At 40.7% G+C, this 288,358-nt stretch overlaps 5 protein-coding genes, 1 long non-coding RNA gene and 2 pseudogenes across 12 annotated transcripts; 3 read left to right on the top strand and 5 right to left on the bottom strand.

Moving 5' to 3' along the window:
- Positions 1 to 4,557: 4,557 nt before the first annotated feature.
- Positions 4,558 to 29,128, bottom strand: CNRIP1 (cannabinoid receptor interacting protein 1). 2 transcript variants are annotated; one of them, XM_045189368.2, is made up of 3 exons: positions 28,295 to 29,128; positions 26,395 to 26,545; positions 4,558 to 5,556 (listed from the first exon to the last, which is right to left on the bottom strand). In XM_045189368.2, exons 1-3 carry the CDS (start codon positions 28,408 to 28,410, stop codon positions 5,392 to 5,394), a joined length of 432 nt encoding a protein of 143 aa, XP_045045303.1. In that variant the 5' UTR covers positions 28,411 to 29,128; the 3' UTR covers positions 4,558 to 5,391. The 2 variants fall into 2 exon arrangements, with proteins under 2 accessions (XP_045045303.1, XP_024408810.1); XM_024553042.3 differs by having other exon boundaries at positions 28,290 to 29,128.
- A 16,503-nt stretch (positions 29,129 to 45,631) lies between these two features.
- Positions 45,632 to 55,315, bottom strand: LOC128780922 (uncharacterized; annotated as a pseudogene).
- Positions 55,316 to 59,879: 4,564 nt separating this feature from the next.
- Positions 59,880 to 87,302, top strand: PLEK (pleckstrin). Its single transcript, XM_024553041.3, has 9 exons — positions 59,880 to 60,010; positions 71,835 to 71,990; positions 72,176 to 72,357; positions 73,922 to 74,013; positions 76,940 to 77,124; positions 78,706 to 78,810; positions 83,254 to 83,337; positions 84,186 to 84,255; positions 85,581 to 87,302. The coding sequence occupies exons 1-9, from the start codon at positions 59,969 to 59,971 to the stop codon at positions 85,715 to 85,717; spliced, it is 1,053 nt and encodes a 350-aa protein (XP_024408809.2). The 5' UTR covers positions 59,880 to 59,968; the 3' UTR covers positions 85,718 to 87,302.
- A 15,644-nt stretch (positions 87,303 to 102,946) lies between these two features.
- LOC128780803 (uncharacterized) lies at positions 102,947 to 107,773 on the bottom strand. Its single transcript, XR_008426797.1, has 3 exons — positions 107,615 to 107,773; positions 105,567 to 105,695; positions 102,947 to 103,248 (listed from the first exon to the last, which is right to left on the bottom strand). It is a non-coding gene; the product is annotated as an uncharacterized lncRNA (long non-coding RNA).
- A 9,364-nt stretch (positions 107,774 to 117,137) lies between these two features.
- Positions 117,138 to 122,025, bottom strand: FBXO48 (F-box protein 48). Of its 2 annotated transcripts, none has more exons than XM_024553039.4 (4): positions 121,812 to 122,025; positions 121,096 to 121,220; positions 119,688 to 120,017; positions 117,138 to 119,207 (listed from the first exon to the last, which is right to left on the bottom strand). In XM_024553039.4, the coding sequence occupies exons 3-4, from the start codon at positions 119,979 to 119,981 to the stop codon at positions 119,010 to 119,012; spliced, it is 492 nt and encodes a 163-aa protein (XP_024408807.1). In that variant the 5' UTR covers positions 119,982 to 120,017; positions 121,096 to 121,220; positions 121,812 to 122,025; the 3' UTR covers positions 117,138 to 119,009. The 2 variants fall into 2 exon arrangements, with proteins under 2 accessions (XP_024408807.1, XP_024408806.1); XM_024553038.4 differs by having other exon boundaries at positions 121,116 to 121,220; positions 121,812 to 122,021.
- Positions 122,026 to 122,184: 159 nt separating this feature from the next.
- Positions 122,185 to 239,387, top strand: APLF (aprataxin and PNKP like factor). 5 transcript variants are annotated; one of them, XM_053924157.2, is made up of 11 exons: positions 122,186 to 122,441; positions 137,634 to 137,705; positions 152,398 to 152,570; positions 160,014 to 160,161; positions 160,700 to 160,796; positions 167,230 to 167,408; positions 176,559 to 176,911; positions 186,049 to 186,174; positions 201,288 to 201,334; positions 238,052 to 238,078; positions 239,288 to 239,387. In XM_053924157.2, the coding sequence occupies exons 1-11, from the start codon at positions 122,346 to 122,348 to the stop codon at positions 239,332 to 239,334; spliced, it is 1,365 nt and encodes a 454-aa protein (XP_053780132.1). In that variant the 5' UTR covers positions 122,186 to 122,345; the 3' UTR covers positions 239,335 to 239,387. The 5 variants fall into 5 exon arrangements, with proteins under 5 accessions (XP_053780134.1, XP_053780132.1, XP_053780130.1 ...); XM_053924155.1 differs by lacking the exons at positions 238,052 to 238,078; positions 239,288 to 239,387 and adding an exon at positions 208,451 to 221,164; XM_053924156.2 differs by lacking the exons at positions 238,052 to 238,078; positions 239,288 to 239,387 and adding an exon at positions 203,315 to 204,728.
- A 5,423-nt stretch (positions 239,388 to 244,810) lies between these two features.
- Positions 244,811 to 257,198, top strand: PROKR1 (prokineticin receptor 1). The gene is made up of 3 exons (XM_045189367.3): positions 244,811 to 245,465; positions 247,384 to 248,017; positions 254,343 to 257,198. The coding sequence occupies exons 2-3, from the start codon at positions 247,545 to 247,547 to the stop codon at positions 255,037 to 255,039; spliced, it is 1,170 nt and encodes a 389-aa protein (XP_045045302.2). The 5' UTR covers positions 244,811 to 245,465; positions 247,384 to 247,544; the 3' UTR covers positions 255,040 to 257,198.
- A 362-nt stretch (positions 257,199 to 257,560) lies between these two features.
- LOC128781136 (eukaryotic translation initiation factor 1A, X-chromosomal-like) lies at positions 257,561 to 259,061 on the bottom strand (annotated as a pseudogene).
- Between the last annotated feature and the right edge of the window lie 29,297 nt (positions 259,062 to 288,358).

The following is a 288,358-nucleotide window of genomic DNA, read 5'->3' on the forward strand; positions in this document are numbered from 1 at the left end:
ACAGCTCTGCCGGGTATCTCACAGAAAGCTGGATATTTCAGCCCGGAAGGGACACGCGTCACTTCTGCTCATGACTCGTTGGCCAGGGATGCTCGCCCCAGGCCGTGGAAGTGCAATCCTACCAAGTGCACAGAAAGGGGAGGACTGGAAACACTGCTGGGTAGCACAAATAACTACCCTGACAGAAATTAACTACTTACAAGAATGACACACCTCAGGACCCTCATCATTAGCTAACGTGAGAAGGCGTGGTCACTTAAAGCAATGTAAGAGAATTCAGAAGTGTTTTCTTTCTCATCCACTGGCCTTCTTCGGTCTCCTTTAAATGGAGCGGAACTAACCCACTAAAGGCTAATATATTCCGAACTGTCGATGGCTGTTTTTCAGTCAGCCGGCTAGTCAGCCAGCCAGCCAGCCAGCCAGCCAGCCAGCCAGCCAGCTAGCCAGCTCTTTCTAGAATCTCATCACCTTTTTATTGAGTCAGCTCATTTTCACAATCAGTAAGAATTCGTGGATGTCGTCCAGACAACTTAAAAAAAAACAGAAGTTAGATGGAGGCTGATGAAGCTTTTCAGACATGGGGTAATAAAATAAAATATTTGAGTAAACAGTATTTCACAATTATTCTTGACTTGACATTTTTAGAGGAGTCAGGAAAGCCTTCATAGCCGAGGTGACATTTAAGCTGCCACTTGGAGGTATTTGCTAGGTAGAAAGTGGAGCAGGGCATTCCAAGCAGAGGGAACACACTGTGCATGGGGAGGAAAGTGTTCTGGCTCGCTGTGTCTGAAGGAGAATCGCAACTTCACCGTGGCCAGAGTCTGGAGCGCCCGTCTGGATTACTCTTAAAGCACTAGGATAGAACTAAAAATATTGTTGTCATTTTCACTGGTTAGTACACGGGAGATGCAATACTATATTTATTAAGGAAAAATTTAATTGATCTTATCTAGTGCTGTAACCACAATTAGCGTGACTTCAGAGAGAAAAAGGTCATCTTCAAGGAACTTGCTGGGTAGGGCACTGTAGGTTTCCGGACTGCATACTGACTTTCTAGAAATTGAATACTTCCATTCGTTGACAATAATTAATCGTATATGTGTTTTTAATATATCCACAGTAATTTTCTTTGGGAAAAACCACTAATGTACTAGGCTACAAACAAATTAAAGCAAAACTACCAGGTTAAAAAAATAAATACTGCAGGCAGATGGGCACATAATGAAGTCATTTTAAGTGAAATGACTTCAGGAGGAAGGTGATGGGGGAAAGAGGAAGAAGGTCCTTCTCATGTGGTCTAATTTATCATCATTTCATAAGTGAGAAAAATGAAAATCAAATAAAGTGGTTTATAAGACTCGCAGTTTAACCATGAGCTTTATTTTTGAACTTCGGAGACATTCTGCCCCTCTGCAGAAGGAAGCTGTGACATGCGCTGCCCACCTCCCGAGTTGCCAGGGGGTTAAACGTAATGACACGGAGGGTTTCTGACGTCGTTCCTGGCCTTTCCCAGATTTGTAGTTCTCCGATTCTGTCCTGATGTGTGCATACTGTTCGAAACTGGGTCTTTATAAGAGAGACTTGATGAAGCCTGACTGTGAAGACATATCTCAGCATAGCTTAAAACACACGATTTCAGACTATTTTTAAATAATTAAAAATGTTAACTGTGTATGCAGTCTTTTCTTTTTAGTTTTAAACAAGAGCACAAACTTTGGCCATTATTTCAAACCTATGCATGGATTATCCTAGGAAAATAAGCTTTATTCCTTTAAGCGCCTTCAGTTTTTCTCTTGGCGTTTTTAATAATTTTGTTTGAAAATGTAATTTGACCCCTCTTTAAAAGACATACTGAATAATATTATGTGCAGACAGTATTTTAAAGGTTTTACATATTCACTTATTTAATCCTCACAACCATTCTACAAGGTAAATATCATTTTCTCCTTTTTCCAAATGATAAAATTGAAGCACAGAGATATTAAGTGATTTGCCTAAGGTCACACAGTTAGTAAGAGGCTGAGGCAGGACTTGAATTGAGGGATCTTGGCTCCAGAATCTTTACTCCTAAACACTGAGTCATGATGTTACATTTCTAAAGATAATGGATCACCTTCCTAAATGAATCAGGGCCATGATTGTGTATATCAGTTTTTATTTGGTATCCACAGAAACTGCTGTGATGTAGTACAGAATTGTGTCTCTAGCATCCCTATTACAATTTTTTTAAAAAGATTTTATTTATTTATTTATTTTAGAGAGGGGAAGGGAGGGAGAAAGAGAGGGAGAGAAACATTAATGTGTGGTTGCCTCTTACAGGCCCCCTACTGGGGATCTGGTCTGCAACCCAGGCATGTGCCCTGACTGGGAATCAATCCGGTGACCCTTTGATTCACAGGCGGGCACTCAATCCACTGAGACACACTTGCCAGGGCCCTATTATACTTTTTGACTTACTTATCTGCTTTTTACATTTTTCTTTGTCCTCTGTCTGTGAAAAGCATTTGTTTTGGTATACCTACCTCTACAAATTGCCTTCTTTCTCCTATTCTGTTTTCAATTTCCTGAATGCAAAAAACCAGATCACCCTATATGTTAGAACTGTCTTGAAAATAGGAGTCGTGAGGTTTTGAGAGAAGACTCCAGCCTTTAATGAATGGACTTTGTAACATCTGTGACAGGGAGCTTTATTTTTTGGCATGTTTTCTGTTCCCGGCTGTCATCCAGATAGTTTAGATGGTGGGATAAGTGATTTCTCAATAATCATGGAGTCACAAAATATAAATTCAAAGTATTTCCACTCTTCCACCTGTTCAAAATGGTTTAGTCATCAACATAACTGGAAGGATGGCCTTGTTCCTCAAGCTTCTGGGTAGCCATCTGATGCTTCGAAGTAGGGAGACGTGGCTACAACTTGTATAAAAATAACCCTTCCAGATGGCTGAGGGGCAAAGTTACAACTCAGCAGCTTGATATAGCTGAGCACTCAAGTTTTGGAGTAGGAGGAGAGCTACGCGAGAAGGAGCCAGAGACACTGGGCTGGAGTCCAATCATAAGTGGAACAGTATATGCCAGGAGAGATCACTTAACGTGGCAGATTAGCTGTTAAGATTTCCTGTTTACTTCATCTCTATCACCTCCCCACCTCCCTTGATTCAACCTTACCTCTTAGCCCCAAGGGAAGACACACACACTTTTTAAAAAAAGGAGTATAAAGTAGAAGTAAAAACTATAAATCTTAGAGAGCTTTAGCATTCCTAGCCTACTTCCTTGTTTTGGAGACAAGCAAACTGAGACATAGAAAGGTGAAATGAGCACCTGGGCTCCCTTAGACTCAGTTGCTGCAGCCTCGTGCCCAGGGCTCAATTTCTGGCTCCTCAGTGGGACGGTGTGTGCACTAACAGGGGCCACATTCCCCCAGCTCTGCCTTGCATCATTCCAAAACCAAAACCCAAAGCTTCTAGTTAAAAAGCAAACCTGGAAATATTGCAAAAGCCATGCTATTACTTCCACCCCCCAAAACAAATACCAAAGTCTGATGAATCACCGGCTTGAGACCCCTTGTATCACAAGGAAAATGTTTACTAATCAAATGCTTCACTAGATTAAAATACATAGTTTCCACATTTCCCTACCTTCTAATCACTGCCTTTCTGTGGGATGTGTGGGGAGAAAACTTAAGCGGCTGTTTGTAATAAATACATTGTTTTAAATACCTCAGTGTCTGCTTAAATAATTGAGTGTTGGTTTTTAAAATAACTGTAATTAGAAATGGGTTAATGCTTACATTTATCAGCAGTTGTCAGAGACACTATTTTTTTTGAAAACCAAGAGAACTGAGTTTACACTGTTCTCCTAACCTGGCTCCTGAGTAGCCCAAATCCAAGGCAGTGCTGTGCCCTGCTGGCAGTGCAGCCTCACTGCAGGTGAGCAGTGAAGGTGGAAAGGGCTTCAGTGCCAGCCTTCCAAACTCAGGTCTGCGGACTCTTTGTATTACTCCTGTTATCCTTGCATATTCTTACGTGAAGTGTTTATTTACAAGTAGCAAAAAAATAAATCCTCAACTAACTTTTCCCAACACAATAGGATGTTTGTTACTTTTCACAAGGACATTTCTTTCCTTCTTAGGAATTCATCCTCAAGCTTCATGGAGGATGGGCTTGTACCAGGTACCTTGCAGTGCCCCAGTAGCAGGCAAGGAGGTGTCCACCCTGGTGTACACATACTATTACGCCACCACATCTTCAATTTGCTTGGCTATGTAGCCTGCTGACGAGGAAGTGGTCATCACGGAAGAATGGAAAAAGGACAGGGACAAGTATTCCCCGATCGCCCACCAAGTGCCGGAGCCCATTCCAGCCTGGTCTGAGCAGGCTGGAGCACTCCTGGTGACTGTCAGCGCTGGGCTGTGAGTAAGATGCTGACTCACAGTACTCTAGTCCAGGTCCACCCCTGACCCTGCAGTGCAGATGGGGGCCTGAGAGGAGCTGGCCTGGAGCAGAGTCCACCTGATGGATAGGTACGACCCAAATTAAGAAAGCAAGGCAGAGTATGATTTCAATATCTTTATTAAGAAATATCAAAAGTGGATTACAGTTCCATACACAGTTTTACAAAGTTCAAGTGAAGGGGGTGTAGGGATGCCATCAATGTGCGTGCTTGCACCCCAGGGCGGAAGAGATCAGCCCGTGACTCCTGTCACTCTGGCTGGCAGTGTGGTCCACACCCACGCTTTCCCCCACTTCCACCAGCTCACAGCACAATACCTTGACTTACTTGAAAGAGTTTCAATACATTATAAATACTTGTTAAATATTTCTCCTTTTATTTTGTCATTGTCCTTTTCGGAAAAACCTGGGCTGTTTAAAGGGAGCACATTTGGTCACAGTCACTGCTGTTTGTACTACATTTTCACAAAGCCTGCTTCGAGAGCTGCAAAACATTGCAAGTTACACGTTACCATATCACACTCGGGACAGAGCTCACACACGTTGTTATGTTTTTTATTTAACATTTAACAAAAAAGGGGGAATCACTCAATTTAGAAGCAAAACACCATGGTCATTCAGTGGAACAGTTAAGGATGGGACACACCTGTCAATTCCACGGAGGTCCTCACAAGCAGCCAATAGCGTGACCGAGAACAACTGGATGCAGGAACACCAACACAGAGTACAGAAAGGGATCTTCTCAGGGATGGAACATCGTATTCTTTTGTCGGGGACATTGCATCAGAGAGGAATTACACTTTCAAGATAATCGGGGCTGGTAGGTCATTGGCACCCAATGGAAAACAGCAACGGTGTGGTGTGCCTTGGTGAAGGCTTGTGCTGGGTTATCTAAAAGTAGATTTCTGAAGAGATTGTCCAGCAACATCAGGAAGAGCCATCTTCAGAGGAAGGACTCCTTGTTCACCCACATGAGACTGCGTGTCTCGTTGGGCTTGCATTCATACTCAATGACAGAGAAGGGGCTTCCCCACTGGCAATGGTCTCGCTTATGGTAATTGTAGAACTTGACTTGCCACACTGTCTCGAAGGTCCCAATGTCAGTGAACTGAGGGGAGAGAAACACACCCCGTAAGAACCTCATTCTGCCCTGAGCAATAGACAAGTGTTAACATCAGTGAGGTCTTACGTCACCGGGTTAATCAATCAAGAATCTTTGGGTCGGCGAAGCTTAGATCTTTACTTTAATGAACTACCTTCCTTTATTATGGGAGACGTTTCCCTGAAAATGTCTTTATAACAATCTTATTGCCATTGTATGAGTGTCATTTGCTATTGTATTGTCTTTAATAACAAGAACTCCCCAAATGTATCTGTTTTCCAAATTTAATTTCTGGGAACCATTTTAGAATCTCAGAATTTTACTTATTTTTTTATTCTTTTTAAAGATTTTATTTATTTATTTTTAGAGAGAGGGGAAAGGAGAGAGAAAGACAAGGACAGAAACATTGACTGGTTGCCCCTCGCACTCCCCCCAACCAGGGATCTGGCCCGCAACACAGGCCTCTGCTCTGACCAGGAATTGAACCAGTTACTCTTTGATTTGCCGGAGGACACCCAACCCACTGAGCCACACCAATCAGGGCAGAATCTCAGAATTTTAGAGTTTGCCACAGAAACAGCGACTGGGAAGGGAAGAGGGAATACTGTTTCATAGCTGTCTTTTGGTTTCTGTTTCAAGCTGTACAAAACAACTTAAGTACAATGTAAGACACAATTTCCCCTCCATCATCAATTTCAATTCCAGGGAAAATTTTATTGGAAGCATTTGATTGTTAAAGACCTACTTTCGGAGTTCGGACAAGATGGCGGCAACATAGGTGGGAGCGGAGTCCACTTCCCCTCAACGCCAGGGAAATACCTAGCTGATCTGAGGAGCAGAGCGAACAGCCAACAGTATTCCAGCATATACGAAGATCAGAGACCAAAGATAGAGGACACTGAAAGATCTGACGGTAAGAAGAGTGCTGAAGGACAATAAGGTCCACGGGACCCAGGACCGCGCGGTACAAGGGCGGCAGAAGCGCCAGCCCTGGCGCAGGGGCTGCGGCAGGAGTCTTGGGAGAGGGCCAGGCTGCGCTGTGAGCAGCCAGGTGCTTGATTAGACCAGGGGGGCTTGAAAAGGAGGAATTTCTCAAAAAGAAAAAGAAAATAGAGACACTCAGGGGCTAATTAGAGAACTCTCGGTAGTAGCCGAGGCCCCTGGCGCCCCTCCCCCTCTACCCCTGGACTGCTACGCTCACCTGAGGTCCGGTCGCGCGCGCAAGCAGATTAGCGAACGGGACCCACACTTGAAACCCCGGAGGGGCGCCCACACCTGAAACCTCCGAGATAATTTGGAGCAGAGACTAGCTGCTCCACCCACAGGCCCAAAACCTCGGAACCCAGTGCCGCGTGATTCAGTCCCAGGGCGGCCCCGCCCGCCCGAGAGACTCAAGCCCAGGGCGGCTGGATCGGGCCCCCAAGCACAGAGCCTGTGGCTCAGCGGGCTGCGCGCGCTCACCAAGCACAGGGCCGGCTGGGTGCCTGTTTTCCAAATACAAAGCTGCTGGCGAGTGTCCTAACCCCAAGGCGGCTGAATCCGCCACCTGCGCGCCAGCGTTCCAAGCCCTGGCGGCTCGATTGGTCCGCCGGCTGCGCGCTCAGGGCACAAAATAACGTCACAGACCCAAAGCGGCTGGATTCCCCTGCTGCGCACGCACGCGTCACAAGCCAAAGCGGCTGGATTGGCTGATCAACGGACTGATTGACTGCCAGGGACCACACCTACAAAACAGCGAAGAGTGTGACCCAGGAAGAGAGAAAAGTGAAACCAATCCTTCCAACCACCCCCTCCCGTTGCACAGACAGGACACCAGCAGAAATAACCTGACCGGTTTAAAGCCAACAGAAGATTTTTTTTTTTTTATCCTTTTTCTTTTTTTTTCCTTTCCCCCTGAATTCCTTCTTCCTCTCTCTTTTTTTCTTTTTTTTCATTCCTTCTTCCTCCCATCCTTTACCATTTTTATGTCTTCTTCCTGCCTTCTTTTATCTATTTCTATGTTTTAATTTTTGCTAAAATTCCTTCTTATCTTGCCTCCGATCTTTCTTTATTCCTTCTTCCCTCCTTCCTTCCTTTCCTCCTTTCCTATTTCCTTTTTCCCTCCTTCCCATCTTTGTTTTGGTTTGTTTTGTGTGTGTGTGTGTTTTTTTTTTTTTTTCTTTTCTTTTGCCCCCCCCTTTCTCTTTTTCCCACAGGTGAGACAACAAAACCTGGAGTGCTGAAAAGACTAGAGTTAGACCGTGTTAAACACATAAACGTCAGCTCAAGACCAGTGAGCACAGGAGAGTAAGGAGACAGCACCACCGAATCCCATTGGCATTCTACCATAGAAGTTCATATCATAAATCCAGGGAGTCAGAACAAAGCAATTTAAGACGCAGAGGCCAACAAGAAGAGCCTCACAAACAATGGGAAGACAAAGAAACAATTCCCAAATGAAAGGAAAGGAGGAAGTCTCAGAAAGAATACTAACCGAAAAAGAGGCAAGTCAACTATCAGATACTGAGTTCAAAGCAATGGTCATCAGGAAGCTCACTGAGCTCTCTGAGCTCAAAGAGAACTACCAGAAACTACAAGGAAACTACAATGAACTCACTGCAAACTATATCAACATGAAAAAGGAAATAGAAAATATCAACAAGAGCCAAGAGGAAATGAAGAATACAATTTCTGAATTGAAGAACACAGTAGAAGGAATTAAAAGCAGACTTGACGAAGCAGAGGATCGGATCAGCGAGCTGGAGGACAAAGTAGAAAAAAACACCCAGAAGGAGCAAGAAAAGGAAAAGAGGCTCAGAAAGAATGAAGAGGCAATAAGGGAAATGCAGGACAACATGAAACGTAACAATATCCGTATAATAGGAATACCAGAAGGAGAAGAAGAAGAGCAAGGGATAGAAAACCTGTTTGAAAAAGTAATGATGGAAAATTTCCCTAATCTGAGAAGAGAAAAAGTCAACCAAATCCAGGAATCACAGAGAGTCCCAAACAAGAGGAACCCAAAGAGACCCACTGCAAGACACATCATAATTAAAATGGCAAATTTCCAAGACAAAGAGAGGATCTTAAAGGCAGCAAGGGAGAAAAAGGAAGTAACATACAAGGGAGCCCCAATAAGGTTAGCAACTGACTTCTCAATGGAAACGCTCCAAGCCAGAAGAGAATGGCAAAAAATATTCCAAGTACTGAGAACCAGAGGCCTGCAACCAAGACTACTTTACCCAGCAAGGCTCTCAATCAAGATAGAAGACCAAATAAAGAGTTTCCCAGACAAAAGAAGTCTAAAAGAATACAGCTCCACCAAACCAGCTCTGCAAGAGATGCTAAAGGGACTGCTTTAAGGAAAGGAAGGAAAAGAGAAAGACAGAGGAACACAGGTAGGAAATAATGGCAATGAATAACTACCTATCGATAATAACCTTAAACGTAAATGGATTAAATGCTCCAATCAAAAGACATAGAACAGCTGAATGGATAAGAAAACATGACCCACACATATGCTGCCTACAAGAAACCCATCTCAGGACAAAAGACTTACACAGACTGAAAGTGAAGGGCTGGAAACAAATTTTCCAAGCAAACGGACAGGAAAAAAAAGCAGGGGTAGCAATACTCATATCAGACAAAATAGACTTCCAAAGAAGGGCCATAAAGAGAGACCCAGAAGGTCACTTCATAATACTCAAAGGAAGAATCCACCAAGAAGACATAAACATTGTAAATATATATGCACCCAACATAGGAGCACCCAAATACATAAAGAAAATCTTGGAGGATTTCAAGAAAGATATTGACAGCAACACAATTATAGTAGGGGATTTTAACACCCCACTATCAAAAATGGACAGGTCTTCCAAACAAAAGATCAACAAAGATATTGTGTCACTTAACAATACCTTAGAGGAAATGGACTTAACTGATATATACAGAGCTTTTCATCCCAAAGAAGCAAAATACACGTTCTTTTCAAGTGTCCATGGAACTTTTTCAAAGATAGACCACATGATAGGACACAAAGCAAGCCTCAACAAATTCAAGAAAATTGAAATCATATCAAGCATTTTCTCTGACCACAAGGGTCTGAAACTAGAAACCAACCCCAAGGGTAAAAACCCAAAACACTCAAAAGCATGGAGACTGAATAGCATGCTATTAAACAATGAATGGGTCAAGAATGAGATTAGGGAAGAAATCAAAAACTTCCTGGAAACAAATGAAAACGAACTCACAACAACCCAAAACCTATGGGACACAGCAAAGGCAGTCCTGAGAGGGAAGTTCATAGCAGTACAGGCCTACCTTAAGAAGTTAGAAACAGTTCACACAAACAACCTAACCCTACGCCTACAAGAACTGGAGGAACAACAACAAAGACAGCCCAGAGCAAGCAGAAGGAAGGAAATAACCAAGATCAGAGCAGAACTAAATGACATAGAGACTAAAAGCACAATTGTAAGGATCAATGAATCCAGGAGCTGGTTCTTTGAAAAGATAAACAAAATCGACAAGCCTTTAAGTAGGCTCATCAAGAAAAAAAGAGAGAGGATCCAAATAAACAGAATTAGAAATGAAAGTGGAGAGATTACAACTGATACCACAGAAATACAAAGGATCGTAAGAAATTACTATGAAGACCTGTATGCTAAGAAATTTGAAAACCTAGATGAAATGGACACATTTCTAGAAAAATATAATCTTCCAAAACTGAATGAAGAAGAAGCAGAAAACCTGAACAGACCAATATCAGCAAAGGAAATTGAAGAAGTCATCAAGAAACTCCCATCACACAAAAGCCCTGGACCAGATGGTTTCACAGGAGATTTCTACAAAGCATTTAAGGAAGAACTAACCCCTATCCTTCACAGACTATTCGAAAAAATCCAAACTGATGGAAGACTCCCAAACTCTTTTTATGAAGCCAACATCATCCTAATCCCAAAACCAGATAAAGACACAACGAAGAAAGAAAACTTCAGGCCAATATCGCTGATGAACATAGACGCTAAAATTCTCAACAAAATATTAGCAAACCGCATCCAGCAATATATTAAAAAGATCATCCACCATGACCAAGTGGGATTCATCCCAGGGATGCAAGGATGGTACAATATTCGCAAATCAATAAACATAATACATCACATCAACAACAGCAAAGACAAAAATCACATGATCATATCAATAGATGCGGAAAAAGCATTTGATAAGATACAGCACCCATTTCTGATAAAAACACTCAGCAAAGTGGGAATAAAGGGAGCAATCCTCAACATAATTAAGGCCATATATGAGAGACCTACAGCCAACATCACACTCAATGGACAAAAACTTAGAGCTTTCCCACTAAGATCAGGAACTAGACAAGGATGCCCTCTCTCACCACTCCTATTCAACATAGTATTGGAAGTCCTAGCCACAGCAATCAGACAAGAAAAAGCAATAAAAGGCATCCAAATTGGAAAGGAGGAAATGAAACTGTCACTGTTTGCAGACGACATGATAGTGTACATGGAAAACCCTATAGACTCCACTCAAAAACTACTCGACCTAATAAATGAATTTGGCAAAACAGCTGGATACAGAGTCAATACCCAGAAATCAAAGGCATTCCTGTACACCAGCAACGAAACTGCAGAAACAGAAATCAGGAAAAAAATCCCATTCGATATAGCAACAAGAAAAATAAAGTACCTAGGAATAAACCTAACCAAGGAGGTAAAAGACCTGTACTCAGAAAACTACACAACACTGAAGAAAGAAATTAAGGAAGATACAAACAAATGGAAGCATGTACCATGTTCATGGATTGGAAGAATCAACATTATCAAAATGGCCATACTACCCAAAGCAATTTATAGATTCAATGCAATCCCTATTAGAGTACCCATGACATATTTCACAGATATAGAACAAACATTGCAGAAATTCATATGGAACCATAAACGACCTCGAATAGCTGCAGCAATTTTGAGAAAGAAAAACAAAGCAGGAGGGATCACAATACCTGATATCAAACTGTATTACAAGGCCACGGTAATCAAAACAGCCTGGTACTGGCATAAAAACAGGCACATAGACCAATGGAACAGAATAGAGAGCCCAGAAATAAACTCAAGTCTATACGATCAATTAATATTTGACAAAGGAGGCAGGAGCATAAAATGGAGCAAAAACAGCCTCTTCAACAGATGGTGTTGGGAGATCTGGACAGCTACGTGCAAAAAAATGAAACTCGATCACCAACTTACGCCATACACGAAAATAAACTCAAGATGGATAAAAGACTTAAATATAAGCCGTAACACCATAAAAGTCCTTGAGGAAAACATTGGCAGGAAAATCTCAGACATTCCACGCAGCAACATCCTCACAGACACATCCCCTAAAGCAAGGGACATAAAGGAAAGAATAAACAAATGGGACCTCATCAGAATAAAAAGCTTCTGCATGGCTAAAGAAAACAGCACCAAATTACAAAGAGTACCAACAGTATGGGAAAACATATTTGCCAACGATACCTCAGACAAGGGCCTGATCTCCAAAATATATAAAGAACTCACTCGACTCCACTCCAGGAAGACAAACAACCCAATTAAAAAATGGGCAAAGGACTTGAACAGACACTTCTCCAAGGAAGACATACAGAGGGCCCAGAGACATATGAAAAGATGCTCAGCATCACTAGCCATCAGAGAGATGCAAATTAAAACCACAATGAGGTATCATCTCACACCAGTCAGAATGGCCAACATAAACAAATCCACAAACAAATGTTGGAGAGGATGTGGAGAAAAGGGAACCCTTGTGCACTGTTGGTGGGAATGCAGACTGGTGAGGCCACTGTGGAAAACAATATGGAATTTCCTCAGAAAACTAAAAATGGAACTGCCCTTTGACCCAGTAATTCCGCTGCTGGGATTATACCCTAAGAACACTGAAACACCAATCCAAAAGAATCTGTGCACCCCAATGTTCATAGCAGCACAATTTACAATAGCCAAGTACTGGAAGCAACCGAAGTGCCCATCAGCAAACGAGTGGATCCAAAAACTATGGTATATTTACACAATGGAATTCTACCCAGCAGAGAGAAAGAAGGAGCTTATACCCTTTGCAACAGCATGGATGAAACTGGAGAGCATTATGCTAAGTGAAATAAGCCAGGAAGTGAGGGACAAGTACCATATGATCTCACCTTTAACTGGAACCTAAGCAATAGAAGAAAAAAGCAAACAAAATATAACCAGAGACATTGAAGTTAAGAACAATCTAACAATAGCCAGGGCGGGGGGTGGGGGGTGGGGGCGGGGATAGTGGGAAGAGGGTATTACAGGAACTACTATAAAGGACACATGGACAAAACCAAGGGGGAGGGTGGAGAGGGGGGAGGGAGGTGGGTTCACCTGGGGTGGGGTAGAGGGATGGGGAGAAAAGGCATACAACTGTAATTGCATAACAATAAAAAAAAAAAAAAAAAAAAGACCTACTTTCACTCTCAAATATTACCGAGTGTTTATAAGTCAAAATCCATGCCCGCGCCTTAGGCTTTGATTACACCACATCCAAAACCATATCTGACGCCTTCTAGGTGTCTTGCATATAAAAAAAAATTGTATAAGGCATGAATTTTACTCTCAAGAAGTCTGCACTCTACTGCCCGAAGGTAGGCCCTGCAAATAAGAGCACAGAAGTCTTCTGAGCCATTAGCAAGCAATTCCCATGTAGCTGAGAAGAGGGCCCAGAATGCCCTCCAGGCCACCAGGCAGGTGCTCAAGTGGCCCGTGGGGTAGCCTGACCCTGCTGCCACCTCCTGGAGCTATTTAGAGGAGCTGGCATTAAACAGCATGATGCTTGTCGTTATTTTCTCCTCTGATCCTTCCCTGTCATGGGAGGGGACCGGGACTGACTTGGCAGGATTCTTAGACTTGTCAGGAGCCAGAAGACATAAACAGGAAGGGCAGTGAGAAGTAAGCGCCTTCTGCTTGCGGCTGCTACGGGAGGAGGGTGGTCAGGTGCTCCCAGACAGTTTTCCAAGATGCTCTCAACATTATATCCTGCACCATTGCCTCATCTTACTAATTTGATTCTGAAAACAAGATTTGGCTATCCTTGGGGAAATTTGCTTGACTTGGAAGAGTGGGTGATGTGATGTGCCTAGAGTCCACAGATCTACTCCCAGATATGGAAATGAAGTATCTCTGTTTAGAGAGTCGTGGCTTAAAGACCTGTACAATTTTACAGCCGCTTTATGCCTCATAGCCCCAGCCTGGGATCAGCCCAAAGGTTTCATCATTCGCCTGATGATAGACGAGATTTGGTATGTGTATAAAATGGCATTTTACTCAACAATAAAAAGGAGCACACTGATTCAGGCAGCAACAAGGCTGGCTCTGGATTGCAAAGACACGCTAAGCAAAAGAACCCAGACCCCAGAGAATACATCATCTGTAGTGACAGGACATAATCTGTGCTGACAGGGAACATCTGTGGTTCCTCAGGACCTAGGGTAGGAGGAAAGGATGGTGACTGATGAAAATGTGCAATAAGACACTTTTTAAGGTGATGAAAATGTCTGGGTGGTTTTAGAAGTATACGCATATGTTTGTCAAAACTCGCCAATCGGTGTGCTTAAAATGGTTATTTTTATTATATGTAAACTATATCTCAAAGCTGATTAAAAATAGTAATATTGCATTTTAGTGAGCTACAAGGAAACAGGTATTACAAATATTGCCAATGGGAACTTAATTGTACAGTCTTTTGGTAATTTATACCAAGTTAAAGGTGTGAATATACTTGGGTTCAGCAATCCCACCTGCAATTTTTCTTAAGAATATCACAGAATGTAGAGTAGTGAAAAATTGAACACCAAATGTCCATCTTTAAGACATTAATTATGGCAAATCTATAAAATAAAATACTATGTAGCATTTTTAGCAGTCCATCACCTTAACCACTTGGCCACCTCATCTACTATGTAGCATTTTTAAATGTAAATATTTAATAAACTTCTTCTAATGTTTTATATTGTTACCTGAACTAAGCAGAGTAACAATAAAAATGTATTAATTCAATTAAAATTATAAACGTTAATGCTAGAAATGCTGATGGAATAAGTTTTATTTTCTTCTATGTACTCATTTGTATTTTCAAAATTTAATAATTGATTTTTACTTTAATAATCAGAAAAACATGTTAAGCCAAACTGTGAGTATTTACACGTGCTACCAAATTGTTAATATCCTTAATATAAAAGATTATATGAATTAATTAGTAAGAATTACTAAGAACATTTGGGTAAAACTAGAACACAGATCATTAAAAAGAAAAAATGGCTAATATCCAAAGATATTCAAATGTACTATCATTATTAATTAAAGCAATATATTTTTACTGAGATATTATTTACCTATCAACTTTGCAAAAATTTCTAAACACCAGAAGCTAAGCATCCAACTATAGGAAAAAATTAGGAAAATTTGAAATATTCATAGGATGGATTTATACAGGGTGGGGCAAAAGTAGGTTTACAGTTGTGAGTATGCGAGACAGTTTATTTTTGTATGATTATTTATAATTATATATTATTTTCCATACGAACAACTGTAAACCTACTTTTATCCCCTCTGTATAGCCATTAAACAGGAATTTAGGGTTTTTAATGATGAGAGAAAGTGATTAGAATAATGCCAACAGGAAAAAGATGGATAAAAAGAGTTTATATATAGTATGAGCTCAAATACAAAAAAAATAAGGTAATAGGAAAAAGTGAAAAAATATTAATAATAGAATTCTAAGTAAAGAAACTGAGTCATTTTCTATCTTTTCTACTCAGATATTTTTTACAACATGTACTTTTATAATCAGAAAGAATATTTTAAATGGTGAAATGGATTTCATCCCTGAAAATTTAACATGTATGTTCCTCAAATCCTAGGGATTTTATATATTCTATTAAAGATACATATATGCTAACGAAAAACTTAAAACTTTGTGTACAACAGGGTATCATTAGTAAGAGTAGAATTAAGTCTCATTTTAGAAATCACCAAGAATTTTAAAGAGGGTTTAGTATTACTCATTACTATCGGCCAGCATAGGGCATTACACATTTTAAGTGCGATTTGATTAAATTAAGTTGTAAAAATATTTTACAAACACTAGCTAATCTCTTGAGGGAAGGAACTTGAAACCATGCTAGGTACATAGAAGAAACAATGCTGAGGCCTTTTTTGGGAAAGACACTAAAGTTGGTTGTAAGAAAAAAACAAAAAACAAACAAAGATAATTATGACCAGAGGTAAGAAGAAACTTATGTCTGAATAACCTTAAAATTAAGAAAGTCTCAGCCTAAGAATTATCAGTAACACAAGAGACCAAAGTAGGAACCTGCTGACAGCAATACGCAGAGCTACACGAATGGCGTATGCGGTGCTTCATATTTTGGTTTTATTTCCCCTAATGCTGGACCCAAGGGCACGGTGTAGTAAACTTAACGGAACTAACTATGCATATATTTTCCTCTTTACCATGCCTCCGTTGTTCTCACTTCCCATAGCCTTGTTTCTTCCTCTTCTTTCTTCTGGAGTTCTATTTTCTGGGCATCTCACTACCTAGCTCAGAATTTCTTCTCCTCCAGCTAAGAACAGATGGAGTTTTAAAAGCTGATATTCTTCTTGAAGAACAAAAGCAATTACATAGGCTCTTCACTCCCTCCCAACCCATCTGTGCTTTCCCAGGAAAGTTTACCCAGGCAGGCTCCGTGGGTGATGCAGTTTATGCAGGTATAATTTTGTGCATTTGTATAGTCCTATTTATTTTACATAACACTTTCTCATATGTCATTCCACATTGGTCTGGTGACTGATTTTAACATCTCCATTTTATGAATGTAAGAACTAAGATTCAGATGGATCAAGTGACTTGCCCTTGGTTTAGACTAGGAAGCCAGCTAAGGAGAGGGGCAGGTCAAGACCCTGGGCTTCCTAATTCCTGTCTAGGAACTGTCATCACTGTACCAAACTGTTCACATAAGCAAAAGACTAAGAGCTGATGATCGGTGTTTTCTTTTTTCTCCTTGAGTGAGAAGGTACATGGATTGCCGCCTGTTGAATGCTTTAGGACCCTGCTATGGACTGAATGTTTGAATTCCTCCAATATTCAACCTTAAATCCTCAATGTGTGGTATTGGGAGGTGGGGCCTTTCAGAGGTCACAAGGGTGGAGCCCTCATGAATAGGATTAATCTCTCTCTCTCTGTCCTCCTTCCTGTGAAGACACAGCAAGAAAGCAGCCATCTGTGAATGTGGAAGCATGCTCTCGCCACACACCAGATCTGTTGGCACCGTAACCCTAGTCTTCCAGCCTCCAGAACTGTGAGAAATAAATGTTTTTTGTTTAAACCATCAGTCTATTTTGTTCTGAAAATAACATTCTACTACATACCTGGACATCTGCTACAGTGTCCTTACAAGTTGCAAGCTTTGGTACATTTTTATTTCACAACTAATGTGAAAGAAGCCATCAGATGCCAAGGACAGAAGACACATTTGTTGTCCCTGGTAATAAATGAGTAATCTGAAGAGCTTGTATTAAACAGTGGTCTTACTACCCGCTGGCCTAGAACCCCAGAGTACTTCCCTGTATTCACCATGCCACCCAGCTCCCCTGGAGACATGGTATTCAACTATAATAAAGTCATTCAGAAATCCATTGACTTGGGAGCACAGAACAAGCTTATTATATTGAAAAAACATGGTGTTACATCATTACTATACACATTCAGTATAAATACGCATCTGTGACTTTTAGTGTGGTGTGACCTATTAATTCCTACTAGATTCCAAATTCCTCTACTCCTGCAATACTTCAAGTGTTATTATGAAATAGATGTTTTTCATTTCTCTTAGCTGAATACATAGGACTAAAAGTTCTGGGTCTTATAAAGTATCTCTCACTTTGTAAGAAACTGTCCAACTTTTCCTAGGCAATTGTGCCATTTTACATTCCTACCGGCAATACGAGAGTTTCAGTTGCTCTACATCCCCTCCAACAGTTGGCATCGCTGGTCCTTTTAAGTTCAGCCACTCCAGTAGTAAGAAGAGGGAAGGCAATAAGGAGCAGACTAATATAATAGAAAAGGAAAAACTACAAAGAAAAACTATAAGGAAAAATTATAAAGAGAAGTCAGCAAAACTAAAATCTGTTTTTTTGAAAATGCCTTAAAAATTGGTATTTTGATAACTTCGTAACAAAACTGAGAAAAAAATAAGACAAATCACCAAGGTCAGAAATAAGAGGCACCATCACTATAGATCCCACAGACCTTAAATTAGGAACAACCTTATACCAATATAGCTAATGAAAAAGACAAGATGAAAGATACAAACTATCATTAGATCTCTGTCTACTAAAGAAATTGAATTTGTCATTAAAAATCTTCCCAGAAAGAAAACTTCAGGCCCAATTGGCTTCATTGATAAATTCAGACGTTGAAGGGAAAATTATACACAAATTCTTTCAGACAACAGAGTAAGGAACCATTTTCAATTCATTTTATGAAGCCAATTTTACCCCAGTACAAAAACCTGACAAAGATGTTACAAGCAAAGGGCAATTATAGATGGAATTTCCTCATGGACTTATGCATAAAATTCACTTATAATTTTCATTTGTTTGAGATATTGGTAAATCAAAACCAGCAATATATGATAAGGACAGTACATCAGGATCAAGAGAGATTTATCCTTGGAACTCAAGGATGGTTCAATATTTGAAAATCCATGTAATTCATCAAATTAACAAAATAAAGGAGAAAAACCATATAATCATATCAATACATGCAGAGAGAGTATTTGGAAATTCAACATTCATTCATGGTGAAAACTGTCAGCGAAGTAGGAATAAAAGGAAAGTTTTTCAATCTGATTAAAGAGCATCGATTAAAAAAAAAATCCTATAGTTAACATCATCGTTAATGGTAAGAGACTCAGTCCTTTCCTCGTACAATCAAAAAAAAGGCAAGGTTGTCAGCTCCTACTACTCCTATTCAGCACTGTATTGGAGGTCCGAGCCTCCAACCTAAGGCAAGAGGGAAAACAAGGGAAGTCAAGGTGTCTCTATTCACATATATACAACCATGCTTGGAGAAAACGGTAAGCAATCTAACAAAAAGCTGCTACAATTCATATGTGAGCTTAGAAAGCTTGCAGAGTACAATATCAATTTATAAAAATTACTGTATTTCACAAAGAAAATACTAGCACTGAAAAATTGGTATTTTTAATATTTTATCTATTTTGTAGGTAAAAATTGACATTGCACTATGTGTACTTTTAGATCATAGTTAAATTAAGCCATTTTCCACATGTGTACTTATTTTGTGAATTGTCCATTTAGTTTTTAAATTATTTTTCTATTTATTTTTAAAATTATTTCTCTATTTCCCACATCCCATGGCTATCTTTTTTTTATAGGTTTCTAAGAATTCTTTGTATATTAAGTTAGAGACCTTGCCAAATGACAAGACAGGGCTGACACGGGGAACAACTTTTATTATTTGTGTGCACACGGGTAAGATTACATCCTCACACACACACAGCCTCAAGACAAACGCAGACACCTCCCTCTCGCCTCCCACCAGTCTCCCACTGAAGAGCGCCAACCGAAGGGGAAGATTATGATGTTCTGTGCAGGCAGAATCTCCACTTGGACTCTCTCCCTGAGAGAAGTGGGGAATTGGTCATGTTAAAACACAAGTCAACATCGCTCTTTGAAGGGGGAGATCAGAGCTTTTAGAGTGGGGTGTCACCTTATTAACTCCCGGTATCAGAGGCTGTGGAATTATGTGAACAGAGATCACTGTCACTGATCTGAGTCAGACGGCATTTAACTACTTCCTGACTTGAGCTTCAGTGGCAGTAAAGGGCCGTGGAGAGCAGTTACTAAGGGCAGCAGCAGCGTCTGCACGGGCGGTAGCAAATCAAGGCAACGCAACTTAGGAGACCATCCATGTTACAAACAATTTTTTTCTCCAATTGTTATTTGCCTTTTAGTTTAAATCACTTTTTAATGAATATTTAATTTAACTTTATGATGTTTGACAGAAAATTTACCTTGTGTACAATCAAAGCTTTTAATTTTGACCTTTGGATTTCTTCCATTTCTTTTAGGTTTAGATTATTTTTATTTCGATTTTTTTTTTAAAGCTGGCTTTTTACAGATAATCCCTTGATCCATCTGGAAATTTGGGAGTATAATATTGGGAAAGAACAACAGTGACGTTTCTCCCAAATAGCCAGTTATCTCAGCATCATTTATCCAATGATTTAAAAAATTTAAAAGTATGTATGTTGAAGTATTATGTATTATGAGCTTTACATTTCAGGCGGTGTACCTGAAATTTTTCAGGTATACAGTTAATTCAGCTTCCCTTGATTCACCAACTTAATTGGATTTACTTGGACATCCCAAGTCTTCCTTGTTACCTATGAAAGTGTGGTTGTGTCTGTAAATTATAATAGTTAAGCTTTGAAACACTGGTGCCAAAAATCATAAAATAGGCTAAAAGGCTATGTAAGGCTTTTACTACTAGGATGAAATTGGAATTTAACTTTGGAGTTGCTGACTTGATAAGGAAATCTCTAATTTCAGTTGTTTTCCTCAGACTAACTGTATTACGGATAAGGTACAAATGCACAGCCAGTGCTCAACCTAACAGCTGTGGAACAACCAATTATCAGTCACCTGCTTCTTCTAGATGTGGAGCTTCTATGTAAGAACCTGGGCCTCACCGCTGTGACTCCAGTCGTGAGTCACAGCACAGACTGCAGACCCTGCCCCCCCAAAACACCCCCAAAGCATCTAGTTAGCTGAAGGGCTCATCAGCCTTCTAGAGTATACCTGTACAGGCAATCCAGACTTACGGCAAGTCATAATGTCTTCCTTTTCATGACTAAGTCTGAATCATTCTCACATTTAAAAAAATAGCTGTACTTCAGCCACCCAAAATAATGCAGAAACTCTCACCTGACAGATCCAATTAAAAAATTTTTAATCAAGTCCTTTAAATGCTTGAGTTAATCTTCTCCCACTGTGTTCTGTTTATACCTATAGCAAAAGTAGTACCCTCCTGGTCCTTCTAAGACCAGAGACTAAGGAAGGAGTAGCAGCCTCAGGAAGTAAACGGAGGAAGTTAAGCTGTGGTCCCCAGTTCATACCGGTAATGGAGAGAAGGAGGGGAAGTTGAGCACGTGGAAGAGAGGGTACAGTCTCATTTATGGTGGCCTCCTCTGCGCTTGACCCAGTGCACAGTACAAGTTTAGTGAAAGAATGAACATCTTCAGTTAGCTCACCTGCCCTCTGGATTTCATTATAATTCTGATAACTTTGGTATTTGCAGTTCTGCTTCAAGTTAACATTTCCTTTCAACTGTAATTATGTATGCTATTCTTGACATACTAGGTGTGGAAGAATACTTCTTTTATGTAAAAGATTTATTTTGATCCAACCACTTTTTATTAGCTCTGTGATTTGAAAATAGTTTCCTGGAGGTCCAAAGATACATTTTAAAACTCTAAAATAGATGGTTTTGTCAGAAAAACAACTAAAATGGACTCAGCAAAGCCCCCTAGAAGCAAAAGTTCTAGACTAAATTAAAAGTTAAAGATATTTCTTCCAAACAGCTTTATTTTGGATCACGACTTCTATAGGGAAATATGTCAGACTTTCAAGTAACAGCTAAGTCTTAACGCTATTAAAATGGATTCAGAACACAAACTATCAAAATGTTCCCAATTCGTTTTATAAGGCTGTTAAACCTGACAACAAAACTTAGTCTGCAAAAGCCTTCTAATTTTTCCTCACCTCTCTCTTTTCCATTTTACACATTGCCACTGGACTGATTTTTAACAACATGCAAATCTTATCACAGTATCAGGAACAAGAATTCTACACCGAAAGGAGTTAAAAGTATAACTCTAGAAAGCAATAACGATATCTGTATGCAAAATAATACCCTGGGATAAGATAATGGGTTTTGCTTCTAAATATAAATAAATAAATAATTGAATTAAAATAAAAGATTTTTTCCCTAAAAGTTTGGGCCAAAAACGTGGGTGTGCATAATACATGGCAAAATATGGTAATTCCTTGGTTGCCTGCTAAATTCCACCAGCACAAGGGATTAAGCTAGAGAATGAGCAACTGGAAGTTGAAAAGCCACATCAGCGGCTACACGCTGTTGGCAAGACAGAGTCTGTAGTTTGAGTCCGGGAATGTGTTTTCATGCTAGAATATGTAAAGATGATAATCCTCAGATGAATAAAACAGAAAGTCGAGTCTATAACATATTATCTACAATGCTTAGTTTCTAATCAAATATTAAGCTTGTAAGAAAACAGGAAAGTATGATCCATATTCAGGAAAAAAATAGTATTCCATAATAAGTTACTCTAAATGGAGACAAATGTTGGATTTACCAGACCAATATGTAAAACCAGAAATTATAAATATGCTCAAAGAAGTAAAGGGGAACATGGTTTCAACAAGCAAATAGATAGGGAATCTCAAGAAATGGGAACTATAAAAACTACAAATAAAAATTCTAGAACTGAAAAAAAATGATAGAAAAAATGAGAAGATAAGCATAATAGCAGACTTGAAATAATAGAAGAAAATAATTAGCGTACTTGAGGACACATCACTAGAAATGATCTAATTTGAAGAGCCAGAAAGGAAAATTAAAGAGAATTAAACAGGACCCACAAAACCCATGGGACAATACCAAGCTGTCAACCATATGTAGAGTTGGCATCCTACGTGCCAAGGAGAGAAGAGAATAGAGTTGAATAATTTTTTTAAACAAAATGTGGTTAAAACTTGATGCGGACACCGGCCCACAGTGTCCACGGTGTTGTGGCTGAGGCCAGACAAATTTACACAGACTACCGAGTCCTGTGGAGGAAAATGGACAGCATGACCACTCCCTCAAGAGGAGAGCACTCCAACCCTTGCCTGGACAGGCTTTTATTGCTTTTCTGGGCACATTACATTGAGGATGGTCCTCATTTACAATGCACAGGTTCACTTTAGATGGTTACAGAAAACAAAAGAGAGGATGTTGCTAATTACATCAAAAAGGAAGGATATTTGCACATGTAAAGGGAAAAGTGGTTGAACTGGTTATACTCTTCCTTAGAAGGTTTAGCACAGATTTTTGGAAGTTTCTTTAAAGATATGCAGTAAACCTTTGCTGCCTCAATTCAGGGTGAGGGAGTTTTAGCAAAAAGCAAGTCTCAAAGTGGCCTAGGTACAATGCAGGCCTGATTCCCCACGGGAGAACCTATCCGTGGCCGTGGGTCCTGTGTGCTGGACCTCACTTTCCACTGGCCTCTCTGAGTGGGAGCTGGGCCCACGCCACGCAGAACAGTTTCCTCTAAAAACTAATCCAAATTTCACAAAAAAGAAAAACCTATACCTTGTGGATTCAAGGAACTCAATGTACCCCAAGCAAAAGAAATACAAGAAACCACACTTAGGTGCATCATAGTCAAACTACTGAAAACCAGAACTGTACAATATGTGAAGGGATCATTTTTATATATACATAAAATATATACAAACATAGGCATATATATGTCTTATAATTCAATGAAAAGTTCTCAATGCAAAAAAGGCAAGAAATAAAGATAAGACCAGAATCAATGAAGTAGAAAAACAGACAGTGAAATGTACAAAAACAAAGCTGGGTTTTTATAAGTCCAATAAAATTGTTAAGTCTCTACTTAGGCTAATCAGATCAAAAAGGGCAAATTATGAAAATTAATAATGAAACAGTGGACATCATTGGAGATCCTAAAACATGAAAGGATGTTGGGGCATTATTATCAACAACTGTGATAATAAATTTGGCAACGGAACTGGTATAACTGAATGGCATCTAAGATAAATTACAAATGTTAACTCAAGAAATAAAACCTGAGTAGCCCAATATCAACTAAGGAAATTGAATTTGTAACTAAAAACCTTCAAAGTAAAACACATGCCTTTATTGGTGAATTCTACCCAACACTGAAGAAGAAGAATAGTATCAATTTTACACAATTTTTACAGCCAACATTATCTGATACCAAAACTAGGTGACTAGACATTACAAGAAAATAAAACTACAAATCAATATCCCTGAGAAACATAGATGTAAAAAATTTCACCAAAATATTAATGAATCAAATCCAGTCATATATAGAGAGAACATACCATGACTAAATGGTATTTAATTTTGGCATCAAAGTTGTTTTAACACTGAAAAAAACAATATACTTCACCATAGAACAGAATAAAAAAGAACACACCATATTATCGCCTCAAAAGACAGAGAAGCACATATTTGAAAACATTTGACAACAAATCCATGATAAAAACTCCTAGTAAACTAGGGATAAAAGGGAAATTCCTTAATCTGATAAAAGGAGTTTACATTGAACAAACAAATAAAAACAACCCTACATCTAAATTCATTTTTAGGATTGAAAAACTGAATGCTAATAAATTTAACAAAATACAAAAAATTAGTACAGGAACACCGTAATATATTATAGATAAATTTTAAAAGACCTAAATACAGATTTGATATTTTTGTATGGGAAAGCTCAATCTTAAAGTGTCAAATGTCTTCAAATTAACCTACAGATATAATGCAAAACCAATTAATACCCCAGTTTTTGGAGACAATTCCAAAATCTATATAAAAATGCAAAGGGCCTGGAGTAGCCAGAATAACTTGGAATAAACAAAGCTGGAAGGTGTATGCAACCTGATTTAAAGACTACAGTATAGATCATGAAAGAAAGTTCTTTGGCTCTCCTAGGTCTTTTGCATGTCAAAATTTAAAAGACTGATACATAATTAATATGTAAAGTAATTAAAATTATCATATATTGCTGGTAGAAATATGAAATGGTAACACAGCTTGGATATTTCTCATAAAGTTAGTCATATACTTACCATGTGACTCATCAAATCTCCTGTTAGGTATTTACTCAAAAGAAATGAAAAGGTGTTCACACTACGATTTACACTCAAGTGTTCATAGAAGTTTTACTCCTAATACCAAAAGCTGAAAACAACCCGGATGTCCATTTAAATAAACTGTAGTATATTCATACAATGGATGCTACTTAATGATAAAAGGAGCCAACTACTGATGCATGCAATACCATGGATGGATCTCAAGAATATCATGCTAAGTGAAAAAAGTCAGACACAACAGTATGATTCTTTTTATATGAAATTCTAGAACTGTTGAAACTAAGTTACTGAGACAAAGAGCTAAGGGTGGGCTAGGATTGGGAGACTGATTACAAACGAGCATGGAGGACTTCTTCAGGGGACAGAAATGTTCTATATTTTTCCCAGGGCAGTGATTGTACAGTAGTGTCCATTTCTCAAAACCTATGAAAGTATACACTGAAAATTGGTGCATTTTATTATATCTAAATTTATATCAACATTGATTTTCAAACCTTCAATGAATTCCTATAGGCATTAGGATAAATCTAAAAGCAAAGGTCCTGTAACACCTATCCCCTCCTTACCTCTTTCTCCAGCTTTCTCACAAGCCAGTCGCTGCCTCATTCTCTACTCCAGCCATGTTGGGCTCTGTCATTCATCAGAGCACATGACCCTCCTGCCCTTAGTAGCATTTCTTTCCTCACATGCTCCCTCTTCCCCAAACTCTCGTTCATGCTTTAGTTCTTCCTCGAGAAAGCCATCCCCAAAATCTTAAACGAGGATAAGACCCCTTGTGTGTGCTTCACAAACACCATTATTTTCACTACACTTTATATAATAACAATTTGCTTCATTATTGATAACCATGTATAAACTATGTTTTGCTCCTCTAGGTTACAAACTCCATAAAGCTAGGGATATCTATTTTGTTTACCACTCTTTTCCCAGTAACATCTAGGAAATCATCACATATTTGCTGACAAACCAAGAAAATAAAAAAATTTGTAAAATAAAAATTAAAAAATTCTAAGTAAAACATGAGCATATTAAATTTAGGAATACATTAAAATAATACATGATGTTTAAGGAGGACTTATTTTAGAAAATAAAGATATTTTAGTATTTGAAAGTGCATTTTATAATTATTACATTAACATATCAAAGGAGATAAATTATCTCCATAGATGGGAAAAGGAATTAGAAGAAATTTCATACATCCAATTTAAAAAAATACCTTTTAGTGAACTAGAAAAAAGGATGCTTTAACACAATAAGTATCTGAAACTAACATTGTACCTAACAGTGTAACTGTGGAGACAAGGATATCCTGTATCACCTCTAGCATGCAAAATTATTCTAGAAACATCAGCCAATGCAATAAGGCCAGGAAAAAAATCAGAAAATGACAGGTATATGTAGATTATGATTTTCTATCTGAAAAATGCAAGATCATTAACTGGAAAATTTTAGTAAGCGTGTTGAGTAAGGTGGCCAGTTATAAAATACATGAACACATATTAAAAAGTAATGTATTTAAAACAATGCAATACTGGCCTAAGAAAAGACAGATCAATGGAATACATTATTAAGTGTAAAAAGAGCCTTACAATTTTTCTCATATAAAAATTACCATGAAACAGACTTTTGGAGAAGTACGGATTATTTAGTTATATTAGGATATTATAAACAAATAGATTCTAATATGAAACCATGAATTTAAATAATATTTCATAACTTCATAATATTTCATTTTATACATTTCTTAAGGGGAAAGAGTGATTGTTTTCTGCGGTTTCCATTTGCTCATGTGCCACACCCTGAGCCCCCAAGCAGGCCTTACCGGCATGGTGATCTGGATGGGCTGCCGTTCTCCACTCTTGGTTGGGGCCACACCTTCTGTATCATATGTGCCCATATAAACAATTCTGTCCCCATCAGGCTCTTTTGACTTCAGTTCCAGTGGGACAACCACACCACCAATGGAAATATTCCTGCAATGGATGTGAGTTGAGCACATTTGGTAGGAATTAGCTTGTGGTCCTGGTCTTGACCACAACCCTAGGCAGGAAACCTACAGGGTATGACTAAAGGAGACGTTATGTGGGATAGAAAGTTCTGAAAGTTTAGGAACCAGTCATATGACCTTGGACCAACTACTTAATCTCTCTGGGCTGAAGTGTTCTCATCTAGAATATTTGTACAAGGCCAAGTCTGACTCTCAGTGGTCCTCCTCTTTAGTTTCTCATCTGAAGAGCTATTGAAACCTCCCGATACCCATCCCCATCCCAAACTCCACAGAGATTAAGATTCAATTGGTCTGCGGTGTGGTTTGGGCCCTGGTAAACTTATTTTAAGATTCTCTAGGTGATTCTAAAGTGTAGGTAAGGTTGAGAACCATTGGGTTATGGGCATTGAAATCCCCTTGATAAAATTGAAGTGTAACTAGAAAAAAATAGTTTTGTCATTAATACAAATTTATTTTTAGATTAGCTTGAAAAATAGAGAACTACTCTGAAGAAAATGGCATAAAGAATATATCATTTGGGAGAAGAGGTTACCTGGAAAGAAAGGAAAGAAAAAGTCTGGATCACATGGAGACGCACAGAACCCTGGAGCTCTATGGGATGCTGGCAAACAGATGGACCAGGAGCACCGAACAACCCAGGTTTGGTCCTACCTCCTTGCATTAGGGCCTGCCCCCTAGGAGGCCAATTCAAGTTTATTGAATTGTAACTACAGATGGACACTTAAGCTGTAAAAGGTGTCTGGTGGATTCAAACCACTGCCCGCCCACCTCCCAGCTCAGTGTATGGTAGATGATATAAATGCTGATTATTTCCTCCTTCCAGGCGAGACTCCACATCATGCTTAGGTGGAGGCTGAAAAGTAAAGCACTTCACTCCTGGGTACTTCCTCATAAGCTACTGCACCCTCCCACACACTGCTAGGTGCATCAACTGTGGAATAGGGAAGGAATCATTCCTGGCACGAATGAACTAAAAAATAAATAAATAAATAAATGATCATCTTTTAGTTGTAAGGATGTTGCTAATCCCAGGCACCATCACCAGGCTGAACTGACAACTCAGGAGAAATAGAAAACCACGAGACACAGAAAACCGTCAAACGAGGCCAAGCAGAGAAGGCTGAGCTCTGACTGTCGGCTGCGCCCCGGGGTCCGCAGCCACGTAAGGGCAAATGGAGGAGTGGAAAGCATCCTCAGGGAGCCCCAATAATCACCCAACCCGCGCCTTTACACTTAATTCCTCAGCTTTTCTCCCTTCTTCAGCCTCGTGGTCAGCTCGGGGCAGGAAGCCAGGACCCGAGAGCCGAGATCCGGGATTGCGGGAGGTGAATCCCCGCGGCGGGCTGCCCCCATCTGCACCACCCCAGGCGCCTGGGGGATCCGCGCGGATGGCTGGACAGAAGCGATGAAAAAAATTACTAGTAACAAACAAACAGACAAACAAAAACAACGCTGGACCCCTGGCTTCCTGTGGCTGTTTTAAGCATTTCATCCCGCGATGGGTGGAAGAAAGCCAGAAAAAAGGAAAGACAAAAGTAAGGCAGAGGGGACCCAGGGAAACGGAGCTGACTTTTGCCCCCCACCTCTGGGTCCCGCTGGGTGCGGCGCGAGCCACGAGGGTGCCGGGAGGCTCAGGCGTCCCGGGGGCCTCGATCCTCAGCGCTGACCCCAAGGGGGACCACGCATCCGCAGCGCGCTCCCGCACTCACTCGACCTGCAGCGTGCTGGGCTTAATCTTGACCTCCACCTTGTAGGAGGAGCCGGTGAGCAGCTTGATGGTGCGGTTCTGGCCGAAGCGCTGCCCGTCCACCTTGAAGAAGACCGGGCCATCGTTGGGCTGGATGCGCAAAGCGATGGAGAGGCGCACCAGGCCGGGCAGGTCCCCCATGGCTGGGCTCAGGGCGGGCGCGGTGACTCCGGGGGGCGGAGGAGAGAGCGGGCTGCGGCCGAGTGGCTGGAGCTCGATGGGAGGAGGGGAAGCGAGGGAGGGAGAAGGCGGAGGCGGAGGGGAGGCTGCCGCTAGTAGCCCGCACCGTCGCGGCAGTCCTCACGGGCTTTTGAGGAGCAGCTCCTGAGGCTGTGACCTCCCGCCCCACTCGGCGAGGAGGCGCACCGCAAGGACAGCTGCGAGGCCCCGAGCCTCCCCATCCCCCAGCTCCCAACGCTCCGTCCTCTGAGCTCCAGTGGGCTCCCTCCAGCCCGCAGGCCGCGAGCAGATCAGCGCAGCCGGGGGCGAGAGAGTTAATCCTGTTTACGCACCACAATCCCCTGCAACTAGGGGAGAAGAGAATATTTAGGCTCCTCCTAGAGCGGCGCGATTCGGTCCACGGGGAGGATTGGGAGGAAGGGTGTAGGTAGTGGGGTTCCGCGACACTACACCAAGGAGCGAGACCTCGGAATCTGGATGCCACCTCGGTCAGCAAAGAGACGTGGACAACATTGCTCACGGCTTGGACTCCTGGCAGGAAGGAGGAGGCTGAGAGGCGAAAGGGAGACGGGAAGCCTGCGGGGCAGGAAACCGCTAGCCCGTGATTTAAATTTCAGGAAATAGGAGTCTTTCCAAAGCTTAGGGGAAATGGCTGAGTGAAGGCGCAGCTCCTTCTAATGTGGACTGTAAAGTACACTGGATTGGGGATGTAAGCAAGAAAAAGGGAAAGAAAAAGAAAACAAGAAATATTCAAGGACCTACACCCTCTTGTGAGCGTGTCTTTTCATTATGCATATCCTTGTCTCAATGGACTGAATGACACACACATTTTTACACATCTGGATGGATTAACTATTAACCCTGTAAAAGGTACCTGCAAGTCTCTTAAGGCATAGCTGATGGACAATGGCCAGGAGGCATCCTCAATAAAAAAATTACTGGCAGAGCACTTGGTCGGACACCGCAGAGTTTAGATTTGCGTATTAAGTGTGGTTCGAGAGCCTTCAAGGAAGAAGTCAATGGCCAGATCTTGACTTTGGAGGCGAGGAAAGACCAGGGGTATTAGGGCTCTGTTGGGGATGGCTTTAGGTAGCGGAGAGTGAGCAGCTTCTGCTTCAGCACCACCTGGGTGGATAGTACCAGGGACGGTGAACACACCTGGGGGATAAAGAAGAGGGTTAGTGAGGACATCGAAAATAATTTATTTCCTACATTTTTGTACAAAAATAAATCAGCTTTAACTCTCATTCCAGAGTTGTTCACATTATTCCCTACACTATGCTGAATAGTATTAAATTCTGTGGAGCAACAGAGTTTTATGCGATTGGATAGATTTGTTGATCACACCCTAGTCGCTGACAGTGAACCATATTTTTCTTTAAAAACTGATACATGTGTACGCATATATATCCCTTACCTATAATGTATTTTGGTTCCTCAGTAAGACTTTGGGGCAGAAGCTTTGCTTTTGCAGATCACTGAGTAACATCTATCATAGTGTCTCCTGCAAAGGGACCCTTCAAGTATTTGCTAATTTAACGGAATTGGTCCCACTCAAAGGGAGGGAGCCGGACCGGAGGGAATGGCTTGAAAGCGTTCCTGGCAGCAGAGGCAGTTTGTGTAGTTGGTCAGCCCAGAAGCTCTACAATCAGACTTGTTAAAAGTCCGCTCTCTACCACCTCACCTGTTGTGTGACCTTGGGACTCACGACTTCTTAGACCCAGTTTTCTCATCTGTAAGATGGGTGGTGGAAGCGAATGCTATCTCTCTGATAGAGTTGTGGTAAAGGAGAAATGAGAGATGCACACTTCAATGCTTGGCTCTAATATTAGCAATTATTGTTACTTGGAAATGCAAATGTCAGTAGATATGTGTAAGGATGCTCAACCAACTCTAGTATAAGAGCTGGAGGAATGCAAACTAAATAATAATATCACAACTATTTTGGCCTATCAGCTTGGCAATTTTTTTTCACTGTATTTGTAATTAGTTTCATTATAAAGGATTTCAGTTAGGAAGACCAGCAAATGAAGGCACACAGGGAGGAGGCACGGAGTTGGCAGACTTTTAAAGACTTAAAATTAAGATGTAGGGAAATCAGTCCTATTATAAGCTGGCAGAAAAATATAACTGCTACAACCTTTTATTAGAAGTAATCTGAGGAATTGATTAAAAGTTTAAAATTATGCATACCTAGCCCTTGAATGAGTGACCCCACTGTTAAAGACCTACCCTTCAGAGGAAATAAAGGCATTCTTACATTGGATATGTGTAATACGGGTGTTTATTGCAACATTGATTATAAAAATCAAAACAAAGCATAAACTGAATATCAAAAAAAGGCCAAATAAATTTGTATGTGCCCATACTAGAGAATGTATGCATTTGTTAAAATAATAAATTATATGTTGCATTGGTAAACACATAGCTAAGACAACATGTTAATGATAGGAGTGGGGTGGTTACCCTACAGTAAAGTGTAGAAGTCCAAGGGCAAGGCATTTTTGTCTGTGTTTTTGTTCATTGTCATATTCTCAGCCTGGTACATAGTAGTGCTCCATAAATATTTGTTAAATTGAATTTCTGCCCTTGTTTTAAATGTTAATATGGAAATTCTTCCATATCTTGAAAAGTAATTAGTTAGATCTATTGGATTTATCTGGAATAATGCAAAGAGAAAATAATCTAATTGTAAATAATATTTATAGCATGATAGTACTTAAAAACACAAATTTAAAACCATATAAATTTGTATGTATTTTATTAACAATTTTAAAAAGCATCAAAGGTGCACAGCAAACAATGGTTATTCTGGTGGATGGGGACTGGAAAGAGGGTGATATTCTTTTGAAATTATTTTAAAGTGTTTTTGGAAATTTTACTTTTTTTCTCAACTTTTTTTCCATCTCAAACCAGCTTCCACCTGTGTATTGAAGAGTAAGATGATTTGTTTGAATTCTGCTTCAGCTACTAATTGTTTTCTTTATGCAAAGCACTTAAAATCTTTGCATTTCAATTTTAATTATTGTAAAATTATTTTAAAATTAAAACACTTCCTTCCCAACATTGTGATAATTAAATGAAGAGATGAAAAGTGTTTAAAAACATTGCTTTTCAAACATGAGGTGTTACTAATGCTAGGCAACATCTGTCAGGATTAACATTTTCAGAAATAAAATGCAACTTCTCAAAATGGAATTAATAAATGCAAAAGTAACTGGACAATTTCTCATCACTGATACAAATCTGCAACAAACCTGGGTATGGAGTCTAATGGATCTGTATTTGTATTCCAATTCTGCTAAGTACAGGTTGGGTGACCTTGAACAAGCCAAGCTACTTGGCCTCTCTGGGCCTCAGTGTTTTCATTTGTACAGTGAAGGTGGGAGCATATATAAGGCTCATAGAACCAAATGAAATTACATAAGACACACAAGAGTATTAGTGACATACGAGCTCAATAAATTGTAGCTATTTTTGTTCATTTAAAAATATACTTAATATGTTCTTAAGGAGTCTAGTATTACTACCACAAATTGATGACCTTAAACATTGTCAACAGGGCAACCATTATTATCATTTCTTTGGAAATTGGTAGATTGAGCCCAGAGTGAATGGTGGGCTTGGCAGAAGATTCGGGCTAACAATATTCCATGTTCACTGTCCCAGTCTTTATGCTGAATTCACATTACAGACATCAAAAAGTAATCAGGTTGTGACGTGGGACATTGAGCGTCTGTGTGTGTGTGTGTGTATACACAGAGGGGTGAGCAAATTAAATTAAACTACCAGCCTTCATTCCCTAAAAGGTAAATCATAAGTAAGGACACAAAATAATAATAATAATACAATTCTTGATAAATAAATAATAATACAAGAATAAACTCTTTTCCCTACTCACAAATGTAAGTTTACTTTTGCCAATCCCTGTACGTGTGAAACCCAAACCCAGCACACCTTACTTCCCTTTTCAGTCGATCTACGTTCAGGCACAGTTTAACATCTGCAGGAACTATTTCTTATTTTCATTTTTAAATGTAATAATAAATCAGTGTCAATGATTTATGATGTGCCAGACTCCAATCTCTTAGCACCAGAGATCTCAACTAGTTCACTGTGTATTCATATCAGGACTTCCTTCCCCGCTTTGATTTGCTGGATTTGAAGACAAAGCCATCCTCCTGGACCAATTCCGAAGAATCCAAATCCTACCTTAGGCCCAAAGGATTTTGTAGTCATGGTGATAAGCAACAGGCCTCTTGTTTTTCTGCTAGTCTCTTGAGGGTGAATTTAGTTACCTCCTCACACAGTCACGGTGCAGACTTTGGCTCAGTGATGGTGATTCTAATATCAGTTCAAGCTTGTGTTTGTTCTGGACCAATGTAGCATTGGAATTTGCATCCAAATAAAACTTGCTGTTTCCAGACACAGATGCTATCAGTGTACAACCAGCTTAGTAGAACTCACCTTTTTTCCACAAATGTAAATAGATATTCAATTAAAACTAGATTCTATAGAGATGGCTTTCTACTCTTTCTGATACTGATACAGAACTTTTCAAAAAATTGTGGTAAAATATGCATAACATAAAATTAACCATTTTAAATGTGTAGTTCTATGGCATTAAGTACTATCTCTGTTTGTCAGTCATCACCAACAACCAACTCCAGAATCATCCTCAACTCAAGCTCTGCACCCATGAAACACTAACTTCCCATTATCCCCTCCCCACAAACTCCTGGAATGCTATACCTCTGCATCTTTTTCTTTCATTCCTTGTTCTTTCTTTCCATTTCAGCCCCTGAGCAAATGCTCATTAGAGAGGTGTAAATTAGAGAGGTGTAGGTTTTCCACACTGTGTTCAACCTACTTAACTTTTTTTAAAAAAGATTTTACTTACTTATTTTTATAGAGGGGGGAAGGGAAGGAGAAAGAGAAGGAGAGAAACATTAATATGTGGTTGCCTCTTATGAGCCCCCTACTGGGGACCTGGCCTGCATCCTAGGAATGTGCCCTGACTGGGAATTGAACTGGTGACCCTTTGGTTCACAGGCCAGCACTCAATCCACTGAGCCACACTAGCCAGGGGTACCTACTTAACTTTTTTTAGAGCACTTATCACCATCTTGTCTACTTGTACTTTGTTTCCCCAATCAGCACAGGGATACCTTTAAGGCAGAGATTCTATCTTATTTGTAACTTTATTCCCAGTACCTAGAACTGAGCCTCGTAAATAGTGTGTGCTCAGTAGTTATCAAATGAGTCAATCAATGCATTAATTCTTCAGAATTGTTTATACTTATTCCATCCATCAAGTTCCAAGTCAAGTCTTGCCTTCTCCTTAAGCTGTTACTGACTAGCCCAGCCCTCACCAACACTCCCTTTGAAGTCCTCCAGCAATCCTGGGGTAGTCAAATCATAACTAATTGGGATATTGTGGGCAAAGGTGGACTAGAAGAGAAGATGAACATGGATAACCCAAATTCATAACAAATATAGAACTCTTCAAAGTCTAGTACAAAATTAATATAATATTTATTACACACCCATTATTCTAGAAGCTCTTTTCCTCTCCAAAAGGTAAGGGCGATATAACTACTTTTAGGGACACAGGATGTTACACACATTGCCTGACTACAAAACGGCCCACAGCTCCTCTTTGTTCTCAAATAACACAATGAAGCCTGTAAAATATGAGCTTTTCATTGAACACACTGTCTCTGTAGAGTTCCGTGTTTTCCACATGCAGCCTGAGAGAATGATCTCAGTTTTACTTTTGCTCTCTGCTCCCCTCCCCCACCGTTCTCCATCGTCACACTGAATGACCTCACAAAGCTGTCATTTCTCAGCGTTCACAAACAGGGCTCTGTGTTATACTCAGGCCATTAGCCATTGTCATTTTCTTCAACATGCTCTTTGAAAAACTCATGGTACTTTATGAATGTGACCACCTACCAGAAAGACACATAAAGCTACCTTCTGTCCTCAGGCTGCAAACATGTTTAGTCAAGAGCAGATCAAACTAGACAGGGACAGTCACTGAGTCTCCTGTGATCGACCCAAACCATCACCGCCTTTTCCGAACCTATAGCCTTTCCTTTCCTTTTCTTTTTCTTTTTTTTTTTGACTGTTTTAAATGCATGTGACAAAGATGCCAATTTCACAATGTTCCCCCTTTCCCATATTTCTATCTGTTCAAATATTTCAAAATTTTCTGACATGTTAAGATGCTGGCACTTTGATTACTAAGGTTGTTAATAATATACTTAAACTTCTAGATATTCAACAACAGAGCATAGCTCAGACTTTCACAGAACAGTGACAGAATGTCAGGCTATGACACATTCTTATAGCTTGTACGTGATTGCTCAGGGGTTCAATGCTTAGCAAATGGTCATAACTAATCAATGCCTCCTAACATGCAGGTGTTGTGGCAATTTTAATAACTTTTTTCACAAATGTAATATTGCTTTTCAAATGCACCGCAGCTGAAAACCACTTAATATGCCACCAGATAATTGGTAATTGATTATTGGTTATTTATATGTTCTCATACAATTATCTGATTTTTTCTTTTTCATATGTTTTCTGTTTCAATCAGACCATAATTTCCTATTCTTTTATTTACACCTAGTACAATTGCCTGAGTCAGGATTCATTTGCTAAAGAAACCCAGTTCTAACCAGCATGGGAGAGATTGTCTGGTTATATTCTGTAACAAAAGAAAGCATCGATGAAGCTCTACACAGGAGAGGGAAGGTTCAGCTGGGCCTCAGGAATAACTGAAACTAGACACTTTAGAGCCAAGTGTTTGGAGAGAAATAATAATTTCCACTAGGGTGATTTTTCCCAAAGAAGGCCCATTGAAGGTGCTGGCAGGCAAATAACTACACAAAAAAACAAAAGGAGGAGGGATTTGAACTGAGATGATGCCGTCCAGGGCCTGGCAAGCCTGTCACCACCGATAGCCCTTGTCAGGACAGTCAGATTCGGCTCCCTGTGTGTAATAACCTTGACCCCGTTTAATCTCATAGGGAAGTCATAGCTATGGAATTCAAAGAGCAGATACATTTTTTTTACTTTTTTATTTTTTATTTTATTTTTTCCCTTTCTTGGATAGGAATTTTTAATGATCTCTCTTGAACTTTATTTTACATGTAGTTTTTCAATTAATTAAGAAACAAATTGAATGGAGGAAGATAGAGCATCTGGATATTTCCCGCATCCTGACCCCACCTCTCTTTCTACCTCACACACGTGCCCACACGCTCAGGGGCCTCAACTGTCCCCAAACTGAAACAGAATACACAACCTCAATTCTTTTTTTAAAAACGTGTATAAGGCATTTGTGGACATCATGAAATTTTCATGTTCTGAAATCACAAAACACGATGAGACGGTCTCCTGCTAACGATGACTTGCCTGGCTCCAGGCTTGTCAGGATCACGTGACGGGCTCCATTATTTTTCTCTTCCTGCCTTATGCTTTACCAAATGTCATCTTAAATCATCACAGGACCTGTAAAACGGATGAGTAAGAAGCCATAAACAGTGGAATAGATTGTGCATTATAAAGGAAAGTCAAGTGACTGGAGATCAAAGCACAATTCTCAAAGACAAAACTGTCCCTTAGAGCACAATGTACTGTCTCCAAAAAGATACTGAAAAGTGTGAATGAGGAGAGGAGGCGAGTTACATAACAGGTTAGGAGTAGTAAATAAACTCTTTTTTTTTTTTTCTTGAGACCAAAAGATGCTGTTAAAGCACTAGATTCTGATAATCTGATTAGTGTTTTATGGAAAATAACCAGCGGGGTATTTTCCCCCTCTTTTTTTTTTTTTTTTGACTACTTCCATATATGACACATAGACATTCCAAAGGCTGAAGTTATTCAGTTTCAAGGAACGTCTGAGTACAGCAGGGTTCATGGACTAGGCACCCAGACAAAGGATTGGATTTTGGGTCCGAGCAGAGGGGTTGGTGTTAGAAACTCAGTGGATCTTGGTCTAATGTAAGAGCTGTATTACTTAACTATGGATGCATAAAAAATTACCCTAAAACTTAGCAGCTGAAAACAATATGCATTTATTACCTTAACAGTTTCTGGGGGAGTCAGGAGCCCAGGAGAATTCGGCTGGGTCATTTTGGTGCAAAGTCTCAAGGATTCAAACTGTTAGCCAAGCATGCCATTATCCTGAGGTTCGACTGGGGGTCTGCTTCCAAGCTCACTCACATGGGTGTTGTCAGGAGACTGCAGTTCCTTTCTGACTGTTGGCCATAGACTTCAGTTCCTCGGCCTGTGGGCCTCACCGCATAACGGCAGAGATCCAAGATAGAAATTGCAGTCTTTATAACCTTATCTTGGAAGTGACATAACATCACCACTACCATATGCTGTTGTGATAAGGGAGGGAACTTCGCAAGCGGTGACTAGCAGGAGGTGGATATCACTGGGGGTCAACTTGGAGGCCAGATGCCACAGGCCTGCAAGCACTTATTAATAAGATCGTTCTTTCTAGGAAACGTCAGGTTAAGGGAGCCCAAGAGCATAGATTTATCTTTGTTTAAACAAATATTTTTTTTATTTTTCTAGTGGTCACTGCACCACACATATTTAAAACTGGGTCAGCAAAGTATAGCCTTTGGGCCAAATTTGATTCTGCCTATTTTTGTATGTCCCATGAACTGAGAATGGTTTTAATTGTTTAATGGTTGGAAAACATAACTATTATATTTAGTGACAGGTGAAAATTACATAGTTCAAATTTAGTGTCCATCAGTAGGGTTTTATCGGAACAGAGCTACACTCATTTGTTGAGGTGTTGCCTATGGCTGCTCTTGTAGGAAAACTGCAGAGCTGAGTTATCGCAACAGACACTGTAAGGCCCACAAATTCGAAAGTATTTCCTGTTTGGCTCTTTACTTAAAAAGTTTGTCAACTCCTGACCTAAAAGGATATTTTAAATAAGTTTAAAATATTATCCTTGTTACTTATAAATGATAAAGAATATGAAGAACTTTTTATTGATAATAAAGTATGTCATAGGGATTAATATTTGTGTAAATGTAAACTAATATTTGTATAGTGAAGTAATAAATCTTATAGGCACTCTGACATTGCTACATTCATTTAGTATATAACCACTTCAGACATTTAATGAACAATGTGCTTACCTTAACAGACAGTTGGAGACGTTATCAAACACTTTTCGTATTTGATGAGAGGAAATTCTCTTCATTTGTTATATGAACAGATATTTAGTCTTTAAATTGTCATATATTTGTATCATTTTTCTTATATGCTACAGAAAAATCAGAATATAATGACAAGCAAAATAAAGAAAAAAACCCTATCTACAGTTCTACTTACCCCATAGAATATGATCACTGTATATTTTAGTGTATATTTTATACTGTTATTTTAGTATGTGTGTTTATGAGTGTGTGTATCTATTCACCTGTTTATCTATCTAGATCTATCTATACAGAAAGAGAAGCCATAGAACTTTCTAGAGCCTTTAGTTTGATACCGTGTATTTTGTATATTCAGAAATGCCATATAGTATTTATATAATGTTTCCAAAAGTATTTTGACTATCAAAACTATTTCCTCAACTTTTGGCCAAGATGGAAGCATAGGAAGATATGCTTCGCTTCCTCATGCAACCAAAAGAGGACAACAACCAATTTAAAAACAGAAAATAACCAGAACTGCCATAGAATCAAACTGTATGGAAGTCCAACAACCAAGGACTTAAAGAAGAAACTTTCACCCAGATGGGTAGGAAGGGTGGAGTCAGGCAGCCAGGGCAGAGAGGATGCAAGTTGAGGCTGCAGCTGGCAGACTGCAGGGTCCTATGTTTGCATGTAGATAAAAATTAGGAAAAACAACTGGGGAGCAAGCAATCCCAGCCCCGGACAGACTGCGCAACCCAGGGTTCCAGCTATGGGAAATTAAAGCCCCATAACCTCTGGCTCTAAAAACCCATGGGGATTGTAGCAGCAGAAGAAACTGCCAGTCTCTCAGGAGAGTCCACTTGAGGAGCCCATGGGGTCCTAGAACATACATAAGCCCACCCGCCCATGTAGCTGCACCAGGGCAACACCTGGAAGGGCGTCATTCACTTGCAAAAAGTAGGGGAAGTGACTGAAAGTGGGGTGAGAGCCGAGCAAGTGGCACTGTTCCTGCTCTGATCCCTTCCCCACATACAGCCCCACAATGCAGCTAAGTGGGTTGCCCGTCCTGATGAATACCTAAGGCTCCACCCATTATAATGTAACAGGTGCACCAACACAAAGAAATATGGCCCAAATGAAAGAACATATCAAAACTCCAGGAAAAGATCTAAGTAAAGAGGTTATGGCCAACCTATCAGATGAAGTGTTGAAAACACTGGTAATCAGGATGCTCAGAGAAATGATTGAATATGGTTGCAAAAAAAAAAGAAGAAGAAGAAGGAAGAAGTGAAGGCTATACAAAGTGAAATAAAGAAAAATATACATGGAACCAACAATGAAGGTAAGGAAACCGGAACTTAAATCAATGATTTGGAACAGAAGGAAGAAATAAACATTCAACCAGAATAGAATGAAGAAACAAGAATTACAAAAAATGAAGAGAGGCTTAGGAACCTCTGGGATAACTTTAAATGTACCAACATCTGAGTCATAGGGGTTCCAGAAGGAGAAGAGGAGGAGCAAGAAATTGAAAACTTATTTGAAAAAATAATGAAAGAAAACTTTCCCAATCTGGCAAAGGAAATAGACATACAAGTCCAGGAAGCTCAGAGAGTCCCAAAGAAGTTGGACCCAAAAGGGCCACACCAAGACACATGATAATTAAACTGCCAGAGTTTAAAGATAAAGAGACAATCTTAAAAGCAGCAAGAGGAAAGAAAAGAGTCACCTACAAAGGAGTGCTGATAAGACTATCAGCTTGTTTCTCAAAAGACACTTTGCAGGCAAGAAGGGGCTGGAAAGAAGTATTCAAAGTGATGAAAAACGAGGACCTACAACTGAGATTACTCTATCCAGCAAAGCTATCATTTAGAATGTTAGGGCAGATAAAGTGCTTCCCAGTCAAGGTAAAGTTAAAGGAGTTCATCATCAACAAGCCCTTATTATATGAAATGTTAAATGGACTTATCTAAGAACAAGAAGACCAAAACTATGAACAATAAAATGACAACAAACTCACAACTATCAACAACTGAACCTAAAAACACCCCAAACTAATCAAACAACTAGAATAGGAACAGAATCACAGAAATGGAGATCACATGGAGAATTATCAGCAGGGAGAGGGGAGGGAGGGGGGGGTAAAGGTACAAGGAATAAGAAGCATAAATGGTAGGTACAAAATAGACAGGGGGAGGTTAGAATAGTATAAGCAATGGAAAAGCCAAAGAACTTATATGTGTGACCCATGGGCATGAACTAAGGGGGAATGCTGGAGGGAATGGGGGTACTGGGCAGAGGGGGATAAAGGGGAGAAAAAAGTGGGACAACTGTAATAGTATAATCAATAAAATATACTTAAAAACTATTTCCTCAAAACTAATATTAATATTGCTGAGTGCACTAGTGTTCCATAAACAAGTGTCCCCACAACTATTGAGGAATTCTATACTAGATACACATCTGAAGGTACTGCCTGTGTCTCACTTGTTGAGGGTATAGAACAGATTTACTTGTAAAATGAATATAATCAAACTTTATTTTTCTCTAATTATGTGTAATGTACTTAGGGGGACTATGCCCAGTGTGGACTCTTGTCCTTGGTGGGGACAAGGGGCAGGGAGAACATGGAGGCAGCAGGAAGCCACAAGCTATAGCAACTGATACTTGCTTGGGAATCCCACCAGGAGAATGAGGGCCAGACCAGGGTTTCTTTCTCACAGCAGTGATGATAGGTGTGAAGCAACATAAATTCATGAACACTTGGCTGTGACCACACAGAAGTGGGAAAAAATAGATGGCTCAACATTTGAACACACCCCTTTCATCCACCCTGCTTCTATGGTAACAGAACCACCCCATGCTCATTCGCACATGCAGTCTTAGTGGGAGTGCCAAATACAGTGCTCTGTGCTGGCCATCAGTGAGGACAAAAAGGAGCCTGGAGACAAGTCAGCCGATGACCGAGTCCTCAGGAGACTGAGTCCCATTGCTGCGGGCTGAGCGCCACCAGGGTCCCTGTGCATTCTGAGGACTGGGTGTTTTGTTTAAACTATGGGAGCTCACCAGCATCCTTGTAACAACTACTTTTTATCATTCAAGTAAGTGAAGGGTAACAGAATTATAACACTTTGGAGTAAGGGTTATTTTAAGCTGAAGGCAACTGAGAACAGATAAGGACAAAAATTTGTAAAGGTGTCCCTTCCACCCCTCTCTACAAGGAAGGTCAGAAGTTAATCACCAAGACTGTTCTAGACCCTTATCAACTCGGACATGGCACCAGAGAAATCCACATTACAAACCTTGCTGAAACTAGCCCCAGTCTACCATTAGTTTCCCCCATAAATTTGCCTTCCCACAATTTCCCGTTCCTGGAAGCTCAAAGTCCCTTTCCTTTGCCTTGTCACTTCTCTAAAAAATTATTGTCTTTTGCTAAAATGCTATATAAGTCCATGTTCCAACCACCTCTTTGGGCACTCTACCACATCCCTGGGTGCTCCCAGGTGGTAAGTATGATTCATGTGTTGGTAAACCTCTGTTTGGCTTTCCCTGGTTAATACGTCTTTTGTCAGCCTAATTTGCAGGGCCCCAGCTGATGAGCCCCAATTGGGTACAGGAAAAATAAAAACCTCTTCCCTTAAGTAAGTCAGAGTCAGTTTCCGCTGGCAACCGAATCACATTAATAAAGTTGGTGTGGGAGTGGGGATGGTATAATCAGACAATGTACGCTAAAGTTTTAAAAGTAACATTTGCCTTTCTTCCCTTCATTTTTCTTGTTTACATTTTCTAGAATGAATAACGAATATGTATTATGTTTGTGCTACAAAATGAAAGGATACTCGAGCTATTTTTACAAACAGGATCCGAGGTGGGGATGGGACCGCTCACTGGTTACCACAACTGAGCTTTCTCAGTTAGATCTGATTTTTGGGTACATTTTTAAAAGAGTTGAGACAGGAAGTATATGGGTTATTTAGTCTGATAAAAATAAGCAAACATGTTTTTCTAAAGAGACAAGGTCTTTTCCTGGCACTGAATTTAAGGAGAAATTTTGTATGTGTGTGGGTTCTTGTTTACAGTACACTGAGTAATTTAATAAATATCTTAAAATGTGGTTTTGCATAAGACAGAATGTTCTGCAGATGAGTTTTTATATTAGTATGTTGTAAAAACTCAGAGACTGTCAACGTAAGAAATGCCCAAACCTGTAAGAATTGTTATGAGTTTATTTGAGCCAAACTGATGACAGTTGCCAGGAAGCAAAAACTCAACAGACTGAGGGAATGCTCCAGAAAAATGGCAATTTTGCGCCTTATTTTATACATCACAATCAAAAGAGGAGGTGGAAGGCAGTTACATGAAATCCCGTGGTAATAGATTAGGGAGGCAGGAGAAGGCAAAGGGGGTGGGGGAACCTCTAGGACTGGATGAAAAGTAAAAGGATAGACACGTACTTCTTTTACACAGGTGGCTATACAGGATACTTAACAGTCAACAATCAACAGGATAACAATAATAATGAGGGGATGTGGTCTGCGCTGATGCAGGGGTTATGCCCCAGGAGTTTGGAAATAGGGATGTTGCCTTGACATTCCAAAAGTATGTTATCATATATGCAAAAAAACAATAGACAGGCTCAGTTAAGGTAAAGACTGACTTTCGTCAGGGAAGAGTCTAACTTAGGACATGACAACCCCCCATGAACCACTGTTAGCAAGAAAGTTTTCATTTCAGACCATCCTGTGGGGTTACTTTAGGGATCTGAGTTTTTAAGTCCTCCATGCAGGACCCCCTTAGCTTGTCAGGTTTAGTATGTGGCCCCCTTTTGTCCACAAGATTTATATTATATCTTAACAAAGTGAAGACTTCTGCAAGAGACTAAAATAATAAGATCAAGCTTAAGTTCCATTCTCCAGATATCCTAATGGGTGTGGAACGAGGTTCAGAACAGGGTGTAGGCTAACAAGCCCCAAAGCCCTCTACAAGCCTAGCTTGGGGGCTGGGAAAAGCAGCCCAACAAGGGTTAAGAGTTATTTTGCATGTCAATAACAGAGGGCTAGCCTGTAGAAATACTGAATAGTCTGCCCTGGCCAGGGAGATGGGCGTGTCTTTGACCCATGGTGTAACTGGGAGGCAGCTGCCCCCATTACAGCACCTGCAGGAGAACCTGGAGATGGTTGGCTCCACACCAGGGGGCCACCTCTGCCCAGACTAACTACGGCAGCCCAGACAGGCAGAAAATATGGGAGTGCTAGTAGGGGCAGCCGATTGTGGGAGGAGTCGGAAATGGGGTTACAAAGGAGGACTCAGGCTGGGATTTAAACAAACAGGTGGGCTGCCATGTTCGAGGAGGACAACGTGGGACATTGCAGGACTGTGAGGGTCAATGGGGGTTAAAGGCCTCTTGCTGGCTGACCATGAGGAGGTGCCACGTGATTTTGGATTAAGAACTAGAGATCTTGGTGACACAGCTGTTGGTGCTGGGAACCATGGGAGACCTGCCCAGCTGAGCATAGATTACTGGGAGGAACTGGGAGAAGTGAGCTGCGGACTTCTGTTTTGTTTTTTTTTTTCCTTCTGGAAGGCGATACTTCTGACTGGCACACTCTGAGACTGGCCTGACTGGGCAAAGCGGGAAGGCAGGACCGTGTGTTTGTGGGTGTATCTTCGTTTCTATAGGGAGTGAGGTTTAACAGAGAATTCCCCATTATTCTAACCTGTATAACTTTTAATGAAATAATTCCTTTCCTTTTTACCAAACTCTGGCATTGAGAGCTGTAGTTCTTAACATGGCAGTGGGCATAAAGAACCGGGAGTAACAAAAGACCCCCAGGGGGTGTTTTCTGTAACAGTGTCACCTAGTATACGTAATAGATCCTAGCTCTTCCTGTCACCTACTTCAGAGCCAAATTCAGAATTTCATCGCTTCTTCCAAAGTAGGTCAGCATTCACATTGTTTTTAACAACGGACAGACATATTTGTGGTTAGCTAATCATTCATATTACTCACCCAACAGCAGAAACTTAATCAAACTGGTCCAGTAGAGTTTGTTCCTCTTCCCAGTTACCTATTTCTGTTCCCCAAATTGCTACAAATCCTCTCTGTGGTCCAGGTTTAGCTTTTGTCTTCAGTGAGGATTACCCAGCTCTTGTCTACCTTATTTGAAAAAGAAACAAACAGCAACAAAATGGCTTGGTTTGGTTAGCGGAATCATTTCCATTTATTGTTCTCAGGCAAGATCCTAATGCCTTCCCAGCCCGCAAATGACATCTGAAGAACTTCTGCGTTTGCCATGATGGGGGACCAGAGAGTCTCCTCTTACAAAACAACTGGAACCTACATACCACACGATTTTTATTATATTGCTTACATCGCAGCAACTATGGATCTTTCTAAAGGAAAAAAACAAAAACAAAACCCAGAGAATCTTGAGTGCCACTGAGAAGACAGAATTGAACAGGAGGCAAATGAAATCACAGTCCAAAGCCATGTGGATAAGAAGAGAATGAGATTCCACACAATTAATAAACAGCAAAGTTAGACTACCAAGAACTTCAGATACTAGAATAGCAGATAGGAAATATAAAATAGCTATGGGTGAAATGTATCTCATAACAAAAGATGAAATCATAAAGGGGAAGAATGTCAAAGGAGACTATAAGATACACTCGGGGGGCTATGAAAAAGAATTTAAAACCCAAGGAGACCAAATAGCAGCAATCCGTTTCCAAAAAAGTATTATAGAGATGGGGAAAGAATCAAATATCTACCAGCACTAGAATGGACATATTTTATTTATTATTACTGTTTGGTTTGGACCAAACTTTCTATTTAGTGTTCTGTAGTTGCTTAACACACACTTAAATGGTCTTATTGGGGCAGCGGGGAAGAGGAGGCTCTTGTCGATTCCTAAGGAAATGTCAGAGAGGCAAGATGTGGCCAGTACTACCCATTTGTTTTGTGTTTACCTGGTGAACAGCACTTTCTTTTTTTTTTTAGACAGAGAGTGGAAGGGAGGGAGAAAGAGAGGGAGGCAAACATTGATCAGTTTCTCTTACACTCCCCCAGTGAGGACTGGCCCGCAATCCAGGCATGTGCCCTGACTGGGAATCAACCTTCGACCTTTCTAGTTCACAGGCTGGCCCTCAACCCACTGAGCCACACTAGCCAGGGCCAAATAGCACTTATTTTACAAAAGCATCTGATCTCAGCTTTTTCATGCTGAGAACATTTGGGAGTTCCCTCTGAAGACAGTGTGCTATTCTAAGAGTACCATACCCTGACCACCCTCTGAATAGCTAGCTTGTTTGTTTGGGCATTGGGATTCACCTCTCCGTTTTAGATGACTGGATGTCTGTAGAAGATTTTGGAATTGCTTGCCTCATTTGCTGGAAAAAAACTTAGAAAGTGGCCTTTAGGGACACTTGGAAAATTACAACACTAGTACACAAGTCAAGCCTTAACACAGTTAACATTGGCTTGTTGAAAGCAGTGTCATAAGATTAAACATGTTTACTTTTTTCCTTACAAGAACATAAAAATTATGGAAGGGGAACTTAGGAAATTTTAAAAAGGTAACACATTTTTTTCTTTTAGTAGTCCTTGGGTAGTTATTTCAGAATAGGTTCTACTTTTTGTTTGTTTTGTTGAGCAGGAATTTTGGTCCAAAGTTTTGTTTTTAATTTCTGCTTTGGCCCGCCCCTCCCTGCCATTCCTCAGATTGGCTTCCTCCACGGCCACCCCCCCTCCGTGCTCCGCAGCTTGAACTGCGATAGGAATCATGTGGAGGAGGGTATCCCCTTTCCATAGAAGGGGAAGCTCTCTTTCTTATCTGCCAACCCAATCAGGACCACTTGAGTAGAGACCACTTCGGCTGCTTGAATATCTGTTTCCACGGCCACCAAGTACAGGTGAGCTGCTGTAATCATCATAGCGACTGCTTCCGCCTTACAATGATGGGCCTTCATGTAGGAGGAGCACTGCATGAGTTATCATAACTGTCATATGAATCCCTGTAGGACCTGCCACTTGGATGATCTGAATAGTCACGGTCACAACGACAGCCAAGACATCTCTATCACTAAAGCCTCTTGATGGATAGCCATCAGTGAACTGGAAAGAGCATAGTCACATTAAGTATTATCTCTTGGTGGTGGTGTATAATCACTTGGGTCACGAGAATTTGGGCAATCTCGATTTGAACAGCTGTCTTTCGTAGAATGTCCGTCATCTCTTGTGGACAAATAAACATCTCTACCAGAAGGCAGGGGCTCCCTTCAAGGTGGGCTCCATATCTCTTCCTCGAGATACAGGAGCTCTTCTTCCCATTCTACTGCTGCTGCCAACTGGTCCTGAAAAAGTGGACCTTTCAGGAAGAGGACCCCCACTTCTTGTGGTGGTTGCCTTTTTTACTGGAAGTGGTCCCCTGGGAGAACTCATGTTAAAATTCATGGAATAGCCACCATCACCCATGTGCCCTCCGTGTGAGGGACGTCTCCTGGTTCCTCCACTTTCTCCTCTTCTCTGTTTCTTGGAGGTGGAGGTGGTGGTCCACATCTTCCACTTTCAAATGATGGTTTATTTAGTGGCTTGCTCTACCTTGATGGCTTTTACATCTGAGGACTCTCTATTCATGTCTCTGGCTGCATCCTTAGTGTCTTCTAGGCTTTCAAAGGTGACAAAAGCATATCTTGATTTGTTGGTTTCACGATCTTTCATCAAGAGCACTTCCACTATTCGTGCATATTTGCCAAATACTACTTCAAGGGCTTTCTCGTGTGTTTCTGCGTTGACACCAGCAATGGAGAGGTCTCCTGGGAGATCACTTCAACCATCTCCCCACCAGTGAGAGTCAGAGAGGTGACAATGGTTTCAAGCTCCCAGCTGCTCATAGACAGGGGCCTCCTAGCAGCTCAGCATGAGGTGGGGCGATAGCTCTGAAGATGGAAGAGAGAACCCACTGGAACTACTGCGCGAGTGAATGGATACATTTTGGGCAATGAAAATGAATGACTTAGAGCTGTATGCAATGATATCAATGCATCTCTCAATGCTGAAAAGAAGAAATAAGATCCTCAGGAATACAGATAATAGGATCCATAAAGGTCTAAAACAAGCAAACTAAGCTACGATAATCAAAACAGTTTGGTGCTGGCACAAAGGCAGACATAGATCAATGGAATACAATAGAGAACCCAGAAATAAACCCTTGCACAGATGGTCAAATGATTTTCAACCAGAGTGTGAAGATCCTTTGGGGGTGGGGGTGGGGAAGGACAGTCTTTCCAACAAAGAGTGTTGGAAATACTGGCATCCACATGCAAAAAAAAAAAAAAAAATGAAGTTAGACCCTTACCTTACACCATATGAAAATATTAACTGATCAAAGACCTAAATGTAAGACTTAAAAATATAAAACTTTTAGAAAAAAACATAGGGGAAAAGCTTAACAACATTGGGTTTGGCAATGTTTTCTTGGATATGATACCAAAAGCATAGGCAATAAAAGTAAAAATAGATAAATTGGACTATATCAAAATTAAAAACTTCTCTGAATCAAAGGGCACAATCAATAGTGTAAAAAAGCAACCTATGGAATGGGAGAAACTATTTCTAAATCACATCTCTGGTAAGAGTTTAATGTCCAGAATATATAAAAAAACTTCTACAACTCAGCGACAAAAAGCCAAATAACTCTATTTAAAAACTGACAAAGGGCACAAATAGACATTTCTCTAGAGAACATGTACAAATGACCAACAGGCACATAAAAAGATGCTTGACAACCCTCATCATTAGGGAAATGCAAACCATAATGAGCTACCATCTCACATCCAATGGGATGGCCAGTATCCAATAATCAGAAAATAACAAGTGTTGGTGAGGATGTGGAAAACTTGGAACTTTTGTGTACTGTGGGTGGGAATGTACAGTGGTGCACCCACTATGAAAAACACTGTGGTGTTTTCTCAAGAATATAAAAAGTGGAATTAACATCTGGCCCAGCTATACTACTAATGAGTATGTAAAAGAATTGAAAGCAAAGTCTGAAAGAGATAATTGTACAATAATGTTCATAGCACCTTTATTCACAATAGCCAAACTGTGGAAGCGACCCAAATGTCCTTTGACAAATAGGTAAACAAAATGTGATATATACATACAAAGGAATATTATTTGGCCTTTAAAAAGGAAGAAAATTCCCATACATTTGACAACATAGATGAACCTCGAGGTCATCATAGTATGTGGGAAATAAGCTAGTCACAAAAAGACAACTATTATATGATTTCACTTACATGAGGTATTTAAAGTAGTCAAACTCGTAGCAACAGAAAGCAGGGAGGTTACCAAGGGGTAGGTAGAAGGGCAAGTGGGAGTTGTCTGATGTGTATAAGGTTTCAGTTTGCAAGACGAAAAGTTCTGGGGCTCAGTTGCACAACAGCGTGAATGTACTTAATCCTGCTAAGCTGTACACTTAAAAATCATCAAGACGAAATGATGTCTTTTACCACAATTTAAAAATTTGAAAAGCAAACAAAATTACTATACCGGTTAAGATACACTTTTATGTGTGCATTTAAATTATAAAGGAAAACAGAAAATGATTATCCCGCAGTCCGGAGAGGGGCGATCTGTGGGAGGAGGGGAACACATGATGGGGAGGGGTACGGGGCCTTCCAGGCTGCTGGAAATGTGCTGTTTCTTGACATGGGGGTGGTTACACATACTCGCTTCATAATGTGTCTTGAAACTGTTTATGTTTTATGCATATATATAACAGTTAAACTGTTTTGTTTAAATATATATATACACACACATATACACACTGAATAGTGCATGAAACACAAAAAGTTTAAAGAAAAATTGTGAAGGGATTATGGGTGTATATATGTATATGCATATATACATGTATGAATATGTAGTTGTTTCTTGTTGCTGCTGTAACAAATTACAATACAGTTAGCAGCCTGAAACAGCACAAATTTATTGTCTTACAGTTTGGAGGTGAAAAGTCCTAAAGGAAGGTGTTGAAAGGACAAAGTTTCTTCCGACAAGTCTGGGAAAAATCGTTTCCTCGCCTTTTCTAGCTTCTAGAGGCACCTGCATTCTCAACTCTGGAGACTTTCAAAGCCTCCGTCTTCACATCCACAGCACAGCGCCTTTCAGTCTCTCTCTCTGCTCTGGCGCCACGCTGCCGTTCCCTGACGCTGGCCCTCCTGCCTCCTCCTATGGAAACCCTTGTGATTGTGTTGGGCCCAACTGAATAATCCAGGATAACCTCCCCATCTCAAAATCTTTCATTTCATCCCATTTACAAGGCTTTTTTTTGCCATGTAAGGTAATAGTAACATATTCAGAAATTCTAGGGATTGGGATGTGGGCATTCTTGAGAGGCCCTTGTTCAAACAGTCACTAAGTTTTTTTTTCTTTTTGACAATTTTTGTATTGGATTTTTTTTTTATTATTGAGTTATGAGAGTTCATATAGTCCAGATACAGGACAGAAATATAATCTGTGAATATTTTCCCCCAAAATGTGCCTTGTCTTTTCTTTTTCTCAGTGGTATATTTTGAGGAGTAGGAGTTGTTAATTTTGAATTCCAACTCATCAATTTGATTTTCTTATGCATTATGAATTTGCTGTTGTATCTAAGAAATATTTGCCTAGCCTAGGGCCTCAATGATTTTTTCCTGCAAGTTTTTCCACTTTTAGGGTTCACATTTAGAACTATCATATTAATTTGTTGCATAAGGTACGAGGCATGGGTCCTTTCAGAGCGTCAAACCTTCAATAAGTGACGACATGAAGATTAAAACACAGCTCGAACTCGTCAGCTGCAGCGGGAGTCAGGGATGGCTGTTCTAACCCAACAGCAGCCTCTTGACCCCAGTGAGTGTCCCTCCCAGAGCACCCTCGATTTCCGTCTTCCAGTATGACAAGGCAGCTGTATTGAAGATAAAATTTGTATTTATGTTCAACAAAACATAAAAAATTCCTAAATAAACAATATCCCAAATAACATTAACAACAAACAAAAACACCTTACTTAGAAATCAGTTTGAGATGATAAATATCCTTTTCTCTACCACATGCTAAAATGTTTAAATACAGGACTTATTATAGACACTGAGCAAGAATAAAGCTGATTTACATTGCACTGATTATTCGAGGATTTGTATGAATATACCCGAACAGTGTAATTTGTATTTATCTTAATTATATTTAGATATGTATTTATATTTAGATATATCGATTGCTATCCTAGAATATTGCTTGTTTGGCCCATCCCTAAAGTAGCTCTTTTTTATGTGTCTCTTCTCAGGTTTCCATAATAGAAAATTTCCCCCATATTATATTCTAATATTATGTCCTTATTTAGTTTAAATTTGGGAGAGAAGAATAAAATATGGGTTCTCAAAACACTCTGGACCTGCACTGCCTCTCGCCTTGGATGCGCAGACTAGGCGTTTTGTAACATAGTTGTATAGAGGCCATGGGGATTGAGAGGCCACGGAAGTCTGGGCTGGATCCTGAGGGGTGGATAGGATGCTTTCTCTGACTTTTGCTTTTCACCTGACAAAGTGTGCATTCCTCCCCCACGGCCTGCCTTGGCTGTTACCATGGTGATCCAGGTTCTATTTAGCAGGAGTTTGATAAGACAGATTGTTTTTGCGATTTGTGAAATCTCACTCTCTAAAATAAGGACTGACGCACGGCAGCAGTAACAACGTGCGCTGAGCAGTTTCTGCTGCCTCTCAGCCACGCAGGGCATGCAGAATCCACCGTCAGCCCGGCGCGGCGCCACATCCTGGGTCTGGGGTTAGGAGGGACAGCTGTCATCTAAATCGATAAGATGCCGCAGTTGAAGATTGCCATTGGCTTTTTCAGTTTCCCTTCCCTCCAGTTTCTTTTCTATGCTGCATGCCTTCATGTCTGCCCCTTCCCACCGTCGAACATCTGCTCTCAGATCGTTTGTCCTGCGTTGACACAGTGGGAAGGGGCATTAAAATAGAGATTCTTAGAACTGATTTCAGAAAACTTTCAGTATAAAAAATTAAAAACAAAAAGTAGACAGTGCTCATTACCCAACTCCAACAATTATCAGTTCATGGCCAATATATATATCTCTGTGTACACATTTAAATGTACGTAAATCCCAGAAATTATAATACTTAGCCCATACAGATTTTAATAAAACTTCTAAAAGGTAAGAATTGGTGTTGTTTAAACCAACACACTACCACTTAAATTGACCCTGGAGATATTGTTACTCTTTGATAAATTATGAAGAATAAAATTATTGACTTGTACTTTTTTCCTTGCATGAAGTTTTAATGGCAACAAGAATTTCTATTATGTAATAAGCAACTAGAACATTTAACAAAACATATGTAACAACTACTTTCAGACAGTGGAAGGCAGGCGATATAGGACTGTGAGTTCTGAGAGGAGTGAAATAAACACTTCAGGCTATATTATTTTTTAACCTCTATCCTGGTGGGAGCAGTAAGATGCTATGCTGCTTAATATCTACTATACCACCTCCAGCTTCTGCTCCCATTTAGGACTTTTTTTTTTTTTTTGGTGCGGCCTGCCCCTCAGAGCACCTTGAACGCCTACTTGTGGAAGCAGACGGGTAATGAAGACAGAGCAGTAACGCCTGCTTTGGTCCCGCCCCCCAGCTCTGGTGCTGGACTGTGTCCTGAGCAGCTAGGCAGGAAGCAGCAAGGGCTGTCGCTGCTGCCGAGAAGACGTTTTGCTGACTTAGGAATAACAGCTTTGAGCTGATGATGTCAGTAATTTTTAAAATAGCTTATTCAAAAATCTTTTCAGTGACCTCAGCTACACTTAATGCCACTCAGCTAATCTAGACGTGGGCAGGAAAGGTGAAAAGGATGGGTGACAACTGGAAGTCCAAGCAGCTGTATCTTCAGAAGCCCATTTTGGGAAAGACCTTGTCTGAACACGTTGGAGACTGAAGATACCCTTGGTATCCAGTGACCCTGAAGCAGACATAAAACCTGTGTGTCCATAGTTCTGCAAGTCTGGAGAAGAATCTAGCCTCCAAACAAAAGTTGCTCATGGTATTTCCTGAGTTCTGCACACACCTTCTGTGATGGGAGCTTTGGCCCCCTTCTCTGGTTCCTTATGCATTTTAGAGATTCTACAGGCGGTGACTCCTGTGGACTCATGTCCTATGGGTTACTGTGGATTTCTCCTGTTGACCCTCCCCATGGTTCTCCTGCAGCCCATGCGGCCACCATAGCAGGTGATGTTTGCGGAGGTCTGCTGCATCCAGGCTGTGGCGCCTGACACAAGGATGCCTGTGTCTGCACTGAGAGGACATGCCTTTTTGCACAGCCCAGGAGAGGGTGCTGCTCCCAGCAGAAATGCTGATGGGACAGAGCTCTCGAATAGCTGTACTTAGTCTTCTGGAGCCTTCCGTGTGCTAAAGCCACACCACAGCGGGGTGGGGTGGGGGGGCACTGTGGCATTCGTTAATGCCATTTTTCTGTTAATCAGACACTAAAGCCATAGCACAAGATGTCCCCGCACTCTGTTCCTGTTATTATTGAAATACTATGGACCATTATTAAACATGCTCATTAAAAATTTGAAAATTTCACAATACCTAGATCATCTGCAGAACTTAACACCCTTCAGCCTAATAAAAGGTCTGCATTAGCTATTTAAAAATTAGCACATAAAGTCTCCAGCTGGTTGGTAGCCTGCTGTTTGCACTTATTTCTATTGAATGCCATTTATTTTATTCTATACATGTTTCATAATTCAGTCAACCAAGCTTTTTGTTCTTGCACATTTAGATTTCACTCCCAGGCATCTCGTTATTATAAACCATGCTACGAAGAACAGTCTCATGGCTATTTCCCCCACAACTGTAATTATTTTCTTAGGGGGGAATCCTGATTGCTGAGTCAAAGGGGTTCTATTTTTCGAGGCTTTTGATGCATACTCTCTAGTTGCCCTCTTAAATGGTGGAACTGATGTCCCCTCTTCCCATGCTCTTGACAACTCTGGGTAAATCATTAAAATAAATGCTCATTGGATTTGAACAAAACTTTTGCAGTAAAGCACGCACATCTTAACAAGTTCAAACAATATAGAAGTGATCAAAGTATAAAATGAAAGCCCTACTTCCTTTTTTTCCTTTATCATCACCCAAGGACATTTTTTTATTGCTTTTAGAGAGAGGAAGGGGGAGAGAGAGAGAGAAATACCAATGTGAGAGAGAAACATCGATCGGCTGCCTTCATAAATGCCTTGACTTGGGATCGATTGTGTAACCTTTCAGTAAGGAGGATGATGCTCCAACCCCTTGAGCCACACCAGCCAGGGCTGAAAGCCCTACTTCTCGTGACTCTTTCCCACTTCCTGAAATATTTGGTATCACGTGAACAGTTTTGTGTGCCTCCTTCCAGACCCTCTTCTGTGTGGGGGCCGACAGAAGGGGGAGCTGCTGAGACTTTGGCATCTACCTGCACTGATGTGACGCAAATAACCCTATCAAAATATATAAAATCACTGGTTTTAATATTCAGTTCCATGTTTATACAAAATCACTAGTTTTGACATTTATTTCCATATTTATTTCATTCCTTTCTGTAGTTTAAAATGGTTGCAAATTCATATTATTTTGATAATCCAAAAATATTCACCAATGTATTTACAAGTATGTTAGAACTGGGGTAACTAACCTCTAAGGGATGCCACCTGTTCCCCAAAACCATAAAAAGGAAACTTGTTATATTTATTATAATGTATACATATTACAAAGCACTGACAAAACTGTTAGCAATTTAGTTGAGGATTTTTCTGTTGCTATCTAGAGTTGAGAACAAAGGTTCATACCATAGCCCTCTTATCTAATCTGCAAAAAGCAGGACTTGCATCCTCTAGCGCTTAACTGGAAGAGAGTACTATCACACAAAAGAAAAAGGCACCCCTTCCCCAAGGCAACCTCAACTTGCCCCAGAGTGCAGGGTGTGGGCGCTTGCCAGGCACAACTTGGTCCTCTGCCTACAATTGCTCTCATGTCTGGTCCCCACTGTGCTTTAAACAGACTGCCCAAGCGTTCTGTAAGCCTGCAGCTCCCCTAGCACACCCCTTCATTGGAACAACTGCCGTCGTCTGCAAGGAGCAGCAGCATTCCCCCAGTCTCCTTTGGGTGGCCCACTGTCCACAAGGAGTGAGCTGACAGTAAGGTGCCCACCAGTGCCGTGGGCACCCTTCAAATATTGCAGCAGGACTAGTACGTGATCTCCGTGAACTTTCAGCAGACCGCTTCTGCAACAGCAAGTGCTCTCAGCTTTCCCACGTGAGTCATCTGGGCATCCACTCTCTCAGGGTTTTGGTGGTTGTTGGTAGTGTAGCACCTTTATTTAGTGAAATCTTTAAAAATCTGAAATTTGAGTGCTTTCCATCTTGGGACAACCAAAGAGTTAATACACTGCATTAAAATCTCGAACGTAACAAAGTACACCTTTTAAACAAGCAGTCTTCTATTCCTTCATAATCCTCAGAGGGACAGGAGGAACTGACAAAACAAAAGTTTTCATTGCAAAACTGTTCTTACTGAATTTAAAGCCTTTCTGAAAAAACAGAAGGGGAGCCTAACAATATGGAAATTGTTGCATCAGAATCTCCACTTGCACATGATGAAAATTAAGATGAAGATGAATTGGAAATGCTTTTTCATTACACTATTCATGTTATTTTAGAATTATTCTAGATGAATAGAAAAATTTGGATAGTACAGAGAATTCCCATGTACCTTACACCCAGTGTCCCCTATTATTAACATCGACATTAGTATGGCATATTTGTCACTATTAACTAACTGGTATTGCTACATTTTTAAAACTAAAGTCCTTACTTCCTTTAGACTTACTTGGTTTTCCCCAAATGCCCTTTCCGTTTTCTGTGATCCCATCTAGGATTTCACATACCAGTTGTCTGTTATGTCTCCTTAGGCCCCTTTTAGCTGTGAGTTTCTCAGAACCCCCTTAGTTCTGATGAACTTGACAGTTTTGAGGGTTGCTGGTCCCGTATTTTATAGAATCTCCCTCACATGAGGCTGCTCCAGCACTTTTCTCAGGATTACGTATCAAGGGTGCGTACATACTCTCAACCTGGCTTATCACTGCTGATGTTGATTTTCATCCCCTGACAGAAGTCGTGTTTGTCAGGTTTCTGCGCCATAAAATGAATCTCTTTTCCTCTTTCTGTACTGCACTCTTCGAAAGAAAGCCACTGTGAGCAGCCCACAGTTAAGGAGTGGGCATTTATGCTACATCTTCTTGAGGGTGGAGTGTTTACATAAATTTGTTAGAATTCTTGAAATCTTGGAACAAATTTGTTTATTCTCCCTAATTTTTTATTCAATCGTTGATTAATCTATTAATCCAATACTACTTGATTTATTTTGTTGCTCAGATTGTTCCAGCTTAGGCAGTTGGGCTCTTTCAGTTGGCTCCTGTGTCCCTGTGACGAAACTCATCTCTGTGGTTTATTATTTGTGTAATTAAAAATATCTTTAGCATGTGCTTACCTTCTGCCACTCCAAGATGCTCTGGGCCCATCTTGTATATTCTCTGCCCCCGGAATCATCTATTCCGCTAAAGAGCCCCACTTCCTCTCGTTGGAGGATAGTCTATCAAGATCTGGGCGCCAGTTTTGTGTCTTAATTCACGCAGGCTGCTGTAACAAACTACCACAAACTGAGCTGCTTACGAACAACACAGAAATTTATTTATCGCAGGTCTGGAGGTGACAGGTCCAAGACCAGGGTGGCAGAATAGTTGGGTTCTGGTGAGGGCCTTCTTCTGAATTGCGAACTGCTGTCTTCTTCTTGTATCCCCAGAGGACAAAAAGAGCAAAGAGAAAGAAAGAAAGCTGTCTGGTGTCTTTTTGTGAGATCTAATCCCATTCATGATTGCTCCACCCTCCTGGATAAAGGAAAATGTTAAAACTATTTACAAATGGACAAAAACTGTTTTTCCTAGTGGGGTGGAATTGGGTGGAGTAGTGGAGTATGGTAGAGCTTGTTGAAGCTTTAGCAGACAGAATTTATTTGTATGTCTACGGACAAGAATGATTTGCATTGCTCTGAGTTTCCCACGATTTACAGAGCTGTAAAGTAATTCCAGTACAAGGAAAAACACAAGCTCCACAGAATCAGATACCCTAGAATTGTGTGTGTAAATGAAGCACAGTTTCCCACCGCAGACCTGCAGTAAGTACTCTTTTTTGCTTATTCCAAGGTCTTAAATTTTCCTTACACCAATAAAATGCACTACAAGAATGTTTTCAAGGAATTGATCAAATGTGGGAGAATTAAAAGAAGGACAGAAAGTGACTTTTAAAAGTAAGCCTAGACACACATGAATAAAATAGATATTGAAAGAGGTTCGAATTATGTGATCCAGTGTGGGATCAGACAGGGCAGAAGAGCATTTGATTAAAGTACTTTTTAAAAATTTTTATTTATTTTTATTAAATTTATTGGGGTGACATTGTTTCATAAGTTCATATAGGTTTCAAGGGTACATTTCTATGGTACATGATCTGTAAACTGCACTGTGTGTTCACCACCCAAAGTTAAATCATCTTCTGTCACCAAATATTTTCTTCTTTACCTCCCCTCTCTTCCCCACTCCCTTCCCTCTGGGAACCATGGTACTGTTGTCTGTGTAAGTTTCAGTTTTATATCCTACTCCAGTCCTAAGTAAGTCACTGATTCAGACAGTTCCCTCTACTGACCACTAGGTGTTGCTAAGCAGGCATGATGACCTGTGGCAGGGAAAGGAGGTGGGGGGGGGTGCATCTAATCCATCCCTGGTAATGTTCAGCTGATTAACAAATTTAGGAAGCTACTTGGTGGCAAGACATTTTACCTAGTCCAGGGCATATAGAAACATTCAAAACATAATTCTTGAAGTAAATTATTCAGAACATGGGGCTGCTTTTATACTGTAGGCATCTAAAAAATATGATATTTCAGAGTAAGGATTCTTTAAAACCTTTCATCATATTTGGACAAAGGGAGAAAACATTAGTGTTTGGGAGTCTCTTGGTTAATTAGACACAACGAGGTAAGTTTAGCTATGAAATCAGACATGGTGAATCTACTAACTATTTCCATTGCCTGAAAAAATACAGACATCGCAAAACACTTGTTTAAATGCAGACAGGGTAAATCATCCCTTTGGTTTCTGTTTTGCTCAGGTGCCTTCAAATGTTGAGTTTTTTCACTCATACTCCCCCAAACTTTCTAAGAATTTTCAGCTAATCTGGTGCACTAAGAAACTGATAGCAAGCCATCTATAATTTTATGTAAGCTACATGAACATAAAATGAAAAGTGAGAATGGAGGGACAATGACTACTGGTTAGATGCGGAGTTGGAAGAAAGGAGGGGAGAGAATCAGGAGGCTGTTAGAAAACCCCAAGTACACATCTTCCTGTTGCTGAATTTTCTGGGATTTTGCCTACGCAGGGACCTTTCGCTCTTCTGTTGTTAAAAGAGCCCTGATTTTACTTTGGGGGGTGAGCCCGCCCCCACCAGGTGCTGTCCTGATGGGGCTGACAGTTCACATGCTCTCCTGTCAGATGGCTGAGAGGTAAGCACTGAGCCAAGCTAGTCCCATCAAAGGCCCAGTCCCTGGAAACTATTGCAGAGCTTGAAAACCACCGAAATTCTTTCAGCTTGGTGTCTCAGAGAAACCGCCCATTCATTCTTGCTTCCCGATTTCTATCCTTTCAAAGACCTGAGTCTTTATTTTTTTTCTTTGACTCTGTGAACCTCTAGTAAATTCCTATTTGCCTATGTTAGTCAGAGTTGGTTTCTGTTGACTGCAGCCAAAAAAATGCTGACTGGTGTAATGAGGAATGGGAACTAGTCAAAAATCTAGTCCTATGTTTACTTCTATATCTCTGCTGAATTTATCATTGAGAAGGATCAGAATACATGTTATTATACTCATCTTACAAATGAGAAAACTGAGGCAAGGAGTGATTACATAGCCTGACTATTTTCACATGGCCAGATAAACATTCTCAAAGTTTGTTGTGCAGAAGGCTAGTTTTTCAAAATTGAATTACTTTCCTAGGGCTGCTGTAACAAAGTACCGCAGGCTGGGTAGCTTAAACCAACAGGAGTTTATTGTCTTACAGTTCTGGAGGTTAGAAATCTGCAATCAAGGTGTTGGCAGGGCCATGTTCTCGGTGACTCTTCTAGGAGAGAATCTCACTTGCTTCTTCTGGCTCTGGTGCTTGCAGGCAATCCTTGGCTTGCAGATGTATCATTCCAGTCTCTGTTTCTGTTGTCACAAGGCTGTCTGCTCTCTGAGTTTTACCCCTCTTCTAATAAGATCACTAGTCATATTGGATTAAGGGCCCACCTCCTCTAGTATGACTTCATTTTAACTAAACTAATTACATCCCCCAAACCCTATTTCCAAGTAAGATCACGTTCTAAGGTACTGGGGAGTAGGACTTCTTTTGGGGGAGTACAGTTCAACATATAATAAGAGTGTTAGTAGAAATTATTCAAAACAGAATTCTGTGGTCAAATAAATTTGGGAAACACAAGATTAAACAGCACTACAATAGGATTTGACGTGGTCACCGGCAAGCAGCGTCCACGGTATTGTGGCTGAGACGAGGCAAATTCACATGGACTACCGAGTCCTGTGGAGGAAAACGGAAGGCACGGCCACTCTCTCCAGAGGAGAGCACCCTGACCCTTGCCTTGACAGGCTTTTATTGGCTTAATTTGCATAGGAATACAGGTAAAGCTCATCAATCATTGTCAGGCAGTAATAATCAAATAGATAACATTCGAAGAACTCTGAGGGCTTATTTTGAGTCAGGGTCAGATAGCTAAAGGACCATAAAATTTTGGGGAAACAAACTGATTTCATGCTTGGACCCTTATCATTTAAATTGAGGGTATTAGCAAAGCAGGTTTCACAAGACTTTACGCATTTTTTCTTAAGCCTGATCACCCCTGGGAACCCACCCTTTCCAGCACAGGGCTGTACCCACCTCCAGCATTGTTTCAGGTTTAGGTAGAGAAGGGGAAGTAAGGCAGCCAAGAGATTAGGAGACTTCTTGCAGATGGAATGAGGACTCAGGCCATGTCGAAGATGAGGGGCAAGGGTCTATCACCCCCTTTCTCCATAGCCCCCCAAGTCCTCCCCTGAGGGCCTCCTCCTGACCATGCCTGTCTTAGGTCATCCCTCCCTTAAGGAATCTTACCCGTCATTGGTTAACCAGTCATGCACTGGGGGCCAGGCAGGGTGAAGTAAAGTGGGCAGAGGCGGTGCTCCTGCCAGGGAGATAAGCTTTGTCTCCTTAGTGGCTTAGGGTCTCAAGATCTCTCATTCAGCCTTAGCCATGGGGGGTTACAGTCTCTGAAACCAGGCAGGGCGGTTCCCAACAAGTTTTCTCTGCTGTAGCACTTGAATTTGTTCATCTAAATGGGAGTCACCACGTCAGGACTGTAAAGTATAGTTTCTCAAACTGTATATATATATTTTACAAGCTGCTGTAGGATTAGCATTTGTGTTACATGTGATTCCCAGGCTGAGGGGAGGCCCCAGCATCCTGGGAGGTCTCTCCCTACTTTTCTGGTTCTATCTCTTACCTGCTATGTCACCTGGAGACAACTGCTTTCTTTCCCGAGCGTGAAGTGATTTATGTCTAAGATAGAGACAATAATAAACTTTCCCCCATGGGTTTCTTGTAAGGACTGCAATAAATGAAGCTGGCTGAAGAACACCCAGAAGAGTACCTGGCACAGAAGTAGGCATTCATTTAATAGTTGCTACCTTTGTTATGCTAACTGTTGGTTTTAAATTTCTTGGCATTATTATTAAGCATGTTCAGAATCTCAAGAATGATTTCTAAGCCAGGACTATTCCCACCAATAAGAATTTTTTGTTCATTTTCCTCTTCCTTTTACAAGTTTTCTTCTCTTTAAGAGAATGAGTTTCTTTATGGTAATAAAAATGTACACCTGCCCTTTTCATGAGTCTCCAGCATTAGCACAGAATGGGTTGTTTCTCTCTGCATTTCCTTATTCTGATCTTCCACCTCAGTGAGGGGAAGAGGGTGTGATCATGCGAGCGCCAGCCAACGGGAAATTGTGAAAGGGACCTCACTATAGAAAAGCAGCCCACAACCGCCTCAGCTCTCAGAGGAGGCTGAGCTTCTGAGAGGACTTGCTGAACGGACCCAGCCGTCTCTTTGTCCAGCCAGCATGGAACCAAAGCGGATCAGGGAGGGCTACCTTGTGAAAAGGGTAAGCAGAAATGCCATCTACAAGGGTGTCACTGGAGGCAGGGTTGGGGAGGACTGGAGTCCAGCTTTGCACTCTGTACGCACTTGTTTTAAGAATGTTTAATGCTGAAGCTACTGGGCTGGACTAGGAGAACAGTGCAGCATGTAGTACATTCAGGAGGAAGCCAGTACGGGTCCCACTTCATTCTGGTTCGTGAAGGTGAACTAATCTCAGGCGCCAGCACAGCTTGATCTCGTGGGACTGAGAACTCCAGGCCACAGGGTCTGGAAGGTGAGGGTCTAAGCAAACTTCCTCACGACTTACAGTATCCTTCTCAGGAGCCACACATGCCTGTCATGCTAAAAGCCTCAAGGTCTTCTGCTATAGCGGTTACTTGGAGACACTGTTTATTTGTTATTTAAATTCTAATTGCCCTGTTTTTTTTGGAGGAGAGAGAGAATCATATGATCAAAGATGAGCTGATACAATAATACTATAATTGCAGGTTATTTCTTGGGCTTTTTTCTTAGAATTGGTGCATTAAAACTATGTTTTTTATTGGGCTGCAATCTCTTCATTCGCAATTCTTAGTGAATTGATGTAACATGCCATCAGGTGGGAGGTAGTGTGCCATTTTTAGGACTGGAAAGTAAGGACACAAGTGCACTCAGAGATGCTGAGTCTCGCTGGTGTGGCATCAGGAAATTAAATTGTATTAGTACCGTGGTTTTTCTTCTGGTGGCGAGCGTGTGACATGTCACTGTGAAACTCCCCAGGGTGTGGAGTTCACACACAGAGCTCAGTGTCATCCTGTGGCCAACACCTATGTAAATAAGCACCCTCACACTGATCCACGTGAGCTACGCAGGTCAGAAATGAACTGAATTCAGTGCATTCCTTCAGATGTCCAGCCTTTTAATTGAATGACTGCCTGCTGTGACTTTTAGGCTGTTTGTTGGTTTGACATTTTAGCCAAAATGTTCCACTTATAAGGACATTAAATAGCACACGTCGCTGCCTGGTACTCTTTTAAAGCTGGAAAGGACCTTAGATCATCTGGCTTCATTTCCTCATTGGCAGAAGAGGAAATTGAGACCCAGAAGTTGGATGACTGCCCAAGGTCACATGGCTGTGACAGACCAGGAACCCGCTTTTCTGAGACCTGAGTTTCTTACTTGTGGCACTGAGCTCTGTCCAGTATTCCAGGATTTTCTCAGAATACGTTTAATCTAAGTTAGAATTTGTAATGCACCCACAGTAGTGAGAGGTATGAGTGGGTGCAGAACTAGAATAAATGAGCCCTCAGCTATTATTCTCTCTAGCTGGTCATGTTTTGAGACATCCTTTGGAAAAGACACGCACATATATACAAAAGTATATGCAGATTCTTTGCAATAGGCTTCTTTCCTGATTGCTCGGGTTAGTATCCTGAGAAGAGCGGGTGTGTGGAAATATTTTCTGCAAAGGTTTTTTTTGGGGGGGGGGGTTAAAAACAATTTAGAAATCTTGTAATGAAAATTGCTGTTATTAAGTGTGTGTTTTCATATATTAAACTCCATACATTACAAACAAGTAGAAGACTCATCTCTATTAAGTGGAGTTGCCCCATTAGAAAATGGGGGTTACCAAGTGGGGTTTTCAAGCACGTGAACTTAAATGCACAGTTTTTACTGCTTTCAGAGCATGGCCTGTAAAAGCCAATGTAGAAAAATGTAACTAGAAAGAAAAATAGTGAAATTTTATATTGCTATTTCCACAATTATAGCTTTAGTAATTTTTGCATTTCCTCTGGGACATTTTGAACACTCTTTGTTGTAATATATTAAGATTCCTTAATTTGTCATTTTAATTTTTTACTTTTATTTATTTTTTGTTTATTTATTTATTTATTTATAAAACCTATAACTGCTTTTTAAAAAGATTTTATTTATATATTTTTAGAATGAGGGGGAGGGAGAGAAAAAGAGAAAGAGAAAAACATTGATGGGCTGCCTCCAGCGCTCCCCCAACCAGGGACCTGGCCCCCAACCCAGGCATGTGCCCTGACCAGGAATTCAACCAGCGACCTTTCAGTTTGCCGGACGATGCCCAACCCACTGATCTATACCAGTCAGGGTGCTAATTTGTCATTTTAAAGAAATGTTTGGCTCAGGAATATTCCCTTTGTTGGCTGCAGAACTACACCTGAAGCCAGAATTTCCTGGGAAAGTGCTGAAGTTCTTAACTTCTTTACATGTTAAGCTTTTTTCAGATACCTCATATATATGGTTAAAAAACATATACTACATATACATATTATATTGCTCACACACATGACATATGTATGTATAACGCGCGCATCTGTTATACACACATGTGTATCACATGTGTGCACAATGTATATTACACACACATATATATTATATATAAATACACCAGGAACCTATGCATGTTATGTAGTAGGTACTACATAGGTGACCATGGTTATTAATATGTACATCAATGTTGATGTACATACACTTCAATAGATAGTAGCCCTCTTCCAGATTCTCATGGGGATATATACTGGTTCCTGGGTTGGTTGCCAAGTTAATAGCGAAGAAAGGACCAGGAAAACCTTTCTCTGACAAACCTTGACGATAGTTTTTTATGTTAAAGCATGGCAGGCTGTCATGTACGAATCTCCCTCCCTGCTCATTTTTTCCTTACACAGTTTCAGATATCTGGGTGGTAATAAAAATACCTTTCTCCTTATTTTTGTTTTATGAAATAATTTAATTGGCAATAAAGATGTTTGGGGTGGAAAAAATACAACTTTAAGAAAACTCTGGTGAAAGGAGTTTGTCAAGTCAGAAATCTTGGGGTCAGCAGTCAATGATATTCACTATAAAATGTTTCTGCTTTCCTTCTGTGTGAGGTAACTGCATTTTACAACGCAGGTTTCTTCCTTTGCCTCCTGCCTAAGATCTTTAAATAGAGATGATGGCTAAGAGAAGAAGAGGAAATACATAGTTCTGTCATTTTGCAATTTTTGTCATTCTTAATAAGAGCCAGATTTCCTTGCTTCAGAACCTTGCCACTTTTGAATTAAAAAAAAAAAAAACCACATAGAGGTTACTATGGGGGCTAAAAAAAATGAATACTTTTTCTTCCACTTTCTAAGTTCCAGCTGGGCTAATAATCAAATTAACAAAGAATGTGTAATGGGAGGAAATCAAATTTTAATACATTCTGATGAAAAATTCACATAAGCAAGAAACTTCCAAAGACAGTGAGGCAACATTTGGTATATATGACTTTTTTTTTCTTCTTTTTTATTGTTGTTCAAGGACAGTTGTCTCCATTTTCCCTCCACCTCTTTCTCCCACCCCACCCATCCCCATGCCCCACCCTCAATCCTATCCCACTTTGGCTTTATCCACGTGTCTTTATACACGTTCCTTAATGTTCCTTCCCCTTCTTTCCCCCATTATCTTCCTCTCCCCTCCCCTCTGGTTACTGTCAATTTGTTCTTTATTTCAATGTCTCTGGTTCTATTTTGCTTGCTTGTTTGTTTTGTTGATTAGGTTCCACTTATAGGTGAGATCATATGGTATTTGTCTTTCACTGCCTTAGCATAATGCTCTCCAGCTCCATCCATGCTGTCATGAAGGGCAGGAGCTCCTTCTTTCTTTCTGATGTGTAGTATTCCATTGTGTAAATACCACAAGTTTTTGATCCACTCATTTACCCATGAGCAGCACTTAGGTTGCTTCCAGCACTTGGCTATTGTAAATAATGGTGCTTTGAACATGGGGGTGCACAGGTTCTTTTGAATTGGTGTTTCAGGATCCTTAGGGTATAATCCCAGCAGTGGAATTGCCGAGTCCAAAGGCAGTTCCATTTTTTGTTTTTTGAGGAAATTGCATACTGTTTTCCACAGCAGCTGCACCAGTCTGCATTCCCACCAACAGTGTACTAGGATTCCCTTTTCTCCACAACCTTGCCAGCACTTATTGTTTGTTGATTTGTATATGATGATGATCGATGTGAAGTGGTATCTGATTGTGGTTTTAATTTGCATCTCTCTGATGGCTAATGATGCTGAGCATCCTTTCATATGTCTCTGGTCCCTCTGTATGTCCTCCTTGGAGAAGTGTCTGTTCAAGTCCTTTTTTAATTGGGTTGTTTGTCTTCCTGGAGTGGAGTTGTGTGAGTTCTTTATATATTTTGGAGATCAAACCTTGTCTGAGGTATCATCTGCAAATATATTTTCCTATCCAGTTGGTTCCCTTTTCATTTTGCTGATGTTTTCTTTAGCCACACAGAAGCTTTTTATTTTGATGAAAACCCATTTATTTATTCTTTCTTTTATGTCCCTTGCTCTAGGGGACATATCAGTGAAAATATTGCTGTGTGGAATGTCTGAGACTTTCCTGCCTATGTTCTCCTCTCTATATACAACATTGTTGACAAAGGAGAAAAGGGGTGGGGGAGGGGGTCTTAGATTTCAGAAGTGAGAATGGGTGATTTACAGGTAGTTGAGAAAGAGCAGAATGTAGATGGCAGGCAAATCCTTGCTAGGTGACTTAGGAACAATGGGACACAGGGTATCTAAGCTAAAGGCCCCTGCCTGGAGCCCCCCACTTAGCACATTTGATTCAAATTAGGTTAAGGCAATATTCTAAGATTTCCTTACTAGAATAAGTTTTACTTTTCTTTTTTCTTTTTTTAATAGTTCACTTTTATTGTACTTTTTCCATTACCATTTATCCCCCATAACCTCTTCCACCTCCCCCCACTCCTCCCCCCACACTATTGTCCTCCTCCGTGAGCTCTGTTTCTTTTTTTCTCGTGCCTCCACCCCCAACCCCCACTCACTGTCCACACCCCACCCCTGTCAGAGCTGTCAGCCTGCTCTCTATGAGTCTGTCTCTATTGTGCATGTTATTTTAGCTTGTTCATTAGATTCCAGATATGAGTGAACTCATATCTGAACCTTTTTGGCAGGAAAGTGGAGAGAGCCAAAGTTTCTTTCTGAGTTCTTTTTTAAAAAAATCCTCACCTTAGGATATGCTCATTGGTTTTAGAGAGAGAGGCAGGGAGGAGGTGGAGGGGGTAGAGAGAGAGAGACATGTGAGAGAGAAACATCAATCTGTTGCCTCCCATACGCACCCCAACAAGGATTGAACCCACAGCCCAGGTGTGTGTCCTGACCGGGACTGAACCCGCAACCTTTTGGTGTACAGGATGACACTCCAACCAACGGAGCCACCTGACCAGGACTCTGAGTCTTATTCCTCAATAACCAGCTCAAAATTGATATCCCAAAAAGCAATTTCAGGGTGGCAAAACTTTGCTTCCTTTCTCTACCAGGTAGCAGCCAGTTGCTCTATGAATATGATGTCATTCAGTCCTGACCATCCTATGCAATAGTGTCCTTATCCCCACCTTACAGATGAGAAAACTGAGGCTCAGAGAGAGTAAGTGACATGCCCACAGTCAAACAACTGGTAAGAGGACCACCTGGGATTCAAACCCAAGCTTATCTAACAGCAAAGCCCAAGGGCTCGTTGACCCCGTGCAGCTTGCCGAAAGGCAGGATTATCCAAGCCAGCAGAAGGAAGGTCAGATGCACTTGCCAGACAGAGCGAGAGTGAGGCCTGGACAAACAGTAGCATTATGGGCAAGATTGGGTTTCGTGACATCAACCTCCCTTTCTCTCTGATTACGGGTTACTTCCAGCCAATAAACATAAATGTCTTTTGGAGGTCATTGAAAACATACTACTGATTTAGATATGTTTATAAGCATACCTTAAAAAAAGAGAGAGGAGCAGGTCATGCAATTAATAACCTGGACTCTTCCACGTCACATCCTAAACCAACCTCATTCCTAGAGGTTTATGGAGCAAACTGTTGTTGAACGTTTGACAACCAATCCAGAAGGCTCTTCATGCAGCGGGATGACCCAGAGAGCGGCTTAGGGTTGTGGGTGGCCTGTCACGCTGGGAGAAAGCCCAGGAGTTGGGGTGCCCAAGGACAAGTGGGTTGGGCAGGAAAGAAAAGGGTCTACAGAGAGGAGTGGGAGAAGAAGGAAAGCCTGGGGTAAAAAAGAGGACAGGAGTCAGGCTAGACTCTTTCCATACAGCTACCTTGTCTTCTGGACACAGTGCTGTTACATAATCTCCAGTGATTTGCACCCAATGATTCCTATTGTCATAATAGCTAACAGATGTCGTGTTTACCTTGCGGCAGGGACAGATCTAAATACTTAATGCATTGATGCACTAAATTAACAGAGAAAAGTGGGTGCCACTCTTATCCTTACTTGACAGATGAGGAAACTAAGGTACAGAGAAGCAGAGGCTTGCCTAAGGTCACACAAAGCTGTGCCTAATCACGTTACATGTGGCCCTCTCGGGCTTTTATTGCATTGATTTTTCTGTTACAAAGCATTGTTGTGGTGATGGGTGGTACCCAGGAGAACCGTGTGCCAGAATGATTTCCCAGAATTTCCTAGGAAACTATGTAATCTTATCTGTCTATATGGTAATCACTTTAGAGCACCTGCTACAAGCCAGCCGTAGTATATTATTTCATTTAATCCTTTCAACAGTGGAAAGTAGTACAATATTATCTTTGTTTTACAAGCGAGGAGACTAATGTTTAGAAAAATTAAGTAACTTGGCTATGGCCAGACAGCTGGAAAGTGGCGAGGTTGAGATTCGAACCCGAACTCCTAATACACCAGAAATCACGCTCTTGAGCACTCAGTGCTGTGTCTTTACGTTCACCTAGCAGGACTTTGCTGAGAGATTGTCCACCCTGAAAGATTTTATTAATATAGAAAAACATAATACTGAACAAATTAGTTTCCTTGCCTTCAAAGAATTGAAACAGGCACATAATAGCCATTTATCTGGGATGTTATACATGTGATTTCATGGATCAGGTTGGAGAACCAGAAGATAAAATTTACAATGCAGCAGAAATGAAGATGTAATTTAATGCAACACCAACTTAAAATAACGTGTCCCATGAGTGTGGGATAAGCGGTCATGCTACTCACAGTTCTGTTTTAGTTGAATATGTAGGTTTTGACCATAACATAATTTTCCATTGAGCTCTAAGTCAGTACATGAAACGAGAAGTTTGAGGGAAAGGAGAAGTTGAAGGAGGTGTCCTCACTCTGTGGGAAGTGACTCGGAAGGGGTTCTAAACACCAAAGTAAAGTTGCTCCAATGCTCAGCAGTGGGCTGTGGCTTCTCGCAGCGAAGCTGCTCACACAGGAGGACATGCCTCAGTTTGTTCATTCTTCGAGTTGAACTGGAGTCCTCCGTCAAGGTCACTCTCTCGCTTGTTAGACGGTGAATGTTGAAGAGCAGAGACTGTGTCTTACCCCAACACCCAGGCCGGTGTCTGAAGCATAGGAGTTTCTCTATCATTATTTGTTGAATGAACATGTCTCCAGGAAGGAAACTTGTCTAAATCATAGAAACCAAGGAATCGGGGGTCCATATTATAGTTAATTTTAATGTGTTAAAAATTTCTAATGAGGCCCTGGCTGCTGTGGCTCGGTTGGTTGGGCACCATGCCACACACCAAAGCAGAAGTTCGCCGTTTTGATTCCCAGTCGGGCTGCATGCCGAGTTGCTGGTTCGGTTTGGATCAGGGTGCATAAGAAGGGCAACCAGTTGATTTTTCTCTCTCACATCTATGTTTCTGCCCCTCTCTTTCTCCCTCCCTTCCCCACTTTCTAAAATCATTAAGCATGTTCTTGGTTGAGTATAAAAACTTTCCAATAGGAATTCATTTTTAGATGATCATGTTAAATACACTTTTAAAATTTATTTACCTTTGGCTTGTCGGTGAGACCCAAAGGTTGGCAGGGACGTCTTGAAACTGAAGATCTCCACAGGGTCACAGGGACAACAGCTTTTTGGGAATAGACATATAGAATCTGAGGGGCAAAGGCATATTAAACCTTGAAATAGCTTGTAATTGAATTTTCCACCCGAGGCCTGCATTTCCTTTGCTATTCCACAGCCAGCATGCTTGAATGCCTCTTGTGTCAGGGAACTCACTAATTTAACTTTCTCTCTTAAGTTATGCAGCAAACTGTTTTTTCCTGAAACCTTCACAACCTGTGACAATGTCTGACACTTTGAACACAGTCCTCACCTGCTCTGCCTGTTCCTTTTTGGGCTAAAACCTAGTCATTTCTTCAACAATCTCCCAAAAGAGATGCCATCATGTCACTCTCTTTTGAACAGGCTCTGGTTTAGCTGCGGCTTTGAGGTTTCCTGAGCTCAAGGTTATTCTCTAGGCGCGCCTGAGAGGCACAGAATTATAGGAAATAGGTAGCACTTATTGAGTGCTTCCTATGTTCTAGATACTGTCATAAGCAATTTACATGGATTATTTTACTTAATCTCCCAATAACTCTGAAAAATAGTGTAGCATTGTTCGCATTTGCCAGATGTAGAAAATGAGGTGCAAGAGCTTGCTGAAGGTCACACTGCTACAATGTGGCAGAGCTGGGGTGGGAGCCTGGGCCACCCCGCTCCAGAGCCTGAGGTCATCTACTGATTATGCTCCGATTAAATTCAGAAGATGACTTTCCTCACTGTAGATCTTATGCTTCTGTACAGCCTACAATGACTTCAGGGTTTTTTTTTTCACAGCCCACATCAAACTGCTGACTCATAAAGCTCCTTTTCTTCATGCCTATTTCCCCAAATTTCACCAATACACTTTATAAACCTTTACAAAAAATCATCAAAGTATTATATCTTATTTAATTTTTGTTTCTCTGAAGATTGAAAGAGTACATTTTTAGGTCTGTTGAGCCTGAATGTTTTTCTTTTGAGAATGGCTTGCTTAGATTGTTTGCCCATTTAAAAAATTGGGACTGTTTGTGCACTTTTTATGGATTCTAAAGAGTTTTAAAACACGTATTAAAGATATTAACTTAGTTATATGATAATATATTACAAATATCCATATTTTATTTTATAGGGTTTTATTATTGTACAGAAGTTCAATTTTTTTATAGTCAAATATGTTGTCCTTTAAGATTTCTTCTTCCGGTGTTACGCAGTGCCAGACTCTTAGGCACTAAACTGCACTAGTCCCAAGATGACCAACAGTTATTTACTGGGAAACTTTAATAACTCTGTATCAGCATCTAAACCCACCCACTGCGGCGAGTAATTAATTGTACAAGGTTTCGTCTATAATGGGAAAAACAGACGCGTGCTACATATATTATTAAAACATTTTATGATTATATAAAATCATAGTCATATGATTTTATGAGGTTATGTGTATACCTACCTAGCTGGCCCCCCCCCAAAATGATTTAGATTCTAATTGCTCAAAGCTACATGAGAACCGAAATGAAGATGGCACTTGAGGGGAAGTGGAAAGAGCATAAAATTGGGCCTCAAAAAACCTGGATCCTAGTTCCAGTTCCACATTTGCGGGTCAGGTGTGATGTGTCCTAGGCGTTGCAGGGTCACACTTCCAGCTTTGCTCTTGGGTGAGTGCCGAGAGGACTGGCGACAGGAAGGGTTAAATACAGGGGAGCAGAGAGGAGGTGCTGTCAGGTTGCTGCGTGAGAATCTGGCCGCTGTCTCATGGCTGTGAGAAGAGAGATCACCCACAGTCCCATCATCCTGGCCTAACTCACCCCGACCCAGGCTGGAAGAACCTTTGCACTTTATCGGGAAGCTCTCATTTCTCACATTTTACAGAGGATCCGGCTTCTCAACGCGCATAATGACCCTGAGTCCCAAGGGACGCATCCTCCTCTGACAGACGCCTAAGGCTACGTCTGAATTAAGAGTAGATTTACTTTAATTGTCTACAGAAGTAATGCAGTGCTGGCTAACCTCTCCCAATTTATCCCAATTCGCAGGTCCAGAGCCTGCGGGACTGTGGCAGTTATTGGTCTTTGGTAGGCCTGCGGTGGAATATAACATTTTAGACTTGAAAGGCATTTAGCAGTCATTTATTCCAACGTTTTACTGTGCATATAGCTCTTATTATTATCAGTTATTGTAATTATTTCATTAAATAGACTTGTCTCTGTTTCCCTTAAAGTGTATCCTAATTTTAATATATTGTAGTGTCATGTATTGCCCATGTATTAATTTTCCCAAATTATATTTGAAAAATTTCAAGCGCACAGAGAAATGAGAAAAATGGTATAACTACCTGTATACTCTTCACCTATTAACTGTTAACATGTGGCCACGTTCGCTTTCTCTCTCCACGTCTCCATATCCTGTATACACATACACACATATTTTATGAGAATGAGCTGCAGACATCCTGCTACCTCACCCTGAAATACTTCAACCAACATATATCTTCTACGAATTAGGACATTCTCCACAGCTTTCCAGTTTATGTGCTATTTTGCACTCCGGCCTGCCACGTTTGGGAGTTCCCGTTACCGTCCTTGCCAACTCTTGCTCTTCTCAGTCTTCGAAAATGTCAGATATCCCCGTGGGTGTGCAGAAGTGCCTCGCTGTGCTTTTAACGTGCATTTGCCTGCTGAGCGATCATTCGAACACCTTCCCAGATGCATTTTGGATAACTTCTTTAGTGAAATGCCTCTTTTGGTCTTTCGCCCATTTAAAACACAGGTTGTTTGTGTTTTTCTCGTTGATTTGTGGGAACTCTTTGTATTCTGGATACAAGTTTCTCCCAGATAAATGTAAAACAGAAAGGTATGTAACTGAACTTATTTCATGTGTTGGCATAGTGTCCAACCTCGCCTATTTCCAAGGAAGGAATATAGTCTGGTGTTAGTATGGATAGTCATTCTGCCTGTGCAGAAAAGAGATAGTGTTTTATTTAAAATGTTTTTTCAGTAACTAAGATAAAGGAAACACTTGGACAAGTGGAGCGATAGCCCCACAAGTATTTACACTTTCTGCATAACTGGACTTCCCTTTCAGGCAGCTGGGCCTTTATATAGCTCTCTGTGTTTTCAGATAAGCAGCAGGGTCTCCTGCGAACTGGATGATAATCCTGTTCTGCGGTAGTCAGGGCCGGGTCCCAGGGTGACCTCATGGGTCCCAGGGGGAGCGGCAAAGCACCCTGTTTTCTTCCTTTTCCCAAACTCTCCCAAAGTGTAGACGAGAGGGCCTTCCCTGACCAGCCAGAATGGCTCTTTACCGCACAGGGGCAGTTGACTTTAACCCAAACCGCCGACTTTTCAGTCAGCGTTTTCCTAAACTCCACGGACGTGCACAGCAGTGCTCTGACTTTCCAGACCGTCTCGCAAGGGATTGTCACACAGCTCAGCCATCCCGCACGCAAGCCTGCTGTCTGAGTTTCTTCCTGACACTCACACTCAGATAAAGGCCGATTAGACCACAGGGTGGACGTAACTGCAGCTCGCACGCCACCGTGTCTGGCCCCCACCCCTGTGGTAAACACAGCCATTGGGCCATGCCGCTTTCCCAGGGGGTCCCGCCCGGCATCCGCTACCGTTCAGGGGAGTGGGCACTTGAGGCAGAATCTCTTTGCCGTCCCCGAGTTGAACTGGACGCGAGGGGCAGGGTGGGGAGCAGAAAACAGGCCCCGGAAGACCAAGAAGAGGAGAGGTCCATACTTTATTCCCTTGGTAACGACCCATGAGAGGCTCATGGGCTGATTACAGACGTGCATACAGTTCATCTTAAAATTTTTTAACGTTCTAGAAGAATGGCAGTCCCCTCCTCCCTTGAAGGCTGCTTTCCCAGCACGCTGGTCACACGAATGTGGGCACCTGCGTCCACACTGGCCAACTCGAAGCCATTTACCAAGGCCTGCACCAGCTATAGAGTAGTTTTAGGAAACATTGGTTCATGGCTCTTTTTTTCTCCTTACAGGGGAGTGTGTTCAACACCTGGAAACCCATGTGGGTTGTACTGTTAGAAGATGGAATTGAATTCTATAAGAAGAAGAGTGACAGCAGCCCCAAAGGAATGATTCCCCTGAAAGGAAGCACTCTGGCTAGCCCTTGTCAGGACTTCGGCAAAAGGATGGTGAGTTGTCATTACTAGCCACAGTGACTGTTTTGCCAGACACGGACCTTGGGCCTGTGCATAGCCTACAATATGGTGGTGGCCAGTCCCCCTCCCACCGCCCACACCCCACCCTGCTGTGTTTCATAAGGGGCCTCAGGCCCTTGAGAAGAATTATTCCTAATGTGATGTGTTTTGATTTTTAGTTTGTGTTTAAGATCACTACGACCAAACAGCAGGACCACTTCTTCCAGGCAGCCTTCCTAGAAGAGAGAGATGGCTGGGTTCGGGACATCAAGAAGGCCATTAAGTGCATTGAAGGAGGCCAGAAGTTTGCGAGGAAATCCACCAGGAGATCTATTCGGCTGCCAGAAACCATTGACTTAGGGTGATTTTCTGTATTTGCTTCCTTCCATCCCTTTCTTTTCTCCATCCCTCCCTTTCTTTCTTTGGGGAACTCTCACAACAGGTACTGTTCCAAGGCTTGCTTTGGTCACCTCTGAAGGCTGTATTCACTCTTCCAGGTGGACTAAGATGTTTCCCTGCATCTGAAGGAGTGATCATGGCTTCTCCAAGGCCTAACAACCGAGGAGAGAAAGAGATCCAGAGAGAGAGAATTTATTGCATTTATGAAGTAGCCATAATAAGCTAGTCTTGAAAGAAAGCTTCAGGATCTCTAGGAAGGGAGGAAAAGACAGGGGCTATGCATCCAAGTATGAGAGGTTTCAAGTTCAGGTACACACGTTCACACCGTCAGCAAGGACCAGCCAAGCTGAACACCCATCCTAGGCAGGAGCCATTTGTGCCCTGACCTGGTTTAACGTCCTCTGACATTGACTGGCTTGGACCTGAAGGTGATGGTTGCTGTCTAAAGGTTGTTACAGGTTCACAGGTAAACTCAGCCCCTGCCAGGGGTTGGGAACAGGGTGCCTTCCTTTCTTTCTGCACATTTCATATCTTCAATCACACAAGTCCCCCCCCCCCTTTTTTTTCTGGGATTCTTGTTGCTTCCTGATACTTTTGCATTTACATCGAGTATAACCTGAAAGAGGAGCCCAGTTGGAAAGAGTTCCGTTGGTTACTAAAAGTTTTCAACAACTGTTCTGTTCGTTGAGACCCTGAGAGGGGCTGAAGAGAAATCCTTTCTACAACCCAACACAAGAATTACATGACACAGGAGTGTGACAAAGTTTGCACACTGAGCTTGGTGAGACTGAGCACCTTCTCTCACCAGGAAAGCTTTTTGGCAAAGACCCAGGAGGAGGCACCTGGTCCAGCTGCAGCAGCTGGCTGGGGTCATCAAGTGACCACACTTCTGGCCGTGGCTGTCAGAGCTGAGTGGGAGTAGTGTTCATGCTACATGGAACCACACGATACGTGGAAGTGCCCTTCTGTTTAGTTGCTTGCAATTTCTCTGATCAGGCTGTTTTCAGTTTATTACTTCAAGGACAAAAATGGGAACCTCTCACTGTTGTGCATTGTCTCATAATTATTAGAATAAGAGATAGGCTTAGTTAAAACATTCACTTCCCTGGAGGCAAATATCTATTCTAGATGGTCTCCTGATGGACACTTAAAGAACTGGAATATGGGGATTGGGGGACCTTAAAAATTTATAGAGTGTGTATAGAAAATTGGACCTGAGAACCTTTCATCTTTGCCACCTATTTGAGAGCAACTCTCTGTCTCAGGTATTAGGTGTTAAATCAACAAAGAGCTTAATGAATTTAAGAAATAATTATTACCTTCCTAGTACATTTTGTTGAATGCTCTGCAGGCCACAGAGTTATGTAAGTACCAGCTCTGCCCTTTAACTACTTGTGATCTAGTGGGGAGGTTAGAGCAGGGGCCCCTGGGGAGGGGAGAAGCTTGTGCTTATGGTCAGCCTCTCCAAGGTGGACGCCCTGAGAGGAAACGCTCCCACTCACCTGTCTGTTTTCATCTCTGTGCAGTGCTATGTATTTGTCCATGAAAGACACAGAAAAAGGAATAAAAGAACTGAACCTAGAGAAGGACAAGAAGATTTTTAATCACTGCTTCACAGGTAAAAGGCCTTGCAGGTCTGAGAGGGGGCAGCTGGGGAAGGCAATACAGAGTTCCTGCTCAGCCTTACATGTGGGGCGGGGAGGTGTGGAGCATGCTGGGTGGATGGGGTCATATGATGAAGACTGGTGAACATGAGAATTGAACTTCCCCAGTGTGGAATCACAAATAAGGGTAGAAAAGTACTTTGCTGTCCAAGATATAGTTTTGGGAATTCAGCTATATCAATCAAAGGGTCATTTTTCTCTCCCAATAAGTGGCATTATGTTAAAATGGATACAGAGTTGAATAAAATGATAAACAGGAAGTAAGAGATATAATATAAGATGTAAGTAACCATATTAGGGATGTCTGAGGCTGCACAGAGTCAGGCATTAAATGTTATGTGTTTAGGAAGATACTGTAGTGGTTAAAAACATGTTCCTTGGGGCCAGACTGCCTTTGTTCAAATCCTGGCTCTGCAGCTTGCTGTAAAACCTCAGGCCAGTCAATTACTTGGCCTCTGTGTGCTTCACTTCCCTCGTTTATAAAATGGGAATAAACATCCACTTTATCGATTTGCCGTGACATGCTTAAAACGGTGGCTGGTGCACACTAAGTACTATACTGTGCAAGCTCTCAGGGTGGAGATCACAAGTCTGTGAAGACAATCAGTTCTGCAAGTTCAGGAAAAAGAAAGGTTCAGAGGGTTGTTGGAATGAACAGAAGATGGTGCCTAAGTCTGACCTTAAAAGATGGATAGAATTTCAATAAGCATTTGTGGGAAGAAATTCTGATGAGATGGGCGAGTGGATGGTGAGTTCGAAGTTATGGAGCAAGAACATGAAGAACATGCATTTGGAAAAGAAAATGACCACCCTGGTAGCACTGATGGTTCATTAGGGGGCAAGACAGGATGTATAGTTGGGCCTACGTTTGTCTGATGGCAGCCCTGGCTTACCTAGGATGGAGTGGTCAGGGGAGGAAAACTTGGAGAGAAGACAACAGATGTAGAATCCAGTGGACAGATAATTCACGCAAATGGTCCAGGTCAAGATCAGGAAGCTGGAGAGTTAGACGGTTTGACAGGGTAGTATCCCACAGGAATTCAGCTTCCTGGAATGAAGGCAGGAGCCCATTCACATCAGAAAAGACGGCTGAGATTTGGGTCCAGGTACCAAGCCTGGGTAGTGGTAAGGGAAACTGACAGGAGCAGGGCCCTAACTCTGGCAGGACTGAGGTCACCAAGACAGAGCCTAGGACTCGGGGAATGAGTTGGGGAGTAGGGATGGGGTTATCAATATAGATCTGGGCACAAGGTCCCGGCCAGACTTACTTCCTATGTGACCTGTTCCTGAGTCCCATAGGACTGGGCTAGACCTTCCTAAGTCCTCCCCATTGAATGCCAAGGTAGGTTCCAGAAATTCAAGGGTGGGGGAGTCAAGCCTTCACGTAGGAGTCAGGTATTCTCAGCAGCAACCCAAGTCTATAGCAGAGACTGGGACCCAGGCACTCCTGACATGTGATGGAAGACCTCAAATGTCAGGTGACGGGGAGGGTAGACTGAACTTGTCTTCCAAGCCTCTGCAGGCCTAGCTGAACGAGGATGGAATCTGGGATTGCAACACTTAAGTGAAGGCCCGCTGCAGGTGTAACTCAGGCCTATGGTCCCTCAAACTCTTTCAGCTGTAATATTCTCATCTGTAGAATGTGGTCTGCAATTATTGCCTTACCTCTTTTACAGGGTCTCTGTGAGGAGTAAAAACAGAAATTCAGTATTCATTAGTTTATCCCTCTAGAGAAGGAAAAGGAGACAAAAGCCTTTCATATACAAAATTCATGGAAGGCTCACTAACCAACGGCTCTCACTCCGGTTTCAAGGATGGCATACTCCCCCACTCTCTGTCGGATGACTCAGGCGGGGCCCACTGCCTGTGCTGTTGGCTCTCTGGTTGGCTACACTTGTGAAGAACATGTCATTTTTAATACAAAGCTTCATTGTAGCCTGCCAATAAATAACCCAATTCATGGATTAATTTCATTTTATTCTCTTTGCAATCCTCTCCAGAGGTAGAGGTTGATTAAATGACCCTTCAATGTCCCTGCTACCCTGCAAAACCAGGGTGACATTCAGTGCAAGAGTTATCATCAGATTTTAATTTAGGACATACACATCTGACCAAGTTATTTCCTGCTTAAAAACTTGCAGTGGCCCCTCATTGCCAAGTTATTTGATGTGTCATCAAAGCTCTCCCCTGACTCTGTGCCTTCCTCTTTGCACTGTCTCCTCTGGCCTTTTCTCCATCAACTCCTTCCCTTATATCCCCAGCAAAGCTGCTTCGTGCCTGTGCGAGTCTGTTCACCCTGCTGCTCCCTCAGCCTGCGCTGGCTCCTCTCCGCCCCTGCCTTTTGAGCTTGGCCGACATCTACTGTTTTCAAAGCCTGGGCCCAATGTCACTTCCTCTATTCAGTTTTTCTTAACGGTGCATGAACAGCCGCGTTCCCCCACCCACCCCGTCTGAACCTGCCTGCAGATCTGGCCCAGTAGCTCCACTGAGCGGACCCACAGCACAGCAGCTCTCACAATTACTTATCACCCATCTCTCCACTCGAGATCCCTCAAGTGGGTCTCCCAAAGCCCATCCCAGTACTTAGCACCTGTGGGATGCACAATAAATGTTTGTGTGTTAATGGAATAAATGAGTGGGTTCGTAAAAACTATTTCATCGATGATGCATTGCTTCTTAAAGAACACGTAGATTTAAGGAGGAAAAAAAAACCCTTTACACAGTTCCTTTGTTTCCAGGTGTCCATCCCACTGATTTTGTTTTTCCTTCTTGGAATCAGACAAATTAGACACATGAGTGCTCTGGAGCTTTCCAGAGGTGACTGCCAGTGTTTGTTCTTTGGTTAGGAGAGTTGACCTTCCCTCTGATGGTCCCATCCAGGTAACTGTGTCATCGACTGGCTGGTTTCCAACCAGTCTGTGCGGAATCGCCAGGAAGGCCTCATGATCGCCTCCTCACTGCTCAACGAAGGGTACCTGCAGCCTGCTGGAGACCTGTCCAAGACTGCGGTGGACGGTACCGCTGAACACCCTTTCCTGGACAACCCCGATGCCTTCTACTACTTTGTAAGTGAGAAAAGCTACCCAGCCACTCTTCCTGTGGCAGAGATTGCTCTGGGCAGATTCTGGGTTGATTTCCGTTTATACCCACACGTGTGAAGGAAAGGCCCAGCCCTCTACCGAGAGCTGTTGGGTGTTCTTGACTTGAGAGCTGCCCCCAACTCAGTGCTTGCCACGCCCAAGTGGTTCAGTTTAAAGGAAAATATTGTTTACTTGAATAGTTTTCTTTAAAAGGACTTGTAAAACTTTACTATGTCTATTCTTCTTCTCAGCAATTATTCACTTATAAAAATGGATTAGGCCCTAGTACATGCTGCACACTCTCTGAGACAAAGGAGATAACAGCAGTTTAAAAAAACAAAAATCGCAGCCTTCACAGAGCTTCCTTCCCTGAGGGAGATCCATAAAATCACAATATGCTAATTGCATTTTTCCAAATATACACTGAAATACGCAACTTAATACAACATGCACCCATGTTCCCTCCCCCACCATCCTGTGCACCACCCACCGCGGGCAGGCTTACCACAGATTGGGAAACACTGGATTACACAGTAGGGACCTGCCCTTGGGCCACGTGACAAACCCTGCAACAGCGGATTTCTAGGGGGATTTTGGTAGTTTTATTTCTATTTGGGGATCAAAGCACAGAAGTTAGGAACTTACTTAAGAACCCTTTACAAAAAATATGTGAATGTCCCAGAGAGAGTTTCATTTCACTTTGGGGGAACTTCCACTGTCAGTATGCATATTTTTCAGACCTTTAATTTGGTTGTTTATAGCCATTTAAATGTGGGATTCTAAAAATACCCATCACAGTGGCTCCTCTTCCTCTGTATGACTCATGGCTTGCTTATAGCTAAGCAAGTCCCAGTTCCCTGATGACCTCGGAGGATGAGGCTGAGCACCAGCTCTTGGCCTTCTCAAAGTAGAAGGGCTGAGTAGCACAGATCATACTGGAGCTCTTGTTATTCAGCGTATTATAAGTTAGCCAACTCTACTTTCAAGGATGCAGCCATGGGGTCCCAAGAGAAGGAAGGCTTTGAAGAAAGAAGTGTGCTGAGCTAGACTTAAAATACAGGGTGGGTCAAAAGTAAGTTTACAGTTGTTCCTATGGAAAATAATACATAATTAATAAATAATGATAATACAAGAAAAAACTGACAAACACACAATACAATATATAGATGATGTTTTACAGAATTGTACACTTGAAACCTATATAATGTTATTAACCATTGTCACCTCAATTAATTCAATTAAAAAAGGGATAAACTCTGTGTTTTGTGTACTCCACCTTGCGTAGCTTGAGCAACCCAAGAAAATGAAATGATATCAATAAGATCACATGAGTGGAAACTAGAGAGGAAGATCCATCTAAAAACAAGATAAGGTGGGAGGAAAAATGAGATAACCAAGGACAGCCTTTAAAGTTCAGATTGGGATATGAAGCACAGGAGAAGGGGAAGGAGCCTACCCCATTGCCTGGAAGTCGGGGGAGGGGAAGGGGGTGTGCTGATGAAGAGGATACAAGTAGCAATACGCCTACGACTGGTCTAATAAACTTGCTATTTTGTTTCTCAATAGCCAGACAGTGGGTTCTTCTGTGAAGAGAATTCCAGTGATGATGATGTAATTCTGAAAGAAGAATTCAGAGGGGTCATTATCAAGCAGGGATGCTTACTGAAGCAAGTGAGTGACCACCACTATCCTTTTCTAGCCTTTCCCTTCCCCCCAGTTCCTTCTTCTTTCTAAACCACCAAGTGGTATTTTGTTTGGCCAATAGTCAGCTCGTGTGTGAAGCCCACAGAGTGAAAGGTAGACGAGTAGCTAAGTAGATGCTCAAAGCAGCATTGGGTCAGGAGGACTGAGGCAGGCAGGGCAGAAGGTGCACCTTGGAAAAAGGAAACGACTCTGTTACCAATATCATGGGAAAAAGAGATGTTTCAAGAAAAATATTGACCTTTTAATTAGCTGGAGGAAATCCATTGGCTGAGAGATGCCATCCAAAAGACAGAGATGTTTCATAATAAAAGTACCTGTTTGCTTGTCCTTCTTCTCTACAAAGTAACCAGGAAACAGTTATAAGCCACACCCAGAAGAGGGACATCATGTATGGTTGAGAACAAGCAAAGGGCCAGTCCAGCCTGTGGGTAGGACATAGTGAGGCCAAATCTAGGGCATGTCTGAGGCCAACTCTGCAGGAGCAACAGCAAACAAAGGTCAAATCCAGTTGGAAGGCACAGACTCAGTCCTGGGGGGAAGTCGTGTGCAGTTACCAAGTGTCCACAGGTATAGGTCACTGCTAGTCTGGGAGGCAAGGGTTGGGGTGAGCGGAAGAGCTATAGTTAGTTACCAGGTGCCAAGGCATGAGATTCCAAGGGATAAGAAAGAGGGTATGAGGGCTGGGGCTGAGGGAGAAAGCCAGGGCCAGCACCTAGTAGAGGCAGAAGCAATTGGAAAACAAGGGAATATTCAGGATGAAATAATCTGATACCAGCACATCGGCTGCTGTACGAAGCCAAGGCTTGCCTTTCTGGTTGTGCTGTGAGCTGTCTTAAAGGCATGGTCAGTGTATAACAGGGAGAGTCTGATCGCAGTAAGGAGATTTCTGTGCACTGTCTATAGGCTCCGTGGGACTGAGATTTGACTCATCTCATAGAGGGACCCTGAACCTTCAGGGCAAAGGGAGAACAAATGTTGAACATATTTTTACATTAAAAAAGGGAATTTGGGCTAATTGAGATTAGGTACAGATGTGGATTTTGAGTTTCACCAGGGCAAGTGGGGAATTAGCACGATAAACTTACCTTATATCAGGGTCCTAAGAAATAGTACAGCAGAGATTTGGAAATTCACACACAATTCTAATAACTTTTACGACAGGGTGACCAGTGACTAGGTTAAAGGAAAGTCATAGGAGCAAGGCCAGCCTTACATAGGGAAGAGGGACAGAGTTGGCCCACTGCCCTCTTCCTCTGGTTTTGCCAGACACCCCTACCTTCCTGGCTCTTTGATTAGAGGTGCTCAGACGTAGCCATTAAGACAAGAGTAACTTGGGAGGGAATTTCATTATTTTCTTATGTTGATGATTCCTTCCAGAATTCTGTATTGTTATCAGACATTAATGACTTTTCTTGAAGTAGTTGATCGACAAGCCCCAGTCTAAAGAGGACCCCTGAGAAAATTGAACATGAAGGTTGAAAAGGGGTGAACAAAGACTGAGCTGGACGGGCGTCATCGGGGCAGAGGTCCCCCCCACCCCAGAGGAGACCCAGGGTGGTGGAAAACTGGCTGAGGATAGTGGGTGCCTGCATGTGTGTTAAGGACAGTGGGACTAGAAGTAGGCCTGCTTCCACGTTTTCCCTCACCTCCCTTCACTTGGCCTTCGATGGCTACAGTTTAGCCTTGGCTAGCCCAGCTGGTTCACAGTGTAATCCTCTAGGGACCTGTCAGCATGCCAGGCCAGTACATGCCGCCTCTGGGCTTTATAGCTCCCCACGGGTGTGTGGCCCGGGCTGAGAACCACAGACCTGGCTTTTTTCTTAAGAGCTAATTTATCCTATTGCCATATGCTACCGTCCAAATAGTCTTCCTTATAAACCTCCTTTAAACATGAAGAAAACAGCAATCTATGTGCCTTCAGGAATTTTGTTCTTTTACAGTATTTTTTCTTCTCTTTTTTAGGGGGCTGGGGGAGGGCACAAAAACCTCTTTTATTTGAATTGACAGCCCTCTTTAATGTTCCCAATCTCTTAGTTCAGTGCTTCATAACCCTGGTTTAAAGGGAATTTTTAAAAATGCCCTTTTTAAGTGCCATAAAAACTAAGCCTCCCTGGGTCTCCTGCTGGGACTTAGCCTAAGTTAACCTACTTGGAATGCTTATAATGAGAAGCGGCACCTGTGTTCCACACCTTAGATGGGGAAGTAGCTGCGCCCCGTTGGAGGTCAGGCCCCTCCCCGCCCCACCTTTCCCTCCCCACTTCCCCCATCCCAGAGGAAATAGTTCTATTTGGGGGAATGTAACAAATTTAAGGATGAATGAGATTGGATTGTATTCAATATAATCCTTTTTAATATAATTTATTCTGTTGTCACAATACATATCTGGTTTCTCAACCAATATAGATTCTTTGATGGGGAAGGACAATGTGTTACACTTCTTTTTTTTCTCGTATCTGTTACAAAGTTCAGCATCCTTCTTGGTCTATAATAGGCAATAAGCATGTGTAGAATGAATTCAGTCAAATATAAGCAGGTGACTTTGGCAAATCAGCAGCAATCTGTGGCACCTCCAGGCATACATGCATTCCTTAAAGTCCCTCAGGAAATGCTCATTAGATGAGAGGTGGCCAGGCAGACACCCACTTACTGACATCAAACTCTTCAGCATGTCACGCTGGGATGCTAGTGTGGGCTGGAAGGGAATATGGTGGTTGGCCAGGGTTGGCTGATTTCACATCTTTCCACCGACTCATGGAAACTTGGCATTCACCCAGTAATTCCACAGGAGGACGGGCTTTGTGTGCCTGTAGGTCAGGATGAAGCGGTATGGGCAGAAACTCCAGGGCCCGCACTTTATAGGCAGCATTGGCTAAGGCAAAGAGCAGAAATTCTTAAGGAGAATTTTAGAAACTGATGCTTTGCAGAAACCATTCTGGACACAAAATAGCAGATAGAAACATTCTGGGCTCTCCCTTATGACTCCACAGGGTTCCTAGATTCAACCTTCAGGCAAGTGAAGACTTGAGATGAGCTCCTTGATCAAATGACTGGCCACATAACTCAGATCCATTCCGGAAGGCTCTCTTTAAACTCCTCCGACCAGAATTATAAAGGAGGCACTGTTTGCTAAAATTATAAGTGTTTTATTGTTTTCTACACAAGCACAATGAACAATGTTGGAAAATTTATTTATGTGCCTGTCAATATGTGGCATGTTAAAGAACAAAATTTTTCGTATTGGCAACATAGAAGCTATATATCTTTTAATCTAATAACTTTTTTGGCTTCTGAGTTATTTAAGTCACTTGAATTTCTGTTGGAAATCATACACTCAGGTTGACTGTGACATTTTAAAAAACTGCCATAAGCTAATTGAAAGGTCTGGGTAAATTCAAGGCAATTCCAAAGAGATATGAAGCAGCTTCCATGTGCCAAGCACAGTGCTGGGCTTTGGAGGACCAAAGACAAACAAGATACAAATTCTGCCCTCAAAACCTACAGGGTCAGTGTTTAATTCCATTAGAAAAGGTGAAGTCCCTTCTTCCCCATCATGTCCAGCGCAACAAGCACTCCTCATTTCCTTTGATGCTGATGATGTTGGTCCCTGATGATGTGATGCCTGAATCATTGCAATGATTTCCTAATGACCTTTTACCTTACTGTCTTGCACCTGGCTCATCTTCAGCCCAGCAAGCTGATCCATTCTGTTTGTTGTCACCACATTAATCTTCACTTCCAACTCAGCGACAACCCCACCTTTTATTTTTACTGAGTTTCTTTCTGCTTATCCAACCTTGACTCAACAATTACTGATGAGCCCTGCCTTCTAGTCAGATTGCTCTTATTAATCAACATCTGAATGTGCCTTGTGCATCCCCACTGCTTTTCTGTTGTCAATGGTCTCTCCCCTACCTCTTTCTCACTCACATGGATAAGCATAGGTCTTTATAAGACTTCCTTTGACATCCAAACCCAGAATCACATATCTCTCTTTTATTTTTTTTTTGAAATCCATTATCTTCTACAACAATTATTTGATTTGGATATTTGCTATTGAATTTTTACACCTAGGCTATAAACTCTATGAAGACTAGGGCCATGTCTTAAATCTTATAATAGCCGCCACATTACCTAACAAAGTACATTGTATATACATAGCACTATTTTGTGTGATACCAAGTTGGAAGACATCTTAGAAATAATTTAATCCATAGTTTAATAACATCCAAATTGTTCATGGGACACAGTGCTAGCTCTCTGACAAAGATATGGGCTAGGGCCTGGTTTTCCTGGAATTAGTATTTCAACTATTTTCCTGTTTTTTCAATTCAGATTTATTTTGTAGGTACTGTGTGTACAGAGTGATGCTAAGAACTCATCATTTATTTCTTGTGTTGCTCTTGGATACAGGGGCATAGGAGGAAAAACTGGAAAGTGCGGAAGTTCATTCTGAGAGAAGATCCTGCGTATCTGCACTACTATGACCCTGCTGGGGTGAGATCCTGTGGTCAATAAATCCATTCTTCTAGAAGGCTCCCCTGGATCTATTCACAGGGCTTTCCATCCCCTTTTCTGCCCTGTGGACGTGCCCTTTTTCTCTTCACCCTCCCTCTTTTACTTCTCCCTCCCTTCTCTACCTTTTCCCACCTCCTCTTATTGCAAAGAATTGAGATTTTAGGCTTGAGGTCAGCATAAGCTCAGGGATGGAAGAAAATATCACTAAATTGTCATTTATTAGTCAACTCAACATAAATTTGTTTTGTTTGCTCCTATCTAACATTTTCAGAGAGACCCAACCAGTTCAACATTTTGCTCCTGGTTTAATGTGCAAAAAAGTGATGTTTCTCTTCCAGGCCAACTTGGATGAAAGCAGTGTTTAAATCTAGGCATTTAGACTGTTGAGTATTCAGAAGGGGCTTTTCTTCAATAAACTGAGGCACCTCTAAAGCGTAAAGACAACGCCGTCTGGGTTGGGTCCTCAGCCTCTGCTTGCAGTGCAGGGCTCTTTGATTCCCTCCAGTGAGGAGTAGTTGCATGGGGCCAAAGAGCTGTGCAAACACGCACGTCTTCTCTTATGGGTTCTGATGATTCAGCACTTCCACCTCCCCTCCCACTTTGCTCTAGATATGAAGCTCAGATTGACTTCTGTTTCTTCATTCTGCCTCCCTGGGCGAGGGGGTGGAGGATCTGGATGGGTTTCTTTTAAGCTCCTTCTGTTTTTATCTATTTTGGGGGCCCTGATCTATACCAGAGTGAGTCTGTGTGGCTTTTGTACCAACAAGGTAAGGTATATCCATACATTGTACTCTGGAAACATAACAAAGGACTCCTCTCTCCTCTAGGGGGAAGATCCTCTGGGAGCAATTCATTTGAGAGGCTGTGTGGTGACTTCAGTGGAGAGCAACCCAGATGGTAAGAATGAAGTCTTGTCTGAGATAGGTGTGTCTACTTAGGCTCCCTTCCCACACGTGGGCATCCTGAGCCAATGGCTATCAGTCATTCCATTGATCAGGCATAAGCAGGAATGAATCGCTCTCTGAAAACCTACTGTTTCCCTACTGCTGTGCTAGCTCTTTGGGCCTTGAGAAGTTAGAGATTTTGTGAATGCCTTGAGTAAGTCTTTGAGCAATGCAGAGAAAAATCCTTCACATCAGAACTGGCTTAAATGGAAACTTGTTACCTCCTGATGCCTGTAACTGGCCCATGACATTCCTTAATGGGAGGTTTTTACAGACCAGGAAATTTCTCACAAAAAAAGAAACAATTGTGCAGCGAGTGGAGGGTGTACCTGGGTTATAGTCAGGCCTGTGCTAGTCGGTTAGCAGCATGGCCTTGGGTGAACCACCTAACTAACCTGGGTCTAGTTCCTCCTCTGAGAATGGGGGACTTGCACCAGATGACCTCTGGGTTCCTGACCACAAGTCTATGATTTGATGTGTGCGATAAGAGTGGTGGTGTAGATCTGCTTCTCAGGTGTGGGCATGGTGGCATCACTGTGCAGGTGTGGTTTAGACATCCAAACCCGGGTTTCGCCTTGGCGTTTTGGGTTTATGATGTTATAGAGACTGATGGGAAAACACTGCAGCTGCAAAAGCCTAGATTTTTTATTTTTACTCCCTGAATCTGCTCACTCCCCTCTCCCCATAGAGTCCTGTTTTAGTTCGGGCCTAGGGGCATCTTGCTTTTTAATTCAAGGCGGATATTTTAAGTCTTGTCATAGTATTGGCCAGCTTACCACTTTCGCTGTTTTAGCAGAGACTCTCACTTAGCCTTTGATAAAACAAGTTCAGGCTCTACTGCTGATACTGGTGGTGGGCCTGGTCACTTCTTTACTTATAAATTTAAAAAGCTATATTAGGGTCAGCACTTCATTTGTATTATGAGTAGGGAAATTACTCATTAGACACTATTAGAGGTTACTCACTGAACTCTATTGGTATGCAAAAGTGAGACATTTAGTTTGTTTGTGAATTCTAAAAAATGTTTCTCCTTGAGTGTTTCACTTATTTCTTAAATACACATACACACACAATCGTATTATGTACCTGTCTATATAAATACTGCAAATATATTATCCAGTAAATATATATGATCATTAAATGATGGTAAGTTTGAATATTACATAACTGATTTTCTTAGAACACTCCAAAAACTGGGATTTCATTCCTTGCAGAAGGGGTGAAGTAGGCGGCCTTTCTGGTGCCACGTGCATTGTCATTCACGTTCTCTTTCACCAGGCAAGAAGAGTGAAGAAGAGAACCTCTTTGAGATCATCACGGCTGGTGAAGTTCATTATTTCTTGCAAGCGGCCACCCCCAAGGAGCGCACCGAGTGGATCAAAGCCATCCAGGTGGCCTCCCGGACTGGGAAGTGAGGATGCACCTGCAGCTCCTCATCACCCTCCTGCAGAAACCCCACAGAGAAGCTCGGTCCAGGATCTGGTCACTTCAGGTGACACATCAACAAGAGAGGGCCCAGGAATGGGAACTTTTCCTCTGCAGAGGTTCTAAATGTAGCTAACCACATGCCACGCGATGTTCACCTGCACCCCACCACATGGCTCACCGAAGTCTCTCTGCCACTCTCTGTGTCCCCCAAGCAGATATAGCAAGCTATGTGGGATTGGTGCACTGCTTAATCTCTCTGGACCTCAGGTTCCTCTTCTGGGAAACGAAGGGGAAGCTCCTCCTAGCTTAAAACCCAACAGCCCTGTGATTCTAATACCCACGGTCATCCAGCTGGTGTCCTTTCTTGGCTAAATCTTGGCCTTCAGAACCAGAGACAACTCTTTCCTTTAAAATTTTTCTGAAAAAGAGTCATAAACTCCTTTTATTCATTTCCACCTCATCCTCTTGCTCTTGGCCACAAGATTATGTATCAAAATGAAGGAGACCTCTTGTCTGCCTTCCTCCCTCTACCCAGAAACTTCCCGAGAGCCAGCAGTGCAGTGGTGGCTTTTAGGTCAGAGCCTTCTTTCACTTACTATATGCAGCCTGGAAAGTTATTATGTCCTTATTATGTCTTCTGAGAAAAGGACCCAAGGAAGCCAGGAGTAGCCGAGCTCTTTTCCATGCTTTCAAGCCACTCAGAGCAGGCGTATTCTACTCCCACTTCAGGCTGTTCTAAGAAGGGTCTATCTTTGTCCCTTTCAGGAGCCTTTCTCTATCATTTATTATAATTAGGATGGGGAACTCCAAACCTTTGAAATTGTTTCATTTGCATGTTTGCAGAAAAAAAGTGGCCATATGGGTTCCTTTAGTGGATTCTCTCCATGGGTAAGGGGCCTGGGCAGATGCCTGGCTAGTGTGTCCCCAACCCCAGCTCCAGAGGGTGCAGGAGCTGGACCACCAGCAGGCAGCTTGGATGATGGCTTTATACAAAGACATCACTGAGGGACCTAAGTCTAGACAGAGCTAGTGGAGGTGGCTGTCAACACTGACCAGTGCTTTCAGTTCTCAGTTAAGGACGCTGTGGTTGCACCTGAGCTTTAAGCATAAGCTGTGGCAGCTCCTGCTTGGCCATGAGGGGCCTCATGAACCCATTTGCAACCAAAGTAATCTGACCTAGATTCAAATTGGGTACCTGTTTCCAATTTTTGTTCATGTCCACTAACTAGTGATTCTAAGCCAAAACTGAGAAATAGACTGGGGATGTGTGTGAAGGTGTATTTCCCAATTTCAGAAATTTAATTTTATTGACCCAGTGAAGAAGGAAGAGTAGAAAATTCTTCCTGATTTTATCAGCTCTCTTTCTTCCCCCAATTTCACACAATATCCATGAGGCTCCTCATACTCCCAGATTCTTTTATCAATGGCCTACAGGGAAAAGACTGCCTTTTCCTGATTCTGTAGTAAACTGTTTTCCTAGACCATTCACAGTAGTTTTTCTATTCAGTGTTAAATGTATTTATTAATATGGAGTCCACTTTATGTTTGGAAATAAACATGCTGTGTTCAGTGTCTTTGGTGTGGTGACTCGAATGTTTTGCGTCCCATGAACGACTCTCCTTTACTGCGACCCACTTGCATTGACTGTGGATAATGCTGTGTCTAGTCTCGCAGGTCATCCCAATGATTCCATGATGTTTTTTTAACAAAGTCAGTCTGTTCCAGAGAATAACACAAATATGGGGAAAATAAAGATAAACTGGAAGTCTGTATCACTAATTTTAAATTTATGAATCCTTGATTATAATGTTCAGGCAAGCAAAAGGGTCCGTAAATGGTCATTAACTATTAAGGATGCAGTAAACTGTTCACATAAGGGAAAAGCAAGCCTCCTACTGGGGGGATGCTCTGTATGGTCGAGCAGAACATGCACTGCTCAACTCCAGGAGGCGCTGTTCTCATTGTAGTCTAAATGACTGTCACTCCTTAGGGTTTTCATTACACACTCTGCGTATTTGTACACAGTGGTCTGCAGAGAATTCAAAGTGTTATTATGACTTCCTAACACAAGCAACTAATTATTCCTGGTGGAATGAAGGGGTCACTTCTCAAAGTGGGTATTCAGAGTACAGGTCTAGATGTTATATCTGAACCTCTTTGGCTCAGACCTTCTTGGGCAGAGAAATCGGTAAATCCACATGGGCCCGAGCGCCAGAGTGACAGGCACCTCCTTCAGCAATGTGCATGAGGGGACATACAAACTGGGAGTTTCATTTGAAGAACATTCCAAACCAAAAAGAAAGGCTGCTTGGCATTTTACTCAGGATTCCAATTTAGATAGGGGGAAAAACAAATTGTAATATAGTTTTCTAAAGCAGAATGAGGAACCTGCCTAGGTTAAAATAATGAGCCTACATCATATCCTTTGGATTTTGGGTAAGCCTACTATAAACAAAACCCTTTCTGCTGCCACCCCGCATCAGCCCCCGGGTAAAAAGAAAATCGCAAAAGGAATTAAGATTTCAGGTTCTGGGGGGGCGGGGTGGAGGGATGGGGAGAAAAGGCATACAACTGTAATTGAATAACAATAAAAATTAAAAAAGAAAAAAGATTTCAGGTTCCATCTTGTGTTCTCTGAATAAGGAGTTTCAAAACTGAGTATTGTGGATTAGAAGACATCAGAAAGGAAAGAGTGGGAGAAAAAGAAAGAAAGGAGTAGCTTGCTTAAAAAAAATTGAAATGATAGTTCTCAGTGATTTTGACTCAGTGATTTTTACTTGTGGAAGAATTAAGAGAGTACCTATAAAGGAGAAAAATATCTTTTTACATCATGTAGTTAACAGCAAGCCAGGAAAACAAAGCATTCAATCTGAAAAATCTAACACATTTTTAGGAAAAAGAATAGAAGGAGGCATTGTAAAGGGAGAATCTTACATACAAGTGGATAATGCAGTACTGATTTAAGGAAAGATGGTAAGTGTCCTGCGCGCACACCCATGATCTGTCCAGAAAGTGTCCAGCCATATACTATGAAAAATAAAGATATTTACTTAATAAAATACAAGATACAAGAAACACTATACATAGGATAATGATGCCTCAGTCCCCTTCAAAGTAGGCACTTGGGACCTCACACAGCTTTCCCAATCTCCATCAGCTGCCCCATAATATTTTCCTGAATCTGATCCATGGTCTGAAATCTCTTCCCTTTCAAAGGTGATTTTAGTTTTGGGAAAAGCCAGAAGACGCAGGGCACCAAATCTGGCCTCTAGGGGGGTTGAGTCACCTGGGTGATTTGTGTTTCACCAAAAATCTCTGCGTGAGATGTGATTCATGAGCAGGCACGTCATAACGAAGCTGCCAATCACCAGTTGCCCATAGCTGAGGCCTTTTGAATCATCCAAATAGTTTCCATGGAAAAATATCTAAGCTTAATGCAAAATATGATGCAGATTCGTTGCTCTACTCGCTCAGTCATTTTGAACACAATGGTCACACAGTACACATGTTCACTCAGTGGTATCTACTGCCCCCTCTGACTAGCACAGTGAAGTCATCCTTGTTCACACATGCGCATTCCAGTCCACTCTCTTTGGCTGCCAGGTTACGTTGATGTCACGCAAACTGTTCTCATTATATTAACAATGGTTGGACTTTTTCCAGACAGACCTTGTATAGTGACTAAAATTCTACCAGCAGAGGATGACTTTCAAAAACAGAATGAGGAACCTGCCTAGGTTAAAACAATGAACCGTTTCCCTAAACAGAGCACTTACATCATTTCCTTTGAATTTGGGGTAAGCCTACTATAAACAAAACCCTTTCTGCTGCCACCCCGCATCAGCCCCTGGGTAAAAAGAAAACTGCAAAAGGAATTAAGATTTCAGGTTCCATTTTGTATTCTCTGAATAAGGAGTTTCAGAACTGAGTAGCGTGGATTAGAAGATGTCAGAGAGGAAAGAGTGGGAGAAAAAGAAAGTAAGGAGTAGCTTGCTTAAAAAAATTTTGAAATGATAGTTCTCAATGATTTGGGCTCAGTTTCATGGCAGAAGGGAGGTAAAATTTAGATTTCACCAGAGGAGGGAAACAAGGATGAGAGGAGAATGTTTATGATGCAATATTTGCTACTCAGTTAAGTTTCAAGGGAAAAGTCGTTTGACAGAGTGGGAAATGCAGCGGTTTGGAGCCTGGGACCTGTGTTTGAATGCCACTCTGTGACTTGCTGCATTTGCAACTGTAGGAGTATTGACTTGTTTATTCTCATTTATAAAACGAGAATAATAACGTCCCCCTCATAGGGCTTTTGTTAGTACTCCATGAATGGCCTGTAAGTTAGCTGGCGTGTTTGGGCACCCAACTAATCCTAGTTTCCTTTCTTCTGACTCTGCCATAGAAGCCACTTGTGGGACTCCAGGTTAAATATTTATTGAACATTTACTATGTGCCGGCAATGAATTCTATAATGTCATTTGACATTTGCTTCCCATAAACTATATATATATTTCATAGAATTATTTTTGCCCATAAGGTATTAATTTACTCAGTTATAAATTGCCCTGTCCCAGGTTTTGAAAACATAATTTTCACAGGCTCTCTGTCAGTGGGGTTGAACTTTTGGTCTCTGTCAGAACGGCCTGCAGGATTCTTTCACTGAACATGAGCCTGCGTCTCCATTTCAGGGATTCTGATTTCATAAGTGTGTGGTAGGGCCTCTATGTTGGCACTTCTACTTTTAAATATATATATGGGTAATTTTTATCAACATTAAAAGTAAAAACTACCAAAGACTGCTTGAATCCCTTCTGCCTACAGTTTAGACCCTAAAGCAATAGCCTAGCATTTAAAGCTCTTTACCAACTGGCCCCCACCTACCTTTCCTAACTGGTTTCCCCTTTGCCCATCGTCCACTCCAGACACACACCCATCTCACTCGTCATTGGGAAGACCACCACGCTGCTGGAACCTCCTCTTGGATGATCATGCACCCCCAGGGCCGAGAACACTGTCTGCTCCCTGTCTCTGCCTCTCTCCTTCTTATTTCTCCTTCAAGGTCCAGCTTAATGCCTTAGCTCCCTCACCCCCTGTAATTCTATTTCCATGGCAGACTTTATGCCTCTGAAATGCTCTATCATTTATTTGTACTAGGAGTTTAGCAATAGTCACCTACTCTATTTGTTGAAGTTTTTAACCACACTTCCTGTTTTAGGGTTTGTGTTCTTTGGGATCAGAAAAGCAAAAATTAGAATTTTTTCAAATCCCTCCTAACACGTAGTTCAGTACGTATGCCTACAGGTGCTCTATAAATAGCTGTAGGTTGAGCAGTGTGAACAAAGGAATTACTAGCCACAAGCAGGAGGCTCCTCATACACTGACTTGAGCTTGGGGAGAGCACGGCAGCTGTCATAACAAACTTCCTGTCTGTGGACACCATTCTAAGGGCTTAACAACCCAAGGACATGTATATCATACTATCCCCATTTTTTGGATGAGGAAATTGTGGACAGAGAGAGGTAAAGTGATTTGGCCAAGGTCACACAGCAAGGAATCGCCAGCGTTGGGGTTCCAGCCCAGTCTGGCTGTCCCCTGAGTCCCAGAGTTCATGCTCTTCGCATCAACTTTAAACTTCCCCTTCATAATGAGAGGAGTTTAACGTGCTGGCTGCAGATGCCAGGAACTTTGTTACGTAGCACACAGTCTCTCACTTAATGTTTGCAACAATCATGAGAGGCAGCTTCACCCCCATTTTGCAAATGAAGAAAATGGAGTTAATAAGATTACTCAAGAACCCTGAGCTGGTAGCCTGAGGAAACTCAAACCCAGGTCTGTCTGGCTTCTAAATCCACGTGTTTAAGTGCTCAGCTCTGTCCTGGATGTGTGTGGTTCTTACCACCATTGGGCTATGTATCTTGTTGCCCAGAGAACGCCCTGCTTACTGCACGCACTATTCATGCACTATCAGTGGCAGCAACATTTCCTGTGAGGCCACAGCCGGCTATGACACCCGACTCTAGGTTTTCCTTTGTTTACAGGGAAACCTCTATGGTCAGATACAGTTATGCAAATAGCTCTGCCCTGCTGATATTGGTTTTGAGGCTTCTGAGGGTTTTATTGTCTAACATTTTATGTTCCAAAGCATTTTCCTGACCTGATTAGTGTGTGTGTGTGTGTGTGTGTGTGTCTCCTAACTATTGATTTCACTGAGTGCATGCAACAGGAATAAAATCGCTGTGTGATCAATGGTTATATTTTGTCAATAATAAGAAAGCAACAACATCATAAAAGGGGGGGCATTTTACTGAAAAAGACATATATGGCAAATAAGCACATTAAAAGATACTATTTTGAATACAGTGGATTGAATAAAAGATAATATTAAAAGTAATTTCACCTATCTGTCTGGATGGTTTCTAAGGTGAGGATGTCAAGAATATGGAGCAGATCCTACACCCAACCCACAATATGTAATGTGAGCAAGAAATAAATGTTTGCTGCTTTAAGTCATTGGGGTTTAGGGTTGTTTGTTATCGAGGCATGGATACCCTCACTATCTTGATGGGGTTGACACGGAAGAGGAAAGGCAGCAGAGGTGAACTTCCCAACTATCCTACCCTCCGAATCTCCATCAGTGTCAACTTTTCTTCTTTAGATTCTTCATCCCCATGAGCTGCAACCAGACATGTCAGACTCTTGAACAATATGTCTTTATAAGTGGACTTGGGTCTTAGGAGGTGGACGGCAAATCCAGTATCGCTATGTGGACTTTCCATTTGCTGTCAGTGTCTTGACATGCAAGGAAGATAACTTTCTCGCTGCCTCATCTTTGGGTTAGTAAATGATGTCAACATAAGGCCGGAAGTCTCACTGTCCCAGTTTGGTCATTTCTTTTTTTTCTGTTACAGTGAGTGACTCAGTTAGAATAGCAGCCCATCCTTTCTTCTATGCCTCCCTTCCTGTTTCCCTTGCTCTCGGGGCCTCTCTATGAAATGTTCACATCAGTGTTTCCCAAGCAAATTTTGACCATAGTGTGGAGAGTATTTGGAGCAGGAGAACAGTGGCAGTTAAGCCTGTTGTCCCAATTCAGGTGACAGATGACAGGGCACAGCAGTGAAGGTGCGGTAGGTGAAAGTACATTTGAGTCAAGAGTTGAACAAATATTTACAGAAGGTCCATCATAGGTCAGGAACTGTGCCAGGATGAGAAGTCGCTAAGCTTTATTCTTTGCCCTCAAAGAGCTCCTTCGCTGATATTTCAACTCCATGTGACCGCTGAGTGCTATGATGGGCAGATAAAGAAGAACTGGGCTGTTCAGCAAAGGCTTCCTAGAGATGGTGATAACTGAGTAAAGCCTTGAAAGACAGATAAGACTTACCACGCAAAGAGGGTAGGGGGCAGATATGAAAGGTGCTTAGGAGGACAATCAACAAGACAGAAAATAATCTCAGATGATTTCCAGTTTAGCACTTAGTGACCTTGGAAATGGTTATTTCATTGGCAAGAATAAGAAATGGAAAAAGAGCCTCATTAGTGGGAAAGATGATGCATTCAGATAGAAAAATACTAAACATAAAGTTCTAGTTAGGAATCTAGAAGGGACTGTCCAGTAGCAGACAAGGATCTAGGGCTGAAGCAAAGAAGAAAGGTCAAAGTGGAGTCATATTTATATTTTGGAGTCATGTGCTTGTCTGTGAGTACTGGGAGCTGTCATAACAGATGAGAACGCCCAGCGAGAGGAAAAGTCCGTGTGTTCATTTACTCGGGCACTCAGTATTTACTGAGAGCTCCTGATGTGTTCATTGAAGGCAAGTGAGATCAATCTGGATCAGTGTATACTCTAAAGACAAATAGGCATGTAGACTCCTCCTATGAGAAACTTGACTGTGAAAGTCAAGAGATAAATAGCTGATAACTAGATGGGATAGAAAACCAAGAATACACTTTACGAGGATGATATAGGCTTTCTGGAGTTGAAAATTTAGTTGAATTGCACCTACACTTGAAAAAAAATGTTTTGTCAATGAGAGAAATATGACAAAATTTTCAGTTAGTTGTTGGCATAGCTATTACTATTGTTAAAATTTTCAGAGATTTCAATCATATCTACTAATGCTTCTCATTATTATCTGACTCTTCTCCTCTTCAAATAATGGACTTAGAAGATTTTATGCTTCAAAAGAAATTGACTGGACAAACCCTAAGTGGCCATCTCCTGAGCTAGGGTTTATGCAGGTGCAGAGAAGTCGAGACCCAATCATACCCTCCGGGGCATAGCATCTGTTTATGCAGATTAATGCCAGCGAACTGTATAGATCATCATTGTGATGACATTACACTTCCGTTTTTAGAAAATACCCCCAAAAGTAAGAAAGTGAAAATATTGAGGAAAGTCTAGTACTGGCTTGAGCTCTGTTTGTGCTGAAATAACGAAAAAATTTGAGCTTTCCCCTTTTTCTTGTAGGCAATGGAAAGTCATTTGTTAAAGGGGGCCTGTGTTTGGGTAGCTTGAAAGGAAGTGACTTAAAGCACCATGGTGACTTTCAAGGGAGCAGTTTCAGGAGGATGGTGAGAAGTCTCAGTACAGAAAACATGGTGGGTGTAGTGAAAAGGGGAAGCACTGGGGTTAGACTATTCATTCTGGAGGTTTGTCACAGTGAATTATAGAGGACTGGTTTGTAGTTTTCAGGGGTGAGAGGGTAACTCATTCATCTATTTGTTCAATAGGCCCTTATTTATTAGAGCTCACTAGGTGTTTGTTCGCTGCTAGGTGAATAAGGGAGGCCAGACCCCCATTGTTACGCAGCTTGCATTCCAGTGTGGAGGGACAGTCTGTAGACACAAGGGGACAACATTGGTGGATTGATCTGACTTACAACTTTTGAATTCCCTTTGGCTGCTTCGTGAGGAATGGACTGTGGAGGGCAAGATCTGATGTTTAGACCCATGAATAATTCAGGCAAGGGAGAAGGGTGGCTTAGACCAGGCTGGTAGCACTGAACACAGAGAGCAGGAGCCAGATTTGGAATATGTTTTGGTGGTGGAATCATCAGTTAGGATCTGCTAAATGTTGGGAAAAGGGGGAAAGACACCTGAAGGATGACTCTGGGGTTTTTCATCTGAGTGATTGGATAAACAGCAGAACCATTTGCTGCTCCAGGAAGACCCGGGGAGGTACACATGGGGGGTGTGGAAGGGCGATAGGGTGGAAGGGGTTTTGTTTTGTTCATGTGTGACATGTTTTGAGTCATCCAAGTAGAAGTGGGGTTCAGAGGATTGGTCAGAACCAAGTAGAAGATTTTTCTCTTAATGGACAACGGAGTATTTGTAAATTGTAGACTGAGGGTAGGAATGTGCTGTTGAGGAGAATAAAGGAGGAAAATGAGGAAGGAGGGTTTGAAGGAAGTGAAGCAGGGCTGCACCCCTGGCCCAGACAGAGGCTTGCCATGGAAAGCAGAAGGGACATCGCTGATGCAAAAACGGAAATAAAGACAGATGTAGAAATAGAATTCTGTAGAGGCTGAGAAGAAGAAAGAGGGTAGAGCTTATGCTGAATGACCTCTGTCATCTGTCTAAGTGAGAGATGAAGTCATCTGCTGAGGGGGATTTGAGGGAGGGAATTGTTAGGAGCTGGAAGAGAGAGGTTAGGGATAGACATTTTAGAGACTCGGTTGGGAAAAGTGAACATCAATCTCCCTGTGATGCAAGGAGTAAGAAAAGTCCTTGTCCTCAGAAGTCCTTAGTGACCCTAAGGCAAGAATGAGAAACCCAGGGGGAATGAGGTGGGCACACAGGTTGAGTGGAGACTCTAGCAGTGGGTTAGGCATGTGTTGTTAGACTAGGTTAAGGGCATGAGTTGTACGCGGATGGGCCTGTGTATTGAGTGGGGAGGACGGGCTGGGGTCCTGGTGTAGGCAAAATGCTGGGTGTGTTTGCTGCAGAACAGAGATGTACTGCTAAAAGTGTGCTTCACAGCCCAGCAGCTGCAGTGTCCCTGGGGAGTCTGGTAGAAATACAGAAGCTGGGGTTTTAGCCCAAATCTCTGAGTAGGAGCTTGCATTTTAATTAACCCCCTGGGGGATGTTCTATACATATTAAAATTTTATTGAATTTATCGGGGTGACATTGGTTAATAAAATTGCATAGATTTCAGGTGTATAATTCTATAATACGTCATCTGTATATTGTTCACCACCCAAGTCTCATTCCATCACCATTTATCCCCCCATACCTTTTTCTACCACCCCTTATCCCCTTTCCTCTGGTAATCACCGTACTGTTGTCGCTGGTGTCAAAGAGTTCTGCATATTAAAGTTTGTAACGAGCCACTCTGGGAAATGAGGCTTTCAAAGCTTAAAACTTAAAAAAAATTAAAAGAGTGTATTTATGCTGAAGATCTGAGGATATTTCTTATAAATTGGCTTATTTTAATTTTCAATATCTCTTTATGTTTTTATAATCTAAGAAAAAAGAATGTCCACTTGTCTTGGAAGAGGAAAAGACAGGCATGCATGAGAAAGAAACCAGTGTTCAACCACATTTTCAGGTCTTACGACACTAGCAGGACAGAATGATGCCTGTGGGGGTCCCCCAGGAGTTTAGTTTCTCACAGGGAGTTACGGAGGGAGGCAGCTACCATGTTTTGCTGTGTATAATGTGCACCCATGTTTAAGGCCCAAACTTTCAGGGAAAAGTCTTTCATTTTAATTTTTAATTCAATTATTTAGTTATTTATATTTAGAAACAAAACTGCATCATGTTCCAGGGTATTATTTGGTTTATGGATATCATTCTTGCTTTCGAGAGTTACACTGGTAATGCATAAGCATAAATAAAAGAATTAAAAACAATTATATAGATACAGAATTAGTACTACCTGTGCAAAATGCACATCCTTATTGTCCCCTCAAGAATTTGGGCAAAATAGTGCTCACTATATGGCAAAATACGGTACTTCTGGCTAGATGACCTTCTGAGCCAGTTCTTTGGCCTAGCCTCTGTGGGTATGCAAATAATAGTTCATAGGGTTAATGTAAGGATTACATTAAGAATTCATGTAAATACTTTAAGGCAGTTGTTAGCACATAAAAAAAGCTCAAAAATGTTTTATTATATATTAGGACTGTATCAGGGAGAAAAGTCATTAAACAAAGCAAACTTTAGCATAATGCATGGCGGCTCCTGCTTGGAGGTCCTTGAACTACTTCTGGTATAGACCGTTGTCTTGAAGGTACTCAGTAGCCATGAAAGTTCCAAGGGAGAACCCTGGAGAACTGAGGAAGCAAGATACATCCTTGATCTGAAGGAGCTGGTCAGGGAATGGAAGCCAAGGTCTAGGAGAAGGGGAACAAGATGTGGAGAGTTCAGTGTGGGGAGTTAGAAGAAACAGCCGACGTCCAGGTCCTGGGATGGAGGAGAAGATTCTCTTCTCCCACTTTGGCTGTTGTACCTTTTCCCTTTGTCACATAAATCCACAGTAGCAATGCAATTGCATCTGTAGTGACATAGCGGCAAACTGAAACCATCAAAACCAGGACATAAATGTGTGAATGGCCCTCCAGTGCCCTTGGCTAGAGGTTAAGCAATATGGAAGTCCCCCATTTCTCCTGGTGGCTTGTCCACAGATCTAAATGAGCACTGATGAAATCCAGTGATAAGTGTTTAGCATAATGATGTGTAAGGTTAGAGGCAATGTTTAATTTGCCATGTGGCCCATGTACACTAGAAAGAATACATACCTTCTAACGTGGTTAGTATTTAGAAAGTGCCTCTAAACTGAAGGTTCTGCTCGAGCCATAGCAATACTCTCTATGCATGAGAGAATAATGAAGAACCCTGGTCTGGCTTCTTCTCAGCCTTTGTCTTCCCTGGGGGGATGAATGGGGAACAGAAGTTATTTTCCTGGACGGGTAGATTTGTTTGCAAGCGCAAAGGTGGACCAGTTTAGGTGGGCACAGTTTTAACCATATACTTGCAATTTCGGGGAAAATACACATTATCATTTATTGCTTGAAGAGTGACACGTGATATTAGAGTTTCCTAGGATTTAACAAAATAACAGCCAATTACAGAATATGTGGCTTGGACCAGTAAGCATCGTTTATTTCAACTTCACCTGACCTGTTTCTGAGGTAGTTCCTTTTTACCCCCATTTTACAGATGAGGACACTGGGGCTGAGAAGGTGGAAGTAAATTGGCCAAGAGTATATGACTAAAATAGCGGAGATGGGATAGAAACCTAGGCTTTGTACTTGGAATCAATGCCATGCTTTCGCTTTCTGTTCCTGATATGCTTCCTGGGTGTGCCATTTAAATCCATTGCTATACTTAGCATCTCCTGTAGCAGAAATTCTCCTGCTTTCTAGGGTTATCCTTCCTTTCAGGATCCAATTAAAATGATTTCAATGCTGTATAATTTCCTGTGAGAAATCTAGAAACCTCACTGATTTTTCCAAAACTTCTAAAGGGCAGAGGGAAAGACTTTCTTTCATCCCTTCTCATTCTGAGTCCTTCCTCCTGTCTTACTTCTTGTCACCTGTTCCCCTAAACATGAATCAGTTACAGTTCGCTCCCTGTATACAGCCTCCTCCTACACACTCGCACAGGTCCTCCTTTCCCTCCCCTACTCCACTCCTCTGAAGGCATAACATGCCCACTGGGTTATCTGGAAAGCAGATGCTGAGACAGAATTAGAAATGAGAGAGGTTTGCTGGGAAGAGGAGGGGTAATTCCACGAAAGATAGAAGGAGAAGGAAGCCCAGATGGGTAGAGAAAGCTTTCAGACAGCAATGCAGATCGAGGGGTGGCCCAGAAAGACAGTGGCAAAGGGTAATCTTCCCAAAGTGCACAGCTTTGAGGTTTGTGTGAAAGAATAAGTGACTCAAGGTGATAATATATTTGGACTCATGAACAGTGGCCAATGTACAGACAGTCAGGGTCTTGGAAGGAAAAAGCCTGAAAGATCAAAGACAAGGTCTAAGATAGAGGCATATGAACACACAGAAGTGGACCTGCAGTGTAAAGATGTCTGCATCATGTGTTAATATTCCCCAAAAGCATCCACCCTCAAACTAGTTAGCCAGTCCTTGTCTAAGGCACCACAGAACCATAGGTCGCAGTGGCAGAGAGAGAGGCTATGCATAGCACCAACAGCATTCACTTCCACTTTCCAAGGCTGCTCTAGCTACCGCCACCTCTGAAGGGCCAACCTGTGAGAGACAGAGATCAATGCCGAGCCTCCAGTATGGCACTATTCTTCAGGAGACCAACCAGCCACTAGTCTAGTTGACTGTAATGGACATCTTCCGTCTTGGAAGGACCAATGATTTAGTCTCATAAAAACAGACATCAATTTGGAGGTTGGATTTCCCTTTTCTGTCCACGGAGCCCACAGCTATCATCACCATCCAAAAGTTCACACGGTGCCTGACTTGAGGCATAGGGTCCTATACAACTTAGCATTCACCCAGTGGACCCCCTTCACCACGACAGGTGTAAGGAAATGAGTCCATGACCACGGGATCCATCAGTCATATGACATACTGTCACGCCCGGAAGCCGCTGCAGTAGTAGAATGTTGGAGTGGCCTGCTGGAAGAGTAGCTGAAGTGACAGTGCAGAGGCAACACTCTGCAAAGACAGACACCGTCATCCTGGATGCAGCACATGAACTGAATCAGAGATCTCAGTGTGACACTGTGTCTGAGAACCGAGGGGTCAAAGCAGGGGTAGCCTCGCTTAGCACCAGGCCCAATGGCCCTTCGAATGACTTCGGGCTACCTGTCCTTGCACTTCTGGAGTCTGTTAAGTTAGAGGTCTTCATCCTCAGGGAGCACATTCTTGAAAGAGGACACAGCAAAGTTCCCACTAAATTATATGTTGCAGCTGCCACCTGGGCATTTGAATTCCTTGTGTCTTGGGACCAGCAGTCAAGAAGTGGAGGCAGTAACTTGAAACAGAACTAGGAGGGCAAGGGGCTTACTGGAGGCAATTCTTATGAAAGAAAAAAGTGGGAAGATTAGGCAGGGAGCACCTCCCACTATGGTGCAGATAAGACAGCGGCTCTGTCCACATAAGGGGACACTCCAGAGCAAAGAAGGCCTGTTAGTGGAGTCCCACACTGAGGAGAAATGGCCAAGCCCTAGTATTCCCCCACGATTTATTACTTAAGAAAAGGGGGCCATTGGCTCAAAAGCTGAGGTGGACATGAAAGTGCTAACTAACCATTCTAGGCTGTTAGCTAACTTCAGCCCATGAATGGTACGTTTCTCCTTGAAGGGAGACCTGAAGGCATACCTCCTTTGCAGACACATTGTCATATGGGATGGACTTCTACCAAAGTTTTATGGTTAATGGAGGAGAATTACACCAGAGCATAAGTAAGAAAATAAGTTAATTTGACATTTAAAAAGTTTTAAAAAATTTCTTGGCTCTCTCTGATGAGAGGATGTGTTTGCCCCCCACTCCTCACCCCCGATAGCGTTCTCCTGTGCCCGGGTTGCTGCTAATCGGCACGGGCCGGCTCTATGTAACTCAACTTTTCTCTCAGCTCTTCTCGATTCCCAGTCCCAACCCACCTTCTCTAGTCACAGGAACAGCTTCCATGTTGCTGCTGCTTTACCACGTTTCAAACTGTCCCTTCTAGGTTAGTCAGAAGCTTTCCCTCTCAAAAACAAGGGACCAGTGGTGAGGTTTCCAAAGGAAAAGTACTGTTGCCTCTGAGACTAAATCCAGTATGTCTCACTAGCAGGTAGAAAAAGTTGCAGCTATTTAGTTCCCTCCCAAATCTGTTCCTAGCCCGGATTTGTCTTTTGAATTGCCTGCATTGGTCAGGGTCTAATCATGAGAGAGCAACCGCACATGTCTTCAGGGTGGGGGGACCTTATCCTGCTTGTCACAATTATCGTTCTGTCACAGTTTCTTAATTTATAAGTTTTCAACATATAATCCCAACCAAAAAATTAAAATCTGGATCCCATTTTCAAGTGGCATCTACCCCAATGGGCTTTTTTCTAGTACCAATTATTTCTGTATCCGCTTACTCTAGTGCTTATGTGTTTATGGCATGCCCCTCGATGGGTCAACCTCCTGTCCTGGCCATTCCCTGAAATATAATAGAAAATTCAGCTATAAAGAGCATCAACACAGGTTTCTGGGTAAGGGGGCAAAAAAATGCATATCAAGAGAGAAAAAATAGCATGGTTGTAACTTCCATCTCAAGAAACACCAAGGTCAACTCATCCCTCACTATAAAAATAATTTTTCCTTTGTTGCAGAAGGACCTTTCTGTAAGCAACAAATATATGCTACCTCTGCAGTGGTCCACTTGATCTGCCCAGAAGGCTGGCTCTCTGGACTTCTGGCAGCTGTTCACTTATGCTGTTCTCCTGGTAAGAGAGTCAGCACGTATGATAAACTGTTAATGATCCAGTGTACATAGGGAATATGCCGAACTTTTAGACATTGCTTATAAACCATCTTCTGGGTAGGACAAGGCACACGATTAAGGTGGATCATACTGCTTTTAATTTTAAACGAGGTTGACTGGTAAACCCTCAGTCTCTTAATTGCTATCAGGCTCTCTCATGTTCCATTGGTGAAGCACTCAGTGATGACTCTGGAGTTGCTGGAGGACTAAACTGCCCGGTAAATTGTAGTCCTGTGCAGCGTGTAGGTTAGAACAGCAACATGAAGTTTTACCGCAAATCCGGCAGTAGGATGAAGGCTGGAAAAACGCTTGGATTTGACTTAAACTTCACTTTAAAAAGGAAAAGAGCTTGCCCTGGTGGGTGGCTCCGTTGGTTAGAAAGTCATCCTGATGAGCCAAGAATGAGTGTTTGATGCCTGGTCAGGGCACGTACAAGAACCAACCAATGAATGCATAAATGAGTGGAATATCCAATCATTCTCTCTCTCTGTCTCTCTCTCTCTCTCATCAATAATTTTTAAAAATTTAAATTAAAAATTAGAAGTAAAAGAGCTTCTGATATAAAAATAGAAGGTTTGAAGTAGAGAATGTGATGTTGGTTTTCCAGGCACGCCATGATGAAATTTAAGAGTACCAGAGAGAGAAGAGAAACCAAAACAGGCCGCACACGGAACAGGGATGAGACTGTTCCTGGACTCCTCAACAGCAACGTTGAAACCAGAATAGATCGACGCCTTCAAACCTCTGGGAAAAGTTTATTTTTTACCTGGAATTCTGTGTTTGTCTTCTTTAAGGCATTGCTCCTTCAATTCCTGACCATTTTGGGTTTCCACAATGCACTTTACTTTGATTCTTTTTGGCATCTCTCCCTGCATGCATTGGAATCGACTTTCCTCTTCCTCTGCTAAATCGTTTCTCACACCCGCATCCCCTTTCTGTTTGCACACTGTGTTTCAATCACCTACCTCCCAGTCATATTGAATATGCAGTTTGTATTGCTGTTTCTCTTTCTTCTTGTTGTTTTGGGGGGATCTGCAATTCCCTATAGAAAGGCCTTTTCCCTGCTCCCTTAAAATGAAAAGTTTCCCCCCTTGTTTTACTCATTCAGTCCTTCAACAGCTACTTATTGATTGACTACTCTCAGCCAGGCTGAGAAAATAAAACAAAAGTAAGCCCCTAATGGCCTCCATGACAACCTTTTGGCAATTCCAATTCTACCCTATTCTTCCCGTGCGGACAGATGACAAGGTCAGGTGCTTATTCTCAGGAAAGCAAAAGAAAAGGGCACACTCGAATGGTCAACACTATGCATTTTACACACATTCATGCAGCTACCATCACACATGCATGCAACTGTTCTACGTGTTCTTTCTCCTCACGGATGCCTCTTCAGGGCATCGGAAACTGGAAAAGCCCTCACAGTCGATTCCCTCCACGTTCTCTCTATCCTCACTCTATTTTCATTTGCCTGTGCATTTCTTGTCTTTGTCAAATGAGTCAGCAAAATGTAACTGTTCCCTTATTTGACTTGTTTCATGTGTTTCAATGTCATACTGAAACAAAGTGGCCAGGGATGCTGTTCCAAAGTCCACGGTGTCTGCGCATATGGTGCCCACATGGAAAGGCGTCTATTCATCTTGCCTGCTCCATCTGGACACCCGGATGTTAGCTACAAATGCTAATTGGTTGAATGCTTTGTATACTTTCTTTTACAGAGCCTGAAGTGTTTTTTTAAAGCTGAAATTTCTAAAATCAATAAAAGGGTCAATTAAAAAGTGAAGTCTCACACTGTGGTAAATATGGTTTATTAAAGAGTTAACTTAGACACTCTTGGTGGGAATGTGGATTGGTGCAGCCACTGTGGAAAGCAGTATGTAGTTTATTCAAAGAATTAAAAAATGAACTGTCTTATGACCCATTGATTCCACTTTGGGGAATTTATCTGAAAAGAAAAAAAAACCCTGAAACACTAATTCAGAAGAATATATGCAACCTTATTTTCAAATCAGATAACAGGAATAAAGAGTCCAGGCCAGTGATGCTCGTTCAGCGAAGGTGGTCAGGGCAGTCATCTCCAGTGAGGTGGCAGGGGGGCAGACACCTAGAGGAAGAGAGTGAGCCGTGTTGGTATCTGGGGGGAAAGCACCCAGAGAGAGACAGCAACAAGTGCAGAGGCCCGGGGTGGGAGGGTGCCCGAGGAGCATTACTCATGCCAGTGTGGTAAAATGGTAAAAGAGTGAGTGGGACATGGGGAGAAAAGGGACCTGAAGTTAAGACCAAAACTGTAGTGGAGTCCAGGTCATGTAGGATCATTTAAGGAAATGCCATATAAGTAAGTAAACTTTTCCATGCAGAGTATCCTAAAAGTTCTCAGGCATTTTCTCAACTCCTGAGCAATAATATTTCTAGTTTGAGTTATAAATGCAATAAGTTGCACCTGTCAGTTTATTAGATGCATAAATAACCTCCACATTGTTAAAATCAGTGGTCTCACTATTCCTGTCCTTTGACCTACCAATGGCACCCGATGCTACTAATCTCTCCTGCCTCCTTAAAGCATCGCACTTACTTCCTAGTTTCCCCTCTGCTTCATTTCTCAGTCTCTGTGCCAGGCTCAGTGCTGGGCGCTGGGGATGGAACAGGAAATAAGACAGGCACGATGGCACCCACAATGCATAGGCATTAGGGAAGGAGACCAAGAGACAAAGAAAAAACAAGTAGGGACATAGATAAAATAAACTAGTTGCATAGTGTAGTAAGTACTGCCAATGAAGGAAACAGGATGTTGAAATGAAGAATTACGGACAGTTCAGTGGGGAACCTGCTGTGGATATCGCAGGCAAGGAAAGCTTTACTGAGGGCAGAAACTTCAGTCGAGACTTAAAAGTAGGTGTTCAATTTGACCCAGTTTGCTCAGGACTTTCCTGGTTTTAAAACTAAAAGTTCTGCAGTTTTGGAATCCCTTCAGTCCTGGGCAAACCAGGATGGTAAGTCACCCTATTTGAAGGATGAGAAAGAATCAGCTTTGCAAAGAGCAGAGGGACAAGCAAGCACCCCAGGAAGAGCGGACTGCACGTGAAAAGGCCCCGAGGTGGGAGGGAGCTTGGCATGGTCAGGGAAGGGTCAGTGCAGGGAGGAAGCTCCAGGAACAGGTGAAGAGGAAGAGCTATGCAGGGAGCAGGCTATGAAGTGGGGGCTCCGTTAAAGAGTTTTGACTTATTTGAGGTGCAATGGAAAGATATCGACAGGTTTTTTGTAGGGAGTGATACGATTTGATATTTTAAAAAGTCGTTTTGGCTGCTATGCAGAAAAAGTATAGAGGGGGTGAAGATGAGAAGATTAGGATGATGTGGCAGGAGCCCAGGTGAGCAACGAAGGTGAGAGAAGGGATCTAACATGGGACAGAGGGAGGCAGAAAGGACAGAACTCTCTGATGGATGTTTCATGGGGTTTTAATTTGAGCAGCTGGATACATGGCCTAGTGAAGGGAGGAAGAAGAGGTACTTTCTGCCTACCTCTCCAACCCTTCTCTAGTGATACATGCCAGAGATTGTAGCTGTGTGGGTTTGTAACTCCTTACAAAAGGCATTCTCTCCAGAATTTCAAATATGTAACCTACATAAACAGGAAGCTTAGAGCCATGCAAAGGAGTTGTCATCTCTGAGTCTCTAGTATAACCCAGTTAATTTTATTTTTAGTGAAAAACACTGACAAATGATCTGCCAAGCAGAGCCACAGTGGTAAGCACAGAGATAACTAGAAGGAAAAGTATCTAACATTCCTGTTTGTGGTGTGGGCCTCACCACAGCTGTGTAACTTCTATACCCTTAGACCCTGCCTGCCCGCCACTGGAGCTCGGGCACTGAAAAAAGAAAGATAGATTTTTAAAATTACTATGGACAAAAAAAATTACATTTAACAAGAAAATGGTGAACAGAAATTTAAGTTAAAAATTAAACAGGAACTTGAAATAAAAGGACTGAGCCAAGAATTATTCAGAAAATTAAAGTAACAGATTTGGTTGAAAATTAAAAGAAAAAAAGACAAATTTAAAAGAGACATAACTAAAGAGTTAAAGAAACAGATGAAAGATAAAAATCAGGGCTAAATAAAAATATATAAAGAGAATAAAATATATGTTGCAAAATCAAACATAGATAGGATGAAAAGTAAAACATCTAGACCCCAATATTTAGAAGGGTGAAATCTGGCATAGCAAAAATAAACTACAGGATAAATATAGAGAACAAAAATAGAAAGGTGGCAAAACACTAAAGGAGGAAGTGCAAAAAATCAAAATGTTAAAAGTTGTTAGGATTAAACTCCAGTTCTCCAAGTATTTGTGGAATGAAGGTTTGGAAAAAGAAACTCGCATTATTTAAAAAGAAACGAAACTGACGAGTTACATGATTGACTTACTGCAGGTCATCTCTGGGCTGAAGAAACTCCATCAGTGGGGGGTCTCCAGGGAGCTTCCCCAGGGCAGAGACGGCCTGAACTGCCAGGGTCTAGGATCTCTCAGGTGCCTCTTCAATGCCAGTGGCAGGTCTGTGGGTCAGTAGCGAGTAATCAGCTTGAAGCATCACTACCAAATAGTGTTAATATTGCTGTTGCCCTATCTCTTGTTTCTATTTGTTACTGCACAAAATTGGGTAATACAGAAAACACTGGGATGGGTTATTTCTGGACTGTATTGTTAATGCCTTCTGCAACTTTAACCTCAAAAGAGATATCTCGAGGCTGAGAATGGTAGGGAAGACAGCCCGATGGCTCAGACAGCCTCCTCTGAGACAGTTTCCCTCTCTTATGAAATACTCCCCAGCTGTGTAAGGTTGTAAAACCACCCTCCTGGGACTCAGAGCAGCCAACAATTGTGAAAAAGAGCACAGCTGTAGGACTCACACTTCGCGATGTCAATACATAATACAAAGCTACAGTAATCAAGACAAGGGCACACTGGCATAAAGAGTGATAGAGAGATTAATGGAGTAGAATTGAGAGTCCAGAAATGAACCCATATAGCCGTGCTCAAGTGATTTTCAACATGGGCGCCAAGATCATTCAATGAGGAAAGAATATGTTTTTCCAGCAAACAGTGCTGGGACAACTAGAGAGCCACATGCAAAAGAATGAAGTCCCCTAGCTCGCACCACATGCAAAAATTAACTAAAAATGAAATACCCAGTGTAGGTGAACCTGTGGAGACAGAAAGTAGATGAATAATGACTGAGGCGAATGGGAGCAGATGGGGAGATGGGGCATGACTGTTAATTCTCCTGACAGTTCCATGAGGTAGATACTTTCGCAATCTTCATTTTACAGATGGAAATCGGAGGCACAGGTGAAGTGCCCACACAGTTACTAAGGGGCAATGGCAGGAGTGGGGTCACTCCAAGGTTGTTGGGAGGATACCAGCTGGGAAGCGCGCACCGTGGGGCAGCTGCTGTATCCTGTGAACAGTGATCTTGAGTGGTGACTTGTATCACAAACACACTGTGTTTTAAGCAGGGCCATGACAGTGGAATAAAAAACCAAGTCCTATTGAGATAAAACTATACATCATACTGGGGTGTATTTTCTCTTCCATTTCGAGGTGTGGCTATTGTATATATAATAAAGTATGTAATCCAGGAGATGAATATCAAAATTTAAATGTGACCAGTTTATTTTTTTAAGATTTTATTTATTTTCTTTTTAGGGAATGGAAGTTGGGGAGAATGAGAGGGCGAGAACCATCAACCTGTGGTTGCGTCTCACCACCCCCCCCACCAACTGGGGACATGGCCCACAGCCCAGGCGTGTGCCATGACTGGTAGTCAAACCAGTGACCTTTGGTTCGCAGGCCAGCACTCAACCCACTGAGCCACACTGGCCAGGGTGTGAGAAGTTTATTTTTAAATGAAATGAAATCTTGCACATGAATGTTGATTACCTTGCTCAACTCCCCAAAGCCCCTCATTCAACTTTCTGCCTAAATGAGTTTTGAAGGGAAAGAATAAAAACATAATTCTAGAAGTGTTTTCACCCCTGGGTGAATTCCTTTCACAGTCTTTTCATATAGGGAAGTAGAATTTATTCACAATGTTAGTAAAAGGGTGAGAAATTTCTTTACACCTCAAGACTGGTAAACCATAAATGTCTAATTCTAAGCTCTCAGAACCAACAAACTCAGAGCTCACATCCGTGACTTCAGTAGAATATGCTCACACTTACAGCCTGGCATCACACAACAGAACTACAGAATCAGTGGAGACACTGGCATGAAGATTTAAAGAACAAATCTGTGAAAAAGAAATAATACCTCTGTAGAAAAACATCTGCACAGAATAATCGGAAATTCTTTTTTGGACAAAAAACAAATGCAAAATTAATTCATGTGTTCTTAATTGTACCTTTGGAGAACAAAGAAAACTATTGGGTGGTCAGGTCAGAACTGAAAGGCAGAGAGGGATAGAAATTTTACTCACTGGAGTACTCTATTCCCTGACATCTTACATTTCTAGCTGTAGAGGCTGTGAGGCTGTTTGTCATTTGGGGGTTGGACCCTCCCCTTGTTCTTTCCTGGGAAAGCCCCACTTCACTCTCAGCCCAACCCTCCCACCTGGAGGTGAAACTGATTAGTTTCAGTTCTGTCATTTGCAACTAAAGCGTTCAGACAAATTCTGACTTCTGGGATTTTCTAATTAGCAAACCCAGCTGGAATGAGGAACTCACCACTCAAGCTCTTGGTCTGGTTCCAGTAGAAATACTGCTCCCTCTACTGGAAACTGTTGGCATCGACCAGGTCTCAAGGACGGTGTGGCAGAAACGGCTCCCAAGGCACTCTCTCTTCCATCTGCAAGCCGTTTGACCTTACTTGAGTTACTTTCCTTCTGTGAGCCTCAATTTTTGCATCTTTAAAATATTAATATTGAAAAACTACCTTTTGAGACTGTTTGATGAGTTCAATGACCACATAAACGATGCTTAATCAATGGAAGATATAAGAAAATTCTAGGGAAGAAACCAGCTTGTTCCTAAAATTTTTCAAGTTTGTAAAATATTGTTAGTTTTCTGGATGTGAGAAAACATACATATATTATGTCAACTTAAGAAGCTATTGCTGTAGAGTATAATTTAAAACACTACTTAAAGACAAATGGAAATATTCCTTGGTTAGGAATGTAACAACTTGACATCATAAAGATGTAAATTATCCCTAACTTAACAGTACTCCGATATGATATCAATGGCAAAACATTCTCTGTTTCTCCTGGAACCTGGGAGAAGGAAGTCCTATAGCAACGTGAGGAACTGCTGCCGGGTAGAAATGGGCGCGCTGTGGGGTGCTCAGCAGAATGGGAGGAGACTGGGTTACCTTACGATGTCACATTTAGTCAGCAACCGCTTTCTGGTCCGTGAGGGCTGTGGAGCCAGGAGCGGGTGGGGCACACTGTAAGACTTAATCTTGCTTATTGAAAGTACTCCAGTCATTTGCACAATAACTCAGGCTCGGCACATTACTCAATCCTACTGGGTTGGGGTTGCCAGGTAAAATGCAGATACCCAGATAAATTTGAATTTCAGATAAAACTGAAACATTTTTTAAAAACATAAGTATGTCTTGTGTAACATTTGGCACATACTTATACAAAAAAATTTTATTGTTTATCTAAAATTCAAATTTAACTGGGCATCCTGTATTTTTATTTGCTGAATCTAGCCATCCTACTCGGAGTTCCATCCCCCTCCTTCCCTTCTTCCTCTTTCCTGACATCCAGGCAGAGCTGGAGGCTTGAGCAGCAGTGGGGTGTCAGAGGTGTAGCCTGCATCCTGCTTGCAGCCTTTCCTGAGAGGCCTCTTTCGGCTTTGGGCAGCAGCCTCTCCTCTCAGTGCGTGCTTTGTCCCTATAATGTGCAGTCTGTTCTCTTGGCAGGATCAGGGTTCAAGGGCAAGGGGTCCCCCTTGCGGACTCTGGCCCACCTGGCACAGGGTTGCTCTAAGGACTCTGCGGCATCCTCTCTCTCTCTCCTGGTTTTGGCTCTCAGTCCCATGGCATGTGCTTTGGGATTGTGACCTTGTAACTCAGCTGCTTCTATGGCTTTCTCATTGGGTGTTGGCACTTTGTCAGGTCTCCTTCAAGTCCCAGTGAGCTGAGGGAGACTTGAGGGCTAGCATTCTCTCCATTCCTTCTGGAAGTTCAATTATAAATATGTTAAACCTTCGTACAGGTGTCACTGGATGGGTTCCATGGCGCAGTCCAGGAGCTCCTGGCTCTTGACTCCTGCAGGAAAGAATTCAAGAACAAGTGGGGTGAGAGCGAAAGCAAGGTTTATTTAGGTAGGGAAAGAAAGAGGCCAGGCAGAGTGTTCCTTGGTTGCAAGTGTCGCAGGGCGTTGCTATGAAAGTGCATGTCTGAGTGGACGAGGGCACGCTTGTGAGTTGCGTGCAGGGTCTGTCAGTTTTGGGATTTCATGTTTCCACCAGCAGGTGGTTCTGACCTTTGTGGCGCCAACATCTGTCTTTGCCTTCTGGTTGGGAGCAGGTCTTCTTGCTAATATGGTCCATTCCAGAATGTCCTGGCATTCATCCCCTTCCACCCCGCTTCGACCTGTGCTGTCAGTTTTCATTGTAATGTTGGGATAACGAGCTTTGGGGTCAGTTTCTGGTCAATTTTTCCTCCATCCTGGAATGGTCTAGTTTCAGTCAGTCCTTGTTGTTGACTTCTGCGACCATGAGCACCGCAGGGGCTCCGCCCAAACTGTTTCCCTTTGATGGTGCAGGGAGGCGGGGGCTCTGTAGAGAGAACCTAGGGGCTTGGGGCCTGTGACATTTTCGTAGCTTCTACCTCCTCCTTCCACTGTCAGATTTCCCTGACTCCTTTCTATCCTGCCTCCCTGGCCGAACTCCTTTTACTCTGCTTTGCTTCATCGTGCTTCACAGTTGTGGAGTTTTTTACAAATTAAAGGCAAGACCCTCCACCAGCAAAAAGGTTACTACTCACTTATGGCAATAGTTGTATTGGGGTGGTGTGGCACTAACTTGGAGGTGTGTCTGTATTCTATCCTGTTATGTCTAAAGCCTTCGTTAAAAGTTTATTTTTCTCTCTGCATTTCAGCTTAAGCATTTTTCTATTTTTCTACCTCCCTGGTCACAAATGCTCTTTTCTGCAGTGTTCTAATCTGCAATTAAACCTTTATTCAGTTTTTATTCCTGTCATTGTACTTTTCAGTTCTAGAATTTCCATTTAGTTCTTTTTTTTCCTGTAATTTTCTGATAAAATTTTCCATTTTTTTCCTTCATCTTTTCCTACATTTACCTGGACACATTAATCATAGTTATTTTGAAGTCCCTCTAGCAAACTCCACTACCTAAATCCCTATGACTTTGGGTTTTTTTCTTTTGACTTTCAATCATTTGGTTCCGTCTTTTAGCGTGCCTGGCAATTTGTTATTGGACATAGACACTGTATCTGAAAAACTGCAGGCGCGTTAGGCGATGTTATCTTTTCCTAGAGGCGATAATATCCCCGCCCTCTGCCAGGCGGAGGGATTTGCTCACTGTGCTCAAATTAAGATTCAGCTGAGTTGAGGCTTGTGCCCTCAGGGGGTTTCGTCTGAGAACCCAGGTTTTTCACCTGGGCTCCTCCCTCTAGTTGGTTCTCAACTTTAATCACTGGGTCCTCAGCAGACTATGTACCAACTCCATGCTGCTTCTCAGAGGCTCTCTGCCTACTTTCTTAAGTCTCCAATCCCACAGAGCTTCAGAATTCAGTAAGTGCCATGTATAGGGAGAGTTCACTTCTCCCTTCTGGCTGAGCCCTAAGTCTCCAATTCCGAGTCTCTAGCCCTCCCGAAACCACCACAGCTTTGCTGGATTCCCCCCGCACCCCCAAGGCCCTCCATCTCGACAAAGTACAGATTCTCCAGTTTTCTTTGCACCACATCTGGAATTACCAAATGCTTCTAGGTAAAAGGAAACTGTAGAGTATCAGCTCACCTTCCTGGGCTCATCCTTCTCCAGGTCTTGGTCTCTGGCCCTGGCTGTCTCTGTAGCTGTCCAATGCTTTTAAGCCATTGTTTTCTGTTGTATGTCTCTTTTTCCTACTTGCTGGAGAAAGTAGTATTGCTCTTATACACTGTGCAAGAATATCCTTACCGTCTTTTTAAAAAATTTTTTCCTATCCATTGCTGATGGAGGTGTTATAAAATTTCCCACTGTGATTATGAATTCTTCTAGTTGTTTTTTTGTAGGTAAATTAATTTTCACTTGTATATTTTCATACTGTTATTAGATTAATAGAAATAGAAACATTATTTTAATCTTCATGGTGAATTGTGTCTTTTATTGTTGTTTAAAAATCTCTAATAATGCAGTCTCCCACAAAGTTTAATTTGTCTGGTATTAGGCACACCAATGTTTTTTGGTTGGTATTTGCATGGTATACCGTTTTTCATCCTTTTACTTTAAATTTTCTGTATCATTATATTTTGATACTCACGTGTAAAAAGCATATAGTTTTTTAAAAATCCAGTCGGATGTCTTCAACTTTTCATTGGAGCTCATAGTGTACTTATTTATTTATATGTTATTACAGATACATTTGGGTTGAAATTTCCCATCTTACTATTTATTTTCTATTTATTCTGCTTGTTCCATGTGACCCTTTCTGTCTTTTCTTGTCTCCTTGCAATGATTATTTTTTGTTATTCCATTTTATCCTCATTGTTGTATATTAGCTTGGTAGTTATATATTCCTCAAGTATTTTTTCAGGGTTTATTTTTAAGTTGTTTTTCATAGTGATTACTTCACATATGCTTTACTTTTAAAAGTATAACATTAATTGGCTCTTTTACACTCTACTCAGACAATGCAAGAACCCTGAATTTTAACTCCATTCATCCCCTCCCTACTTGCATGCCATTTTTATCTTGCATTTTAATTCTCTATGTATGTTAACCACGCAGATTTTATTCTTGTCTTATACTTGATATTCATTGAGATTTGCCCACCTATTTACCACTTTTCTTGCTCTCTATTTTTCTCCTATATCCAACCAGTTAAAATCTGGGAGCATAAGTGTTTGTCCAGAAAGTATCTGGCTACACACTATGAAAAATAGAGACATTTATTGTAGAAGATACAAGATACAAGAAACATTGTACATAGGACAATGTACAGTCCCCTTCAAAGTAGCACCTTGGCACCTCACACAGCTCTCCCAGTGTCTCTTCTGCTGTACAGAGCACTCTGCAAAATCCTCTGTTGGAATCGCCATCAGCTGCCCTGTCCTATTTTCCTCAATCTCATCGACAGTCTGAAATCTCTTCCCTTTCAAAGGTGATTTTAGTTTTGGGAAAAGCCAGAAGTTGCAGGGCACCAAATCTGGACTGTAGGAGGGATGAGTCACCTGGGTGATTTGATGTTTTGCCAAAAATCTCTGCGTGAGATGTGATCCATGAGCAGGCTCATTGTCGTGATGAAGCTACCTTACCTGCAGCCATTCTCATCATACTGCATCTCTCAATCAGTGAAATCTATTGAGGTAGTACTCTTTATTAATTTGTTTGGCCTGTGTGTGTGTGGGGGGGGTTGTACTCATGATGGACGACACCTTCCCAATCAAAAACCACAGTTAACATGGTCTTGATCTTGCCGTGACTTTGCTGCACCTTCTTGGAGCGTGGAGAACCAGGTGACTTCCATTGGAACAACTAGGCCTTTGTTCCCAGATCATCGTAGCCATAGACCCACCATTCATCTCTGGTTATGACCTTCCTGAGGAAATCTGGTTCATTGGGAATGGTCTGAATCAAGGCATTAGCAACTGCAGCACAATCCTCCTTCTGCTCTAGTAGCAGAAACCATGGAACGATTTCTGCCACGACACATTTCATGCCAAGATCCTGCGTCAAACTCGCAGACACAGTAGTTTTTGGAATGCCCAGGTCAGCTTCTGACCGTACTCACACTGTCGGTCACTGATTTTGTTGACTGCAGCCATACACATGCAACATTCTCAGGTGTTCTGCTTGTTGCAGGCCTTCCAGAACATGGATCACTTTCAACAGATTCTTGACCATCTTTGAAGCATTTGTGCCACATTTTTATTTGCACTGCTCTCATTGTATCATCCCTGAAAGCCTTCTGAATCATCTGAAAAGTTTCCATGGAGGAATGTTCAAACTTAACGAAAATTTGTGTAGATTCGTTGATCTACTCAGTCAGTCATTTTGAATGAGACGGCCACACAGTACACGTGCTCACTCAATGGCTACTACCGCCCTCACTGACCAGTACAGTGAAGTCATCCTTGTTCACACATGTGCATTCCAGTCCACTCTCCTTAGCTGCCAGGTTACATAGATGCCACACAAACCATTCTCATTATATTAACAATGGCTGGACTTTTTCTAGACAGAACTTGTATTCCTTTTACCTTTTAAATGTATTTTTTCGTTAAAGTCCGTTAATGAGGAACTCTTCAGTTTTTGTTTTCCTGAGCATGACTTTGCTTCACCTTCCTTCTTGAAAAGTATTTTACCTGGGTACAGAATTTTAGGTTGGTAGTTTTCTTCTTCTGAAAATTCCTTTGAAGATAACGTTCCTTTGTTTTTTGGATTCCATTAGTCTTGCTTAAAAATCATTCAATTTAATTGTTTGTCATCCAAGGGTAGTTTTATTTTTCTTTGACTGCTTCCATTTTTTTCTTTGTCTTTACTTTTCAGCAGATTTACTCTGATACAGCTTAGTGAATATATCTTTTATCATGTTTGCAGAGTGCGTGGCTTGTTGAATCTGTGACTTGAGGTCTTTCATCAGTTTTGGAAAGTTCTTAACCACTATCACTTCCAGATCGCTTCTGCCTCGTTCCCTCCCTCCTTGTCTTCTTGGACTCTAGTTATGTACACATTAGACCTTCTCCCTTTATGATTAATGCTTTTCCACTCTCCTCTCTTCTGTCTTTTTCCTTTTTATCTCTCTGCTTCATTCTGGATATTTTCTTTGCACTTATCTTCAGATTCACTAGTGCTTTCCCTCTCTTCAGGGTTTAACCTGCTTTTAAACCCATCTGTTGATTTCTTAATATGTCATTTTGTTTCTTGGTTGTGAAATTTCCATTGGATATTTTTTATTATTTTCAGTTCTCTGCTGGAATCTGCAACATGCCTCTTTATCTCATTGACTACTTTATGCTTTGTTTTTTTGTAGACTTCATCTGATAACTCTAAATGTGCACCTTTTCTACTGTCTTTTTCTGTTTGTTTTTATTTGTTTTATGTCTTCTTATACAAGCATGTGTGTGTGCATTCATTGTGAGACATTGACTTTTAAAATACGTTTCTAGAGATGAAGTAAAGCCTAAAATGTTGATCTCTCTCTCCAAGGAGGAGGATTTTTTTCTTTTGCTTCTGGCAGATTATTCTGGGATCCACTCAATCCAATTTCAGTGGTTCAAGTGTTTTGAAAGTTTTCCAGTGAGTTCCTATGTTTTTCCAGGTCACTCCCATTCCTGGGGTGTAGTCCTAGGTCCCAAACTACAAGAAAGAAGATTGCTAAGGAGGAGGGGTTACTGGTTCCCCTTAACAAGTCCTAGATTCCACTCATTGTCCTCATATCCTTGAGAGGCTTTCAAAATCTATTTAATCATTTAGCTTCTCTTGCAGAAATTGGCAACTGCACCTGTGGCAAGGTTAGCATCAATCATAGGCTTACCTCTCTGTTTCTCTTTCCTTTCCTGCACACCAGTCCAATATTTCTTTACTATCTCATTAGTACTCTGATGCCTTCACGTCGATTGATTCTTTTTCAGAGGGTTTCAAGTTATTCTAAGTAGGAAGGCATGTAAGAATGATCTGTTCTGCCATTAGCAGAAATGTAAAATCTATGTGTTTAGTATTAATTTCCCACAGGTTTTCTAGATTTTGTAATGAACAGTATTCCTTATTAGTCTTAGTTCTTTCTGTTGCTTCAACGTAAGGGCTGCCAAAAATTTAAAAGGCACTATACTAATTAGAAGCTTGGTTGGTTTCTGTGCTAAGAGGGCAGGCTAGAAGCTTGGTGTATTTCTGAAGTCAAAGAGTTTTGGGTTTAAATCATGGCTTTACATTTTTTAATTTTTATATTTAGCTTGTCTGGAAAAGAATTTGGGGATGATTTTCCTGTGTTCTTTGAAAATGTAACTGTGAAGATGAAATAAAGTAATATCTATAAACCATTTAGTGTAGGGTTAGCCAATGGGGGCAAACCCTAGAAACAGGTTGTTGAAAAAAGAAATCTTGGCTCCATAGAAAAAGTTCCTTCTCAGTGGAGAGATTTGGTGTTACCACCTCAAATGATCAGACCTCCCTTCCAACATAGTAGAAAAATCAGACATTATGTGCTTCTTAATGTGATATAATAAAAAGCATATTACATCACCATGTGGCATAATTGCTAAATATGTTATACCTGAATCAAACCATGATGAGGCAATCAGTTAAATCAATTATTGCACATTCTATAAGATAACCAGCCTGAATTTAAAAAGTCAGTTTCCTGAAAAACAAAACGAAAGACAGAAAAACACTAGTAAAGAGATTAAAGAAACATAAAAATGATATGTGCATGTAAACCTTATTGGGATCCTGAATTGGAAAAAAATCTGTAAAATCTATTTTGGGGGCCATTTGAGGAATTTCCGTATGGATTTTAATTTATGTATTATTGAATTAGTATAACATTTTAGATGTGACCTGATAGTGTATATAGGAGAGTGCACTTACAAGATGCACGCTGAAATACTTAGGAGTGAAGTATCATCCTGTTTGCAATCTATTTTCAAACCCTTCAGCACAATTAAGAAGTCAAATGTGGAAATGTTAACAGCAGGTATACCTAGGTGAAGGGTATATGTAAGAGTTTTTGTCATATAACTTTACTTTTCTGTGGGTTTGAGATTTTCCAAAATAAAAAGTTGGAGGAACATTCTTTGCTCTCCCACTAGAGTTATTCATTCTCGGGAAGTTTTTAATTCATTCAGTAAAAATTTATTTAGCACCTACTATTGCATACTCTTACAGGTTACTGAGGAGTGATGATGAATACATCAATCATTGGCTAGCTGTTCCCTCACTCATGAAGTGGAGATGCAGTAAGAGCATCAGAAACTAATGCTTGATGCAGAGTAGGCGCTCAGTGAACGTTCACTATTATAATAAATCGACTTTTGATTGATTGTTGACCTATTTCCATCCACTTGATGCTTTTGTTCTTTCAACTCCACCTTAGAGAGGCGTGATCTTCCCTCTTATGTATCATTCTTCCCAATCCGTATCCTGATGTCACCACCCATCTTATTTTTGGTAACGCTATTAGGCATTTGAAGTTTCGGAGAGAAGATATTATATAAAGTCAAAACAAAGATGAAATGAAAGTGGTTAGGGGTGTATTTTTTCAAATTAGCCTGTATTTATGTGAATATTCTAAGCTCTACTGTTTATATTCCTATAGATTTTATTGATGATTATGCCCTGGTCTAAGAATGGGTTATAAACTAAAATTAAGGAAAAAAGCTTCTAAATTTATTTTATTATTTTTTATTAGATGAGATTTTATTTTTTATTGTTCTTTAATGTTTACTTTTAAAATACATCTATTTTTTAAAAATAGTAGATATTGAGCTGATTAAATAGTAAAAAACTGGAAATTCCTTAATAGCATCCCAGTAATCTTGCCATTTTTACAAACTGTGCAAACTTCACGTTATTTTATCTGTGATGAACAGCACCCCTTCCATATTACTCCACCCACTCGCGTTTTCAGAAGCTAATGGCTTGGTCTGATAAATGCACAGTTTATTCTAAGCACATACTATAAACTTATCTTTGAGTTCCAAAACTTTGCTTTCAGCGCAGACCGTGATCATAGCTCATGGCTTATTATACAAAGAATTACTTAAATACAGTATTACAAAAGTCACACTGAAGACCCAACAATTAAAAGCAATAAATGATCCTTTGGGGGTTACGTGTATTTTCAAGTGTTTATTTAAAATATTAAAAATCCTATTTTTCTCTTACAGCTTTTGAGAAAACTAGGACAATTATTCATATATTAGCATTAATATCAAGCATACCATATGTCTTGTGCGTTGTACATTGCATTTCAGTACTTGTCTACTAAAAATATAATAACTTAGTTTTATTACATACTCTGGGTAGAATTAAATAATACCAAAATAATTTTTAAAATCTTTATGGAATACCTACTGTGTTCCAGGCTTTAGGAACACAAAAATAAATAAATGGTCCCTGCCATTAAGAGGCTCACAGTCTAGAAGAGGAGACAAAAAACCAGACAATTTAATGTAGCATGACAGCTCTGAGGACAGAATGGACAAAGAACTACGGGGAAGCTTAGCAGAGTCACCTAATCCAGAATGGCAGAAGCTAGGGATGGTTTCCGGATCAAGATGGTATGTTTTACAAAAGGACTGCCAAGGAAAGAATCAATGGTGGGTAACAGGAAGAACATTCCTAAAGACAGCGTTGCCAAGTAGTCTTAGAGATAGGACCACCGGATCCTTAAGGCCCCTTCCAACTCTAAGACAACAGCAGGACACAGTCAGTCATCACCTGCTTGATCCAACAGAGGGGATTTGTAGAGAATGGGGTATCTTTCTGATATTTGCCTCTTTGTTAAATACTGGTTTCCTGGATTCTAATTTTCATGCTATAGAACACAATTTAAGAAGAAAATCCCGTACTAACCGTTTTGTAGATACCTTCTATTATGATTCTGGCCACAGATTCAGAATAAACAATCTGATATAGTAAACTACTTTTAAGAAAAAGAAAGTTAAATTAAAAATTCCTGGAAAGCTATAAACTTTAACTAAGTCTGGTACTTAAGGTTCTTTAAAACAATATTTTTCTTTCTTTCAAATATGGAGAGCCCTGGCTGGTGTGGGCTCAGTGGATTGAGTGCTGGCCTGTGAACCAATGGGTCGCCAGTTGGATTCCCAGTCAGGGCACAAGCCTGGGTTGCAGCCAGGTCCCCAGTAGGGGGCGTGTGAGAGGCAACCACACATTGATGTTTCTCTCCTTCTCTTCCTCCTTTCCCCTCTCTCTAAAAATAAATAAACGAAATCTTTAAATGTGGAGAAACAAAAAGGAACGAAGTCCCTTGTGTTGGTTCTCTCTGAGTAGAACACTAGATGGTGCTATAAGGCTGTAAAGAAACCCAGTGTTGCAAAGGAAAGTAGTATGGCAATTGTTAGTTTCAGTCCCTGAGAGCAATTCTAGGTCTGTAGACAAGTAATGGGAACCTTAATCTCACAAGTTTTAGCCCTTTGGTCCGATTAATGTGAAACTAAACCACAAGTTTAGTACGTTTTAAAATTGTTTCAATGTTTGACAATTCAATCTGATTTCACTGAAATGGAAATTTTAAAGTTTTTGAAATACAAACTTTTATACATTTAAACACATTGCTATTAATTTCATTTAGGTAATCTTCCCATGAGCCTAGTTATTCCTAGTATTTAATGAATCACTAAGACAGTTTCTTCAAATGGTTTCCTGAATTTTTGAATTATCATTAAGCAGAAAATACCCAACTCTATTATCATTAGTGAACCACAATACATTAACACAAGTATATGAAACAGTACATTTTGTAATCACTCTACTGGTATATTATTTCTTATATTAAAAAAATTTCATGATTTTTCCCCTTGTAAAACCAGAAAAACATTTTTTGCTAAAGTGCCAAGTAAAAACAAAGCTTTACTTTTATAATATTTTCTACTTAGTTTTCTTTTAAATGTTAAATATTTTAAAAGGTGAACAAAACAGAATGAATAAAAACATACGTTTTGCAACCTAGAAGTCATACTAGTTTTAAACTCTCAAAACTATGAGATCTTTGTGATTTTTGCATCTTTTCAGTTCTGCTTCTAGAATTTCTCCCCACGTTTCTGCATCCATCGGGTACATGATTTTTTCTGGTAGGTTAATAGGAGAAGATATGTTGCTGTATCTGCCACTTAGCCATTCAAGCTTCACTTTACTCTTCTGGTAATTCCTCCGTAGTATATCCTGAAAGAGGAAAGCCGTCATCATTAAACAATGTAGCACCTTGTTGCTTGGCAAGTTTGTTTCAAATCTGAGAAGCTGACTGACAGGGCTGAAAAGAAGATGAAGTATTTACATTGATAGACTCATATACTAATAAATTTCTGTGTCTGTGTATGTGTAGATATACATGTGTATGTATATATCTACAGAGTGAGCCACAGTTTGTTGGGCGTTTTGGATAATGTGAAGTGAAAAGAAGTAACCACTTTCCTTCAGGGTAACAGAGGAAAATGCCCTAATTTAAGATTTGAAAAATGTCAAAGGATAGATGGGGGATAGTGTGGTGTGCAGAAAAAAAATAATAGTTAAAGTTCAAAAGCCAACACATTCTGAATGTCATTCTGCATATGAATACTACCCCCTCCAAGCAGAAGGTAAAATTGGCTTCAAATCTCCCACCATATTATTAAGAACAATGCAGATCACAAAAATTAAACTTACCCTCCAGGAATAACCACTTTTTAGATCATCATCTATTTCTCTTTTGCACACAGCTCTTAGAGCCAAGCAATGAGGTTTCCATAAGGAGTCATTGGCTCTTATTTTCTGATTCCAGCTCCTAAATGTCATTGAAACCCTGCATAAACTCTGAACGTCCAGCCAGCTGAAAATACATAAAGTAACTTCTGGAGGCAGCTGTTCAAAAAACTTATTTTGACTCTCTTCAGCATCCACAGAGTTCAGTTCTATGTCAGAAACTCTTGAATTATTGTTCCTCTTTGCGTTATTCTGCATAGCTTGATGTTTTAGTTAATTATCCTGATGGGTAACCTAAAAGGCAGAGTTTAAACTTAGTCTCTTCAGATCAGACTGTGGATCCCACTCCGAGCCAGATACTTTCTGGGAATGAATTTTAAAAGTTTACCTTTCCTGACTCAAGCTTCCTATTCTGTAAAATGGGGCCAAAAATGATCCTCTCATGTATGTTCGTGTTAGGGTTAGTGTGTAAATCACCTAGCCTCACATCTGAATTGCTCAGTGGAGGCACTCAACAAATGTTACTTCTCTTCTTCTTTTTAATATTTTTAGTAAAAAGGGTTTGTTACTAAACATTTGTCTTTCTGCTTGCTCCCAAAGAAGATTTTCTAAAAAAAAAAAAAAAAAAAGAGAAGTAGTTCTTCACAGACTATAATTTATTGAGTTTAGTAAAAAGGCCTATTGTGAGAATATGTTCCGTTCCAACTATTTATTGAAAATACCTTGGGAAATCTGTATGATTCAATTCTATCTAGCTCCCGAATACTCGTTGTCTGTGGGAACTGATGCCTTGCCATTAAGTTCTTCATCTACAATTTGTGACTTCATCATAAACCATCATAAACCTTTGTTGTTTATGTAACAACTGTTTATCTGTTTATACCTGATGGGTAGGTGCTCACACTGGACACAAATACCATCCAAAATGGACAAGAAGTTGGGGTCAGAGTTATGACAACACAAAGTCTCAAATATTCAATTCAGTTATCAGACTGGTGTTCTAGAAATGGCCTGTTGAAGCTATCCTACAGTTAATTATAAACCAAGGAGAATAGTCACTGAGGCTATCAAGCAACAGTGACTAACCACTATAAACAATATTTATTATTCAGCTAGGTATATAGCACGTGACTAAAGATTTAAAGTCCAGTTTCAGCTAATTTACCTAAGATGCATGGTGCAGGCTTCCAAAATCAGCTGAGCTATTTTTGCATATAAAGACAGCTTATACTCACTTAAAATCAGTTTATTCCATTTTGCACTTCCTTTTATAATAGGGAGTGGTGGCATTAAAGGAGGGATTTGAGATACAGCTACATACTTTTTTTTAACTTAGCTCAGGACAATTCCCCTCTCTAGATGAGCTACTCACCTGTATGTTTCTGGACTTACCAAGACCACAGTTGCTTCCATTCATTTGATTGTTTATGATCCAAATTAACTGTGGTGGTTAGAATTTTAATGCCTCTGTTCAACAGAGGACTTCCTCTTGAGGATCTGGGGAAGAAAACAAAGTGGTAAAAACAAGTTCAGGAGTCAACCACAAGTTTTTGCCACACCCCTTCCCATCAATACAGGACCAAAGTCACACTACTATATTCTTGAGAAGAATCTTATATTAGGAGAACATTGCTGTTTGTCACTACTTCCAGGATCTCATTAGGGAATAAAATGCTTCTTCTCGTTAGTTACTCTACAAAACTATCCCTTTTCTGCCTCTTCTTCTTTACGAACCAAACTTTGCCGAACTGCCTCGCTAGTTGGGGGAAAGTCTCGCTCCTTTCAGGTGTCACACGGAAGAAGGGATCTGGAGGCAGCGCAGACCTAACCTCGGGAGCCTCGCAGCTACCCGGGAGCATTCGCCCAGTCCAGACCCCGCAGGTCGGAAGGAATGACCCCGCGTCTCGTCTGAGCCACCCTCCTGGCGTGCCCCATGCAGGTGGCAGCTGCTAGAGTTCGAAGAACCCGGAGCACAGACAATCGCACCACAATAACAACTCCGAGAACAACTGTCACCAGCTCCGGGGGAGCCGAACCCCCGAGGCTGCGGGCCAACCGCGAGGGGAAAGAAAGGGGAGACCTTCTTACCTGCGGGAACGTGCCCGTGTGTGCTCCAGCGATCGAAATCTCCGGGACTCTGAAGCCATCCCGGTGGTCCTCGGGGTTTCACCCACTCTAGCACTCCCGGCCCCGCCCAGATTGCACGCAAATTGCGCTCACACGTGGAGTGGGACGAGCATTGCCTTTTGGGATTGGTAGTTTTAGCAGCACGTCTCAGCTCCACGGAGGAGGAGAAGGAGGCGCTACGGACTACAAGGTCCGGCGTCCTCCACGACAGACTGCGGTGAGAAGGGGCGGGCTTCGATTTACCCGGGGCTTTTAAACAATAGTGGGGCGGGTGGGGTGGGGCGGGACAGGGCGGGGAGGGGAGGGTCCCAGTGCAGGGAAATCTCAGAGTGAGTCTTTGGCGGGCGGAGGGGCGGGGCTCCAGCGGGCGCAGCTCGGTCCGCTGCTGCGCTCACGCGAGGGGAGTCCCAGCTCTCCTCCCCCGCCCCCCTTGTCCCGGAAGGAGGAAACAGCTGCGGGGACCTTCGCCTAGCGAAGGGGCCCATCCTTGCCTCCATGTCCCGGGTCTTTGAGCTGCAGCCACAGGACGGCGGCCAGCGGGTCGCCCTGGGGCCCGGGGAGACGGTGATCGGCCGCGGCCCGCTGCTAGGAGTAAGTGTGGCGGAGGGCTCGGCGGACTGGAGAGCCGGGCCACCACGCCCGTGCTTGCTTCCGAGGCCTTTTCCCGGTCCTGAGCCTGTTCCCTACCACGCCAGCCATGCCTGTCTGGATTTTAGAAGTTGGGGGCAGCACGTTTGTCGCTCAGCTTTAATCAACTCAGGAACGTTCCCCTTATGTTGCCTTTAAAAAAGCACTAACTTGTGTTATGATCATTATAATCTTATCCAGGGGTCGCCAAACTATGGCCCTGAGTGCAAATCCAGCCTGTTTTGGTATGGGTCCTGAAGTTGTAAACTGTAAACAAACAAATCACCTATTAGTCTTTCAGGAGAATAATTGTTACAAGGGTTGTGGATATCGTCTCTTGACCTGAGAAGCCACAATATTTACAGTGGTATCTGGCCCTTTTTAGAAAAAGTTTGCCAGCCCCTCATTTTATCTTTTCTAGAATATGTCTTTTAAACTTTTGGCCTGTTGTAGGACTAGTGGCTTTACTTTTATTGTAATAAGTTTTTTTCAGTAGTACCATTACCTAACCCTTATGTAGTGTGTAGTGTACCAGGCCTTGATTTCAGATATACCAAGTTTTTTAATCCTTTTAAACCACGTGAGTTAGGTCCTCCCGTTCTCCTCGTTGTTCAGATGAGAAAGTTAAGCTGTAGATCGGTTATTTAAAGGGCACAACATTCAGCTTTTGGACACATAGTGGCACTAAGCTATGTTATCTCCACCTTCGGTGGGATGTTTAGGAGTTAGAAAATCCGTCTGTTCCATTCCGGAATTTTGTAGCTCTCTTTCTAAATATGTATGTGTGTGTTTTCTTAACAGTCAACATTTCTGCACAATGTGTTGCCCACTTTGTGCAACACATTTTATTGACCCTAGAACTGTGGGGCAAACGAATACCACTGTGGGGACAAACCATGTCAGCGAGCTAATAGCAGGGAGTGGAGATTGTGGACTGTTATCCCGGTTAACTGCTGGTGTCTAAGTGGAACCAGTGGTATTAGCCTCAGAACCCTTCTCCAAACAGGAAAAGGAGTGGTAATTCAAAGTGGTGATAAGGAAATCAGTCCTAAAGGGGTGTGTGTGTTCATGTGTGTACATACATGTATGTGTACTGAGGTTAATTAAGAAAGTTTAAATTTCGCCTGTTTTGTTTTGTTTTGCTTTGTTTTTACTGGGCAAGTGATTAAATGTTTAAATAACATTGTTACTTTCCTCCACAATTTATTAAAGTATACAAACGTTTGAAGCAACTGCCTAGGAGGTTTGCCCTGCACCTCCACTGTTCTCTTCCTTCTTCCCTGTATCTATCTCGCCTATCCTTTTCCCTCTATCTCTATCTCTCTGTATCTAAGTTAGAAACTTAGCATAGTATGTGCTTCATTTAGAAATCTTTTGACTGGTGACTAATGAGTTTTGATTGCTTAACAAATTGGATCACCAACGCAGAGTGCTGTGAATCTGGTTAAAAGACGGATTAGTTTTAGGCCTCTGTTTTATAAACATGCCAACAGGTTGCAGACTCTTTCATTATTTTAGGTTGATCTTTTGTGTTACAGGTTTGCTATTGTAAGATGAGCCGATTTGGTTTCTGTTTTTGAAGATGGTAAGGGGTAGAAAGTTAGCCAATTATCTGGTCTGGATTTTGCTTTTGCTTTTCACATGATCATTCGGTAATGGGATTCTATTGCCAAGTTTGGCAGGTATTAGAAGTGGTTTTGAACGATATCCTAAATGGATTGAGAGAAAAATTTGAACAAACAAATCATCTGGTGGTTTTTAAGATTTTGGAATTGACAGGTGCATGTATTTCTTCTCTGCCATGGTTAAAACTCAACACGAGGGTTGCTTTTTCAAACAACAGCAATTACAGGCTTTTTTTTTTCCTTGTTTGCTTGTTTTTTTGGTAGTGTGAGAGAGCAAAGACTTAGTTCTAAGTGGAAAAACTCAGGAAGTTCATTGTAAATTCATGTCTGTCTGAAATGTTTTTCTTTGGAGACAAGTTTCATACAACTTTATGGCCACACAAGCATAAAGTTTTATAATTTTAAAGTGTAAAGCAGTCTTAGTGGTAAAACAATTTGACAACAAGATTGCCTGTGTCTTTACAGTAGCAGGAAAACACAGGTATAGAAGAGCAGAATGAAACTTCATTTTCTGTCCCCTTTGCTTTCCTGTGGGTCATCAGTGAACCCAAGGTCTTCGTTTACTTTACTAGGCTGTAATTATGTTTCGTGATCTGTACACATGAAAAAGTTTTACAGTAGGATGAATCTCTAGGTAATTATCCAGGGTGAAAACAGCCAGTCCCAAGGGTTACATATTGTGTTTCATTTACTGAACATCATGGTAATGACCAACATACACAAAGAGAAAACAGGTCAGTGGTTGCAGGAGTGAACGAAGGGGGAAGGGCAGCGGGAAGCAAAGGGGTACGGCTATAACAAGGCAACAGAGGGATTTTGTGTTCATGGAAATGTTTGTGTCTCAACCTTATTAATATCAACATGTGATTTTGATAGCGTGCTATAGCTTTGCAAGATGTTACTGCTGGGGGAAACTGGGTAAATGGTATGAGATCTTTCTGTATTATATATTTCAACTAGGGAACCTACAGCTATCTTAAATAAAAATTTAAGAAAACTTTTTACAGTACAACATCTCAAGCAACAGAGTACCTTTAGGTCAAACTACTTGCTTTATGATTCTTCTTTAATGAAAGATGATTAGTTATTCCACTCTTCAATGGAAATTACTGTTTCTGATTTCAGATTTTTCTTATTCTGTTTTGATAGCAAGGATTAAATGACATTCCTATATGATCTGTTTTCCTCCAAGGAAATAGGACAGCACCAGGTATCTATCTAGTGAGACTTCCTAAAATAATTGAATCTACTGCTTTAATTCAAAAGAGAAGAGAACACAAGTTGGGCATGGGGTTAGTCATGGATTTTAGTATGGACTCTTCAAGTGGCATCAACTCACCACTTGTAATAATGCTGTAAGTGTCTACAAAGTTTACACAAAGTAACTGTTCCGGTCCTGGCAACTCTGTATGGTTCCTGCTTGTTGCAGAATCTCACCGGCTGTCCTGGGATGCTAGTCCTACCTGGTCTAGCAAGCTCTATCTCTAGGGATGTGCCAAACACTCCTAGCTGCTGGGTTTTGTCCCTCTCTCACTCAATTATTGAGCCTGGTCTGACACGTAGTAGGTCTTCAGCACACATTCTCTTCCTTCATTTTCTGTGTCTCAACCACTCACTCTTCCAATCTTCAAAGAGTTTATTTGTAACTTAGGTGTAAAAAGGATATAGAGTTTGGAAGTGAATTTTAACAGAGAAGCAGTGCTACTAATTGTTAAAGCTTAAGGAGCAACATTCATGATGGATTAAATGTTAACATTTTCCTATTTTGTTCACTAATATTTTAGTAAATGCTGAAAATAGTTGATGAATACATGCTATAGTCATATGGGAGGAATGAAAGAAAAACAAACCCTTGTCTCAAGAAACTTAAAATTTAATAGGTACAAGATACATAGAAGCAAGTAACTAAGTGGGGTACAGCCTCAAATGGGACAAGCCAGGCAGGCAACTTGAGTGTGTAAATTGGAAGATAAACAACATAGGGACAATGACAAATAACCATAGTGTCATAAATGACAATTGCCTCAATATGTCGCTGACATATTGGGCAAATCGAAGAGTTAGAATAGTTAGGATTTGGGTAGGTGGAGAGTTGGTGGGAGGAAGGGAAGGTCCCTTCAGACTAAATGAATGTCTGCTTTCAGCCTCTAAGGTTTGAAAGTGCAGGCATATTGGACAATTGGGTAAGCGTCGACTAGACTTGTAGGATAATCGTGTTGCATCCGTGAGCCCGTTTAATTTGTACGAGCATTACTTTTACAGCATTTATTCCTTTTCTTCTTTTTTAAAAGGCTTTATTTTGTTGAGCAGTTTTAGGTGTACAGCAGAATTGAGTGGGAAGTGGAGAGTGCCTTTCCACCCTTGGCCCCTCACAGGTGCTGCCCCCGCCCACTATCAATACCCAATACCGCAGTGGTGGGTCCTATGAACTTATGCTGACACGTCGTTATCACCCCCAGTCCAAAGTTTACTCTAGGGTTCACTCTTCGAGTACCTTCTGCGGGTTTTGACAAATACGCAGTGGCCTGTGTCCACCATTGTGGTGTCACACACAATAGTTTCGCCGTCCTGCAGATTTTCCGTGCTGTCCATTCGTCCTGTGTCTCCCAGACCCTGGCAACTACTGAACTGTTTCCTGTCTCCAGAATATCATGTAGTTGGAATCATGCACTATGCAGATGTAGATTTTCAGATTGGCTTCTTTTACGTAGTAATATGTACTTCAGCTTCCATGTCTTTTGATGGCTTTTCAGTGATGAATATTATCCCATTTTCTGGATGTTTTACAGTTTATCCATTTACCTACCCAAGGACATCTTGGTTACTTCCAAGTTTGGCAGTTATGACTAAAGCTATTACAAACATCTATGTGCAGGATTTTGTGCGGTCATAGTTTTCAGTTCATTGGGGTAAAAACAGAGTACACTCGATGGACTGTATGGTAAGAATGTGTTTAGTTTTGTAAGAAACTGCCGACTGCCTTATATTGGAAGGCCGCTCCAATTTGCATTTCTACCGGCAGTCAATGAGAGTTCCTGTTCCAGATCTTCATCAGAATTTGGAATTGTCAGTGTTTTGAATTTGGGCCATTCTAATAGGTATGTAGTGAATGACTTTTCATATATATATAAAGTCATCTGCCATGTAGCACTATTCAGCCTGAATATACCATCTTGTCACGTGCCTCCAACCTTCTGTACAAGCTCCTTTTGCTGGTAATTTGATTCTGTAGTTAGTATCTGCATATGTCTCTTTTTAAAAAAGCTTTGAACATGATTCTGTTGCGAATTCAGAGTTGAAACCCCCTTCTAGACACACCGTGAAGATTGCTTGGCCTGAGTAGTCTTTAAGAAATGTCTGCTGAACTGAATTAAATAAGTAACGATCAAGAAACTATAATTCACCAGAGTCCCAAGAGGGGATTTAAGCCCAGTCTTGTCTTTGTAATCTTTGCTTATGTTTTTACGCACTGTGTCACCTCTCCCGTAATATATTAGTGATGAAGATGATGTTTCTATATTTGTACAGCATTCACTCCGCAAGCAGCACGGTGAGCCAAACAGGTTTGGTGAGTGGAAGTTTCAATGGCAGCAAGTCAGCACAGTTCCATCATATCGGCTAACGATTCAGCAACCTTGAAATAGGAATCCAGAAAATACTGGACTTTTTTAAAAAGTAAAACACTTTTACTTTTAAAAATCTAAATGCTCCAAAATTTATCAGTATTGTAGATTAAATAGGTGTTTGTGAGATAGTCTGATAACCTTACTGTTTATACTGTTATTCTTATGGGAAAGTATATTCACAAATTTCATAAACCACTTCACATCTAGTATATTAATAACCTTTTAAAGAGAGCTCATCTGTAAATTGGAGTCTGCCTAGAGAGCCTCTTGCAAAAATCAAGTACAGTTTATCAAACTTGTCCTTTCTTAGTATCAGAAATTGGACTTTGGTAAATTCCAAGTGTAACAGTAAACATCTTGTTTCAATTAACTTTTGTTATGCTGAGGAGTGAGATCAACTTGTCCAATGTTACAGCAGAGTCTCAGTGTTGATGATTGAGCTTTGGAGTGTATGCTGAACCCGACACTGGGAAGCGGAATAGCTAAGAAAATTTTATGGTTTGTTGACTGGTTTAGAGTAACCAGTCTCTATCCAATTCAGGTCTTAATTTTAGATTGTATTTATTTTATACACACAAACTTCGAAGAGAGAATTTTATGGAAATTGTGCCTAAAATAGATCTCTTGCCTTTTTAGGTTTGCGCATTTTCTTGTAACACACACACAGATTCCATACCAGATGATTTTCAATTGTTCTCTAACGTGAAAGCTTGAATTTGTTTACTTTTTATTTGTTGTAGATAAAACAAACTAGAAAATCCCATGGGAAAGCACTATAAGTTATAAAGTATTGTACAAGAAAATTTTTATTATCTTAGCCCTTGGTATATTTTGTGGTTTGTTCTAAAAACAAACAAACAAACTTACCTCTTTTCTGCTCTTATGTTTCTAGGAAGCAGGCTAAGTGGGAACATTGAATTTATGAGTTATATCTGTTTATGATATTCAGAAATTTCTCTAGGAAAACATTTGAAGCAAGATTAACTGGTGTTGGTTTTTCAGCAATTCTATATAGGCAAAAATGAAATGAAAGGTACCATTTTATTCTACTTATTTCAGGATCCAGTAGCTTTTCTGCTTTTACTTTATTCAGGTTTATTTTTTATTTTTAGGATTTTGGAAATAACAATCAAAAGGTTAGATACAGGGAACCGTTCTGTATGACAGTGGTGAATGTAGCCCAGCCACTGACTTGGAAAACCGGTGGGGAGCGAGTCGGCACACAGGACCTGAGCCCACGGATCAGTTTTCCTGTGGGGAATCAGGCCTGCATTGTACGTAGGCTGCTATGAGGCTTGCTGTTTGCTAAAACTCCCTCACCCTGAATTGAGGCAGCAAATGTTTACTGCATATCTTTAAAGTAACTTCCTAAAATCTGTGGTAAACCTCCCAAGTATGGAGTGTAACCAGTTCAACCACTTTTCCCCTTGATTTTGCAAAATATCCTTTTCTTTGAAGTAATTATCAACATTCTTTCCTTTGTTATCTGTAAAAGGTAACCACCTACAGCAAGCCTGTGCATAGTAAATGAGGGCCATCCTCGATGTAATGTACCCAGAAAAGCAATAAAAGCCTGTTCAGGCAGAGGTCGGAGCCCTCTCTCTCACTTAGAGAGTGGCCATGCTGTCCCTTTTCTCCACAGGACTTCTGTTATTTTGCATATGAAATGTGTACTTGCAGGTGAGTCATTCATTTACTCTATCTAAGAATGTGATAACCCTGAGAGAGAGGGGTGCTTCTTTCCTAGTCAGTAATGCCCCCTATACCAAAGCAGCAGATACAGAAACTAGAAAATGTGGTTAATATGCAGTTTCTCTTACATCCTTTGCTAGAACTGTGTTACTTGACCATCCATTGCGACAAGAAATTCCAGGCATCTGGAGTTTTTTAACGGGGCACATGTTCGCCAGAACAAATTGGAGTGCTGTTAGTACTGAAGAAGAAATGAGTAGATATTGATTAAGCAGCTAGTAGCATTTGGTACTCAGCATCACTTATGAAGAATTAGCATCTAAAAAGTACAGATGTCGTTTAAACCATGAGCTGCAAATTCAGATAGCACCAGAGGCCAGGTATGCAATGCAGAGTGAAGTGGCTCAGGGGAAGGTCATACGGGTGCTGGTGAGACGGAGGGCACATACACTCTGCAAAGCAAAACTGAGACAGCAGCAGCAGCAGCAACAACATGGTGGGTGGTTTGTGGCCCGTTGACTATCAGTTGTGGTGCCGACTCTAAATCAAGGACATCTTAAGAAAGTGACATGTAGCGAAATAGACACATTAATTTTACTGTTACTTAGCAACCATATATACTACATTTTGTAGTTAACTTAATGGTACCTCTTACATACCTACATTTTTGAAATTTTAGTTATTTTTTCCTGAACTTTTCATTTTGAGACATTTCAGACCTGAAGAAAAGTTGAAAGAATAGTACAGCAAACACATATATATCCTTAACTTAGGTTAACTAATGGCTAACAGATTGCCTTATTTACTTTCTCTGTCTCTTTCTATTGAACCCCTTTGAAAATATACGCCATGTGCCCTGGCTGGTGTGGCTCTGTGGACTGAGTGCTGAACTGAGAAGCAAAGAGTTTCTGGTTCGATTCTCAGTCAGGGCACATACCTGGGTTGCAGGCCAGGACCCCAGTAGGGGACGTGCAGGAGGCAGTCACACACTGATGTTTCTCTCCCTCTCTTTCTCCCTCCTTTCCTCTCTCTCTCTCTCTAAAACAAATAAATACAACCTCTAAAATATATATATATATATATATATATATATATATATATATATATACTGCACGTATATGTCACTCTATCCCTAAGAATGTCAGCACATTCTTGTATTACCTAAGAACAAGGATTTTTCTACATAAAGAGTAAATAAATATACACACAACTTGACAAATTTGTAACTATAAATTTTAATATTCCATATTCAGTTTTACCCAACTTTCCCAATAATGTCCTTTTTAGCATTACAAAAAATTAGGATCTAACCAAATATCCTCTTCTTTAATCTCGACCTCTCTGTCTTTCATAGCCCTGGTGCTTTAGGAGTCCAGGCCAGGTTCATGAGTTCGCACAGGATCGATTTGTCTGATTGTTTCCACATGATGAGGCTCAGGTGACCGGTTTTGGACAAGAGTCTTCCGTATGCGATGTGAGCTCAGAGCAGCACATCAGGAGGCCCAGGTCTCAGTTTGTCCTGTTGGTGCTGATTCTATTGGTGTGATTCCTTGGAGAAGGTGGTGCCCGACTTCTCCCGGTGAAGAGGACATTCCCTTTGTGAGGAATCCGTGGAGTGATGCTTTGAGACTTCATGAATATTGTTTCCCATCCACCTTCCCCTGGAAAAATTATCATCCACTGATCCTTTACTGACTCAGTTAATACTTTGGTAGTTACAAAACATTAATTTTTCCATCATTTCTTCTACATTAGCTGTCATTATTTTATAAAGAAGGCTTCTCTTCCCAGCTGTAGCCCCAGCCCCTTTCTTGAGTTCAGTATGAATCGGTAGATTATTTTTGTATTCTTTGTGCTATATTCCATTATAATCATCATTCATACTGATGCCCAAATTGTTCCCAGTTTTGCTGGACATCTGAACTGCTGGATGTGACATGTGTTTTCAGCATTTCCCACTCAAGGTATGACGTCTTTCCTGGGAGTGATACTGTCTGTGATCCACCACCCCTTGGTCCTCACTCCCTCTCTTCTCTTTTCCTCCCCGCTGCCACCTGGCTTTCTGTTCCAGCACAGGCTGGAAAGCGTTCGATGTTTCTCCCCCTCTTACATGTTAATTAAAGTTGGTGGTGATCAATGTCTCCTAGTGCTTTCCATGTGGGATATAGTTGGTTTTATTTGCTTTATTTACTGATCTTTGATTGGGGTGAGGACGTGTGGTGCGATTAGAATTTAGGTGACTACAGTTATTCTATCTGAAACTGGAATTCCTCAATTGTAATTAGTTTGATGGCTAAGATGCAAAATGTCTGACCTTCAAATGAAGTTTTCTTTTAAATCTGGTGATGCCTGGTGATCAACTAGCAAACTGGGGTAGTACCTTTGTAGTACCTTTTGAAGGTTGTTATGTCATTTGTCTGTACTCCCAATAGCCTCTAGCGGGCATATTCTTTTTGAGGACTTGGGTTTCTTTGCTTTTCCATAGACTTTCTCTTTCCGTTTGCAGGTCAACACCAGTCATTTTCCTCCATTAAGTGAACGCATTGCTTACTAAACCCTACCCACTTCATTTTCCAACTTACTAGGGAATTGGGAATTTAGGTAATACATCTTATGACACTTGGGTATGACATTAGAATAAACAGGACCAAGTGAAAGCCTGAAGGCCTCTTGGAGCTTTATTTAGGGCTTGAATTTTCTCAGAATGTCTACTTGCTTATGAAATAGCCTTTCTGCTTTACTTCCAGGGTTTTTTTAATATGTTCTAAGTTTAGAGAATTAAGCTACTGGTAAACAATCTAAAAAGTGGTGTTTTACCTAATGAAAATGAGGGAGGCAGTACAGTGTTAACAGCAGAGGTGTCTCTAGAATCCGATTCTGTGTGTTCAAGTCCTGGTTCTGCTGCTTATTGGCTTTGTAATTTTAAGTAGTTGCTTAGTTTCTCTGTACTGCCATTTCTCACCTATAAAGATGAAGATAACAGTATCTTCTTCAGAGATTTTGTGAAGATTAAAAAAGATAACATAAGCATAGTGTTCTTTGTCTTGATACATAGTTGCTGTTACAGTTACTATTTTAACAAGCATGTGTGGATATTTATTCTGCACAATGAGCAGTGATCTGATGTTAAATAAACGGGTCATAAGATCTTTAGGATAATCTATTTGTGACCTGTCTTCCACCTACTACCCACCCTTCTCACCCCACCTTGAAACTAAATAAGCTTTAATGATAATTTGTTAAACCTGTAAGCTTTCCATTGAGGAAGCATAAATTATTTTTTATCTTACTTTTTAGAGGTATGGTTTAAAAGGGATAATTATAGCTAAATGCCTGAGTAATGTTAATTTCAGAGACTTAAAAACACTTTTTTGGTGCTTTATAGAGATGCACAGCTTGCAAAGAAATGGCAGTGTTGTGGAATCATGTGACCACTAGAGATCACATGATACTTTTATATTATTTAAAATCTTTCTTGCTAGTGTCTGTTGGTGAACTTTATTTAAAGAAAAATGGAAAAAGTCCACTATTGCTTCCAGCAAAAATTTAGCTAAAAAAAATAATTAAAAAAACCCCAAGCTGGACTATTACAAGAACCATCATTATATGTCATGGTTTCATGTTTGACAGTTTGTTACTTTGTTGGTTAGAAAATTGATTTGTATTACTGAAGTTTACAGTGAGATCTTAGTACCCGAGTTAGAAACCGAAACTTCCTACTCTCAGCCATAGAATAATTTAAATTGTTTGAAATTACATCCGAATGATTATATATAGGTTTAGGGTCATATGAACATTTCTTACATGTTTATTAATAAGATTTGAAGTACTGCATCCTCAAAGATACAAGAGACTGACACAAGTACTTAAATTCTCTGGACTTTCAATTTCCAAATATGTAAAATGTGAATAATAGCTGTAACAGTATTATGGCGAATCTCAACATTTAAGTGGAAGTTCTGTGCAAATGATGAAAATCTCTGCAAATGGTGAAGATGGTGGCCCAGGTAAACATGGTACTTGTCTCCTCCCACAACCACATCAAAATTACTACTAAACTATAGAATAACCGTCATTCAGAACCACCTGAAATCTGGCTGAATGGAAGTCCTACAACTAGGGAATTAAAGGAGAATCAGCATGGAACTGGTAGGAAAAGTAGAGGCAATGAACTGCCTGGTCCCACACCCACATGTGGCAGTGTGGCGGATAAAAATTGGGAGGGACATCTTGGCTGTGAGGTCCCCCCTGAGGAGTGAGGGGTCCCAGCCCCACACCAGGCTCCCAGTCCAGGGTTCTAGTGCCAGGAAGCTAAGTCCCCGTAACTCCTGGCTGTAAAAACCAGCATGGATTGAGGCTGAGGGAAACAGAGGGCTTCTGGAGTCCCAGAAAGTTCCCCTTGAAGGGCCAGCACATAGACTTACTGAGACCCACTCTCTCTGAGTTGTGGCACTGGGGCAGCAGCTCAAAAGGCCCCAGAGACATACAGGAGGATCAGAATTATCTGGCATCAGGTTAAAAGCTGAGGGGACAGCTTTCTCCCAGACAAATATACTGGCAGAGGCTGTTGTTCCTTTAATGAGCCCTCCCCCTGCAGAGCCAACAGATGGGCACCATATCTAAGACTCCATCAACCTGGCTTGCATTCTTCACCCTGCCCTGGTGATTCCTTGAGACCCCACCCCACCCAAGTTTTGGGCCCACCCAAACTATTTCCAGTGGCTTTTCCATACAAACGGCCCATCTTGGCTTATGCTTTAGATTTTCCTAAAATCTCTCAAACAAGCAGCATCTGGCCTCAGTGTGCCCCATACCTTTTGCTAAGTGAACCAAGGCCCAGCCCTAGTGGTAGCCTGCCTTTGTTTGCAGCTTGGCTGCTCCTGGGCAACTCAAGACCAGCACAATTATCAGCCATCTACAGATTGCTTAGTAGCTCATGCCAGGTGGCCCTGGGCAGAACACAGGTAGCAGCTGACTTTGGTTTACACCTCCCAGGTGACCCCAGAGCCAGTGCACCAAGTGGACAGCTTCAGACCACATCAAAGCATCACCATTCAACAACCTCCTTAAGTGACACATCAAGGGGCAGACTCAGCGGCCATTAGAGCCCCACTGAAGTAAGTCCTGCTCTGTGGGGTGTGCCCCTGCACAGCTGATGCACCACGGTGGTCAGAGGTTGTTGGTCAGTGGTCACAGCCAGCCAGTCCTTGCAGCTGATTGGCGTGGGGGTAAATTTATCCAATTGACATGCCAACAACAGTCAAGGCTCAGCTACAAGAGGATAGTGTGCACAGGCCCACACGGGGCACACCTGGAGTGCCTTGCTTGCTGACTGGGGAGGCTATGCCACTGAACACTACTAACAGCTACTGTGTCAGGCCACTTTGTGAGGCCTGGGAGTCATAGCAGCTCTACCTAATACATTGAAACAAACACAGGGAGGCTGCCAAAATGAGGAGACAAAGAAGCATGTCCCAAATGAAAAAACTGAACAGAAATACAGAAAAAGAACCAAACAAAATGGAGACAAGCAATCTGTTAGATGCAGAGTGCAAAACACTAGTTATAAGGATGCTCAATGAACTTAGTGAGAACCTCAACCTCATAAAGAAGGGCCAATCACAAAAGAACGCTACACTAACTGAAATGAAGAATAATTTACAGGGAATCAACAGGGGAGTAGATGAAGCTGAGAATCAAATCAGCAATTTGGAATATAAGGAAGCAAAAAACACCTAATCAGAACGCCAAAAAGAAAAAGAATCCCCCCAAAATGAGGATGGTGTAAGAAGCCTCTGGGATAACTTCAGGCACATGAACATTCACATCATGGGGGTGCCAGAAGAAGAACAAAGAGAGCAAGAAATTGAAAATCTATTTGAAAAAATAGTGAAAGAAAACTTTCCTGATTTGGTGAAGGAAATTGTCATACAAGTCCAGGAGGTACAGAGAGTCCCAAACAAGGTGAACCCAAAGAGGCCCACACCAAGACATATCATAACTAAAATGCGCAAGGTTAAAGACACAGAATCTTAAAAGCAGCAAGAGAAAAGCAATTAGTTATCTACAAGGGAGCTTCCATAAGACTGTCAGCTGATTTCTCAAAAAAAAAAAAAAAAACAACCCACCAAAACAAACAAAACACCCCCCTGCAGGCCAGAAGGGATTGTCAAGAAATATTCAAAGTGATGAAAAGCCAGGATCTACAACCAAGATTACCCAGCAAAGCTATCATTTTGAAGGATAGATAAAGGCCTTCCCAGGAAAGAAAGAGCTAAGGGAATTCATTACCTCCGAACCAGTATTATATGAAATATTAAAGGGTTTACTTTAAGAAGAAGGAAAAAAAGATAAAAATATGAACAATAACGTGGATAAATATATATCTATCAACAACTGAGCCTACAAAACAAAATAAATGAACAAGCAGAACAGAAACAGATTCCTAGGGAAAATATGTTGATGGGGAGGTGGTTGTGGGGATGGGTGAAAAAGGTGAGGGGATTAAGAAGTACAAATTGGTTGTTACAGCATAGTCATGAAGATGTAAAGTACAGCATAGGGAATCTAGTCAATAATAGTCTAATAACTGTGTGTGGTGCCAGATGGGTGCACAATGTATTGAGTTGGTCACTTACTAAGTTATGTATTGTCTAATATCTGGGGTGTACCCCTGAGACTAATATAATAATGTATGTAAACTGTAATTGAAAAATAAAAATGATTTAAAAATTAAAAAAGAATCACAAATGGGGCCTGGCTAGTAAAGCTCAGTGGATTGAGCATTGGCCTACGAAGCAAAGGGTCGCCAGTTCGATCCTGATTGGGCACATGCGTGGGCTGCAGGCCAGGTCCTCAGAAGGGGACACATGACAGGCAACCACACGTTGCTCTTTCTCTCCCTCTCTTTCTCCCTCACTTTCTCCCTCCCTTCCCTTCTCTCTAAAAATAAATAAATAAAGTATTTTAAAAAAAAGAATCGCAAATGGTACAGCATGTTGTCAGATAACTGCTATTGTTTTGGGCCCACTAAAGGCACATTATGGGAAGGATTAGAGCAACCTCTAAAACTTTATCCTGACTTTTCTGGTAGAATACATTATTAGTTTATATTTACTTTTCAGTGTCTGAAATAGACATTGTGGCTAATAGTGGATATATTTTACATGGGATATCTTTAAGATACTTTATTCTAGAAAATGTCCTAGATACTACCTTGCAGCTGTGTGGGAAATTCAGGGATGGGGAATTCATTCTGCTGTGATGTTTGATGTTATTATTTTCATTTAGTTACAGCTTTTAAGTGTGGAACTGCTCTCTGACTTTAAAAAATGTGTCCTGATTCCTGTCAGTTTCATATTTTGGCCAGGTTTTGCAGAACAGTGGGTTTAATTGAATTTAGGTATTGCTGTAGTCTGCTTTTACCTATAATTTTGGTAATGATGTGGATAATATCAGAGTTGAAGTGATAGATACTAAGGTAACCATTAGATGGACCAAATTATTATGATAAGATGATACTTGAAATGTTTTCATTATGAATCAGCCACAAATGGCAAAGGTAACCTGAACTATTGTGTTTATAGCCATGCAGCCAGGGCTTGACTGGCAGTTTTAGCATTTAAAGTGCAAACAATTTTTTAACTTTTATATGTGGAAATGATTGTGAGCATAAGTGGAACACTGTTGGCTCAAACACAGGGAATATATATGAATATACATATACATACACACACATACATACATATACACACATATATATGGTGATAATCTCTTCTTCACTGTAAATATTTGACTTTTATGCTCCCGCTCCCACCTTCCCGTTGTCTTAAGTGGTGCCAATGGTGTCAAATGCAGGTCTGCCCGCAGGACTCTTAAATTTACTAGACCACCGCTTTTTAAAGCCGTCTGTCACTATAGCCTGCACTATGTTTTCTGTATATGAAATGTTTTCTAGTGAGTACTTATTAGATTCCTTTCTTGTTTTATGAACTTCATTGATAAGAATCCCCACTAAATGTCTGTCTTGAATGGAAACCATCATGTAGGTTCTGGGGTGTGAGTCTCTGCTTAAACGTTTATTCTTCTCTGATTTTGTGCAGGTCCCTCAATCTCTCAGTTGTTTTGTTTATTTGCTCAATGTATTTTTTTAATTTCTAATTTTTACTTAGGGAGGTGTCTGTGTTTAAAATTTTTATTATTTTTCCATGTAGATAACAGACAAGAGAGTGTCCAGAAGACATGCCATTCTTGAGGTGGTGGGTGGTCAGCTTCGAATCAAACCGGTAAATATGATTGGTTTTAACTTTTTGTCTCTCACCTTTTTCCAGCTCCTGATTAGAAGGGCTTATTTTCCAAGGTTGTAGAAATAGGGAGTTAATGTCAAAATATATCCTTCTTGTTGCTGGAAGATAATTGGGACATAAAGATCAAACTATTTAAACTACCTAAATTTTCCCATAGGGCATTGTTACATTTACACAGTTAGAATTTCAATGAAAGAGGACTAGCAGTTCACATGTCATTATTGTTTTGTCCATGACTGGATGTTACAAATAAGACCCCATACAAACTCCATGGGGTAATGACCAAAGTCAATTAAGTGTTACAGAGTTGTAACACTTTTGTATCTATCAGAAGGGGACTGATTTTTGTACCTCTTGTGTATAGAGGTGAGTATTTCTAAAATTTAGATCTGTTCAACTTTAAGATTTTAAAAATAATTTTGATTTGAAAGTTCTTGTTAAGGGTGAGACTTGTAATTACTTGCTTTTTAGTTTGAGCACGGTTGTGTTGTAGGGATAGCAGTTTCTGAGAATATACTATGTGCTTATTCCTTTTCATTTGCAGAATCTATTGTTTAGGAGAGTAAACTATGTGTATGAGGGTCCATTTATTTCCGACTTGATGCTTTGGCGTTAACTTTATTATTTTGAAGTGCATTACATTAATTTACAGCATTTAAAAACCTACGTGTATTTCCATCTTACATGTACAGCTGCCTGTTGTAGTGAGTTCTTCCCTTTATGCAGGTAGTGCTTTTATGATCCTGTGTCAAACCATTCCCATATTTGAGAAGCATCCTTGTAATTCCAGTACTGGGAAAAGTTTTGAATTAAGATGAATTCACACCATCTCAACCTTGAATAAATACTTTTTAAGAGGGTTTGTATCTTGTGTCTTCGTGGCTTAAAAAGTGCTGTTATCTGTAGTCAGCATTCCCGCGGGGCCCCTGTGTTTACTCTGTTATTTATCTCTCCATCCTCTCCAACTATCTTATTCTTCAGAGTAAGACTTACTAGATCATAAACTTATTGACTAGAGGTATGCAAACTAGTCAGTATCTAGCAATAAGCCTAGCACATAGCACATAGTAGGTAATTAATATTTATTACATGTACGAGTAAGGGCTGCAGTGAGAACTATATGTGGCATTTCTGGGAGAGGGGATATCATGGATTTTTATAATATTATTATTTTCCAGTCCCCAATTTCTAACACTTTTTCAATAAATTACTATGTCCTAAAATAAAGAAGTTTGATTTTATTGTTACTAAAACCTGATGCAGACTCCGGCCTGTGGAGTCTGTGTGTTGTGGCTGCGATGAACAAATTCACATGGACTGCAGAAGTCCTGTGGAGAAAAGGGACGTCACGGCTGCTCTCTGAGTGAGAGAGAGGGCCCCGACCCCTGCCTGGACAGGCTTTATTGCTTTTCTGGGTACATTACATCGAGGATGGTCCTCATTTACTATGCACAGGTTTGCTGTGGGTGACTACCTTTTACAGATAACAAAGGACAGAATATTGCTAATTACTACAAAGAGAAGGATGTTGAAAATGTGGTTGAACTGGTTACACTCCATACTTGGGAGGTTTAGCACAGACTTTAGAAAGCCATTTTAAAGATACATAGTAAACATTTGCTGCCTCAATCCATGCTGAGGGAGTTTTAGCAAAAAGCAAGCCCCATAGCCGCTTAGGTACAATGCAGGCCTGATCCCCCACAGGAACACAGATCCGTGGGCTTGGTTCCTGTGTGCGGACTCGCTCCCCACTGGATTTTCTGAGTCAGGACCTGGGTACATTCCCCATGCCATGCGGATAGGGTCCTTATAGAAACACATGAAGATAAAGAATATAAGGATCCCTAAATTCCTATCCTGCCTGCCTTTTCTGATTGAACACATCATTATTCTATATTTACTTTTTTCAAAATAGCAATTATGGCCGATGATACACCTGGCTCTTCCTTCTACTGGAAGACCCATGACTTAATAATACTTACTTTCTACAATAATTAGATTTACTGATGTATAATTCGTGTTAAATGAAACAAGGAACTTATAGTGAGTACCTCATTCTTAGACAAGGATTTCTAGTTATTTTTGATACCAAAGTAGAGATTATGAGCTTTTGCTGTAGGTTTATAGACTTTCCTAGATTTGTATTGTTAGTAATCAAACCCTATGTTTGCAGATAGGATTTGGGTGAGAGCTTAAATGGTACAGACACTTTGGAAAATACCTTGACATTATTTCCTAAAGATAAAGGCATGTATTATCTACAAGTTAGACCATACACTCACACACACATGCACGCACACACCCCAAGAGTTATATACAAGAAGCAAAATGAATTTCTACCAACAGTGGAATTGATAAATAAGAGGGAAGACCAAAAAAAGAAAACAACCCAGAATTATCTTCTGGATGGAGGGCGCCTTGTAGTACAGGCTTCCCTGGCTAGGTGAGTGTTCTAGGAACCCATCTGTGTCAGTGTACCAGCTGGTGTTGTTGTGAGAGGCTGTGTTCAGCTTCGGTGAATTTTTTTGAAGACTCTTTCATTGGGTTTGCCCATTTCAGGATGGGTACTCTACAAGTGCTCCTGCCCATACCGCTCTGAGTGCTCAGCACTTTTTAACCAAAAACAGCATCACCCTGTGCCCCACCCTCCCTATTCACCAGATCTCCCCAAGTGACTTTTTTTGTTTCCCTGGGTGAAAAAAGTCCTCAAATGGAAACATTACACCAAAGAAGAAAAGGTGAAACAAAAAATGGCAGAAGCACAAAAAGGCATCAAAATCAACAAGATCAACAACTGATTTGAGCAGTGGAAAAAGTCTCGATAGGTGTATTGCATCAAAGGTAGAGTACTTTGAAGGTGACTGAAGTTTAAACTTGTAAGAATAAATACATAATTTTTTATAAATAAATTCCAGGCTTTCTTGGGTCCCCCCTTATGTTTTGTGATGTAATCATTTAAAGAAATATGCTAAAGCAGTGGTGATAAATTACAGAGAAAGCATGGAAAAACATGGGTTAAAATTAAGAACATCATAATGAATGACACAAGCAAGCATTGGAAGAATATGTACAATATGGCTCCAATTATATAAAATTAAAAATCCTACAAAATAAATAATATATTTAGGTTCATAAACATGTGGTAAAATCATAAAGAAAATAAAGGATGTGGCAAACACAAACATCAGGATAATAATTACCTCTCAAGGAACTGAGAAGAATGGAATAGAGAAAAACTCACAGGGAACATCAAAGGTAATGGTAATACTCTTTTTTCTTAGACTGAGTGGTGGGTCCATATGTAATATCTTACATGTGTTATGTCTTTAAAATATTATTACAGGACATTTACAACATTAAAAAAGTATAAAGAAAAGCACAATGTATGATAGTTATTTCTGTTATGTCAAATTATCAAACATCGGGACACATGAAAAAGTGTATTTACTTTTAAGGAAATGTACACTTCTAGTACTAGGATTTGATTTGTTTTAGAAAAATATTTAATTGGGTTCTGGATTTCATTTCAGGAATTATTATGTTTACATTATACTAGTCGCTTCATGTAGTTGGTGATACACGTATAGGTCTTTTGCTCTATGTAATTAATGCTTGATTTCTTGTTTATGTTAATATAGTTTCAGTAAAATGCCTATTCTCTTGCAATAGATTTATTTATTTATTCACCTACTTACTGTAGCTGCACCTACAAGGTGCAATTTAGACAAATTGTAAAACTGACTTTAATTGTTAACAGACGTTTTAAAATCCTGAAATTAATGACAATGAGACGAGCAGGTGACGCCTAGTTCATTCATTTTAATGTGTGCTACATATTTTTTATTTGGTGTGCTAAAGCTATTTATATATACAACTGTAAGAGAGAAATTTTAACTTAAAAAACACTTTAAAATTATATAAATGAATACTGCAAATGTTTTGTTATGATGATCCCTTCTGTACACTGTGTACTCTAAATTATGTTTAAGTGATTAAATATTTTTTCTGCTTCCTTTCAATTTAGAAAGCTAATCAAATAAAAATGTAGCTTTGACTATGATAGAGGAATGTGAGTAAGCAATTACTAATTTGTACTTTTAAATTGGATGAATTTGTCTTTTTTTGCTCTACAAAAAAGTCTCTAGCTCTCAGTAGTTCTTGGAAATAGTGCGTAAGGAGATAATTTAGCTTTTTTCAAATTTAATCCACGTCTGGGACCAGCAGGGAGAAAATGCATTATAAAGGTGAAGTGATAATATTCTCTGTAAATGACTGTATCACCAGTGGCTAGTTATGTCCTTGGGGTGAATTCATGGTTGTCACTGCTTTTATTTCATTTTAATAGAATCTTACTCTTTTTTGGTGATTGAGGGAGAAGTTGCATAGCTACATATAAATTGTAAAAGGTGTATTTTTTATTCTTTTGGTATTAATCCTCAAAATATACATCTCTGGGTGATTGTGTTTTTTTTTCTATTGTGCAATAAAATTCTTGAATTGTGATTGTTTTTCTTCCCATGAAATTATTAGTGTACTTGTAAAATAGCTATAAAATATTATAATACAATAGCTTTTCCACAGCTTTTGTAAAAGAGGGGAAGAATGCTTTCTAAATTAAAAAAAAACACTGAAAATGAGAGGAACTCTTATTTTGGGTACATACCAGTCTTTTAAAAATATTTAATGATAACTTTAAGGCAAAGCTATAGAAAATTGATTTGTATTTTAGTTCCACTTTTTCAGGGATAATATATCCTTTGCACCACTTCTAAAGTTACAGCATAATCTATTTAGGTTCACCTTTGTAATGCCATGGATATGTTAAAAGGTACATACCAGTGATATGCCTCTGACATAGGCAGCTCATATCTTTTATTAACTGGGTTTGCCAGTATTTTGCCTGATTTTGGCTGCTTGAGGAATCAAAGTTAAACTAACTTCATTGAAGGTATTTGAGAGACTTCCATCTTTTTAGTCTCAGGAGAGTTTGAATATTTAGAAAAAGTTTAAATCCATTTGGGTCTGGTTTTCAGAGGGATTAGAAGGGCTTTTAATTATTGATTATATATTTCAAATATTATAAATAAAATTCAATCTTTTTTTTATAATTAAATACTTTTAAAACAAGCCATACATACATGTAAAGATACTTTTTTTTAAAGTCTGATGTATATTCTACAAGGTAATTGTCAATTTTGGTGCAAATCTATTGGTATAAAGTATTTATGGTATTTTATTGTTCAGAAGTTTTGCTTTATGTGTGGTTATGTCATTGTTGGTTTTTTTTTCAAAAAAACTTTTTTGTGCATGTGTATGTATTCTCCCTACTTGGTTTATTAATACTGCTAGATTTCTGTACACTTTATAACTTTACAAAAACTATGTTTTGAACTTTTTACGTGTGTGACCTTTTAGGTGGAGTGTATGTAGTCTGACATAGATTTTTAAAAATGTATTCAATGAATAATATTGATTTAGATATAAGTTATACTATCAAACATTGATTCCTTGAAATATCATTTTTGCGCTTAGTTCTGGGTTGCCCTGTATGAATAGTTTTAGGAAAGGAAAAGAAGATCATGGACTGTACACATTGGTCTGCTTTCTCTGTGCCTGGATTTGCTAAAAGCTTGATATTTAACCACCTAAAATTTAAATATTAAGTGCTTTCACCTGAGGGAAAAGTACTCAAACTGAATGTTTCCTTGACTTTGGGTTTGTGATGCCTTTTTAAAGAAATGTAATTAATTTCCTTTAAAAAGTATTTTACCCTTTCTACTTTTAGAATTTTATGCCTTATATTTAATGTCTTAGCTTTTATAAATTTAGGACTATGCCATTATTAAATGTTGTTTAGAGATTCACCTGAACTTCTAAAACACTCATGAATAGGGACGTGGTCTTATCCCAGTCTGTAAGAGGCAAACCTCACTTAACAAATATTCAGAATGCTGGCAGATAATGCACATTCCTATTTCTACTCTTGTCCCTCCTGCTACCCAACATTCCTGACTTTGGTGACCATGGCGCACTCAAAGAAGGCGAGGCTTCACTTAAAAGCCCGAGGGGTAACAGGGAGTGATTTCCAAGCCCAGCAGTGTGCACAAGCTTAGAGCCTGGTGGTTTGTCATGCCTTGTTGTGCTCAAAAGCTCTGGCCACAAAGCCACTTTGGGAGAGAAATTATGGGTGACTGATAGCATAATGAAAAGGTTTCTAAACATTGAGTTTAAATTATAACTTGATTTTTAAAAAATGAAACATTCACAACTCTTTTTAGGAATATGGGTGTCATCACATCTCCATTCTTATGTCGTCTTTCTTTTTTTTTTGTCCTGCATCTTTTAAAATATTTTTTTAATTGTACTTTTTCCCATTACCATTTAGTCCCCTTATACCCTCCACCCCCCGCAATCACCACACTGTTGTCCATGTCCATGAGTCCTTTTTCCTTTTCGCTCGACCCCTCCCCCAGCCCTCGCACATAATGTGTAAAATGACTGTAATAAAATAATTGCCTACTAAATTTGTATAGCCTCTTTTTAAAAGTTTTACCTCTACACTTTATCTCTAAATTTTATTTTATTGCTTGCTTTTAATGTATTTAAAGGAAATACAAGTGTTTTCAATTGCAGATACAGCTAGGAAGGATTTATGGCCAAATCCTCATGAAATTGAAGTGCAAGGATTAGGTAGATTACATTCATTCTAAATTTCAAAGTTGTCTTTTTAAAAGAGGGGTGCACCCTGGCTGATGTGTCTCGGTGGATTGACCACCAGGCTGTGAACTGAAAGGTTGCCAGTTTGATTCCCAGTCAGGGCACATCCCTGGGTTGTGGGCCAGGACCCCATTTGGGGGCGTGTGAGAAGCAACAGATTGATGTATTTCACACAAATCTATGTTTTTCTCCCTCTCTTTCACCCGCCCTTACCTTCTCTCTAAAAATAAATAAACTAGAAAAGGGAGGTCATGTAGGTAACAATGCTTATTTTCCAACATCTCAACTTTTGTTTTAATGTCCCTTATTCTATATTAGTATCTCCCCTTGTCCCCAGCTTGATTAAACATACTGTTTGCACAGTTTAGCTTAGAAAATGTAGGGGTTTTTTTTTCCTTTACAAATTGAGCTAAATAGTTTCTATGTACCTCTCCCCAAATTCCGTGTTTCTATGGTTAGTTTAAAAGTATAATGTTATGGTGTTTGATAAAGTCATGTAGAGTGAGAAAGTTACTTGTGTGATTTTGGGCGGGGGGAGGTTTGAAAACCAGTAAGCTCATGTGCCTATCTGCTTGCTATCAGGGGCTGTTTAGAAGATGAAAGTGATGGTTGTTTAAAAATGTATCTTATAGACAATGGAATTGAAATGATTTTAGTGGTGAATCTATTTAAGTAACTCAAAAGGTAGCATTTTTAGTATACATTAGATTTTCAGCCTTATTTCTTATAGTAAACTCTTTGGAGTCATTCCTGATATTATTCAGTAATGACTGAAAGTTGAAGTATCAATTCATCCTACTATTAGAGACTTGTGTGTTAAGTACAGTTATATGCTCCCACAGACCTGACAGTCTAGTGGTGATTTATCAAATGATTATAGGTAATCTTTGAACTCACAGGGACTGGTTCAAACAGTTCATGCAGGGAGGTATGGTGGCATGAGACATCTCAGTCTGTAGTAAATCAACAGCATTTTGAATAGACCTTTATGTTTGGATCAAAGATTCTGTATGTGAAGATTTGGGCATATGAAGGTGGGTGATGAGGTTGGAAACCACTGTAGGCTTATGAAGAGTCTTTTCTGCTGTGCTGTATTTATATTGGGGCATCATCAGAGGCTTTACACAGAGAAATGTGTAAAAGAATCACTTGGGAAGCAGTGAAGTGAATGAAGAAAGGAGACGTGATGTGAGGTTAGCCCAAGCAAGGAATGCAAACAGTGTGTGTGAACTTGAACTAGGGAGTGACTGTGAAAATGACAAAGAGAAATGGATTCAAGAGATAGAGGGAAATGATCTGGGACTTGACATTTGGATGGAGTGGGAGAACATTGTAGATGTTTAGTAAGTGGTTTTTGATATTTTGATATGTTTTAATATATAATAGAAATTAAATCAGAATAGGTCACATTTACCCCTGAAATACTCAATTCATATCCTAGACAAATAGGCTTTTTTGGGGGAAAAAAAGGGATTCAAGATGGCAGAGGAGTAAGTGGAAGCTATGCTAACCGTCTCCCAGGATGAATGCAGAATTACAACTGAATTGCAGAGAAAGCATCCTGAATAACCAACTGCACACTACATGGAGAGAAACCTTATAACCATGGACAGATAGAAGAAACCACTTCACCACAACATGACTAGTAGGGAGTGCAGAGACCCCAGAAGGCTGGCTGGGTTCCACAGGTGGCAGCTGAAGATCCAGAAGGATGTTACAGCAGCTGGGGGGCTGCTCCTGAGAAGTGTGGGGTCTAAACCTCAAACTGGTCTCCCCAGCCTCCAGCACCAGAACCAGAAAGGAACCCAGATAACATCCAGCTGTATAAAGCCACAGGGTTTCTGTCTCCAATGGAGAGATGGCTAGAGACACAGGGAGCCTGTTAAAGGTCCAACACACAAAATTTCATTTGCAGCAACTTACCCTGGGCTCTAGCAGAGGGAGTGCAGAGTAGACTAGAGACTGTTGAAGAGGGTCTGGCATTGGTGGCTCTGGGGAGAGAACTAAAGGAACAGCTGCGAGGATCCCAGTGCTGTCATTCCCCATACTGCAGGAGTCTTCTCTCTCAGGTAGAGCACTCCCCTCCAAGTGTCATCAGCCTGAGAGGAAGAAGTAGCTTCAACCGCAGGAATTACTCTACCCCACCCTGTGGAGCTTATTAAGCCTGGCTGCTGATTACAGCTTGATTAGTTCAACAACTGATCAGTCTAGCAGCTGATTAGTTTAACATCTGAGGTGGAAAATACAAAGAAGCAGCCAAAATGGGAAGACAAAGAAACACACCCCAAATGAAAGAACAAGAGACTCCTCCAGAAGAACTAGATGAAATGGAGGCAAGCGATTGATCAGATTGAGAGTTTACAGTAATGATTATAAGGATACTCAAAAGCATGAAGAAAGATGTAGAAACCATAAAAAAAAGACTGCTCAGAAATAAAAAAAATTAATATTCGAAATAAATAATACACTGGAAGGAATAAACAGTAGGTTAGACAAAGCAGAGGATCACATCAGTGATTTGGAAGACAAGGTAGGAAAAAAAAAAAACCCAGGCAGAGCAGCAAAAAGAAAAAAAAATTTTAATGAGGAGAGTTTAAGAAACATTTTGGACAAAATGAAGCAGAACAAAATCTGCATGATGTGAATACCAGAAGGAGAATAGAACAAGCAAAGGATCAGGAACCTATATGGAGAAATAATGACCAAAAAAAATCCCTAATATGGTGAAGGAAAAAGACACACAAGCCCAGGAAGCTCAGGGAGTCCCAAAAAAGTTGGACCCAAAGAAGCCTACACCAAGACACATCATAATTAAAATGACTAGGCTTACAGACAAGGAGAGAATCCTAAAAGCCACAGGAGAAAAGTAGGTAGTTACCTACAAGGGAGCACCAATTAGACTATCATCTGATTACTCATCAGAAACATTTCAGGCCAGAAGAGAGTGGTGTGAAATATTCAAGTTGGTGAAAAGCAAGGACCTACAACCAAGGCTACTTTACTCAGCAAGGCTATCATTTAAAATTGAAGGGGAAATAAGGAGCTTCCCAGACAAGAAAAAGCTAAAGGAGTTTCTTAATACCAAACCAGTACTGCAACAAATGTTAAAGGAATTGCCTTAATAAGAAGAAGAAAAAAAAGAGAGAGGGGGAAAAAAAAACCCAGAGGAAAACAGTCTAACAATGAAATGGTACTACATGCATATCTATCAATAATCACAAATGTAAAAATATATTCAAATGGCTTCAATCTCCAACCAAAAGACAGAGGGTGGCTGAATGGATGAGAAAACAAGACACATATATGTGCTGCCTCCAGGAGATCCCACTCATCACAAGATACACACAGACTAAAAGTAAAGGGATGGAAGAAGATATTTCATGCAAATGGAAAAGAAAAACAGCTAGGGTAATACTTATATCTGACAAAATAGACTTTGAAACCAAGGCAATAGTAAGAGACAAAGAAGAACACTACATAATGATAAAGGGAACAATCCAACAAGAGGATATAACCCTAGTAAACCTTTACACACCCAACATAGGAGCACCTAAAAATGTAAAGCAAATCTTGATTGACATAAAGGGAGAAATCAACAGAATACAGTCATAGTCAGGGATTTTAACACCCCATTGACTTCAAAGGATAAATCTTCCAAGCAGAAAATCAAAAAGGAGATAGCAGCCTTAAATGACACACTAGACCCAATGGATTTAATTGATATCTTCAGAACATTTCACCCCAAAGCAGCAGCATATACATACTTTTCGAGCACACATGGAAAGTTTTCTAGGATAGACCACATGTTAGGACACAAAACAAGTCTCAATAAATTTAGGAAGATTGAACTCATATCAAGCATATTCTCTGATCGCATGCTATGAAATTAAAAATCAATCACAAGAACAATGAAAAACACGCAAAGACATAGAAGCTAAATAATATGTTATTAAACAATAAATGGGTCAACAATGAGATCAAGGAAGAAATCAAAAGATATCTTGAAATGAATGAAAATGAAGACTCAACAATCCAAGATCTGTGGGACACTGAGAAAGCAATTGTAAGAGGAAATTCATAGCATTACAGGCCTATCTGGAAAAAAAAAAAAAAAGAGAGAAAGCTCAAATAAACAATCTAACTTCACACTTAAAGGAACTTGAAAAATAACAAACAAAGCCCAAAGTAAGGAGAAGGAAGGAAATAATAAGATCACAACAGAAATAAACGAAATAGGGTCTAAAAAAAAATGCAAAAGATCAATGAATCCAAGAGATGGTTCTCTGAAAAGACAAACAAGATTGGCAAAACTTTAGCCAGACTCATCAGGAAAAAAAGAGAAAGTACCCAAATAAATAAAATCAGAAATGAAAGAGGAGAAATAACAACTGACACTAAAGAAATATAAAGGATTGTAAGAAAATTTTATGAACAATTACATGCCAACAAACTGGACAACCTGGGTGAAATGGGTAAATTCCTAGAAACATATAATCTTCCAGAACTTTATAAGAAAAATCAGAGAACCTGAATAAACAGATTACACCTAGTGAAATTGAAGCTGTAATCAAGAACCTCCCAACAAACAAAAGCCCTGGACCAGATAGCTTCACAGGCAAATTTTACCAAACATTCCAAGAAGACCTAACACCTCTGCTCCTCAAACTATTTCATAAAATTCAGGAAGAGGGAAGGCTCCCAAACTCATTTTACAAGGCCAGCATTATCCTAATTCCAAAACCAGATAAAGACACTACAAAGAAAGAAAATTACATGCAATACCCCTAATGAGCATACATGCTAAAATCCTCAACAAAATATCAGCAAACCAAATACAGCAACGCATCAAAAAGATCATATACCATGATCAAGTGGGATTCATTCCAGGAATGCAAGGTTGGCACAACATTCACAAGTCAATACATGTGATTTACCACATGAACAAAATGAAGGCTGAAAACCACATGATCATGTCAATAGATGCAGAAAAAGCATTTGATAAAAGCCAGCACCCATATAATAAAAACTCTCAGCAAAGTGGGAATAGAGGGATCATACATATACATAATAAAGGCCATATACAACAGACCCACTGCCAGCATCATACTCAACCAGCAAAAACTACAAGCCTTCCCCTTAACATTGGGAACAAGACATGGACATCCTCTTTCATCTCTCTTATTCAACATAGTACTGGAAGTCCTAGCCACAACAGCCAGACAAGAAGAAATAAAAGGCATCCACATTGGAAAGGAACAAGTAAAACTGTCATTATTTGCAGATGACATGATTCTATGCATAGAGAACCCCAAAGATTCCACCAAGAAACTACTAGAACTGATAAATGAATTCAGCAAAGTAGCAGGATACAAAATTAATGTCTAGAAATCAGTTGCATTTTTATATGTCAATAACAAACTAACAGAAAGGGTAATCAAGAAAACAATCCCATTCATAACTGCTTCAAAACAATAAAATACTTAGGAATAAACTTAACCAAGGATGTAAAAGACCTATACTCAGAAAATTGTAATACACTGAAGAAGGAATTGAAGAAGGTACAAATAAGTGGGAGCAGCAGCCCTGGCTGGTGTGGCTCAGTGGATTGAGTGCTAGCCTGTGAACCAAAGCATTGTATGTTCGATTCCCAGTCAGGGCACATGCCTGGGTTGTGGGCCAGGTCCCCAGTAGGGAGCGAGCAAGAGGCAACCACACATTGATGTTTCTCTCCCTCTCTTTCTCCTTCCCTTCCCCTCTCTCTAAAAAGAAATAAATCAAAAACAATTAAGTGGAAGCACATAATGTGTTCATGGATAGGAAGAATTAACATCATTAAAATATCCATACTACCCAAAGCAATCTATAGATTTAATGTAGGGCCATATTAATCAAGACAGTATGGTACTGGCATAAAAACAGACACATAAATCAATGGGGGTTAATATCCAAAATTTACAAAGTACTTTCAAAACTCAACCTCCTCCCCCCCCAGCCACACACACACACAAACCTAATTGAAAAATGGGCAAAGGACCTGAACAGAGACTTCTCGAAAGAGTCCATACAAATGGCCAATAGACATATGAAAAGATGCTTAACACCACTAATCATTGGAGAAATGCAAATTAAAACCAAAATGAAATACCATCTCACATTTGTCAGAATGGCTATCATCAATAAGTCAATAAATCAATAAACAAGTGCTGGTGATGTGGAGGAAGAGGAACTCTTTTGCACTGTTGGTGAGAATGCAGATTGGTGCAGCCACTGTGGAAAGCAGTATGAAGATACCTCAAAAAATTAAAATTGGATCTGCCTTTTGACCCAGCAATCCCACTTCTGGGAATATATCCAAAAGAACCCAAAACACTAATTCAAAAAAACATAAGCACCCCTATGTTCATTGCAGCATTATTTACAATCGCCAAGATAGGGAAGCAGCCCAAATGTCCATCAGTAGATGAGTGGATAAAACAACTATGGGACATTTACACAATGTAATACTACTTGGCCATAAGAAAGAAGAAAACTTTACCCTTTGCAACAGTATGGATGGGCCTAAAGAACTTATGCTAAGTGAAATAAGCCAGTCAGAGAAAGACAAATACCATATGATTTCACTCGTATGTGGAATCTAATGAACAAATTGAACTAACAAGGAAAATGGGGACAGACTCATAAATAGAGAGCAGGATGACAGCTAGTAAGGTGGGGGAGGTAATGGGCCAGTAAGATGGGGGGGTAGATTGAGCAAAAAGGAAAAAGGACTCATGGACATGGACAACAGTGTGGTGATTGCTGGGGGGAGGTGGTATAAGGGGTCTAAAAGGTAATGTAACAAAAAATACAACAAAAACTTTTAAAAAATAAAAACAACTGAAAAATAAATTATAATGTAAAGTAGGCTACCAAAGTTAATAATATTATTTACTTTATGTTTTATAACATTCTAGATTTGTTTTTATTTTACTTAGCTTATATTCTATAAAGGCTGAAGATTTTAAACAAATGAAAGTGAGTATATTTAATCAAAATTTTAACCAGGTTTCCCAATGAAGAGAAATTTGTTGAGGGGTAAAAAGAAAAGAAAAAGAGACATTTCTAGAATTTCAAAATGTTAAAGAATTTCAACATTAAAAATAGGCCTCTTATAAACTTTCTTAATTTTCCCATAAGGAATATTTTTATAGCAAGAACAGAAGTTTTTACCTACCATATTTACACTGCATTCTAGTCGGCCCCAACTCAGGATGAATAAAACATACCTTGATATCTACAGGTATTTTAAATGGTTATGATTGTTAAAGGTTTTAATATATGAAAATATAGTTGTATCTGAAGATACTTTAATGGAGTGTAAATAGAAAAACTGGAAATGTTCCATAGATGTCTAGTCCCAGGGTGGAAATTACCTTGCTGCACTCAGAGGTTGTTGATGTCTCTTGAAAAGTCTTCATAGACTTTGATCTTCATAGTAGGGTTTCATTCAAACACAATAAGATTCCTCTGTGAGGAGCTAAAACCAAACCTAACCAATGTTGCTTAAAAGATAGGACCAAAATCTCCCTTCTCATAGTTTCTAATTTTTTAATCATACTAAAAATTATTAAGGGAATAATAAGGGGATTGGTGAATTTTAATATCAAAGTTAAGGGATTCAGTTTCCATACTGAGAATTTTTTTCATGTTTCTCTTTCCAATGTTACATCATCTCAAGCAAAACAGATGTACCTTTTAACCAAAAATTGAATAACTTTGCTCCTTCCATTGATCCCTTTTTTCTTTTGTATGTATAGATAAAGATTATGGTATTTATAAGTGCCAGGTGTATTAGACTTTTAAGTTTCTTTTATAAGTAAATTATCATGGCACTACAATTTTGTATTCATGTTTAGTTGTATTTTTGTCATAATTTTGAGTTACAACATCACTGCATTCTTTCTTTCTTTGTCAGATACACACAAGTCCATGTTTTTATCAGTCTTCTGAGAAGAGCCAGTTCTTACCATTAAAGACAAATCTTTGGCACTGGTTGAATCCTGGAGATAGTTTTTCTTTATTAGTTGACAAATACATTTTCCGTGTTTTCTCTGCATACTCTGAGACAGAATTGGAATCTACTTTAAGGTAAGATTGCCTGCTGAAATGAGATTATATAACGGTATTTGTAATCTAATTCCCGAGTCATGCACAAATGCTTCCACAGAAACCATTCCAGTATTAAACTATATTGGTGATGTAGGAGTTATGTGGTGAGTGTTTGCGTATATGAGTGTTTTTCTAGAAACTAGTTGGCTTTGGAAACAACCCCTCAGTCATGATTGTTCCCATATGTGGTGTCTTTTTCCATTATTTTCCATCTAGCTATAACCAGGATAGTTCATTTTAAACTGACTACTTTTTCTTAATCTTTTTGTTAGATTTTAAAATTTTATAAAATTTTTAATGTCAGGTTTAGACTAAAATTGTGTAACTTCTCTGTCTTATAAAAATAACAAAGTATAGAATACGGAAACTGAGGAAATGAGATAATATATTAAACATCTGGTATAAAGTTAAAATTAATACACTACTTTTGTTGAGGCCATCATTAGCAGATTATTTGCCTTTGTTTCAGCTTTTAAATTATAGAATACATAAACTGGACCTGTAGAAGGAGATGGACAAAATTATAGAGTGTGTTCTCTAATTGCTCTGGTATTAAATTAAAAATCAGTAATAACAAAATATTTAGAAAAATCTCCAAATATTTTCAAATTAAACAACACATTTCTAAATAACCCATGGGTCCAAAGAAAATCATAAGGGCAATTAGAAAATATTTGAATGGAATAATACTAAAAATACAACATAAAAATTTGTGAAATGCAACTAAAGTAGTCCTTAGAGGGAAATAAAATCAATAAGTTATGCTTCTACTTTAAGAAGATACACAGGAGCAAATTAATCCCGTAGTAGACAGAAAAAAGGAAATAAGGAGAATGAGCCTAAAAGTCAATGAAATCAAAAGTAGACAAATGAAATGAACAAAACCAAAAATTGCTTCTTTGAAAGATTAATAAAATTAGGATAACCTTACCAAGGCTTACCAATAAAAAAGAACTAGAAGACACAAATTATCGGTATCAATAACAGAAGAGGGGATATCATTACTGATACTGCAAGCCTTAAAAGAGTAATGAAAAAATATTTAAAACTTAATTCCAGTAAATTTGACAGCCTAAGTGAATGGATACATTCTTTAAAAAACATAGTTTACCAAAACTGATACAGGAAGAAACAGAAAGTCTGATGAATCCTATATCCATTAAAGATATTGAGTTCACAAGTTAGGAATATCCCATAAGGAACTTCACTAGTGGATTCTTTTTAACTTTCAAGAAAGAATACCAACAATTATACCTTTTCACCCAAAATAGGAGAGGGTATGCTTCCTTGTTAATTTTATGAGGATTAATTTTAATTCTGATATCAAAATCAGACAAGAACATTACAAGAATATAGACACATTGAAGTTAAGAACAATGAAACAATAGCCAGAGGGGAGTGGGGAGGGGACCGTGGGGAGAGGGGTTTACAGGAGCTACTATAAAGGACATATGGACAAAATCAAGGGGGAGGGTGGAGGTGGGGGAGGGAGGTGGGTTTGGCTGGGGTGGGGTGGAGAGATGGGGAGAAAATGCAGACAACTAATTGAAGAACAATAAAATTTTAAAATAATAATAAAAAAATAAAATATAGGCCTATATTCCTTATAATAACATATTTACAAATCAAATCCAGTAATATGTAAAAAGCACAATACATGTTGACCAAGTGGAACTTTTCCAAAAAATGCAAGGGTGGATTTATCATATAAAAATCAATCAATTAGTCATTGATACAATTCACTACTACAGATTAAAGAACTATCAGTAGATGCATAAAAATAATTTTGACAGACACCTGTTGATAACTAAAAATAAAACTCCTTTATAGGAAATAATTTTTTCCTGTGAGAAACTCATACTCAGTTATGAAATATTGGAAGTTCTTTCCCTAAGACTGGGGGAACCAAGATGTCTATTTGCACAACTTTTATTCATCATTTACTGGAGGTTCTAACTAGTTCAGTAAGGCAAGAAAAAGAAATGGGTAGCATTGGAAAGGAATTAGTAAAACTGTTCTTATTTGCAGATGATGTGATTGTATACTATGAAAATCCCGAGGAATCTACGAAAGAAGACACAAAACAGTACCTACTATACAATTGCACTTATATCCTATAATAAGCAAACTGATCTATAGTGGTAGAAATCCAATCAATGTTTACTTCCAGGGGGGTTAACTAGGAAAGGGCACAAGGAAACTTTTTGTGGTGATGGACATGTTCTGTCTTGGCAAAGGGAGTTACGTGGTTGTATGCGTTTGTCGAAACTGACCAAACTGTGCACCTCAGATCTGTGCATTTCAGAGTACATAAATTACATCTAAACTTTAAAAATAGTAAAGGGAAAGAAATTATGTCAGGAAATTGTTTTTTATTTTGGTTAAATGATTTCAATAACCGTGGCTTGCCATTTTAAAGTATAGATCTTACTCTTTTTTCTCTTATCGCACATGTATAAAGAATGCCATTTTTGGCTGGTGTATCCCTCCACACCATGCCCCTCTCCTCCCTTGGAGAGTGAAGAAAAACTTTATTCTCTACACTTTATTTTCTTTGTGAATTCTTTCACAGCCTGTGTCACCAACCACCCTAACAGAACCCTCAACCTTAACTTATCTGGATGATGTTCTAACCAATGGAGCTATCCAGCTAGGACTTTATTTATTTTTTTTTAACTGATTTGAGAAAGAGAGAGGAAGGGAAAGACAGATGGGGGGAGAGAGAGAGAGAGAGAGAGAGAGAACCATTTAATGAGTTTTTACAAAACAAAACATAGAAGACTTCCAAGACCTGAGAACTTTCCCTCATGTTCCTTTCTATGCAATACGCTTCAAATACTCACAGCTAAGCATTTTTCTGATTTCTGTATCACAAATGTGTTTCACCTGTCTTGGACTTCATATAAATAGAATCATATAGTGTGTATTTTTTTGCAGCTACTTTCCTTTGCTCAATATAATTGAGTAAAATAGGCCATTGTTCCATCTTGTCATGATGCATCATTTGTGCCAGGAAAATGGATGCTCTGTAACAAATCTCTGTGTCAGTCTCATGTGATGCATCCGATTGGCATAATGTATCCCACGTATCTACAGCCAGCAGCAAGGAAACTGGGAATTATGTGTTTGGGTTCTTCATTAAGATGAAAGATTTCTGCCGTGGGTAACTACCACAACATGAAGTTATTCAAAACATTCTGGTTAGTCACACATGACAGATATGTGCTACCTACCGGATCCTTCAGGAAAGCCAGAAAACTTGTATAATGGTTAGTTGTGGGGAATAAAGGGAAAGAGAAGTTAAGTGGAAGTGATGCTCAGGCAGAGGGAGTCACATACTACTGACAGCCTGTGCCCAAGAAGCCCAGAAACTAGCAGCAACGTAACTAGTTCCTAGTCACTTTGAGTGCTGGTCCGTGTGCAACCCTGAGCAGCAGAGACAGCACATGATTCCATTGTCAACGTAAGAAACATTCAGACCTGTAGAGAATTTTCGGTGAGTTTCTTTGAGCCAAACTGACCACAATTGCTGGGAAGCAACATCTCAAAAGATTGAGAAATGCTCTGGAGAATGGCAATTTAGCACCTTATTTCATACATTAGAATCAAAGAGGAGCCATAAGGGGGGTACATGAAATCCATTGGTGATAGATTAGGGGAGGCAGGAGAAGGCAACACAGGGAAAACAAAACAAAACAAAAGAATGCTATTTTTTAACCAGCTGCTGACATGAGAAATAGAGAAACTACTATTTTTGTTATCATAAATTCCCATAATAGAATTACATACTTTTTTCTAAAATCAGGAAAATGCCGTACATTTCTATGAAACAAAGCATGGTCATTGCCCGATAACTTATTTACATTATTATATGTCAATTTTAATTTTATTTATATCTTTTCAAATTAGCTTATCCCCTTGGTGTGAAGGATCACTTAGATCAGCTTGTGCCCTAGTGAATTTTGAATGTTTTTTATTATTGATAAAACTGAAAATACAGCCCACTTTAAGAACACTGTACTTTTTTTCGGGCTATTTATTATGAGGAATGTTACCTGGTGTGTAACGGCTTTGGAGCCAAATACGTCGAAAGAGGTAGTAAATGTCTTGGTAATGGTGTGCCTAGATTAGGATAGCCAAATTAATTGTGTTTTTATATTAAAAATTAAATGTTTTGTTTTTAGCTTGCTAGTATAAAACTTCCTTCAGGGGGTTGGTTTTACTCTCAGCACTAATGAAGTTTGCGATTTTGAGTTTTCAAATATTCCCATGATGATATAATGATTTCTGATGTGTAGTAATCATTTTCATTAGTTTCACTTTCATCTTTATCAGTCATATAGTAACCATAGTTGAAAGACCATTTTCCTAAAGATCAGTTGAACTCTAATGGCTAATTTTAATTGAAGATATTTATCATATATGCATCATTCAATATACAAGGTCTGTCCAGAAGGTATCCAGCCATGTAATATGAAAAATAGATGTAATATGTAATATGAAAAAAGAGACATTTATTGAAGAAGATACAAGAAATATTGCACATAGAACAGTGTTGCCTCAGTCCCCTTCAAAGTAAGCACCTTGGGATGTCACACAGTTCTTCTAGTCACCATCAGCTGCCCTGTTGTATTTTCCTGAATCTCATGGATGATCTGAAATCTCTTCCCTTTCAAGGATGACTTTAGTGTTGGGAAAAGCCAGAAGTTGCAGGGCGCCAAATCTGGGCTGTAGTGGGGCTGAGTCACCTGGGTGATTTGATGTTTCACCAAAAAACTGGAACATAATCAACAAAAGAAAAAAGCAAACAAAATATAACCAGAGACATTGAAGTTAAGAACAATCTAACAATATCCAGGGAGGAGTGGGGAGGGGACCGTGGGGAGAGGGGATTATAGGAACTACTATAAAGGACACATGGACAAAATCAAGGGGGAGGGTGGAGGTGGGGGAGGGAGGTGGGTTCAGCTGGGGTGGGGTGGAGGGGTGGGGAGAAAATGCAGACAACTGTAATCGAATAACAATAAAAATTTAAAAACAAACAACTCTGCACAAGATCTGATGCATGAGTGGGCACATTGTGATGAAGCTGCCAATCACCAGTTGCCCATAGCTGCAGCCTCCTGAATCACCCAAATAGTTTCCACGGAGGAATGTGGAAGCTTAATGCAAAATATGTTGCAGATCTGTTGCTCTACCTACTCATTTTGAATGTGATGACCACACAGTACACATGCTCACTCAGTGGCATCTATCACCCCCACTGACTAGTTCACGCATGTGCATTCCAGTCCACTCTCCTTGGCTGCCATACTACATCGATGTCACGTAAACTGTTCTTGTTATATTAACAACTGTTGGATGTTTTCTGGACAGACCTTGTATCATTCAAAGCATATAGCACTCCCTTTTAAGCATTTTGGCAATATTTCATTTAAGGATGTTTTTGCTTTCACTGGTTAATCATTTAACTTTTGAATAGGCAGAATAAAGATGTACCGAAAATACTCAATACTTTCTCCAAAGGGGCTATGTATAAGAATATAGGTTGGCAAACTTCCTTTGTAATTATTTTTGGCTTTGTAGACCATATGATCTACATCCTAATACCTCAAATCTGCTCTTCTATTGTTTCAGTAGCACTTTATTTACAAAAACAAGTGGCAGGTTGGATTTGGACTGTTGCAGTTTGCTGATCCATGTATTAGAGTAAAAGCTACGTTGCTTAACAAAACGACCCCCAAATGCAGTGCTTAAACAAGAATGAATATTTTTCTGTCCCATAATAGTCCAGAGTTGTGGGAGTGCTCTCCTTCATAATGTAATTCACATACTCCAGCTAATGGAGTAGCTCTGTCATCCTCAATATATAGCTTCCAAATTAGCTTCATCTTTGGTGTTCCCCGTTGGTAGGAAGGAAATGAAGAGGAGAATCTAGGACAAGTGTGTCGTACATATGACTTGCATTTACACTCCCAAAAACAAAGAATTAGACTAATGGCTACACAGAATTGCAAGGAAAGCTGAAAAATGCAGTGTCCAGCTAGGTGGTCAGACATTGGTACAGATGCTTATTGATCAGCACCATTCCAGCTTTGCTGTCTGTTCCTCCAGTAACATCCACTTAGCCTCTGATAGGTAATACTAACTACCTGACCTGTACAATTCTAGAATCCTGCCATCTCTATTGCTAATAAGGAGCCCTGTGTTTTGGCAGCCTCCCCTACCACCAACACAGACCTATAGAAGCAGCTACTCCTGAGCTCCTCAGCACTGCCTCGCTGGTGTATACCTTCTTGCTTACTGTCTGGGTCCTTCTGGAGAACACAGTCAGCTAGTGGGTTGTCTAGTCTAAGGACTCATGGACATGCACAACAGTGTGGTGATTGCAGGGGCAGGGGGGTTAAATGGTAATGGAAAAAAACAATAAAAAGATTAAAAAGATAAATCCATTTCAGCATGCCCACCTCTTTGTGGTAGCAATCAACTATCTGTATAGTTCCCCTCACTCTATCTCCAGCCCCTGGCAACCACTGATCTGATTTCTGTCCCTGTAGCTTTACATCTTCAGAATGTCATATAAATGGAATCATATGATATATAGCCCTTTAGTATCTAGTGTCTTTGACTTCGCAAAATGCCTTTGAGATGCATCCATGTCATTGTACATACCAGCAGTTAACTCCCTTTTAATTCTAAGTGGTATTTCTATATTCAATTTCAAATTTTCAAAAAGATAAATTTGTTGGGTCACCTCTATGCCTACCTATGTAATAATGATGCAACAACTTTGCATGATCTTATTGCAATTTGCAGCAAGTAGGAAGTGACTGGTTTGGCCTATATGTTCCACATGTGACCATGGATGCTCCTGCTTCAGAGCAGTTAGCTTCCGGTCCGGCTACAAGTCTGGGGAGATGGCACAAGCGGCTCTCCTGGCCAGGACCCCAGGAGCAGCTGTGTAGGAACTTGACATTGGGATTTTATTTTATCTTATTTTTCAAGAGTTTAACTTAGCTGACATACTTTCAGTTGCATTTTCTCTTTGGATGCTGCATGATGTCCTTAACTTTTATGGACTCTCTGGACAAATATTGAATTAAATGAGTAAATAGCTCTTAAGCCTTGACTGAGATGGCTGCTCCTCCTCTGATCAATAGCTGTGGTTTTTAGGCCCATGATTTGGAAAGATTAATGTATTTTATGGCGACACTGTGGTCAGAAGAGGAAGAACATACTGTAGTCTACATATTTTGTTCTATTATACTATAATCTGCTTTCTTTGTTCTGCTAAGTCTGAGAAAAGTAGCAGAACTCGTTAGACGTACTTGGGAGACTCACACTTACGATGGCATGGTAGGCAACAGAAGTGTTTTAAATTTAAATGACGAATCGATTATTTTATTTTATTTCATTTTATAGAAACAGCCAAGTGCTTGATGCAGATGATATGTTGAATGAAACACCGGAATCATCCTTGGCGAATTTGCCTGATGAGACAAGTGGTGCTTCACAGCTGGAAAGCAGCGCAGAGGTAGCAACAGCTCGGACTTCTACCACAAATAGTGCGGTGAGAAATTTAAGGTGTCGTTCATTCGTAGCACGTTCCTTAAGTTATTTTGAGGAGAGAAAAGACAACTGAAATTAGACATATCAAAACAATATTGCTAGCATTTTTCTGCTTTGCTCTTTTTAAGTTAAACTCTAGAAGCTATCACACTACCAGAGGTGTCAGACTCATTTTTACTGGCGGCCACACCAGCCTCGAGGTTGCCTTCAAGGGCTGAATGTAATGTTAGGACTGTATAAATGTCACTGCTCCTTAACTAGGGGCAAGGAGCTCGGTGCTGCCGGGTAGAAATACAGTCCTGGGCCGGGTAAAACGAGATGGAGGGGGGGGCTCGGCCCACAGGCCTTGTGTTTGCCACCTGTGCACTAGACCAGCACTTCCACTGACAGAGATCATGAATTTCTTTCGTTGAGAGATTTGACTAACTCAGTTGCAGGTGGGTTTTTTCATGGTAGTTTTCTGCAAAGTAAATAATTTTGCAGTTTTATTAAGGATGCATGCTTATTTTTAGTAATTAATAAAATAGATGCCTTTTTAGTCTTTCCTAGGTGAATGTTCAGATTTCAGTAAGCAGCAGTTAAACCCTGCCCAGAGGAAAAGAATCCTTCCAGCGTGGATGTTAACAGAAAATCTAGGTGATTAAAACATTTCAGTACCAGTTATCAGTGGAAGTAGATTTTGTTTCAAGAAAACATTAAGCAGAATTTGAAAGTTTTTCTGAACAAATGGAGCTAGACTGGTAGTTGTGTAAGTGTATAACTGAGCCTACCATTTTTTTTAAAGATGTGTACGTGAAGTCTAATTTAAAACACAGGCTATTATTTTATGCCATTTATCAAACATCCTGCTAATTATTTTTTGATTTAACAAGTGCTAGACTTACAGTGTTAACATAGACTTTTAAATGAACCTGTTACTGTTGTGTCTAAGATAAAAGGCCAGCACAGGCTGGGCTTTATAAGTTAATATAATGAAATAAGAAGTACCAGGCTCACACAGGTGTGTGCTGGAGGACTGAAGAGGAGGTGAGCTGTCCTAGTGCTCCTCACTGTCACGGCAGATGTTACAGTGGTTGATGTCATCTGCTGGGTATGACTATCAACTGAAATTATTAAAAAGTTTTCCACATTGTCTTACGTAGTCAGCATTTTATTTGCAGCTTTTCAGTCATCTCAGGTTCAGTTTCTTTTGGCTGCTTGTTCTCCTTTATATGGATTACATTTTCCTGTTCATTCTCTTGCCCACTGACTTTCTATTGGAAATTGGATATTATAGATATGTTGGAGAGCCTTTTGATTTTCTGTTCCTCTGAATAAATATTTTGGTTCTAATAGGCAATTAATTTGGCCTGATAGTCAACTTCTTCTAATCAGCAGTTAATTCAAGCCCTAAACTCTATTTTCCTGTGTGGGCAGCAGCCATAGTCTCTGCTTAGTTGTTTTCACTTCCCACTGCTGCTTTTTCTCTGGGCTCAGGTCTCTCCCCCATCCACATGTACTCAGCCAAAGGTTTGGGTTCATTTTATCCATTGGTTTTGGTTCTTGGCTCCCAGTGGCTTTCTTCCTTTCAGAATTTTATCCCTAACTTTTGACCCGCTCTATGAGCCTCGAACTCTGTCCTTTGACCACTTAAGCCAGTAAGGTTGCAGCTTTTTGCTCTCTGTGGATTGGGGATGCTCTCAGGGACAATTCACAAGCCTCACAGGATGTAGTGAATTTTTCAAGGTTAGCTTCTCTAGTTTTGCCTTTTGGGTCACTCTCTAGTGCATTCAAATATATATTTTTTTATATTTTGTCCAAAATTTATAATGGTTTTGTTTGGGATGATTAATTTATTCAAGTTACTCTTTCATTTTACCTTGCACATTATCTTTTATAAATTAACAGCACAATTGAATATATGTTTTAGTTGTTATCTTACTATTTTTACTGTTTCTAATATTCAGCATAGTGGTCACAGAAGTCTTCCAAAGTTACAATCAAGTATGTTATGGTCAGAATAGTCCCCATTTAATGCTACTTTGGATTATAGTAGGATCGGAGTGATCCTGTAGGGCAAATAGGTTGTATATTGTATTGAGGTACATGTGATTTAATTTGGAGAATTTTCATATCTAAACCTAAAATTTCCTGCAAGAGTTTTATTTCGTTGTAGTGGTTTTCAATCCCCCCATCATTATATGTATAATACATTTTAATATGTGACATTACTCAGTAATATGATAATGCTCAGTTTGCAGGAAGGTAATGGCAGATGGGGGATGGTAGTGGAGATGGGGCGGGCATGTTCCCTCGGTAAAAGGGTTTCTCTAATATAGAGACTAACTTTACTTGACCAAAGCTGGACTACCTCCCTGCAAACAAGTTCTTTTATTTCACAGTTGTTTTGTGCTGTAACTGCTTCTGTGCTACCACTATTACATTACTTACAATAGTCCAAGATATATTTTGCTTCAAATTATAAATAACTATTAACTTCCACTTGATAGATGTACCGCATAAAATATGAAGCCCATTTTGGGACTCTTCACCTTGAAAATACAAATGAGAGTAATTTGACATTCATTTGGATGGGAAATTATATAGTACACAATGTACTTAAAATGCAAAAGCTTTAAAATAAGATAGTAAAGTCTTTGGATTCAAGTATATCTTATGATAAATTTAGACTTTGGGAGAGAATTTTTAAGAGCAAAGTTCTGTATTGAATTTCTTTAAAGACAGGAAGATTTAGAAGTCAAATAGCACTTGAAATTAGTACTAATTAAAGGTTGGAATAATTTGAATTTTTCTGTAATGTAGTTTTTATTTAATTGTTGTTGTTTTGTTTGTTTAAATAACATATCATCCAGGTCAATAGGCCAGTGCTAGACATCTTCATACAGAGAGCATTTTGATGGTTGCCAGATGGGAGGGAGGGGTGTGGGGGAATGGGTGAAGAGGTGAGAGGATTAAGAAGTACAAATAGGTAGTAACAGAATAGCCATGGGGATGTAAAGTACAGTGTAGGAAATGCAGTAGCGGAAGAACTTATATGTATGACCCATGGACACAAACAATGGTGGGGAGACTGCCTGAGGGACTGGGGGTGCTGGATGGAGGGGAGCAAAGGGGGAAAATCGGGACAACTGTAATAGCATAATCAATAGAATATAATTTTAAAAAAGAATAAAAATAGTCAATAAATATGTAATTTCTATAAAATAGGAAAATGTAAAATGAAACAACCAGATACCATTTTTTGTTCACTAAACTCATCAAAATCTAAACAGTTGATAAAACCAGTGCTTACAGAAATGGGTACCATTGAACATAGTTGGTGGAAGTATAAGTCAGTATAGCTTTTTAAGTTTATTTGCCAGCATTTCTTAAATTTTTAAATACACAACATACTTTGATCCAGAAATACAATTCTAGGTATTTAGCCCTCAGAAGTAGTAGCATTTATACTTTAGCCCTATGTGTATATATAAAAATATATTTGTAGATATATTTCCTTAAACTAAGAAAAAGTTTAGAAGGATACACATCAAATTGTTAATGTAACTGTTAGGAGTGGTTCCTTTGGAGTTAAAATTGAAAGGACATAATTTTAATGACTAATATGTACATACAGTTGAGCTATCATTCACATAATATCACTAACTTCTCATATAATTAAAAACAGTTAGTAGTAGTTAAAACTAAAGAAAATAAACTGATTTGTTTTAATAGTTCATTTCTTTTATGTTTCTATCATTTAACTGTACTTTAACTGGATTTAGAAAAAATTTAAATATCCAGATACAAAGATTGTTATGAGCCAATTAACTTACTTTTTTTTGTACTCTTTGTAAAAAGCATCTTAACAACACTATAAAAATGGCTTTTTCTAATGCAAAAGAAGCTAGTTCTAGTCCCTAGAAGGAATACTTTTAGTAGACAACTTAGAATTTTAAAGAGTTGAATATTTTAAATATAGATTTTTTTAATGTTAGAATTTTATGTGCATATTGACACTTGGAATGTGGCACACTGCCATTTGGGCAGAAACTCAGTCCTATCTAATCTACATGTTTTAGTTTTTATCATAGTAAGCAATACCAGAGTTGGCTTTTTCCCTTGGTTTGACTAATTCATAACTGTTGTAGCATTTGGTCATTTGTTTCACCAAGCTGTACAGTCCTATTTAGCCCTATTTCTTTTTTTAAGTATATTTTATTGATTATGCTACTACAGTTGTCCCAATTTTTTCTCCCCTTTCTCCCCCCGCTCCCTGCACCACCCCTCCACTCTGCACTGCCCCTCCACCCTCTAGCAGTCTCCCCCCAACACAGTTCATGTCCATGGGTTGTACATATAAGTGCTCTCGCTTCTCCTTTCCTATACTATTCTTATCCTCTCCCTGTCTATTTTGTGCCTACCTATTATGCTTCTTATTCCCTGTACATTTTCCCCCAATTCTCCTCCTCCCCCTCCCCACTGATAACCCTCCATGTGATCTCCATCTCTGTGATTCTGTTCCTGTCCTAGTTGTTTGCTTAGTTTTTGTTTTTGTTTTGTAGGTTCAGTTGTTGATAGTTGTGAGTTTGTTGTCACTTTGCTATTCATGTTTTTGATCATCTCTTTCTTAGATAAGTCCCTTTAACATTTTGTATAATAAGGGCTTGGTGATGATGAACTCCTTTAACTTGACCTTATCTGGGAAGCACTTTATCGGCCCTTCCATTCTGAATGATAACTTTGCTGGATAGAGTAATCTTGGATGCAGGTCCTGCCTTTTACAACTTTGAATACTTCTTTCCAGCCCCTTCTTGCCTGTAAGGTTTCTTTCGAGATATCAGCTGACAGTCTTATGGGAACTGCTTTGTAGGTAACTCTCCTTTCTTCTTGCCGCTTTTAAGATTCTCTCTTATCTTTAATCTTGCATAACTTAATTATGATGTGTCTTGGTGTGCTCCTCCTTGGATGCAATTTCTTTGGGACTCTCTGGGCTTTCTGGACTTCTTGGAAGTCTATTTCCTTTGCCAGATTGGGGAAGTTTTCCTTCATTATTTGTACAAATAAGTTTTCAATTTCCTGCTCTTCCTGTTCTCCTTCCGGTGCTCCCATGATTCAGATGTTGGAACACTTAAGTTATCCAATAGGTTCTGAAGCCTTTCCTCATTTTTTTGCATTCTTGTTTCTTTATTCTGTTCTGGTTGGATGCTTATTTCTTCCTTTTGTTCTAAGTCATTGATTTGAGTCCTGGTTTCATCGCCTTCACTGTTGATTCCCTGTATATTTTCCCTTATTTCACTTTGTGTAGCCTTCATTTCTTCCTTCATTTTGCATCTGAGCTTAATCAGTTCTGTGAGCATCCTGATTACCAGTGTTTTGAGCTCTGTATCAGATAGGTTGGCTATCTCCTCGTTGCTTAGTTCTTTTTCTGGAGTTTTGATCTAGTCTTTCATTTGGGCCATATTTCTGTGTCTTGGGGCACTGTCTGGATATATGTTTCTTTAACTCCTTGGTTGTTGGACTTGCGTACAAATGTTTTTCTGGCATTTCTGGTTCTTTTTTTTTAAATTGGTTGTTATCCTTATTTTGGTTGTGCAAGGAAGTGAAGAATTTCTGCCTACTCCTCCATATTGGCCGGAAGTCCTTAGTCCTATTTCTGACAGTTTCTAAAATCATACAGAATGCTTCTTAATTTAGATTCTAATAAATATTTAAATAATTTAGGAAAAGTTTATTTTTAGATAGTTTGTTCATATATTTCCTTTAATAAATGTATTATTTTTATGTTGGTTCTACTGATTTTCCTGTTTAATAATGTGGATAGTACATATTCTATTAGTGTTTTTTCCCTGAATTTAATGGAGTATTTTTTCATGTTATCGAATATCCTTTAGAACACCTCTGAGCAAACCACATCCCATGAGCCAAATCCTGCCCACTGCCTGTTTCTGTAAATAAAATTTTATTGGAATACAGCCAAGCCCATCCATGTATGTTTTCTGTGTGGCTGCTTTCACACTGCAAAGGCAGAGTTAAGTAGTTGTGACAGATACTAGATGGGCCACTGAGCATTTTACAGAAAAGGTTTGCGAACTCTTACATTCCAGCATGAGATAGTGACTGTGGATTGCCTTGCATACCTACATCCAGGCCCTCAAGGGAATCTTTGGACAAATTCTGTTCATGTTCACCAGTCATTTTAACTAAACATATTTATCGAGCATCAGTGTTGCAGTAGGCACAGTTCCAGGTACTGGAGACACACGGTGGGAACAGAACAGTAAAGTCTTGGTCCTTAGGAAGCTATTATTCAAGTGTAGGAGAGATAGACAATAACCATGCATCTTCCTCTTTAAATAACAAGATCTTTCTGGTTTTCTGATTACATAGTTCATGAATTTATTAACAAAATATACTGACTTAAGTTTTCTTACTATGTTTGTTGAACCTTGGGAAATATCACATGGGATATAGAGCCCATTGTTATGAAGACTTTATTGTCTTCATTGGTGAAGTTTGTAGATGTCACTTTCCCTGTTGGGTTATATTGAGTTCTGAAACTGTAAGATAACTAAAGTTGAATTCCTCACTGTGGCCTGTTAGGGGGCTCAATACTATACATAAAATGCATTGTACAAGCTATATGTCAGATTTTCTGTTAGAGAAATTCAATGGTAAAATAAAAATACATGATAGCTAACATAGATCAGGTACTCTTCTATATAGTTTGTATCTCTTACCTCATCTGCTCTATGAGTTATTAGCATAACGACCCTTTTCCAGGTGATGAAACCAAAGTTCAGAGAGGTGAGGTGAAACAGTTAGGGGGTGGAGCCCACCGATGTTAGCATCTGAGCCTCACTGACTCCGTGGCTGGAGCTCTTGGCGATTGTTCTGCTTAATCCTTTTTGTGATTTGCAAAGAAGTGTTTTAAAGTTGACATTAGCATAACTGGAACATTCATTTTACTAACTCCTTTGTCCTTTTTCTTTCTTTTTTGGAGGGGGGTATATATTATTAGCATTTGAAGATACAGGAGATAATATTCTTCTCCTTTTTCTTTGAATATGTGTGGCTGTGTGTGTTTAAGATAATGTAATCCAGGAAAGTGGAAGAGGAGTCTGCAAAGATAAAACCCAAGTAAACATAACACAGCAAGGAAGAAAGCGATTAATTTCACCAGGAAGCTCAGAAAATACTTCTGCAGAGCAAGACTCAGGAAAAAAGTACAAAGATGCTGATCAGGAAGAGTCTATTATTTCATCCAAGGTGATTTTTTAAAAAATTCATTATCTGATTGTTTTCTTCATCAAGTGTTCTAGATAGGAATTAATTATATGTTGTGTACAGCAAGGAAAAGAACAAAATTGCTTCTCATTAATGAGTTTATGAAGTTTATGAAAACAAATACCATATGATCTCACCTATAAGTGGAACCTAATCAACAAAACAAGCAAATGAGCAAAATAGAACCAGAGACTTGGAAATAAAGGACAAATGGACAGTGACCAGAGGGGTGGGGAAAGGGGGATAGTGGGGGAAAGAAGGGGAAGCAGCAAGCAAAAAACACGAATAGAGGACTCATGGGCACAGACCATGGAGGGGAATTGACTGTGGGAGTGGGGGGGGCAGGGGAGGGGAGATCAATGGGGGGAAAAGCAGGACAACTGTAACTGAACAACAATAAAAAAAAGTTGTAAGACTTACACTTACTAATTTCAAAACTGATTAAAAAAAACACTAGCCCATATTTTGTTGGCTTACTGACACTAATCTTTAACACAGTTTTTGCATTGTAGAAAACAAAGCTATATAATTTAGAAATTTTCTAAATTGACACCACTGTGGTTATAATTGGTACCCCCATTCTGAAAACCTGATTCCTTCTATTTTATTGGTCATTCTCAAAAGGCACGTAACTATCTTTTACTCAATCAGTGTGCAGCGAAGAACAACTAATAGGCTACTTCTTAATAGCCTGTTGCAGGATTACTTCTGAGCTAACTTGCAGTGTTTATAAACATTCTTTTTCAGTTTTCGTTAACTCACTAAATGTTTGGATGACTTACACATTCTTTAACACTGGGTACTTAAAGAAAATGAGACCTAATTAGGTGCATGTAAAAAGAGAGCAAGAAAGAGGGGAAAAAAGAAAGACAGCCCCAGAGCTGAAAAGTCAGATGTTGTTCTCCTTGGTGGAGAGGTGGCTTTAAGTGACAGTTTTCATTATCCTGTAGACCTGTGTCTGAGCTCTGTGAGTCCTCATCTTTTTAGTCTCAACGAGAGCCAGAGGAGTAGGATTGGCTTTGGGATAGTGTGCACTGGAATCATTGAAAGGCCGGTAGCATTCAGTAGCAATAATTGCCAGGCCTTTCGTAGTGCTCGCTCCTGCTTCCTCTCCCATCAGATCAGACCCAGCTTCTCTCTAGGTCCTTTCTTCCACCTGGAGAGGTTGGGTCTGAAAATTATAGTCTCACCCCCTTGCTTGCTTTGGAAGTTTAATAAATGGAAACAAAATGTTTTCTGACTCAGTGCATTGGCCATAAAATCTTATTGAGGTAAAACTTGTTTACTTTGAGTCCTAATAACATGTTCTACTCTCTGAACATATCAATATAATTGCCTTTGTTTTCCAGAAAGAGAAATTTTTTTTTCAGAATAAAATCTATAGTATACATGTTTTACTATGTTTATTTCACTATCAGTTTGATGATCACAAATAAAACTTTCAGAAATACCTTCTTAATTGATAGATTGTAGAGAGGAGCAGAAACAGATCCAAAATATTTGAGGTATTTATGAGATTTTGATGACATCGAGGGAGTATTCATCCAGGTCCCAGGAATGCCTGAGCTCTACTTGGCCAATTGCTTTTCCTTGTCATAGGGTTCCTGAGGAAACAGGAGAAACAGGGCTCAAGGTTTCATAACCTTTTCATAACCCTTTCTGCAGGGCTCTCTGGTGAAGCTGGGCCAGAGAAGATGACTTAGACTGAGACCCAAGGAGACCTTTCCAAACTCACCCTCCATCCCCACCCAGGTTCAGTCTTAACAGGGGCTCACAGCTGGTCCCAAAGGGACGTCTGCAGGGTGGGAGCAGGTGAGAGGGAAAGTTAAAAAGAAGTGAAAGCAGGAAGCTGGGGCCTCCTATTTATAGATGAGTGGCATGAGATCGCCAATTACAAGGGACTGAGAACAATCTGACCAGGCCTGCAGAGTAGACTTGGATCCATTTAGTTGGAAAGAATCAATCACATTCTCCTGGGAATGGGTGAGTAAAGAGATAGCGAGAAGGGGCAGAAATCGCCTTCCCCCTACTGGGCCCTACTCCTGAGATTCTGATTCAGTTGGTCTGTGTGGCCTGTACATTAGTATTGTTTTAAATAAACTTTTTCAATTTTAACATATACTCAATGTCGAGAGCTACTGATGTACCATCATTCAACACCTTGGAGGAAACTGAGGCCCAAGAACACATAGCTAGAGACCTTGGGCCTCAAACATAGGTCTTTTCATTTTCGGTACAATGGATTTTTCTACCATACATATTAGGCTGTCTACAAAAGTTTTGTGACTCTAGTAACTTCTGATAATGCAAATAACTGCTCTGAGATAGTCCATTTTTCATTACGTATCTTATGTCTTTCTGCAACTCTTACCAATTACGCAGTTGTCTCATTTGGGAGTGAAAATGAGCCTGCTTGAACTTAGGAACTTTAATGGAAAGAATGGTATGTCCCATACAGAGTCTAATTGGGACTGGGTTGTAAATGACCAAAGGAAGCCTGACTGAATCAACTTCAGCAAAATAGTATTATAAAGTATATCGACTGTCTATGGCTGGGAACAAGCTACCCCAACACTTAGTTGCTTAACACAACAATGATTTATTATTTCTTATCATTCTGTGGGTTCGCTGGGCTCAGCTAGGCAATTCTTTTATGACGCTTCCAGTGTCAGCTTGGCTGCACTCAGCTGGGAGCTCAGCTGCGGCTGGAGCATCCATGGTGGCCTCGCTCACATGATGGTGCCCCAGCAAGGGCTGATGGAATGGCTGGGCCTCCCTCCCTCTGCTTAACCACGACTAGTCTAAACTGAGAATCTTTCCCTGACAGCTGGGAGTGAAGGCAGAAGCTTTCAGGTCTCTTAAGGCCTAGGACTGGAACTGGTACATTATCATTCCTGCTGGATTCTTTTGGTCAGAGAAAGTTACCATGTCAGCCTAGATTCAAGGGGGAGGGATTAAACTCCACTTGACCGGTGGAGTGATTTATGTACAAAGGAATGGGTGGGATTGTTGACTGCCATCTTTGATGACCATCTGCCACACAAAGATATCAGAGTAATTCAGTTCCCAGAATGGGAGGAAAACAGCAGGAACTATACAGGTTATATGTAGGTACCAGTCAGCGACCTGGTCAAAATCAGGTTGGTCTATAGTTTTCCCATTGTTGTCTCTTGAGTCATTCGTTACTGCTATTGGCAGGCTTTTTCACGTGGTGCACAACATGGTCACAGGTAGCTTTGGGCTCATGTCATCCAGTTTTTTAAATTAAGAGGAAAAACGAGAGTCTCTCTGTGGTTCCTTCAGTGTTAAATTCCAGGGACTTGGATGATGGAATCTCCACTTCAACCATTTATAGTGGTCAGAAAGATGAGTTAGTATTTTTACCTCTTTCTGAGCCGTGTGTCCATTCATTTTCAAATGAATGAAGGAAAGAGGTCTAGGAAGAAAAAGTGGTATATGTTACACTATTTTCTTTTTTTTACTACGGTTAGATTTGGATAAATTCAGAGAGGAGGAAAAGAACAGGTGGTTTTCTTAGCTTGGTCGAGATCACCCTAACCAATGAGGAGGCTTGAAGTGCTTGGGAACATTGGGGTACACCACACGCAGGGGAGGAGAAAGACACTTCTTTAACCTCTTTTGAGGGAGGTATTCTGAGTTAGGTGTTGAAGGATGGCTGCTGTTAGCAGGTTGAGTTGGTGAGGAGGAATGCTGTCAGTGAAGGGCATGGTTTCTGAGCAGGGCACAGAGGCAGGAACACGTGTGTTCCATGAATAGACTTGCTCTGTCCTGTCTGTGCAGCTTCCCCCTGTGATCGTAATTGCTGAAGCAAATAATCTGGCTGTTAAGTATCTCATTTCTCTACATACAGATGCCTGCTCTGGAGTCTTAACTCATTTTTCTTCATGGAAATAGCAGGGGAGATGAAGACTGTAACACTTATTTATACAGCTAATTCTTAAGGAAGGCTGTAACCCCTACAGCTCCGCAGTATTGGTTTACTACATCAAAGAATCTTATACCCTTTGCTCCTGATTGGCTACCTGGGGTAGTACCATTTATAGCATAGCTCTCATCAGTCCCATAGAAACATCTTTTTATTTATCACTCATTCATGTACTCAGTAAGCATTCATTAATAGTAATAACAGCGTCATCAATTATGTTATTAACAACAGCAAATAGAAACAAACAAAAAACTTGCAACCATTCTAGGCTAGACCCAGCACTAAGATATACTTATTTCATTTAATTTTTAGAGAATCCTGGAAAGTAGGTTGATTATATATCTAGTTTATAGATTAAGAGACCTGAGGTTCTGAGAGTTTAAATCAACTTGTTCAAGGTTAAAGGTTAAGAGATGGCAAAGCTGATATTCACAATCTGACTTACTTCAAAGAATATTCTAATAATCATTTGTATAAGAGTCTATTATGTGCAAGGCAGTGTTCTAGAATCTGGAATTAAAAGATGTATAAAGCAGAGTTAATAAGGAGCTCATAGCCTTGTGGGAGACATGATTCGAGTCATAAAATAAAGTGTTCACGCGTCAATTTTGATGGGGGCTTTGAGGAGGATTGCCTACACCAGCTGCAGCGTTCCTAGGCAAGAGTTCCTAAAAGAAAGGATTGAGCTGAATCTGAACAGAAGAGCAGTAGGCGTGACCTGGGTTCAGAAGAGTTCATCCCAGGAAGATGGGGCAGCAGGTATAAGAGCAGGGGGTATACAAATAGTGTGCTGGGAACTATTGTTTTTAGAATTCTTAGTGCAAAGTCAGGAGGCAGCGTGAGATGAGGGTGAAGCCAGCATTGGGGATAGTTCATAGAGGGAGGACTTCCAGATGTTTTCAGCCACAGGGATAATCCTGGCAGCTCTGCAGAGAAGAGATTGGAAGAAAACAATATAAAAGACGGCGGGAGGAGAGGAATATAGAGGGGAAGGCCTGGCTGGTATGGCTCAGTGGATTGAGCACTGGACTGCAAAGCAAAGGGTCGTTGGTTCAATTCCCAGTCAGGGCTCATGCCTGGGTTGCAGACCAGGTCCCCAGTAGGGGGCACGCAAGAGGCAACCACACATTGATCTGTCTCTCCCTCTTTCTCCCTCCCTTCCCCTCTCTCTAAAAATAAATAAAATCTTTAAAAAAGGGGGGGGCAAGGCAGGGAAGAGGGAGGAGATCAGGGTATCAACACAGTCAAGAAATAAAGCGAGTAGGACCCAGGGCAGTAATGTTAAGGATGATGCTAAGGCATTGGATTAGAGAAATATTTAGGAAGCAGAACTGCAGGACTTGTTGCTGGGATCTGAAGAAAGTGAAGGAAAGAAGGAGGGAAAGATAGACTTCCAAGGTTCTGGCTAGAGTGAATAGATAAATTATGTTGGCCACAACTATTGTTCTGAATACAAAGAGAGGATTTCAACTTTGACATTTTGAGGTGCGTTACATATTGGGGTAGAAATGTTGAGCTAGTGGTTGAATAAATATATGAGTTTGAGGCTCAAGAGTGAAGTTGGGGCTAGAGTTTAGGATTGTTTAGTCTTTAGCATGTGGGTGTTAATGGAATTGATGCAGGACAACTTATTAGTACAGACATTCTTTCCAAGGACAGCTTGGAAACAACAACAATGAATTACCTCACTGAACTTGTATTAGGGGGAAGTTCTTTATCCTGTCCTTTGTAGTACATAAAAACTTCAGATGCTTGAAGGATGGGAAGGGCAAGTTAATGGACTACTTTAATAGTCTTAATAATACCTTCCAGCCCCTTGAGCGCCAAGGTCTCCTTTCATAAACTCCATGCTCCTCTAGTCCCTGAGGCCTCTAGCACCTGTTTTACAGTGTAGGGGATCTGGCCTCTGGATAATGAATCTCTAGCCCCCCATACTTCATTCTTCACATTTTCATTTAATCTAAGAAATAAGAAATGTAAGTACTTCCATTGTGTAAATATACCACAGTTTTTTGATCTACTCATTTGCTGATGGAATTCTATGCAGCAGAGAGAAAGAAGGAGCTTATACCCTTTGCAACAGCATGGATGGAACTGGAGAGCATTATGCTAAGTGAAATAAGCCAGGCGGTGAGGGACAAATACCATATGATCTCACCTTTAACTGGAACCTAATCAACAGAAGAAACAAGCAAACAAAATATGACCAGAGACATTGAAGTTAAGAACAATCTAACAATGGTCAGGGGGGAGTGGGGAGGGGACAGTGAGGAGAGGAGATTATAGGAACTACTATAAAGGACACATGGACAAAATCAAGGGGGAGGGTGGAGGTGGGGGAGGGAGGTAGGTTTGGCTAGGGTGGGGTGGAGGGATGGGGAGAAAAGGCATACAACTATAATTGAATAACAATAAAAATTTTTAAAAAAAGAAATGTAAGTACGTATAAAATATGGAGCTCTTGCCTTTCCCTACTTCTTCAAGTGCAGAGTACCTTCTGTTTCTCCTGTTCCCTCACTTGCCAGTTCACTTGTTCTGACTCATGAGCTTTGTAATTGGCACAGTACAAATTTATGTCTCAGCAAACTTACAAATTACTGCATGTAATGGATTTTGGGGATCATTTATAAATAATTGAAACCATGATTGTTAAATTGTTGAATGCCAAGGGTCTACTGAATATCAATATTTCATGGAGTTCTATAAAGAACATTATGAATTCTAGCTTTGGTAACTCTTAAAATAGTGTATTTGAGAACCCCCTGACCCACAGAATTGACATCTGTGAATTTATAACTTTTGTCTTTTAGAATAAATTAGCAAGTTAAACATATTTCTTGTGAAAATATTTTTTTAAAGATTTATTTATTCATTTATTTTTAGAGAGGGGAAGGGAGGGAGAAAGAGGGAGAGAAACATCGATATGTGGTTGCCTCTTGTGTGCCCCCTATGAGGACATGGCCTGCAACCCAGGCATGTGCCCTGACTGGGAAATGAACTGGCGACCCTTTGGTTCGCAGTCCAGCACTCAACCCACTGAGCCACACCAGCCAGGGCTTGTGAAAATATTTTAAAAAAACAAATCTTATTTCATGGAAGTAGAGGGAGTTGAAATATGATGCCAAACATTTCATGTCTTATATTTCATTTCATTTTCTTCGGTTTGTTTTTCATTTTTAAAAAGTAAAATAATACATGCTTGTGAAAAAACAGTATTCAGAAGCATGTGGAATAAAAAGTGAATGTCTTGATTTGTACCTTAAACCTTCTCATTTGAATTTGTACAAGTAAGTACCTACATAGCTTTATAGGGAATTTTTTTTTGAGAAAAAGTTAAATGGAATCATGGTACTACGTATACTATTCTTATTTAATTATAGATCCTCCCTTCTTTCCTTCCTTCCTTCCTTCCTTTCCCTCTGCATGCATTCTAATTTATTTAACTACTTCTCTACCTGTGTCCTTTTTTTCTTTTTTTCCTATAGTAAGTGTGAAAGATGTTGAGTGGGGTATCTTCTCCTATTGCCCCCAAACTGTTCCTGAGGCCCTAAACGGGGGACAGAAGTGCTAAGCATTTCCTATTTGAAAGGAGCCTCCTGCAGGGAGAGCCAGGCCTTTCCCTGTGGGCTTATTGAAAGGTGTTAGTGTTAACTGGGCTCCCTACAGGCTGTACACCAAGAGAACTGAGAGACAAGAAGGGTTTAAGACTTGGGGAAGTGCTGTGTTTGTGGGGAGAAGTGTTTTTCTCCCTTTTTCTAAAATCAAGAGAAGAGGGGTGCTCTAAGAGAATTACTTGTGGCGTTTAGAGATGCCAGCAGGAAGGAGAGAGTGGCAATTAATTGGACATCTGCTTGGCCAGTGGATTTGCTGATACCTACCTCATTAGTACCTGAATATGCAAAAACAACAACAAAAAACTTGTGAGGGTTGACCCAGTGGGAGATTGCTAAGTGGGGAGGTGGACCAGGATCGCCCCTTCCCACCCCAGAGTTCTAGCCTCTGGCAGGAGTCAGTAGGTCCTATAGCAGAAGGAGATGAGATGGGGGTGTGGTTGAGCAGCTTGGGAGGAAAGAATCTATGTTTTAGGGGATGTGCTATAAATGTCACCAGCTGAGGGTCAGCTCCAAGAGGTATCCAAATGATTGCTTTTCCTATAGGTTATTTATTAGTATAAAGTTATACTATATAAAGTTATATACTATATTAAAGTTATATACTATGTTTCTTTTGAAAAAGAAAAAATATTAAAACACAAATAAGTAGTCTAAAAGAAGTCATGTTAATAATATCTTCTCAAGAAATTATAGCTGTTAGGTGTTAGGTAGTATCAAAACCAGCCTTTTCCAGACGGCGGCTGGTATGCGTGAGTTCTTAGTTACACATGGAGGTGAGCATTCGTGTGTATCTGGTCTGTGGTCATTGCTTCCTAGAAATGGTTCCCAGGAGGACTGGGGTGTATCTGAGCAGTGTTCTCACTCCACAGGAAGTATGAGTAAGAAAGAGTCATGCTGAGCAGGATAAGACTAGGTTTACTCTTTGTGCTGGCAGTAAGTACAGATTGAAGAGGCTCTGTAGTGCCAATGAGAATACTAACTTGGTTCAAGACACCTCTAATTAGTTAAGCTGAAACTGTGATTCAGACCATGTCAAAGGAGTCATGTTTACTTTCTGAGTTGGTCATAATATAGCTTCATGTAAATTCTTCTGTGAGAGAAGAGCAATTTATCAATGAGATATAGAAAAAAACACGATTATATTTAGATGGTAGAAATAAAGTATTACAGTAACTGACAAGACATTACAAGAACAGTGCATGTTAAGTGTACGGTACATTGTTGAACAGAAAATTTAAGGGATTAGTAGGCTTTTTGAGAAAGATTATATTCAAATGAAAGCAAATGTTGTATTTGCTTATATTTCATTTGCACTTTTGGTTATTTTTCACTGAATGTTGGACATGATTATAAAGGTTTGATACAACTGAAAATTCTTTTTCTAATAATTATATTATTTTAAAGTTATTCAACTAGAGGCATAGAAAGTGGTATTTTTAATAACTTTAAAGTAAATCTTGAAGTTTTAAAAAATATGTATTGCATGAATCTTGTAGCTTCATGCTTTTATGCTTAAATTTACATACTGCTTTTGAAACATTTCATTTATTTTTTTTCTGATTTGTCTCATAGCAAATGCCGCAATCACTTTCTGCGATCACATTAAGTAACACAGATATGAATAACACGAAGACTGATGCACAGAGAATCAAAATCCCAGCTGAGGAACTTGGCAAAGTTTCCGAACATAAAATCATCACTAAAGGAACACTAAGCAAAGAAGAAGCAGTGAGCCGTTCGAAGAGCTGTTCGAGTGCCCGAGGCCCGTCCTGCCACAGTGAGTCTCGAGGATCTCATCCTGAGTGCAGCTCTGGCCCCGCCAACCCTGAAACTTTGCATGCAAAGCCAACTGATTCAGTTCTCCAAGGTTCTGAAGAAAGCAAGGTCAAGAGGACATCCTGCATGTATGGGGCAAGCTGCTACAGGTAAAAGGAAAGTATAGGGAACATAAACTCCATTATTTCAACAGCATGTAGCTATGTAGATATATGTTATTGTGTATTAAAAGCCTAAAAAGTACATTGGACTGAAGGTTAGGTGCTTTTACATGTGTCTACTTGGTACTTTCTCAGCATGTATTCCTGCAACTTCTGCTAGAGGTTTTTAAGTATTAAATGTTTTACATGCTGATTAATGCAAGGATCTGAACTGGGGAATCCAGACTTGAAAATTGAATCACTCAGACCCAAATACCTGCTTATTTAGTGTCTTATTTAAATATTAGAAAGATAGCTTCATAAATAGCTGTCATATTCATTAGAATTTTAGAGTTAGAATCAATAGAATTTTAGGTTGTGTTTAGGCATCTTACTATACGTATGCATTTTCCCCTGTTTTTTCTAACGGTACTTTTGAATTACCAGGATGCATTTTAGAACAACTGAATATATATTTCCTGGCTCGACTGGTTACTTCTGTACTTACTTCATTTGATTACATTGTGGTATATTTTCTAATTTCATATTTTGTAAATTCAAATTATTTTCTCTTAGTTTTAGGCTATACTTTCATCTAGAATGTTTATACTACAATGTTTGTAAATACGCAGTCCTATTTCGGAAGTATTTCTTTGCCATTCCCCCTTGTGAAGCCAAGTATTTTACCGTACTTTCCAGTAGAGTTTGTTGTCTTCTATTCAAGAGTGTATCTGTGTCACATATTCTGTTAACTTCACGTTCATATTATCTCTCTTTAAAATGCCTTGCCATTTCAGCACTTCAATAATAATATTTTTCCATTTCGACAGTTCGAATTTATTCATTTATTCACAATTTTGTCCATTTTAAAATGGCCTTAGTTCCACATGTAGAACATAATTTGTAAACATGTTGAAATATATAAACCTTCTATGAGTTTAGAAGGTTTGGTATTTCGATTACTCACTGGGGCTGCCATAACAAAATGCCACTAGGTGGCGTAAACAACAGAAATGCGTTATTTCACGATTCTGGAGACTGGAAGTCCGAGATCACAGTGTTGGCAGGTTTAATTTCCTCCGAGCCCTTTCTCCTTGGCTTGCAGATGGCCTCCTTTTCATTGTGACCTTACACGGCCTTTTATCTGTACGTTCACAATCTCGCATCTCTTCCTCATCTTCTGAGGACCAGTCATACTGGATTAAGGCCCTGCCCTATGACCTTATTTAATCTGAATTATCTCCTTAAAGGCTCTGTCTCCAAGTATAGTCATATTGGGTGCTAGGGCTCCAACACACGAACTTGGGGCTGTGGAGGGGACACAGTTCAATATATAACCGTATTCAGCACCGGCATTTGTCTTTGTTAAAGGTGGTTGAATGCTTTATCAAGATCCTAATAAATTCCTTTATACTTGAGGATGATACATGCTAGTTTGAATCAACCATAGCTTATGAATAGTAATTTTAATATTTCTATAATTTTGATATACATGATTACTACCTAAGAAATATTACCACTGAAATCTTGAAAACAAAATATATGTATTTGTGACAATGGGGAGAAAATAGTATATATTGGGTTCTTGTCATATGTGTACGTCATAATCATTTAAATGTGTCTCTTCTTCAGCCTCAATGCCGCTGCTTCATTTCATGCCATAGTCTCTCTGGGACAAGTGAATAACCTCCTGAGTCTACACTTTCCTTCAGACTCACAGTCCTCATTGTTGCCTGAGTGATCTGACTGAGAAAATAAAAACAAAGATAAAAAAGAAGAGAAGGGAGAAAAACTCTGACAGTATTTACTTTCCTGTACAGAATCTTTTAGCAGCTGAAGTCTGGATTTCTTAGGCTAGTCCAGATGACCCCCCGCTGACTCTCTGATGCGCCTTTTAGGTCCTTGGGGCACACTGCTCTCTTTTCTTGCTCCCCTCCTGCTTAAAGGTCTTGCTTACATTCAACCCCTTTCTTTTCTGACATGCCCATTCTTTCCCAAATTGCTCATCCTCTATTCCATGCAACCTTTTCCCTCATACAATTTCTAATATTTGGCATTAGATCTATTATTTAGCATCTGATTATTGATTTCTAATTATTTATTTACATGTTCTATCTCTCTTCATAGAAAATTATTCCTTAAGGGTGGTCTTTTTTAATCCTTTGCTATCTTGCCATTGCCTCCCAAATCTACATCTCCACGACAGATTTCTGTTCTGAATTTCAGATCAGAAATTGCACCACTATATCCGCTTCAAATTCCACATGCCTAAAGCAGTTGCATCTTATTTCAATCCTCTGTGAAACAAAATAACAACAAAATAGCAACTGTTGCTTCCAAAACAAATATCTTTTGAAATTTTTACTCTTTGGGGGTTGTTTAGTTTTTCTGCTAGGTAGCATATAGTTTTGTTAGTAAACTGGTTTTAAAATTTGGGCAGAAGTTGAAGGGTCTCTTATTAGCATGTAAGAAATATATACCTTAATTTAAATTTGTAGCTTTCATCTATACAGGGGCATATAAATTATCTAGGAGTTAATGGTGAATACAACAAAGTTTTCACTCTGGTAAAGGCGGAGTATCTTATTGAAGACCAAACCTCCCACTGAGAACAACTAGGAAAGCGGAACATTCACATTTGCGAACATCAGAGGCAGCCAGGACTTTGAGGCCTCTCTTCTCCTTGGGACAGTTGCCCATGTTTTTAATGTCTCAGGTTGAGAGCTGCGAGGCCAACCAGCGTTTTGGCACTCTCGTGGCACTTAGGCAGCAAAACTGCAGTTCCGTGTTCGCCAAGCGGGAGGATCCCTGTATGGAAGCATGGACGTTCAGGATGGAAAATATGAGCATAAATATAAATGACTATTGACTGTGTAAAGCAATAATAACTTTTGTGTTGTGTAAAATATATTTGTGTTGGAAAATATATTTGTGTTGGAAAATAATTTTGTGTTGTGAAGTTCGAGTATATGAAAATCTGCCCTGGCCAGTGTGACTTGGTTGGAGCATCATCCTGCGGACTGGAGGGTCACAGGTCGCATTCCCGGTCAGGGCACATGCCTAAGTTGTAGGTTTGGTCCTCTGTTGTGGCGCATGAGAATGGCAACTGATTGATGTTTCTCTCACATCAATATTTCCCTCTCTCTCTTCCTCCCTTCCCCTCTCTCTAAAATCAATAAGCATGTCCTCAGTTGAGGTGTGTGTGTGTGTGTGTGTATGAATGGAAATAGCACAGAAGTATTTGAATGTTAAAGCAAGTAAAATTTGACTACTCTAAACACATCACAAAACTGGAACCACACACCATTAGTCATTTCGTGACTGGCTTACTTCACTTAAAATAATGCCCTTAAGGTTTATCCGTGTTGTAGCATGTGTCAGAATTCCCTGCCTTTTTAAAGCTCTGTAATATTTCACTGTATGCATAGATCGCACTTTGTTTACGCAGTTATCTGTCAGTAGACACTCGGGTTTCTTCCATCTCTTGGCCATTGAGAATAATGCTACTATGAACATGAGTGTGCAAATGATGCTTTGAGATCTTGCTTTCAATTCTTTTGGATATTTATGCAGAAGTACAATTGCTGAATAATATGGTATTTGTATTTTTAATATTTTGAGCAGCTACCATACCATTTTCCATAGCAGCTGTACCATTTTACATTTCTGACAACATGTACGAAGTTTCCAATTTCTTCACATCCTCATCAGCACTTGTCATTTTCTGTTTGTTTGTTTGTTTGTTAGTAGTAGCCATCTATCCTTATGGGTATGAGGTATAATATCTTACTGTGTTTAATTTGCATTTCTGTGACAATTAGTGATGTTGAGGGTTTTTTCATATGATGGTTGGCCATTGTATATTTCCTTTGGAGAAATGTCTTTTCAAGTTCTATTTCCATTCTTGAATTGAGTTACTTTTTTTGGTCATGGAGTTGGAGGATTTCTTTATATAGTCTAAATATTAGCCATTATTAGATAAATGGCTTGCAAATATTCTGTCTTTTTAGTGTCTTTACCTGGTTTGGGGATTAGGATAATACTGGCCTGGGAAAAAGAATTTGGGATTCTTCCCTCTTCTTGAACTTTTTGGAATAGTTTGAGAAGGATAGGTGTTAATTCTTTGAAGATTTAATGAAATCCTTTTTTTTTTTAGGATTTCTTTTTTTTTATTGTTGTTGATTGAAGCATTCAATCCATTTACATTTAAGGTTAATATTGATAGGTACTTATTCGTTGGCATTTTTTCTCTTTGTATCTGTATTCCTCTCTCTATATATTTCTTCTTCTTAAAGCAGTCCCTTCAGTATCTCTTACAATACTGGTTTGGTGGAAATGTATTCCTTTACCCTTTCTTTATCTGGGAAGTTCTGTATATTGCCTTCCATTTTAAATGAGAGCCTTGCTGGATAGAGTATTCTTGGTTACAGGCCATTGCTTTTCATTACTTGGAATATTTCATGCCAGTCCTTTCTGGCCTGTAGTGTTTCTGTTGAGAAATCAGCTGATAGCCTCATTGGAGCTCCTTTGTAGTTGACTAGCTTTTTCTCTTTTGCCATCTTTCAGATTCTCTCTTTGTCTTTAATTTTCGCCATTTTAATTGTGATGTGTCTTGGTGTGGGCATCTTTGGGTTCATCTTGATTGGGACTCTCTGTGCTTCCTGAACCTGTGTGACTCTCTCCCTCACCAAATGAGGGAAGTTTTCTGTCATTATTTCTTCAAACAGGTTTTCTATCCCTGGCTCCCTTTCTTCCCCTTCTGGCACCCCTATGATTCGGATGTTGGAATGTTTAAAGTTGTCCTGGAGGTTCCTAAGCCTCTCTTCATTTTTTTGAATCCTTATTTCTTCATTCTGTTCTGGCTGGATGCTTATCTTCCATTTGTTCCAAATCACTGATTTGAGTCCTGATTTCCTTCTCTTCACTGTTGGTTCCCTGTGTGTTTTTCTTTATTTCACTTTTCATAGCCTTCATTTTTTCCTCTGTTTTGAGACTGTACTCAGCCATTTCTGTGAGCATCCTGGATACCAATGTTTTGACTTCTGCATCTGATAGGCTAACTTTGTTTATTTCTGTTTTGGGAGTTTTGATCTATTCTTTCATTTGGGCCATATTTTTTTTTTTTTTGTCTCAGTGCACCTGTTAGTTTATAAGGGGCAGAGCCTTTAGTATTCACCAGGGTGGGGCAACCCATGTCACTGCAGTTGTGGTGCTGTATGTGGGGGAGGGGTCCAAAAAGGAACAATATCACTTGTTCGGTTCTCAGCCAGCTTTCAGTCACTTCCACCACTACCCACAAGCAAATTGGGCCCCTCTGGTGCTGTTTCCTGGATGGGTGAGCTTGGGTACATTCTAGGACCCTGTGGGTCTCTCCAACAAAGTCTCCTGAGAGACTGGGGGTTTCCTGAGCCACCACAACCCCCACAGGTTTTTACAGCCAGAGGTTTTGGAGCTGTATTTCCCCTCCCTGGAACCCTGGGTTGCACAGTCTGTCTCACTCCCCGGTTGTTCCTCCCAGTTTATCTGCATGCAAGTGTGGGACTGCCCATAACTATTAGAACTGATACTATTAATGAATCGAAAGGGCAAAACAGGAAAAAGAAACACAGAAAAAGTAACAAAATTAATAAAAGGGGAGAAGGGAACAATGGAGTAATCAATGACAAGAGTGAATTAGGAGATATGAAAGAAAAATTAGAGTGCCAAAAATAAAAACAAGAAAAAATAGATAAAAAATAATGGAAAGGCTATGAAAAAGAAAAAGTAGTGAAAATAATGAAAAAAGAACCAATTGGTTTTGTCTCGGCAGAGTTGAGTGCTTGCCTGCTGGTTTCTCCCTTTGCATATAGCTCTAGCGTCCGAGTCTGGTGTAAGTCAATATCAGATGCTATCCACGTCTGGCCCTTGGCAACTGTTTCAAAGCTACAAGCGAGTCACAGTTTGTGGCTGATTCCTCCGGGCTCGGATGCTCCCAGGGTGGGCCAAGCTGCTCTGCAAAGTTGGTTTTTATCAGCACTGGGTCCAGGGATGTGTCAGCAAATGTCCCAAGTCACCACAGGATCTGCCTCTGCTTGTCTCTGCCTGCTAGCCTGTCAGTCTTAGACTAGGTGAACAATCCTGACTGTTTCTGAGAGGGCTTCTAACATACGGTGGCTGTGATTCTTGGATCTCCCATGGCAGGTGCCTTTCAGACTTTAAGGAAGATGGCAGGTGTGTTCCCCCTCCCCCTAGCCACTAGTCTGAGTCTGTCTGGGATTATTTCCCTCTACTCTTGCTGGGCGCTCAGACAGTGTTTCTATGACTCTCCCCTGAGGGGAAGTAGCATTCTGTTTCCCAGGAAAGTGTATGGGTTGGCTGTGCCCTACTGCCAGTCTCTGACAACCCCTGAGTCTGTTTAGGTTGCTGTCTCCTCAGTAAGGGTTAAAGTACAGGATGGGAGAAAAGAAAGAAAAAAAAACTCAAACAAAACAAAATACCATGACAGAGAAAAACTGAAAAAAGAACAAGAAAGGTACAGGATAGAGCAAATAATATTTCAGAGGGTGCGGCAAGTAGAACTCCAGAGGGTAAGGGTGCAGCATCCCACAGGGTAAGGTCATTGATTTTCCCCTGGGAGGGGCTCTCTTCCCAAGAAAGATGACTGCTATGAAGCCCAGGTATATCCCGGCCGCAAATATCCCATAGCCTCTCTCCCAAGTCTCTCCCCAGCCTCTCCTCACATGAGTCCCGGCCACCTCCATTCACAGGGGTCTGAGGTGAGTGGCTGAAAACACAAAACCTATCCTTTGCCCCTTTAAGAAAAAAAAAAAAAGATGGTGGATTTGTCACCAGTGGTTTTCATCTCTCCCCAGCAAAGAGAACCCTCATGGCTTTTCACTGCTGTTTGTTATGTGGTGGGCCAATCTCAGCATGGTTCTTTTTCCTTGGGAGACCAGTCTGTGGTCCTGGCTTTGCTCCTCTCAAGGGGAAGCTCCCACAGTCACGCCACCACCTCAGCCTGCCGCCCATGTGTGTGGGCCAGCCCCTTTAAGATGTCCCTGCCCTTCCTACCAGTCTAGGGGTTATTTTTGGGCTGTCTTTGGTTAAAAGTCTCTTTTTCAGGTAGCCTTTGGTTTACCTGGGGTGATTGTTCTCCTTTTTAATTTTATTTCCAGTCTGGTTCTGGAAGGCAATACACAATATATTCTCCCACTCCACCACCATCTTGCCAGATCCTCCTAAGTATTTTATTTTCTAAAAGTTATAAATGAAATTGGTTTTTAATTTCTTTTGGTATTGTATATTATGAGTATATAGAAACAAGTGATTTAAGAAATGTTTTTATTCTGCAACTTTGCTGAATTAATATATTACTTATTCTAACTTTTTAATGGAATCTTTACTTTTCTTTGTATATAGAGCATGCAAAGGCAGAATGTTCATGGCTGTATTACTTATAAAAGCCAATAACTTGAATGAACCCAAAGATCTATGAATAGTAAAATGGACAAATAAATTGTAGCAGCTTCATACAATCGGATGTTACACAGTAATGAAAATTACTACTGCTACATGCAACAATATAATCATACAAACATAAAACATTATTCTCAAAGAAATATATACTCCATATCTCCATTTAAATTCAAGAGCAAAGAAGACTAATATGTTATTTTATAACATTGCTTCTCAAAGTATGGTCCAGAGACCCCTGAGAAGTTATGGTCCTCAGGAACCTTCTGGGAAATCTGATGCGGACTCCAACCTGCAGGGTCTGTGTGTTGTGGCTGCGACAAACAAATTCACATGGACTACAGAAGTCCTGTGGAGAAAAGGGACGGCATGGCCACTCTCTGAGTGAGAGAGAGGGCCCTGACCCCTGCCTGGACAGGCTTTTATTGTTTTTCTGGGTACATTACATCAAGGATGGTCCTCATTTACTATGCACAGGTTTGCTGTAGGTGATTACCTTTTACAGATAACAAAGGAAAGAATGTTGCTAATTACTTCAAAGAGAAGGATGTTGCAGATCAAGGGGGAAAAGTGGTTGAACTGGTTACACTCCATACTCAGAAGGTTTAGCACAGATTTTAGGAAGTTACTTTAAAGGTATGCAGTGAACATTTGCTGCCTCAATTCAGGGTGAGGGAGTTTTAGCAAAAAGCAAGCCTCATAGCAGCCTAGGTACAATGCGGGCCTGATTCCCCACAGGAAAACTGATCCATGGGCTCAACTCCTATGTGCTGACTTGCTCCCCGTCATTTTTCCAAATCAGGCTGGGCTACATTCACCATGCCACGCAGAATGGTTCCCTATAGAAATCTGTAAGGTTAAAACCATTTTCATAGTAATACTAAGACTTTGTGTGTGCCTTTTTCACTTTCGTTCTCTTACTCATAAGTGTCCAGTAGAGTTTTCCAGAGGCTACATGTTCTGTGTTATTGTTAGTGATTGAATGCAGAAGCAGATGTGAGAATCCAGATGCCTTCTATTAAGGCAGACATTACGGAAGTTTCCAAAGTTTGAAACAGTGTCTCTATGTATTTTTATGGAAGTATAGTTATTTATTTTAAGACATTATTTATGATAATATGTAAGTGGTTAATTATTTTTAATGTATTTTTTTACATTTCTAATTTTTTATATCTAACAGGTTAAATAGCCCACATAAACAAGAGCTCTCTGGAATTTTAGTAATTTTTTCTTACAACCAAAAATTTGAGAAACACTTTTTGCTATGATAGGATAGTGGTTACCTTTAGATCGTAAAATGGGTGTAATGTTTGGAAAGAGACCTGTGGAGGCTTCTAGAATGTTGGTAAAAGTCTTTTTTTAATCCTAGCAGAGGATACATCCATATGTTCATTAAAAGTCTTTAAACACTATACTTTAATATGTAAAGTCCTATTTGCAAACTGTTCATTGACATACATGGCCTGCCATATGTCACCAGAAGTTAATTTTGTTACCATGAGAGTTCTGTACTGAATATGTGATGAGCTTAAAGATGTTTTTAACAACCCAGCACATTACTTCACATTCGGGGATAATCAGATGTATGTTGCTTGGTTTCCTGCCATAACCTATTAATTATTTTTTAGTATATCTAGAGATTTTGTATGTCCTATTAGTTATTTGTTCTCACAGTGTATTTGTAACCCTCATAGGAAGAATCCTGTCCATTTTCACCATTTCAGTCACCCTGGTGATAGTGATTATGGAGGCGTGCCAGTCACGTGCCAAGATGAGGCTGATGACCGGCCTGAATGTCCTTATGGAGAGTCTTGTTATAGGTAGGTAAACCTGAAACGTTTGATTGTGCTTCCTTTTCTCCGTAATCTCTGTTATTTATTCACTTTTGCCTGTACTTTCTCATCTCAAGCTTTTAACTTCTAGTTTTTAAACTTCCATAGAAAATAGGTTTTCATTTTGCTAATACATAGGTAGGATTATAATATTTATTTTACATAATCCTAAATTGTTGAAGTTATTAACCTTATAAATGCCTGCAATTTTTCTCATTTCTAACTTTTTAAAGTGCAAATTATATCATCTAAAAGCTGCCGATGCTGTCCCATCCTACACTTTGTCCAGACTCCTTAGTATGGCACAAATCATCTGAGGACACTCATCTGCCTCCCTCAGCCCCACCACTGGTGCCAGCACGTGGGACCAGGTCCTGTAAGAAAAGTCAAGCCACCTCCCTCTCCTTGCACAGCATCTTGTGTCCATCTGTGTCACACGGATAGAATTTATCTCAGGAGACTGTGTGTGTTTCTTTATTGGGTTGTCTCCTCCTCCAGACAGTAAGTTTCTTGACAGTGAGGACTCTTTTATCCTTGCATTTGCAACTTTGTTTAATGAATGAACTTGAAATAGATTACACCACCAAAGAAAAAAGTAGTGATTCCAGTCTCAGAGAGCATTAATTCCAAAGAGCTGTTTTTCTGATAATTTTAGAATACAGGTTATTGAACTTAATGGACTCTTTGAAGTTGTTGCAATTTCTATAATTGTGTTTTTTAATTAGGAGGTGAAATAAACTTCTGAGGCTAAAAGGGAAAATAAAAAAACTTATGCCTAATCCTTTGAAAAATAAGTGTTCTACTCCAGCAGATAACATGCAGATAATAAGATATTTTCACTAGCTGTGTCAATAAACTTGAAAAATTAGGAGCAATGGACAAATTCCTAGAAAATACAACTTTTAGAAGGAAGTACAAGAGAAAATGGAATAATTGTATAACATTAGAGAAATTGAATCTGTAATTAAAAAGCCTTCCACTAAAGAAATTGTTTGGCATGAAAGAAGAAACAATTTTTATACAAAATATTCCCAAAAAACTAAGAAAGGTTATATTCTCCAACTCATTTTATGAGACCAGTATAACCTTGACACTAAAACTCAGCAAGAAAAATACAAAATGAAAAACTACAGGAAAAATGACTTTTGAACTTAGATGTAAAAAGAACAAAAATAATTAGTTAACTGAATCAAACAATTAACAAAAAAAGGAAACTATACTGAGCAAATTGGGTTTGTTCAGGAAATACATGTTTTCTTTAATATGAAAAAATAATGTAATTATTCACCACATAACAGAATAAATAGAAAATTATATAATCACTTCAATAGATAATTTTAAAAACTGACAAAATTCATTCTTTAATGATAAAAACTTGTTTCAAAGTAGGGATAGAAGGAAACATCTTTAACATTATAAAGAATAGCTACCAAAAGATTATAGCAAACATTCTATTAATACTTAGAAGTGAGATGTTATAATTTTTCTTTCTGATACCAGAAATGAGACAATAATATTTCTCCCTTTAATTCTGTTAGTTTTCCTTAATGAGCTAACTGTTCTGTCCTACGTGGGAAAGCCATAGAAAGCAGAGCTGACTCAGAGCTGTTCCCTTCTTCCCTTGTTCCCTTTTTCCATGTGTTGACTCACCTCTGGTTGCTGCCTGCTTTTGATAGCTATGCATTGCCTGAAGATTATTGTTAAAATAGATTTATTGTCATTGCCAGGAGCAGAACTCTTTGTGTGATATAATATAGCTAGCTGCTCCAGCTTTTGTTAAATGTTTGTTGACATTTTTCATCCTTTCACATTCAACCTTTGTCCTTATATTTAAAGCATTTCTTTTACAAATAGCATATAATCAGTTCCTTGGTCTTATTTTTTAATCCAGTCTGATAGTCTCTGCCTTTTAGGTGTAATGCTTAGTCCAGTTACATTTAATACAATTACTGATATATTTGAGTTTAATGTTGCCTTTTTTGCTGTTTGTTTTCTATTTGTCCCACACAGTTTTTGTTCCTTTATTCTTTTCCTGGTTGCTTTTGAGTTAGTCAAGTGTTTTTCATTCCATTTTTCCTTCTCCATTAACTTTTTAGTTGTATATATTTTCATTAGTTACATTAGTTTTTACTGGGCATCACTGACTTAATACAATCCACTGTTACCATTTCCCAGATCGTACAATAATCTTACATCAGTTTAACTCCATTTCCTCTTCCTCTTCTGCCTCTTGTTTTTACAATTGTCATCATATGTTTTTACCCCTACGCAGTAGTGCAAATCTGCTGGCAAAGAATTCTTCCAGCTTTTATGTATCTGAAAATGGCTTTATTTAGATTTTTTTTGAAGGATGTCTTTACTCAGTGTAGAATTTTGGATTGGCAGGTTTTGTTGCCTTTCATCTCTTAAAGGTGTCTTTCTGCTGACTCTTGCATCCGTAGTCCATGTTGAAAGTACATACTGTTGCTCTTTCGTAGTCAATGCGCCTTTTCTCTGGTCACTTTTAAAATTTTTGTTACTGCTTTTCATTTCAGCACTTTACATGTGTCTAGGTGTTTTTTTCTTTGTATTCATCCTGTTTTGGGTTCAGTGAGCTTTTTTGCAGGTTAATATCTTGTTAGTTTGTGGAGATTTCTTGGCTCTTATCTCATTACATATTGCTTCTGCTGTGTTCTTTCTCTCTCTTCTACTCCAATTAAACATATATTACGTTTTTGACAATGTCCTTCTTTTATTTCCTTCTATGCTTCAAAATGGATATTTGCTGTTTAATTGTCTAAACAGATTACTAATCCTCTCTTGTGTCTAGCCTGCTGTTAAAATCATCTAAAGAGTCTGTAATTTCAGAAACTGCATTTTTCAATTTCAGACTATCCATTATTTTTTTATAGGTTCTAATTTTGGTGAAATTATCCATCATTTCATTCACACTCCCTATTTTTCACTCTTTTCAAAACATATGCTTTAACATATTTTTCTTAGCTATTTTAAAAATTGTATTTGCTAATCAACATTTCTTGGTCAGTTTCTTCTATTTTGGTGATTGGTCATATTTCTCTGCTTCTTCATGTCTAAGTGATTTTTTCTTGCAGTCCTAACTTTGTTTACGAAAGGAACTGTAGAGATTATAGATATTCACCTCCATCAGTGAGGGTATCCCCTGTGTTTGGCAGGCAGTCGCCAGGCATCTCTGTCTAGTCAGAGACTTAGACAGATAATTAGGTTGACGTTTTAATAAAACTTGGTCCACCTTTGAAAGAGTTGGCCTTGTTCCTTTCATTCCTAAGCTGTCACGACAATCCCATGAAACTGTGGAAAGCTCTACTAGTCTCTCTTTTTTCAAATAGTGTTCCTCCACTTGGTACAAATCTAATCCTCAGCCCACACCAAGAATTGGCAAAGACCACTAAGGAAGAAAAGAGCCAGAGAGTTTTGACTCACCTATGAAGGGCTTTTTATTCCATAGAATTTTATTTTTTTTAATATATATTTTTAAAGATTTTATTTATTTATTTTTAGAGAGAGGGGGTATGGGAGGGAGAAAGAGAGGGAGAAAATTTTTGATGTGTGAGAGAAACATTGATCAGCTAGCCTTCACATGCCCCCAGCTGGGGATCTGGCCCCCAATCCAGGCGGATGCCCTAACCAGGAACCGAACCGGAGACCTTTCAGTTAGCAGGCCAGCACTCAACCCACAGAGCCATGCTGCGCAGGGCCCTCCATGGAGTTTTAGATAATCTAAAACTTTTCATGCTCCCACAATTCTCTCACAAAAATTATTTTTGTAGCTTATCAGCTTTTTTTCTAGTTGTTGAAACAAGAGTATTGGTTTGCCATGATGTCCTACATTTTTCCCAGAAGCAAAATCTAAATATGCCTATTCTTGAGAAGAATAAAAATGAAATACAATGCCTTGCTAAGAAAAATGTTGTCAAAAATTGCCACCTTCATCTCATTAATCTCTTTGAAGGAGGTCCGTCAGTGGGAGCAGTCAAGAGAAATTACTGCGAGGCCAGTGATTCACATGTAGTAATAGAAACTTTCATATCTATAAATATATTTGCATATACATATAGTGTATTTTTTCATCCGTTAAAATGCTTAGTGTCGTGGTTCTTCTTAAAGATAGAATCTGAAGATTTTTTTTCCTGTTAAGTTTGATTACAGTTCAGAGAGACTCTTGGAGAATGTTAGATACGATCGCTAACATTGACTGCTGCTTTACAAATAAGGGAAGGGAAACTAAGAAAGGCTAAATGAGTTTCCTGGGACTCCAAAGCCAGTGAGGTCAAAACCAAGTCTCCTCCTCCTCCAGTCCAGCATTTCTCTGTGGTACAGCCTGACTCCAGCACTGTTAGTCACGGCTTCCTAAAGTATGACAGTGTTTGTCTTTGTAGACAAATGGCAAAATATTTGGCAGTTTCAAACACTCAGGACAAGGTGCTTTGATTGGAGAGCTTGTGAATTTTTCAGATAATAGAAGCCCTAGTTGTAGAAGCATGATACGTAGTTGTATGCCCTTTCTTTTGCATTATCATTATTGGGCAAAAAACAATAACAATAAGATCATGCAATAAAAAGCATGATCTACTAGACTTTTTGTATCATTGCTAAAAACTAATATTATGATCAATTTACTCTTTAACAACCTTTATTTATAAGAATATTTTTTAAAGATTTTATTTATTTATTTTTAGAGGGGGAAGGGAGGGAGAAAGAGAAGGAGAGGAACATCAATGTGTGGTTGCCTCTCACATGTCCCCTCCTGGGGACCTGGCCCGCAACCCAGGCATGTGCCCTGACTGGGAATTGAACCAGCGACCCTTTGGTTCACAGGCCAGCACTCAATCCACTGAGCCATACCAGCCAAGGCGATTTGTAAGAATATGTATAGTTGTACCAAAGTATTGTTTAGTGCTATTAAAAAATGATTGAAGAATACAATTTAGGTGATGTAAACTTTACTCAATACTTCCTGAGGCACAGTCCTCATTCAGAGAACCTGCAAAATGAGGCAGGAGACCTTTCACAAGATAAGAAATAGCCCTGGCTGATGTGCCTTAGTCGATTGAGCACCAACCTGCGAACTAAAGGGTCTCTGGTGTGAGAAGCAACCACACATTGATGTTTCTCTCTCTCTTTTCCCCTCTATCTAAAAACAAATTAATACAGTCTTTTTTAAAAAAAGATATAGAAAAAAAAACAGGAAAGAGAAAAATAGAAGATATCCACTTGGCTGGGTCCACATCGTCAACCTCATTTGGAATGAGAAGGAACAAGGAAATAAGTATACAGCCCAGAGCTGGCTTGGTGTTTAGGGATTGGCTGACTAGATAGACTGTGTTTCTAGGCAAGCACAGCATTTACAGGGACATGAAAGTTATTTTTTGGTTGCTGATGTGGCACCCCAGACAGGAGTAGCACCATCCTGGGCCTAGATATTTATTTCAGTAGTGCTAGAATATGAGCCTACTGTGTCAGAATGATAAAATGTTCTAATTTAGTTTTCTTAAAAGAAAGTTTTGATGTAAATTCGTGCATGTTTTTCCTATAGCCACTGAGGGAAAATATTGAAATCTCACAGATTATAAAATAACACATAAAAACCAGCCAGAAGTTATTATATTCAGGAAAATGTAAAGTATATGCAGGGTGGGGCAGAAGTGAGTTTGTAGATGTTCATATGGAAAATAACATAAGAATTAATAAATAATATAACAATAAACTATTTTTTATACTCACAACTGTAAACCTACTTTTGCCCCACCCTGTATATTCCAGAAGTAGAGTTGTGGTAAGCCTGTTTTCCATTATGATGGACACATTTGGAAGAGAGATGAAATTTGTGAATTAAAACATCTTTGCATATTATCTTCAAAAATTTGCTTTTGCAAAATAGGGTAAGAATTCTTCTCAAGTAAAAACAATAATTCTCTCAATTGAAACACGAGGTTGATTTTTAATTTCCTTTGCTTCCCAGTCTTGCCTTCTAACCCCTTGAATATGTGCAAGTCAGTTTCTCTTTCTGATGTGTCTAGGTGGCCTCAGGTGTTGTATAATACATTAAGTAATCTTAGTCCTATACCATGTCAGCTGCCTCCATCTATATGATATTTTATTGTCTTTCCAAGTCTTGTCATCTGTGGTCAAAGTTTTATCCCAATACAGCAAATACAAAAGCACAGCTGTACACATATGGGTTTATTTGATTCCATTCTATGAGTAAAACAGAAAAACAGAAATGGATCACATATTAAATATATACTATAGTAAAAAATAAAGGTTTCCATAGCCCATGTAGTATAAGAGGTTGATATTTAGAAAGGATATTAAATTATTACATTTAATTTGTAGACTACAGACATTATTCCATTTTCTCTGACATATTTTTAAAATCTAACAAAATATCAACTTGAAAAAAATCATAATTTTAACGAGCCAGTTGATGTTGTCATTTTAAGTATCTTCCCAATTAACTAATTTATTCTTTTTGTGCTGTACACTGCATTCTGTCAGAAGACTAGCTCAGTTTAATGCATTTGATTAGCCTAAGGTACTTGTCTGAATTAGAACATTAGATAGATACTTAATGTCCAGTATAACCTACTTACACTGTGCCTGCCTCTGACTCATTCACTTCCTCTCGTGGGTAATAGGTTTTATGCAATGTATTATGACTCCTGTTTTTACTCGTTATATTAAGCACTAAACTTAGACTACATATAGACTAAAATGAATGGAACCCATTTTCAACCAGTTTAGTGTAAAAACGTCAAATCAAACTCATATACATTCCCTTGGATTTACAATACCTTAGGTAGGCATTTGTATACCTTAGGTATACAAATGAAAATATTGGTGCCTTCATGTTTCTCAGAAGGCAACGCCCTACTTTAAAAAAAATCATAATACCTTCTAAAAGGGGTGAAGTAAGGAAGCATATCAGTCATCAACTGTAAGTGCTCTCATTGTAATGGATCTGCTATAGCGTGATCGCTATAGCGTGAAAGAACAGTGCTTTGCCGCAGCCAATATATTGCTTAAAAATGCATATTTAATATAAGTAAATTTGTTATATTTTGTTATTTCTGATTCAGGTTTATAGCTATGATATAAAATGATTTTCTGTTATTTTAAAAAAGTGTTCCAAGTTATTGTAATATAATCTTAACAGATAATATATGCATTTGTACACCTCAAACTACAAGACACTAATTTTCAGAAGCCACTTAATAAAAAACAGGAATATGTATTTAGTGTAAATCCATGCTATTATATTATTTGAGGCAAAATAAATAGGTTCTGTTACGGACACTCTAGTTAGTTGCCTAGTAGTTGAGATTCCCAGAATTAGTCATGTGAGTCTATGAATCATTTTATTTGTAATAAGTATAATCAAAGTTGATAGTATCTTAATGCATTTTTATAAGATCTGCATATGGAGAAAGTAACCTATCAATATTTGCCGTGTTTACAGTTCTTTGATCATGTGTAAGAATATGGTCTTAGAAGAAAGTATTTTGAACTCTGCATCTGATAGGTTGGCTATGTCTGTTTTGTTTAGTTCTTTTTCTTAGGTTTTTTTCTGTTCTTTCATTTGGGTCATATTTCTTTGTCTCCTCATCTCCTCAATTTGGCAGTCTTCCTGTGTTTGTTTCTCTGTATTAGGTAGAGCTGCTTTGATTCCCTGTCTTAGTAGCTTGGCTTGTTGTAGAAAAGCAGGCCTGTAAATTGTGTGGGGCAGAGCCTTAGGTAATTGCCAGGGTGGGGCAACCTGTTTCACTGCTTTGTGGCTCTGTGTGGAGGAAGGGCTCAGAGAGGGAACAGAGCCCCTGGCTGGCTTCTTGAGGTTGGCCCAGGAGTAAGCCATATCCCAGCACTTGCTTCTTTTCTAGTCACTTCGCTTTCTCCCTGTGTGCTGCTTGTGCCCTTCCAGCTGTTGCCTTTGTGCTGAATCCCAGGAGGGATGGGTCTGTGTAAGTCCTAAGTCCATGCAGGCCCTTTAAGAGGAATCTCCTGAAAATCCAGCAGTTTCTTCCACCACCCCAACACCCACAGGTTTTTACAGCCAGAAGTTATGGGGATTTATCTTCTTGGCATTGGAACCCTGGTCAGTGTAGTCTGGCCTGGGGTTGGGATCCCTTGCTCCCTAGGTATCCCTCCCAATTTTATCCACCACACGTGAATGTGGGACCATCCGTGTCACAACTGCCACTGCTGCATGTCCACACCACACTGCCTCTCCACCTGTCTCCACGTCTCTGCCCCTGTTACCTTCTGAATGAATGTGGCTTCTTTAAATCCTTGGTCATTGGACTTCCATTCAGCTCAATTTCCTGATGGTTCTGGGTGTTATTTGTTTTTGAAATCTGGTTGTAGTTCTTCCTGTGGTTACGCAAGGAGGCAAAGTGTGTCTACCTACTCCTCCATCTTCACCAGAATTCCCACTTGAATGTAGCTTCTTTAAATCCTTGATTGTTGAACTTCCATACAGCTTGATTTTCTGATAGTTCTGCATGATATTTGTTTTGCAATCTAGTTGTAATTTTTCCTGTAGTTGTGCAAAGAGGCGAAGCATGTTTTCCTACACCTCCATCTTGACCAAAAGTCTGAATATACATTTGTTTTAATAATAAATTTATTCTTCTTTGTTATATTATTAATCGCAAATATATAAGAATTTTCAGATTTCTTGTAGCATAGGTAGTAAATTGGAATGATTTTCAATTAACAAATTGACTACTTTCTATTGTGTTATGCTGGTTTACTCTTTCATTGTTTAATAAAGACCATATTTGTTCATTCTTTTTTTCCTCCTAAATTTTGAGACTTAGCTATTTGATAACAAGGATTCATGTTTTTGCTTTAGGTTTTAGAGTGTATAGAATTTTTTAAATGCAAGATAAATTATTTGGGAATGAAAACAAAAATATGGTATGATCACTTATTCATTGAGCAAGTATTGAGCACCTGATGTGTTAGCCACTGTTTTAGAAGCCAATGTAAACCAGTACTTCGGGTTCATTTAAAATTTTGGTATTAAGTTACCTAATCTTTGAAAGTAAACAAAAATAAAAATTATTCTGTTCTCATTACTGTTGCCTACTTAATCTTTAGGTAGCCCTTTAAGATGGAAAGATAATGGGTTTTAAATCAGCCGACTTGAATTCTAGTTATGGTTATGCCAATTCTGTAGCATAACTTTGATCTTCCTGAACTTCAGTTCCTCATGAAAACATGGAAAACAGAGGTTGGATCATTTATGCTCAGGGGTCTGTACTTAATCATGGAGAAATTTAGATCAGAAAGCAATTTATTCATATTCATAAAGTCAGATCAGTTATGTTCCCAGCTATCCCTCCTTAGCTTTCTTTGCTGTCTTCTCTTCCTTTTCCCTTCCTGTAATTATTTCAGTTAGAGGACTCAGTTCGCTGATTTTTTTCCCTCTCTATTCTGTTCTTATTCCTTAGGTGAGCTAATTAAACTTAATGGCTCCAGACTCATATGTTTGAATGTCCCCACTTGGCTATAAAATGAGTGGTTCACCCCTGAAACAGAACTCTCGATTTCTATCAGAAAAACAACTCATTCTCAAGTGTCTCCACCTTTGTCAATGACTTCACCTCACGCAGAGTGCTTAGGCCCCCCGCCAAGAAGCACTGTTGATTCTTCTCTTGCCCCCCCCTCCCCGTAACTCATTCAATCCATCGGCAGTTCTTGTCATTTCGACCTTTAAAACCCTGACCACTTCTTACATCCTCTATCTCTCTCATCTTAGTCATACCACCATCAGCTCCTTCCTGGAATATAACCCTTTTTCTTCTCGTGCCCTTCTGTAGCTTGTTTTTCACACAGCAACCAGAGTAACTCTCTAAAAACAAGTTGTATAATGTTGTTTTCTTATTCAGAACATTCCTACAGCTTTCCACAAGACTCTACCATGTCTCACAAGTTCTCTGCTTTGATGCCCGGTTTTCCTTCTCATTCATTCCCCGTGAGCTGTGCGACTCTTTCTGTGTTTTTCCAGCTGTCGTAGCTTGTTTGTACCTTGGCCTTAGCAAATTTGAAGACATTTTTTATTTCCTTTTCCTGAAGTGTTCTTCCTTCAGACATGTATTGTTATTCACATGCCTATATCATTAAAATCAGAAATATTTTGGAAAATGTATATTTTTAAATCTAACAGCTCACAAAAACCTGGTATGGTTATGGGTATGTAACTCTATGTTTAGAACCCAAAGATTACTGTTAATAATTAACAACAATGCAAAAAAACCACAGAAAGGATTTTGAGGCCTGCCGAGTTATAGAAAATGCCATTTGTGAAAAACATTGATATAAATCTTTTATGAATGGACTCTGAGTAAGTATTTCCATTCATTATTAGGAAAAAGTTCTGGGTAGAATTTGGCAATGTCCTTGGAAGTTATTTCAAATGCTCATATGCCCCCAAAGGATCATACAGAATTGCCACTTAGCTTTAACCCAGGATTATATGAAAAAGACATTCTGCCTTGTTATTAAATAACTGCTTTTTTAATGGAATATGCATAGGCAAATGTTAGAAAATATTCTATAAATTTGTGAAGTATGATTGGGGAAATATTCAACCATACTAATTGTATATATTATTGAAGGCAAAACTCAGCCGTTTAGTATTAATTGGCAATTATTTACTTTTACTGGCACAGTTTTCAGACATTGTTGGCTATCTTAAAGTAAAATTGATTTCTATTTCTATAAAAATAGCTGACACTTGTAAAATGCTGAATAGCCTACAAGTGTTTATACACATTACTTCATTTAACCCTTGGAACAACCTCGTATGAAGTAGGCACTATTATCCCTGCTTTACAGATCTGGAACGGGGAGACTTGGTTCATAGGACTTCCCCTGAATCACGTAACCTGTAAACGCTATAGTTTGAATGTGGACTGAGGTCTTCTGATCCCGAAGCCAGAGCCCCTTCCACAACATAATGCTTAAGTTGAACAAGCCAGATGAGAACTGGTGTAAGACACAGTGGTGTCTATCTCTTAAGAGTTTGTGAAGGACTCTGTGTTCCTTGTTGACCCGAGTGATTGATTGACTAGAGCTAAGTGTCTTATGATGCTGAGCAGTCAGTATTTCAGGAACCTGACTGCAGTGGAGTCTGCTTAATAGGACTGTGAGATTTTCATTGTTTCCTGGCAAAGTCATATGAATTGTTGATGGCAGGAAATTGTAACTTATTTTAGTCGTAGGTTTGTGTAAAAAGGTTCAGTGGAGACTTTGATTATTGTCTTTATAGGTGTGAGGGCAAAGCAATTGCACCACATTGACATTCTTTTCAACCTAATGACAATAGGCATTTGCTGCCTATTTCCAGTAGAACAACTCTTTCGAAGAATAGACTTCCAAAAACATCAGAATCTATGGATTGCCGTTTACTAAAAAAATACAAGTATTAACATTAACTGAAGAAAGCTCACTATCGGTCTAGAAATTAGTGAAACTGTTCTCTGTACTCCACCCAAGGAGAATTTTACACTTTAGTTTGTATTACAAATGATCCTTGCCAGTTCTTTTCAACAGTCATTTTCCTAAGAAATCATAGGTAGCAAAAACAAGTGTCTTTTTTTCCTATTAAATAGAAAAATGTAAAATATTTCATCATTTTAGAAACTAATGTAAAAGCTTAATTTTAAAAACTTTTTTGAAGGAAAATGGTGATTAGATTATGGTGGATAAATTTATGAAAAAAAATAGTTGAATGCCATCTTGTGAAAGACACTTGTGTACTTACTATAGAAGATATAAGGGAAAAAGTGTAAGAAAACCCCATTCCCTGTAGCAGCTCACTTGACAGATGACAGAGATAATACACACACACATTTGTGTTGAAAATTAGCTGACAGTATAAGAAATTACGCGGTAGGCACCAAGTGGTAGATGAAGACAGCACGTTTTGGAGATTGCCAGTGATTATCAGGCTTGCTTTCCTGAGGGAGCTGTGTAGATAAGAGTAATATTCTTGGCGGAAAGGCTGTGAGCAAGTGCCCATCAATGGGAAAGAAGCAAAACTAGTCCTTGAGAGTAGAAATGAGGGATTGGGGTGCAAATAAAAGTTGGGGATGAGATTAAAAGGGGCCTTGAAGGAGAGGATAATATAAGAACTTAACACTCAGAATATTTTTTCTTTCTTTTTCTTTACTCTTCACCTGAGGATATACTTTATTGATTTTTTCGGGAAAGGGGAAGAGGGAGAGAGACAGACAGACAGACACATTGATGTGAGAGAGAAACATCGATCCATTGCCTCCCATACATGACCTAACTGGGGATTGAACCTGCAACCGTTTGGTGTATGGGATGACACTCCAACTCACCAAGCCACCTGGCCAGAGTCAGAATAGTTTTTCACATTTAAATTGCTATGTAAACAAAACATGTCTAAATTTTTTAAGTGTGTGCTTTTGCATGTGATATATTATCTTTTACTTTTTGGCTCATTTTCTATTTAAGTCCATTTATTCTGTTATATTTATCATCAACAAAAAATAAAATATATTTGAAAATATAACAGCAAACAGCAAACTTCTGAATCTGTCACAGAGGATATTTTTTCTTCATCTTCAATGACATAACTAGCAAAATCTTTACTGATATTAACCAATACTTTTGTTTTAAATTGGAAGATTGGTCTTTAAGTTAAATGTGGAAAACTATCAATTCAGTTAGGTTCTTTCAGTTCTACATCGCAGTCTTATGCCTCTTTTTATGAAAATAGCAAGTTCTCCTAGGGAAGGATGGAAACCATTAGCAGAGCCTCAAAGAAATAACTTTCCCCCTCTAATACAGATGAAAATATGCAGCTAAAATATGGAGCTGAGAATCTTTTCTTCTTCTGAGTACAAAATTTCATAAGACATTTTCCTGTTTGTTCTTTAAGGTATAGACAAACTTAAAACGCTTTCCCTATCCATTTATTCTGAGACGGCTTGGCTTTCCCTCGGCAGTGTGTGAGGTTAGGCTGTGTCAGTGGGGCGCGTGAGAGCCGCTGGAGATGCGCCACCGGCGGTAGAGAATGGGAACTGCCACCTGCAGCTTGGAGGTTGAACCATTACCCCCTCCGTCACCACCCGTTTTCTGTACTGCGTCTGCACTTTGCCTTCTTTAAGTTACTCTCCCTTTCAGCCTCTCAAGCCCGACCACTGCTGTCAGCAGTCTTTTAACTGCTATTTGGTATAGAAGCTGTACTGGTCTCTGCTGGCTCCCCTGGTTCTGTTTCAGTGCTTGTTTTCAAAGCTTGACATTTAGTTACTTGAGGGATTCTAAAGCAGCTTTTGAAGGAGATTCCCATAGCAACCGGTTAAGACCCTGGTCTTACTTAACTTTTCAATAACGCGGCTATGTTAAGGGCAAAGCAGGAAAAGGTAGGACGGCTTGGAACCTGAAGCAAACATGTATTAAAAAAGGAGAAAAAGCCTTTAAATCTCAGATGGCTATAAACAGATGATAATGAGGATTCTGTGTAGACTGTTAACACTTGAAGAATCTTAGAGAGGGCATATGGGATTTCAGTGTACTCTCTAACCACTTTCCGGTAGGTTTGAATTTGCCTGAAAATAGAAGGTTACAGGTTTTAAAAAGTTACCAAAAATAATCTCAAATGACCAGCAGCCTTTTCCTAAGTAACTGATAAAGAATACTCTTGGTGTTCCTGCCTCTCATTTTGCTGTCCCTCCTCCCTGATGTCCAGCATTAATGGTACTTTAATAAAGACCAGGTTAAACAGACCACTGACCTGCACCAGCGCGTTCCGTAAGGAAAGAGTGTCCCACAAATCACCCTACAGCTTTGAGCATTGCAGCTCTCCTCCTCACAGTTGAGCTGTCCAGTTTGTTTCTCTCAACTTCGAAGTTTCTTTTCCATCAAAAAGTGAAATTTGGGTTAATTACGCCAAACACACGATCTTTGGTAGAATCTTTTTTCCACTTTTCAAAACTATTGAGTTATAACCCTAATTAACTGGGGGGTGGCTCTCTTGTACTGTGTTTAATGCTCATATTGTACAAGTTACCAATAAAGAGATATTAGCAACAAGAATTGTCACTGACCCCTGACACAGGGCCTGGCGTGTAATAAGTGCCCTGTGACTATTTCTTTCTTGACCCAATGATGAGTGAATGAGTGGCTAACATTAACTGCTCACCACCTGCCATGAATAAGGACTTACTGTGCATTCCTCACGCATCCTCACGACAAACTGCACACCTCAGCACGTGTCTTTTGCCAGTACACCCCAGCTCTCCTTTCTCAGGTCTCCCAGAGGTCGGTGCCTATCAGGTGGATGCTGATCAACCAGTTACTGCTTTGGATTTTTGCTGCTTGAGCAGTTTTGCATTTTCTGGAGAGTGTCCTGTGTATACACGTATAATGTGCCCAAACATTTGTTTAACTAATAAAATAATAGAAGGAGTCATAAGTTTGTATGATCATAAGTAGATATCAAACAGTAGTTTCTGTTTAACTTTGGAATATGTTACATTAATTTCTCAACACAAACCAACTTTCCTGTTTTTTTCATAAAAATTGATTGGTGTTCTTTGAAGAAGCATGACTTAAATGCTTTTACCTTTGGATTCAAGGCGAGCCTTAAAAGTATCCTTTTAGGTGTTATACAACAAACACACGTATTTGATATTTTGTGCTTTTGCATACTACTTACATTGTATTTTTATATATGTAACATATGACATTAACATCTTAGAAATAAAATATATTTTTCTCTGGGGATATGACAGATTTTGTGTGTCTCGTACAGCCTTTCTGTAGAGTGTGAGTCATGAGGAAGGAACTTTGCCGTACCACTGTCTTTTCATCTAGAAATATGCCCGGCATCGGTACATGTTGAAATTAAAAAGCGAGGCTTCGTACAGCGTGGTGACCATAGTTAGCAACCAAGAAAAAGCAAATGCTTTTCAACAAGAAGCTTATTGGGGTTTAATTTCCTATGTAATTTAGTGATTATTCTAGTTAAATTAAAATAGTCATTAATTTTTACCGACTAGAAAACTAGATCTTATTTTTGGTTTCTTTTCTTTCTTCTTTTTTTTCAGGAAGAATCCTCAGCACAAGATAGAATACAAACACAGTACACTTCCAGGTGAGTAATTTTACTTCAGGAAATTGAAAATGAAACCTTCAAATGAATCTCCTATTAAACCTAATTACAGTTTCTAGTTGTTAGGATTTTTTTTTTAATTTCTTCTGTGAATTTGTTGTATTGCTCATTTTAATGATTTTTCTTAGATTAAAAATATAATTTTAACATAGCAAATGTTTTCTACAATCATTGTATAACAATATGTATTTGTTTTTGCATCTGTTAGGATTATTTTCTTTGTAAGTACCTGAAAACAAAATTTCAAATTGGTCTAAATGGTAAAGAGAACTTACTGACTACTGTAATTGCAAGGTCCAAAAATAGGGCTGCATTTAGACATAATTTATGCTTTGGCTCATTAATATTTTCAGTAATGTCACCAATGACCCAATTTCCTTCCATCGTTCTGTTTTTAGAGGGGTCATTATTACCCTAAGACTGGCTTCTCTCCCCACCCTCATTCAGCTGCATGGATAAGTACCCACTTCTACATCTAAGGAGAGAGAGAGAGAGAATGAACAACTCTGACTCTAACTATACCTAGGAAAAAATCATAAAATTCAGTGTTTTTTACTGGCTTAGATTGCATTCTTTTGAGCCATTCACTATGGCCACTGATGAGCCTATATCAGCCCTGGGACCAGGGTAGAGTCACCTCCTTGAAGAGCCACAGGGATCCCCAATGGAAACTGAAGTTTTGGGGGAAGGAGGAGGAGGGGGAATAGTCACTAGACAAGCAACATCAAATGTTCTTCAGTCCTATTTACATCAGTCTGTTTTACCTTCTGTTTCTCCTGCTTCTGACCCCTGTTATTTCTTTCTCTTTAACAAATTCTGGCTTCTTTGCATCATTGGCAGAGACCAATTTAGCGCTCGGTATTTCTGCCCACAGAGTGAGAGAATAAAATGCATACTATCCAGGCTCTGCCCACAAGCATTTGTATGTGTACAAACACAACCAGCTTGCAGCTAAGTGATAAAATAATTCAGTTCACCGCTGGAAATTCCACTGGATATTTCTGACTGAAACACACTTTCGGACTTCAGTAATCCAGACACCAGTGTACTCACGTTATCTGAGCTAGTGTGTGTGGAGTCTATATGTTAAATGTTAGGCTTTTTGACTGATGCCGTATTTAATGATGTAGCATTGATGGTCGTTAACTTCCTTTCCAGCACCAATATAATAGTACTGATTAAAATATATTTATTGGTGAAGTTTAGCAGTGTTCCATGAAAAGAACATTTGACACATCCAGGAATCTTCACAGAAATAGGAACCACTCTCCTAAACACCATCAATATGTATCATACGGCATAGTTAAAAATACCTGAATTTTCTTTGAAAAGTCTCTTTGAGGTAGTTTCTGTATGAAGAACATATTTTTAGAAGAATTAATTTTTTAAGAAAATCATTTTATTTCATTGGAAGGACAGTTTTTAAAAAAGTGTAGATACTGTTACACAGCAGTTTAGTCTTGTTTTTTAATGTACTTTCAAGGGTTATTATGTGTCAGTATAACTAGATCATCTCTTCCTACTCTAAAACCTATAAATTAAGGTATCTGGAGTATTTCAAATATTGATTTAAATCTTAAGGTCTTATATTTTTTAATTAGCAATATCTGACACAGATTTCTAACATAGTTATTTTCTTATTTCCAAAATCCTTAAAGTCTAACATTACCCAAGATCTTAATCTTATTTATGCACTGGTTCATTTACTCACACACACATGATATGTCTGATAAGGGAGCGGAGTTACAGGGAGACGGGGAAACGGGCTCTGGCTCTCCCTGTTTGTGGTGCGGTGCTCTAATAGGGGTGTCCAACCCGTGGCCCATAGGCCATATGCGGCCTGGGACGGCTATGAATGCGGCTCAACACAAAATTGTAAATTTACTTAAAACATTATGAGATTTTTTTTTCGTTAGTGTTCATGTATTTATGTGTGGCCCAAAACAATATTTCTTCTTCCAGTGTGGCCCAGAGACACCAAAGGTTTGGACACCTCTGCCAGGTCAAACCCGGGAGCCAAGAGAAGGAGCCTTTGGTGCCGGGGTTATCAGGGTACACTGGAGGTGGGGATTTTAAGTTAAGTTGGTCTTTAAGGTGGTAGGAATTCAATCATCTTTGTGTCATCGCTTGTGGTAGGTGGGTTTAGTAGACATTTAGTAGACGAAGTGAAGAAATAGATCAATCAAGGACATTACGTATAAAATGGTACATTGTGTTTGGAGTTAGCAGGTGGATCGGTGTAACTGACATGGAGTCTCTCTAGTCACCGTGGGTAACACTAGAAGGATGTATTGAGGCCAGATCGCACAATGGAAGCTCTCAAAGGCTAGAACACAGTTGGGGAGTCATCGGCAAGTAATGGTGAGCTAGCATTCTACCCAAGTGAAGCTGGTGATGATGAACAGCCTGAGTTAGTGTGCAGAAGCCTGCAGATTAGTTAGGTCATTGAACAAAGGGCCAGAACTAGGCCACCACGAGAGTGCAAAGGTGGGATTCGATAAAAGTGAGATTTTAAGCAAGAATCAATAAGATTTGCCAACTGAGGGAATGGGGATGACTCGGGATTATAGTACAAATTGTCGGGAGACTGGGGATGACATTCACATGTAATCGAGAGCAGAAGGAAGGACTGGGTAGGTTTTCTAAAATTCAAACATTGGAGTGGAGTGTCATAATCACGTAATGAGACAACATAACAATATAATACCATATACCAAGGACTATAGCGTTTCATGGTATAGAATAACTACATTAAACTCTTAATATTTAATTTCCGATTTGTAGCACTCCTGAAACATTTCCGTCTGTAAGGTCCTCCCACATATGTCACAATTTATGTAGCGTGTTCTGTTCTTGTAGGTGTGACTGCCCTCATCCTTTAAACTTCTTGTATACCTAATTGGTTTAACATTTCACTTGCTTTCCCTACTTTTACTAAGTGCTGTGGTTTTGGCACAAGATATTGAGCCCAAGAGTAATCAGTGCCAGGGAATTTTTATCTTATATATATTGTTTTTAGTTACCTTGCCCATCAACAGCATTTAAAAGAAATTATCTCTAGCATTTTATAACCTGATTATTGGAGACATTCTTTCTGGCTCTCATTATTATGTAATATGCATTATTATTCTAGGCGATCAGTACCATTCATGGTTGAAAATTTGGAATGTTATACTAATAGTAATTATAAAACTTCTCTACTTCTGCAATTGTTTGTACACATGTCCTTATATATATGTTTTTTCTTCATAAGTAAAACCCAAAAGATCTAAAAAGAAAGTTCTTAAGAAATGTTAGTGGAACTTAAATATAATTGTATAAACTGCTACTTAGTGTGGAGAAAACTAAGAGGCTTTAGAACATGAAATAGGCTGGAGCAATAGTACTAAAAAAAAAAGAAATAAACTTCATGTATAATACAGTAGATCAGAATTATACAAACTGCTTTTTCAGAACTAAAATGTGAGTATCCAGCTAGCAGCTTGGTACATTAGAAAGATGAATCTTTACTTGTTAAATGAGGCATTTAAAAAACTGCTTATTCTTGTAGTATGTAGTAAATTTTTATCTTTAGAGATACTGGCCTAAATATTTTTTATGTAATGAAAATTAGTACCCTAGTTCAGCGATTTTTAAACTTTTTTATTCTCATTGCACACGTAAACTAATTACTGAAATTCTGTGGCACACCAAAAAGTATATTTTTGCTGATCTCACAAAAAATAGGTATAATTTTGACTCATTCACACTGGACGGCTGTTGTTGTGTTGGCTGTTGTCATTTTTTAATTTGACAATCTAAGGGAAAAGAGGTCAGTGCCCCTGACTAAATAGTCATTGCATGTTTTAAAATTTTTTGTGGTACACAGGTTGAAAATTACGGCCCTAGTTAGTCTTAAAATTTATTGGAAAAGAAAGGAAGATAAAACCTGAGGAATTATCAGTGTTAAGCAATAAATCTGCGATGGGGCAGCTGTCAACTCGCACACCGCATATGAAGTGCAAGCATCACACAAGGTCATATTAATCAGAAGAGTAACATTTGCTTCTTTAAAAAATTGTTTATATCTATCAAATCATCATTTACATTTGATGTTTACATTTACACATTCGTGTTTCTTTAACTTCCAATAGATTTCCACAGAAGTAAATAGTGCGATGCCATTAAAATAGCCTGTATGTAACATCTTCTTGTATTACCATTAGCTTATTTGAAATATAACTATAGAGTGTGTCTGGGCAATCAGAAGTGAGCTTGTTTTTTCTAAATCAAGGTGACTTGTTCACCTTGAGTTTATTTTCTTTCTCGTAAATCATGCTATATGAGTGAAAAGCAAGGACCTACAACCTAGATTACTCTATCTAGCAAAGCTAATTGAAGGGCGGATAAAGTGCTTCCTAGACAAGGTAAAGCTAAAGGACTTCATCATCACCAGGCCCTGATTATATGAGATGTTAAAGGGTCTTTTTTAAGAAAAAGAAGATGATCAAAACTATGAATATTAAAATGACAACAAACTCACAACTCTAAACAGCTAAACCTAAAAAAACAAACTAAGCAAACAACTAGAACAGGAACAGAATCATAAATATGGAGATCATTTGGAGGGTTATCAGCTGGGATCCGGAAAGGGAAAAAAGGGAGAAATGGTGCAGGGATCAAGAAGCATAATCTGGTAGGTAAAAATAGGGGGATGTTAAGAACGGTATAGGAAATGATGAAGCCAAAGAACTTACAGGCATGACCCATAGGCATGAACAAAGGGGGGAATTGCTGGTGGGAATGGGAATACCAGGTGGAGGGTGGCAAAAGGGGAAAAATTGGGACAACTGTAATAGCTTAATCAATAAAGCATACTTTAAAAAAGTCAAAAGAGACACATAAAAAAAGACTTTGTTGGGTGAGGGGGATGCACAACCACATAAGAACAACAATAACTGGCATCAAGAAAATTACAAATATTCGAGGTGAAGGACAGGAAGCCTTGTGATCCTCTGAGGGAAGGGTGTGCCAGGCAGCAGTAATGGTGACTCTGAAAGCCCTGGAGGCGACCATGCTTGACCTATTCAAGGAGCAGCAAAGGGAGGGTAGAAATGAACAAAGAGAGTAAGGATAACAGATGAGATCAGAAAAGCTATCAGTAGGCCAGTTCTGCAGGGTTTGGAGGCCCAGTTCTACAAGTAAGGACTTTTAGATTTTATTCAGAGTGAGACAGAAAGCTAGTGGAAGGGCTTTTGGGGGCTTCTTTGTAAAGAACAGACAGGAGTGGAAGCAGGGAAACCAGTTAGGAGGATATTGGAATAGGCCAGGAAGATGATCGTAGCATTGGGACTAAGGTGTTGGAGTGGATATGCTGAGTAGTGGATTATTTTGGTGGTAGAGCCAACAGGATCTCTTGACATAGTGAATGTTGGGTTTCCAGTGGGGGATCTTCAAGGATGACCTTAAGGTTTCTTGCCTAAACAACTGGAAAGTTGGAAAAGTCATATACTAAGGCTGGTAAGACAATGACTACATTTGGGTGAAGCAACTCAAGAGCAAGAGCTGTGTTCTGGAAATGTCAGGTTTCAGATGGCTGTTAGTCATCCAAGAAGCAGTAATACATAGTTAGTCAGATAAATGAGAGTCTGGAATTCAGGCATTAGTCAGGGCCTAAGATTAAATTTGTGAGCCCTGCCCAGTGTGGCTCAGTTGGTTGGGTGTTGTTCTGCAAAGCGAAGGGTCGCCAGTTCAATTCCTGGTCAGTGCACATGCCTGTGTTGCAAGTTCAGTCTCTGGTCAGGGTGCACCGATCAATGTTTCCCTCCCTCTATTTCTCCCTCCCTTCCCCTCTCTCTAGGTATAAATAAATAAAATCTTTTTTAAAAATGTTAAATATGGACATTTAGCATATAAACCTGGATGGACTCACCTAGCCTGAAACGTGGGTCCTCCAAGATTTAGAGTTTGGGAAGATAAGGAAGATCCAAACAAAGGAGACTGAGAAGAAACAACCAATAAAATGGAAGAACAACCTGAAGTTGTTTCAGCTTTATGTATATTTTTTGTAAATATGCTATGAAATTAAATGAAAGAAAACTCTTGTTTGAGCTGCCATTGGTTACATGCACACACTCATCACAGGGATCGTCCTTTGCCATTCAGCAGATTTCCAGGTAGAATTGCCCTACTTGTTTCTTAAATGCTCCTCATCACCCCAGTGTCTCTCACTGCCTTATTGTAAACCAACTCTGTTGCTCACTGTGGAAAGAATATAAAACAGAGGGGCGAGGGAAGAAATTAATTTGGAAGTAGAAGAATGCTACTATTATAAAAATAATAATTAGAAATCTGTAAATTTAATGGCCATCTCCATAGTAATCTTACTTTTCGAGTGAACTGTAGAGCAGAATAGATTTATAAACTAAACTTTCCAAAGTATGTAAACTTGTATCTTCTCACTTGATCACAGTCCTTGTGTGTCGATCAGGTTGTGCTAGGTTTGCATGATAATCCCCCAATTTCAGTGCCTTACACAAAAATGAGGTGTATTTCTTCTTCATGTTCCAGCTGCGTGTTGGCTGTGGCCTTGGCCCAGCTTGGAGTTCAAGCTGAAGGATCAGCTGCTGTCTGGGACACACTGTTCTCACAGTAGAGGGGAAATAACAATAGCAGAACCCCCAGAAATGCTCTGAAAGCTTCTCCTTGGAAGGGCACACACCACTTCCACTCACTTTTTTTCAGCCAAGTCTCGTGTCATTGGGGGGTGGAGAACTATAATCATATCACCAGGAGGGGCAGTGAATAACTGGCACAAAAATACATTCTACCATCTCAGAACTTAGGGTAGCCTGGGTATGATTATGGTACCATGAAGAAACCATTATTATGACTCTCATGGGACATTGTAGTCTCAGCAGGAGCCTCATGGTAGGGAAAGCTAGAAATAATAAATAACAAATGGTCGTTTTAGCCCCCTTTCTAGAAGTTTGCAGTGATTAGCTATGTGTTAAGTAAAATTAATTTTTCTTGATGGAGAAGGACATTTTACAGTTAGCCATCTCTAATCCCAGGCTGAGTGGCAATTCACGTTTTGGGTACCAAACTTCTGTTTTGCAGGGAGAAGCGTTGTAGAGAAACACGTTGGGCAACCCAGTGAGCAGGGCCTGAGTGACAGCTTTCTAGATGATGAGGAAGAAGAATATGAGCCTACAGATGAAGATTCTGACTGGGAGCCTGGAAAGGATGAAGAGAAGGAAGATGTGGAAGAGCTTTTGAAAGAAGCAAAAACATTTATGAAAAGAAAAAAGTAACTGTTTTCTGCAATAATACATGGCTCATGTTATTCTTTCTTCATGGAAAAACATTCAAGAACTAAGGAGGCACTTAAGTGATAATTTTTCCTTTCTGTAGTTAAGACTTTACTATTGACCCATTGCAAATGAAACATTGAAATGTCAGCCTTCAGTGTAGTGTATGGAATTTTTTTTTCACTTTGCTTTTTCTATCCTATTTAAAGCATCTAGAAATGGAAAGTAGACAGAGTTAAAGAGAAGTAATTGATATTTTTCACGTACTTTGTCTTTTGGTTATAAAAAGCCATAGGTTGCACAAAACTTTGGTCTTTTCTTTTTCTGTTTTCCAAAGATTCTGTCTTTATTGAGAACTATGCAAGTATAACCAGGCAAATTACATCATGGGTGGAAAAGCATGCCTCTTTTCATTGCTATTGAAGTAATTCTTCAAGCAGAACCAGGCTGTAAAAGATGACAGCCATCATATAATAGCTTTTATTTTTCTAGTATCCTAGATACAAGCTTTGCGTTTCATTTACTACTTTTACTCTTTGAAACCTGGGGACATTGGTACCAAATGAATACCAAAAACAAATTCAATAAGGCTGTGGAAGAGAAATGTTTACCACAGAGGGAATGATATTCTGTGCCCCACAAAACAAGTCTGACCAATGCAGAATTCTGAACTATCTTGAACAGATTAAAAGAACCCTTCCAAATAGAAGAAAAAGGCTGAAATTGTAAACTGTGTAGAAATGAGCAACAGTGAGAGTATTATGTTACGTATCAAGTAAGATGTACTTGAAGGAGGATAACACTATATAGTCCTAAATGTATTGTATATATGAGGGACAAGATTACAAATAAATGAACTAAGTATTTAACTCAAGAAGCTAGACAAAAACATCAAAATATACCAAATAAAAACAGGAAAGAATAAAATTTTGAAATAAAATATTTTAAAAAGCAGTAGACTTGATCAACAACAAAAATAGATTATTTGACATAATTGATAAAATAGATACTTTTAAAAAAGACATATTAGAAATGAAAAAGACTAGAACTATAAATCCAATGTAAGGGGATATGTACAACTTTATGTCAATGACTTTATAAGTCTAGATAAATGCGTGACTTTCCATAAAAATATAATTTACCAAAATGTTCTTTAAAATATATTTTTAAAATCTAAATAGATCAATAACTATAGGGGAAAGGGAAAATATTCAAAGATCTGCTCTCACTATCATACTAGACACTGAGTATTGCACGTGATATATTAAAAATCTAAAAGATGCAAGAGACTTGCATGAATGGAGATGCACACCAGAGTTCTAGGTAGAGAAATGCAGCGCTGAAATACATGTTAATTAGCTTGATTGCAGTAATCATTTCACAGTGTATATATATCAAACTATCGCATTATGTACCCTAAATATATACAATTTTATTTATGAACTACAATAAAGTAAAAAAAGAAAGATAAATTCTCCTTAAATTAATCTATAAATTCAGTGCAATCCCAGTTAAAATCTCGGATAGATTCATTATAGTTTGACAATCTAAAGTTCTTACAAGTTTTCAATTCTAAAATGAATTTTAAAGAAATGCACTAGACAAATAATTTTTGAACAAAAATAGTGTGGACACTTTACTATCTGTCAAAATGAGTGTATCGAAAAACTGAAGCTACACATACTTTAAAAAAAATTATGGCCATGATGCGGGAGAAGACAAATAGATGAATGAAACAGAACAGAGACTGAAGAAACAGATGCCGTTATATATATGAATTTAATTTATGATAAAAGTATCATTTTAAACCCATGGGGACAAGTTGAAGAAATTATACTCATCTCAGATTCTGAAATATAAAATTCAAAAAAATTAAAGAAGATACCTGGGGGAAGATAAAAGATGATGGGAACATAAAACACTTCCCTCATCTCATGTGGAGGAAAGCCCTTCTGGGCAAAACCTGCGCCTCATAACCTATGACCAAAGAAAGGACACATTTTACTCATAAAAATAAGAAACTTGTTTTAATAGAGTAACAGCACGGTGTGAAAATATTTGCGGCACATGTGTTATGTGCACATGGAGAACTACAAACGACATTAAAAAAGTGGACAAAAGACACGAACAGGACGAAAGACATTCCCAGAAGACACACTTTGCTGGTATATGCGTGAAAACTCAGCCTTGATTGCGCACAGGCACAAATTAAAATGACGATGTAGTTCTCAGCTGTCAAGTTTTGGAATCTAAAACATTGAACCCTTTCAGTGATAACAAAGAAGAGTTCCTTGATCGAGACTTTCTGGAAGATAACTGAGCCATAGCTGTAATTATTGAAAGCACGTGCCCTTTGGCCCTGCTCTTCCTGTTTTAGGAAACCATCCCATAGAAACAGTTGTGTCTGAGCATGAAGATAACTGTACCGAGACGTCCACTGTAGCTCTCTCTGCAGTTAGAGAGAAAAGAAAAACAAAAGGGAAGGACCCACATTTCCAGCAACAGAGACATGGTTAAAGAATTCTGTCAGCCAAATTATGGAATATTATGCAGCCATTAAAAAGAACAAGGTTGACTTATGCAGTGATATGGAAAGCTCTCCAAGAAATGCTATTTTAAAAAAGGAACTCATTAAATAATAAACTCAGTACGATGGCACTTACGCTAATAAGGAGTACCTGTATATATTCAATATGAATAGAAAAAGACCAGGATACAGATAACTGTTAACAGTATAATACTTACCTAGGAGAATGGAAATGGATATGGGAAGGAGAGGGAAGACGGGGTGGAAGGGTGGACTGTCAAATTTAATCTACATACTAAGGTATTGCCTGAATCTTATAACAAGAATTTATTCAAGAAAACCATTTAACTGGTAAAAACGTAGGAGATTGTATGGATTCAAAGCATACCACATGTCTGTGTGAGTGAATTCCCTAGTCTAATTCTGAGGGAGAGAGCAGTTTTAGGAAAAAAAGTAAAAGCTGAACTTCCCCAGTTTTCTCCAAATGTCAGGCACTTACCAAGATAACCCTATAAGGCCTGTTGGGTGGGGACTTCAGGGAAGTGGGAGGTGGAGGATCATTATAAGGAAAGACCAGATGAACCAGCTAGAACTGCATCTTCACTGTTTACCACAAAGGAATCTTCTTCTGGGTCCCTGGACTTCTCCAGTGTCAGCCTCTGTCGTGAACACTGAGTGCTCGGGGTTCCTTTGGAGGTCTCGGTGCTTGGACCCCTCCGCTGTCAGCATCATTAGGTCAGCAGGTGAACACCCAGTCACCGCTATTCTATGTACAATATCTCAGCAGGACACGGTGAGAAGCCAGGAGGTTTTTCTCGAGGTGCCCTGTGGGTAAGGAAATGCAGGCTGCAGAACAAGAGCTAATGATGACTCTGAACCATCCCTGCCACACCCCAGTCAGTGCTCAAGCGGGAAGTCCAGAATACTCCCTAATTGTGTCAATGCTATATAACTTATAGAAGTATAGCGTTAAAATCCATCCCTTTTGTGTTGGAAGAGAGATTTTATTGTTCCAGGCTGAGATTAAGCAAACCGTGTGCCCAGCACTCTGGGCCAGCATTACATGCTGGGAAACTGCCTCCCTTGACACTGTTGGTAACTAAGTGCAGGTGTGTCTGACCGAGAGCCTCAGGGCAATCTGCTGCTGTTTTCTTCTTAGATGTAGCCCTTGCTACTTCTGACTCCTGCTTGATGTCTCAACATGGCACCAGTCATCCACCCGTGCTTACATAACAACCATTGTGCTGTCTGAAAGAGAGATGGCCCTTCTGAGACTTAGCAGATTTACTGGCGTGAGAAATAAACAAGTGTCTGGAATTAGCAGTCTGGGTATTTACGTAAACATTCCCTAGTCAAGGACAAGTGTTTGTTCTCCCCTGTAGGGTAAGTGGAGGCTGTCTGGCTTCCTCACCCAGGTGTCTGGGTAACTGAGGGAAGCGGTGTTCCCAAACCTTGGAGGGGCCCGATAACCAGTGTTCTCATAGCCTTGAGACTGGGTCTGATAAACTGTTCCCATAACATGAAGTGGGCTGGCATGTGCAGAATTATGTTATGTTATGTAATGTTCTGGCAGTTTTCTGGCTTTGTTCCCCTCTAGTACTTAAACCAGTAGGGGCTTCTCACTAGGGAGACAGGCAGAGACACACGCAAGGGAACAGGTGCCACGCTGGGGAACAAGGGCCATGACATGAGACGTGCAGATGGACACGCAGCTTGCAGCATGCGTGGCTCGCCCACCCGTGAATAAAGGCATGCCAGACATCCCAGCGTCTCAGTCTGAATATAGATATATATATCAGACATCCCAACGTCTGAATATATTTCCATCTGCACAAATACCATGAACCTGCCCGGCCTTTGAGGGTCGCAACACACCCCCAAACTTTGTTTTTCAAACTGGCACCTTGCTATCGTCCCCCAAACTAGTAAAAATGATAGCACTTCACCTAAGACATTTCATTTCAACAAAACAGGGATATCGCTCCTGTCTGAACGATAGCACGAAGTTAATGAAACTCCCGCAGCTCCACTCAACACACCGTCGTGCCACTGACAGCCACCCCCAGTCCATTTTAAAGAACTTTTGAAGTTTCCCTAATGGAAGCTGCCCATTCATGATGAAGCCATTCCTGGGAGCGGACCTCTGGGGCCAGGCCCTGGCTCCATGATCCTACCTCTCTGACCTCAACGGGGGGAGCCCGGCCCCCAGCCTGGCCAGTCAGGCGCACCCTTGGGGAACCTGTTCAGCATGAGGACCCACAGGAGTCGCCGCACTGGGGCAGTTGACACCGGCACTCTGGAGACCAGCTGCCCAGACCTCCATGGCTGAGGCGTCAGAGATACATGGTGACGGGTCAACCTTCCCTTTCATCGAACTACCCCAGGATCTGCTTTCATTGCCCTTGAGCTGGTCAGGGTCGATTGTTTGTTACATCCAGCAAAAAGAAAAAAATTATTACACCACAGTGTAAATTATTATTGAGCTATGTAATCAATACTACAGTTTTCATTTCAATGAAGGGAAGGTTAGTTGTTCACTACTATGATCTGTCTTTGTCTCTTCTCTCCAAAAGCCAGTAACTAAGGAGTCAGACTGAAATAAAAACGTTGAAAAGTTAGTGTTTATCCTTATATCGGATATGATGCAGCATGAATTTCTGGCATTTTGCCAAGTAATGAGCCTCCAGGCTTATTCTGTCTTACAGGTGTTTTCCGGTGCTTCCTGAGCTCAGATCTGCACAGGGACTTCTTAAAGGAAAAGAGACCCAGCAGAGCTTTTCACCCCCGTGTGTGGAGTGCTGCAGCAGCATCTATTTAGTTTGTTTCTAGAGATTTAAGTTCTAGCTTTAAACTACTGCTTTTTTTCAGTCAGGGGTGAAAAAAAAGTGACTCTACTTTATCATAAAACAGTAAATAAACATCTACGAGTACATAGATATTACTAGTAGTAGTAGATATCACTACTACTAATTTTTTAATGCAAAAGTAAGAAAAAAGCTCATTTTTGCCAACTCCTTACCCTGGAAATTTTAAAGGCACGTATATCCTGTCTTTGGGGAGGAACTGTATTTCATCCTCAGTATGAGGGACCTGTTTTACAGTAGCACGCCTGCTCATAGCTGGGGAAGGAATGAGAGTGAGGAAAACACCATTTTCTAACCCCACATAGTAACAGTTCCTTCAGACAAGGATCATCAATAGACCGTGTAAAATAACATCCCACAGATAACTTACAAGTGAGAAAACGCACGTTTGCGTTGGAGACGTCCGTGTCCCCTCTCAGGAGTGGGACGGCCTGACTTTCTGTTCCTCCCGAAGTGGTGTTCTTGCCCAAAGTGCTTTACTGAGTTGCATCAGGCCTGTGAATCTGACTCTCAGAAAACAAGGAATGTAGCAGATGGGAACATGGCAAGCAACACCACAGGGAAATAATCGGATAAATGCAAAGTGTGAGCCTCTCTGCCTGGTCTCCTGAAGAAAGACAGTGTTCTAAAAAGATAAATGGGGACCCCTCTAGACTTAAAAAGAATGAAAATTTGTCACTACTACATACAATGTATGAATCTTAGTTCGATCCCTGTTTGGGAAAAAACAGCTATAAAAATACTTTTAGGACTATGGGAGAAATTTGAATATGAACTGACTATTAGATGATGGTAGGAAATTATTGTTAATTTCCTGGGCTATGATAAAAGTATATTGATTCTTGGGGAGAATGTTCTTAATTGTAGGAGAGAAAAGCTGAACTGTTTCTAGCTGAAGTAGAATAATATTTTTTATCTTGCTTTCATTTGGTTCCATTTATGCATACATACACAGATGATGCAAATATGGCAAAAATGTTAATTAATATTTAATTTAGTTGGTGAGTACCCAAATATTCCTTATACTATTATTTGAACTATTTTCTGTGTTTGAAAAAAAAATTTAAATCTTAGAACAAAATAAAAGAAAATATGGGGGTGATTCCTTAAATTATAAAAGAAGATGATGCATAGCTCTAGCTTAGTTAACCTGAAAACAAAAGAACCCTTTGTTAAAAATATTGATTATTTCAAGTTGAACTCATCCTTTTAAAATTTTAATTTTGTTTGTGTTTTAGAATGCATATAATTTATTAATATAGTGGTGAATGTAAATACTTTATGCCAAGTATATACATAAATACTTGATATAAAGAAATATACTGGTACCTGCTCAAAATTTCTTGCTCCTGCAGTGTTCAATGAAAAATATTTGGAGACCACTTCCATGCTTACAATGTCTCGTGTTTCCAGGACACCCTTTGAGCTGCTACCAGTCAGGGAGAATGACCAGGCTGCAGGGTTGGGGAGCAGAGAGAACACAGGCAGAGTGATGGGTCAGGAAGGATTTGTCAGGCGGTGCTTGTAAGGATTGGAAGAGTTTTCTTGGGCTCTCACTTAGGCATCACAAGTTGGGGATTTGGTTGCACCAAGGTTAAGCCAAGTCGGAGAGAGCTCTCAAAATGCATTTCTCTGTCTTCAGACTTCACTTTGCCCCCATGGAAACTTGGAGTCTATGTCATGTGCTCAAGACATTCCCTACAGCTGGGCTCCCTCAGGCTCTGGCTGCAGTGTTGCCCAGAGCCAAGGCTCGTGGGAAGACAATACCATCTTCTGGGGAAAGTAGTAAGTTGTGTTAGCAAGCAGACTCACACTCACTGTGCTAACGATGTCCCTTAACACACACATCCTACAGTGAGGAAGGCGGTTTGGTGGTGGGAGGAGGCTGGCACGGGGGCAAAATTGGATAACGCAGTCCTGGAGGTCCCTGTGACCTGTACGAGGTAAGCCTGGGTGTCACATTGCTGGTCTCCAAATGGCTCTTTGGGGAACAAACTCTTCCGCCTGTCCACCAGCATATAGACTCTTCTTCCATGTGAGTCCCAGATGCCAAGTGCCTGGGTGACTGGAAATGGAGTTCTGCTTCTGGTCCAGGAAAGAAATGAGGAAATTGGAGTGGGCAGGGCAAGAAGAGAGCAGGGTACTGCCTGGAAGTGAGAAGGTGTCATTCCCTTCCTCACATGTCATCAACAGACTTCCACAGCCAACAGTAGCCTTTCCCAGCTGGAATACTGATTCTGTAGGATGCGTGTAGGTGAGAACCAAAAAGTAGGACAGCGAAGAAGTAAATTTGTGAAAAGCTGGATTAATGGGTTTCTCACTCGGTGTGAGGTCAGTCACAGTCCTGCATAGGCAAATTTGTACTGTGAACCTGCCAAAATGGGTTTATAGTATCTACTGTCTCCAAAACTTATATAAACATATTTTTTCTGGACCTTTCTAGAAATTCTAGAATATTCATTCACTCTTTCATTCAACAAATACAAGGGGGGACCCAAAACCCCTGGAATTTATTTATAAAACATGGTGTGTTTATTCTTATATGTTTAAACTTCAGTCACCTTCAAAGTACTCTCCATCTGATGCACCTATTGAGATTTTTTTCCCGCTGCTCAAAGCAGCTTTTGAACTTGTCAATTTTTAGTGCTTCTAGATGCCTTTTAGTGCTTATGCCACTTTCTTGTTTCACCTCTTCCACATCAGCAAAACGTTTCTCTTTGAGGACTATTTTTACCCAGGGAAACAAACATAAAAAGTCACTTAGGGTGAGATCAGGTGAATAGGGAGGGTGGGGCATGGGGGTCATGCAGTTTTTGGTCAAAAACTGCTGAACACTCAGCTCGGTATGGGCAGGTGTGCTGGTAAATCGCCCATCCTGAAATGGGCAAACGCACTGAAAGAGTCTTCAAAAAAATTCACTGAAGTTGAACACAGCCTCTCACAACAACGCCAGCTGGTACACTGACACAGATGGGTTTCTAGAACACTCACCTAGCAGGCAAAGCCTGTAACACAAGGGGCCCTCCCTCCAGAAGATAATTCCAGGGTTTTTTTAGTCTCCCCTCATATAGTTTAGTGGCTATAACTGTGGTAGACATTGTTCTTGGCACTGAAGATGCAGAAATGTACAAGATAATGTTTTTCCCAAATAGAGCTTATATTGAGAAAATAGCAAATATGCCAAGAAAATAGAGACTGTGATAGTGGTGTAGTTCGTGCTATAAAAATAAAGCAGAGAATAGAGATAGAGAGTGGTGGGGGGCGGGTTGCTGGTGGTGGGTGTGAGTGGTGGTGGTTACTTTAGAAAGTGTCCCTGAGGAGTGATGTTTGAGTGGAGACCTAAGTGAAGCAAGGCAGTGGCCATGTGATGATCTAGGGAAAGTGTATTCTCAACACAGGTAACAAGTACAAAGACCACAAGGCATGAAGAAGCTTGGGGAGTTCCAGAAACATCAAACAAGATTTGCCTAAGGTAGAATGAGCAAGGTGGAGAGGAGGGGTAGGAGACAGGAGGGGTAGAGACCTCGCCCTTTAGTAGAGGTAGGCAGGAGCCAATCATGGGACTCTTCAGAGAAGAGTGAGCATTTAGGGGATTGTGCAGATAACAGAATGTGATTACAGAGGGCAAGCGTTTGGGGTTGGGAAGGAATGAGAAACTGAGTCAGATTTGTATACAAGTTGAACACATAGCATAAGATACTAGGTAGGAAATGAATGACCTGGCACCTTGAACTTCACTGAGACAAACAGGAGTGAGATGAATGATGGGATAAACTTGATGGGAAATATTAGCTCTACTTGCAGCCGCTAACTTGGATTGGTCTATGGGCAGCTGAGGCCTGTGGTGTCCTGAGGGAGGGAAGGAGAAAGTATTACCAGGGCATTCAGAGGTCCCTGGGCCTCCTTTACCTCTGTCCGAGGACCCTGTCCTGGCCGGGAAAAGGCTGGCATCCTAGGTGTGCCATGTAAGTCTAGTTGCCATGAGCGCAGAGACTTTTGCTCACATAATACTTAGCTCTGTGCTGTGTAAATAGATGATCCTCCTCAGTTAATGTTTGTTCCCGTGAATTGAATTTAGATCTTGTGACTTTGAGAAAATGGATACTCGCGAAGAAAATGACTTACACTATAGCCAACAAATGCAAGTTCATATCAGCAAGACAAAGTTAAATCTATAGCATAAGAATTCTTTTATAAACATTTCTATCATAATCATTAATAACACCCAAATTATTAAAATTTAAAACACTTCAAATGCAAACAGTGAAGACCTTGTGTTCATATTAATTAAATGCATTATTACATGTGCTGATATGTATATAAGAGATATTAAACTTTAAAATAAAACCTTCTTTGGTGGTAGGTGTGCATTTGAACCTTTGTATTAATTTTTAAAATTATGGCATTTCTATCTAATTCAATCTAACTCAAAACAGTCACTTCTTCTCTGTGGCCCTCATGACACCAAAAAAAAATATTAACTCTTGAAAATGTGATTAATCATGCCCTTTAAGTAGTTTCTCAGATTGAGGACAGGCTAGCTCATATTCCTGAACTTTCCTACATAGCTCATTAACTCCCTGTCAGACATTCACCTCAAAAAGCATTTCTTTCATCACGATGCCTAGAGAATATGCATTGGCTGAAAGGAATAAGGGTATCATTGTCACTTAATCTTATTGCTGGAAGAAGCTATCAAATTTATTGAGAAATATCGTGGGCTGTGGGAGAACGTTGGCTATGATTTGAGTCCATAATGGATCGCTTCCTCTGTTATGACCCCCATGTGTAAAGAACACTCAGCAGTAGCTAGACAATAACTTAATCTTAAAGAAATGTTGGTGTATAAAGATCAAACAATACTGAAATTTTATAATATACTTAAATTTTCATTATTTCAAAAAAGCAAAGGAAGTAAGCAAATGCACAACATAAAACCACCTTCAGATCATTACTAGTAATTTCATTTTGAGTATCCTATTCTCATTTCGTGATTGGTAAATTAAACATTAGAGAGTTTAACTGAAGTCTTCAGAGTCACAGAAAAAAAATTAGTGACACCTGTGGTTCTCAGGGGCGGCAGGTGGTTTAGGCCATTTCCTCATTCATTCCATGCCAATAGCTCAAGTACTCACTTCCAAACTACCAAGCCCCTTCTACCTTTTAAAGCTGCCCCTAGTTCGTAGTGGTGGGTTCACGGATACAAGTGATTCCCCTGGTGACTGGACCAACTTTCTCACATCTAAACTTACAAACAAAACAAAACCAAGTACAACTATTTTTTAATTTTTTTTAATTACATTTCATTGATTATGCTATTACAGTTGTCCTGATTTCCCGCCTTTGCTCCCTTCACCCAGCAGCCCCCACTCCCTTAGGCAGTCTCCTGACCATTGTTCATGTCCGTGGGTCATGTGTATAAGTTCTTTGGCTACTCCATTTCCTGTACTGTACTTTACATCCCCATGGCTATTCTGTAACTACCTACTTCTACTTCGTAATCCCCTCACCTCTTCACCCATTCGCCAACCCACTCCCATCTGACAACCATCAAAACGCTTTCTGTATCCATCTGTTCTTCTACTTTGCTTAGTTTGTTTTTTTAGATTCAATTGTTGATATGTATTTTTGCCATTTTATTGTTCATAGTTTTTATCTTCTTTTTCTTAAATAAATCCCTTTAACATTTCATAGTGTAATAGTTTGGTGATGATGAACTCCGTTAGTTTTTTCTTGTCTAGGAAGCTCTTTATCTGCCCTTCAATTCTAAATGATAGCTTTGCCAGGCAGAGCAATCTTGGCTGTAGGTCCCTGCTTTTCTTGACTTTGAATATTTCTTGCCAATCCCTTCTAGACTGCAAAGTTTCTTTTGAGAAATCAGCTGACAGTCCCATGAACTCCCTTGTAAGTAACTAACTTCTTTTCTCCTGCTGCTTTTAAGATTCTCTCTTTATCTTTAACCTTTGGCATTTTAATTATGATGTGTCTCGGTGTGGGCCTCTTTGCACCCATCGTGATTGGGACTCTCTGTGCTTCCTGGACTTGCATGTCTATTTCCTTCACCAAATTAAGGAAGTTTTCTTCACTATTTTTTCAAATAGATTTCCAATTTCTTGCTCTTTCTCTTTTCCCTCTGGCACCCCTGTGATGTGAATGTTGGACCTCTTGAAGTTGTCCCAGAGGCTGCTTATACTACCCTCATTTTTTTTAATTCTTTTTTCTTCTTGTTGTTCTGATTGGTTGTCTTTGCTTCCTTGTGTTCCAAATCATTAATTTGACTCTCAGCTTCATCCACTGTACTGTTGTTTCCCATGAACTGTTCTTTATTTAAATTAGTGTATCCTTTGTTTCTGACTGGACCTCTGCTGAGGTCCTTAAACATCCTATGACCAGTGTTTTGAACTCTGCATCTGATAGATTGCTTATCTCCACTTCGTTTAGCTCTTTTTCTGGGGTTTTGACCTGTTCTTTCATGTGGGCCATATTTCTTTGTCTCCTCATTTTGGTAGCCTCCCTGTTTCTATGTGTTAGGTAGAGCTGCTTTGACTCCATGTCTTGGTAGTGTGGCCTAATGTAGTAGGTGTCCTGTAGGGTCCAGGCACAGTCTCTCCTATCGCCCAAGCTGTATACTCAAGGTGTGCCCTTCTTGTGGGCTGAGTACACCCTCCTCTTGTGGGGCCTTGGTTGCTGCTGGCAGATGAGTGGGAGGGATTTACCCAGGCCAGTCAGCTGCAAGGATTCGCTGTGACCACTGACCACCAACCTCTGCCCTCTGTAGAGGATCAGCTGTGCAGGGGCAGGCAGGGTGGTGGTGTTCTGACGTGGTCCGCAGCTGTCCACTGGGTGCACTGGCCCTGAGGTTTCCCAGATGGTGCAGGCCAAGGTCAGCCCCCACCTGTTTTTTCCAGGGCCAACCTGCCTGAGCTATAAAGCAATCTGAGTTGGCTGCTGCTTGTGCTGGGTTGGAGATTCCCAGGTGAAGCCATGCTGTGAATCTGGGCTGGCTGCTGCTAGTGCTGGGCCTGTGGCTCACTGAAGCCAGCCTTGTTTGTTTGCTTATTTGAGAGAATTTAAGAAGTTGTGAGCATGAGCCAAGAGCAGCTATTCATATAGAAAAGCAGCTTGGGTGGACCCATAAGTTGGGTGGGGAGGAGTCTCTGGGGATCTCCAAGGTGGGTCGAAAAGTGTTAGCCAGGTTGATGGAGTCTCAGAGATGGCACCAGCTTGCTGGCTTTGTGGGGGTAGGATTTAGAAAAGGGACAATGGCCTCCACTCGCCTTGATGCCAGACACTTCAGTTTCTCCCAGTATGCTAGTGCCTTTCAAGATACACCCCCGTGCTGGAGCTCAGAGTAGTGAATCTGTAGGTGAGCCTATGTATGAGTTCTTTAGGAGGAACAGCTTGGGGCTCCAGAATTTTCTTTCACCGACTCAATCTCTGCTGGTTTTTGCAACCAGAAGTTGTGGGGACTTATCTTCCTGGCACTGGAACCCTGGGCTGGGGGTTGGTGTGGGTCTGGGACTCCTCACTCCTGAGCTATCCCTCCTGCATTTTTACCTACCACACGTGGGTGTGGGACCAGCCCATTCTGCACCTGCACGCCTCCTACCAGTCTGGATGGAGGTGGTTTCTTTAATTCCGTAATTGTCAGGCTTCCATTCAACTCGATTTCTGATGGTTCTGAGTGATGGTTGTTCTATACTTCACTTGTAATTTCGATATGGTTGTGTGAAGGGGCAAGCCATGTCTGTTTACACAGCCATCTGGACCGGAAGTCAAGAAGTACAATTTTTATCCCAGGCTTTGAATTTGCTTCAGGGCCCTACTTTAGAATGTGGACAATCAATGACAGATGAATACAATTATCAGCCCTAATGGAAATTTATTGCCTTAGTGAACTAAGGTCTTGTTTGCTAGAATTGCTATTTAAAAGAATGGGATAAATCATTAAGGGAATAAAATAAATGCCAACTTGGCATCGTTCTTTTAGTGATAAATATTTCTGAAAGTGCAACTCATGATTAAAGACACGACACCCCTGTCATGCTAATTTCAGCTGGTATTCTGACTCAAAATGTCTTTCACCCTCTGTCAGTCCACGTCTGACAGCTGGCTTAATAATTAAATTTAGGCAGTGTTTGCTCTTCTTGACCTTTACTGAGAAATGAGTTTTCAAGCTCTGGACATGACTAGAGTGGAAAATAATGGGTTTGCATCGCCCCCAGCACCGCACAGATGTGATTGCCTATGTTATTTCTACATTCCACTTCATGGCGAGCTTCTGGAAGATGGCTGGGAGCTGAAGCCACTCAGTAATTATTTCCCAGGTCTGGCTCTCTGCCCACACGTCACCCTAAAATAGGGGAAAGTTTGCTTCTGCTTGGTTGAAGGAAGGCTCTCGCTGACCATGCCACTGCAGAGTCTCCAAAACCTATTTATTTTGCACCCCTAGCCTGTTCTGTTAAGGTCTTTGGTTATGTGGTCTTGTATGAATGGCCAGCTTTGTCAAGTTGCAGCCTTGATTTTCCTGCGGTTTGTTGCCTTCTCTTTCATTCTCTGTTTCCTGCTGTGACCTCCACTGCCCTCTACTGGGGCTGCAGCAGCAAAGAGCCCTCACGCCTGGGTGAGGTTCAGGTGTTCTCAGCTGTAAAATGGGGATAACAATACCCTTCTTGTAGACATGTTGAAAGTATGAGAGGAGACCATGTATGTCATGTGCTTAGCAAGTGCTTGGCACATGCTGTGGTAGGCACTGGGTCCATGTAACTGCTCTTGTTATTTTCTTACATATCCAAAGTCTTCTTTATGACCCTATTTTTCCTGAGGTATGTATGGGCTTTGCATATTGCCCTCTTTTTCATTTTTAAAACTCTAACATACTTTTCTCAAATCCTTCAAAGAGAACCAGTTTCTTGACAGAAAATTTCCCCTCTTTATCAGCATTGATTTGGCTATTCCAGAACATCCCGGCTTCTCTCTTTGGTTGATACATACCTCAGAATTTCTCCAGTGCTCTCCTTGGATGCCGCCTCCAAGGATGCAACTAGCTCTAAGGAGGCAGTCTCATCTGGAAGCAAAAGGTTGAACTGCATCTCTCATACCTCTTCCAAGCTGAGTCTAAGGACAAGTAAGGACCAACCTATGCACCTTAGAGGCCTGGGGGGGGGGGCACAGGCTGTTCAGATGCACTACGTCCAGCCAGGGTGGTCATAATTGGCCACCACATTAGGACACTTCTGTAAGTGCAAGGGAACACTAAAATTGTTTTAGAACTAAGTGGTATTGGAAATATTTATTTATTAACCAACAAATTGATTTTATTTCATTGGCAGGCTTGCAAAAGAGTTTTACTCAAAACTTTTTCTTCAAACACAATTTTTTTAAAATTCTTAAATATACATGTGTATACAATAAATCAAAATTTTAATTCTGTTACAGACTCTTTAAATATTAAAAAGAGCACAAATGAAATATTTATTTTTGATACATATCCTTATAATTTAGTCAATTCCTCAGCCATATCGCTGCCTTTTTCTGTGGCATTAGTATTTTACTAAAAATAGTTTTTTTAATATGGTCTTTTTTAAATTTTTTAATAAAATAACTTCCAATCTTACTCAAAATTGCCATTTTGGTTAATCAATTTGCAATTATTTATACCTTCATCTGTCTCTTCTCTGTAGAATATAATATTTTAATAGAAAAATACCCTATAGATGCTAATCCCAAATGCATGTTTTATTGAAATAAACGATTTTTCAATCTAAATATTTCTGGAGGAACTATTACCACTATTCAGAGTATTTTTCTTTAACAAACATTTTTACAAGACAGACTCATCAAATACGTTATCTTTGTTTATAGCCTTTGTAGTCTTTTAGCAAAACATTTCAGAATCTAAAAATTTTAGTCCTACTCAATTTTATTCCAGTCTAGTACAAGACATAATGTTATTCAGTTAGAAATTGGGGCTCCCTCAAGAGATTCTTCTCTGAGGGACCGAAAGCTCCAAGACATACAGACTGTTAACAGTGGCAATGGTTAGTCCTTCTCTGTCAGTAATAATGTTAAATATAAATGGGTTACACTCCCGAATCTAAAGATATAGGTTGACTGAATAAACTTAAAAAATAGGATCTAACTATATGCTCTCTATAAGATAATAACTTCAGACCTAAGAACATGAATAGGTTTAAAGTAAAAGGATATACAAAGATATTTCATGCAAATAGTAACCAACAGAGAGCAGGGGAGGCTATACTAGTAGCAGACAAAATAGACTTTGTATCTAAAACTCTTATAAGAGACAAGAGTGGCCCTGATGGGTGTGGCTCAATGGGTTGGGCGTTGCCCCACAGATCAAGGGGTCACCAGTTCAATTCCCAGTCAGGGCACGCACCTGGGTTACAGCCAGGTCCCTGGTTGGGGGCCTGCGAGGGGCAGCCAATGGATGTTTCCCTTGAACACCTATGTTTCCCACTCTCTCTCCCTCCATTCCCCTTTCTCTAAAAGTAAGCAAATAAAAATCTTTTTTAAAAAAGAGACAAGAATGATAGTATATAATGATAATAGGATCAGGTCATCTGAAAGATGTAACAATTATAAATATATAAGCATCAACCATCAGAACTTCTAAATAAATGCAGTAAATATTCCTAGAATTAAAGGACGAAATAGACAAATCTACAAGAATGGTAGCAAATTTCAATACCCCACTTTCGATAATTGATAGAACAACCTGATAGCAGATCATTAAGGAAGTAAAGGGCCTGAACAACATTAGACCAGTTAGACCAGTTAGAATCAGCAGACACGTAGATAAGACTCCACCCAACAGTAACAGGGTGCACGTTCTTCTCAGGTGCACCAGCTCATTCTCTAGAACTCACCATGTGTTAGGCCACGAAACAAGTCTTAGGAAATTTGAAGAGATTGCAATCATTCAAAGTATCTTTTTCAATCACAATAGAAGAGAGACATTGAAGTTAAGAACAATCTAACAATAGCCAGAGGGGAGTGGGGAGGGGACAGTGGGGAGAGGACACACAGACAAAATCAAGGGGGAGGGTGGAGCTGGGGGAGGGAGGGGGGTTTGGCTGGGATGGGGTGGAGGGATGGGGAGAAAAGGCAGACAACTGTAATTGAATAACAACAAAAATTTAAAAAAGAAAACAGAAACAATAGAGAAAATCAACAAAACAAAAAATTGATTCTTTGAAAAAATCAACAAAATAGCAAAACTTAAGCTAGATTAACTAAGAAAAAAGAGGGAAGGCTCAACAAGGAAAAAACTAACTAAAAATAAGGAAAAAGAAGACATTACAACCGATTTTATAGAAATAAAGGGATAACAGCAGAATACTATGAACAATTGTACAGAAACAAACTGGATAACCTAGATGAAATGGACAAATTTCTAGAAACACAAAATTCGGCAAGAGTGAATCACAACAAAATAGAAAATATGAACAGACCTATGATTAGTAAGATTGAACCAGTAACGAAAAGCCTCCCAAAAAAGAAAAGCCCGGGACCAGATGACTTCACTGATGAGTGCTATTTGACATGGTGCTGGAAGTCCTACACAGAGCAATCGGGAAAGAGAAAGAAATAAAAAGCATCAAACATGGGAAAAAGAAGAAATAACATTTTCTCTGCAGATGTCATGACCTTAAATGCAAAAAAACCTTAAAGATGCCACCAAAAACAACTGTTAGATCTATGAAACAAATTCAGCAAAGATACAGAATAAAAAAATTAGTTACATTTCTACATATTAATAATAAACAATTTTAAAAGGAAATTAAAAGAAATTCCACTTACAAGAGCAACAAAAAGAATAAAATACTTGGAGATAACTTAACCAAAAAGGTGAAAGACTTGTACACTGAAAAGTACAAAATGTTGTAAAAAATTAAAGAAGAGACAAATGAATGGAAAGATATCCCATCTTCACAGATTGGAACTCATTGCTAAGATGTCAGTAGTACCCAGGGTAATCTATAGATTTAATACAATCCCTATCAAAATCACAATGGCATTTGTGCAGAAATAGAAAAATCAAATATTTTAAAGGTCATATGGAATCTCAAGAAACTCTCAATAGCTAAAACAACCTAATAAAGAACAAAGTTGGAGATCTCACACTTCCTGACTTCAAAACATACTACAAAGCTATAGCAATCATGCCTCTAGTAGCAGTAGAGAGACACATATGGACCAATAGAATAAAACAGACAGCCCAGAAATAAACCCTGGCGTAGATGGTCAAATGGTTTTCAACAAGGGTGCCCAGACCATTCAATGGGGAAGGGACAGTCTTTTCAACAAATGCTGTTGAGAAAACTGAATATCCACATGTACAGGAATGAAATTGGACCCTTACCTTACACTGTATATAAAAATTAACTCAAAATGTATCAAAGATCTAAGTGTAAGACCTAAAACTATGAAACTATAAGGTAAAACTTTGACAATGGATTTGGCAGTATTTTCTTGGATGTGACACATAAGCACAAAAGACAGACAATTTGAGCTACATCAAGATTTAAAACTTCTGTGTATCAAAGAACATAAGCAACAGAGTAAAAAGGCGACCTATAAAATGAGAGAAAATATTTGTAAATCATATATCTAAAAGTGTTAATACCCAGAATTATACCAAAAAAAACCCTAAACCAAAAAACCTATAACCTGATAATCTGATTGAAATACGTGCAAGGGACTTGAATATAATTTCTCCAAAGAAGATATACAAATAGTCAACAAGCATGTGAAGAGATGCTCAGCATCCCTAATCATTAATTACAATGCAATATCACGTCACAGCCATTAGCATGGTTACTTTTTAAAAATGAACAACTAGAAAATAGTAAGTGAAAGTAATGGAGAAATTGGAACTCCTGTGTATTGCTGGTGGGAAGGTAAAATGGTGTAGGTACTGTTGAAAATGTTATAAATTAATGTGTAAATAAATTAAAAATAGAATTACCATGTGATCTATGAATTTCACTTCTGGGTATATACCCAAAGGAATTCAAAGGAGGGTCTCAAAAAGATATTTGTGACCCTTGTCAAAGCAGCATTATTCACAATAGCCAAAAGGTGGAAGCAACCCAAATGCCCCCTGGCAGATAAAAGGATAAGTAAAATGTGACATATACATACAATGAAATATTCAGCCTTAAAACGGAAGGAAATCCTGACATTCCACAACATGTATGAACCATGAAGGCATGATGCTAACAAATAAGCCAGTCACAAAAAGAAAAATAGTGTATGATTCCACTTTATCATAATACTGTATGAGATAGTGCAGCAGTCAAATTCATTGCCAGAGCCTGGGGAGAGGGGGAAAGTGGGCAGTTGTAGTTTTATGGGTATAGAGTTTCAGTTTTGCAAGATGGAAAAGTTCTGAAGTCTGGTTGCAAAACACTGTGAATATACATGCATACCATTACTAAACTGTACGCTTGAAAGTGGTTAAGATGAGAAATATTATACATGTTTGCCATAATTAAAAAAATAAATTCTAGAAGCGTTTTCAGGAACTACTATAAAGGACACATGGGCAAAACCAAGGGGGAGGATGGAAGCAAGGCAGGGAGGTGGATTTGGCTGGGGTGGGGGGGGAGTGGTGGGGAGCAAATGCGGGCAACTGTAATTGAACAACAATAAAGTAAATTAAAAAATAAAAATAAATAAAATAAATAAAAAAGAAATTCTTATCACAAGTAGAGATTCCAAAGCACAATTAGAGAATATCAGTTAAAACTCACACTTGTTTTTTTCAGACCCTCCAGCTTTTATAGGGATGCATTTCAATGGTCCTGCTTACAAGCTCTGTTTTAAAGAAGTGTAATTTTCTAAAAGCTTTAAAACTTAACTTGTTTTCTGTTATAGTCATTGTCTAATTGAAGATTTTAAATTGTGCCGAAACTGTGAAGACCTATTTAAAAAGTTTAATATAATTGTAAAACACTTTTATCTACAAGGTGGTTCTTCAAAGGCAGGAACGCTTCTAAGGTGTGATTGGCAGCTGTGAAAGTAAATAGAGAAGTTCAACCTGCCAAGCCAAAGAGTTTCCTTTTGATTAAACAATAACAATTTTTTAAATTGTGTTACTATGTGTATACTTATATTTATAAATGTTGACAACTGTAGCTTCTGTGTGTTTTTGTAGAACATTGGAAGTGTGAGAATAGTTACAAATTATGTGTGCAACAAAACTAATTCTAGAGATAGAATTCCACTTCACAAATTTCTTAATTTAATTTAAAAACTCATTAGTTGCCCTGGCTGGTGTGGCTCAGTGCATTGAGTGCCAGCCTTCAAACCAAAGGGTCACCAGTTCGATTTCCAGTCAGGGCACATGCCTGGGTTGCGGGCCAGGTCTCCAGTTAGGGGGCGTGTAAGAAGCAACCACACATTGATGTTTCTCTCCCTCTCTTTCTCTCTCTTTCTCCCTCTCTACCACTCTCTCTAAAAATAAATAAATAAAATCTTTTTAAAAACCTCATTAGTTAATTATTAGTTTTAATTGAAATTCAGATCATCAACATACACTCATACATACACAGCCCAAATAACTTTATCATCAATGTTGAACTTACTAAATTTATAATAGTATTTACTACTACGTGAAATATTTGCTCCTGTCAGAAAGAACTTCCAAAAGCTCTGCTATGATTCTGAGTGTTGAAGGAAAATGATCAGACCACGACTGGAACCAGCTCAGCTGACTTTAGTTCTCACCCTTGGATACTTACAGAAGATGTTCATACGCAGTGTTGCTTTTGTAAACAGAGCCAATGCACTAATAGCTATGGTTTTATTTGTTCGCACACCCCCACCCTGCAAAAAGCTCCTTTGAATTAAAGCATATTTAAATAAAATTAGAGGAATGGTCATTTGACCTAAACAAAAACTGTACTTCGCAGGGTGATAAGTAAATGCACCTTCCGCCGTTGCACGTGGCAAATTGGGCACGGTCTTAAGAAAAACCTCTAACCCTTGTAGATGCTGATGCGTTTCTGGCAGATATGTATCTTATTATTTTCACATGTTCAGCTCTATCACTGTGGCCGCCACAGTGGACATTTATCGTCAGCTAGCCTAAAAAACGGGAAGTAGCACTAGTACTTTCCCTGATACAGCTCATCGCTACCAAGAGGTTTTATTGGGAAAAAAAAAAAACGCACTGCCAGAGCACAGGGTAAAGTTTTAAAACTTCGTATCTTTCTGGTACCTCAACATCCCTGCAAACAGGCCATGTGCACCCCGCTCAGGTGAGCAAGTGAACCGCTGTGACAAGGCTGGTCCCTGCCAGGAGTCCCTCTTCCGGCCCTTCCTGACCTTGACCTCGTGGCATTCCACTGCACCAGTGAAATCCCCTCCTGCCTGCTGCTTGTGTACTTCACGCTGACCCCCAGTAAAGGCCACAGGTTCTCACTCTCCTGGCTCCCCACCTGTTCGGTTGAGCCCACTCTCTAGGTGCTCCTCCAGTGTGACCCCCTACAGAGCGTCCTGAGCCTCCCTCCCTCTTCAGGGACCTGTGAGTATAATAAATCTCTTTCACTTTCATCCGCCTCTCCATGGTGTTATTCCATGCCTGTACCAGACTGATTTTTTAAAGAACATTTTAAGTAACATAATTATTCCTAGCAACACTCAAACATTAACATAACCACACAGATCTAGATTTAACCACACCAAAAATGATGGGGCCACTGTAGCAGGAGCATCCGGACCACTGTCTCTACACTCCATGGCGGACAGCTCAGCCTCTGTCCCCGTAGCCCTACCCTACGGTCTCCCATGCTTCCCAAGGTCCCTGACAGATGGTGGCTGGGAAGCTTGGACACCTTGCACTCCGCAGCATGTGGGCCACGGCACAACTGGCTGGTTTACCAAGTAGCCAGATGGACTGCAGGCTTCTACTCCCACTGGAAGACCTGAAGGAGTTAGGTGACCCTCAAATCTGGTATTAACCAGGCTTCACCTGTTACACTGCCTTCCAGGCAGACATTTGAGTTTGCAGTCCCTGGAATGCAAACCAAAAACCAAAAACATTCTAAAATGTTTTGCCGTCCAGCCTTGCTAGGGTATATTTTTGTTTATAATCCTTACATTTCTCTAGATTATTTTTTGTGGCAATATGTTATCTAACTTTATTTTTATTTGTTTTATTTTTTATTATTGAAATATATTTGACATACAACCTTGTGTAAACTTAAGGTGTGTAACATGTTAGTTTGAAACGTTTATATATTGTAATATGATTGCTATTGAAGTGATAATTCACACCTCTATCATGTTACATAATTATCCTTTCTTTTTAGTAGTTGGAATCATTAAGGTCTAGTCTCTTAGAAACTGTGATGATTAATACAGTATTGTTGTCTATATCACTATACCGTGCATTATTTGTTTTATTTTTTATTGAAATATATTTGACATATAACCTTGTATAAACTTAAGGTGTGTAACGTGTTAGTTTGAAACGTTTATATATTGTAATATGACTGTAATATGATATGATTGATATGATAAACCCTAGGGCTTATTTACTACTCCTATTTAGACAATTTCAAACACCTCTGCTATTCATCCACTCACTTTCTTAAGTACCTCTCTGTCAAGTGCTCCTCCCCTTGGTACGTTGAAAGCACAGGCAGTAAGCAGAAGCGCAGGAACTTGGGCCTAGATTTGTCTGGTTCCCAGGCACATGGTCTGTCCCAGACTTCATGCTGACCCTCTGGTACCTGAGAACGGGTGAGAACACTGATGATGGATAAATGTAACAGTCCTGTGGAAAGCATTTTAGGTTCTGAAACTCTTCAAAGTTGTTTTAAGCTCCTAAGTTTGGGTAATTTTTATATAGCGATCTATAATTAACATAATTCATGCTGAATTTGATTCCTCTAACCAACTCCCCAACTTTATTCAGCCTCCATTGCTGCCCAAGAAACTGACCCAGAGAGAGCAGGTGGCTCATGGGGACCTGTGTAGTCAGGATCCCACGAGAGGCAGAGTTCTCTTTAAATTCATCAGTGGAAATGCTGACTTTATTCTTCAGTCTCACATGTTTGACTAATAGAGTCCACTCCTCACAGATGGATCGACCCTCATTTGGCCACGAAATCAGGTTGCTGAGCCTGTGGGGCTGCAGGCTACACCCCAGTAAGCTGTGAACACGGGAGTTCAATGACTGCCCTGTGAGGGGAAGGCAGCCTTCAGGCCATTCCTTTGGTGAACGTGCCTGCTTTTCCACACAAAATTCCTCAACATGACTACTTAGGAGTAAGAGGGGTCCTGAGGAGCCTAACTCACGTGGGACCTCGAATCCACAGACCCCCACGACTCATCTGCTTTCTGTTTTTTATTTTCAGTGGAAGCTGAATGAGACTGAGGCTGTGGTGGTGAAAGGAAACAAATATTTATGGGTGTATTAATTATTGATTGCTGCCTAAAAATTACACAAAACAACAAGTACTTATTTCTTACCCAATTTCAGTGAGTCAGAAATCTAAGCATAGCTTAGCTGGGGGTTCTGGGTTAGGATCTCCCGCAGACTACATTAGTGTCATATGGGGCTGTAGTTATGTCAACATTCAGCTGGGGGGGACCCACTTCCAAGCTCATTCACAGGACTGGTGGCAGGCAGGCCTTAGGTCCTCACGGGCTATAGCCAGACACATCAGTCCCTTTGCACATGAGCTCGGCCATAGGGCAGCTCATGTGTGGCAGTTCTCTGAGTCCAGATCAAACGAGAGGGCATGAGAGTGTGCCCAAGATGGCACCACTGTCTTTTTAAACCTAATCTCAGAAGAGGCATATCATCACTTTCCCATGTTCTATTTGTTAGAAGTGAGACACCGTCCCCGCCCCTGTGCTCAAGGGGAGGGTATCACACAGGGAGTGAATACTAGCAGGCAGGGACCTTGGGGATCATCTTAGATGCTGCCTACCAAGACCCTTCTTGTTCTTTTTCAAAATTTTCATGGTTGTTTTTACAGATGAACTTTAGAATCAGTTTGTCAAGTTCAATAAGGAACGCTACTCAGATTTTGAATTGGAATGCACTAAATTTATAATTTAATTTGGGACGGCTAACATATTTACAAAATTCAGTCTCATCCAGAAACATACTCTCTCTTCCATCTTCCAATGCAAGCACCAAATTAGATGGTATCTCTAGGAATATCTCTAAATACTACAGCATCTCATGATTCTAGTCTTTGTAACCCGTTTCAGACTATATTAGTCAGCCTTTGCTGCACTAATGGTGCATTACTAACAACCCCAAAACTCAGTAGCTTAAATCACAAATGTTTATGTTTCATTCATGGGTCAATGGCTGTGGCTCTGCTTAATGCTGCTGGGGTGGGCTGGGCTTGGCCCCAACATGTGCGGAAGATCCAGGTCTGCTCTATCTTCTCATTTTGGGAGCAAGACTTTTCTCAGGTGGAAGGCAGGAGCTCAGAAAGTCAAGCCAAACCACACAAATGTCATATGGAGTATATTCATCTACATTCCGTTGGCTGAAGTAAATCACCTGACCAAGCCCAAAGTCATCGAGGAGGAGTTGGGCTAGTGGAGTTAGGAAGTATTCTCTGCCTGTAGCTGAGTATAAACAAGTAACTAACAAATAAGACAGTCAACTGCACAGACCCTATGGCTTAAGAGCTTTTAAGGGGCAGAGAGGGCAAGACATATATGTACATTGAATAAGTAATTGATTAAACTTACAATAATCAAAATCTAGCGACGTTTTATGAACAAGCACATTGCTTTTGTGTAGTGTTAGATAAACTACTTCCTTTTCCCGAAATGCCCTCCCCACCTCGGACTCGCCTTTTCTCCTTTCAAGATCTCCGTTGCCTGGTGTGGGGCTTTGCATAAATCAAGAAGTCAATAAATGTTTGTTGAATTTATTTTCCAATTTAACCTTTTCTTCTTGATGTGACTTCTAAAAAATGCAGCCTTTCAAAAAGCAGGATTTAAAAAATGACTCAACTGAACCGAGGACAGGAAAAAGAACAGCTCTTTGAATATAGCTGTTGATGGAGACGCAGACAACCTCGTCTGAGTCGAGAATTACAAACAAGAAAACAAAATGCCATCCTCTTGAAATCTTCTGTCATCTTTAAGAGCTGGTAACTTAGGCCCAAAGTAATTAAAGTCTACCTTTTTCATTCAGCCCATCTCTTTTGAGCTTAATTAATTTTCTCACTATTTTTATTTGGTATCTTTCCAGAATTGACAAGAAAATCTTACCACATTTTATTCTCTTGCTCTAAGACTTCCAGGGGTGAATCCTAGGTGTGTGTATAATGAAAATGTTCCTCAGATGATTCTGATGCAGAACTCATATTAAAAATCATCTTTATAGAATATGGGGACATCCATAATAGTGTCAACAATTAGAAAGGAAATTTTAAAAATCATCTTTTAGAGGTAACAAAATAAAACCCCAAGAAGCTTCTTAATCCATCCCCCACCAAACAAACCTGAGAGTTGGGAGGTCATGTTCAGCCCTGTATCTTGCCCTGTTCTCCAAATTAGTGCTTCATTTGCCCCACCAGAATGGGAAGGGAACACATATTAAGCCCTAGAAACATGAGCTGGAATCCTAGCTCTGCCATTTGCGGCCCGTGTGACTTTAGAACATTACTAAAAGGGTTTTTTCCAGTAGAAAATAGAATTCATGATAGGACCTAACTCAGAAAGTTGTTGGGAGGGTTAAGTGAAGAATGCATATACTACGGTGGCGCATTGGGAGGATTAAGTGAAGAATGCATATACTACGGTGGCGCGTGGTAGGTACTGGGTGAACATTGTCTGCCCCCTCAGGCAGGCCGTGGTGTCTGCACCCACAAAATGACTGGGCCAGGGAGGAATAAGCTGGCTTCTCCCTTTGAGAGCCAGTCTCCTCCACTTCCAGAAATAACGTGTGCCCCTCGGGCAAAGCCAGTGTGCATAAGTGGAATCTTGACTGTGAATGCCCCTGGCTCACTGAGAACCATTTAATGATCATTTTTGTTGTTGTTGGTATTGTTGTTTAACCTGAAAAGTCTGGGTGAAACTGAATAAATAAAAGATAACGGAATTTTTAAATTCTTTTTTTTTTTTTTTTTTTTAAAAATCCACTAACTACTTTTGCTGAAACTTTTCCAACGGATTACTCAAATTGGTGCCCTTTGAACTGATAGTTTGGGGTTTTTCATAGATGTTTTTTATAGAGCTGAGGAAGTTCCATCTATTCCTACTTTGCTGAGTATTTTTAAACATGAGAAAGTGTTAAAAGTGCTGGATTTTGTCAAATATTTTCTGCATGAATTGAGGTGATCATATGGTTTTTGCCCTTTATTCTATTAATATGGTGTGTTATTTATTTATTTATTTATTTATTTAAAAAATTATTTCAATCCTCACCTGAGGACATTTTTTCTTGCTGAGAGACAGAGGGACATCGGTGTGAGAGAGAAACATCAATTGGTTTCCTCTTGTAGGTGCCCTGACCAGGGATCGAATCCACAACCTTTTGTTTTATGGGGTGATGCTCCAACCAACTGAGCTGTATTGGCCAGAGTGCTGTGTTTTATTTATTGATTTTTATATATTGAATCAACATTCCAGACATAAATTTTATTGGGCCATGGTTTATAATCATCTTTATATGTTGCTGAATTTGACTTGCTACTATTTTGTTGAGGATTTTGCATCTATATTCATAAGGGATACTGGCCTATACTTTTCTTGTGATATCTTCGACTTACTTTTGTCTTCATCATGTTGACCTCATGAGTTAGGAAGTTTGGACTCTTTTTCTATTCTTTGAAAGATTTGAGGATTGGTATTCGTTCTTCTTTAAACATTAGATAGAAGTGAAGCCATCTGGCTCTGGGATTTTCTTTGTTGGAAGTTTTCTGATTACTACAGCAATCTCTATACCTATCTTAGGGCTCTTTAGATTTTCTATTTCTTGTTGAGTCAATTTTGGTAATTTGTATTTTTCTAGGAATTTATTCATTTCATGTAAGTTACCTAATTTTGGGAATAAAATGTAGTATTCTTTTATAATCCATTTTGTTTCAGTAAGGTTGGTAGTAAAGTACCCTCTTCCATCTTTGATTTTAGTAATTTTCATTCCTGATTTTAATAATTTTAATAATTTACTTTCTGATTTTAGTAATTTTCTCTTTTGTCTTGGTGAGTCTAGATAAAGGGTTGTCCATTTTGTGGATCGTTTTCAAATAACCAAATTTTATTTTATTGATTCTCTGTATTATATTTTTATTCTGTATTTTGTTTATCTTCATTATAATCTTTATTATTTTTGCCCTGATTTGTTCACTTCATGAGTTGGAGTCCAAAATATATACAAAAATATATATATATTTATATGTATTAAATATATATATATTTATGTATAATATATAAATATATATTTTTATTTATATGTATTAACTATATATTTATATATTAGATATATTTTATATATATATATTTTTTACTATTCAGAGTCAATATCACTGACCCTACATGTCAACCCCGCATGAGAATTTCCTGCTGTCGTCACAGCTCCCTCTCAGAATAAATCCAGCAACTCCCAAGATACTTTCGTATACAAAGCCCAGTTCCATGTGCTCTTGTGTAGCTAATGGGGTCAGAACTCAGATGTGACCCCTTGAGGCTGGAGGACTTCACACTGTTCCCTGACCTTGCTCCTCCAGGACGAGTGGCTGAGCTTTGTGGCTATCATTGCTTACACCGTTTAACCCAGAGACTCTCAACAGAATCCTCTCTTCTCTACTGTTGCCTCTAATATCAGAATGCATTTCTCTGTTGTAATGGGTCCAAAGGGCCAGTTCGGGTTGCTTCCTGGTCAGAGGTGTTACTGAGGCTGCTGTGTAGGACCTGGGGCTCCAACACACTGCCAAGGCTTTGCTCACAGACTCCTCATCATAAGTCAGAAAAGTAGAGGAGGGGCTGGCCACACAACCAGGGCCGTTCACTTCCACCCCTGGATCTTCGATACTGCCTCTTCATTCCTCCCTGCCACGTACCCCAGAATGTTCCTTCCGCAAGCCTAAGGCCCATTCACGTCCTGCCAGAGTATGACTAAGGTGCAGAATAACTGTACTGTGTCTTGTCCGCATGGGTTCTAAGAGACAATCTCCCCAGGGAAAATAGTCTGAGCTTGGAATCCTACCAAAGCGTGATTGTCCAGCCTTCCACCGGTTTCTTCAGTATACATCTGCACAGAAAGCATTCTCACACCGTGGGCACCATTAGAATGTGAATGAAGCTAATACTCTGCATTAGGTGGGTTTTTGAACATTTATGACTTTATAGTCTATTCTATTTATTAAAATATATATTAATAATGCTAATATCACATTACCAAATTATTTATAAGGTTATTTTAAGACACTCTGTATTTAGGAAAACATCTACATCAAACTGCTAATAAAGGGATTAGGGATAAAGGTGTTCATAATTTTTGGGTTTTATACTTAACATGGTTTGAAAAAATATAAAACAACACATGTTATTTTTATGATCACAAACAAAAATTAAAGACATTGAAAAAGTATATTTCATGCACTATGCCTAATTAAAAATTATATATCTCTATTATCTACATATCTATATGTCTATATCTATTCTTGTTCTTGAGAATAGTATTTATATATATATATACATACATGTATGTGTAAAAGCTCACATATACATATGTGTGTATCTGTGTGTGTGTATATATATATTTAGAGAGAGATAGAGAGAAAGCACAGGGGACAGGTGCAAGTGAGCATGGGCTCTGGACACACACCACACCCTGAGCATGGATGAGCTGATGTCTTCGACAGGGGAAAATGCTGGTTACGGAGCCAAGGAGTCCACGCGAAGGTGTGCTGTGCAAAGTGGTCCAACAGTGAAATGCTCAGCCTCTCTGACTCCATCTTGTCCAAGCCGGCTTTGTTCCCTGACCCTCAGGCTAATAGCTTCTGCTTAGTCTTGCATATAGACATGTTCATCATTACAGAAATTCTGCTTGTGGCTGGAATTTTATGAAAACAGTCCCTCCCATTTCCTTTTCCCTTGACATAAAAGAAGCCTGAACTCAGTATTTTGCCAAGATGGATTTGGGCTCCTGTCTTCTCAGTTGGTGCCCTCTCAATCAATAAACATTTTCTTAGTCTAAACTCTGATGTTTTGAGTTTCAACCTTTCAAAGCATCAGGCAACATGGCCTTTGGACCTGTACCAGTGGGTTTCTGTCTTAGCAACTTCAACTTTTCTCAAACCCTTCTTACTAAGAGGAGGCTTCCATTCCACTTTCCTACTTTACAGGAAGTCCTAGTCCTCTGTCTGTCTCAATATTCCACTCCTCTGATACCACCCCCCAGCTCTTTAGGTTAATTAACATTGAAAGCATTTTCATCAGCTCAGCTGTATCACTATAGTCTGGCTTTTGGCCAGTGATAAAAGTGCTTCTGGAGCTTTGCCATGTATACCACTTGCTTCCCACCCCCTAACACACACACACAACTTAAAAATGGTTCGAATAGAAGACACTTTTGTAACTTGTTCAATAAACACTGCAAAGGATTAATTACACATTTTTAGGTGTAATATGAGTTGAACCTTCTCCTGTGCATTTCTGTACAAGTACTGGGAGCACAGAACTCTGAGACTTTAATTGGAATGACGTCATCTTCCTGGCCCTGTGCTCGTGGCTGTTCTCCCGGCTGCAACTCAAGCAAATGTCAGGCAGACTTAAAATCCGAAGAGGAGAAAATGGTTGTGTGGAGTTGACTGAATCAACCAGTATTTGTTATAAAGCTGCTCTGGGGTGATGCTGTAAAGGTTGAAGGATCAAAGAAAGCTCAAGATACTTCGAAAGTTAGAGGGTTTATTTGAATTCTTAAATTAAGCCATTGATCCGATTTCAATTTTTGCAATTTGTGATCTTGGCTAATTTGACAGGCAAATGTTATCTCCTTTCTTTTCAGATGACATTTCTTTGATTACTGGTGAGGGTAAGCACTTTAAAATGCATTTTTATTGTCATTTGCTTTTCTTTTTGTGAATTGTCTGTGTGTATATTTTGCCCATTTTCTTTTGAGGTAATATTTTTCCTTATTACAGTGTAACAGTACCTCATATGTCACAGATCTTGACCTTTCGCTTGCAATATTTGTCATAAATATTGTTCCTGGTTTGACATTGATCGTTTAAGTTTGTTTATGATTTTTCAACTTTCAAATGTTTTAAACTTTAATGGAGAAAAATCTATCCATATTTTCCTTTGGATTATCTTCTATTGCTCTTTCCTTCTTTTTGGGGGGGTGGGGAGGGGGCTTAGTAAAGCCTTCACTATTCTGAAATCAGGTAAATTTCTATCCGTGTTTTCTTTCAGTTTTTACTTTTTTGAATTTAATTCTTTAATCCTTCCATATTTCATTTTAGAATATAGTGTGAGATAAAGATCTAAATTAATCATTTTCCCAATTAGTTAAATCTCCTATTCATTGTTATTGATTAACTCACCCTTTTCTCATTTAAAGCATTAAACAAGTAATAAAGATTCATTTTAAAAAATCAGATAAGAGAAATAATAGAAGTGAAAGAAAAAGCATTTATATTTTCTCTACACTCTGAGTTGAGTGTTAGAAATTTGCTTTGCATCTCCATTTCCTTCCATAGATGTCTGCATGTATTTCTCCTCCAAATACAGTCATATTGCAATACGGTTTTGTAACCTGACGTTTTTCCATTCAGTCATATATCATGACTATCTTTCCATATAAATCAATATACTTTTATAGCATTGTATCCTAATCAAATATAATGTACACTTAAAAAAATAAGTCCACCCAGCTGGATGAATGTTTACCAGATGAACACAGCCATGCAAGTAGCTACCAGATCAAGTAAAAGACTATTACTAGCGCCCCAGAAGCCCTTCGAATGGCTCTTTCCAGTCATCTCCCTTCCCAGCGTTCTCCTATCCTGATTCGTTACACAGCCCCATTTCTGATAGCAACACAGTATATTCCGATACATAAATATGTCATAAAAGGCTTGCAATGGGCTAAATTGTGTCCTCCCAAAAGTGATATTGAACTCTAACCCCCAGTACCTTCCCATGCAACCTTATTTGGAAATAGGATCTTTGCAGTTGTGACCAAGTTAAGATGGTCACCAGGATGGGCCCTGATCCATCATGACTAATGTCCTTATAACAGGGCAATGCCTCATGCAGACAGCGGCGCACAAGGAGAACACCCTGTGACGAGAGAGGCAGAGGTTGAAGTGACACGGCTGCAAGCTAAAGAACAGCAAAGACTGATGGCCAGCACGAGAAGCTCCAAGAGGCAAGGAAGGGCTCTACTCAGAGACTCCCGGGTAACATGGCCTTGCGGACACCCTGATTGCACTGTAGCCTGCAGAATGATGAAAGAATAATTTTCTGTTGTTTTAAGACACCTAGATTGTGGTATTTTGTTATGGCAGCCCTAGGAAACTAATAGATTCCTAACCCAATTTTGATGGATTTGGGGTTTTCTAACATTTTATTATATTTATAGTATTATGAATAGTCCTTTAATTTTTTTCTTAGAAGAAACTATAAGAGTAAACTATTCATATCAAAGAATATTAGTAGGGAATATTAGTGAGATAATGGCTATCAATCACCAAATCCCTATCTTTAAGTATTACACTTGGTGACATAGTTGATAGGGGCTGCTTTGTCTTTAATGCATTTTCCTGTAGCTGCCATTTCACCAGGATTCCCTAGCTTCTGGTACAGAGGGCCCACGTAAAGATGTAACTGACTCCTGCTACCATCTGTATAAGGCAAAAATTTCAGTCCGTTATCTCTGGGAGTCTCTGGAGGGTTCAAGTTCAAGCTATCATTCAAGTTCTTGAATAATCCTCTAACCCTTTTCTCCTCCTCCCAAACTCCTTAACACATCCTCCCATAGAGACTTCTGGGGGCCTGGCTGTGCTACTTCCCCTGAGAGTGCACTGTGTCAGTGGAAAGGACCCACCTCAGGGCTTTGGAAGCTGAGCTTGCAAGGTGGCGGGGCACTGTGGCAATCCATGTGGCTCTCACTGCCTTAGAACCAAACAAGGAGAAAAGCCCTTTCTCCCCCACCCTGTATTGGGAGCCCCCAAACAGCACTACTGTCCTCCTGTCTCCTAGAGTCCCATCATCTATAGCCCCATCACTTGGGGCTTAGGCAGGAAGACCAGAACCCCTGCTCCTGTCCTCATCTCTCCCATCCCTGACCCCAATTTTATATTGTAAAATATAATGAACAATTGCCACCTGTGAAGTGTGTGGGCTTCCAGCAGGAAAGAGGGCATGCTCCTGTACCTCTCGGAATCTGCCTTCACACCTCCACCAGGAGGATTTGGGGAGGTGGAGAGGAATAACTGCGAGCAGTGCAAGGACCTGCTGAGTGGGCTTTGGGAAGCTGGGCAAGCACTGCTGGCTCCGTTGCTGGAGAGGTCATTGGAAAAGGAGGCAGAATGAGTTCTGAGACAGCTCTGGGTACCTTCCAGGAATCCTTGACTTTTTTTCATGGCACTGGATGAGATTGTGTGCCGAGAGAACAAATCTGATGAAAGCAGAAAATAAGCTGATATAATGCATTTGCCAGACAGGAGGAATTATGGCTGGGCCCTGAAGCTAAGGAGCATGGAGAGAAGGGCAAGTCGAGAACAAGCAGCAGTAGGTATTATGGGAACAGCCAGCCAGAGATGGAGGGCTACTCTAAAAGTCGGGAACCTTAGATCCCAATCTGAGCTCTGAAATCAGCTCTCTCCGTTCCTTTGGACTAGAGGCCTTCCCTCTTGAGTACCTGCGTGCTCCTTTCTCCACATAACCGTGCTCCCTTGGTGAACCTGGACACCTCCTTGAGCTCAGTTTCTGTGCAGTATACCGTAGAGCATCACAGGAGTTGCATGGCTGAGAAAAACCCAATATGTTAAAAACTGCCACATCTGAACCAAGGGACTTAATTATATAATAAAATGATGAAATCATGAGAATTCCAAGGGCCTTTGAGATGATTTCTGCCAGTGGAATAGGACAGGAAAAAATCCACAGTAGGCCAAGAGCTTTATTTAGGGATAAGGGACATCTCCACAGAGAGTGCTTTCCAAAAGAGTTCTTTGTTCTTGTTCAGTGAGAGCTCCCTGGGATGGCAAATTTCCTTAGATATCATGGCGTCCTTCATAAAGGCAGAGGCAAAGCTTCTCTGCCCCTCCTGGCAGCAGACTCTAGTCACAGGAAAAATTCCCAAGTGTCCCTGGGGCTACAAGTTTGAAAAAAATTATACCATTGGAGTTACCGATTTTGTTTTAAATTTCCTTCCTTTTTTTTTTTCTTAACTCTTTTACTTCCAGATTTTGCTATAATCCAAGATAGTCCTAGTTTAACTCTCACAGAGACGAACTATTCAAAATGGGCCCGAGTGGATGTTGGCCTCTCAGATGAAGGGATCTCTGGAGCCTTTGGCAGAAGCTGACACATGGGGTCCAAGTCCCCAATAGGGCCTGCATTGCTTAGAACCTGCCAGACTATATCTATGTCCATTATTCATTTCCCCTGTGCTGATCCTTGGCCAATACATTATCCCAATGATGTCCTCCTGACTTTAAATCCAGAAGTCATCCAGTGCCTCCCTTCTTCATTGTGGCTCACCTCATTGTTACCCTCAAGTACCTTTCTTTGCCAGGTCTTCAAAGAGAAAAAAGAAAAATTCTAAAGCCTGCATGGTAGCCAGCCTCCGAGGTGGCCTCTAAATTAGTTTCTAATAATCTCCACCTCTTGTTACTCACACACTTGTGTTGTTGTTTTTCGTAGTGAATAGTTCATAATAGAAGAGATGGGGGTAGTCAGCTACCATGTGGTGAGGTCCCTCGGGCAGCCTGTAGCTACACTCACATGACTAAAGGACCCAGCCCCTTGTGAGAGTCCAACCTTGTGAGTGAGCTTGGAGATGGGTCCTCCTCCTGCTTTCGCCTTCAGATGAGACTGCAGCCCCAGCTGACAGCTTGACTCCAAAGTCACGACAGACCCTGATCCTGGGTCCACCTGACGTGCAGAGACTCTATGAGATACTTCATGTTTGTTTTTTGTAAGGCACTAAGTTTGGGGGTTATTTGTTATACAGCAACAGGTAACTAATACAGTCTATGCTTTGGTTTTGATTTTTGAGTGGTGATATATAGAGTCAAGAAGACATTCACTATGTGAAATGACAAATCAACATTTGTCTTTCTTGTGCCAGTCTCTGTTCTAAGTCCCCAGATCCCTAAATCAATTTAATAGTAAAACATGCCTGGGGTGCTGGTTAAACACCCAGATTACTAGGCCCGTTTCTCTAGGTTTGGGGCGGGACCAAAGAATCAGTACATTTAATGAACAACCCAGATAAGTCTTACCATCGGGCAAGTTTGAGAAATATTACAGAAGAAAATTCAAAAATGAATGAGACATAGCTCTTCCTCAGGCAACAGGGCAAGATGGAAAGGAAATTGGTACACAAAAATGCACTTCAGTTGAGGCCCCAAATGGTAAGGAAAGGTGTGCAAAGCATTGGGGGAATCAAGGAATATTTTCTGGAAGGAATTACACCATGAACAAGATCTCAAAGGTTGGTTAATAGTTCATGGAAAGAATCACAGAGTGATAGTAACAGCTGGTATTTATCAAGCACCCACTAAGCACCAGATATTGTGCCAAGCATTTTACCTATCTTACCTTATTTAATCCTCATAACAACTTTATGCCGTAGGAGCTACTGTCAGCTGGAATTTACGAGAGGGAAAGCTAGGCTGTGGTTACCATACTGCCCAAGGTTACACAGCTCCTGCATGCAGAACTAGCTAGAAAGGAGGCAGCTGACTCCGTATGCTGTGCTCTTAACCACTCTCCTGTTCCTTGTTTCAGCACACGTGAGACTCAGAGATGTGAAAGGGCTGTGGCATTTATGCAAATGACAGAAGTCTTGTGCAAATGACAGGACAAGGTGTCCAGGGAAGGATATGGACCCAGAGAAGATACTACATGAAGTGTTAGAACATGGTAGTGACTTTCCATGCCAGTCAAATCATTCGTTTGGTAAATTAGGAAGTGTGCCCTAGAAAGGTTATGTGAATTGCCTAAAGTCACACAGCCGATACTGGTAACACAGACTAAATGTTCAGATCCCAGGTAGCCCCCATTCCATTGTGGACAATTGGAGGCCAAACTGGGATTGGCCTTGGATGCCTTCCTCGGAAGGTCTGAGCTGTTCTTGCTCATTTTACCCATTGTGAGTGTGCAATGCCATGGCATCGGCGCACTCACAGTGTCGGGCAACCATCACCACTAGCCATTTCCAGAACTTTTTCATCACGCAGAACAGAAACTCTGTCCGTTAAACCAACTCCCCAGGTCTCCTCTCCTGGCACACCTCACTCTGCTTTCTGATTCTGTGTACATCGTATTTGTGGGATCACGTATTTGTCCTTTTGTGTCTGGCTTATTTCACTTAACATGATGTTTTCAAGATTCACCCATGTTATAGCATGTATCAATACACATAATATTTACAATGTTAACCACTTCGAAGAGTATACAGTTCACTGAGTTAAGCACCTTCACATTGTTGTACAGCTGCCACCACCATCCATCTCCAGAACTCTTTTCATCTTGCAAAATTTAAAAGAGGTACCCACTAAACAGTAAGTCCCCGTTCCCCTCTCCCTCCAGCCCCTGCCTGCCGGCTGGCATCCTAGTTCTGTGTCTATGAGTTTGACTACTCCAGGTACCTCGTAAGGTACTGTCTTCCTTGACTGGCTTATTTCACTTCACATAAGGTCCTCAGGGTTCCTCTATATTATAACATGTGTCAGAATTCTCTTCTTCAAGCCTGAGTAACATTCCATTGCATAGATACACTACATTTTGTTTATCCATTTATCTGTTGATGGACATCTGGGTTGCTTCCACCTCTTGGCTGTTATGAATAATGCTGTTTGAACATGAGTGTACAAAGACCTCTTTGAGACACTGCTTTCAATTATTTTGGATGTATGTTCCCAAGTGAAGTTTCTGGATCATGTGGTAATTGTATTTTTTAAGTTTTTGAGGAAGCGCCACACTGCCTTTCACGGTGACTGTATCATTCTACATCCCCACACCAGTGCACAAGGGTTTCATCTTCTCCACTTCCTCGCCAGCATTTGTTATGCTTCCCTTTTTTTATAAGGATGAGAAATATCCTAATGTATGTACACGCCACGTTTTAAAAATTCCATTCATCTTTTGGAATTGGTAGATATTTGGGTTCTTTCCATCTTATTGCAATTTTGAATAATGTTACTATGAACACTGGTGTGAAGTATCTTAGTCCCCGCGCTCAGTTTTCTTAGAAGTGGAACTGTTGGGCCATAGAGTAAGTCCGTATTTGACTTCTTGAGAAGTCTGACTTTGGAAGGAGATCTGCGCCCTGCGAGTTAGTTAGCAGGTCCTCGCAGCCTTCTCCCGAACAGACATCCCGGGTGGGTGCGGGCACTCACTCCTCCCTCCTTCCGGCGGCCGCGCAGCCCACTTCCCCCACTTCGCCGCTTTGGGAAAAGCAGTTCTCTATAAATCTCTTCTACACAGAGGTACTAGCGGCTGAAATGAGGCTGATCCCCGTGTCCAGTCGGGCTCGCCCAAAGGAACGAGGTTTGGGTGGGTCCCCGCGTGTCCTGCAGGGGCGGTGTTACAGGCGGGAGCGGAGGCTCCTCCCGGTTCTTTGAAATCGCACGGGCGGAGCGGGCCGTACCCACCCACTCTGGGGGAGGCGCTGGGAAGGACCAGGTGAGCCAGCCGTGAAGTCTCGGGCCCTGGGGCAGGCACAGCCCTGCCAGACGGGCGCCTCGGGCGCGCAGAATCCGTGCCAAGCCCTGCTCGGAGCACGAGGGCCCTCGTTCCTGCCCGAGGCGGCCGTTCGGGAGACTGAGTCCGGGAAACGCGCGCAGCCCGCCTAGCCCAGATCCCTCCGGCGTGTCCCACGCTGGAGCCGCCCGAGGACGACACCAGGGTCCCCAGCCTCGTGCGAGCTTCGGTGATTCCTAGGTACCCCGGCTTCGAGCCCGGACCTCGAGCACGCCTTCCGGAGCCAGGAGCCGGTGCCCCGGGTGCCCGTTGGCCCCTGGGGGCGGAGACAGCGAGTGCAGGGCGAGCGCGGGACGAGGGTGGCCTAGCGGTCCCGCCCCTCCTTGGATTGCCGCGGCTGCTCGGGGCGCAGCTCCGGCCAGAGCCGGGAAAGAGCCTCGAGAAGAGGAGGAAGGAAAAGGGGATCTCTCCTCTTCCTGCGGGCTTCTGGGAGAAGCGGCTTTTGTCCCCGGCCTGGTCTGCTGGACGCCGGGATGCCGCAGGTACTGAGCGCCCTCCCGGGAGATGCTCCAAGGACTCCTTGCCGCATCGGGGCCGCGTGGTGCAGGGGCTTTGGCGTGGGGGAGGGAGCTTTTCAGGAGCCTCGTACTCGAGCTCTTTCTTCAGGGGAGCCGGTCTACCCACTCCTTCTGCCCTTGGATGTAGCCTCCAAAGCTGGGAGGGCAAGGTTGGGAGCAAGAGAGGGCTTCTCAGCAGGGGCTGCAAAGACAGGCGTACAGGTTGGGAAGGGGAAGGTCTGGCCAGGGAGTCAGCGCTCACAGGCAGGGTCCCCAGAGGACACCGGGTGGAACTGGGGTTCTTCTGTGAGAGGTGAGAAGGAGAAAAGATCGCTGGACAGTTTCTCCCCACATCCTAAAAGCTCCAGCACCCCTGCCCCACAAGAAGTTTTTATTACTTTTTGTTTAAAAATCTGACTTTGAGACTTTTGGGTAACAGAGGGGTCTGCAAGGAGTACGCACAGCCCCACCGGGATTGCAGCTGCACCTGTCTGGGCTGCAAGCCTGGTCCCCTCTGACCTGTCAGCTCTGGGTTCTGCTCCTGACACCCGACAGGGGCAAAGGGTGGGGCTTGAGGGATCAAACTGAAGGTTCAGAGTAAGGAAAAAAATCTGAGAAAGTGCAGGAGAGGAGCTGGGGAGGGAGGCGAGAATGGGCTGAACTTCATTGGAGACTAGAGGGACTTTAACCCTGGCCCCCCAAAGACAAACCCCAGATGTCTCCCATTTGGGGGAATTGGGCAGCGGGCTTTCCTGGGTGTCCCAGACGTCTTCCTGTGACTCCCTTTTCCAGGACCCTCAGATTTTCATACTTATCTGTCCCTGGTTTTCTGGACATTTCCAGTGCTCTCCAGACCCCAGCCCTCCTCTCACATCCCAGCAACCTGGACTGATGTTTGCAGACCCTGTGAGGGACTGGGGCTAGGGGAAGAGAGCAGGGGACAGGGGGACTTCCTCTTGTTCTTTGTCCCCAGAGGTGCAGCAGACAACCTGCTCCCCTTTTCACTCCTCACTCCCCACCCCAGCCCCATTCCGTGGTGTGGGAGTCCTCTGGGCCAGGATTTTCCTCCCTTTTTTGCAGCTGACTGAGGAAGCTTGAATTCCTGCAGTTCTAGGGTGTAACATCCTACCTCCCCGGGGAGCTCAGCGCTTACAGACATTATTGATCTCCTCCCTGGAGGATTTGAAACTCTGAGTGTTTAAGCAATTTACCTCAGGACTTACAACAAGCCAAGGAGAGGGTTTTGCTCCAGGGCCCCCTTTCTAAGCCATTCTGTGATTAGGCTGTGACTTCCACCCTAAAGCCTCTGCCTGGGGTCAAGCTTGGTAAACACTGTGCCTTGCTTCTAGGGTCACTGCAGAGTTGGATGTGGGAACAGAAAGCCCCGTGAGGAGAGGGGAAGGTGGTTCTAGGCAGGCTCTGTGATTTTAGAGCTGTGTTTTGCCGGAAGGAGGGAGACCAGCTCATGGAGAGCAGACAGGGTTGTCTCCTGGACAGTGTTCAGAACCGCTTCCTTTAAGCAATAGAATGGGACTGTTCCACAAGGACAAAGTTTAGGCTGTCAGGAGATGGAATGGGGTTTGGAGCAGGTCACTTTCCTTCTCTTCATCCTCCCCACACTCCCCACTTTGGTCTCTCAGGAAAAGGGCAACATTTCAGAGTCTTCAGTGGAAGGGAAATGAACTGAGGCAGTGCCTGATCATCTCTGTAGCAATTCAACCTGAGTGAGTGGGTATGTGGTTGTTAATCATTTCTTTTCTCTCGTTGGTTTCTTTATCTCCACTCCATTACCCAATGTTCACTCTGAGCAGGTGGCTAATGGGTCTGCTTAGGTTATAGGATGGTTTTTAATTTGTCCGGGTCCACTCATATATGTAGCCAACTATTTGTATGTCTTTTAAAGGCTTAAGATGGAGCTCGGGTACTGTACCCCAAGGATGCTGGCAGGGACACTCTGACTCATTAAGGCACAGCTGAGTGTCAGCAAAGAGAGGAGACATCCACTTCCTAGACCTCGTCCCAGAGGAAACCCCAGCAGTGTTGCTCAAGCCATCACCCGGCCAAATGGAGATCACCATGGGAGTCATGGGTGAGAATGCCACCAGCCTCCTTTCTGTGCTTGACCCCCACGGAGCCCAGGCTGCTTCCTTCCTATTCAACTTCAGCTATGGCGACTATGATATGCCCTTGGATGAAGATGAGGATGTGACCAATTCTCGGACTTTCTTTGCTGCCAAGATTGTCATTGGTATGGCCCTGGTGGGCATCATGCTGGTCTGTGGCATTGGCAACTTCATCTTCATCATTGCCCTGGCCCGCTACAAGAAGCTGCGCAACCTCACCAACCTGCTCATCGCCAACCTGGCCATCTCTGACTTCCTGGTGGCCATTGTCTGCTGCCCCTTTGAGATGGACTACTACGTGGTGCGCCAGCTCTCCTGGGAGCATGGCCATGTCCTGTGTGCCTCTGTCAACTACCTGCGTACTGTCTCTCTCTACGTCTCCACCAATGCCCTGCTGGCTATCGCCATTGACAGGTGAGTGAGGTGGCAGTGGGGACAGTAAAGGAAGGGACACCGGAATTGTTCATTGCATTTGTGATTGATGAGAGATATCTGTACTCGCCATGGATGTGGATGCATGAGGGCTCAAAAGTTGGCCCCATCACTTGTTGGCCTCCGGGCTAAGGTCAAGTGTAGTATCAAAAGTTAGCGCATTGACTGGACAGTGAGAAGAGTTCCAGCTGTGGGCATGCAAGAGGTAGCAGCGCCCCCTTTAGTTGGGCAGTGGGAAGGCTTTGGATCCTCTGCTAAGGACAAGCTCCTAGATGTTGTATCTGTTCAAGGTCTAGAGATAGACTGGTAAGAGGTATGGAGGGACAAGTTTAAGTGCTAGGCAGGTACTTCTTGAGTCAACTAGGATATCTTAATGGAGATTTCTTCTTTATCAAGGCTTCCTCTACTAAAACATGATCCATTACCCACTCCCCCCCCGCACCAGTTGATTTTTAAAATAAGATTAAGGGATTTGTTTTGGAAAAAACAAAACAAAAAGGGAACATATGCTCACTCTTTTTAGTCGTTGCATTAGTCAGTTTGCCCCTTTACATATATTTGCAAGCAACAGTATAGAAGACCTGTTTCTAGGGATGGTAAATAAAATCAGTAAGAGCAGCCTTTGCAAGTGTTTCTGGTGTTATGTTTAGTTTTTTCATTTGGTATAATCACCTGTGCTAATGGCCAGGGTGGTTTTCAGTTCCCTGGGGACAGTCTGTGCAGCCCCACTGCCCAGAGTTGGGTCCGCATCACAAAGCACCTTGTTGTATACAGGGTAGAGACAGTCACCCTGAGGGTCAAATCCGGCCCCCATGTACTTGGATCTGAACAGCTAGTCTCTCTCCCTCAACCCAGAAAGCCTGAAGCACAGATGTTCTCCCTGTGCCATGGCCTCAGGGCTCTGGCGGAGTTCGGCCTGCCCCTCACACCCAGGACACCCCGGACAATGTCCTAGGGGCAGCACAGTGAATAGAGCCTGTTTTCTGGAGCCATAGGCAGGACAGTCAGGAACACAGGAATCTGGAAAGCACCACTCCCGAGGAGAGGGGCTTGGAAAGGAACCAGGCTTTAAAACCATGGAGGGGTGGAGCCTTGGCCTCCTTTCTCCAGGGAAGGGTGATGTCAGCAAGTTAGCAGCTCAGTAGGCGTTGGTCTGTCACCCATAGAAGGTGGTTAGAGGTGTCATCCCTGCAGAGGGCCCCTTCTTCTTGGCCCTGGTCTTCCACGTGAGTCACAGAGACCCACAGCATTTTATCCATCTAGGCATGGACCATGAGGAGTGGACCTACAGAAGCAGCAGGAGGGGGGCAGTCAAGCTGGGTATCTGCCCTCTAAGTCCCCTTCATAGCTGTCAAGGGAGAGCTCCTGGGACCTTATCATTGACCTTTTTTGCCAGTAGAACCTGCCACCATCTTTCTTGGCACATCAGTAGGACAGAGCACACAGTTATTACCTGAAGTTTTGTTCTAGCAAGACATCTTTTCACAAGGGGTGTTCTCAGCCACTCACAGTGGGGTAGGTGGGTGCCTGCTGTGGGGTGGGACTCTGCTCTCTGGGTGAGATCCATTCTATCATATGAGCTGCCTCTTGTTCAAAGGTGTAACATAACACTGTAGTAGGGAGTAGCTTCAAGGGGGAGGAAAACAAGGACAAGTTAATGGGTATTGGGTTATTTTGAATGTAAGGAGTGAGATCTGTGCTAATCTGCTGAATTCCTGCAAGCCCTTATCCTACTTTCATACCAAACTCTGCTTGGCTGAAACACTGCTGGCATTTCTCCTGCAGTGTGAGTGTATATAGTGCAACTTAAATGCAATAATAAAGGTTAGTTGGGGAACCTGCAATGCATTGTGGAGACTGCTGTTGTTTGGAGTGGGGTTATGAGCGCAAACTGGCACGCTGACATCGGAGGAAAGTACCGTTGCCTGCCCAGAGCCAGCCGGCGGCCTTGGCCAACTAACCAGCGGCTCCAGTGCATTAAGTTCCTTTATTGATGTCTGTGAGCTTTGCTTCAATTTTTTTTTTATTTTTGTGTGTTTTTACCATCTAATTTCAACTCTGTGCTCTAGGATCTTATTGATTATTGTCTGGTCTTGTGTGTTGTTCAGGATTTCATCAGTGATTTTCAGGTTTGATTTGTTTAGTTTTGAGCAACTAATTTTTATCTTGATATAACAGTGTACCTATGGTTATAAAAATATTTTTAAAAGAAAATTTCTGTAGAAAAATAGTGTCAGCAGTTAATCTGCTTGGGTTTAAATTCCTGCTGTACCACCTATTAGCTATAGGGCTCTATATTAGTTATTTGACCTTACTCTCCCTCAGTTTTCTCATATATAAAAATGGAATAATAAGAAAACTTAGTGTGCCCTGGCTGGTGTGGCTCAGTGGATTGAGTGCTGGCCTAGGAACCAAAGGGTCACCAGTTTGATTCCCAATCAGGGCACATGCCTGGGTTGCAGGCCAGGTTCCCCGTTGGGGGCACTCGAGATGCAACCACACATTGATGTTTCCCTCTTTTCCTCCCTTCTCCTCTCTAAAAATAAACAAATAAAATCTTTTTTTAAAAAAGCCCTTTAAAAAAAGAGTAAGCAGTAAATAAACAGTAGATATTATAATTCTTGAATTAACTCTTAAAGGAATAACAAAAAAAAACATAAACAAATGAATATTTCTGTTTGGCTGAACTCTTTGTTTTTCATTGAAGCGATTTTTTTAATGATGTGATTTAAAAATTAATAATACAAGGTTTCTAAGAAACACAGCTATCAGGATATATAGCAGAACAGAACTATTACTCTTCCACCTGCCTGAACTTCTCCATCTCTGTTATTGGTTTCATGGTTCTCCCAGGCATCTTAAACTAGCAAGTGTCCTTTGTCCTGACCGCGCTCTCCCTTTCTCCAGCATTCATTCCATTTCTAGGTCCTGCCAATACTCACCACTCTCTCCCCCTTGTTCACTCAGGGCTGGGCTACCCTAGTCTCCTCCTGGCCTTCTGTGTTTCTTGGCTTTGCTCTCTGCCAATCGTAATCCGCCCTAAACATTCATTCATTCATTCATTTTCATAGAGCAGCTGCACGTGACAGATACTATTCCAAGCATTGGAGATATGATGGTGAATAAGAGAAACTCCTTGCCCTCATGGAGTTTACATCCACTGGATGCAGAGAGCTAACAGTCAGGCAAACAAACAAGAAAGGTAATGTTAGAGTGTGAGAAATACTCTGAACAAAACAAAGAACAAACACACAAAAACACTGAGACTGAGGGTGGGAGCTACTAGGTGTGGAGTCAGGCAGGACAAGTGTCTCTGAGGAAAAGACATTTGAACCCACTTCTGAATGATGGAAAAGGAAAAAAAAGAAAAGAAAAAGCCAGCCTTGTGAAGATCGGGAAACTGCATTCCAGATAAAGGGAATTGTAAGTGCAAAGGCCCGAGACCGGAACAAACCTGATGGGTTCTAGGAACAGAGAGAAGAGCCCTGTGGCCCGAGGGAAAGCAAGACTGTAGCTGAGTTAATCTTCTGTCTTGTCTGTCTCCCCTCTCTGGCTCTAAAGACCTCTAATAACTCCACTGTTTACAACACATGCCTCCAACCTTTTCGCCCTCTCTTGCAGCCTTTCCTTATTGAGCTCCAGGCTGTCTCCCAGTCTCATGCAGGGTAAACACATTTATGTCTTGTTTTCCAGAAAAGGTTATAATCTTCTTGAAACTGTCACCACGGCTGGCTACATGTCTATTTGCATAGTGCCACGCACTGCTGAGAGTGAAGTTTCACTAAAATCCTAGGTGCCCAGAATTCACGACAGCAAAAGCTTATTGAAGAAGTAAAACATCCCTGCCCTCAGGAGCTTAGCACCTAGAGTGGGGTGGAGGGGATGGGGAGTGAACTAGCACGTATGACACAGTTAAAGGATAAAGAATAAATTTTAAATGAAATTTAGAAAAGGGTGAGATCATCATGTACAAGAGTAGTCAAAGGAAGCTTTATGGAGGACGGGGACTTTTAACTGGCTTTCAGCACGTGGGGATCAGCAAAGCAGAGAAAAGATTTTCCAAGAGGAACAGTGTGTGCAATAGCCTAGAAGTGGGAATGCCGGCGGTACGAGGTTCCTTGCGGAGATATGTGGGACAGAGGCAAGGAACATGTGGAAAGCAGGGATCAGAAAGGACAGCATCATAATCCAGAGGATCTCAACTTCTAGGCACGGGGAGTCAGACCTGATGGCAGCAGGAAACTGAAAAAGATCATCTGAGGACCCTGGCCCTCCAGATCTGGGTCTCTTTGATTCTGAGACACCTGCACTGTCCTTGAGGTATATCCCTCATATCCCAGAGCATGTGGGGCTTTGGGGGACCCTCCCTTCTTTCACTCCAAATCCAGAGGAAACTGATCTTTCTGCCTGCCCATTGGCCGCAGTCTTCTGAGTGAGTAATCACACTCAGTCCTAGGTAGAACAAATGCTTCCCGTGAGCTAACTGGCCAGAGCCGGTTGTCCCAGGCACAAGTTATGCAATCCCTGCCCATCCCATGACCAGCCTAGTAGCTGCTGCAACCTCTACTTCCATGGTTTGACTTGGGGCTGGGTCCTGGAGCCCAAACACTTTGACTTTGAAACATTATAAAGACTTAAGAAGTTACAATTGGACAAAGAAGGAATAGAACAATATAGTGAAAATTCATCTACTAAACAAGTATGAATATGGTAATATTCTTTGACAACATAATCAACAGAACATGGAGCGGTAGATAGAGAGGGAGAGAGCCAGTGAGAGCAAAAACACTAAATTCTCAGTTTTCACCATGAGTCAGAGCAAGTTTGGCTCACTCGTTGTAGCAGGAACGCCACAGCGTTTATGAAGGGCCCATACATACCTGTCCACCCACAGAAGCACGGCCAGCACCCTGCAGACACTGGCATTCCACCCTTCAGCGCTCAGAGATTGGCGAGAGCGCCGAGGGTTGTGGCTGGTGGACCCGGCCTAGCCAACTCCATCTGTCCTCCGAGACCTGTAAGACAGCAGGACTCTCACGCCAGTTAACTCTCCAAATGATACTCCATGGAGCTGGCTGCTTGGGTTGGGCAGCAGAGAAAGGGACAGAAACAGCAACAATATAATCAGAAGGGAAAAATATAAGAATGAACCTCCTCTTCCTATCGAAATCCCACGAAAGATGGCCATCTCAAAGGGACTGGTTTCACAGGAAACAGAATTGGGTCGGCTCTCCTTCATTCCTCTGTCACATTTGCTCTTGGCTCTACTTGGAATAAGCTTTGGACACATGAGAATGTGTTTATTTCCAGTGTTGACTAGTCATTCCTTCCCACTTCTCTTCTTATTTTTTTTCCTTCTCCAACCTCCCCCCCCCTTCCAGACCAGAAAGTCTTCCAGGAAATCAAAGCTCCCTGCATAAGTTTGCTCACTCTTGCTGGGAAGGAGGCTTTCATTCCGCACACGTGATTCACGTCCCCAGAAAGCGTTCTCTCTGTGCTCCTGGCCCACTGTGGTAACAGCAGTGCTTTTTTTCTTTCTTTTTTCTTTTTAACAAAAGCAGTATCTTTTACTGCCTGGTGCTTTGTGGTTAAAAAATATATATTTATATATATTATCAATTGATTTTCACATCAACCATATGAGATAGGGTTAAATGTTTTCTATCAGGGGTCCAATGGTATATGACATTGAGAAAGTTACCCATCTCTCACCGGCCTCTATTTTTCCACCTGGAAAGTAATATAAATGATTGCATACTTGTCCTCTGTCTGCATGCAGAGCAACATTTTAAAAAATGTGGCACGAATACAGAACTTTGCCCACTGCTCCCACTAAAAAGGGAAAGTTCTCCCAATGAGTCTATGGAATTATCAGGTTCTTTTTGCTCTGAACTGTGGGGTAATTAGGATGAATGGTTCTGAAAACAGGAAGCTGGGAAGAATGCCAGGCTAGAAACTGGTGGGAGGCACTATTACTACATTTAATAATAATAGTTACCATTTATTGATTATATGCCATTTATTGAGTATATGCCAGGAATTGTGTATACATTAGCATATTCAGTCCTTAAAAACAAACAAAAACTTTTGCAGATAAGAAAACTGAGCTTCAGAGAGATCAAACAAAACTTGTTCGAGGTTGCAACAGCTAGTAGAGGGTGGAACTGGGGTTCGAATTCAAGTCTGCCGTTCTCGAAGGCCCATATACTATTGTGTTTTTCCGCCACACACACCATTCAGTTGCAAAAATATCATCATCCAGCACTCCCTTGTCACAGTGGTTGACCTGTTTGTGTTCCTGTCCTAGATACCTGGTCATCGTCCACCCGCTGAGACCCCGGATGAAGTACCAAACAGCCACTGGCCTGATTGCCTTTGTGTGGGTGGTGTCCATCCTCATCGCCATCCCTTCAGCCTACTTCACAACTGAAACGGTTCTCATCATTGTCAAGAACCAAGAGAAGATCTTCTGCGGCCAGATCTGGCCGGTAGACCAGCAGATCTTCTACAAGTCCTACTTCCTCTTCATCTTCGGCATCGAGTTCGTGGGCCCCGTGGTCACCATGACCCTGTGCTATGCCAGGATCTCGCAGGAACTCTGGTTCAAGGCCGTACCTGGTTTCCAGACGGAGCAGATCCGGAAGCGGCTGCGCTGCCGCCGGAAGACAGTCCTGGTGCTCATGTGCGTCCTTGTGGCCTATGTGCTGTGCTGGGCGCCCTTCTACGGCTTCACGGTCGTGCGCGACTTCTTCCCCAGCGTGTTTGTGAAGGAGAAGCACTACCTCACGGCCTTCTACATCGTGGAGTGCATCGCCATGAGCAACAGCATGATCAACACCCTGTGCTTCGTGACGGTCAAGAACAACACGATCAAGTACTTCAAGAGGATCATGCTGCTCCACTGGAAGTCTTCTTATAATGGCAGCAAGTCCAGCGCGGACCTTGATCTCCAAACGGTGGGGTTGCCCCCCACCGAAGAGGTGGACTGCATCAGGCTAAAATAGCCCAGTGGACCTCTCAACGTTTGAACGGGACCTTTGGGACATTGACAGGTGCACTTAGATACATGCTGTCAACCAAGAAGTAGTGGTTTGCCCCAGAGGGCCAAGTACGTGGACAACTATGTGAACATTGTGTTCAAGGAGCTTTTTCTAAAACTGAGGTGACTAGACGCTATCACCAGTGGCTGACATTGACCAAACATCTAATTTGTGCAAAGAGGAGGCACTGGTGAAACCTATATATGTTGATGACATGTAATGGGCAAAAAGAAATAGGGATTAAACCAAGAAAAATGTTGGGGCATAGACAGCCAGGAATAAGGAGGCCCCAGAGGGGGACCTGAGCAGGCACCTAGATTGTGGCACATGTGTTGTAGGGTGAGGGTCTTTCTGGACAATCTCAGCTACTCATCAGACACTGATGTAACCCATCTCTAACATTGTTCTTAGGCTTCAGTTCACTCCTAACATTTGTGGAGTTGGAGCAAGAATACATTAGTCTCCCAGTTCTCTCTTCAATCCTTCTCTTCTCATTCCTGGTCCTGATCTCACTGGGAGGAGCCTTACATGCATGCACATGGACAACTCAGTATGCATGGCCAAGTCGTGTCCAAACCCTCTTCCCCCACACTGCCCCATGGCCACCCTCAGGCCTAGGGCTGTGTCCATAGGTGGTGAAGCTCATCATTTAGAGGAAGGACCTGGGGAAGAAGCCACAGAGACCCTGGAAGCCATTTGTACAGGGAACTAAGGGGTTCTGGGTAACTGGAGCAAGGGTTCTGGGTACTAAGGGATTCTGGGCACCTGGGTACCTGGAACTAAGGGGTTATGGGAAAGCCTGGACTTGGAATGGATATGTCCCCTTAGCTTAATGGACTTCTCACCCTCAATGGGAAGGGTACAGGTAGAGGACCTTTGAAAGTGTGTGGGGCTCTGGGGAGGGGCTCAGGTTCTCTGGGTCTGAGGGTGATACTGCTCCCACCTCACAGTTATTCTGCTTTGGACCAGTTAGGCTTCTCCTGAAGTCCCTCTCATGTCTTCATGCTTGTGAAGCATAGAATCTCTGAAAGTAGACACAACACCTCATGAATGTGGCTGTCAGCCATTTTTTCATTTCCACCAGCTTTCACCCTTATTGGTACAATTTAAGGTCAAGACACCTTTGTCATTGGTGCCTAGGTCCCATCATAATCATTATTCCTTTGGCTTAAAACTTGATTTTTTTTTTTTAAATGGAGGTAGTTGGGAAGGGATAACCCATCACGTTTCTGCTCCTCAGTGACATACAAGGTGGGGGAGGGGTAACTATGAGATTCAGTGACGCCACAGACTTATGGAGACTTTGTCCCACTTTTCAATCATCTCCTTTGTTTGGTGTTTCTGATTTTGGAATTTGGAATTTTTGAACCAGAAGATCTGATCCAGCCTTGGCTTTGTCACCTCTGCGACCCTGGGTAAAGCCTCTCGGAGGGGATGAAGATAATACCTGTGATCTTTATGGAGGAGGTGGTTGTAAAGAGCCAATGAGATAATATGTGAAAAACCCTTTCAACCACTCAGGGAATCAAAAGAGTAGACTAATAACTGTGTGTAATGTGTCTGGACAAGGAAAAGCTTGGCTTATGTATCTAGAAACCTCATAATCTTCCCTTTTCATTATCCTTTGTGTAAATCATTCCCAGATACCTCTCAGCAGTGCTATGGTAGTATGTTCTTAATAACAAGGTGGGACAACAAGGTAGTGAAATTTGGCAGCAGAAGTGAAAAAGGAAATGGTAGATCCGTCTCCAGCCAGAAGATGAGCTCCGGGTTTTAGAAACATCCAAATCAAAACATCTTTGTGATCATAAAAGCACTGACTACCTTCCCATGGCTGTTCCCAGCCAGCACGCATCTCTTAGTCTTTCTTTGTTCTTGTGAGCCTGTACAGCTATAGAATCGACTTGTCCTTGTCTTCTTAGATAATTCTAGAGCGACATATTTATAATGCTGTTTAAGTGAAACCTGTATGGTGTGTCCCCCTCCAAATATAGTCCACTCTTCTTTTGGTAGCAAAGTTTACTTTTCATAGTTATTTTATTTCCCTGGAAGATACATTTCAAAAATCTATTATTTTTCCATTCATCATCCAGCAGATTTACCTTACAGTTTAATCAGAACACTCTCAGAGAAAAAATAAAAACTAATTAAAGTTTTACCCTAAATCCAACATGCTTTGGAAGGCAGTTCTTCCTTTTTATATTGCATTATAAAATCAAGAAAGTTGGCTTTAATTTTTGTATGAAATTAAATTTTCATTTATACTTCATTCAAAAGTATAGCTTAGATGTATATGACTTTTAAAATAAAATAACACGACATAATCTTCTTGTAGTGTAAAAATAGTCCACACACATGCATATGATCAAAACAATCTTGGTTGAGAAATTTCCCGTGCACAGTAAGTTTTAAAAAAAGAATTGACTATATCAGTATGTCCAATATTAAGATAACTGGGTGCCACCTGGTGTTCAATTTATGCAACCACTAGCCTTACAAATTAAAAATTGCTATTCAAACCCAGGTTCTAAAATCTGCATCTTGGACATATCCGTTGATGTTTATAGTGGCAAAATAAGATGATGAAAAGAATGTATGTGATACCAAAATTAGTATAAAAATAGTCACATGCTACTTAAATATGAAAAACAGACCTAATGATTTCTGACTTCAGATGCAGATTTTTGCCTCCCTTAAATTTTTTCAAAACCTCAAGAGCACGCCAAGGTAACTGAAATACACAGAAAGTCACTGTACCGTCAACAGGCCAATCAAAACTAGGGCCCGCTCATAGCCCACGGGTATAGGGCAAATGATTTATTCAAAACCCATTTACTTCCTGGAAGTGGTCAAAGTAGGGAAGGTCATGCTTTCCCTCTTTTTGAAAATAGTAGATGTGCTCCTTTACCCATAAGCTCCATTACACCAAAAGAACAAAGTGGCTAACATTTCATTCAATTCAGCACTACTAGTTTTCAGAGAAATACTTTGGAAACAAATCATTCTGCTTTAACAAACTGCACTCCAACTAATGATAATTTTAATCTTCTTTCATAGGGCACAGCCCAAATCCAAATTGTTGAACAATCCTCAGAGACGTTGGAATGGAAAATGTTGAGGTCAGTTTAGACATCATCCATGTCTTCATCAACATCTCCCAAACTGGGTTTCATCATCATCTGCAGGACCAAATGGATGTTTCATTGATTTGGGCGCGCCCGGGAAGCTCGCCGCATGCCTTCAGACTTCTTGCGTCATCTGCATGGTACTTGAAAATTGTATCACCTTTATTGTCTTGTTAGTCTCGTAGACCAACTATATCATATCTGACGTATTTATCCCAGCCTTTTTTCTCTATTTCCCGATGATGTGAGGCAACCTCTTCACACCATCAAAACGCATTGCTTCCAAAAGGCCGTTTCCCAACATTTTGGTTACTTGAGTATAATCTTGCCCATCTTCTTCAAACACCCGTTCTTTTTTCAGATTCATTCTCGTTCTTACCCCTGCGTCTATTTTTACCTCCTTTACATTCATTCTCGGGCATGGTGGTAAAAACAGCCTCGCCGCGTCTCCGTCTCCTACCTGGGCGGTGGCCTATTCGGGCAGCGGCGGCAGCTACTGCAGCGGCTTCTCCAACAGGAGCTAGAGGTGACACATCAAGAGAGTTTTTGACTAAAAAAATGAAAAAATGATGTCATTTGTTGTTACTGTGTTCACCTTTTCCATTAGGAATGCTAAACCACAGTTGGCTGTTTTAAATAGGAGCTTTTTAGATGTGACAACCTCACTTCTTTTGGCTTTTCAGCCTAAAATGTATCAGTTTTTCATTCTTTATCTGTAATATTTCTAGATATTGTATCTGCTTGTGATTTTAATTGTTGAATGAAATTGTTGTGCAGTTATCAAGTGAAATAAAAAATTGTACATCTATAATCATTCAACAGAGTGATTTTACAACTTCCAGTGCCCATCCCTTTCCTAGTTACAGCGCGATGGTTCTCTGAATGGGCAGCGAATAAATGCTGAGTCCAGGTGAACTGAGTCCAGATGAACTGTGAGCAGTGCTAACTCGTGCTCAAGTTATCTACGAACTTCTACTTTCCGTCTTCAGGAGATTTAATTAATTTACATCTCTTCCTATAAGTCTTCCGTGGTAAAACCATTAATGCTTTTTACTCTCTGAGAGCCAAGACTGGAAAGCAGAGGACCTGTTAATGCCTGTTACAAAAGCTAAGGTTAAACCTTTGAACAGGCTTAATGTCCACACATGCAAAGTGAACCAGAGGCGAACCTACAACACCATGCCTTGTTCATCTTAGCCGATTCATTGAACCGAGCAGTAGCCCGCCCAGCTGACGGCTTCTCCAAAAACTGGCGGTCAGCCCAACAAGGTGACACTTGTGCTCATGTGTTTCCTTTCTGTCCTCTACATACTCTCTATACGCAGGGGGCTATGCACATTGTCATGGGCAGAAGGGTAAAGATGTGACTTTGTAAAGTCAAACGTTGCCTTGACTGAAGCAAAAGAAAAAAAGCAGGTTGACAACAATGCTTTTAGAAATTTTGCCCAATGAGTACAGAGTTAAAAATAATTTGTTAAATCAAAGACACTGAAGCATGGCAAGGTGACAATTGCCACAGCAAGCCCTCAAGTGTGAAACCAGTTCTGTCCTCATTGAGGAAAAGAATGCTAAAGAATTTGTGAGGAGGCCAGAAAATTATAAATATGAGCTCTGTTCCTTGAAAATATATAATAAATTTTGGAATGAATCCACAAAGAATGATCCAACTCTCTTTCCTAGAGTGTAAGAATATCAAATTTAAGTAATTCATCCCATCGTTGATGAAACTGAAGGCCAGAATGGGGACGAGATGTTCAAGGTCACACGTCTGGTTACTGCAAGAGCCAGGGTTAGATCCCCCAGGCTCCCACAGCTCAGGCCAGGGTTCTCCTACCACGGTATGTGTGGGTGCGGGGAGCATCAGTCTTGGGAAAGGAAAGATCTTTTCCGAGAATCCTTGAGACAACTATTCAACTACCTTCAGGCCTCTCTGGAGACCTGTAAGGAATTTAGCAGAAACATTCCTGGTTCCTTTTCAAGCCAAGTTTAGCTCATCTTACCCCTGGGAACTCACAGCACAGACATGGAGACCAGGAGGTTTTAGGGAAGAAGTGCTAAAAAAAAAAAAGAAAGAAAGAAAAAGAAAAAGAAAAAAAAAAGTTTACCACAGCTCTTTCTTTACCTTGCCTAGCTGGGGATCTCCGGGACCATAAAAGGAAGGATAGCACACCCTGTTCTTGAGAACAGTTGCCCTGCCCTAGGAAAGCAGAAGAGAGAGATAAAGAAGCCAGTCTTGGCTGAATGTCCAGAAGGGATGGCGGGCTTATGTGTTCAGAGTTCAGTGGCATCAGAAGGCCACCTCCTGCTGCTGCCCGTGAAGACAGGAGAGGTGGGGGAAGCTTTTTGGATGAGATGGGACTTGAACTGGACAAGTGGCATATAGAGAAGCAAGGGGGCAGACACTCCCCATGGGAAGAGAGATTTTTACTTGCTCCTGGACACTGAAATTGACTTTTCCTGGGGGAAAAGTCTTCTCACACAGTGAAGAAATGTTCATCCCTGAAAGAGGTAACCAAAAAACTGAAAAGCACACCAAGACATGAGAAATATGAGAGCCTTATCTGAGAGTGGGCTTTGATAAGAGGGGGAGGAAAGAAGGAAATACCGAAGCTAGACTTGGTAAGCTTGTCTGGCTGGGTGAGGGAGCCATCTCATTACTGGGAAAAAATTAGAGAAAGGTTGCAGAGGAGGAAGTTGTTGAACACAAAATCAGCTGACTGTAACCTTAACAACGAGGAGCATCTACTACGGGCCAGGGGCTGAGACAACACGTTACAGGAATGACCTCGCTCAGACCTCACAACAGCCCTCCTAGACGGAGGCCAGTGTCACTCTGCCCTTTCCAAGGAGGAAATCAAGTCTGGGAGAGGTCACTGCAGGTCACACAGGAGTGAATGGTGCACTGAGATCTGAACCCTAGCAGTTCCAACTCCAGAGCTCACTCTTTTGGTCACACTGAGCAGCAGCCTAAATGATGTGCCTAGGCCTTCCTCGTGTTTTCTTGTAAACACAATACATGCCACTCTCCTTAAGTCCAATGGTCATGGGATAAGTCATCTCTCCTAAATTAACTAGATTTTTCTCAAAAACTGAGTCACACAACTTTCACCTTTATTTTCCTTCCTATGAGAAATGTTATCACCCTAAACAGCTAGGCCTCGTGCAGATGTTCCTGACCGCTCGGTGTCACGGGCACTTTTGGCATCTAGTGAAGTTTATAGACGTTTTCAAATTTATGAAATAAAATGCACAAGAATGCCAAAGAAATCAATTATACTGAAATGCAGCTATCAACATATGTTCATAGCTGATGATATAATTGTAAAAATCTTTAATCAAGTTTACTTATATTAAATCTTTAATGCCGCAAATTATAAGATTTAGCGTTAGGGCTTGTAACTATCATAATTTTGAAGTGGTGATGAATGCGATAAAGTTTTGAGTCCTCTCCCCAGACTAAGATGTGATATAAAATGTCTGTGGGTTCTCTTGGGGACAGTTTCAGGGACTGCTGGTACTGGGGCAGTTTGTTGCCTATGATACAATGTTGGGAAATGTGAAAGTTTAGTTACAGGTTAGGGAGCATAACAATGGATCTTTTTCCATCCATGTACTTGGCCCCTGGACTGGTTAAGAAGACCTGCCTGAGAGGGAGGCCAAGGCAAGCACAGGGCACTGGACTGGGCACTGGTAGGCATGGAAATAGCAGAGAGGAAGAGGCACACACATTTAAGTGGAATTAGCCAATAGATTGTCACCAGACACTTCTCTGCTAAAGACACCTCAGCAGACACGGTGGTTCACCGACTCTGCCCTGTGCCTTTTCAGTGGCCCCAAACCTCATCTGTGTGGCAAAGATTCATCTGAGAAGCCAGAGGTCTCTCTTAATAATCTGGACGTTCGGGACTCGTTTACACAATTAGTTAACAAGCGTTTATGGTGCTAGACTGTGATGTTACAGAGATGAATAAGACACAATTCCAGCTCTTGTCCCTTAATGATTGCTCCCAAGGAGACAGGACATTTTTGGCTGCTGGGAAGGAAAAATCCTATAAAAGCAGCACTGCAGATTTACTTACCAAGTTGACCGCTTCGCGCTCTTTTTGTTACTCTCCGTTGTTGTATTTTGGTTTTGCTTTCCCCATTTTAATTTTGTCGGCCTTTTCATATCTTCTTGAGTTGCATACACACTTCTTTTGTACTTATTCTTCCTTGTGTCTTGTACATGATGATGAGAGTGAGCTTCCTCTGAACAGAGCTTTACTCTTGGTTGTATGTGTAGAATATCTTTAGCTCTAAAATGTATCTTTTTATTTACTTATATTTGATACATGTATCTCTTGGCTCATGGTCTCCATATTCTCTTCATGTATTTAAGATTTCCAGCATTTGTTGTATTTATTGCTTTTTGTTTCCTGTGATATTTATTTTTTTCCCGAGTAGACTATTCATTATTCTTTTGCAGCCTCCTTTCCCCCTCTTTCCCTCCTTCTGTTCTTTCTCCCCACCCCTCACCGTTTTTTAAAAAAAGAATTTCACATACTTTTCTTGTTGCGTCTTTTCCTTTTACGGGCTTTAACAAAACCCTGTTGTTTAGAATGCAGCCGTCTCGGACAATGAGAATAAGGCTTGCACCACGGGTGGTGGACCAGAGAGCTGGAAGGGCGATGGGCCCACGGTAACTCTGGGGTGTCCATATCAACACTGGACAAACGGTCTCTACACCTCTTCCAAGAGAGATGAAAATAAACTTCCATCTGATTTCAGTCGCTGGTTAAGGAGTTCTAGCCTACCTACCTGAGCACCTAGAGTGGGTCAGTATCAACTGCTCACTTTCACTACATTTCGTCTTCTATATAATCCCCATCTTGTCGGCAAAGGCTACATTGTCAAACTACATGAAAAGGATATCAATATTCCCCAGCATATTAGTACCATAATAAAAAGTTAATCTGAGTAATTCCAGTATAATTTCTACCACATCTATAAGGAAATATTTTTTAACCTAAACTTGAGGTGAATCCTCTGTATCATAGGCAAGTTTTTTTTTTTATGGATACGAATTGCTTATATGTTCTTTTTTGCTTTTGTGACATGGAATATAATGATAATACGCTACACTATTAGTTCTAGTTCATCAAGTGTCTTTGTGTAGTTTAAAAGCACGATTTTATTTAATCCTCATAGCCCTGTGAGTTGGGTGGGAGTACTGCTTCTGAGGGTCACTTCACTGGTATGCAGTTAGCCTACCATTCAAAACCAGGCCTTTTTGGTTTCAGAGAATGAGGCCGTGTTATTTTGTAAGCTCCTTGGGTCTCTTCCACCTTTGTACTTAGAGCAACAAGGTTGAGGATTGGAAGGAAAACCCCTGGATGACATGGAGATGGAACTACCCGATTCGGTCTTTCCTTTATTCCACCTAAATCTGCTAACGTACAGAGCAGTGTTTGAGGACAAGGTCCCCGCCGTTCAGCTCCATCGTAATCAGAGTTCTATCTAAGCACACAAAGTTTCTGGGGTTTTGCTCTTACCTTCACAGCTAAAAGCAACAGGTAGGGCAGGTGGAGCCAATGGAGCTGTCAGCTCTCCTACTCTGCTAATTAGAAAAGACCCCACACTGGTCACCAGCATGGGAGCTCTGAGGCTGTGGAGCCCAGAGAAGTGAGTCCTTCTGTTTCAAAACTGGGCTCTCTGAAACTAGAAAGATACAATTCATAGATGATTTCTTGAGAGTAGGCTTGCAGAAACCCAGGGTTGTAACAGCTCTCAGTAGGAGACATTAAAATATATCTTTATAGGTCTTTGACCTCATATTTAGGAAGTGGGTTGACCAAAGTTTTCCATGAGTTTCAAGGAAGAACAATTTAAGCATCAGTAAATAGTAAACAACCTAATGAGTACATTTTGTTTTTTAATAGTATTGAGAAATATGGGACGAAGAAGGTCATTCTTACCTGGACATACATAGAAACATAAAATTCTTGAATTAGAGTAGGCATTTGAATTTCAGTGCCTTTATTTTTGGACTCTACCAAGAAAAAATGTCTAAAGACTCTTAAAATGGCACTTTGTAAAACAAACCACACCTCATTCTAGATGAACCTCCAGATATTTTAAAGAACTTTAGGCCCCCTGGCAGAGGGGTCTTCAGGAGTTAATCAGTGGGTCCAAACTGAGTACACGCCCATCCACACCATAGAGTGCAGTGACTCTACATTTGCTTAATGTAACTGTCACTGCATGTCACCCATCCACAACATAGCGGTCCCTCCTGATGTACAATTAATTCTCTTTCCAAGTATTGCTGAGATTCCCTAAGGAAAGTTTTGTTCTCACAAATTTCTTCTTGGTGCTTGCTCATCACTTCAGCCAGGCGTCTCACTTCTACAGGCTGAGCAGAACTGGCTCCCTGTTGCTAGAGTCTGTAGGCTGTGCCCCTTCGCAAGGGGGCTCCAGCTAGCCTGCATGTTGTAGGGGCTTGTCTGAAGTCCTTCAGTGTGGGAGAGAGAGACAAACCCTCCCTCCTTCAGTCTAGGAGCTGGCTACATGCATTTCTTGCAGCAGAATTCCCACATCTCTCACCCACCCAGAGTAGTTTGGTAATATTTCTCAAACTCTGAGTTATTTCAGACTTCAATGGGTGGGGCACCAATAACCCACCACACAGAGACTTGTTCTCAGGAAGCCTAACTCCTTCTTTCACCCAGCGTGGGTAAGGAGCAGTTGGCCATAATGTGTGGTCTTGAAAATGTGACCACAGTAGGTAAATACCTGGGCATAAATATACACACACATCTGCTAAAAATGAACACCTGTAGTTATTCACGATCCACATTTAGGCTGTGTCTGTTGTAGGGGCAGAGGGTCACAGGGTCTCACTAAAGATACATCAAATGACATTAGGAAAACCAAATTCACCTGTCACCAGCAGTCAGGCAATGGTGTCTTCTTCATGAACAATGAACGATGAGTGGGAAGATATATATGTACATGTATAATTTATATACTGTGCTAGGTTGGATCTCCCCAGGTCCAAATCTCTCAAACTTGTGAATACTACCTTATATAGCAAAAGGGACATTGCAGACGTGATTAAGTCAAGGATCTTGAGATGGGGAGATGATCCAGGCATGACCTAAATGTAACCACAAGTATCTTTATAAGTGGGAAGCAAAGGAAAAGAAGGGTGTGTGACCACAGAAGCAGAGATTGGGGGGTTGCATTGTGAAGATGGGGAAGGGCTCACAAGTCAAGGCCACTAGAAGCTGTTTTCAGTGGCAAAGACATGGATTCTCCCCTCAGAGCCTCCAGGGGGAACCTGCCTTGTTGAAACCTTGACTTTAGCCCACTGAAATGGAGTTTTAGGCGTCTGACCTCCAAAACTATAAAATGACACGCAACTCTCTTAGAATTGCTGCCTGTGGTCCACTCTGAAGAACTGAATCAGCTTTGGGGAACTCCATGGTAGGTCTTGCTGCCTTCTCCTGAGATCCGGTACTCCTGACTGCCTGGTTGGGCAAAGGGGCGATGGCAGAACTGTGTGTGGGGGGAGGGTGTTTGTGGGTGTTTTAAAGGGACTTGGGGATTTTTAACAGTGACATTCGGCCATTACTCCAAACCTGTATAACTTTTGAATAAATAGTTCCTTTCCTTTTCACCAAACTCTAGCACTGAGAGCCGTAATTCCTAACACCTGGTGGTGGGCAATGAGAACCTAAGGCAGCGGGAGGGATCCCAGGGGAGAAGGCGTGTTTCTGTAACAGCATCTTGCCCTCCCACCCCCACGGGTCCATTCGATAACAAGGCACTGTTAAGGAAATAAATAGGCAAGACACAGACTGGGAGACAATATTTGCAACACATGTATCTGACAAGGGCTTCAGTACAAAATATATAAAGAACTCCCATAAATGAACGATATGACAAACAACCCGATAAAAAATGACAAAAGACTTAAACAGATGCAAAAGAAAACACATAAACGGCTAATAAGCACGTGGAAAGTTTCTCAACTTGAATATTAGGAAAATGCAAAATAAAACCATGAGAAATAACTGCCATCTTTTGTCATCTAAATGTCAATTCCTACCAGCTGAAATGTATAAGATAAAAAAAATTAGCAACTCTATACATTAGCAAGAATTGGAGAGGCTGCAACTCTCAGACACTGCTATTGGAAAGGCAAAATGATACATCTTACAAGATCCTGACTTCGGTGGTACTGTTCTAGAGTTTCCCGTAGAAATGATCTCTTTAAATACTCCCAATGTCCCACCAACCATGTAGAGGCACACTGCTGTGCCCTTCTTTCCCTCCCCCAGGAAGGAGTGTCTTAGTTATTGCTAGGAAAATGTGAAGATTTCACTATGTGGAAGGAAAGGGACCACGTGCAAAACCTGACAGGCTCAGGGGAGGCCTGCATGGCAGCCTCACACGCTCGGAGACCCAGAGTAACCACACAGGATGGTCTGAAATTAAAACTCTCTCACTAAAAGCAGTTCATGGTGGGTAGTTGTGTCCTAGGCCTGTATTTTTCCCTAACAAAGGTCAATCTTCACCTTAACTGAGCCTGCCTGTCTTTTTGCATCTATAACAACATGCCATTGGAATGTCGAATTTCCTTTTTCCAGACCCCTCAAAGCACAGGCACCGCACAATGGGGGGACTACAAATCCCCTCACTGTTATTGTCATCATGTTAATTGTTGATTATTAACTATCCTGTACCCCCTGTGTAAAAGTGTCTATCCTTTTACTTTTTATCCAATCCCAGAGGCTCCCCCCACCCCGCTTTGCTTTCTGCCGCCTCCCTAATCTATCACCAATGGATTTCTTGTAACCCCCTTAGCCTCCTCTTTCGATTGTGATGTATAAAACGAGGTGCTACACTGCCATTCTCCAGGGTATTTCTCAATCCATTGAGATTTTGCTGCCCAGCAATTGTCATCAGTTTGGCTCAAATAAACTCACAACAATTCTCTACAGGTGTGAATGTTTCTTTGACAAATAACCAAATTTATGGCAGTAATTTAAAGTAAAGCTGACTGTGGATGACTGCATTGCCTTTCACCGTTTACTCCACTTTCTCCCTTTCCAAACGAGATCGTAATCTCTTCATTTTGGAATCTCCAGAACCTAGCACAGTACCTGGGTGGTATAACAAGGCATAATTAACTATGAGTTAATTTTCTCGGGCCTAGGGGAACAGAATGTCAGCTTTGGGGAGAGCAGGTGAACTATAGGGCTTTCCAAAAGCCGTCTTCCTCAGAAGCCCAATTAAATCTTCTTTTTGCCTGCCACTAATCAGTCTCCTGATTAGTGCAGGTTTTGGTCAGGCAGGTGGGTGGGGGCTGGATAATAAGGGGTCTAGAAAGAATGAAGTTCAGCAACTCATTTTGCTGGAGAGGTTAAGACACTTTTTTCACCCTCTTCTCAGTGAAAACTTAGTTCCATTGAAACTGATTTTGAGTTTTGCATTTAGGCATGATGTCTGGGCGTTGGGTCTTATTGTCTTGAGGCTTTCATTTTACTGATGGACAAAGCAGAAAAACAGAGAAGTGGTGTGCTGCTAGGGGAAAATTCTGGCGGGAAATGACCATCATCACCCATGCCCTCCTCTTTCTCTCCGCAAAGCTCCTCTTGAAATCTTGCATTGCCTCCCCTTGAGTTTTCATCAGGGCTTCATTTAAATTGTGTTCGTTTGCATGACTTCTCATTATAAAGAAGTGTGTTTTCTACTGGACTGGAACAAAGCCTGTGGTTACTTTGTGCCTACTGTGCTGTGTCCATTCCCTGGTGACCTGAAACCACCATCAGTACTGAGTCAGAGCAGGAGGTGAAGAAGGAGGTGACCGGTGGAGCAGGCCATGGGTTAAGTGAAAGAACGTGATACGTGCCTGACACACCACATGTGTTCAGTGTTCATTTGCACCCAGTATCACTGAGGTATTATTATGACACACGATACCTTCTTTTGGCTTAAGGGTGTTGTGAAGCCTTATAACTATAAGCCAGCCTAACAGGTTAAATCTAAAGGTTTGTACTTTTGTTTTAAAATCTGAATATTGCGTGTAAATTCCCAACAGACATGGGATCACTCGTAGAAGTGTGATAGGAAACTAGCTGGAATGGACATTGCTGCATCTAAAATGAAAAGGCCCTTTGGACATGCATTCTAACACATGGCGGTTACAAGTCAAAAGTCAGTCAGATGTGATTTTCACCCTCGGAAAGAGGACAGTTAGGTATTCAGCAGGGATCTATGCTGTTCCCAACATACCTGGCCTGGGCCCTGCTGTGTAGGAAGAGGTTTTTGTCCACTACCCTGAGACCCCCAGGGGTGGAGCATGTGGGGAGAGAAGCCAACGTCCCTGGGTGTGGAGAGCGGGACTGACTGAACTAAGATGGCGTCAGTCCTGTCAATTAAGAATCGACAGCATGCACAGTAGAGCAATGACTCAGAGGGGTGATACAACCCCTCAAGCATGCACGGTACAACATGGTAGACAACATGTGCTTGTCTGAAGGGTACCACCCCCGCTCAGAGTTTGCACAACAGAGTGACAATATGTACTTAACTGGAGGTTGACACCACCCTCTCAGAGGGACATAACCAGCATGTGCCTATCAAGATGGCAAAAAACAACATGTGTTGATCAAAGGCTGACGGCACACTGCATCATACAAGAGTATGAACACAAAAGTGTTCGAACAGAGAGCTGGCACAGCCAAGGGTTGCTCTGCTGCTCCATTCAGCCCTGCTGTAGCTGACTCTGAAGCTGCAGTGGACTCCGCCTTGCAAGATGCTGACCAGCTGCCTCCCAGACCTGGACCTGATCTGGACTCTTGGGACTTGGGTTCATTATGTCCCAATTCTCTTGTGTGATGTTATTGCCGATTGTTTCTGAGTGATTATTGTTACTGGGTTATTAGAGATTTGGGTTGAATCTGCATTCATAAAAGCTGAGTGACAAGCATAGTTACTTGTGTTAACTCACTGTTATTCCTTGGTGCCAGTGTTGCCTGAAGGGCTGGTGGTGGTATAGGCAGCCTGGTGCTTCCAGTCCCTGAGAAAGGCTGGGGGCTGGCTTATAGGAAAGAGTATAGCCCAGATACTTGCAAGGTTAGAGTATCACTTGCAACAGAGTGCCAATGCCTTGTACCCCATACTGTGTGCCTCCTGGCTCACATTTATGTTGCTAAGAATGCCCTGAGAGGGCAGGCTGGGAAAGGTCCAAGGAGGAGGAGGGATGAGCTGCAGGCCACGCCACCACCTCATCCCTGTCACCGGCTGGTACTTGCTCACAGTACTGTAAGCTTACAATAAAACCAAACTGGGCTCCTCTCACGGGAGGGAGAATTTTTCCCCTGCAAATTATATCCTAGGTGTATAATTAGGGGCAAAATTATGAGAGGTATAATAAAGGGAAATCATACCCTAGGACAAATTATGACAAATAGGCACATTATAAATTTTTAAAGGTTGAGTGCTGTAACGCAGAAGCTCCAAACCGGGAAGTAGCACTTGTGTTTGTGATATTCCAGGAAAACCACCCAGAGGACCAGTAGATGTGGACATGCCATTTGTTCCTCACATTATAGGTAGTGCTGATGGCGGGGGATCAGTGCCAGAAAAGACTGCGCCTCACCTCCAGCCTTGCTGCTACTTACAGGGTTAGGGAGGGAGTAGCATGTGAAAACTTCTACACTCATGATAAACACAGGAGCTTTGAGGCACAGGGGCCTTGAGAGGGCAGGGATGTCCAGGTACAGACTGTTTTCCGAGCTCCTTCTGGCTGCTGGCCAGGCAGCCACCTGTTCTGTGAGGTCGTGGAGGGGTCATGTCCTGAGTTACAACATAAGCGCCTAAGGTGTGACGGGCTGTGTGATGGGCATTTGAACCTTAAGGGTAGCATAGGGGTTAAGTAAGGAATGGGCACTGGTAACAGAGAAATTGGGGGTTTGAATCCTGACATCACCCCTCGCAAGTGGTGTGACTGAGCCTCTATCAAGTGAGGATAATGGGCGGTTGAATAGGATAGTTGTGATAATCAAAGGAATTAACCAGTTTGAAAGACTCCGTGGTAGGTATTATTCATTTACTATTATACAGTAACTCATTAAATGCTTGCAGTTCTGTGAGACATGTTATTATCATTTTACATTTGAAGAATCTAAGGGTCAGAAAATAACTTGCCCAAAGCCTCTTACCTAGAAGGAGGCCGGCTGGGTCAGTGCCATCCCAGGGCTCCTGTAAGTCCAGTAATTGCCCTGGCCCAGACCTGTCAGCTAGTGCAGGAGAAAAGAGCAAATATTTATTCTGATACTACTCACGTTTTGGGGTTAGTCAATGACTTTGAGATGCTTTAGAAATCAAGATTTCCTGGTCACTACAGGAACCCCTATAAAGTGAGTGGCAAACTAAAGAATCTCTAGATGCTTTGCTATTACTAAGGATATGGCCATAACTAAAGCGGAATCAGGAAGTATTCTTCATGGTATTACCCACAATAACAGAGACAACGTGGCAATGATACCGAACCAACATCGACGGGGTAAATTTAGGGGTATTTCCAAAAATGTATGTCCTATCTGCCAAAGACTCCATCCTGGCAAAACTGTAAAAGTAAAACGTGGAGTGGGGCCCAAGGCTTCCGGGCCCCTTCGCACACCTCTCAGTGGGCTGAGCACTGCCGACCCTGGAACAGCATGGGGTTGAACTGTGCAGGTCCACTTACGGGCTGATTTTTTTTCAACAAATTCTGTAAATGTAGTTTCCTTATAATTGTCTTAGCAATTTCTTTCCTGTAGCTTATTTTAGTGTAAGTATACGGCATGTAATACATATAACATACAAAATATGTGTTAATCCTGTTTATATTATTGGAAAGGCTTCTGGTCAACAGTAGGTTATTAGTAGTTAAATTTTGCGGAAATCAGAAGTTATACACAGGTTTTCAACTGTTGTAGGGGGTGCGAGGTGGGGATTTCTGTCCTTTGCCTTATGGTTGAACTTCAAAAGCCTAATTAAGATTTCTTATTCTATAACAGGCAGCTTCTTGCTCTCCTCAGCACATGTCCAATGTGCCACTGGCCTGAGAGGCTACTCAGACTGGACCTGTCCACTCAGAGGGCAGAGAAAATTAACCAAGAGGAAGGAAAGCTATTGAAGCTACAAAACAAACCAAAAGAGAATTGACAAAATCAGAGAGGATGATGGTGATTCAGGTCAAGGGATCACCTGAATCAGGCAGAGTAAGTGTGGAGATTTCTCATGCAGCAGAGAAAGACAGGCACCAAAAAAGATCCTTTACTCAGGCGAGTGGGTTAACCAGTTGATTGAATTTGTTTCCTGGTTTTTATTCATGTTAATCCAAGTGTGGTCCACAGACCACCTTCATCATAATTACCGGAGGTATATGTTTTACGAAGAATCCCAGCTCTCACTGCCCAGAGAACAAGATTTAGGAAGTCTGGGTTGGCTCCGAGGATCTGATCTTTAATGCCATACCACCCCCAAGTAATGCGGATGCACAGTAATGGTTGAGAACACTGCGTTCTTTTCTCTGTCAAACATCAAGGACAATACATTTCTTCCTCACCTACTACAGAAAGTCAGCCCTCTCCCTGTCACCTAGCAGCCAGAGCGTGGACATGTGATCTAGATTCACACATTCTGCCATATGTGACTTTGACTCTTAGGGGGAAAGCAGGAAAAGTTCAGAACTTTGCTACTCAAAGCATATTCTGGAAACCAGCAGCATCACCCCAGAGCTTGTTAGAAATGCAGAATCTTAGGCCGCACTCAGACCTACTTCATCTGCATTTTATCAAGATCCCCAGGTGACACACAGGCACATTGAAGTTTGAAAAGTACTGGCTTAGAACCCATTCATAGTGATGGGATTCAGAGTTCAGCAGTAGCAACAGCCAAATATCTTCACCAACTGGTTCTTATGGCATGGCCTTGGTCATGGGTCCTGCTCCCCAGCTTTCCTTGTTCTTGCCTTTCTTGGTCAGCTGTTCCCAATTAATGCATTGTAACAAGCAATCACAAAACCTCAGTGACCTATTTTTAAACAAGTACTGTTTCTTGCATTTGCACCAGCTGGTTGCCTGAGGATACCTGTTTCAGGTACGGTGTCTGGGTTGGCTGGGGAGACTTGACGCTACCCTGTCTTTAATTACTCTGGGACCAGCAGGTGACCCAAAGAATGCTCCTTCCATGACAAAGGTAGGAAGCTCCAGAGGAAGTAGAAACACAAATGCATTTCCTCCTACAATTCATTGGCCAAAGCAAATCACATGGGCCATTCAGCCATAAAAAAAGAATGAAATTTTTACCACTTTCAACAGCATGGATTTCTAGAGGGTATATGCTGAGTGAAATAAGTCAGTCAGAGAAAGACAAATACCGTACGATTTCACTTATATATAGGATCTCAAGAACAAAATTAATGAACAAACAAAATTGAAACAGACTCATAGATACAAGAAGTACCTGAGAAGATGGGGGGTTGGGGCGTAGGGGACTGGGTGAAAAAGGGGAAGGGACTAAGAAGTACACATTGGTAGTTACAAATTAGTAAAGTTTACAAATTAGTAAAGTACCACATAGGGAATATAGTCAATAATATTGTAATATAGTCAATAATAGTGTGATAACTATATTTGGTGCTAGGTGGGTACTGGAAATATCAGGGTGAACACTTTGTAAAGTATATGACTGTCTAACCATTGTGCTGTACACTTAATACTAATACAAAATAATAGTGAATGTAAGCTATAATCGAAAAAAACTAAAAAAAAGGAATGATTTAATCCTTTTATTTTTCTTTTTTAGATTATATTTAAGAAGGGAAGGGAGGGAGAAAGAAAGGGAGAGAAACATTAATGTGCAAGAGACACACCGATCAGTTGACTCTTGCACTCCCCCAACTGGGGACCTGGCCTGCAACCCAGGCATGTGCCCTGACCGGGAATCAAACCGGTGACCTTTGGGTTTGCAAGCTGGCGTGCAATCTACTGAGCCACACTAACCAGGTCTTAATCCTTTTCTGATTGAGGTTTTAAAAAAAAATCACATGAGCCAATGCAACATCGTATTTCTTACATGGAGGTAAATAGAGGAGAAGAAATAAATGTACTGATTGATAAGACCAACATGGTAAACCACCCCTTTTCCAAGCCTGGTTTCCAGCTTTCTCGCTGGGTCTAGGAACCCTGCAATATCCGTCTAGTACAATACCATTGAAGCTGGCCAGTGTCAGCTTCTGTTGACTGAAACCCAAAACACTGATCCACAGGAGGAGGTCTAAGCCAGAGGGAGGAAAGGCGTAGCCCTGGGATGCAGCTGTGAGACTTGGAGAAGAAGCACGCAGAGACTAAGGGCACAGAACGGTTAGATGGCACAATGCGTGAATGGAGAAACAGGAGGTTTTTGATTAGAAACCAAAATATCCAAGTTTAAAGGCCCCACGTGTGGCTGCAAGAGTGAGTTCCTGAAACAGGCTTCCCCATGTGGTTATTAATAACCTCTAGGATGGTGGGAGCACTTGAGATCTTGCTCCCATGCATATGTCATTAGTTTGGGTCAAATAATCTCATAGAAATTGGGGGAGGGGGGTGGAAGGTGGACCTAGGATGGAGACAGTCGCTGAATTAGAGAGAAGGTGAGTCAGATGCCACTTTATCCTTGCACACTATCCAGGTAAGTAACAAGGAGTGCCACGTGGGCATCAAAGGGACAGGAAGGAAGGAAAGACTAAGGTTTTTTTGAGTGCCAGGCACCATGAGGGGTATTTTACAATAATTCCCTCCTCTAATCTTCACAACAATTTGGCAAAGCATCTTACAAGCAAAGAAACCAATGCTCAGAGAAGTTAAAACAATTTGTCCAATATAACCCAGGCAATAAGAGGGGGTGCACCATGGCTCCAAGCCCAGTCTGTCTGGTTATACAGCCTATGCCACTTCCCCTCACACCACACAGTGGAGAAGCTTCCAGTGGGGCAGTGGGAGCAGGCACAGCCCAAGTCCTAGCTCCGCTGTGCGTGGAACGTGAGAAACTGTCAACCTCCATGCTGCAAGGACAGCTGTGTCCTCAGAAGCAACCTGGGTTCAGCTAAGGGAGCGATGAGGTAGGAGGCTGTAAGGGCAGCGAAGGTGGTCTACAACTGTAGACGGGTTTGGAGGAAGGAGGTCAGCAGTGAAGGACAAGTCAAAGAACACTTGCAAAATATGTAAATGAAAGCCCTGCAGTGAGAAGAAATGGGAAAAGTTTGTATTTTTGGACGGGCCTCAAAATGAAGAAACTTAGAGGTATGCAACTAGTTTCCATCATAGACCATTCTCTATAGGGGAACGAGAATGCCAGTTAAATCATTAATCTGAGCATACCGTATCTCTATTCAAAACCCTGCAAGGGCTTTCAGCCTCACTCAGCGTGAAATCCAAAGTCCTGACCCAGGTCTATAAAAGCCTAATCAGGGGCATCCAAACTTTTGACGTCACTGGGCCACACTGGAAGAAGAGTGTCTTGGGTCACACATTAAATACATTTCAACACGTAATCACACAAAAAATTCTCATAATGTTTTAAGTAAATTTACCACTTTGTGTTGGACCATATTCACAGCCATCCTGAGCCGCATATGGCCCGCAGGCCTCAGGTTGGACACCCCTGGCCGTGATCTGGCTCCTAACCGATGTCTCCAGTTCTAAACTCCTTCCAGTCACTCATGCCACCCAGACCACCTCATAGTTCCACAAGACACAAAGCCTCTCCCACCGCAGGGCCCTTGCACCTGCTGTCCCCACTGCCTGGAGCACACTCCCACAGTCTCCGCTCACGTTATCAGAGGCCGTCTCTGACAACCCAATACACCCACACCCTTACCTACGCTTTACTTTTCTTCTTACTACTTATCACTACCCAACATTTATTTATTTGTTTATTGTCTGTCTCCCCCACTAGGATGCAAGCTCCACGAGAGAAGGGACTTTGGCTTTTTGCATGCCATTGCATGCCTAGTGCCTGTGACTATGTTGGGTGTATAGGGAGGTGCTTGGTAAACATGTTGGAATGAAGTTGGCTGGGCAAAAGATTGTGAATAGAGCTTCAGAATAAATTGGGTTTCACTGGGGCTGATAAAGACGTCTGCCTACTGGGGAACCTTTCCTTTCCTCTCCCAGCTGGCTGCTGGGGGCATAAATTAGGCTGAAAGTGAAGTGTACTCCAGGTGCTTGAATTTGAACCTGCAGTTGAATCCTGGTGGCAAACTTTCCCTTAGGATGAGTCATTTCCACTGATGGCTAAGTTAATAGTTTCATTTTTATAATGCTTTTACAATCAGAAAAAAAATTATAAAAGTTAATATGTAGCATATGTAGAGAAAAGTTTTTGTTTTATATATGGATATGTGTGTGTATATAAATATAGATACATATATGTAAAATAATTCAGTATGTGATAAGCCAGTGAGGACAACATGAAATATGCAATAAGTTTCTGTTCCTGTGAGTACGAAATTACTGTCTCCACTCACTGATCCCCTCAAGGCTTGCTGCCGCGCTGCTGGTTCACAGCTGGATGCTGTTATCAGCAACTGGATACTTAAAAGTGCTGGTAGCTGGGTCAGCTTAAGTGACGAGAAGTCCAAATTGTTGAGTTCAGACACAGTAGTCATCTCTGCCCTAGGACCGCTTTGTTCAAACACCCAGCATGCTTCCGGAGTGTGTTCTAGGCACTCGCTACCCAATTCCACAGAACTTTACTGTTTCTCCGCTGGGGTCCACGAGCTATTAGCTTCCTCTCCCCCAATATTAACTGGAGTCGCACTGCCTTATCTTGACCTGATGGTCAATTCCAAATACCCCATAATTCTTCAAGGGCCTTTTGCTTGGGACACACTCTCAGGTACTGATTTCTGTTCCAGTTGGTGTTCTTTGGTACTAAGCCATAGAAATGACTCTGGCCAACTTAATTTTAAAAAGAAGTTTATTGGTAAACAGGATAAACGGTGACAGAAGGAGACTAGACTTTGGATGGTGAGTGCACCGTGCCCTGTGCACATGATGTGCTGCAGAAATGTACACTTGAACCCTAATAATTTTATTGACCTGTAACCCCAACAAATTCAATTAAAAATTAAATTTATTGGAGCCTGGACAGCTGTGACTCAGTGGGTTGGACGTCCTCCCACAAAGCAAAAGTTTGCCAGTTTGATTTCCTGTCAGGGCACATGTCTGGGTCGCAGACCAGGTCCCTGGTTGGGGGGGTTGGGAGAGGCAACCGATGGATGTTGCTCTCTCATGTCAATGTTTCTCTCTTTCTCTTTCTCCCTCCTGTCCCCGCTCTCTAAACATAAATTTTAAAAAATAAATTTTTTTAAAAATAAATAAATTTATTGAAAAAATACAGCCTAACTCTATACTGTGTGAATCAAAACTATCCAGTCAACTCATAGAACTGTGAAAGGTAATAAATTGTCATCATCGTTGTTGTTTTAAGCCATTAACATTTTTAAATTAATTAATTTATTCACTTATAGAGATAAGGGAAGGGAGGGAAAAAAGAGGGAGAGAAACATCAATGTGAGAAACATCAGTCAGTTGCCTATCATGGGCCCCCTACTGGGGACCGAACCCACAACCTGGGCATGGGCCCTGACCAGGCTTCAAACCAGTGACCTCTCACTTTGTGGGATGACACCCAACCAACTGAGGCACACCAGTCGGGGCTTAAGCCATTAGATTCTGAAGTGGTTTGTAATACAGCATCAGCTAACCAAAACATCCACCTCATAGAGAATAACAGAAGAAAGACACAAGGAAAATTAAAATGTATAGCTCCAAATGGATATTTAATTACTGGGTTAGCCAAAAAGTTTGTTTAGTTTTTTCCATACGATGGCTCTAGCTATGCTGAGGTGTCTTTAACTTCATTTGAAACAATCTTGTTAGATTGTATTGTGACAGCTGTCATGTCAGTATGCATTTTTTAAAATAACTTATCAAAATTGGTGAATTTTTGTGCAGCCATTTTAATATTGAAGATGGAAGAAAATACACATTTCAGTGTATTACTTTATTATTTCAAGAAAGGTAAAAATGCAACTGAAACGAATAAAAAAGATTTGTGCAGTGCATGGAGAAGGTGCTGTGACTGATCGAACATGTCAAAGTGGTTTGCAAAGTTTCTTGGTACTTTTGACATCTTGGCCAAATGATTCTTTGCCATAGATCTGTCGTATGCATTGAAAAATGTTTAGCAGCACCCCTGGCCTCTACCCACTAGGAGCCAATAGAGGAAGGTAGCCAACATACTCAAAATATTCAAATCAATAAAGTTACTGGTGAAAATGAAAAATGTGTCTTTTATTTTATAGAAAAAACTAAATGGACATTTTGGACAACCCAATAAGTATATGTAATTACATGTGCATAGGCATAATGTGAGGGAAACTTAGGTGGCTCCTAGAGTTCTCATTTCTACAACTGGGCACAAGTTACATAACACTACTGTAATACTATGCAATGTCTAGGTCACATGCCCTTTCAGCCTCATCTCAGCCAGCACCTCAGCATCCCTTCTATCATCTTTTATTGTCAGATATGTCATTCTTAACAAGTGTTCCAGAGGGTCACTTGTGTTCCAGGCATACTCTTCTCTCTCTCTGTTTTTTAACAGTGTTCCTATTTCTCTTTGATAATAATATTTCCCTTTGATAATCCCCAGCCAAACAGGAACCTTCTTCTTGTTCTGTTAATCCAGGTGCAAAAGGATCACAAAATGGCTAGGTGACAGTGGAATGCTTGTTTTGTCCAATAGTGAAAACATCAATCCCTCTAAACCAACAGAACCAAAAATTGAAGGAACGAGGAGCAAACATTTTACAAGTGGGTCATTAGATATCATATTGAAAAGTAACACTAGCACTTCCAACCCTTTGTTTCTCAGAACCAGGGATTCTGACTACAGGAGAAAGAGAACTGTTTATTAGTTATTAGTTCAGAGCTTGTATAGCACCCGACCCCCTCCCCAACTTCCCCCATTGTCTCCCATCTGGTTCAGTAACAGGCTTAACTGGCCACTGAACCATTCTGTAAGCTCAGCTGCTGCTGGGCGACGAGGCACGTGTTAAGACCACTAATTTCTGTACGTACCTGCCCAATGCCTTGCTTCTTCCTCGGCCAGAAACAATGTTGTGCAGAATATCATGACCAGGAATAAGGTATCCAGTAATTTCAAGAATGGTGCCTATAGCAAAGACATGGTGAGTAAGAAAGGCAAATCCAAATTTAGAATAAATGTCCATTGTAGTAGGGGCACTATGCTGGCAGGGATCCAGTAAAATCAATCTGCCACCAGGTGGCTGGCTGGTCTGCTTAAGTTATGTTACCGTATTAGGTAACCATTGTTCAGGTAACCATTGCTCACCATTGTTTGTTTTTCCCCAGCTTTACTGAGATACAACTGACATATAATATTATATAAGTTTAAGGTGTACAACATGATGATTTGATACATATACATATACACACACCCACACACACACACACATTATACATGGCAAAATACAGTAATTGGTGTGGAGTTCCATTGGCTGCCCTCACTGGGGGCCCCTGGGATGTGGATTTGTAGACTTCCTAGCGGCTGCCAAGTGATTTCACTTGGGCATGCCCCCTCTCTGATCCTTGGCACTCCCCATTGTCTTTGCTTTCGATTGAATCGCTGCCTTTTCTGGTTTGAGAATACCATCCTGGGTTAATTTAAAAATGTGCCTTCTGGTTTACAGAGCTTGTCTGGTCAGCATTGCAGTCCCAGGTTAATTAAGGTGCCTTATGGTTTGTGTGATATCACAGAGCTCCATCTGGCAGAATGGGGGAGGAAGCCTCCATTCTGGGAAACAGAGCTTTGGGGCGAATTTCTTCTAGTTTGTATGATAATACAGAGCTTGGTCTGGTAGAATGGGGTTAGGGGCAGCTTCCCTTCCCAGAAACAGCCCTTTGGGGCAAATTCTGGCCATTGGTTGACCTGTGCTTATGAGCCTAAGAAAAGGGTTTTTCTTGTAGTACCGCTTGTCTTATGTATGATCTGGACTCAGGAGAACACTGGCCATTGAGCAGGTCTTTAAACTACTGTGCTGTACTGCAATTACTGTTGCTTTGTCAAGGGTCAGGGACATAGGAAAATGGTCCAGAGGAAAGGGAATTTGCCTGTGACAGGTAGCAGAAACTCAGGAGAGAGGGACCAGGAAGATCAGGGTGGCTGCTGCAAGCATGGCCAGGGTTCCTGCGGCCCCTCCAGCCCTGGGGATCCTCCTCCTTACTAGGCTGAGGGAGCCGAAGGAGGTGAGCTTGGACTTATCTCTCCAACCCGAACCCATCAGAGAACCAAACTCAGTGGAGGACAAGCCCCTACTGGGGCTGCAATCATCACCAGCGAAATGGCCACTGGAAAAATGAGTGAGGGGAAGGAGGTCAGAGCCTGAGACCTTGGGTAACACTAACAGTGGGGGTACAGTCTGTAGACCCTTTTGATTGATACCAGAGTGACATATTCTGTGACCAGTAGACTTCTTACTGAACTGGAACTGGAATTTCTGGAAGCCCTGAAAGCCAATTCTGTTGAAGACATTAGAACATGCTGTGGAAGGTAACAGTTTTCCTCTTCTGGATAGGGATTTGTTGCTGAAACTCTGCTCAGATCACTTTCTTTCCAGAAGAACAGCAGCTCCACCTACAGGTCACTCCAGAGTATGCTCGGCAATTCCTTATGAAGAAGTTGAGAATCAGGACCAGGAACCAGGGTCAAGCTGTTTGAGGACTGGCGAGTAGACTTTATCAAGACGGGAGGATGGAAATATTTGTTAGGTCTTTGTTGAGTCCTTCACAGGGTGGGTAGAAGCCTATCCCACTAGAACTGAGAAATCCTCGGAAGTAGTGAAAGCTCCACTGAAGGAAATAATTCCTCCTTTGGGTCTACCTGGCAGCATCCAGAGTGACAATGGCCCTGCTTTTTTACAGTAATTACACAGAAAATTAGTACAATAAATGTTTGGTAATGAGATGGAGTCTCCACACAGTATGGAGACCTCAGGCTTCTGAGAAAGTAGAGAAGACGAATCACATCTTGAAGAAAATATAGCCAAGCGATGTCAAGAAACTCATCTTCATTGAGATGAAGTTTCACCTATTGCCCTGCTCAGGATCAGGGCGGCTCCTCGAAGTGGGATTCAATGGAGCCCTTATGAAGCTGAGCATGCGCGACCATTTCAGGCTATGATTGGGGTGGGAGGCATGTACGTAAATCAGGAAATAAAGGTAAAGAACTGTGTACAGCATCTAAGTCAGACCTTAGCCATGATTAATGACCTTGCTTGTATCAGAGACCTCTGCACCACAAGTCCGCTACAATCCTTTGAGCCCAGAGGTAAGGTGCTACTCAAGACTTGGAAGGCAGGATCTCCAGAAAGCTGAATAGAAGAAAAGCGGATGGGACTTTGGGATATCTAATATTTATAATTGGGGTCCTATGGTAACTCTAAAGGACAGGGAAATCTTTTCTTTAAAAATCGCTAGTATAGCCCTGGCTGGTGTGGCTCAGTGGATTGAGTGGTTCCGTTCCCAGTTAGGCCACTTGCCTGGGTTGCGAGCTAGTTCCCCAGTGCGTGGCACCAGGGAACTCAAGAGGCAACCACACACGGATGTTTCTTCCCCTCTCTTCCTCCCTCCCTTTCCCTCTCTCTAAAGATAACTAAATAAAATATTGTTTAAAAGTCGCTAATGTAGCCCCAGCTGGAGAGTGTGCAACTTCTGCCAACTATACTAAACTGGCTGATGCTTTCAGCAGATGTGGAGACGAACTGCAACACCGCCACTAATGTATCGCGTGCCTTCAGTCGCATCAAGTCTCCTGCAGGATGGTCCCTGATATGTAGAAGGACTGTTTATTCCACAGCCAAGTGATTACTTCCATTGGAAACTAATCTCAGGGAAATGAGATAACTAAAATCTACCAGCGGGGAATGATAGGGGAACTCCAGAGTTAAAGATTTTAGCTGTGGTTATAGTTGATAGGCTTCAGTGATTAATGTATGTGGAAAGCTGTTGTTCCAGGAACTGGAACACCTGACTCCAGGAGATCCTCGGCAGTCTGCAAGCAATCAAGATGGTATCTGAGCCACTTGACACATCACAGACATCCCCTCACTGTGTTCCAGGGAGGGGATGTCTGTGACATAGATAAATAATTCCTTAAAAAAAATTTTTTTAAGATTTTATTTATTTTTACAGAGGCAGAAGGAAGGGAGAAAGACAGGGAGAGAAATACTGGTGTGAGAGAAACTTTGATCGGCTGCCTCTCATACACACCCCAGCTGGGGACCTGGCCTGCAACCGCATGTGCCCCCACCAGGAACCAAACTGGTGAGCTTTTGCTTTGTGGAAGGACACACAAGCAACTGAGCCACACTAGCCAGGGTGCTGATAAAGGATTCTTGGTTAACAGATAAAGACGTACTAGGAAAATCACCTCTGGACTGCAACTCTCATCGGATTAACCTTTTTTCCAAGCCCCTTACCTACCTCTTTCTTCTCCTTATAAAAATATCAGCTTGAGATGAGATGTTAAGATGGTCTTTAAGGTATGTAACCCACTGTCTTCTCAGATCACTGGCATCCGAACAACGTGCCCACAAAGATTAGAGGCCATTGTGGAAAACAATATGAAATTTTCTCAGAAAACTAAAAACGGAACTGCCCTTTGACCCAGCAATTCTGCTGCTGGGATTATACCCTAAGAACCCTGAAACACCAATCCAAAAGAATTTATGCACCCCAATGTTCATAGCAGCACAATTTACAATAGGCAAGTACTGGAAGCAACCTAAGTGCCCATCAGCAAATGAGTGGATCCAAAAACTATGATACATTTACACGATGGAATTCTATGCAGCAGAGGAAAAGAAGGAGCTTATACCCTTTGCAACAGCATGGATGGAACTGGAGAGCATTATGTAAGTGAAATAAGCCAGACAGTGAGGGACAAATACCATATGATCTCACCTTTAACTGGAATCTAATCAACAAAAGAAACAAGCAAACAAAATATAACCAGAGACATTGAAGTTAAGAACAATGTAGCAATAGCCAAAGGGGAGTGGGGAGGGGACAGTAGGGAGAGGGGATTACAGGAACTACTATAAAGGACACATGGACAAAATCAAGGGGGAGGGTGGAGGCAGGGGAGAGAGGTGGGTTCGGCTGGGGTGGGGTGGAGGGATGGGGAGAAAAGGCAGACAACTGTAATTGAACAACAATAAAAATTTTTTTTAAAAAGAAAAAAGATTCAATCCTTGTCTGTACTTACTGGTCCCGGTACTGACAGGTAGCACGAACGCCGACTTTTCCGGTTTCAATCACAGTTGGTATTAGTCATCATTCTTTGTTTTAGCCAACAGAATCGACTCTAGAGTGTTTTAATTTATTATAAAATGTTGTCTTAAGAATTTCCAAGAAGTTTTGGGTGATAATGCAGCCAGGAGAAAGCCAACCTCATCATGGATGATCCAGTGGAACCCTCACTGCTGTCACTACCTGGTATGGACACAGAGGAGGCTGGAAACAAGACGGTAGGAAGGAACTCCAACCCAGCTTTCCCCAAAGGAATCAAATGCTTCCATCACAGGTCACATATGACCACTTCTCACATAGCTTACATACAGCATCTAATCCAGCACAGGTGTATTTACTTGGATGAACTAACCAGGGTCTGGAATTTTTAGCTTTCCATCCTCACTTCAATGGGAAATTATGCTAGAAGAGGATGCAATGGCTATTAAGTGACCTAATCTTTATTCCTGCATTAATCAGAAACACTTTTTGCCCAGTAAATATACCCCTGAGTGTCTACCTCCTGAAAACAAAGACACTGATATGTAAGTGATAGGGGATGTAAGAGTTGGAAAATTTTAGTTTAAGATAACTAGCTATAAGCCTAGCAAGTAATGTATATGTTAAAGCTTTTGTTTCAGAAACTACAGATAAGACCCACTCTGGCTCCTGGGAAAACAGCTGACCTCCTGGGGCACTGCTAAAGATTATGGCCTGAGGACAAATGGAGGCATCCAGGCCATTGTGTTTCAGGGAGGGGCAAAGGACCACCTGCCCCTGGGAATAGCTAACCTCCCAGGACAGGAATGTTGCAGTTTCTTCTACCTGGCCCTCGCTGAATTTCAAAACCCCTCTCTGCACCTTGTTTATTCCCTGCTATAAAATCTTTGGCCTGGAAAGAAAAGACAAGATGGTCTGTTAGGGTATGAACCCACCATCTTCTCAGATCGCCAGCCATCTGAATAAAGTGCCCATAAAGATTCAATCACTATTATTGCTTATTGGGTTTGGTAGTGACAGGCAGCCCAAACTCTGGTGTCATTTCCAGTTTCATAAGGACCTATGTAATGGTGTCTATCACAGATGCTTTTGCAGCAGCAAAAATCCATAAACAAACTAAGATCATTGTTGAATTAATTACAGCCTGTGCACACCTCTGCTACTGGTGACAAGAAAGAAAGAGGGTACTATGGGGTGGTTTGGAGAACTTTCTTCTGGTTGCTGCTGACTGAGAAAAGCATGATGAAGGAAAACGTATAAATAATCTTGTTTTTCCTTAAAAAATCCAAAGAAAACCACATACATATAGTGCATATATATACATTATATAAGCATAATAAAAACTATGGGAAAAGACATGCTAAGTTTAGAGCTTGGGTTATCTTAGGAGATATGGGGTGATGTGTGAGTGTGTGTGCAGGGAGGGCGGACTGTACCAAGGGGAAGGAAGGAAGGAGGAAGACGGCGTCTGAAAAGTGCAGGCTGGGCTCTGGGAAGGTGGCAGTGGCAGCATCAGCAAGTTTTCCGGTCTCTGCAAGTCTCCACATGACAAGCAAAACCAAAGCACGTGGAAAATATTTACCACAAGGGTTCCGAGACTTAACAAGTAAAAATGCAGGATTCCCAGTTAAATAATAAATAATGTTTTAGTATGAGTACGTCTCAAATATTGGATGGAAGCAGAAAGACCAGACCTAGACGGAAGGAGAACAGTGCCAGGAAACTCCAGGAAGCAAGCCACCGCGTGTTTGAGTGCTGCACAAACTCAGCAGAAGAGGGAGCTCTATGAAATTGGAAAAGCTTCCCGGAACTCCAGCTTACTCCTAAGTCCTTAAAAACCTAATTTCACATAAAACTAAGAAACTGAATAGTAAAGGTCAAATCCCATACAAAATTATTAGAAGAAAAATAGAGTAAGAAGAGTAACATCTCAAAAGACAAGGAAAGCATGCCAAAAAGACATGTCCACAAAAGAGATAAAAATTGTAATGTAGTGTTTCAAAATTAATATAATTTTTGAAATGATAGAAAACACACACACAAAGAACACCTAAGGCAGAATTGGAAAAACTCAGGGGATGACAGAACTCAATAGAGAATAAGAATCAAAAGGAAGAAATAAGCCCATAAATAAAGGCAAAACTAGAAAGAGTACAAGAGCAAGTAAATGCAACAGATCAAACCTGAAGAGAAATTGAAAGTGAAAAAGAGGACAGTTTTTTAAATCAAAAAGAAATGAAGAGAGAAAAAGAGAGGAGATCAAACATACTGGTAGTAGGAATTCTTAAAGGAGAAAAGCAAATCAAGGGCATGGAACAAATGCTACATTCTATAAATCAAAAAATGAAACAAAAAACAACATGAAAAATTTTCCTGAAAATGAAAAAGATTTGAAGCTGCAAATGCATACGACATAACTGAAACTATTGACCCAGAATAACTGATACCACACGTATTCTATTAAAAGCATTGGTCTTTAAAGAAACTGAAATTTTCTCTGCATATCTAATACAGAACATGTGATTTTTATGGAAAAAATAGATTATAATCAGAATTTTTTACAATTCTTCATGCCAGAAAAAAAAGGGGTTCTATAAGACACTCAGGGAAAGAAAGTATGAAACGAAGATTTTATATCTCTCAAAATTGACTCTCAGATATAAGGCACACAGACAGACTATTACCAGCAGAGACTGGTCACCTTCAGTAGATGATGGGGAACAAAGCCACAGAATATATTCTCATGAGCCCTTCCTGGGACAATCTATCAGAGAAAAAGCTTCAGACTACCAAATAAATAGAGAGACATTGATATAAGGATAGGTGTTAGGCATTCAATATATAATTACCTGTAATACTCTGAATAAATGAGAGCTAAGAGATAAGAGTATTATATGTAATGGATTAGTACTCCAATAATGTAAATGTGGTACAATCATCTTCTTTATTTTTACTTTTAAAAAACAGCTTTATTGAGATATAATTCAAAGGCCATATAGTTCACCCATTTAAAGTGTATAATTTAATGGTTTTTAGAATATTTTCAGAGTTGTGCATCCATCACCACAATCAAATTTAGAACACAGTCAAAATACAGAAAAGGTTAAGTAAAAGTTCTACAGTCTTTAATTGGAATTACAAATAATATGAGTTCTGGCCAAGATGGAGATGTAGGTAGAAATGCTTCACTTCCTCGAAAAACCAAAAGAAGTATAACGACCAATTTAAAACCAATAAACAACCAGAACCGCCAGAACACCTAACTGCATGGTACTTCAACAAACAAGGAGTTAAAGAAGAAACATTCATGCAGACCAGTAGGAGGGGCAGAGAAGGGCAGCTGGGTGGAGAGGACCCATGGCAAGGCAGCTGACCGTGCTGGTGAGGCGAGGGCTGGCTGACCTGGAAACTAAAGACTCAAAACCTCTGGCTGTAAAATTCTATGGGGGTTGCGGCAGCAGGAGAAATCCCCGGCCTCACAGGAGAGTTCACTGGAGAGGCCCATGGGATCCTAGAATGTATACAAACCCACCCACCTGGGAATCAGCACCTGAAAGGGCACAATTTCCTTGTGGGAAGCCAGGGTAGTGACAGACAGTGGGGCTGGAGCAGAGTGAGCGACAATGTTCCCTCTCTGACCCCTCTCCGAGAGACAGGACACAACAAAGCAAAGAGGGTTGCCCCGCCCTGGCGAATACCTAAGACCCCGCCCCTTGCAACATAACAGGTGCATTGAGACAAAGAAATATGGCCCAAATGAAAGAACAGATCAAAACTCCAAAAATAGAACTAAGTGACAAGGAGATAGACAACCTGTCAGATGCAGAGTTCAAAACACTGGTAATCAGGATGCTCATAGAAATGGTTGAGTTCAGTCCCAAAATGAAGGAAGAAATGAAGAATATGCAAAGGGAAATAAAGAAAAATATGCAGGGAACCAACAGTGAATGGAAGGAAACCAGGACTCAAATCAATGATTTTGAAACTACCAACTGGAACAGAATGAAGAAACAAGAATTCAAAAAAATGAGGAGAGGCTGAGGAACCTCCAGGACAACTTTAAACACTCCAACATCCGAATCATAGGGGTGCCAGAAGGAGAAGAGGAAGAGCAAGAAATTGAAAACTTATTTGAACAAATAATGAAGGAGAACTTCCCCAATCTGGTGAAGGAAATTGACTTCCAGGAAGTCCAGGAAGCTCAGAGAGTCCCAAAGAAATTGGACCCAAGGAGGAGCACACCAAGACATATCATAATTAAGTTACCCAAGATTAAAGATAAGGAGAGAATCTTAAAAGCTACAAGAGACAGTTACCTACAAAGGAGTTCCCATAAGGCTATCAGCTGATCTCTCAAAAGAAACCTTGCAAGCCAGAAGGGGCTGGAAAGAAGTATTCAAAGTCATGAGAGGCAAGGACCTACATCCAAGATTGCTCTATCCAGCAAAGCTATCATTTAGAATGGAAGGGCAGATAAAGTGCTTCCCAGATAAGGTCAAGTTAAAGGATTTCATCATCACCAAGCCCTTATTATATGAAATGTTAAAGGGACTTATCTAAGAAAGAGATGATCAAAAATATGAATATCAAAGTGACAACAAACTCACAACTATCAACAACTGAACCTAAAAAACAAAAACAAAAACTAAGCAACCAACTAGAACAGGAACAGAATCACAGAAATGGAGATCACATGGAGGGTTATCAGTGGGGGGGGGGGAAGAATGGGGGCAAAAAGTTACACGGAATAAGAAGCATGATTGGTAGGCATAAAATAGACAGGGGGAGGTTAAGAATAGTATAGGAAATAGAGAAGACAAAGAACTTATATGTATGACCCATGGACATGAACTAAGTGGGTGGGGGTGGAGATAATGGAGGGAGGATGCAGGGCAAAGGGGGCATAAAGGAGAGAAAAATTGGGACAACTATAATAGCATAATCAATAAAATATACTTAAAAATAAATATTAATATGAACTCATGAATTATGTTTCCACTGGAAAAGCCTAAAGACAATGAGCAACTATGTAGCAATAAGCACCCAGACTACGGTCTTGGAATATCATTTCTAACTAAAAGAAATCAGGATTTATGAAGTAATGGCTGATCCCAAGTGTGCAGGCAAGAATGCACAGGGTAACCCTGGAGCACCTTGCAATACCAGATTGCGAGGCAGCTATTAAGACTACTGGGATTGAGTCGAAAGGACTCAGAAGCCAACGTGAGGCTCTCACTGGCCTTAAAACTTTTTGCACTTCAATAATGATAAATTTTTTATTGCAATGATTTAAAAGTAATAAAATGTCTAAATCTAAGAGTTTATAATGATACCCTTAAAAACAGGAATTAGTCACCATTACAGGTTGATAGGGAACCTATTTATTATCTAGAAATGGTAAATAAAAGGAATTAATATAACATTTGTCCTGCTTTTCTATATGAACTTTACTGCTACGTAACACAACAGGGGATGAGGGAAAGTGTGTTTTTATAAAAGTATTCCAACTAAACACTGACACAAATGATAGTATCAGAATATCCACGTTCGGCAGCCCCCCAGTGAATAATAGATACAGACATTACGCATCTGTTAAGATGGGAAATGACACCCAGACGATGTGTGACCCTGTAGTTATGCCATGTGACACTTAGAGTTCTGCCAAAGAGGTCAAAGCTGTAGCCGATCCACCAGAGGGCAGAAGAACGCCTGACCTGCACCGAGAGTTCAGTAACAAAACCCAGACTGTGGGGGATTGTGCAG

Source organism: Desmodus rotundus, chromosome 5 (assembly GCF_022682495.2).
Source record: "Desmodus rotundus isolate HL8 chromosome 5, HLdesRot8A.1, whole genome shotgun sequence".
Classification (NCBI taxonomy): Eukaryota; Metazoa; Chordata; class Mammalia; order Chiroptera; family Phyllostomidae; genus Desmodus; species Desmodus rotundus.

Excerpts from the sequence above, each read along its gene's own strand:
- CNRIP1 (XM_024553042.3), bottom strand. The coding sequence starts at position 28,468 with ATGGGGGACCTGCCCGGCCTGGTGCGCCTCTCCATCGCTTTGCGCATC. Across the intron at positions 26,546-28,289 it reads CCCAGCACGCTGCAGGTCGA|GAATATTTCCATTGGTGGTG; the intron begins GTGAGTGCGGGA and ends CATCCATTGCAG. Across the intron at positions 5,557-26,394 it reads CCATCCAGATCACCATGCCG|TTCACTGACATTGGGACCTT; the intron begins GTAAGGCCTGCT and ends CTCTCCCCTCAG.
- PLEK (XM_024553041.3), top strand. The coding sequence starts at position 59,969 with ATGGAACCAAAGCGGATCAGGGAGGGCTACCTTGTGAAAAGG. Across the intron at positions 60,011-71,834 it reads AGGGCTACCTTGTGAAAAGG|GGGAGTGTGTTCAACACCTG; the intron begins GTAAGCAGAAAT and ends TTCTCCTTACAG. Across the intron at positions 77,125-78,705 it reads CCGATGCCTTCTACTACTTT|CCAGACAGTGGGTTCTTCTG; the intron begins GTAAGTGAGAAA and ends GTTTCTCAATAG.
- FBXO48 (XM_024553039.4), bottom strand. The coding sequence starts at position 119,981 with ATGCAGAATAACGCAAAGAGGAACAATAATTCAAGAGTTTCTGACATA. Across the intron at positions 119,208-119,687 it reads AAAGTGGTTATTCCTGGAGG|GATATACTACGGAGGAATTA; the intron begins GTAAGTTTAATT and ends TTCCTCTTTCAG.
- APLF (XM_053924155.1), top strand. The coding sequence starts at position 122,346 with ATGTCCCGGGTCTTTGAGCTGCAGCCACAGGACGGCGGCCAGCGGGTC. Across the intron at positions 167,409-176,558 it reads AGTCTATTATTTCATCCAAG|CAAATGCCGCAATCACTTTC; the intron begins GTGATTTTTTAA and ends TTTGTCTCATAG. Across the intron at positions 186,175-201,287 it reads TATGGAGAGTCTTGTTATAG|GAAGAATCCTCAGCACAAGA; the intron begins GTAGGTAAACCT and ends CTTTTTTTTCAG.
- PROKR1 (XM_045189367.3), top strand. The coding sequence starts at position 247,545 with ATGGAGATCACCATGGGAGTCATGGGTGAGAATGCCACCAGCCTCCTT. Across the intron at positions 248,018-254,342 it reads CTGGCTATCGCCATTGACAG|ATACCTGGTCATCGTCCACC; the intron begins GTGAGTGAGGTG and ends TTCCTGTCCTAG.